At 43.6% G+C, this 240,034-nt stretch overlaps 10 protein-coding genes, 1 long non-coding RNA gene, 1 other non-coding gene and 1 pseudogene across 20 annotated transcripts; 5 read left to right on the forward strand and 8 right to left on the reverse strand.

Moving 5' to 3' along the window:
• Nucleotides 1-4,490: 4,490 nt before the first annotated feature.
• LOC117413464 (nuclear inhibitor of protein phosphatase 1) lies at nt 4,491-15,240 on the forward strand. The gene is made up of 7 exons (XM_034022682.3): nt 4,491-4,617; nt 6,852-6,912; nt 11,459-11,612; nt 12,081-12,298; nt 13,487-13,631; nt 13,904-13,968; nt 14,426-15,240. The coding sequence occupies exons 1-7, from the start codon at nt 4,568-4,570 to the stop codon at nt 14,786-14,788; spliced, it is 1,056 nt and encodes a 351-aa protein (XP_033878573.1). The 5' UTR covers nt 4,491-4,567; the 3' UTR covers nt 14,789-15,240.
• Nucleotides 10,595-10,755, forward strand: LOC117413536 (small Cajal body-specific RNA 1). The gene has a single exon (XR_004546077.2). It is a non-coding gene; the product is annotated as a small Cajal body-specific RNA 1 (non-coding RNA).
• Nucleotides 15,241-24,329: 9,089 nt separating the features above from the next.
• Nucleotides 24,330-32,012, forward strand: LOC117412834 (uncharacterized). The gene is made up of 3 exons (XR_009308196.1): nt 24,330-24,426; nt 27,037-27,351; nt 31,943-32,012. It is a non-coding gene; the product is annotated as an uncharacterized LOC117412834 (long non-coding RNA).
• Nucleotides 32,013-56,358: 24,346 nt separating this feature from the next.
• On the forward strand, nt 56,359-57,841 carry LOC117963984 (cytochrome P450 2K1-like). The gene is made up of 3 exons (XM_034906086.2): nt 56,359-56,567; nt 57,005-57,146; nt 57,514-57,841. The coding sequence occupies exons 1-3, from the start codon at nt 56,451-56,453 to the stop codon at nt 57,708-57,710; spliced, it is 456 nt and encodes a 151-aa protein (XP_034761977.1). The 5' UTR covers nt 56,359-56,450; the 3' UTR covers nt 57,711-57,841.
• Nucleotides 57,842-62,258: 4,417 nt separating this feature from the next.
• Nucleotides 62,259-73,349, forward strand: LOC117412968 (digestive cysteine proteinase 2-like). The gene is made up of 11 exons (XM_034021638.3): nt 62,259-62,432; nt 64,798-64,860; nt 65,870-65,962; nt 66,260-66,432; nt 67,185-67,416; nt 67,726-67,918; nt 68,385-68,578; nt 68,984-69,075; nt 69,338-69,499; nt 70,453-70,642; nt 72,845-73,349. The coding sequence occupies exons 1-11, from the start codon at nt 62,363-62,365 to the stop codon at nt 73,030-73,032; spliced, it is 1,650 nt and encodes a 549-aa protein (XP_033877529.3). The 5' UTR covers nt 62,259-62,362; the 3' UTR covers nt 73,033-73,349.
• A 1,461-nt stretch (nt 73,350-74,810) lies between these two features.
• On the reverse strand, nt 74,811-85,585 carry LOC117412718 (cytochrome P450 2K1-like). Its single transcript, XM_034906385.2, has 9 exons — nt 85,348-85,585; nt 81,394-81,559; nt 80,533-80,682; nt 79,912-80,072; nt 79,190-79,366; nt 77,548-77,689; nt 77,200-77,387; nt 76,756-76,897; nt 74,811-76,383 (listed from the first exon to the last, which is right to left on the reverse strand). Exons 1-9 carry the CDS (start codon nt 85,546-85,548, stop codon nt 76,199-76,201), a joined length of 1,512 nt encoding a protein of 503 aa, XP_034762276.2. The 5' UTR covers nt 85,549-85,585; the 3' UTR covers nt 74,811-76,198.
• Nucleotides 85,586-89,624: 4,039 nt separating this feature from the next.
• LOC117412833 (cytochrome P450 2K1-like) lies at nt 89,625-99,864 on the reverse strand. Its single transcript, XM_034906085.2, has 9 exons — nt 99,538-99,864; nt 95,978-96,143; nt 95,066-95,215; nt 94,478-94,638; nt 93,516-93,692; nt 92,470-92,611; nt 92,042-92,229; nt 90,740-90,881; nt 89,625-90,346 (listed from the first exon to the last, which is right to left on the reverse strand). Exons 1-9 carry the CDS (start codon nt 99,736-99,738, stop codon nt 90,162-90,164), a joined length of 1,512 nt encoding a protein of 503 aa, XP_034761976.2. The 5' UTR covers nt 99,739-99,864; the 3' UTR covers nt 89,625-90,161.
• Nucleotides 99,865-108,904: 9,040 nt separating this feature from the next.
• Nucleotides 108,905-119,821, reverse strand: LOC117412832 (cytochrome P450 2K1-like; annotated as a pseudogene).
• A 1,498-nt stretch (nt 119,822-121,319) lies between these two features.
• Nucleotides 121,320-156,467, reverse strand: LOC117414079 (synaptotagmin-like protein 1). Of its 3 annotated transcripts, XM_058997703.1 has the most exons (16): nt 156,326-156,458; nt 153,182-153,211; nt 138,516-138,801; nt 137,953-138,101; nt 136,967-137,081; nt 134,224-134,287; nt 133,818-133,863; nt 132,511-132,587; nt 131,419-131,553; nt 129,061-129,227; nt 128,714-128,816; nt 127,391-127,552; nt 126,766-126,844; nt 124,794-124,893; nt 124,281-124,486; nt 121,320-123,741 (listed from the first exon to the last, which is right to left on the reverse strand). In XM_058997703.1, the coding sequence occupies exons 3-16, from the start codon at nt 138,734-138,736 to the stop codon at nt 123,584-123,586; spliced, it is 1,782 nt and encodes a 593-aa protein (XP_058853686.1). In that variant the 5' UTR covers nt 138,737-138,801; nt 153,182-153,211; nt 156,326-156,458; the 3' UTR covers nt 121,320-123,583. The 3 variants fall into 3 exon arrangements, with proteins under 3 accessions (XP_058853686.1, XP_058853685.1, XP_058853684.1); XM_058997702.1 differs by lacking the exon at nt 153,182-153,211 and having other exon boundaries at nt 156,326-156,467; XM_058997701.1 differs by lacking the exons at nt 153,182-153,211; nt 156,326-156,458 and adding an exon at nt 155,984-156,132.
• A 4,001-nt stretch (nt 156,468-160,468) lies between these two features.
• Nucleotides 160,469-173,483, reverse strand: LOC117413479 (proton-coupled zinc antiporter SLC30A2-like). Its single transcript, XM_058997704.1, has 8 exons — nt 173,167-173,483; nt 170,350-170,555; nt 169,580-169,726; nt 167,148-167,301; nt 166,643-166,835; nt 162,555-162,660; nt 161,511-161,645; nt 160,469-160,886 (listed from the first exon to the last, which is right to left on the reverse strand). The coding sequence occupies exons 1-8, from the start codon at nt 173,232-173,234 to the stop codon at nt 160,741-160,743; spliced, it is 1,155 nt and encodes a 384-aa protein (XP_058853687.1). The 5' UTR covers nt 173,235-173,483; the 3' UTR covers nt 160,469-160,740.
• A 2,670-nt stretch (nt 173,484-176,153) lies between these two features.
• On the reverse strand, nt 176,154-187,170 carry LOC117413127 (E3 ubiquitin-protein ligase TRIM63-like). Of its 2 annotated transcripts, none has more exons than XM_058997705.1 (9): nt 186,861-187,170; nt 184,747-184,913; nt 183,180-183,345; nt 181,796-181,891; nt 180,713-180,946; nt 179,662-179,684; nt 178,771-178,895; nt 178,202-178,279; nt 176,154-177,244 (listed from the first exon to the last, which is right to left on the reverse strand). In XM_058997705.1, exons 1-9 carry the CDS (start codon nt 187,017-187,019, stop codon nt 177,234-177,236), a joined length of 1,059 nt encoding a protein of 352 aa, XP_058853688.1. In that variant the 5' UTR covers nt 187,020-187,170; the 3' UTR covers nt 176,154-177,233. The 2 variants fall into 2 exon arrangements, with proteins under 2 accessions (XP_058853688.1, XP_034762204.2); XM_034906313.2 differs by having other exon boundaries at nt 183,180-183,348; nt 186,861-187,169.
• A 6,777-nt stretch (nt 187,171-193,947) lies between these two features.
• LOC117413627 (protein FAM76A) lies at nt 193,948-208,654 on the reverse strand. Of its 4 annotated transcripts, XR_004660944.2 has the most exons (10): nt 208,356-208,651; nt 203,438-203,502; nt 203,166-203,220; nt 202,612-202,764; nt 201,611-201,768; nt 200,386-200,472; nt 199,689-199,824; nt 197,273-197,374; nt 195,376-195,526; nt 193,948-194,972 (listed from the first exon to the last, which is right to left on the reverse strand). XR_004660944.2 is itself a non-coding variant. In XM_034906314.2 (9 exons), the coding sequence occupies exons 1-9, from the start codon at nt 208,434-208,436 to the stop codon at nt 195,440-195,442; spliced, it is 924 nt and encodes a 307-aa protein (XP_034762205.2). In that variant the 5' UTR covers nt 208,437-208,651; the 3' UTR covers nt 194,982-195,439. The 4 variants fall into 4 exon arrangements, 2 of the variants coding, with proteins under 2 accessions (XP_034762205.2, XP_058853689.1); XR_009308283.1 differs by lacking the exon at nt 193,948-194,972 and having other exon boundaries at nt 194,982-195,526; nt 199,634-199,824; nt 208,356-208,654; XM_034906314.2 differs by lacking the exon at nt 193,948-194,972 and having other exon boundaries at nt 194,982-195,526.
• Nucleotides 208,655-209,723: 1,069 nt separating this feature from the next.
• LOC117413074 (CD164 sialomucin-like 2 protein) lies at nt 209,724-224,962 on the reverse strand. Of its 3 annotated transcripts, none has more exons than XM_034021813.3 (6): nt 224,582-224,962; nt 221,923-222,015; nt 219,463-219,537; nt 217,488-217,532; nt 213,946-214,102; nt 209,724-211,774 (listed from the first exon to the last, which is right to left on the reverse strand). In XM_034021813.3, exons 1-6 carry the CDS (start codon nt 224,655-224,657, stop codon nt 211,768-211,770), a joined length of 453 nt encoding a protein of 150 aa, XP_033877704.3. In that variant the 5' UTR covers nt 224,658-224,962; the 3' UTR covers nt 209,724-211,767. The 3 variants fall into 3 exon arrangements, with proteins under 3 accessions (XP_033877704.3, XP_033877703.3, XP_033877705.3); XM_034021812.3 differs by having other exon boundaries at nt 209,724-213,185; XM_034021814.3 differs by lacking the exon at nt 217,488-217,532 and having other exon boundaries at nt 209,724-213,185; nt 224,582-224,961.
• Nucleotides 224,963-240,034: the final 15,072 nt, after the last annotated feature.

A 240,034-nucleotide genomic window follows, 5' to 3' on the forward strand; every position in this document is an offset into this window, starting at 1 on the left:
ATGTGATATCTTGTAACAATTGTAAGTCGCCCTGGATAAGGGCGTCTGCTAAGAAATAAATAATAATAATAGCCTGGGCAGTAGGGGTAGGCCAGTATACCATTTGCAAGACACACACAGCACGTAAACACACATACACAGAAGTACAGTACAACACAAATGCCCAGATCGTTACACTGCCCCCACCTTAGTCTCTTTTTGTACCCAAAAAAGTCCGTAGGGCGCAATGCAACTCGTAGTCGCAACCGGCCACCTCCTCCCTTAAAACACAGTCCCTCTCCCCTCATGTCCGGTTTTTACCCCCTGGATCCTTAAGGAGGTTAGCGGGCAGTGCTGTGATGCAGGCGGTCTCCTCTCCTCCTTCTGCCAGGCTGGGTCTTCGGTCAGGGGCACCCGTTTAACCCCTCTGGTAACCCCTGAGCTTCTGTAAGGGGTACCCGTTTAACCACCTTACTACCCCCAAAACCCGAGTGACTTTTACCCCGTCGGGGCTCCTTCACCAAGGGTGGCAATGCTGTCTGTGGCGCGGTGCACTCCAGCAGGGACAATGTCGGCAGTAGCCATGCTGGCGGTGGCGCGGGACCCTCCAGCGCTTGCAGCGGGCAGCTCGGCAGCGGTAGCGCGGGACCCTCAGACAGCGGCTCTGTGCAGTCAGGCGGCAGCTTCGTGTAGTCAGGCGGTGGCGCTGGGCAGTCAGGCGGTGGCGCTGGGCAGTCAGGCGGCAGCTTCGTGCAGTCAGGCGGTGGCGCTGGGCAGTCAGGCGGTGGCGCTGGGCAGTCAGGCGGCAGCTTCGTGCAGTCAGGCGGTGGCGCTGGGCAGTCAGGCGGTGGCGCTGGGCAGTCAGGCGGTGGTTCTTTCCGGTAGACTTTTGCAATATAATTTTGTAGTTTATTTGTTTACATTATATTACATTTTTTTCTTTTTAATTATGTCTCAATCCTAAAATTTTAGGTGATAGAAAACTTTTGGCTATAGCTACAGTTCACGTGACATATTGCCAAGTGCGCTATTAATTTTGTGATTATTACACATTTGGAGTTTGTACAAAAAAACAAGATTTCTTCACTTCCCTGAAAAAGTTAGCTTTGAGCTACCACGCCGCAGTCGCTTGTCTCTGCTAATAGAGACTATTCTGTGTCGTTGGCAGTTTCGTTCAAAGCCATTATCAGCAAGTATCATCGCAATTGATTGCACCTGTACCAAAATCTGACAGCGTACCATTTTCAATGTGACAACGTATCGCTTTCTGACATTGCACCGGTCAATTTTTGGTACACGTACCACATTCTGACGATGTACCACTTTTTAACACTACACCGGTATACCAACCCCCTACTGGCCACCCATTAAGTATTTAAAACCCTTGAAAAGGTTTACAGCAAATAGGATTGCAAAACATGAAGAGAAGCCATGAAGGCGTTGCTCAGCCTGGCAGTATTAAGTGTTGTTTAACTCTTTATTTTGGCCCTTGTGCCCTGTCTGTTTGTTTTGTTCTGTTTCTTTAATAAACGTGTGCATTAGCGCTTCATTGCAGCTTTCCAGCCTCTGAGTCTCCTTCCTGCCACTATAGACACCTGACCAGTGAACACAGTGACAGGGGGTGCATAGTCAGGGGAGCGCAGGTTCACTTCAACACTATAGACACCTGACCAGTGAACACAGTGACGGGGTGCATAGTCAGGGGAGCGCAGGTTCATTTTAACACTACAGAGACCTGACCAGTGAACACAGTGACAGGGGGTGCATAGTCCGGGCAGCGCAGGTTCACTTCGACACTATAGAGACCTGAGCAGTGAACACAGTGACAGGGGGTGTATAGTCCGGGGGGAGGTGGGTATTTCTAGTGATTGGTGAGTATCTTCTTGGGTACAGTGCTGTTTGCTGTTTACGATTCTTGTTAAAAAAATAGGGACCCTTATGTGTGTATCGTGTCCATTCGTCCGCTTTGGTTTTGCACCAAACTTGTATAATAGACTCCCAGGCTCCTGTAGATGCTTTGGATTGCATTTGTATCTAATCCGGTAAGCTCAATTTATTACAAATACTTTGAACATTTAAAGTAGTGAGCGATTATTATATCACTGTTTGGATGTGCGTGTTCTGGTTTTGAATCATCTCTCTCTCTCTCTCTCTCTCTCTCTCGCTCTCTCTCTCGCTCTCTCTCTCTCTTTATATATATATATATTTATGTGTGTGTGTGTGTGTGTGTGTGTATTTAGAGGTGTGTTGTTGGCTTCAACCCAAAAAACCTCTTTAATGGCAGCAGATCCACTATGTGCCTCTGAAGACCAGCACACGCTGCTCTCTGTCCAGTTTCGAAGCAGTCCTGCTCAGACCTGACACCGCATTCCAATTGTTTCACCCCGTTGATGTCTTTGAAAACTAGCTTGGTGCTTTGCTTTGGTGGGAAGAGATGAGGAAGTAGTTTGAAGCATGAGCACACCCTGAGTCATCGTTGCAAACTGCTGAAGATCATTTTGCATGTGGCTTCCCTTTTCTATTCTGAGGTGATTATTTTGGGTTGACCACCAGCCAGTAATTTCACAGCTCAGAGCATTTTTCTTTCATTTTTAACCGCAGTCATTTTAAAATATATATTTAATAATTTGCAGGCCGCCTGAACCTTTTCAGTGCCTTTGTCGAGAAACATTTGGCTGTCTTTCCTCATGTGCTAATGAGAAGAGGCCTCCAGTGTGTTAACCAGTAGTTTACAGAGTGATGAGAGTCATTCATGAGATCTACAGTGTGAAGGACAGACAAACAGATGTAAAGCAATATTTTATTAAACTGCATTTCCTTAGTTACAGATCACATCTCAGGGATAATAACATTGCTGTAGTGTGTTACAAGACTATATTGCAAAAACTGTGGAGTACAAGTCCAGTGAGGTTATGCTAAGATTATACAATGGCCTAGTTAGACCACCTAGAATACTGTGTGCAGTAACGTTTAGAACAGAAGGTAGGAAGCTTTTTTTTTTTTTAACTCAGAGAGTTATAAAGGCATGGCCTACCAGGTGAAGTAGTGGGATCTAAAACACTGGGAACATTAAAAAAATACATGATTCAGTAGGGGAGAATGGTGTGCTAACAAAGGACGAGACTTGGTGGGCCCAATAGGGGCCAAAAATGGAACTTTTTCATATTTTATTTTCACTTTCACTCTGACGAGGCCACAGTATCATACCCTGTGCATCTGGTATTAGGAACCCGCCTGGAGAACAGGAATGGAATGCCCGTGCCCTCTAGTGGAAGATCGGGAGATTGCATGCATTACCCCTTATTTGTTAAATTGCAAATTAATTTAGCTGTACAGTCGTTCCCAGGTATACGGCTGCCCTCTCAATCCACAAGCTATTTATTGTGTACCGATGCGCACCAATATAAACCATGTTATCTGCACCCGTAATACCGCCACCCTCACAGTCCTCCAGCTGCCCGTTGCAAGCAAGCAAAAGCACCTAAACACCGTGCAGTCTCCCTCACTTTAACACCTGCAACAGACTTGTTTAATATTTGATATTGTATTCACTGTACAGAACTAGTGTCATTGCTGATTGTCATTTGGTGGCTGTTTGTTTAGTTTATCGGATTTTTAAAAAGTAAACGTGAATCTGTATTTAAACCATTGTCTGCCATTACACTTTGAAGAAATTTCTGTTTGCAAGCCGCGCTTGCAGTCCGTGTTGCAAATGCTTAGCCCTTTCATCTAGAGGGGGGAAATGGTCCCCACCCCTTTTAACAGCTTCTTTCCTGTCATTAACCAACCAGCTGCTTTCCAAAGTGAGGTGCTGAGGTGAAATGACCCAGGAAGGGCAAGTGTACCATATCCTAGGAGTAAGGCACAGAGAGCTGTCTTTAACCCGGAGTAGTACCAGATCTAAGGTTTGAAAGTGAAGATACATGTTTGATATAACACAACAATACTCACGTGAGACCCTGTTAGCTAACACAAGTGCACAACAACAGCTAAGATTTAGAATTATTTTGTTAGCTACAATTATTTCAAAATCAAACATTTGATTACCTCTCATATCAATAACGTCCCTTGCTACTACCCAGACTGTATTTACACTCTGACACCAGTTTATCCTGACGCCACACTAAATCCATTCCCTGCGCATATAAGGGCTCCACTGTTCTGCCTCACAACTTGGTCTGGTAAAACAACTGTACAGTTCAACCAAAACAATGAGAAAATCGTGCCATATCACTGTCAATAATGTGTTCAGTCACCATGGAAACCCAAAACGGGCCTAAAGTGTTTATGCTGGATTCATTTTTTAGACTGTTCCTAATTTGTGCAGTCTTAGATATGGGAGCCCTGCCAACTTGTCTAAAACTGACGTGCTACAGGGAGATTCAACTTTTACATATCGCAAAATACCATTCAAACAAACTTCTCGCTCGAAACATACGACAACACTGCAGCGCCGCCACAATCTTTTAAAGACTACAACTCCCAGATGACACCGCATCGATAGAGGCGCACGCAGCAGAACGTGCAGCGGTAATCCCTCCTCTTTCCCAGCATTCCTTGGGCGAGCGTGAATGGAGTCCGAAGCAAGATGGCTGCGAACGAGAACGCAATCAGCCCTCTGTTTGATTGTCCGACATGGTAAGGAGAAATTAAACTCGGGAAAGGTACTGGAGGAGAATGAATAAACACGCGGCGTAGGCGGGAAAGCGCTCTCGCAGCCGTGCTTTCGAAACGCTGCAGCGAAAGAGAGTATGGTCTAGTTATGCGCAGACCTGAGGAAAATGTGCTTTAATTAATTTGTGTGTGAACCAGTAATGCTTACTTTAAAAGTTTGTACTATCATTGTTGCAGGAGTTGCATTAAACGTGCATTGTTGACGTAACGTTTGAAAGCGGTATCGTGCAGATGTGTGGGCGTGTACTACTGTGTCGATAAATAGTGTTTGTGTGTGGTGGGGGCTGGGCTGGCAGAAAGTGTTACGCTAAATTAACCTACGCGAGGTAAAGTTACGTAGCAACTGTTTTCTAAGTAGCAACCCTTTCACGAACAACATAATCGCTGAAAAAAAGTTTTGAACACAATAAATCTATTTTTCGTTTGTTCGTATTGTTCGTTTTTTTCCCATTGCTTTGTATGGGGGGGGCGGCAGGTATCCATCCTCGTATGGGACTCGTGTATTTGCATGTCCACTAACGGCTAGAAGAGCGGTTTTGTATCTGTCACCATATGAGGTTGCCATGCATGAAATGGTTCAACTGGAAATCAGAGTGTGTCAAACATGCATGTAACAACCGTGTACACACAGACGGGTTCATATGGATGCATGTGAACTCAGAAAAGCCTGTCTCATGTCCTTTTGTAAAATGGTGTATTCCCCGCAAACGTTATTATTTGATCTCCAGATGTTTAATAACATTGTGCTGCACAGCCGGCCTCTGCAGTGCCATGCTTGAGTGTTGGGGTTTAACACTTACCTGGTGGCCACACTGCTAATTTTTCCTAAAACGTATTTCAAATGAAAAATAAATACAAAATAGACATATGCACTGCTAAATGTGTTAAACTATGTTCCTGTTCTAGTCACATGCTGCACAATCCCAGCCAAATCTAACAAAACTAACGATTTGTAATGCTTTTCAAAAGCTTATTGAAAAAAGATCCCAGAGGAATATGTTGTGAATGCTTTGCTTTACCCCACTGAATTAACTGTAAAGGAAAGGAAGGTCACACATAGTTAGTTAAACACCTTTCTTGTGTGTTTCAGGCAGAAACAGCACAAAGTAGAAATCATTTTTTATTTTTTATCCCTGCCATTGTTGTTTCTTCTCAATAAAATAGCATCGAGACACTTCTTTTGCTGTTTTCTCAAATGCATCTTAAACTCTTAAAATAAAATAAATGTGGAAAAGGGGGCATTGTACAAACCGTTTAGGTTTTCGTTGAATCAATTCAACACAACAGAAAATAAGATCACAACATGAAACACAATGCTGATATGTAACATTTCATCTACTTTGCAGTTTGGGTCAGTGTTTGGAAAGCGTGAAGCATTTTCAAGTGACGTACCTGCAGCTGTATCACCCCGGTCTGACTCGCTTGCCAAATCTGAAGCAGCACTTTGTTGATCTTGTTTTTTCATATGTTAGTCCCACACATTAGATAGTGCTTTTTTTCACTTGCCATTTCTGAAATGTCCTTCAAATCTGGCAAGGTGGTGCATTGGTGCAAGGCATACAGGTATTTTCCCAGCACTAAAGATAATATATTATTGCATACCCTATTTTCACGTCGCACTACTAAAGCCTTCTCTCGTTGATCAACCAATGAGCGCTGACATAAGCAAAATGGGCTCTGAAATCTATTCAGAATGTAAGCTCAGCCAATCAACTTGCAGCGATTATACTAATGTCAGTGCTAGCCAATAGCAGCTAACAGAAGCAGTATGAGGAATCAAAATGCAAGCAGAATGAACTGCCGGATAGCGGCGCTGATTAAGGTAAAGGTTAATTAATAGAGGAGTGGCTGTAGCTGCTCTTGGGGCTCTGTGGACTCCTTTTGAACAAAGCTTGCCAATCTTTGTCAACAGACAAAGATTACCAGGGATGGAAGTAAGATTTGTATAGCATATATGTTTTTAATATTTTATTTGAAAGAAAGTTGGTCTAAGTTATTAGGCTGTTTTTGCAGCTTCTTACCTCTTTGAAGCACTCTGCAAGACTCTGTATACTGCTGCTTTTCAATTTGAATCAAATTGAATAAAAGCTGCTTTTTTGTGGAAAATAACTTATTTTGACATTTTTCATCTGGTTATCGATAACAGCAATGTAATTCTCCCACCACACAAGTACTGAATTTACTGCTCTTGTTTACAGGGCAGGCAAACCACCCCCAGGGCTGCATTTGGACGTCGTAAAGATAGACAAGCTTGTAGAGGTAAGAGCTGATTGTCATTTAAAAGGTAAGGGCAAACAACACAGACGCTTTTATTTTATAAGACTCTCCAGCTGTGCCATTCACTTGTTCAGTTTATTCATTTATTTTTTTAACATTGACTTGTTCTCTGCACATTATTTTTCAGTCAACCTGGGTTAGGGGACACACATAACAAGCTTTTGCCCCAGTGTAAACATTGCACCTCTTTGCTAACGTGAGTGGGAACGTGCATATTGCAATAGAAACGTATGTACCCAGAGGCTGGATCCTGTGGCAGTGACTGTGCATGCATACACCTGTATGTTGCACTTTAGGGTTTCATATCTGGTTATTCAATTGTGAAAAATGATTTTACAGAGCACGTTATTTGAAGTATCAGAGCCTCGTGCTGATCTGTGTTCATGCACAGTACCGACATAACTCACCTGCGGCTCAGAATTTCTTAACCAATTGCGATAAAGCTTAATTTCAGCATTCTGTACTGCCACTTGAGAGTATTAAAATCTTGAATATATGGAAGAGCCTTTCTATACGTCTGTGCATGTGGATGCAGATCTCCTTGTTCGTGATGCGTAGTTCTGTATTTAGACTCATGTGAAAGGTGCAGATTCTCACTGGAGTGCAAGCTTTGTGTCTGTCCCAAAAAGTTTTGATTCCACAGCCCTCCGCTACCCTGCATGAAAAAGCATCATGAAAACAAAGTTCAAGAATGCAAATCTGAGATCTGCTTGCATGTGTCTAACTGAATGTGTAACGCATCGTTGTTACTGCACACTAGGGATGTAGTGGAAGTGTATGTATGTATGTCAAAACATTACTGATCAGTTGAAGTGTAGTGAATTTAGTCCACTTTATTATTTTATTTATTTGGCAGACGCCTTTATCCAACGTGACTTGCAGGTGTTGCAGGGTTACAATGTAAGATTCATATTTAAATACAGTATAGATTACAATAAGTGCAGTAATACTACTAGAATACAATATGCACTAGGATGCAACAAGTTAGTAAGTTATATCTACAAAGACATTGATTGTAGTGCATTAGCTGGGGCTCCAGTAACGTGATGAGGTCAGGCAAGTCCAGTACATAGTAGGAGGGGAGGATCAAGAGATCTACAAGTGCAGTATAAACAAGTGTGTCTTGAGGAGGCAGCGGAAGGCATTGAGAGGAGCAGAGAGGGTGAGAGGGGGTGTAGGGAGACAAGAGATTGGTAGGAGGGCCAGTGTGGTGAAGCGTGGTAGGCAAGAACAAGGGCCTCAAATTGAATGCGAGCAGAGATAGGTACCCGGTGGATGGTGTGAAGCAGAGTAGTAGCATGAGAAGACGAGCAGCAGAAGTCTGAATGAGCTCAAGGGGGCGGATAGCCGAAGCAGGCAGACAAACAAGAAGAGTTACAGTAGTGAAGTCTGGAGAGGACAAGAGCTGGACCAGGAGTTGAGTCGAATAACTAGTGAGAAAAGGACAGAATCGAAAGAAGTGGCAAGTGTGTGTCATGGAAGAGATGTGTTCAGAGAAGGAGAGGGGATGGTAAAGAATAGCACCTAGTGATAGTCAAGGGATACTGAGATGGAGACGTCACAGGAGGGAGAGGAGGTGGAATTTAGAGAGGGTGAGTTTGAGCTGGTGAGAGTGTGCCCAGCAGAGGGATTACGTGAGTTTGATCCACTTGCTTGGACTAACATTAGTACCACTGATATGTCAAAATACAGCGTACCAAAAGTTACGCTGTAAAAGTTTGCATGTTGTGGTCTGTACCCTTTTCCTCAGTACTTGCATGCATCCCATGTTAATGTGACATGGTCTTGCGCTTGCTTTTCCAATGCTAATAGACTGCATGTACAGTGTTTTTATTACTCTGCTGCTGACTCTAATATCATACCTCCTTGGGCAACAGTGCTTTACAATGCAGTCACATATTATACTGTGCTATTTTATTATTTATTTTAACTTAAGCATTTATTTTTCATTCTGTGTTTCTCTTGCTACTGTGAGGGGAGTTTATTTGAAAGAATATAAATATTGTTTCAGCTTTGTACCTTTTTATAATACAGCTATGGCCAAATGTTTTGCATCACCTCGAATTATTTATTTATTTATTTATTTATTTATTTGTTTGTTTATTTCTTAGCAGACACCCTTACCAGGGCAACTTACAATTGTTACAAGTTATCACAGTACAAAGTATTGAATTATAAAATATCACATTACGAGTTATGACATTATAAAATAACACATTACAGGATGTCATAATATAGATAAGAGCAGATATGAAAGCACAATAAAATCAATTCAATTAATTATATATATATATATATATATATATATATATATATATATATATATATATATATACATTTACATTTAAATATTTTAACATGTAATCAAAGAAACTACTCTAAATATTGCAAAAGTCTACCAGAGCCATAAAAGCAGTACAGTATTTCATGTCACATTTTTCATGAAGTATATGGAAAACTAGAAAGCGGTATGTAATTCAGTATGTTAACGGTACATTCAGTAGGTTTCATTCGACTTTAGGGTGATGTAAAAATTCTCTCCATAGCTGTACAGTTAACCTACAACAATAAGAAATACAAAGGGTAATTTATGTTTTATGTCTTTTGTATATTTAATTTTCCATATTCCCCATGCAAATTCTGCAGATTATTATTTGAAGTTTGGATGGGAGTTTTTCGATATTAAAATAACCAAACAAATGTACTGTGAATATTGAAAGTACAAAATACCAAACAGCCTTTATCAAGCAGGGTATAAGCCCTCGAACATGTACGCAGATCGCAATGAGGGCTGTGTACTTTGGCGTGAAAACGTACACTGTTCTACAGTATGCATTGTGTGCAACAGCGGATTCCACTTACATTTTAAATGACAGATAATACAAGTCCTGTCTGTTAAAAATGAATAGAGAAAAAAGAAACTGAGAATGTGGGCTGATTATCATTGCACTGCAGTGTACAGAAAACACTTTTTTAATTGACTTAAGATCCTGGATTATATTTTCTATATAATAGTCTATTGGTTGGTTCCCATGGTTGCTCTAACTTGGTCCACCTGATCAGATCAGCTGAACTGATTACCTGCATGTTCTGATTGGTACACTGCAATTGGAACCTGTTTTTGTCAGTTTCTTTGAAGTGGGCTAAACCACTGGTACACTGCAAGAGTTCTACATAGATCCTGAGCACTTCTTATCCAATTGTGATTGGATGTGGTGAATTGAAAGGAATGGAACTCTTTTACTTGTGTGTGTGTGAATAATAGTATGCTTTTTGCATCTGTCCAGTATGTCCTGAGATTGTGTACATTACCACATACAGTATTCTACAGTGACCTCATCTTAAAGTAAAATGCATAGCTGTTTGATTTATTTTTCATAGTTTTCCAAAGATTTAAAAAAGAAAATTGTAGTCAAGCCCTAATATTCTTTTTTTTAAACTGTGTTTCTTTAAATTCTATACTGTGAATTAAGTTTTTTTTTTTAGGGTAAACATACATACTGTGCATGGGCCCAGGAGCTACACAAAATATATTTTTTAAAAGTGGCAAACTTTATATAGCTTTGGTGACTGCAGCACCTGCTCTCCTCTGCATTTCTATACCCAACATACTCACAGTAGTTCTGATTGAGTATTTTCTTTTTTTGCAAAAGCGATTATTAAACTGCACCAGATACTAACCTGCCTGTCTGCCCTGCAGTTTCTTTTAAACTGTCCAGTGCTGTGCGATTGCTGGGTCACTCGGATGCAATATCGTCACTCGCCGTGAGATTTAAGCTAAGAGTGCAGAGAGGACACCCTGCGTTATAACTCGGAGGCACAAACCAGAGGCACTTCCAATTACAAAAATACCAGTCAGGAATTTCCTCTGTGACAATCATTTCAGTACATATTGAGTAGCACCGAATAACAAACTGAAAAGATTTTACTTAAAAGAGCATTGTGTCTGTTTCATTAGTCGTTTTATGGTCAAGTGCAGATTGCTACACAGTACTGGTATGTCTATCTGTATGTATGTCATGGATGGGTAACAGATATCACCAAATGAAGCACCTAAAACATGAAGAAACACAGATTTGTTTACTAGAGAACACAGTTTATTTTAATCTTAATATATTCACATCCATAGCTAAAACACTCAACAGTTACATTTCGAGATACAAAAGAAATTTCATGAATTAATTTACAAATGTTTTAACCATCTTTTTTCAGTGTCTGATGTATTCACCCATTTAACAGTAACTGGTATTTCTTAACGAGATTGTCAAATAACACAACATCTAGAACTGTAACCCATGGGTGTTTATTGAGTTGTGAGTGGCTGTTGTGTTGAGCTGTGTGGTTTCAGTGGTGTCACTAGTGGGCTAGGCTGAGACCACCAAACTCCTTTCATTGTGACCTAAACTACAGAGAAACCCAGGCCTCCAGACGTGAAAGGCTACTGAATGGACCCTGTGCGATATGCTAGAGACCATGGTAAACGTCTTTAGTACAAACCCAAGTATCTGTATACGTTTTCCTCTTTTAGAAACTGATTATTGATGAGAAGAGGTACTACCTGTTCGGCAGGAACCCTGATATCTGTGACTTTACGATTGATCACCAGTCCTGCTCCAGAGTGCATGCAGCCTTGGTCTACCACAAGCACTTGAAGAGGGTGTTCCTTATCGACCTCAACAGCAGTAAGTGATCGAGAGCCACCGCAGCCTTTACTTCGCTCTGTCCTGCACAGCCTCATTTAGCTTCTAACAAGCTCTTTTCTTCACCCTTTTATTCTGTTGAAGTTTGTTACTTGTGTTTTACACTTTGATTTAGAATACGCAGTCCAAGACAATGCTGTGGAGTTAGGAGTTGCTGCCACTCTGTGCTGTAGGTCAGTTTTACTCCAGTGTTCCAGCTATAATCAGTCCATGTGACCCACAGCACAGGAAGTGATTTGATACTCGGAAGACAGGGTTTTTTTTTAAAATCTGTGTTAATGTACAAAAAACAACCAGGGATGTCTGCCCAGGTTGGCCACCCAAAGTTCAAAAACCAGCAACACCCAGTGTTTCAGCTGGGTTCTCTTGGCATAATAAGCACTTGAGTTGTCTGTTTTTACTGGGAGCTCTTGAATGAAGTGTCTGTGCTGTGCCCTGTCTCCCTCACAGCACACGGCACATACCTGGGGCGCATCCGTCTGGAGCCCCACAAGCCGCAGCAGGTACCCATCGACTCGACGGTGTCATTCGGAGCCTCCACGAGACTCTACACCCTGCGAGAGAAGCCACAGACCCAGCCGAGCACGACCACTGGGGACGCCAAGACAGGGGAGGACGAGGAGCTGAAGGGGCTGCTAGGACTGCCGGAGGAGGAGACCGAACTGGAGGTCAATGCAACAGAGACACCAGCCCTTGTGGAGAAATACATTAGCAGTTAAAATAAAAAATGGTGGTGGGCAAGGACTATGATTTGCTGTTTTAGAAGTAACTGAACTTTGCCTCACACCACTTCATCAGCGGTCATATGTAGTCTATCTGGTGTCTGCTTAGGGATGGAAATAAGACTCCCATTGAATAGCAGTTTCATTCTTTCCTGATTTTAGTGTGAGTTTAGTAAGACACACCTGTCCTTGTTACACTATGCATTGTGACTAATCAAGCTTGTGTCAAAATGCAGTAGGTGTCTTTTTTCCATACCTGCTACTCTGACAAACGGTGGGATTTTAACAAGGTATGAGCTAGCGTCCCGTTTCCCTGGCGATACTATTGCAGGATATATTAGAAGGGCTCATGGTCTGTTGGAGGTTTCTCAATCTGTTGCTGGTGAGTGAATCTCAGGTGGTCAAAATCCCCAAACTAGGCTACTGGATTTCGCCATTTCAATACACCCAAACTGTTTAAGAAATCACAAGCACTGCATTTATTCATTCCAAAGATTCTGAACAGTTTCTCATCCTTGAACATTGAGACACATGCTGCAGCTGCAATGCAGTCCTGATCCAAGAATAACGATGCTTTGCTAGTTTGCTATGCTAAATAGTTTTAAGAGTGGCTATGCAATGGGAATCTTATTCCCTGTACTGCTAATAGGGTATAGGGGTCATCCGCAGAAACATAAGCAATTTGGAAGCACATGCCAACCGAGCACCTACTACTGTATCTGCGGTGTAGCATGAAAATAACTCCTCGGAACCGATTTATTACCAGGGTATGTTAATAAGTGTCAAAACCATCGGGATTATGTTGAAAAATACATTTTAGGAATACGTGCAACAAAGGAGGTTTGCGGAAGCAGTGCGTTGTGTTTAAACCCTACAGACCGTTCAGTAACACTTGAAGATGCACTCCTAGGTGACACTAAGGGGTGTAGGCAGCTCATGTACCGCTCTTCAATAATTTGAAACTCGCAGAGGTGTCCGTCCTCGTGTCACTAAATGTATATACCAACATACTAACAATCTATCAAGTGTTTTTTTTTTTTGTTGTTTTTTTTTTTTTTACAAAGTAATTTTGCTACAGAACACCCTGGGTGAGCAATCCATTTTTAATGTCCTCTGTTTATGTATACACTGCAGAACCTGACAGAGTTCAACACAGCACACAACAAGCGAATCTCCACCCTGACCATCGAGGAGGGCAACCTGGATATCCAGCGACCGAAACGCAAGCGGAGGAGCTCCAGAGTGATCTTCAGCGATGAGGAAGAGATCATCAACCCAGGTACTGCTTCAGTCATAGTACCCTGGGGACATCGTGGTCACCTCAGTATAGCACTCAGAATCATGTGTAACCTCCAAGTGCAGCTGGGGTACCTGTGGAACCATGAGCGTTCCCCCTGCAGCACTGCACTTCTAGTGGATATAACACACAGCACATTTGTTCAGGACTATATGGTATTTCTCACACAGCTAAAAGGGTGTGGCAGGGAGACAGGTTTCACTCTGGCGCAGTAATGCTGAACCACTGATTTGATTTTCGTTCTGTTCTTGCAGAGGATGTGGATCCCTCAGTTGGTCGTTTCAGAAACATGATCCAAACAGCTGTTGTTCCAATAAAGGTGAGTGTGTGACACTTCCCAATATCATCAATGATCCAAGGCAGAAGATAACTGCACTTTTACAAATGGAAAGATAGATCAAATACAGTGCATTTAAATTATTTTATTTATTATTGTGGGCTTCTATTTGAATTACTTTTAAAACCAGTTTTTTTTTTCTTCATGAAACTCATAATTAGATGCTGTTTATTTGAGTGATTTCAGGATAAGCGGTGTAACTGTTATTGCGTAGTATACAGGAAATCACACAGTTTGATTAAATGGACATCTGAGAATTAGCTTCTGTGAATGGCACTCTTAATAAATGATGCCAATTAATAGTATCTAAACAGCAGATCATTTTGAACTCTACTCTTATCCTTTGCTGTTCAGTCCTAAAGTAACTTCCTAACTACCCTGTATAATCGGTGAGTGGTTTATAGTACCCGTCTGACTCTGCTTTCTCTTCACTCTGCAGAAGAAGAAGTTGGAAGGTCACGGCACGCTGGGGCTGGAGGAGGCGGTGGCCCGGCGCATGCAGAACTTCCCCTTCAGCACAGGGCTATATGGAGACCTGCCCCCCACCAGCCACGAGGCAGGGGGGCACTCCCACGGGGCTCACGGGGGGGCCACCATCCTGGGGGGGCTCCCCATGCCGTTCCCCAACCTTGCCCCCGACGTGGACCTGACCCCGGCCTCCGTCCCGCCCACCGTCGCCCTGAACCCCACCCCCACCCCCGGGGCTGGCTTCCCCTCCGAGTCACTCAACGAGCCCAAGAAGAAGAAATACGCCAAGGAGGCCTGGCCGGGCAAGAAGCCTACCCCCTCCCTGCTCATCTGACAGGGGCGCTGGACTGTATGCCATCGGGGGCGCCCTTGCGCTGTGCTTGTTTTGTTTGTTTTTTTATGTGGGAGGGGTGGGTGGGGCAGCAGGGTTTTGAAGTCGCATGGCAGCTTTGAAAGTTTGAATAGCAGTAGTTTCATTGACCAAAAACATAGTGTGTTGTCACAGTGATTACAATACAGCTCCCGTTGCATAGTAGAGTAAAACCATTCCAGGTTCTACCGTGGGCTTAGTCAGTCCCAAACACAGGTCCACAGTAAAACTTGAAATGCTCTGAGCTGCTAAAATACATTTGTGACAAATCAATGTTATACAATGTATAATTGGGGGCCTGCTACACCCTACACAATACAAAGGTTGTTTTTTTTTAATACAGTGCGTCTTTATTGGACCAAAGGGAAACACAAACTATGTCTGCAAACTATCTGTTGGGAGTAAACTGTTACCATTAGAAAATAACTTTCTTCTGCTATCGTCCACACAAAATGCTTTTGTTTCTTCTTAAAGTACATTTGACTTGATGAAGAGACCTATTCTGTAATCCAGAAACGTCGTGTAGACCCCAGGTGAATGCAATAATAAAATGTCCAAAAACAAACCTGTAATAGTGCAGTCAAAGTAAGCCCACTCACACACCCACGTACTCACTCCCACACGTCTTCATTGTCCGGTAAATCCACACCTTTTCTCCTGGTGTGCAGTGTTTCAGCAGAGGGGTTGGGAACACAACACAGGTGAATACCCTCCCCCCCCCCCCCCCCCCTCCAGGCATGCTGATGTCTTGGATGAACAGTGTGGGGTTTTGATTCAGTGACTAAACCTAAAACGTTTCTCCTTGCTGTTCAAAACTGCAACCCTCCCACTGGAGGCATAATAATTTCAGCAGCAGACCCAAGTCTGAGCACTGTCTGCCATGTGCGTTGGGAAGTGGTCATTGGGATTGGCTGGTCATTCTCTTTTCTTTCTGCGTTTCAGATTAGAATTATTAGTTGTGTGTTGCAGAATTTATGTTGGATTCTGTTTGTTTCAGTTTGCTGTTTTTGGTTTTGTTTTTGTGGCACTACTAAAAAATAGAAATGGTAATATAATTCCACATGCATTGTAAATCTTTGTTAAAATTCTTTTGTGTTTCTTGTCTTAATGCAAAAGAACTTGATGAAGATTTATAAAACATTTGTCTAATTATACTACCAAGTTTTCTTTTTATGTCTAACCTGCAACAAGAAACAAAGCCCTGAAGCGATGACTGGGATTGAGTGTCTGGTGACTGGTGTCCAGGTCAGGGTCAGTGGAATCAATCGAAACAGCAGAAGAAAGAGCTGCTCAGCACACAGGCTAAGACAAGCTGACAGCTTTGTGGAAAGCAGCAATATATAGCACACAAGCAAGCAGCGTTTTTTTTATTTATTTCAATTGTGATTGCAGAGTGACTCACACGTGGCACGTGCTTGCTGAGGAGAGCTCAAGTGGAATAATTGCTTTGGCACTGGTTTGATCACATCGACTCTGTCGTTATATAATTGCTGTCTGCAGAATACATTTGTTTGCATGTTCAGATTTGTTATGCCAGAGTATCTTCATGATTAAGAGTTTGGAGTTATTGCATAGCTGTGATTGGCTTTAGTGAAAAGGTTCTGCAGAATTTAGCATGGTTGAACTGTGCAGTGGTACATTGTTTTATCCACTTTGTTTAGACTTATTTATTTTAATTTTATATCTTTGTACACGTGAGTAGGGTAGATGCTGCAAGATGCCTATTTTTTTATAGCGTTTTCATTTTGTATTTGAAGGAATTGTTAATGAAATCATTAAAATGACAGGGCAAATGGTATGTTTACTACAAGTTAAGTTCTCCATACTACATTCTTCCTTCAAACCTCATCAGACCATTTTGTGTTAGATTCTGTCCTTTCCCCTAATTGTCCATGTCTTGTAAGACACTGTCCCAAATGACTATCCTATTTCTAATGGTGTGGCTTGCTGATAGGACAGGGATGGTTACAGTTTTACAGCCCAGTAGAATTCCTGCTTGAATGTTTACGCTGTCCCTCCATTCTGTACCCTTCCTGCACTCTGATTCATTTGAAATCAGACCTTGTTGACCATACAGTTTGTTTACATTCCCTAAAGGTTGGTAATCTGCAGACAAACCTGCTTCCAGTTTTAAAAACTAAACAGGCATGTTACTGCTGTATCTGCCATAGAGAGAGACCATGGGTACAGTCTGTTTTTGTATTTTAAAAGAAATGTCTACAGATTTCACTGTGAAAACCTCAGTTCAAGAATACTGAATTTCAGAAACTTTTTTTAATCTGCATGGAGCATTGCATCTTGTGCCTCTTGATCACTTTTTCATGCATTCCAAGGGGACACTTGCTATTCGTTAAGGTTGTAAAACTGTTATTTGTCAAATAAGAAAAACAAAATTACAACTGCAGGAACAGTCCAAAAATAAGGTATTCAAAACCTGGAAATACTAATGCATTGGCCAAACCATAAATACTTTCATTTTTTAACACTCCTTGCAGTTCCCAATCGCACCAATATTTATTAAAATAAAATAAATAAAAGGCGTTAGTGTTAGAATTAGTAAGGAGCAACACACTGTAGCTTTTTAGCTTCCATACAGTTTCTCTTTTGAGCTGTGCAGGCTTTGCAGTAGAGAAGTAGCTTTGGTGAGGCTGTCTTAGTGTGACCAGTACACTTCCAGGATCGGCCACTAGATGGAACTGCTGATAAGGTCGAGGTCTAAAGCCAGCCCTGTTAATCACTCCATGGTTGTTCAAATGTGCACCCATGACTGTAACTAGCTATGCTGATGCTCATGTAAAAATTCTGGTGAAGTACAAAAGACTCCTTCATTTTCTCTGTTGGTTTGTTGTGTAACAGATTTAGCTTGAAACCTCAGTTTGACCTTGGTAGAATGTCAGCTCTGGTTACGACGCTGTGTGCACCAAACCTTATGTGCTCTTTCTTGGTTAGCTGTCGTTTTATATATATTGAAAACCAGGAGTCACTCTCTGCGGTTCATTTGCCTCTTTTAAAAGTAGACCCAGGACACAGGACTTGAATTTTCATGCTTACGTGCTAATTTTAAACAAAAACAATTTTAACAAAAACAAAACCTAGCTGTCCTCGAGCACTAACTAAACAGACCAGCAACCTAACTAAAAACAGGACAGCTGAGCTGTTTTCCTGTTAAAACAAACTCAACAAAAACACACAGTTTAACGAATAACAAAAAACTACACACAGTACTGTTTTTTTTTTTGTTTTCTTTCTTGATGCGCTTGAGCATACAGTCATGTGGGCTTTTCATACAGCAGCCCTGAGCAGACTGACTGCTCTCCTTAATTACCCTGCACCTGGCTCGAATTTACAATGATAGCCAGGAGCAGGTGATAATTAACAATAAAACAATTAATAAATCATAATTAAACAAAAGCAATTCGTTTGGCAGGGAGGCTTTCCACCTTGTCCCTGCCACAAAACATGCTGCTGGGGGAGGCGGACGGGTTTGTCAGCTCAGTGGTTCCTGTATTTGGTCAATGAAATTACAGGTCTTTTTTCACACGTACTATTCAAGCTTTTAACCTGTAACCTGTACTTCATTGTAAATTAAAAGCAAACTGAATTTTGTCACAAAAACAAACTCTTGGTCCTGTGGTTTGTGAATAAGCGTTTGTGATTCATGTTCTCAATTGAAAGTGTGCGGAGTTATTCACCAGTCCTCTTGACAAACAGTTTTATGAGCTGGTCTGACTATACTGTGCTTTGGGAGGACTATCTGTGATCTAGCAAGAGAGGGACCTTGATGGGCCCTCCCACCCCTTATTATAAAACAAAATGAAGAACCTAGCCGAAGAACTAAGGCTTTAAAATACATGTGCTTCCCTATTGTTAGCATCAACTATACTGTAAAACCTTGCTTAGGGCCACCTTGGTGAAAAGACCACCACAATTAAGACAACTGGAATTTGTTTCCAGAATTTCTATGTACCTTCAGGTTTTTTTCCCCCATTATACTGTAAATAACGATACAAATTGCCATCAGAGCGGAGCAGGTAAAAGGTCATGCTAATAAATAACACCGTGTAACAATTTTTTTTTTTTTTTTTTTTGGTTCCTGGGTAGTAAGTGTTATTTCGTAATTGCTTATGCCTCAAAAGTATAGAAAATGTCTATTATTCCCCACAAACTTTGCTTTTGACCAGGACAGTGATATTTTGAAATTGACCTATTTCCAATGAGAAAATGGGCGAATTTGTGTCTTTTCGTTCACATGAAGTCAGAAAAAAACAACATGAATCCAAATTAACATGTATTTATACTAAAGTAATACAAAAATGACTACAAAAGATTTAGAAGTGAGTAGTTTTTCGAGATTTACGATTATACTGTAAATCACTTTCACGAATCAGCCCCTAAATGTAGTCTCCCATCATGTTCTCGTTATACTGTCCTTCATTGACAGCTCATCCAGGAGCCTCAAAGCCGTGCTGCTCCATAATGGTAACAAGTACCCGTCTCTTCCCCTGGCTCACTCGGTGCACCCCAAACAGGATTACAACAGCATCAAGACCTTGCTGGACGCCTTGAAGTATGATGAGTACGGCTGGGACCCCCGGAAGGTGCTGATGCCACCACTGCACATCAAATTGGGCCTTATGAAACAATTTGTCAGAGCTCTAGATAAGGAGTCGGCAGCCTTCAAGTACCTTCAAGACTTCTTCCCTAAGCTGTCTGAGGCAAAGGTCAAAGCCGGTGTCTTCGTCGGACCACAGATAAAGAAGATCCTGGAGTGCAATGAATTCCCCAAGAAGCTCACTAGTAAGGAGAAAGCGTCTTGGAACAGCTTTGTCGCAGTGGTTCGGGGCTTCCTTGGCAATCACAAGGCCGAAAACTATGTGGAGCTGGTTGAGACTCTGGTGAAGAACTACGGCACAATGGGCTGTAGGATGTCCCTCAAAGTCCATATCCTTGATGCTCATCTTGATAAATTCAAGGAGAAGTGTAGGAGTGTACTCGGAGGAGCAAGGCGAGCGCTTCCACCAGGATATACTGGATTTTGAACGCCGCTACCAAGGACAGTATAACGAGAACATGATGGGAGACTACATTTGGGGGCTGATTTGTGAAAGTGATTTACAGTATAATCGTAAATCTCAAAAAACTACTCGCTTCTAACTCTTTTGTAGTCATTTTTGTATTACTTTAGTATAAATACATGTTAATTTGGATTCATATGTTGTTTTTTTCTGACTTTATGTGAACGAAAAGACACAAATAGGTAAATTTCAAAATATCACTGTCCTGGTCACAAAAGCAAAGTTTGTGGGGAATAATAGCCATTTTCTATACTTTTGAGGCATAAGCAATTAGGAAATAACACTTATTACCCAGGAACAAAAAATGTGTTACATAGTGTAATTGATTTCTAACGCTAAGGGCTGGTTTCACAGACCCTGATTAGCACTCGTTTTGGATTACCTTACCTAAAATAACATTAGAGGGTCCAAGATTAGTTCTAATCGAGGTCTGTGAAACCAGCCTTTATTCATCACTCTTTAAAAGCCAGTAAACAAAAAAGAAATGCAAAACCAATTCTCACACCAAGTTTGACAGCAGGTGCTTGCATGTCACAATGCTAAATGTGTGACAGTTACAGATTACAAGATCACAAAGGAAATAACCTTTAAACTGAGCGTCCAAAGCAGGTTTACCACAATATTCACTTAGTGAGCATATTCTGCTGTAGTTTAATACTTATGCAACACATGTAACAATATATATGTAGAATAGATTACTTTATAATTCCACCGAGAGGAAAGCTAGAGAAGTTTATAAAATGTCTCATAACTCAGATTTATACATGCATATACAAATGTATCAAATATTGCAATTGTAGGAATGCAAAGCAATGTCAGTTGTTTTCTGGTTCTAAACTAAATTGAATGACATATAGAGTTTATTTTAGTTTATATACCATTGGGTGTGTTATAGCTATGGATGATGTGAGCTACAGTAAACTATAATAAAACTATGAATTTTATATGATGTCATCACTGTTGTGAACATTTGCATAATCTAAAGTTTAGAGGAATGCCTTTTACAATGTGTTAATGTTCATGTTGCAAAATAAAAACGAATAACATTTTTTGCATAATAACAATGTAATTATAGAAATTAGCAGTTTAGTTCTAGTTTTGTAAAATTGCGAAGTGTTTTTCTCCTTTCATAAAGTAGGGGTTAAAGCCAGGAGTTCACCCTTTGAGATGATACTCCACTGGGTTGTACTCCACAGACACACCTGATTTATCACTGCTTCTGAACCACCCAATGTTACCTCAGCTGAGGCAGTCCACAGTTTATAGCTGCAAACCAGCCCGATGGGTCTTACTCCTGTTTAGAAGCTGGATGAACTGTTTACAGTGTAGGTTTGCACCATAGTCAAATGTGCCTTGATTTTGTGTTCAAGATAAAAAATAATTTAAAAAAAAAAAGCATTATAGTTTAAACTAGCCCTCTCTGTGTGCATGTGTGGCTGTCTGTGTCTCCACTTGTGTGTGTGTGTTTGTGTGTGTGGCTGTCTGTCTCTGTGTTTGTGTGTGTGTTTGACTGTCTGTCTCTCGCTCTCTCTCTCTCACTCTCTGTGTGTTAGTAGTTTTGTTTTTTTTTCCTTTCGTATAAAGTCTGCTAGTAACAGAGGGGACTGCAGACACACTGACACTGATCTTACACAAATTAACCAGAAATAATGGAGACTATCATATTTATTACTGTGTAATACACTGTTTACCCAAAACATTTTCAGTCATTATAATCTCTAAAAAATTATGTGAAACTGAGGGGGCTCAGAACAAGGCTGCTTTGAAACTTCACTGTGCATTAAATGCTATTCAGATTGTATTTACATTTGAATGATGTAACAAATCTTTCAGTTTTGTAATGCAATGTTTCTACAATGGTTTTAATACCAGCAAACACATTTTAGAATTGTAACAGAGGGGCAAACTGTGTGCAGTTTCAATAAAGTACAGAACAAGCACTTGCTTGAGAGAGTCGAATAGCTGAGGTTAAAAAGACTCGGATAGGTCGACTAGTCTCCACTTTAAACAAATACTACTACTACTACTACTACTACTACTACTACTACTACTACTACTACTACTACTACTACTACTACTACTACTACTACTACTAATAATAATAATAATAATAATAATAATAATAATAATAATGTAAGCCAAGTATTTGATAATGTTTAGAGTTCTGTTTGCGAGTGTACTGTTTCATAACACTTCTGTTTGCGCACTATATTTCAAAACTGTTTTATTAATGTTCTGAAATGTCATTTCTATGTTAACGGGTGGCTTTCGTCTATCTCAAATCACGTGACGAGGCATTAGAGGTTGGCTGCCTCTATTCTGTGCTATGCGTACCTTACAGGTGACCCGCTTTGAATTCACTGCCGGTATTTGGGCCCCGCCTCACGCTCACAGTGTATGTGGGATCCTAATTCATAGAGTGCTGGAAAGATAAGCACCCGAGTCACAGTGAGAATGAAACTGGATCTACTGTACAGCAGAATGTTAAAAAGCTTGAGAAGGCTATAGACAAATCAATAATAATGCTGTAATTCAAAAACTTACACAAGACCGTTACAGTTTGAAATCTAGACTGACGCCCTCTGCAAAGATTCGCTAAAACATCATGGTGTGGGTTTTTTTCAGATTGAATACAGGAAGCCCCCCTGTATCACTGGTTAACCATCTTCGCCCAGCATGCGAGTGAGAAAGCAGCAGCCCCCTGTTGCTGCCTATATGACACTTCTGAGACAGTAAGCCGCACAGCATCACCTAATTGTTTGTCTCACAGTGCTCCTTGCAAGAATATATGAGGGTGTTTGAGGGCTAATAAACCACAGGTATTTTCTGTGAGTGCTTTGAAGGTGGTAACTGCTGCTGTATTCTGGGTGGGAGAGGAGGTAGTGACAATAAAATATTAAACTTGGACTGAGGTTAGAAGCATCAAATACCAAGTTACTGAACTGTATGCGAGGAGAAGCTGTCAGCGGTCTTTATACTGCAGTTCTGTACACTTTAAACCAGCATTGGATGAAGATTTGACTCAGGTAAGTACTGTATACAACATAGTAGGCTGCTCTTTTACAACAGGTGCTAAACATTTTTTTAAACTTTTTTGCTCCCACAATTTCACCTTTCCTTATTTGGAAAAAAAACTTAATTAAATCTATATATATATATATATATATATATATATATATATATACACACACACACACACACACACACACACACACACACATATTTGCTGAGACTAGAAAAGACAATCTCAGAATTAAATTAACAATTTGTTCCTCATATATATTTTGGGATGCTTTCCTATTTTAGGGTCTATACATTCAGACATTCCTATATAATACTGAATACACACATATATATGTGTGTGTGTGTGTTTACATGCAGTATGGAGGTATAACTGCAGTGTACAGAAATGAAAGCAATGAAAAGGGTTTTTTTGGGGGATGTACACAAAAGGTTTAAATGTTTACAAAATAATTTATTTCAGACAAAATCTCCTTTCAATTGTGTGGATAGTAAAAGTAAACATTTAACCTTTTGTATATACGCCCCCCCCCCCCCCCCCCCCCAAAAAAAACCCCCCACTGTATCCAGTTTTTGAAATGAAATCTTGGTTTCACACGGATCGCTCGCTGCTTCTTGTTAATTTCTCAAGCACAGTATTTGATTTCATTGTTCTGCTTTGGTATATTGGGTCGTGCAGCAGAATGAATAAGAATCTCAAGATCAATTCAAGATCACGAGAACTGCCATGTAGCTTTCAGCCCCTGCCGCATGAAATGAATACACCTCAGCCACAATGGCAATGCCTGTTTATAAACTGCTGTACGAGTACCGTTTCTTTTTAAATATCATTTATCACATATGGTAGAATGCTTTTTTTTAAAACAGCAAAGTTTAATTGGACTACATATAATTCATTCACATGCATTTCAAATAACAATAAACAGAATAGCTTGTTTGCAATAACAGAATAAGTAAGGGCTCGTTTCTTACATGCACAGCTCTGGACAAAAGTGTTGCATCCCCCTATAGAATTAACACATTTTGCTTCATAAAGTCAAATGAAACTTGCTGAATAATGTTGCGTTAACATACTGAATTACATACCGCTTTGTAGTTTCCCACATACTTAACCGAAAAACTGACAAAGATTGAAATCTAACATGAAATACTGTCCTACTATTATGGCTTCTAGTAGACTTTTGTAATATCATTTTTAAATTTCTTTGATTTTTTTAATATAATTATGTCTCAATCCTAAAATTCTTGGTGATGCAAAACTTTTGGCCACAGCTATAGATGTAAATTTTAAAAAATGAGCATGTAATCTGAGCTGTAATCTCTGAAGCACATCCACAGTGTTGGTTTTCTTTCACCGGGCTGCTCCCATTAAAGTGTGTAATTCATGGTACTGGTTCTGTTTTCTCTTACAGCACTCGTGTGACTAAATGGATCAGAACCCTGGAGCTGCTGTTCTCTCTCTGGTATTGTGTCTGTGTTCAGCAGGGACCTCGCCTCTAGCAACAGGTAGGCATTCTTCTCTTACAGATACTGAGAACAAACACTCAGTTTTAAATGCTGAAACATTGATAGACATTTATACCGGACCTGAAAACACTGAAAATTATTTGAATTAAGATTTTGTTTTAGGTCACTAAGCCTTTTGCTCTGCATTGTCATAGAAGAACACAAGGTGTATCTGGAAGTGAACAAAGGGAGATTAATTGTTACTTTTGAATCTTTAAAAGGTGTTTTTCACCCTTTATCATGCTGAACCCCATAACAAACAGCAGTGTTATAATGAAAAGACACGCGTCCTGAAGAGAGCCGCGCTGTCTTTGATAACTCTCTACTCTGCAGTGACAAGCCACAGCTGGGTTTTATGAACGGCTTTTACAGCTCCGGGGAATCCAGCTGGATTTTCAATTTTAGTGGAAATCTCGGTGTGACCACAGACCACAGTGCTGCATGCAATCCAGAGGGCTCATCCCAGCGGGTAGAAGTTGATCAAATTCTCACTTAATGGTTACTTCGAGTGAATTCATTATTATCTAAACAGTAGTAGATAAGGAGGGGTTTGGAATTAAATTGCTATCAGTGGCACTTGAATGAAGTAAATTGAAACTGGCTATTTATATCCTCACTATTAATAGTTTTTTTCTATATTCGTGGGAGTTTAGCTCTGTGTATGTCTGGTGTTTTCCACCTCTGCTGGACTGTTTATTTTGCTGGGTTTCCAAAACCCATGGAAACTTGTGGCAACATTAAAAGGCTTCACCTTGAATTAATGTTATTCTATCAGACTATTCATCGGGTAAGCCCCATTGTGATGCAGCCCACTGTAATGCAGCCTACAACTTGTTTAGTGCAAAAAGGTGATGTTTAAGAAAAAAAGAAGTTGGGTTCACAGAAAAATAAGTGTTTGTCTATTAAATATCAAATCTATCATTACGTGACTAATACATGTTGCAGATTATGGGTATGAATATTAGTCTTGTAATATATGTGGAATGATTTCTACATATAGTATCGAGAATATCTTTATACTCAGTGAGTCTTAGATACTGTATTCTCCAGTTATTTTGTTTTAAATCTCTTTCCCAAATTATAATTTTATGATTAAAATTATACGTTGCAACTAAGTAAAATGTATTAATATTACTACAGACACGAGTTTGATTAAGAATTGTTTAAATGTTTTGTAATTCTAATAATAATAACATTTTGAGAGGTGTATAAAAGTTTAAATGTATAAAAACAGAAGCCACACACTGAATCATTGGGATCGGGTAGTTTCATCCTCACCTTATAATTCAAAAATGATTTCATTCCTTTCTGATTCTTTATTATCAGACACTGCTTATTTATTAATAACAATTGTATATATATATATATATATATATATATATATATATATATATATATATATATATATATATATATATATATATAAAATCAAAGGAAAGCTAAATCTTGTGATTATTCAACAACAGATCTTTGTATATTATGTCTTGTTATTGGTAACATATTGCATGTTAATCACTCAAAACTTCTCTTGATTAGATTTCTTTTCCCCCATGATCTTTTTCATAGTTGTGGACAAATAATTCAACCTGGTATTTGAGTTTGTTTGGTTTTCTTCTTGTTAAAATCATTCTGTCCATTTTTTGGCCAATATCTTGTAGTCATGCTTTGTTAATGATATTGGTCTTAATGATTGCATCTTCTTATTTTATTTCTTAACTAAGGGAAATTATTATGCTATGGAATATTTGTTATATGCTTTATGAGATGCATATCCAGGCAGTAGACGTTTAACACATGCTTTAATTAATTCAGCTGTATGACCATGACTATTTTGTTAATGGAAAATCTATGCAGAAATACATATATATGGGGCTCCCGAGTGGTCGGTAGGTCGGTCAAGGTGTTCTCGGTTCACCGCGCACCAGCGACCCCTGTAGTCTGGCCGGGCACCTGCGGGCTTGCCTGTAAGCTGCCCGAGAGCTGCGTTGTCCTCCGGACGCTGTAGCTCTTGGGCGGCTGCATGGTGAGTCCGCAGTGTGAAAAGAAGCAGTCGGCTTGACGGCACACGCTTCGGAGGACAGCGTGTGTTCATCTTCACCCTCCCGAGTCAGCGCAGGCCGACCGTAATAAAATAATTGGGCATTCCAAAATTGGGAGAAAATAATTGGCAAATAATAAAAATAAAAAAGAAGATATATATATATATATATATATATATATATATATATATATATATATATATATATATATATATATATATATATATATATATATTGTTCGGCATTATCATTTCTATGCAGGAATAAATACATTATTCTATGATATACCTTCATTTACCAATAAGCTGGTAAATAAGATGAACCGGTAATGTCCAAAAAGCAATCTATTTCTTCACAATTTCTGACAACTGCGAAATGTTTTTTGCAATTGAAAATGAAATAGTTCTTGTTTTAAATCCCCAATGCAGCTTTTCTAAATAAAGGGGGTTTAAAATGAAACATATTTTCACTTTCAGACTATTATCAAAAAGCAGATTTCAATTGGTCTCATCACGAGTAGTTGATCATTTCTGTTTTCGGTAATATTTTTGTTTCATTTATGTTTCTACAGGAATAGAGCGCTATGCTCGGACGGGAGACACCGTTGTCCTGCCTTGCAGAGAGGCTTCGGCGGGGTTCAGGGAATCGATACAGTGGTCTTACAACACGGCCTCTGGCACGCGCTCTCCTTTATTCACTCTTCAAAGCTCTGGGGCAATTATAACGGGAGTAACAAAGCTTAAGGACAGGAAACAGATTGTACACAACTCATCTCTAAGGATACAGGAATTGAAAAAAGATGACTTTGGGACGTACACGTGTGATGTTTGCACTGGCAAAGGTCACTGCACTACAGTATCACAGATTTCCTTGTTGCTTTCAAAAGGTGAGTTCACGGCTTTGATAATCATTAAGACTCAGTTCACCCTTTAGCTGCTGATGAAATCAGAGTGAATGTAGCAAAGGCATGCGATTTTCATAGCAGCATTCTGCAATCTACAGCCCCTGTTGACTTGGCAGATTAATAATGATGGCAGGAAATGATCCGTCACGTTTTGAGTGAGTTCCCTTCAATGCACATTTATTATTTCATTGAAATGTATGGATGTTCACAGTCAGAGCTACTTATTTATTTTGGGCAGGCTGGTTAACAAAAAAATAAATAAATAAAATAGCAATAATAAATAGTTTGAACCATCGTGTTGTTTCTGATCAGTGGTTAAGGAGGGCAGGCGGCGCTGTGCCCCGGGATGGGGTAAAAGCCGGAACGAGACGGAACGGCCCGGAACGGTACTTTAATGAATTCAATTGCTTTAAAAAACAGCATAGAAAGTTACACACACGTGAGGAGAATATTTTAACAACCAGAACCGATTAGTAACGCGCTGTCATTATCCCGTTCCGGGCCAGAACCCTCTTTTTATCACCAAAAAGCTCCAACACTGGGTTCCGAAGGTGCAAAGACGACTAAAATTATACACACAATACAACTAAGTGAGAACAACATAACACTATTGAAAATACCCACCGAACCCATCTTTCATTTCCCATTGTGTGCAACAAACAGCTTGATTAATAAAGCTGCCCAGAAGCTGCACAGGAAATGAAAAAAGACGCATAATACAGTGAGTAACATATTTGCAAAAATTGTCCGACCTTTAATTGCCCATTCCCTGCATGAAATGGTTTAATATGAGTAGACCTACTGCAAATTCAAGAATGGGTATTCAGCCGAGTGGTTGTTCGTTGGTTTTTACTGTCTATACAAACTACACTTTTCAGCCAACACCTGCAAAGGGCCACTGATTAGTACTTTAATACTGTACTGGATCGGAACACTACATTTGCCTACAAATTCAGTGACGACAGAGAATATCATGTTATTGACCAGATCTTGTTTTTAGTGATTAAGCACTAGAATCAAATTTCAGCTATGTGTTATACTCTCAGGAAAACAAAATTTAGCAAAAACGGTTCTATGTCTTAGATGTGGAACCGTTTATCTGGTGCTGATTGAAACCACGTGTAAAATTCTGTATTTGTACTTTATAATAATCAGTGTAATAGTCCATGCAGTATGCTGAAAACTCTGTACTCATTTCTCCAAAATGTCATGACTTCTGTAAACTGCTGAATGTGCTTCGCGTTGACAACCATTCCAGCTTGTGTTGGTAGTTTGTGGTACACTGGATGTTGTTGTAGACTGAATGATGAGAATATAGGGGTTAGAGAACATCAGCTTGCTCCTGGGTTCCTATGCGCTTCTTCTTGGTCCATGCATCACTAATAGAGAGTGAATTCGTCCATATTACTAGATGTACATATTTTAAGAGTCATAATATAAGAAACATGTGTGTGTACTTTTAAGATGTTGACTGTGTAACCACATAGAAATTGTTGTTTGTTCACTTTAACAAGCTGATGAGTTTTTAGAGTGAGATGCAAAAGCTGCAGTAGCAAATGTGTGATATTAAGATTGCAATGTAAAACGAGTGAGATGTAGGTCGGATTGTTAAACTGTATCTCATTTTTAACGTGGTAAAAATCAGATAACCCCACAATCACACTCCTCACCCGTGCTCACAATATCCAGATATTCAGTAATTGCTCCCTCCCTCCCTGGCCGAACAACCAACAATAGCCCCCAACACACCCTGCCCAAAACACCTCCTCCTCCCTCCTCCTGTTTCATTAGTAAATGTGCTCCCTCTGTGCACAGAATATTATAGGCTACAGCGCAATTATTGGACGAATTGTCATGCACTCGTCTAATGACATTAGAGCGAGAGTCGAGAGTTAAAAAAGGTGAATTAGCTAGGTATTCGATGACGCTTGGGTAAGGTGGTTAAAGACAAAGGCTTCATACCAGGTGGTTCTAGGTTCAAATCCCAATTCACACTGTGTGTGACCCAGAGCAAATCACTTAATATGCTTGTGCTCCGTCCTTGAGACGTAGGTCCTATTGAAGGTGACTGTGATGCATAGTTCACCCCTAGTCTCTGGAAGTCGCTTTGGATAGAAGCGTCTTCTAAAATGACTAATTAATAATAATGAATAATAAGACACAAAACTGCTTGACTCAGAGACTCCAGACCGCGCCCAACTTCCCACTGAGAACGGGTAATAACCATTCGTTTTGACTGGTTCCAAATAGTTTTAAACAGCAGGCTAACAACCATAAATAAACGTTGAAATCTCGAAGTATTTATAAGAAACCCTAAAACTCAAAAATAACCCCCAGGGCTTCTAATCTATATAGCCTTCTAATACTGAAAAGACATGCAAATTGATTAAAAATCACAGGTTGTGTGCATGGCTCCACATTTGAAAGCCATATATTAAATTAGACTTCAACAGTAAATACCGCGTTGGTGACTAAACATTCCGCTACTTATTAGCAATAAAGGTCATACTGTAGCGAGGGCTAAACTGGGTTAAAATATAATTTATGGTTGCCGTCTACGCCACTGAAGGCACTACCTTCAAATTAAGTTAAAGATTTTAGGTTGTTAGCACCAGGTTCTTTCATTTGGGCCAGAGGATAAGGTCTTGACCAAGTACAACACAAACACACAATAAAAATGCCAGGGATGTAAAATAGTTAAATTTATTTAAAACACAATTTCGTTTCAATTCTCATATTGCACACACTATTGCTGTCTGTTAGTTGCAGCGTTTCAGCCAAATACTTCAATTCGATGCATTGTTTCAAGGGTTCAGTCGTGCTTTCTCAGGCATTACACTGTTCATAGTTTAATATAGCAGCAACTCATTTCGAGCAAGAATACATTGTTTAATTTCTCTCTCCTATTCAGACAGGAGGTTCCCAAATTAAACACAAACATGTTAGTTTGTTTATTCTGTTTATTTTATTTATTTATTTATTTATGCATATGACACACAATGTAAAAACGAATTAATTTTTTTTGAAGAAGTAAATGGGAAATGCATCAAGGTTTCTGTATTTGAAGTCACCCTGCATAACATTAAAATCTAAACTGTTTTGCTTTGTTTGCTCGTTTTTTCTTACATGTTGTAAACTACATAATTGTAAGATAGTGTGTTTGCTTGCCTTTTTATTATTATTATTATGTATTTCTTAGCAGACGCCCTTATCCAGGGCGACTTACAATCGCAAGCAAATACAAATACAGTGCACTGTAATTGCATTGTATCCATTTTGTATCAATTATAGCCTATGTACATATATGAAAAAAAAAACAGGCCCGATTACAACGAGATCGCGTGCTGTGCTTTGTCAACATCGTTCTTATATTTAAAATAAATTATAAAAAATGTACAATGCAAGTATTTTTAAAGCACGGCACAGGTTTATCACAAACTCGAAAATGCCGTTCCAAGTCTCATTTTACAGTTACGGTCGCCGTTTTCACTGAAGTGTTTTTACAGGAGGTAAAGGCTTTATCGCTAACCGAATTGCTCTGCTGCCAGCTTTCGATATCCCAGTTAAGTAAATATTTCACAGTTACATACTATTAAACAAATACATTTCATCAGTGAACACAAACTGCTAAATAAGCACCGCATTACTGTGAATGTCAAAGTAGAAATATGTAGCAACGGTTTAAATAACACGCCTACACAGATAATCACGCATAAACTACAATAAAAGGCGTAGGATCTCGCTTTCATCTTGGCAAATTTGTCAACACCAGCCTGTGAGTCAAATGTTTTTGCTTGTCGGGTTAGTTCGCAATAACCAAAAGATCCGCTCAATCTCTCGTCACCATGCTGCGTGTTATGTTTTAACCATTTTCATGCACAAAAATAACTTTTCATTTGGCAACCATGGCCGACTTCATTCCAGAACCGGGTTCGATTAGAAGAGAATGATGTTTGAAAACTTATTTTATTAGTTTGGGAAGAAAGTCATCCTATATGTGATTATATTATGTGGGAGGTCAAAAAATGGAAGACATAATGCACTATAGCAAATGATGCCTCAGGTGTGATGGTATTTCACTGCACCAGCAGGCAGTCCTTCTAAATGATTCACTCTTGAAAACTCTGATAGAATGAAGCTGTTTCTCAACTCGTCTGTCTCCATACGAGACGTCAGCGCAGAAGATGTTGGGATGTTCATGTGTAATTATTGTTCTGAAAACAGCCAGCCTTGCTCAACAGTGACAAGTGTCTCCTTGGTTCTTTCACAGAGTAAGTTTAGGGATTTACACAACAATACTGTTTATTATAGTGCTGTGCTCAGAAGAGCCAGCTGCCCAGTGTAGCTTATAGGATAGCAGGCACTCTACGTGACACGTCTCAAAGTGTTTATTTATACTGTCCTGGTGGGATACCTGACTGTTCTCATTGATTCCTTCCTCAAATTGTTTTAGGGGAAGTTACAGGTTGCAATTTACTGCAAATGTATTTATTTTGTTTATTGTATTTATGATTGGTATGTAAGTTGTGTATTGTACTCTTAATGCACTAACACTGCGTAATATTTTTGTAAGACCATGTGACAGGTTGGCCGAGTGGTGACGTCACAGACCAGGAAGTAACCACACACAGACAAGGTACTACGGGTGAGTCACAAATGCGCTAATTACAAACAAAACTAAACACTACACCCAAAACAAAACAAAACACTACACCCAAAACACTACACCCCAAACGCTACACACAAAACACTACACCCTAAACAAAACACTACACACAAAACACTACACCCTAAACAAAACACTACACACAAAACACTACACCCAAAACAAAACACTACACACAAAACACTACACCCCAAACGCTACACTACACCCAAAACAAAACACTACACACAAAACACTACACCCTAAACAAAACACTACACACAAAACACTACACCCAAAACAAAACATTACACACAAAACACTACACCCCAAACGCTACACTACACCCAAAACAAAACACTACACACAAAACACTACACCCTAAACAAAACACTACACACAAAACACTACACCCAAAACAAAACACTACACACAAAACACTACACCCCAAACGCTACACTACACCCAAAACAAAACACTACACACAAAACAAAACACTACACCCAAAACAAAACACTACACACAACACACTACACCCCAAACAAAACACTACACACAAAACAAAACACTACACACAAAACAAAACACTACACCCTAAACAAAACACTACACCCCAAACAAAACACTACACCCCAAACAAAACACTACACCCTAAACAAAACACTACACCTAAAACAAAACACTACACGCAAAACAAAACACTACACACAAAACAAAACACTACACCCTAAACAAAACACTACACCTAAAACAAAACACTACACACAAAACAAAACACTACACACAAAACAAAACACTACACACAAAACAAAACACTACACACAAAACAAAACACTACACCCAAAACAAAACACTACACACAAAACAAAACACTACACACAAAACAAAACACTACACCCTAAACAAAACACTACACACAAAACAAAACACTACACACAAAACAAAACACTACACACAAAACAAAACACTACACACAACACACTACACCCAAAACAAAACACTACACACAACACACTACACCCAAAACAAAAGCGCATGGCGGCCAAAATAAACAGACACAGTCTTCTAACAAGTAGCTTCCTGGTGTAACGCCAGCATGAGTAGCAATTGTTATTTTGGTCACACTTTAAAATGATGGCTGCAAATTCCTAATGAATTAATGTATAAATACCACAGGAATTCCACCTGAATATGTCATACATTTCCTCTGAGTTCTGATGTTATCACAGTTAAGGTTATTTATTGGGGCTGGGGTTAGGGTTAGGGTTATGGATAGGGGCTGGGTTTAGGGTTATGGATAAGGGCTGGGGTTAGGGTTAGGGATAGGGGCTGGGGTTAGGGTTAGGGTTATGGATAGGGGCTGGGGGTAGGGGCTGGGGTTAGGGTTAGGGTTAGGGTTATGGATAGGGGCTGGGGTTAGGGTTAGGGTTATGGATAGGGGCTGGGGGTAGGGGCTGGGGTTAGGGTTAGGGTTACGGATAGAGGCTGGGGTTAGGGTTATGGATAGGGGCTGGGGTTAGGGATAGGGGCTGGGGTTAGGGTTAGGGTTATGAATAGATGGCTTTGTTGTGAAAGGTGCTATATAAAAATGATTTGATCAATAGATGCACAACAAAACAAGTACAATTTTAGACATAATTTTATTTGCCAGAACCACTTCAACGCTTTGTGAATACTGTGTTGGATCCCAATACCACAGAGATAGTGTATGTCGCGGAGGGAGAATTCGTTCAGCTTCCCTGTGTTGGGATATCAAGCCGGACGGAAGGCAGGCATGTGGAATGGTCATTTCAAGCGATTGGGGATCAGAGCCGAACCCTTCTCAATGTGTCTGCACCAGCATACCCCAGAGTCAACCCCAGAGAGACAGTGAGTCTGCTGCCCAATGCTTCCCTTCTCAATGTGTCTGCACCAGCTCACCCCACAGTCAACCCCAGAGAGAGAGTGAGTCTGCTGCCCAATGCTTCCCTTCTCATCCAGGGAGTGCAGAGCCCTGACACAGGCACTTACCACTGCAGGAGGGACGAGCAAGAGAAATACCACATGCTTACTGTGTGTGTTTTAACAGGTAAGGGCTAGCTCGCAACTGTCCCTGATTGTGCATTTTGAATTCTCCCAGCTACCCCAATAACAGAAACTCCTTCGAAATGTGGGTAACGAGTGATCCATCCTGAAATTTAATAAAATAATAAAAAACAGCTGCATTTACAAATCACGACAGTTTGGCCACAATGGTGTAGAGGTTTGGTTGGCAGTAGTCATGTATTTACAATGAAGAAATTCAGCCACCCCGGATAACCAGAAGGATTTAGACCACCTGCAGAATTGGGCAGAAACACAGGAAATGAAATGCAATGCTATCTAATGTAAAGTGTTACACGGTGGTCACATGAAACGATTCAAATACCAAGTATGTGGTACAGAACTAGAACAAGCCCTCTACGAGAAAGACCTGCAATCAAAACTAGGCGCTCTCATTTGCACATTTCGTTTTTGTCTGAGGCATGGTCGTGTATCTCTTTCTCTCCGGGACAATTTAAACACCTTGCAGATTGTGAAAAGAAGAAAAGACATTTACATAGAATGTAGAGGGCTCAGTTGAATTGATTTTAACAGAGGTTCATTAAATACACTCACTGTTTATCTTAGTCAAATAAGGCCAAGGTTATGGAATCCAACATCCCACCGTGTCTGAGTGTACGAGTCTGTATCTAGGGTTACAACTCCAGGGAGGTTTCTACTTCAGTGATTTTAAACAGCAGCAGTTTTTGGATCCACCACTGATCAGTTGAATATAGACCCCAGTTTACTGTGTCTTGAATGTTATGTGGTTGAAACAGTTAACTACACAATGATTAGGGGTGAAGTGAAAATGTATTCACAACCTTGTTTGTTTCCAGTGAAAGCGGACGTGTCTAGCCCTGTTTCTAAAGGCACAGAGGTCACTATAAGCTGTTCCCTACTCTGTGATCACACTCCCCAGGACGCTGTGCTTCAGTGGATGGACAGTAATGGGACCCTGCTGGAATCAAACACAACTCTTTCTACTGGTCCCAGTGCAGAGCTGGTGATTCCCAGTGCCTACAATACAACTCTGAGGTGCCTATTACAAGTTAAAGGACAAGCGAGAGCGAGCGTGGAATGCACCATACCCATCCACGGTAGCGTGATTTTTTTATACACTTGTGAAATTGTCCCCACCCCTTCAGAGCCTTTGTTCCTGTCATTAACCAACCAGCTGCTTCCCCTGTTGACTGACATGCTTTCCAGCCAGTAGCACTGCTAAGGAGGAATGACCTGCGTCAGGCTACCTAAAAGGAAGGCATGTTAACTAAGAGAGTTATTTCATGTAGACTGATACCACATATCAGTTTTAAAATGAAGATTCAAACTGCACAGTCCTACCAAGTGACTCGGAGTGCAAGACTGCAGACAGAGCCAATCTCCTTTACCTCACTAAATTAACAATAATCCAAGAAAAACTAAATGACATGCTATAATGTTTTACAGAAACAGAACAGCAGGGCAGCACTGAAACTGTCCTCCTCCCTGTGTTGTTGGGAATAGTTGCTGTTTGTGTTGTGATTGCTGCCATCTTAATACTGCTTTTAAGAGGCAGAAGAACAGGAGACAAAGGTAACTTATTAATGTATAATTTGTTCTTGATTTAACCTTGTAGCAACCTATTGAGGTTGTGACCTGGCCAAGAAATGAAACTCAAGAATACAAAAAAAAAATCTTCACAGACAATCAAAGAAGTCCTAGAGTTCACGAGTTTATGAAATCTCAAACAGCATTGCATTGCTGTGCTGTCAATGGGATTCTTTGTGCCGGTTGTTGTTCCAGACTGTACCATGCTGTGTTAACACAGGACAGCGGGATTTGAATGGCAGAGATTTTTCACTTGTTGTATAATGTCCAGTGAGCTGCTGCTTATTTATAAGGCACTATTGCCCAGTGTGGCGGAGTGTCCCGCCCCTATTTATTATTATTTGTATTTTTGTTTGCGGCGCGGGTAAAAGCGCCGCGTCTTTTATTATTATTTAAAAACCCCGTGAGGATGCATGGCTGATCAGCTACTGATTACTTAAATAGCTGACAGTCATGCATCCTTACCAAACGCGTGCAGACTCTGGCCGGGGGATAATAAGATAATTACCAACTAGTTAAATCCCTCGGCCAGAGTATATAAACCTGCAGCTCTCTGCACTTGATGTGGGGGTGTTGGAGTAGAGAGTACGGGGAGCGGAGAGAAGGAATAATATTTAAAAAACAATTGCTAATACGTGCTGGATAATCCAGCACGGCACTTACTTGTTTGTTTATTTATTCGTTTGGCTCTCGTGCCCTTTTGTTAGTATTTTGTTTAAATATTTTGTTTGTTTGTTATTAAATACGCTGAGTGCTTTTGCACTCAGTTTCACCCGCCCATCCACTGTTTGGAGTCAGTTACTTCCTGGTCCGTGACGTCATCCACCACACCACTGCGAGCCAGACTGTCACATATGGTGTCCTGCGTGGGACAAAACAAACGCCTCCAATAGCCGGACCAGGAAAGAAAAGCTCGTTTTTTTTGTTCGTTTTTTTTTTCAAAGTGTTTTTGTGTGTTTTTTGGGGGAAAAAAATAAATAAAAAAAAAAAAAAAATATGGGAAGAAGCGGACGGAGGAAGCAGCAGCTACAGCAGCGTGGGGCCGGTCGCAGGTCCCACTGTAGCTCAACCATGCTGGACGTCTGCCCCACCTGCTTGAAAGGTGAGGAGTGGTGCTTCGCTGTTGGGGAGGTGGGTCACATAGCACCCGACCAACCCCCTCCATGGCAGGAGAAAGAGGAGCCAGAGCGTCCAGTGAGGGAGGACCTGCATCCTCCAAAGAGGACGAATGCACTCTCCTCTGAGGGAGTCTGGGACTGGCTGGTGGAGCCGGGGAGGGATTATGAGGATGCCCTCCCTGCAGTGATCAACCTCCTGTGGGCAAGAGATGGGGAGCGCTGGGAGGCCTGGGAACAGCAACACCACCCAGCTTCCCTCCCAGACATCGCAGCCATGGTGTTCAACTACCTGGCTGCGGATATGGGAGAGACCCTGCTGCTGCCATCTCCAGCACAAAAGGGAGAGGAGCCATCGCTACCGTCTCCACCAGCAGAGGGAGAGGAGCCATCGCTGCCGTCTCCAGCGCCAGAGGGAGAGGAGCCATCGCTGCCGTCTCCAGCGCCAGAGGGAGAGGAGCCATCGCTGCCGTCTCCAGCGCCAGAGGGAGAGGAGCCATCGCTGCCGTCTCCAGCATCAGAGGGAGAGGAGCCATCGCTGCCGTCTCCAGCGCCAGAGGGAGAGGAGCCATCGCTGCCGTCTCCAGCGCCAGAGGGAGAGGAGCCATCGCTGCCGTCTCCAGCGCCAGAGGGAGAGGAGCCATCGCTGCCGTCTCCAGCGCCAGAGGGAGAGGAGCCATCGCTGCCGTCTCCAGCATCAGAGGGAGAGGAGCCATCGCTACCGTCTCCAGCATCAGAGGGAGAGGAGCCATTGCTACCGTCTCCACCAGCAGAGGGAGAATGCCTGCTGGTTTCGCCTCCACAGCCTGGGGAGGAGCCCGAACGTCCTACGCCCGAGTGGGAGGAGCCCGAACGTCCTACGCCCGAGTGGGAGGAGCCCGAACGTCCTACGCCAGAGTGGGAGGAGCCCGAACGTCCTACGCCCGAGTGGGAGGAGCCCGAACGTCCTACGCCCGAGTGGGAGGAGCCCGAACGTCCTACGCCCAAGAGGGGGGAGTCGGTGCGTCCACAGCCCAAGAGGGAGGAGTCGGTGCGTCCACAGCCCAAGAGGGAGGAGTCGGTGCGTCCACAGCCCAAAGAGGGGGGAGTCGGTGCGTCCATAGCCCAAGAGGTGGAAGTCTGCGCTTCCACAGCCTTAGGACCCAAGCTGCAGTCCCAAGAGCCAGAAGGGGAGGAGTTACAGGCTCAACCCCCTGAATTTTTCTGGGGGGGAGAAGGGCAGGATGCTGGTGTTCCCCAGCAGCCTCTATTTATGCTGCTGAAGGGAGCACGGCACACACCAGCCCAGCCGCCACAGCAGAGGGAGCCAGCACCGCCACAGCCTCCCTCTGAGTGGCCAGCATCCGCCCCATCGCCTCTGCCTCCACCACCACCAGGAGCAGAGCAGCAGGAGCTGCTTCTGTCTCCACCATCACCAGGAGCAGAGCAGCAAGAGCTGCCTCTGCCTCCGCCACCTCCACCAGCAGAGGGTGAATGCCTGCTGGTTCCACATCCACCGTCGTGGGAGGACTGCTTGCCCCTCCCACCTCCACCAGCAGAGGGTGAATGCCTGCTGGTTCCGCCTCCACCGTCGTGGGAGGACTGCTTGCCCCTCCCACCTCCACCAGCAGAGGGTGAATGCCTGCTGGTTCTGCCTCAACCGTCGTGGGAGGACTGCTTGCCCCTCCCACCTCCACCAGCAGAGGGTGAATACCTGCTGGTTCCGCCTCAGCCGCCGTGGGAGGACTGCTTGCCACTCCCAGCTCCACCAGCAGAGGGTAAATACCTGCTGGTTCCGTCTCAGCCGCTGTGGGAGGACTGCTTTCCCCTCCCACCATCGCCATTGCCTGGGGATGGCTGTTCTGCATCGCCTGGGGCTGCCTTTTGTTCTCCACAGGACACAGGGTACGAGGGAGAAGTGGAGCTCCCGCTGCCGCCTCCATGGCCAGGGGCTCCCCTCCCGAGTTCGCCTCCCGAGGGTCCGCTGCGGCTGTCGTCGCCTTCCGAGGGTCCGCTGCGGCTGCCGTCGCCTTCCGAGGGTCCGCTGCGGCTGCCGTCGCCTTCCGAGGGTCCGCTGCTGCTGCCGTCGCCTTCCGGGGGTCCGCTGCTGCTGCCGTCGCCTTCCGAGGGTCCGCTGCTGCTGCCGTCGCCTTCCGAGGGTCCGCTGCTGCTGCCGTCGCCTTCCGAGGGTCCGCTGCTGCTGCCGTCGCCTGGGGTCGCCAGGGATCCTGCTTCGCCTGGGGTCGTCGAGGGTCCGGCTTCACCTGGGGTCGCCAGGGATCCTGCTTCGCCTGGGGTCGCTACACGATGGCCGGAGCTCCATGAAAGGGAGCTGCCAGAAATGAAGAAAGGGGGGGAGGTCAGGAGACCAGCTCCCCCAGCTGCACTTTCGCGGCTGGAGATCATGTGGTCGGAGCCCCACGGAGGGGAACTGCCGGCCATGAAGAAGGGGGGAGAGGTCAGGAGACCAGCTCCCCCAGCCGCACTTTCGCGGCAGGATAGAGTGTGGCGGGAGCCCCGGAAGAGGGAGCTGCCGGCCACGAAGAATGGGGGGGTGCCAGAGATTCCACCATGGCCACCCCCCAGAAGTAACTTGCTTCCCCCTCTTCCGGGACTTTAAGACTGAGGGGGGAGGTGGCCGTTGGGGCCATGTGTGCTGCGCACAAGGGGGGGCATGTGTGGCGGAGTGTCCCGCCCCTATTTATTATTATTTGTATTTTTGTTTGCGGCGCGGGTAAAAGCGCCGCGTCTTTTATTATTATTTAAAAACCCCATGAGGATGCATGGCTGATCAGCTACTGATTACTTAAATAGCTGACAGTCATGCATCCTTACCAAACGCGTGCAGACTCTGGCCGGGGGATAATAAGATAATTACCAACTAGTTAAATCCCTCGGCCAGAGTATATAAACCTGCAGCTCTCTGCACTTGATGTGGGGGTGTTGGAGTAGAGAGTACGGGGAGCGGAGAGAAGGAATAATATTTAAAAAACAATTGCTAATACGTGCTGGATAATCCAGCACGGCACTTACTTGTTTGTTTATTTATTCGTTTGGCCCTCGTGCCCTTTTGTTTGTATTTTGTTTAAATATTTTGTTTGTTTGTTATTAAATACGCTGAGTGCTTTTGCACTCAGTTTCACCCGCCCATCCACTGTTTGGAGTCAGTTACTTCCTGGTCCGTGACGTCATCCACCACACCACTGCGAGCCAGACTGTCACACCCAGTTTTGAATTTTCTTCTTTTTTTTTTTTAGAAAATGATGTTGTTGGTGTTGAGATGAATTCTACACACTCAGCAAGCCAAGTCCACGAGGTACGAGTAGTCTGATTCTCAAAGCTGCTTACTCCAAAGCAGAGAGTCACGTGGGTGTAGGTTACAGTGATCCACTTTTACATGGTGATGATACCTGTAATGTGTTGTGTACATCACCAGTGGGGCTATATAAGATCGGAGAACCGCTTTACTTTCACCACCCCTCTGTTTCAATCAGTTTAGGTACTCACTCATTTGCATATCTTGCACACAGTATATAGAATAACACAGCTGAAACTTTGTGCTTTAAGATCTTCTCTTATTTGTCACCGTTATTGAGTATTGCTGTGCCTGCCATTGCTGTGTGTGTTCTTTCCTCTGTGTTTGTTGTGTTTGATGGGCGGTGTGTTCTTTCCTCTGTGTTTGTTGTGTTTGATGGGCGGTGTGTTCTTTCCTCTGTGTTTATTGTGTTTGGTATGGGCGGTGTGTTCTTTCCTGTGTTTGTTGTGTTTGGTATGGGCGGTGTGTTCTTTCCTCTGTGTTTGTTGTGTTTGGTATGGGCGGTGTGTTCTTTCCTCTGTGTTTATTGTGTTTGGTATGGGCGGTGTGTTCTTTCCTCTGTGTTTATTGTGTTTGGTATGGGCGGTGTGTTCTTTCCTCTGTGTTTGTTGTGTTTGGTATGGGCGGTGCGTTCTTTCCTCTGTGTTTGGTATGGGCGGTGCGTTCTTTCCTCTCTGTTTATTGTGTTTGGTATGGGCGGTGCGTTCTTTCCTCTGTGTTTATTGTGTTTGGTATGGGCGGTGTGTTCTTTCCTGTGTTTGTTGTGTTTGGTATGGGCGGTGCGTTCTTTCCTCTGTGTTTGTTGTGTTTGGTATGGGCGGTGTGTTCTTTCCTCTGTGTTTATTGTGTTTGGTATGGGCGGTGTGTTCTTTCCTCTGTGTTTATTGTGTTTGGTATGGGCGGTGTGTTCTTTCCTCTGTGTTTGTTGTGTATGGTATGGGTGGTGTGTTCTTTCCTCTGTGTTTGTTGTGTTTGGTATGGGCGGTGTGTTCTTTCCTCTGTGTTTGTTGTGTTTGGTATGGGCGGTGTGTTCTTTCCTCTGTGTTTATTGTGTTTGGGATGGGCGGTGCGTTCTTTCCTCTGTGTTTGTTGTGTTTGGTATGGGCGGTGTGTTCTTTCCTCTGTGTTTGTTGTGTTTGGGATGGGCGGTGTGTTCTTTCCTCTGTGTTTGTTGTGTTTGATGGGCGGTGTGTTCTTTCCTCTGTGTTTGTTGTGTTTGATGGGCGGTGTGTTCTTTCCTCTGTGTTTGTTGTGTTTGGTATGGGCGGTGTGTTCTTTCCACTGTGTTTGTTGTGTTTGGTATGGGCGGTGTGTTCTTTCCTCTGTGTTTGTTGTGTTTGATGGGCGGTGTGTTCTTTCCTCTGTGTTTATTGTGTTTGGGATGGGCGGTGTGTTCTTTCCTCTGTGTTTATTGTGTTTGGTATGGGCGGTGCGTTCTTTCCTCTGTGTTTATTGTGTTTGGTATGGGCGGTGTGTTCTTTCCTCTGTGTTTGTTGTGTTTGCTATGGGCGGTGCGTTCTTTCCTCTGTGTTTGTTGTGTTTGGGATGGGCGGTGTGTTCTTTCCTCTGTGTTTGTTGTGTTTGGTATGGGCGGTGTGTTCTTTCCTCTGTGTTTATTGTGTTTGGGATGGGCGGTGTGTTCTTTCCTCTGTGTTTGTTGTGTTTGCTATGGGCGGTGTGTTCTTTCCTCTGTGTTTGTTGTGTTTGGGATGGGCGGTGTGTTCTTTCCTCTGTGTTTCTTGTGTTTGGTATGGGCGGTGTGTTCTTTCCTCTGTGTTTGTTGTGTTTGGTATGGGCGGTGTGTTCTTTCCTCTGTGTTTGTTGTGTTTGGTATGGGCGGTGTGTTCTTTCCTCTGTGTTTGTTGTGTTTGGTATGGGCGGTGTGTTCTTTCCTCTGTGTTTGTTGTGTTTGGTATGGGCGGTGTGTTCTTTCCTCTGTGTTTATTGTGTTTGGTATGGGCGGTGTGTTCTTTCCTCTGTGTTTGTTGTGTTTGGTATGGGCGGTGTGTTCTTTCCTCTGTGTTTGTTGTGTTTGGTATGGGCGGTGTGTTCTTTCCTCTGTGTTTGTTGTGTTTGGTATGGGCGGTGTGTTCTTTCCTCTGTGTTTGTTGTGTTTGGGATGGGCGGTGTGTTCTTTCCTCTGTGTTTGTTGTGTTTGGGATGGGCGGTGTGTTCTTTCCTCTGTGTTTGTTGTGTTTGCTATGGGCGGTGTGTTCTTTCCTCTGTGTTTGTTGTGTTTGGTATGGGCGGTGTGTTCTTTCCTCTGTGTTTGTTGTGTTTGGTATGGGCGGTGTGTTCTTTCCTCTGTGTTTATTGTGTTTGGTATGGGCGGTGTGTTCTTTCCTCTGTGTTTATTGTGTTTGGTATGGGCGGTGTGTTCTTTCCTCTGTGTTTGTTGTGTTTGGTATGGGCGGTGCGTTCTTTCCTCTGTGTTTGGTATGGGCGGTGCGTTCTTTCCTCTGTGTTTATTGTGTTTGGTATGGGCGGTGCGTTCTTTCCTCTGTGTTTATTGTGTTTGGTATGGGCGGTGTGTTCTTTCCTGTGTTTGTTGTGTTTGGTATGGGCGGTGCGTTCTTTCCTCTGTGTTTGTTGTGTTTGGTATGGGCGGTGTGTTCTTTCCTGTGTTTGTTGTGTTTGGTATGGGCGGTGTGTTCTTTCCTCTGTGTTTGTTGTGTTTGGTATGGGCGGTGTGTTCTTTCCTCTGTGTTTATTGTGTTTGGTATGGGCGGTGTGTTCTTTCCTCTGTGTTTGTTGTGTTTGGTATGGGCGGTGTGTTCTTTCCTCTGTGTTTGTTGTGTTTGGTATGGGCGGTGTGTTCTTTCCTCTGTGTTTGTTGTGTTTGGTATGGGCGGTGTGTTCTTTCCTCTGTGTTTATTGTGTTTGGGATGGGCGGTGCGTTCTTTCCTCTGTGTTTGTTGTGTTTGGGATGGGCGGTGTGTTCTTTCCTCTGTGTTTATTGTGTTTGATGGGCGGTGTGTTCTTTCCTCTGTGTTTGTTGTGTTTGATGGGCGGTGTGTTCTTTCCTCTGTGTTTGTTGTGTTTGATGGGCGGTGTGTTCTTTCCTCTGTGTTTGTTGTGTTTGGTATGGGCGGTGTGTTCTTTCCTCTGTGTTTGTTGTGTTTGGTATGGGCGGTGTGTTCTTTCCTCTGTGTTTATTGTGTCTGGGATGGGCGGTGCGTTCTTTCCTCTGTGTTTGTTGTGTTTGATGGGCGGTGTGTTCTTTCCTCTGTGTTTGTTGTGTTTGATGGGCGGTGTGTTCTTTCCTCTGTGTTTGTTGTGTTTGGGATGGGCGGTGTGTTCTTTCCTCTGTGTTTGTTGTGTTTGCTATGGGCGGTGTGTTCTTTCCTCTGTGTTTGGGATGGGCGGTGTGTTCTTTCCTCTGTGTTTATTGTGTTTGGGATGGGCGGTGTGTTCTTTCCTCTGTGTTTGTTGTGTTTGGTATGGGCGGTGTGTTCTTTCCTCTGTGTTTATTGTGTTTGGTATGGGCGGTGTGTTCTTTCCTCTGTGTTTGTTGTGTTTGATGGGCGGTGTGTTCTTTCCTCTGTGTTTGTTGTGTTTGGTATGGGCGGTGCGTTCTTTCCTCTGTGTTTATTGTGTTTGGGATGGGCGGTGTGTTCTTTCCTCTGTGTTTCTTGTGTTTGGGATGGGCGGTGTGTTCTTTCCTCTGTGTTTGTTGTGTTTGCTATGGGCGGTGTGTTCTTTCCTCTGTGTTTGTTGTGTTTGATGGGCGGTGTGTTCTTTCCTCTGTGTTTGTTGTGTTTGATGGGCGGTGTGTTCTTTCCTCTGTGTTTATTGTGTTTGGTATGGGCGGTGTGTTCTTTCCTCTGTGTTTGTTGTGTTTGATGGGCGGTGTGTTCTTTCCTCTGTGTTTGTTGTGTTTGGTATGGGCGGTGTGTTCTTTCCTCTGTGTTTGTTGTGTTTGGTATGGGTGGTGTGTTCTTTCCTCTGTGTTTGTTGTGTATGGTATGGGTGGTGTGTTCTTTCCTCTGTGTTTGTTGTGTATGGTATGGGCGGTGTGTTCTTTCCTCTGTGTTTGTTGTGTTTGATGGGCGGTGTGTTCTTTCCTCTGTGTTTGTTGTGTTTGGTATGGGCGGTGTGTTCTTTCCTCTGTGTTTGTTGTGTTTGATGGGCGGTGTGTTCTTTCCTCTGTGTTTGTTGTGTATGGTATGGGCGGTGTGTTCTTTCCTCTGTGTTTGTTGTGTTTGATGGGCGGTGTGTTCTTTCCTCTGTGTTTGTTGTGTTTGGTATGGGCGGTGTGTTCTTTCCTCTGTGTTTGTTGTGTTTGGTATGGGCGGTGTGTTCTTTCCTCTGTGTTTGTTGTGTATGGTATGGGTGGTGTGTTCTTTCCTCTGTGTTTGTTGTGTATGGTATGGGTGGTGTGTTCTTTCCTCTGTGTTTGTTGTGTTTGGTATGGGCGGTGTGTTCTTTCCTCTGTGGTTGTTGTGTTTGGTATGGGCGGTGTGTTCTTTCCTCTGTGTTTATTGTGTTTGGTATGGGCGGTGCGTTCTTTCCTCTGTGTTTGTTGTGTTTGGTATGGGCGGTGTGTTCTTTCCTCTGTGTTTGTTGTGTTTGGTATGGGCGGTGTGTTCTTTCCTCTGTGTTTGTTGTGTTTGGTATGGGCGGTGTGTTCTTTCCTCTGTGTTTATTGTGTTTGGTATGGGCGGTGTGTACTAGGCGCTAGTACTGAATATTAGAGTAACTATATACTTTAGTTATCTTAACTAACGTATTCCTCTTGTTTAGAATCGCTTCATGTATTAATATTTAATGTGGTGTGGGGAGCAGTTTCTGGTTACACTCTGGTGTTCCTGCTGGTCTTGGAGATCAGACATGTTGGGGAGCAGGTTCTGGTTACACTGGTGTTCCTGCTGGTCTTGGTGATCAGACATGTTGGGGAGCAGGTTCTGGTTACACTGGTGTTCCTGCTGGTCTTGGAGATCAGACATGTTGGGGAGCAGGTTCTGGTTACACTCTGGTGTTCCTGCTGGTCTTGGAGATCAGACATGTTGGGGAGCAGGTTCTGGTTACACTCTGGTGCACCTGCTGGTCTTGGAGATCAGACATGTTGGGGAGCAGGTTCTGGTTACAGTCTGGTGCACCTGCTGGTCTTGGAGATCAGACATGTTGGGGAGCAGGTTCTGGTTACAGTCTGGTGCACCTGCTGGTCTTGGAGATCAGACATGTTGGGGAGCAGGTTCTGGTTACAGTCTGGTGCACCTGCTGGTCTTGGAGATCAGACGTATTTGAGAGCGGACTGGAGGCCACAAGTTCTTTAAATTTCTAAGAAGTCCCCAGGATGTGACGATTGAAATAGAAAATGATACAGACTGAGTCTAGGTAACAAGAAGCACACATTATGACAGCCATGCCTTTTCATAACAGCCTTTTTATTTCTGTTTCTATTTCTCAGGAGGAATGTGAAATTCATTACGCTGCACTAGAAATTAGACAGCCAGCCAGCACCAAGAGGAGAGAAATGATCCAAGACAAAGTCATTTACTGTCAAATTAAAATCAACGAATTGTGAAGAATGAAGAAGATCCTCTTTTTTTCACTGTGTAAAAAAAAATATCTTCAATTAAAATTGTTATCAAACGAAACTGTTACCATACTTGAAAGCAGACCATGAGCTGATTCTGCCTATCGAATTCCAGTGCTCTGTCAGTATATGGGGATTCTGTGGGTTACATAGCAGACTGAAAATAGATACTTTTACTTGATTAAACTCTCTATATATTTTATAAATACACTGACCTTCTTTAAGTATTCCAAGACTACTTTCATTTTTATTCCAATTAAAACAGGATTTGAAATAGAAAGAAAAAAGCAAGTCATTCAACCCTTTGCATATTCTTTGCATCTATAATGTAATACACTTTAAACAGTTTATTATAGTGATAGAGCTCATATGTGTACATTATGAAACCAAGGGTTGACAGCTCCAGATTGCAGAGAAACACGTTTCTTCTGCTCATATTGTGACATTGACCCAGATCAGCTCTGCTGTTTAAACTGAGGTGCACTCTGTGGTCTTGCTCACATTTACAATAAACATTAGGTTTTCATTTAATGACCCACTTTTTGGTACGTTACAAAAATATAAAGAATACAAATCATACTGAATGTAAAAAAGGGGTTTCTTATAAATATTTTGCCCTATAAAACTGTTTTATTGTATAAAAGTGTTTAAAAGAAATAGTGGATAAGTGTAGGGGACGATTGTGTTTTTTTTGTTTTGTGTTTTTTTTTTTTACTATCGATGCACCGTTTTTTCATAACGCAAAAGAAACGTGTAAATAATAAGTACACATATATTTTAATCAAATCTAATCACGAAAAGTAAACGTTTCTCCCGTTGAACTTAAATCTACACATTTATGATTATTTATGTTTAGTCACACTGTCGGCGACGTTCCCCACAAAAAGTTAATAAAACATTAAAAAATATTCCTGTCTTATCTTAAGATGTCTTGACAGCAACCGGATTACAGAAAAAAAACTCCAACGGGGATCACAAGAATAACTATTTACAAGTCCAACGTAACAAAGTCTGTGTCAGGGCCGCCGAGAGCAGTCATGGGCCCCGGGGAAGGATGGGTATGTCCCGCTGCCGCCCCCGCACCTTCCCCCCCCCAAATGGTACTACATTCACCCGACTACTCTTTCTCAAAGTAGTTATGTTTAAGTTACTTAGGCTACAGTATTCAAACTTTTTTTTTTTAGGTAAGGGAATAAATATATTTTTTGTACAAACTCCACGTGTAATAGTCATTAATTGGAAACTTACTTAACATCAAATAACATACGTTTTTAGCATAAACTACATTTTAATGGTGTTGCTATATACTATTTTATTTATCCCGTGCCAAAAATAAACCACTCATCTCTGCTCTTAACTAATAGCCAGTATTGGTAAATATATTTGTATTTTAAGCAATATAACCGATCATTCTCTAATTGTGTTTACCACCAGCTGAAGAAAGTACTTTATTTATGTTACACGATACAATTTTTCTAACAAACTGCTGCAACACGTTGTTTTGAGCATATTATAGATCTTAATAATAGAATAAATCATACTGTGGTATATATTGTGCACTTTAGGGTTCTTTTAAAGTTTTTAAAAGTCTTTAAGAAAATACATAAAATTGCTATGCCCTTTTTTCAGCTTTTTGGTGTAGTAAAATATGAAATGCGAAAGTTCAGATCATTGTGTGAAAGGAAGTGTTTGACAGCGCCTGGATACACAATCATTACACCACAGAAGCACATCGGCTCGGTGTGCAGTACGGGAGTTTTTCTTTTTAATGTGGTGGTTGGAACGCAAAGGGTCTTGTGCAGGGCTAGTTGTTATATATATATATATATATATATATATATATATATATATATATATATATATATATATATATATATAACATGTTCTTTGACAAGGCTGAAGCGTGTGTGGTTATTATTCCACCAAATCAGGGGATCTTCGCTGATGTTTAATGGAGTTTCAGAAGTATGAATCCTCATCTCTTGTTGGGTTAAGGTTTCCATGGAAGTAGTGTGTGTTTGTTGCCGTCAATGACGTAACAATTCCATTGCGTGTTGGGTGTTCGTTTTCTTTTTAACAGGTAAGTCCTCTGTGCTGCTCTCACTTGTACAGGCACGATTTCTGTCATTTTCGAGGTTGTCCTCCACCAGCCTTACTGCTTCAGACACGCAGGCTTTGGCCTGTTCGGACAGGAAATCCACATTTGCGAAATCGTGGGGTCAAGAAATGACACAAAATGCAGCGGCATAACCTAATTACTTAGGTCATTCAGCTGATGTAAACAAAATCGCTGAGACAAATTACGCACTATCTTATCTCTCAAACTGGAATTAGCAAATCAGTTGGTTAAAGCAGACGGTGTCTCCTCTTCATCAGGAACGTGTCAGTCAGTGTGTTTTATCCCTGTTGCAAGTGGGTACAAAGAACTAGCCGTAATGTTTTTTCTCTACACTCAAAAGTACTGTAGCCAGTTCGAATGGCTGTAGTAGTATCTCAGCCATTAGCTTTGTGAGACTTTTTGGTCAAATCTGGGATTGACAAAACAGCAATAACTGGCCATTTTAATTCAAGAAGGTGTTCAAACATATAATAAACCGTGTTCCACTTTGTTTGAACGTCCTGTATTAACTTGAGTGGTGCTTTTTGTGTGTTCAGCATTTCTGTTGTTTCTTATTTAAAGCACGTGTTGCCATCTCACTCTTTTTAAAATGTGCAGCCAGTCTCCTTGCTGCTGCCACGTATGGACTTGTCGTACATCCTCCAGGCTTTTCTGAATGTAGAGATTTATATTGTGCCCTGCACAGCTCACTCTTGCCACGCTAGCAAAAAGTAACACAGCACGCTCGCTCACAGAAAGCAAAGACAGTGCTCTGCACACGTTGGCTGCGTTGTCATGAACACAAGCTATTACTTTTGTAGCCACTTCAAACTCAGTGTTTATCTGATTGATCGCTTCTGCTAAATTCACAGCTGTGTGTCTCTTGTGTAATTTTTGTGTCACTAATACTTTTGACTCGAGTTCCCAGTTTTGCTTATGTAATGGCAGGCGGCTGTTAAAAACGCTTCTTGTGTCATGCTTGTCCATACATCGGTAGTGATGGACATTGAATTACACTCCTGGCTTAAATCCTGTCTAAGCTTGTCCTTTGTACATTCGTGATCCAGAGTAATGAATTTGGAGATTGTCTTTCGACAGGGCATTTCATGGCCCGGAGCAAGATTCGCAATCAGATTTCTAAACGCAGCTCCCTCTACTATACTAACAGGGCTGATATCTTGTGTAACAACATCCACTATCAGGCCTGTTATTTCTGTTACTCTGACGCTTTTTGGATCAACTTTCTTTTCAAAATAAGCTGTCACTGAAGGGGTTGCTTCCTTTTGTTTATTGTCGTATTTTGTCGGGTGCTGCCTTACTAAATGATCCCGCAGGTTGGTGGTATTGCCAGAGAAGCTCATTAAAACTGCACAAACTGCGCATTTTACATTTCCATTTAGATATTTTGTAAAAAAAAAAAAAAAAAAAAACTTCCAAACGTCTGACGTCGTTATAAAATTAAGTTAAATTAAAAATGTAACTAGGAAAACCTGATCCTGAAATTCAGCCTACCTCTAATCTCTTCTCTAGGTTTTTGTTTTTTGTCACGCTTATTACTCTGAAAACGTACGTGCTGCGTAGTGGGCGGGGAGTTGTTCTTCTTCTTCTTCTTCTTCTTCTTATTTATTATTTATTTCTTAGCAGACGCCCTTATCCAGGGCGACTTACAATCGTAAGCAAAAACATTTCAAGCGTTACAATACAAGTAATACAATAAGAGCAAGAAATACAATAACTTTTGATCAAGTAAAGTACAAGTTTGACAAACCACAATTCAATAATACAGCAGGTAATAGTGATACTTACATCAGGATATGATTAAATAGTGATAGTTACATCAGGATGTGATTAAATACAAAGTACTACAGGTTAAAAACTTGGCAGATTACAGTATTCTGAAGTACAGGATTAAATGCAGTAAAATAGTGGGCAGATAAGAGCAAAATAAAGCACATTTACATGAAGGGTGATAGTGTCCCAGGATACAAACAGAGGTGCTCTACAGGTGCTCTTTGAAGAGGTGAGTCTTGAGGAGGCGCCAGAATGTGGTCAGGGACTGGGCAGTCCTGACATCTGTAGGAAGGTCGTTCCACCACTGCGGAGCAAGGGTGAAGAAGGAGCGGGCTCTGGAGGCAGGGGAGCGTAGCGGAGGTAGAGCCAGTCTTCTAGTGCAGGCGGAGCGGAGAGGTCGAGTGGGGGTGTAGGGAGAGATGAGGGTCTGGAGGTAGCTGGGTGCAGTCTGATCAAGGCATCTGTAGGCTAGTACAAGAGTCTTGAACTGGATGCGAGCGGTGATCGGGAGCCAGTGGAGCGAGCGGAGTAGTGGAGTAGCGTGGGCGAAGCAAAGGAAAGGCAAGGAATAAGAGTGTAGATTTAAATGTTGCCGGTCCTATTAAAAAACTGTCCTGTTAATGAACTGATAGATGCGTTTTTTTATATCCATCGATGGTTATTCCAACGATTCGATCCCAGTCCTAGATAAGTGTTATCAGAATATTTGATTATGCAATAGACAAAAAAAAAAGCAAAAATAATTACATTTAAAAGTACGCATTTTGCCAAATGCTTCTTGCTAATGAAAGGTTTAGTAGCTGTTTAACGTTGAACCGAAGCCTGCACTTTATTTCAGAAGCCAACTAAATAATACTGCAGTCTGGCAGGTAAAGAAATGCAGGAAAAGCAGCTGCCCCCATTCCCTCCCAGACAGCACTGCAGCCTCATAGCGCCCCCTCCTGGCATTATTGCAGTCAGACCTGCCAGCGTGGCAAAGAGGTGCTTCACCAGGGGAACTCTAAACAGGCGCAGGTGCTGTTGATTGGTGCTGGAGGGCCTATCACAACCCCCTCCCCTACTTCTGACACACACATTCACTGCGCTCCCCAGCCTGCCCCCTACCCCTGACACACACACACACACACACATTCACTGTGCTCTCCAGCCCCTACCCCTGACACACACACACACACACACTATAATAATGCTGCAAATCATTCCAAAAAATCAACAACCTTTACCTTGCTTGGCAAGAACCTGAGGAAGTCCTTCTGAAGCCACGCCCACTGTGCCTGCTCTATTTAAACACTGCCCAAGAGAGCCAGAAGCGTTATTCTGAACGCTGAGCTAATTAACAGAGAGCCGAGGTGTCTGTGTTCCTGACAAACATGTCTGTGATTAGCCTGCTCCTAGCACACACCGCCACGGTGTCTCTGGCTTTAGTTTTAACTGCTTTGATATTTTTATACTTTTACTCGAAATCCTCCAAGTCGTCTAATTACAACTCTCCCCCCTCGACTTGACTGAAATGTATTTAAAAGAATACAATTACACACTGGAGCATACCGGTATTTTACTACACCGCACTATGTACTGTTGCGGTTTGCTTTCGCAGTCCTGCCTCTCTTCCTTATACAGTAACTCGTACATCCCGTGGAACATCGAACAATTGCATAGGACACATTACTTGTTGCATTTCAACATCTTCAGCTTCTTTATTCAAAATAATAGTTAAACCAGCTTTAAACACTCCCTAATGAAGTAAAATATTCATAGGACTGGAGCCTAAGCTAAATTCCTCCAACTCGGTCTGCCCAAAACTTCCACCTCGTGAGACTTCACTTGACAGTGCTCTATGTCTACTGAAATTATACAAAAAGTAAATAATTAGGGTAGAAATAGCAAGTACATTTCTATACTCCACAGTACTGATACCGCAGCATTAAAATAAGTACTGTATAGGAGCCTATATAATTAGGAATTAGTAATACATTTTACATTATTTATATTTACATGACATAATGATTTCTTAAGTCCCAGTGAAGAAGCAAAATGATCAATCTGTCCCTCATGCAACGGCTTTCTCTCGAGTGGAAGACAGTGAAGACGTCACGTGAGGACTAAGTTAAGACCCCCCAGAAAGTCGTTTCGTGAAACAGACTAAAGACTCGGTCATAACAAAGTCAGCAAAAGCGACTTAAGCCTGTTTTTTGGTCTTAGACTTAAGTCAGCTTTGTGAATATGGCCCCAGCTGCGTACTAAAAATGATCTCAATTGCAACAAACCCAAAATAACTGCTGCTACCATCTAAGTACGGGACTGAGGCTGGGACCAAATCAAAGCTTTGACAACCCGCTAATCGCACTTAACAAAACTGTATTTTAATAGCGTTTTCTTTTTATGAGTAGAGGAAATAAAATACTTACCAGTATTTTGTCCGGGCCCAAGTTATTATTATTTATTTCTTAGCAGACGCCCTTATCCAGGGCAACTTACAATTGTTACAAGATATCACATTATTTTTACATACAATTACATTATTATTTACACATACAATTACCCATTTATACAGTTAGTGAAGTACCTTGCTCAAGGGTACAGCAGCAGTGGCTCCCACCTGGGGTTGAACCAACGACCCTCCAGTCAAGAGTCCAGAGGCCTAACCACTACTCCACACTGCTGTTAGTCTAACTCTTTATATAGACTAACAAATTATAGCACCATACTAAGTGGAACAAATGTGAAAAATCCCCAAATAATATAACAGCTTTTCAACCGACCTATTCATAACTACAAATCCAGCTATAGTTTACCTATATTTTACATTTGAAAAACATATTTACATATAGCATATATATATATATATATATATATATATATATATATATATATATATATATATATATATATATATATATAATGTAATTGTAATATAAATTTATGGAAAATGAACATTTCCTGTAGGCTACGACTTTCAATATATTCCCAATTCTCTCACGGTGTTTGTAATTAAAGCATGGTCTGTTTAAAAAGGTGGTCTGTTTTAAATGAGTAGGCTATTTTAAGACAGTTATCATACAATTACAATTATTGTGTAATTATTCAGTTAATTGTTTTTAACCATCTGCTCCCCTTTACATCGAGGCCACCTCGAAGCCAGGTTTAGCCTCAGCAGGGGGTTCGAGCTCCCCTTCTAGCTCTGTGTCGGAGGAGAAGGAGGTTCTGTCCAAGGAGGGTGCTATCGGAGCGTATCCTCCTGTGCCGGGTAGGGGAGGGAGGGTACGGTATTTGGGGCAAGGTTGGAGCTGGGGCTGCGGCAGGAGCCTGTTGAGATAGGAGCCCCAGGACCTGGGCCTCCACCTATGTTAAATTGTAGTGATTCACATGATTTCAGGATAAATTCAGCAGTTCCTGTAGGTTCCTCTGCTGGGTAGTGCATTTCAAAGCAAAGACTCAACCATGAGCACCAAGGCGCTTTCAAAAGTACTCTGGGACAAAGTTGTTGAAAGGCACATATCGGGATGGGTATAAAAAAATATTTAAGGCCTTGAATATCCCTTGGAGCACGGTCAAGATGATTATTAAGAAGTGGAAGGTGTATTGCACCACCAAGACCCTGCCTAGATCAGGCCATCCCTCCAAACTGGATGACCGAGCAAGGAGACAGATCAGAGAGGCTACCAAGAGGCCAATGGCAACTTTGCAAGAGCTACAGGCTTTTTGGCCAAGACTGGTCAAAGTGTGCATGTGACAATAATATCCCAAACACTCCACAAATCTGGCCTGTATGGTAGGGTGGCAAGAAGGAAGCCATTACTCAAGAAAGCCCACCTTGAATCCCGTTTGAAGTATGCAAAAACTTGGGAGATTCTGTAGCCATGTGGCAAAAAGTTGTGTGGTCTCATCGGCAGGGACTGGGACACTTGTCAGGATAGAAGGGAAAATGAATGGAGCAAAGTACAGAGAAGTCCTTGAGGAAAACCTGCTGCCCTCTGCAAGAAAGATGAAACTGGGACGGAAGTTCACCTTTCAGCATGATAACGACCCAAAGCACACAGCCAAAGCTACACTGGAGTGGCTAAGGAACAAAAAGGTAAAGTGGCCCAGTCAGCCCCGACCTAAATCTAATCAAAAATTTGTGGATTGACTTGAAGATTGCTGTCCATCAGCGCTCCCCAAGGAACTTGACAGAGCTTGAACAGTTTTGTAAAGAATGGTAAAATATTGCCCAATCTAGGTGTGCAAAGTTGGTAGAGACCTATCCCAACAGACTCACAGCTGTAATTGCTGCCAAAGGTGCTTCCACCAAGTATTAACTCAGGGGGGTGGAGACTTTTGTTTTGTATTTTTAATCTAGAATTTTTCTCAATAAAAACTTTTTTTCCCCTTAACAGTGTGGAGTATGGTGTGTAGAGAAGTGGAAACAAATCTTCATTTAAATGCATGAAACTCTGAGGCACTGAAAAAAGTTCAAGGGGGTGTAGACTTTCTATAGGCAGTGTGTGTGTGTGTGTGTATATATATATATATATATATATATATATATATATATATATATATATATATATATACAGCTCTGGAAAAAATTAAGAGACCACTGCAAAATTATCAGTTTCTCTGGTTTTACTATTTATAGGTATGTGTTTGGGTAAAATGAACATTTTTGTTTTATTCTATAAACTACTGACAACATTTCTCCCAAATTCCAAATAAAAATATTGTCATTTAGAGCATTTATTTGCAGAAAATGACAACTGGTCAAAATAACAAAAAAGATGCAGTGTTGTCAGACCTCGAATAATACAAAGAAAATAAGTTCATATTCATTTTTAAACAACACAATACTAATGTTTTAACTTAGGAAGAGTTCAGAAATCAATATTTGTTGGAATAACCCTGATTTTCAAGCACAGCTTTCATGCGTCTTGGCATGCTCTCCACCAGTCTTTCACATTGATGTTGGGTGACTTTATGCCACTCCTGGCGCAAAAATTCAAGCAGCTCGGCTTTGTTTGATGGCTTATGAACATCCATCTTCCTCTTGATCACATTCCAGAGGTTTTCAATGGGGTTCAGATCTGGAGATTGGGCTGGCCATGACAGGGTCTTGATCTGGTGGTCCTCCATCCACACCTTGATTGACCTGGCTGTGTGGCATGGAGCATTGTCCTGCTGGAAAAACCAATCCTCAGAGTTGGGGAACATTGTCAGAGCAGAAGGAAGCAAGTTTTCTTCCAGGACAAACTTGTACTTGGCTTGATTCATGCGTCCTTCACAAAGACAAATCTGCCCGATTCCAGCCTTGCTGAAGCACCCCCAGATGAGTCCAATTTTCAGCTTTGCCCAACACCTGGTCGTCTAATGGTTAGATGGAGACCTGGAGAGGCCTACAAGCCACAGTGTCTGTGAAATGTGGTGGAGGATCGTGATGATCTGGGGGTGCTTCAGCAAGGCTGGAATCGGGCAGCTTTGGCATGAATCAAGCCAAGTACAAACAGAGAGAGAGAGAGAGAAAGAGAGATCATGGTCCTCCTTATCTTCTCTTTCCCCCCCTCCCCTTCTCCAGTTTCCCCTTCTAAGAAGAGGAAGAGCCACCGGTCTCATAGATCGGAGAGCTCTAAGCAGCTGGATAAGATCTGGGAGGCGGTCTCCCAACAAGGAAACATGTTAGCGGAGCTGTTGCACGAACGCACTGTTACCCTGCTCCCTCTGCACCATTAGTCACAGAGTAGTACACGCAGAATGGAAGCGAGAGGATCTGCTGTCTATCGCTGCTTCTGAGGAGGCAGTCGATCAAGAGTTCCCCTCTGAGGAGGGTGACTCAGATGGCGCAACACCAGTAGCACATGTGTCATTATCAACAGAGCTTTTGCCGCTGATTTAAGATGGCCACAGACGTTTTGAATGTTCCATGGCCTGTAGATGACAAGCAGAAACAGTCAATTTCTGAGGATGATCCTGCTTCCTTTCAGGTGTCTCCTCCGGTACACCCGGACTACCTCTGAGGTGCATTCATCCTGGGGACACTCGGCTACAGCTTCACGTTCTTTGGGAATGCTGTACAGCATGGCATGGCTGATATTCCACCAGTAGATGCCGCTATTGCATCATTGGGGCAAGCCCCAAAGATCGCGCTTTTAAATAAAGATGCTGCCTGCCCGAATAAGCAGTGCAGGGTTTCTGAGATTATATTTAAAAAGGCTTACTCAGCTGGGGCTTTTGCTGCACAGCTGGGTAATTATAACAGCATCTTGGTGGCTTACCAGAGCTGTTTGTTGAATCTCTTTCACAGAGTCACAGACCCACACCACAGCAGCTCGAGGAACTGTGGCTGGTGAATAAGAACTTGCTCTGTATATCAAAATTTCAACAGGCAGGCAGTGGGTAGGAACCTGGCTGCTTTAGTAGCTGAAACATGTCAGCTCTGGCTGTCTCGGGCGCGCACTGCGGATGGTGACAAGGCATCATTGCTGGATGCTCCCATTACTCCAGGACACACTTGGATCTGCAGCAGATGACATGCTGCAGCGCTCTCATCGGGCGCGGGAGTCTTCGAAGGAACTGGTGCGCCTGCTTCCAAAGAGGCCGTCTCCAGTACGTAGACCGTCACCAAACAGGAGACCAAGGTTTCAGCAGCCTGAGAGACAGGCACAGCCGGCTCCTGTTAAAGCCAGAGGGGGTCTTCACAACCGACCTAGGCTGTGCAAAGGAGGAACTTCAATAAGTTCCGCCAGCAAAAGCCTCAGGCAAAGCAGCAGCCCTAGCAATTTGCCACAGACCCAGGGCCATTTATCAGGGTCACCTGGAGTACTGGCATCAATGCACCTCGGACACGTGCTCAAACCTCTTCATATCAGTAATTGCAGTGTGTTTGTAAATCCTCCCTGTTAACAGACAAAGTCCAGGAGGAGATTGAGAGTGTGATTGGGAGGGAGCGCCCCCCGCAGGCCGAGGACAGGAAGAGCATGCCCTACATGGACGCCGTGCTGCACGAGATCCAGAGAGTGGGCAACGTGGTGCCCATGAACCTGCTGCACGAGACCACAGGGGACACCACCTTCCGGGGGTACAGGATACCCAAGGTGAGCCAGACCGAGTGTATATGGGTGGTCCGGGCCACAACTTCATGCAAATTCTTGTTCAGATGGAAAAAATACTGACTAATAAACCAGCAAGGACACTGTTTGAGGGCATTGCAGTTCCTCCCTCTTTATTTCGCCATCTGACTTGCAAATCAGAGGTAAATTCCTAAGTACAGTGGGTTCATTCCTAGAGTAGTACTCTGTCTGGAATGAGGTTTTGCCAAAAGCAAGATTGACACTTGTCTTAACAAATGGTCTGTATTTTATTATCAAAGAATTCCTCTTAATACAGCAATATCAGTAATGTAGGAGTGATATTAATGCACAGTAATGTATCCTCATTGGTATAGCTGACAGTACAGCCCTGCCTCATTAAATTAGATTACCTTTGGTATTTTACCTTTCTGTAAATGTGTGTGTGTCTGTCTGTGTCCCAGGGTACCCCAGTGATCCCGCTGCTCTCCTCCGTGCTCTCTGATAAGACACAGTGGGAGACCCCTCACCAGTTCAACCCCAACCACTTCCTGGACGCGCAGGGCAAGTTTGTCAAGAGAGACGCCTTCATGCCCTTCTCAGCAGGTCAGTGTGTCAGAGAGGAGCAGGGACCAGGTTAGACAGGATTGGGGCTAACCCCCCTCCACCCCGGCATTTTAACTGCAAAGGGAACTGCTATCAATAGAGCTGCAATCAGCAACCAGTTTCCTAATGGAATATAGAACAGGTAACAATCGCTACAAAGCCTTCAGATTCAGCTGAAAACATGCAGGTGCATATATTATTGTTAAGCAAGAAGACAACCTGTTTTCATTAGATTCTCCCATTTCAGGATACAAATCAGTATGCTACTGTCTTAGTACTAATCCTGAAGTCTGTGTGTGTGTAGTGTAGTGTGTGAGTGTTGCAGTACGAGTCAGTAATCCTCTGACGCCCCCCCCCCCCCCCCCAGGTCGGAGGGTGTGTCTTGGAGAGACCCTTGCCAAGATGGAGCTCTTCCTCTTCTTCACCATGCTCCTGCAGAAGTTTCACTTCCGTCCTCCCCAGGAGGTCAGCCCTGAGCAACTGGACCTCACCCCCACTCCTGGCATCACCTCCAGCCCCCAGCCCTTCCAACTGTGCGCCCTGAGCCACTGTGAGACCCTGTGATACTGTGACCCTGCCTTACTGCATCTGCTAGACCTTACTACAGCCACTGACCCCTCACACTGGACACTTCAGCCACTGAGACCCCTCAGCCAAAGAGACCCAACCTTACTGCAGCCATGAGAACCCTCAAACAGGACTGGACTCTGTCGGCCAAATGATATATGAGGCATGAGAAAGTTAAAGGGGAAGTCTCATGTAAATCGTTTGTTGGCTTAGTCACAGTTCAAGCGTTCACACAGGTTTTAGGAACTAAATAAAAAAGAAAATCTTGCCACTGACTTTTTCAGTTGGAGCCTACTGCTGTTGCTCCCGAAGTCCCGGCCTCCCAACGACTCCAGGTCATTGCGACGCCCCTGGCTGAGCAGAGCGGATGTCTACAAAGCGCCCCTCTGTGTAGCATGGCAGTGCAGTCACCTTGAGCTGTGGCACAGACGCCCTTTGAGCTGCGCACAGCCTCCCCGTGCACACCCCCCACCCAATCCGGACCTCCCAATCAGCTCAGCACCGGACGAGCCTACCTGTTTGATTGGTTACCTAGCAACGCGTCTCCTGTTCCGCGTCCCAGCTGCACACATTTATGCAAGAACCAGCGACAAGGCCCTCCTTGTCACAAGCCTCCAGGTTTCTGTCTCACTACATGATCATTTTGCAACATGAGAGCTCAGTGGCATATCATGCTGGGTACCTGCAGCATAGCAGTCCGCACATGTAAATAACTAGAACGAGGAAAGGCAAGCACTCCTCAGATAGTTCACTTGCACTTCCATTTGATCTCACAAAGCCCCAATGAGACTTCCCCTTTAATGAATGCATGTTCTGGTTGAACTCCCAACATCTTCCTGTGTAATGACATATGTGTGTATGTGGGGGCAGCAGTGTGGAGTAGTGGTTAGGGCTCTGGACTCTTGACTGGAGGGTGGTGGGTTCAATTCCCAGTGGGGGACACTGCTGCTGTACCTTTGAGCAAGGTACTTTACCTAGATTGCTCCAGTAAAAACCCAACTGTATAAATGGGTAATTTGTATGTAAAAATAATGTGATATCTTGTAACAATTGTAAGTTGCACTGGATAAGGGTGTCTGCTAAGATAATAAATCAGGAAATTAATATAGAAATAGCAAACCCACTTAATAATATTATAACCGCATTGAAATGTCTCGGCAAGAGTGCAATAGGAGTCAATGGAAAAAATCTCCTGATTTTAATGTCACTTTGTTTATTATCCCACTCTCATATATAATCTCTATCAGTAATACAACTCCATTTATTATCACTGGAAAATAATGGTGTAAGATTAGAAAGTTTGCTTGTAACTAAGTTTCTGTTCAGCTTTGAAGTGTTCCAACATATAAAGTAACACAATAGCACACGTTGGTTTTTCTGTGTTTTTTTTTTTTTTTCTTCTCCTGGTTTTGAAGAAGAAGTTTTAAGTTCACAAGTAGAGTTCCACTCCGCAGGTCATCCTAGACCTAATAGCTGAATTTCACCTTTTCATCACCTGGTTGACTCTCCTCCTGGTAACACCAACAGCATTGACTTTCTCACTATAGAGGACCATGTGGCCTATTTGGTAGCATAACTGGAGTTGGCTAAGGCTTTTCCAAATAACTCAAATAGCCTTAAGGACTCTCGGCTCCTCAGAAAACGTTTGCCGCCGATCCTCTTGACATATTTTTGTTTGGTCTGATTTTCGTACAGCGCATACTACTCTCTGTACTCCTCAAGCCCGGGCACGCGAGGCATTGTGTCACCTCAGTCGCTTTCATATGGTGTTGGACAGATCAGCGCGGGACGATAAGATACAATTTTGTAGTTTCTTAGATTGCATGATGTTAAATAAAACATCGAAATTATGGGTTTTTTTGGAGTTTTTTTTTTTTAAATTGTCTGCATCCTAATATTCTACTAGGTGATGCAAACCTTTTGGCCATATATGTAAATGACATTCAAGTACATAGCCTACGGTGTGGTACTGACAACTACTCTACCGCGTAGTGCATACCGCTCCTGTGTGTCCGGGTGCAGACTAGCGGTACCGCAGCGTGAAAATGCCCAGCGGTGCCACGCAGTGCCTGTCTGTCTCGGCCTTAACTCACCTCACCTCTGGGCTGTAAGTGCGGCCGCTAAATATCCTGCTGCACAGGCGGCGCTAATTGCGACCCTCATTATCAGGATTGCAGCTCGTTATTTGTGCGGGTTGAGTAATATTGCATTGCTCTTAAGCTTACATAGGCCGCAGTGCAAAATAATTGCCTGGACACTAGGCAATTTAGACTTTGCAGTCGCAATTGTTTGCACTGCGCTTATCCTTACAATAGCCCCATAGACTCTAGTTGTTTGTCCCTGTATTTTCTACATACAATTAAAAGGCCTATTATCTCTTTTTATCCCTTAAAAACAAATATTAAAATTAAATTAAACTTACCTAGGTATGCTGGTGTTGACTAGCTTGAAGATACTTTTTAAAGATGAATTAATTAGCTCTGTTTCTGAGTCGCTGAGTGAGGTAACAGAGGCGCGAGAGGGTTGACGCTGGCTGGGCACTGCGCGCCGCTAGCTCGTGCATGCAAACACACTACTCTTTCTGTACCTGAATAATATCAAAGCTTTCCGACCATGGCGGTGTTTTAACTTTGCGACTGCTTTTCGTGTTGCGAACAAAAGTCAAAAATGGCCAGAAAGGATGAGAACAGTCTAAAGTCAAAAATGGCTCTGACTCTGAGCGAGGTTTTAATACAATTAATATAATTAAACGTAGCTCTGGCTGAATGTGGTAAAATCACCAAACGCATCCTCTCAGCACATTTCTTTCTGTGCATACCGGCACCTTTTTAAAACCACTTTAAACACTCTTCACCTGACATAAAGAAAAAGCTGACAACATTATAATGCATTTTTGTTTTTACAAATACAGGAAAATTGTAAAACTCAGCTTTCTCATCGTCCGCTGGCACCGACCTAACCCAGGTGCATGTTGTCTCCCATTCTTTGTTGTAGCTGCATTATTTATTTATTTATTTAGCTTTTAAGTTGTTGGTTCAATTTTATAAAAACTATTCACTAATGCTATACTGAACTATACTCGCGCTACATTTTCAAATATTCTAAGCCCCAGTGGAAGCAGACTGGCGTAACCATAGTAACAATCAGATGGGCGTGACAAAGTAAAGAGCTATTCCTGTCAGCTATACGTTAACCGCCGACTGCACACAGTTTAAAAAAACCGTCTACAATATGGATGAAGTGACCAAGCTTGATTAATCCTAAATCACTGCACCACAGATGTAATCTCACAGCAAGGTATATATTGTAGCGATCTTGGTTCCCGCAGACAGGCGCATCACACAGGGCGAGGCAATCCACACACAGGTGGAGAGCGGGCGCGAACCCGGGACCTCTTGTACTAAAGCATAGCGCCGATACGCTCCTTGCAAAGGAACCGGCTCTTTTGTACAGCGGTATCGGCGCTATGCATTAGTGCGAGAGGTCCCGGGATCGCGCCCGCCCTCCGCTTGTGGATTGCCTCATCCTCTGTGATGCGCCTGCCTGTGGGATCTGAGATCGCTACAATATGCTGATGTACCACAGGAGGTGGGCAGCATCTGCTGCTGCCAGTATTTATATGGTCCACTGGTATTTTCAGGAAGGGACAACGTCCTGTCTCAATCCTAAAAGTCTAGTGTAATGTTAGGATGTTTTGAGTTAACATAGGATTACTGTGTTATGTTACAACACCGCCATCTAGGGGATGGAGGGGGTAACTGTAATGGAGGCGCCTTAATAAAACAAGGTTTGTTCTGTTTATACTCTGACTCCCGTCATCTTTAATAATAGTACATCTAGATGCTGCAAAAATTTTGGCCATAGCTGTACTTAAAAGTGAATCAGATTAAACATTAAGGCTTGGCCCTGTCAAAAAATGGAAGGTTTCTAGAGATATTTGTACTTTTGCCCCAGTGGCAAAACATTCCTGGCTACTCCAGTGAGGTATATCGAAGGTCTATTTAAATAAAAAAATAAAAAAATAAAATAAATAGTAGCCTACTGTATTGTATATAACTTTTATTTTCTGCACGCATGCAAATCAGATCAGTACAGTTATGCTATGTTCTTGCATAACACAATATTAATAATGCATGTTCAGTGTCGCTTGGTTATTCAGTCTTGTATCTATCTGTTTTTAACAGATAGAGACTTCAGATCGATCTGCCTAACCCTAACCCTTAACCTCTAACCCCTAACCCCTAACCCGAAAGGCTAATATTCGGAGACAATGCCAGCGTTTTTTCATGACAAATGGCCGATTAATGTACAAACACAAAGTACTTCTGAGCGTACTACACCGTGTTTCGGATGAAGCACGCTGCACAGAAGATATTGAAGTTTCAAACGGTCATGTGATGGAGACGCTTTGACCGTCACGTGGGTTTGGTGAAGTTCAGTAGTCTCATGATCAGACAAAACTAATCTCCCTCTGCCCGTGGTTGGATAACTTCAACCCACATATGCTTCTCATTAGTTTAAACCTGCCGTCGATCAAATATATTTTGCGCAATGAATTGTCATGTGACGCTGGTAGTGTTTTTAGTTCTGGCTGAGCGCAGGCGTTTGCAATACGGATCTGAATTCAGCTCGGAGCAGGTTTTTCAAACATGAAACGGTGCCGCTCAGCTGAGGCTATGGGGCTGTGCAACTGGGCTCTCATCTGGAGTTGTGTCACAGGTAGGGGGTATTTAACATTGAGGAAGGCGGGACCTCGTAACGTTTACACAACGTTATATGGTTCTATTGTATTACTTTACAAAGAAAGTGAATGTGTTACACTATATATGTATATATATATATTACACAATAATAATCCTCGACCTTTTTAACATCCTCTAATTTTGATACAGAGACAGTACGGTAGCGGCACCGTATGTATTTTTTTTATATTATATGTATAACGATAGCGACAGTATTATTTTGCAAATCGTGTGATGTATGATTTCGTCATGTCTTCAGTTTAAACACTGTTAAGATAGTACAGTAGTAATATAGCTCACTTTGTTGCTTTTTTTTTCTGCGACTCGTTTTTCGTTTGTCAAGTCAGAACAAGTTTACTGACGCTACAAGTTCCATTACAACATTATCGGGTGATGTGTAGCCTAGAGTGTGTAATTAAACCAAAACTCGCTGTCTAAACACTGTATCGATTTACTGTTACCAGACTTCATTTAATCCCTGTTGTTCCAGACACATTTTAATGAAGTCTGAATACAGCAACTAAACTTGTATCAAGTTGGCTTTATTCGGAAGTTGACTTGTTTTGTTTTGTACGGAATTGGGTATAAACTGAAACCATTGGCAGGGCTGAGTTGCTACATTTGTCAAACAGAGACGTCGACGAAACTCCGATGAATTAGCAGCGAAAGGTGTTAGCCTCATTTAAAAAGCAAATAAAAAAATTAGTTTAGTTAAGAACCAGTATATTTGAGTATTTCCCTTGGTGCCCCTGTAACCCTTCCGCCTGCAGCCTGTCAATCGCGAAGCTTGGCACTCCTCGCTAACATTTACCCGTTTGTGAACAAGAAGTGACATGCAGGTGAGGCTCAGATGCCCTTTTCACTCCATTCCTGTCCTTGCTGTTAAATCCGTTACTCTATCCATTTTCACTTAGATAGGGAGTCCAAGTTTAATGCTTTTGCATGAAACCAACATTCATGTATTTAAGTTGATGCTGGGCAGAATCGTTTTCAGGTAGTCCTTTCATAATTCTGTATCTGTAAGCAATCCCTCAGAACTGTTAAGTGCACAGCTGGTTGAGTCCTGACCTGCAGCATGTCCCTGATTCCTCTATTGTCAGTTGTAAATGATCTACTAATGGCTGCTGATTATAGATGTTGTTCCATTCTAGTTTTACTTGATCTTAGTGCAGCATGTGACACTGTTCACCACAATGTTTTACTTGGAAGGTTAGAGGAGACAGTTGGAATCTCAGGCATTGCTCTCGATTGGTTTCGATCATGTTTGTCCAATAGAGTTTCTCCTGGTGTTTTCACATCTGATTCTGAATTAATTATTTCTGGTGCCCCACAGGGCTCTGTGTTGGGCCCTCTGCTGTTTAATATTCATATGCTGCCTTTAGGTCAGCTTTTCAAACTTTTTGGTGTAGGTTTTCATTTTTATGCCGATGACCCCCAGGTTTATTTCTTTTAAAACACATTTTAACAAAGCAATCTCTCTTCTGTCAGACTGTATTGCTGATATAAAAAGATGGATGCATGATGATTTCCTTCAGTTAAATTCTGACAAATCTGAGATTTTGCTCCTGGGATCTGTGAACCACCTGTACAGTTACTTTATCCTCACTGTCATTAGATGGTTATGATATTGGTCAGTTCTAGAAATAGGAACTTGGGTGTTACTATGGATTCCTCCTTAACCTCTGAACCTCTGAATGCAATGTTAGGACAGCCTTTTTTCACCTCTGCAATATTACCCGTTTACATCCTTTCCTATCATCAGTAGGTGCAGAAAGGTTAGTTCACACACTCATCAGCTTGAGATTGGATTACTGCAACGCTTTGTTCTGTGGCCTTTGATATAATGCTCTTAGAAGGCTCCAATATGTCCAGAATGCTGCTGCTCGCATCCTAACAAGATCAAAATCTCGTGATCATATTTCACCTGTACTATGTCAACTCCACTGGTTGCCTGTTAACTTTAGGATTGATTTTAACATTGCAATGCTAACCTATAAAGCTCTAACTGGCGCTGCTCCATCATATATTGCTGACCTGCTTACTCCCTGTGTCCCTGCTCCTGCATTCCTCTGAGGCTGGTCTGTTGGTTGTCCTCCACTCCAGGCTGCGCACTCAGGGTGTCGGGGCTTTTTCTGTTTATGTACCCAGACTTTGGAACTCCTTGTCAAATTATAAGTTCAGACTCTGGAGTTTTTTAAAACTTCATTAAAGACTTGCTATTTTAAATTGGCTTTTAACTGTACCTTTGTTTGTTTTAAATCTTGTAAAGTGCCTTGGGATACTTGCTGTGAAAGGCGCTATATAAATGTTGTATTAACCTGCGCTTGTTGATCTTCCCTTAGTGCTTCTGGAAGGCAAACCTGTGGCAAAGGCTCCTGACTTCGGAGCTGTTTACCACGTCTCTGGTAAGATGCAGCCATTCTTTATTTTTGATGATAGCCAAGGGGACGGTTTCCTAAAACCTTGTGTAACCTAAATAACTTTGTGGGGGTGTGGCTAGTCAATCATGTGAGGATGTCAACATTCTTGATTCTGCAAACAAACTGGGGTTGGAGATGGGGTTGGAGATGGGGTTGGGGTTGGAGATGGGGTTGGGGTTGGGGTTGGGTTGGTTGTTGGGGGGGGGGGGGGGGGGGTTAGAATGTTGTGTGTGTTGAAATACATGTATACATAATAAAATGGGAGTTCCAGTAAAGAATCGGGGACTGCCGATGGCACCAAAGTCTTCATGGTATTTACCATGTCACTGGCTACAGGTGGGTGCACTGCCAGCAGGTGAAAGAGCGAGGGAGAGTGCATCTCAACCCTGACCTGAACACCCCCTGCCTGCTGTTCAATCCTGGGCCTCTCAAGCAGAGATCCACTGGTATTTTCCAGAAGGGACCTCATCTCTATGCGCTTACAGAAAGAAATCTAAAATTCTATGTTGGTTAAGCAATGTGAATGGGTCTTGCCAATTGATATTCCTAACATGCAGGCCACTCTGCAGTTCAACAGATAAAGATGACATGTTACATGAAACCCACTTTATCAGATTTAGTAAAACCAAAAACTGGAGCATTAACCCTTGCTTTCTACGTGTGTCAATGCTGTTTCTGGAGTTTGTCTCTGTTTTGTTTCTTTTTTCAGTTCCTCTTCCAGGTATGGGGCTGTTCCTCTAAAATCAATTTTCTTGCTGAATTTGCATTTCAGAGCTGATTCCTCACATGTTTCTTGGTCTCGGAAATCCAGGAAACTCCCAAAGCAGAAGTTGATCATTAGCTTGTCAGCTGATTTCAGTTCATGGCTGTTTGGCAAAAATACTTTTTCCCTGACTCAAGAAAAGCCTGTAGGTGCTGCTGAGCCCTAGTAGGAAGCATGCTGTGGGTGTGTGTCTGAGTCCTCATGTATTAACACAATGTCTGTCTGCTGCAGGAGTGATCTCGCTGCCCTACGCAGAGATCCAGGAGCCCTTTGAAGCCTGGTACAACCTGACTGGAGGGGTCAGTCGCATCAACTACTACCATGGTGAGCTTCAGAGTCCACTGTTCCCTTCATTTTTGACCTGTGACCTGCATTTGAAGTCTCATAGGAAATTGCAGCAAGTCATTATAACCGCTTCTCCAGTTTAAACCTCTAGTTTATGATACAACCAACATTAGGATTTATTTCAAAGATTAGCTGTATGATTTGTGAACTATCAAGAATGATTCAGACTGGCAAGGTATGTTGCGAACCCTCTTGAGTGTACTGTCCCTTTGGAGTGGCTCCGGACAGGCTGCTGTGTCAGAGGGGTTGACTCTCCGTCCCTCCCTCTGGTTTCAGGCCAAGTGCAGACGTACCAGTTTGGCTTTGAGAAGCCGGCCGGCTGCAGCTACAAGCTCACCCCCGAGACCACCGAGACCGAGGTCAACGTCATCAAGTGCTTCCAGGTCAACGGCACCAAGGCTGACCCCGTGCTGCCCCAGAGCGTGTTCCCCAGTCTGGAGGGGTTCCAGGTGCGGTGCTGAGTGTGTGCTCCCGGGATCAGGGGGCGCAGCCTGGGGGACTGTCTGCTCCAGTCCTCCATAGTGCACCCTTCACAAACCAGACATATGGGTGCCAGTTATGAGGCACTTACTATTATACAGCTCATGCAAACAGCTCAAGCTTATTTCATGATTGATATATCGTCCATAACTGGTAAACACCCCATGGTGCTAAAAATAGAAATGCTGAAATAAAAACCCCAATAGATTCAATGACAGATGTTTAGATGAAGTCAATGTCTTTAAATGAATTGAAGTTTATTTTAGAGATTCTGTAATATGATAGTGTGCAATATTCATTAAATATAGGTTGACTTGGGACTCCCATTTTGGGGAATTCCAGGATTTACTGTGAGCTGAATTAAGCCAAGGTGTGACCAAGCGTACAGTTAACCTGGAATGGCTATGCAGTGAGTCTTGTTTCTATCGACCTGTAGCCTGTCACCATATTGAAGTAATGTGACTTAAAGTTTTGCGATATTGACAGTTCACTTGAGTTATTGTTCGTCAGATGACCATCGGCTACTTGCATGATCCAGAAGATCAAGTCGGGACAGTTTTCACATATTGTGATGCATATCATCTTGCAAGATTAGTGTATCGTTCCAGCCCTACAAACCATAGGATCAGAGAAGCCATTCCCAATTACAGTATTACCCTGGGATGCTTTGTTTTTGTTCACTAAACCGTCCGCTTTCTCATGTTAAATGTCTGTCACCCAGCTGGTGAGGGAGGAGTACTTCCGTGGGCAACTGTGTGAGGTGTGGCAGAACGTGACTCTGGAGGGCAAGAAGAAGAACACGTACACGCTGTGGGTGAGCAGCGCTGCGGTGCCATTGCACTATGAGATGCGCGGCTACAACACCCTGCTGGGCTCCCACTATGACAAGTACGAGGTGGATTACAGTGACTTCTCACTGCACCCCGACCCCCACGCCTTCTCCCTGCCTGACGGTATGCTGCTCTTTCTCCCAGAATTTTAGGATTGAGACAATTTATTCATTTTTAATTCTGAACATTAATTTGGATATTTTATTTAACATAATGTGACCAAAGAAACTACAAAATGATATTGCAAGTCTACGGAAAGCCACAACAGTAATACTTGGTACGTGCTAGATTTTGAAATGTTTGGTTTTTTTTCCCCCCCAAGTGAGTTTCTAACCGTGAAAGAGACCACAAGCCTCCCGGGGCAGCCAGGCTGTGCACAGATTCAGTGATGTAGTCTGTGTTTCATCCTGCCCCCCTCTGTCTTCTCCACAGGTCTGCAGTGCACTGGGTTCCCCGGGCCGGGGGTGGAGCACAGGGTCCTGGCCAATCCCATGCAAGACTTTGTAAGCCCCTACCAGGAGGACCGCGCCCACCGGCTGTTTGGACACTTCCGTGACAGATTCCAGCGTCGCTATGGAGACGAGGAGCACGAGACCCGCAAACACGTCTTCGTCCACAACCTCAGGTAAGGTGAAGTGGACTCTTCGCCCTCTGAACCCCAAACTAAGATGGGTGAGAGAAATGAGAAGAGAACACGCCCTGAGAAGAGAAATGCATAAACGTCTATTTGTCGTAAAAAAATAAATTGAGTGACATCCATGAGACCAGAGCTGCCTGACCTGTATAGCTAAAAGTCATGCCGATGACTGACCAGCGGACTTCTAAAAGAATAAGAAAGTCTTGAGTTTTCTTTCTCCTGCGCTCCATATCGGTGATTATGCTCATTTAGGTGTTTAAACTCTAGCAAATCCAAAGACCTCTGTGTATGCACAGGGCTCCAGTGTATTATCAGTGTTCGTGGAGTCTGTGTATGCACAGGGCTCCAGTGTATTATCAGTGTTCGTGGAGTCTGTGTGTGCACAGGGCTCCAGTGTGTTATCAGTGTTCGTCGAGTCTGTGTATGCACTGACTGACCCTGCCTGCCTCCCCAGGTACATCCACTCCATGAACCGAGCCCGCCTGCCCTTCCAGCTGGCAGTGAACCCCCTGAGCGACCGCACAGCCCAGGAGCTGGCCTCCCTGAGGGGGCGTAAGGGCAGGAAGACCCCCAACAAGGGGCTGCCCTTCCCCCACGAGCACTACCAATCTGTCCTGCTGCCCAAGAGCATCGACTGGAGACTGTACGGTACAGCACTCTGCAGCATGAATATTTAAAAGAAATGTATTTTGTAAATATGTGTGTTTATGCTGGTTTTACATACAGTAATGTGACCCATATACCTGTGTGAGTTCGTCGTAGATTTGAGTGCAAATGAAAGTGTTTTTAAATTCACTTTAGACTCCAGCATAAGGAAGTGTAAACATTGGGTAAAACGCAGTGGCATGTGAGGGGGCTGGGCAGGGGGAAGATATATACACAGTGGTGTATTTGTTAATATTAACCTACAATGTTCAGTGTGGCAGATAGATAGTATTATCTGCTCAGGGGTACTAAGGTAATTGGTAGTCAAGTGTAAAACCAGCTGCACAGAACAGCAGGGCTGCATTGGAGCGTGACTGACTCCTCCCATTGCTGCCTCCCTCACCCCAGGCGCTGTGACTCCTGTGAAGGACCAGGCAATCTGCGGGTCCTGCTGGAGTTATGCCACAACTGGAGCACTAGAGGGCGCTCTCTTCTTGAAGGTGAGGGTTAACATGATATAGAATTTTTTTTGTGTGTGTGTAGTTGGAAAAACAAAATTGTGTTTTAAATTTCACATCACTTTGTTTAAAACATCAGTTAAATTCATTGTTTTTATTGTTTTTTTGAGTGTTAAATATTGAATAATTTCCAACAATGAATATACAGATTTTTATTTTAACCACGTCAGTTGACATGGATGGTGGGGAGGGGAGTTGCTGACTATAGCAGCTAAGGCTCCTGTTTGCTCTGTCTCTGTCTCAGACTGGCTCGCAGGTGGTCCTGTCCCAGCAGATGCTGGTGGATTGCACCTGGGGCTTTGGGAACAACGGCTGTGACGGGGGCGAGGAGTGGAGAGCCTACGAGTGGGTGATGAAGCACGGGGGAATCGCCACCGCAGAATCCTACGGGCCGTACCTGGGACAGGTCAGAGTGGGGGTGCTGGGGCAGCATGACACTACACAGGGGTAGGTCAGAGTGGGGGTGCTGGGGCAGCATGACACTACACAGGGGTAGGTCAGAGTGGGGGTGCTGGGGCAGCATGACCCTACACAGGGGTAGGTCAGAGTGGCGGGTGGGGCAGCATGACCCCACACAGGGGTAGGTCAGAGTGGCGGGTGGGGCAGCATGACCCCACACAGGGGTAGGTCAGAGTGGCGGGTGGGGCAGCATGACCCCACACAGGGGTAGGTCAGAGTGGGGGTGCTGGGGCAGCATGACCCTACACAGGGGTAGGTCAGAGTGGCGGGTGGGGCATTATTCTTGCTTTTATTAGCACAGCATTCTCAATGTGTTTTACTGTCTCGGGTGAACGCAACTTCCTCTGGCACCAGTATCTGCAGTAAATCCCCTTCCTGTGCAGCAGAGAGACCTGGACTGTGAGGCACTGGGGTCCCAAAACACGATGCATAGGAAGTGCATGTATAGGGCTCTTACAGAGTCTGTTACTGTGTCACTTGATAGGTCATCTCTCCTCAGCAGCATCTTCTGGGTCAAAGCATGGTACTGGCTGCAAAGCATGCCTGTCACTGGGGGAAGCAGCTGGTTGGTTACTCAAAGGTGTGCAAGTGATTGTGGGGGGGGGGGGGGGGGGGGGGGGGGGACTCTCCAGGTGAAATGCCCTTAAGTGCAGAAATACCTGAAAGTGAAGCTTGCAAACATCTTTCTTTAGCAGTACAAGATACCATGTTTTAAACAAAGTACAGGTTTGCTAGAACACACATAACTGCACATAGTCCTGCACAGCGACTGCTAGTGCATTACAAGTAAAATGTACAGTTATTTGTTGGCTGCCACCACTGTAAAGGAGCACAGGCCGAGACTGAATGGTGTTGCTGATTTATTTTTATTTATTTTTTTTGTCTGTCTCTCCTCTCCAGAACGGGTTTTGCCACTACAACCAGTCCCAGCTCACCGCCAAGGTGAAGAGCTATACCAATGTGACCTCGGGCGACCTGGAAGCTCTCAAACTGGCCATCTTCAAGAATGGGCCGGTGGCGGTGAGCATCGATGCCGCACACAAGTCCTTCCTGTTCTACAGCAGCGGGGTGTACTACGAGCCCCAGTGTGGTGAGTGGCGATATCATACGCTTCAGAGACTGGCTCTCCTGGGGTGGGGGTGCACCACACACAGCGAGCAGTGCAGGCAGGCAGCTGGGATACAGGGAACATTGTCTCACAGCAGGGCGTGCAGGCAGCTGGGATACAGGGAACGTTGTCTCACAGCAGGGCGTGCAGGCAGCTGGGATACAGGGAACATTGTCTCGCAGCAGGGCGTGCAGGCAGCTGGGATACAGGGAACATTGTCTCGCAGCAGTGCAGTGTGTGCAGGCAGCTGGGATACAGGGAACATTGTCTCGCAGCAGTGCAGTGTGTGCAGGCAGCTGGGATACAGGGAACGTTGTCTCACAGCAGTGCGTGCAGGCAGCTGGGATACAGGGAACATTGTTTTGCAGCAGGGCGTGCAGGCAGCTGGGATACAGGGAACATTGTTTTGCAGCAGGGCGTGCAGGCAGCTGGGATACAGGGAACATTGTCTCGCAGCAGTGCAGTGTGTGCAGGCAGCTGGGATACAGGGAACGTTGTCTCACAGCAGTGCGTGCAGGCAGCTGGGATACAGGGAACATTGTTTTGCAGCAGGGCGTGCAGGCAGCTGGGATACAGGGAACATTGTTTTGCAGCAGGGCGTGCAGGCAGCTGGGATACAGGGAACATTGTCTCGCAGCAGTGCAGTGTGTGCAGGCAGCTGGGATACAGGGAACGTTGTCTCACAGCAGTGCGTGCAGGCAGCTGGGATACAGGGAACATTGTTTTGCAGCAGGGCGTGCAGGCAGCTGGGATACAGGGAACATTGTTTTGCAGCAGGGCGTGCAGGCAGCTGGGATACAGGGAACATTGTCTCGCAGCAGGGCGTACAGGCAGCTGGGATACAGGGAACATTGTCTCGCAGCAGGACGTGCAGGCAGCTGGGATACAGGGAACATTGTCTCGCAGCAGGGCGTGCAGGCAGCTGGGATACAGGGAACATTGTCTCGCAGCAGGGCGTGCAGGCAGCTGGGATACAGGGAACATTGTCTCGCAGCAGGGCGTGCAGGCAGCTGGGATACAGGGAACATTGTCTCGCAGCAGGGCGTGCAGGCAGCTGGGATACAGGGAACATTGTCTCGCAGCAGGGCGTGCAGGCAGCTGGGATACAGGGAACATTGTCTCGCAGCAGGGCGTGCAGGCAGCTGGGATACAGGGAACATTGTTTTGCAGCAGGGCGTGCAGGCAGCTGGGATACAGGGAACATTGTCTCGCAGCAGGGCGTGCAGGCAGCTGGGATACAGGGAACATTGTCTCGCAGCAGGGCGTGCAGGCAGCTGGGCGTGCAGGCAGCTGGGATACAGGGAACATTGTTTTGCAGCAGGGCGTGCAGGCAGCTGGGATACAGGGAACATTGTCTCGCAGCAGGGCGTGCAGGCAGCTGGGATACAGGGAACATTGTCTCGCAGCAGGGCGTGCAGGCAGCTGGGCGTGCAGGCAGCTGGGATACAGGGAACGTTGTCTCACAGCAGGGCGTGCAGGCAGCTGGGATACAGGGAACGTTGTCTCGCAGCAGGGCGTGCAGGCAGCTGGGATACAGGGAACATTGTCTCGCAGCAGGGCGTGCAGGCAGCTGGGATACAGGGAACATTGTTTTGCAGCAGGGCGTGCAGGCAGCTGGGATACAGGGAACATTGTCTCGCAGCAGGGCGTGCAGGCAGCTGGGATACAGGGAACATTGTCTCGCAGCAGGACGTGCAGGCAGCTGGGATACAGGGAACATTGTCTCGCAGCAGGGCGTGCAGGCAGCTGGGATACAGGGAACATTGTCTCGCAGCAGGGCGTGCAGGCAGCTGGGATACAGGGAACATTGTCTCGCAGCAGGGCAGCGTGTGCAGGACTACCTAGGATTTCAATGTGTTTGAAATTCACAGGCATAGTTAGTATTTTTTAAAGCTGAATTCAATTCCATTTGAAAAATCTAATATCCTTTTGGACACTGGCCAACTCACCCTGCCCTCTCTTCTCCTCTCCTCGATTTACAATCTCATGAAATTGACTCCTGTATTTTTCGTGAGGAAACCATGCACGTAATAGTTTTAAACGGTTTATATAGATTCCATTGACAGAGCGACACCCTGCCTATCCTATCAGCAGTGCAAGTTGCTTGTAGAGGTGGGGCTACATTTATTTTCCTTGAGGAAAGGAATGCAGGTTTGTATTAAGACTTGTCTTTATCTTCTGCAGGTAACACTGTGAATGACCTTGACCATGCAGTGCTTGCAGTTGGCTATGGTGTCCTGAAGGGGGAGCCCTACTGGCTGGTTAAAAACTCCTGGTCGACTTACTGGGGCAACGACGGCTATGTGCTGATGTCCATGAAGGATAACAACTGCGGTGTGGCGACTGACGCCACATACGTGACCCTGGAGTGAAACCACACGTGTGTGTGTGTGTGTGTGTGGAATCGACATGCTTCATTATGGAGGAACAAGTCAAATGAATCATGATGCTTAATACCTCCTTTTTAATGTATAATTCAGAAAGCTTGAGTATTCAAGGGACCCCTGCTCCTCCACAATCCTGAACAACAAAAGGCTGACATACAAATGTGTGTTTGTGTTTTTTTTTTTTGTTTTGTTTGTGTTTTTATGCAAAAATGTCTGATTTTGATGTCTCTGCCCCTAATGGCTTTGTAATGAGGTTTGTGTTCTGCAGAACTTAATGTTGAATAAAATGTTTATTATTTAAAGGCTTCTGTGATTTGGTAAATGTTAAATACATTTTTTTTTCTGTATAATAAAAGGTAATGTAAACTGAATGGTACCACAGGTAATAATTTCATAAAGTAATTCTCTATCCTACATTTCTTTTTAATATATCATTTGTCACAGCAGTGTGGGACTGTCAGACTGCTGGATTAGGTCAGAATACCAAAGAGACGTTCTTAATGGATGTACAGAATCAATATATTTACCGGTAATCTCTTCAATCTATTCCCTTTCTATTTGTCAAAGTTATAATAAATAAACCAAATCATCTGCACTGTAAATGTTTCTCACATTGCATTTACTTCCCATCCCAGCATAATTGTACCCTTCAAGTGGTGAACTTCCTGTAGACTCTTTGTTTGTTTCTTTTGCACGTGAGAAATGTATTAATTTTTACTCTAATCAATACACAGGGTAATCTGGAGGTAATCTACCAAACACTGAAAGCAAATCAACCAGCCTCTATTACTGTTACTAACATGCAGCCGCGCCTCAGTAATATCGGACTGGAAATGCACTCAGTTGAAATCACTCATGCGTGCAGGTGGAGGATCATTTTGAAACTGTAGTCGGAATGTAAACTTTGAGCTGCTGAACAAAAATGAAATATGTATGCGCAATGGTTTAAAGATAATATATAATACAGTACTTGTTTTGTTTTTCTATATCAAGTATAAACGCGACTTGCGGCTGGGGTTCGTTTCGCACATTAACAGACCGACCCAGACACAAGATTGAAGGTTTACAGTGCGGATGCGCTATTTTTAATAACAAAAATAAAATGAAAACAAACGCCAAGGTCTGACGAGCACTATCTAAACACGAACAGGAACGCTAAACTAATAACCGCACAGCTAAGATGATTACCAGCTAAAAACGAAACAAAAAGCACACACGGCACAACATGGTTTTTCACACTACCTTTGTCCAACTATTACGGCTGTACACACGCGCACAGCAGCCCAGAACAGACTGGCTGCACCTGCATTACTTTTTTCTATAGGCTGAACCTTGACTTAATAATTAAGAATCTTTACCTATTTGTCATGAAAATGCATACGTGGCGTGATCTGTTTTCCGTGGAGAAATCAAATTCGGCCCTGTCCACACTACATAACCAATCTCGAGAACCATATTCAAAAACGTTTTCATTAATACAGCTCAAAGCGTCCACACTGAAGTAGGGTAGCGTGGGGTAAGGAGCCCCTCTTAAAAATTCCATATTTGTCATATAAACTAATGTACATTTCTCCCTTTTTCATGTTCTAAATAAACTTATATGCACCCTCCATAGCTGAGTATAAACAGGCGTCTCTAGTGAAATAAAAAAAAAAAAAAAAAAAACATTTCTGAGAAAGTGGCCTTTTACCCACACATGGGGGCTTCTTACCCCACATGCCACTCCAATATATGTTCACTCAAAAACACACTTCACTCAAATGTTTTAACAATTTTTAATGATCTTTTATTAACAGCATTTTAATTCAAATAACACCAACAAGAAGGGCTCTTCCTCTGATGGTTTTTCTTATGTTCTTTTTAGACAGTGCTGAATTTGGAGGACAAATACAAATAAAATCAATAACAGTATCACTTCTCAGTGCTACCATTGTGACACAACTGACTATGAATTAATAGTCTTTCATCGTCCAACCGAGATGATGTGGGAGCTACTTTTTTGAAAAAAAGTTAAAAGATACCGGTATAAAGATTTTAATCTTGGAGACTAAAATACCAAGATCAGACACTGAAATGATTGTAGCTCTTCCTCATCATCATCATCCTCATCTAGGCTACTTAGTATTGAACAATTTATTACAATTCTGTAACTTTAACTTTGTCATTCTTCATTGTACACACTTTTTCAGTCAAACTACAACAGAAGCTAAGACTGTGCTATAGCTGCCCTTGACAAACTTCCATTAGGGCCCAGCTAGAGAGTCACTGTAGAATTTTGGGAGGGCTAAATAAATTTTAGTATTATGATACAAGGTGTCATTTTCTTTAAAAAAACCCTCCTAGCTTGCAATTTACTTCATCATGGGGTAAGAGGCCTCCCATAAGCTTACTCCAAACAGTGGGGGGGGGGCTCTTACCTTGTCATTGTTTTAAGGCCTGTGCATAATTAGCACCTACATAAACACAACATTATCATGAAGCTAATAGTTCAATTCATAATTTTAATATACACTGTGAGGCCTGCAGGTTCAAGGGTGTTCACACCATGCAACCGAATTGAAAAATATTATAATAATTAGTCATAAAAGGAAAAACTTTGAGAAATTCTCACGTGGTTTTCTGTTGAGCTGCAAAAACTGGTAGCAGGTGTGTCTAGAGGGCAGCAAGCACCTCAACTGATTATGGCTGATTACATCATTTCCTGTTAGCACCAGGACAAAAAGGCCTCTTACCGCACCCTACCCTACTGTTTCATGTTTTACCGGGCTTAATGCGTCCACACACTATTAAACTAGTTTGGTTACAGTTCCTAGCAGCACAATGAACAGTGGAAATTAATACGATTATATATATATATATATATATATATATATATATATATATTATATAGATTAAAATTCACAACTACAATACCCATTGATTTATTCTTAAGAACCTGTCATTCAATTACATAGATCACTGTCATTATTCTAGCTGTTTATTGCTAATTAATTTTCATGAAAGATGAAAACTTTTGTTATAAAGCAAAGCATGACACACCCCTTTCACACAAGTGTAGTTTCTGTGGCTGAAGGGTCCAGTGTGAGGGGTCAGTGGCTGTAGTAAGGTCTAGCAGATGCAGTAAGGCAGGGTTGCAGTATCACAGGGTCTCTCATTGGCTCAGGGCACACAGTTGGAAGGGCTGGGGGCCAGAGGTGATGCCAGGAGTGGGGGTGAGGTCCAGTTGCTCAGGGCTGACCTCCTGGGGAGGGCGGAAGTGAAACTTCTGCAGGAGCATGGTGAAGAAGAGGAAGAGCTCCATCTTGGCAAGGGTCTCTCCAAGACACACCCTCCGACCTGGGGGGGGGGGGGGGGGTCAGAGGATTACTGACTCATACTGCAACACACACACACACTACACTACACTACACTACTCTACTACACACACACACACACAGACTCTAATGAAAACAAGTTGTCTTCTTGCTTTCAATAATAAACTTTCGGTATTGCATATATTGTATTAGTAGAATAATCTGCACCTGCATGTTTTCAGCTGAATCTGAAGGCTTTGTAGCGATTGTTTCCTGTTCTATATTCCATTTGGAAACTGGTTGCTGATTGCACCTCTATTGAAAGCAGTTCCCTTTGCAGTTAAAATGCCGGGGTGGAGGGGGGTTAGCCCCAATCCTGTCTAACCTGGTCCCTGCTCCTCTCTGACACACTGACCTGCTGAGAAGGGCATGAAGGCATCTCTCTTGACAAACTTGCCCTGCGCGTCCAGGAAGTGGTTGGGGTTGAACTGGTGAGGGGTCTCCCACTGTGTCTTATCAGAGAGCACGGAGGAGAGCAGCGGGATCACCGGGGTACCCTGGGACACAGACACACTTACAGAAAGGTAAAATACCAAAGCTAATCTAATTTAATGAGACATGGCTGTACTGTCAGCTATACCAATGAGGATACATTACTGTACATTAATATCACTCCTACATTACTTGATATTGCTGTATTAAGAGGAATTCTTTGGAAATAAAATACAGACCATTTGTTAAAACAAGTGTCAAACTTGATTTTGGCAAAACCTCATTCCAGACAGAGTACTACTCTAGGAATGAACCCACTGTACTCAGGAATTAACCTCTAACCCCCTATACACTCGGTCTGTCTCACCTTGGGTATCCTGTACCCCCGGAAGGTGGTGTCCCCTGTGGTCTCGTGCAGCAGGTTCATGGGCACCACGTTGCCCACTCTCTGGATCTCGTGCAGCACGGCGTCCATGTAGGGCATGCTCTTCCTGTCCTCGGCCTGCGGGGGGCGCTCCCTCCCAATCACACTCTCAATCTCCTCCTGGACCTTGTCTGTTAACAGGGAGGATTTACAAACACACTGCAATTACTGATATGAAGAGGTGTATCTGATTGAGAGAGACCCAGGACTGAATGGCAGGCAGGGGGTGATCAGGTCAGGATTCATTCAGTCACACTCTCTCCCTAAAAGTAGGGGTCCCCCCTCGCTCACCCTGAATGTGGGGGTACTTCATCATGAGCAGCAGCCCCCAGCGCAGGGTGGTAGAGGTGGTCTCAGTCCCTGCAGCAAACAGGTTCCCCACTGTGATGGCCATGTTATCCTCATGGAAATACTTGTTGGAGTTTCTGGCCTCCTGGAAAACAAATGAAGGGCATCAATGACAACTCCTTTCCAAGGTAATCCATCTACAACAACAGTGTAACAAAACACCTTCACAAAACTACTGTTAGAAACACAGGCCAAAACAGTTAGAAAACTGAGTAATCAAAAAAACAACCTACACTAATATAATGAATACACACAGTGCTACTGCCCTCCTCTAACCCTAACCCTACACTAACACAATGAATACAACAGGTCTAAACAGTGCTACTGCCCTCCTTTAACCCTAACCCAATGAATACACACAGGTCTAACAATGCTACTGCACTCCTCTGACCCTAACCCTAACCCTACACTAACACAATGAATACAACAGGTCTAAACAGTGCTACTGCCCTCCTCTAACCCTAACCCTAACCCTAACCGTAACACAATGAATACACACAGGTCTAAACAGTTCTACTGCCCTCCTCTGTATTTCGAAAGCAGTGCCTGGGATATTGCACTTCTGAAAAGCTTGGTGAGTTTAAAAAAATCCCCACCTGGCGGTGGACAAATATACATCAGTTTGCATTCATTAACTTTTACCAAGCAATAGACAAAAAGAAACAAACAATCTATTGCAGGGGCAGTTCTATCAATATATGTGTGACATACAGGTAGCAGAGTAACTGGAGTTCACCAATAACCTGGCAAAATGAGCATTAAAACACAGGGCAGCAGTGTGGAGTAGTGGTTAGGGCCCTGGACTCTAGACTGGAGAGTTGTCGGTTCAATCCCAGGTGGGGGACACTGCTGCTGTACCCTTGGGCAAGGTACTTTACCTAGATTGCTCCAGTAAAAACCCAACTGTATAAATGGGTAATTGTATGTAAAAAATAATGTGATATCTTGTAATAATCGTAAGTCACCCTGGATAAGGGCGTCTGCTAAGAAATAAATAATAATAATAATAATAATAACACTGAAGTGTTGATACAACAAATGTGTTTGTTTTGTAGTGGAATTTGTAAAATAAGTTTAGCACAGTATTATTTTACCATGCTTCTCCCATGGTTATACTGTGCATTATCATAGTTTACCCTACTTTGCCATGTTTATTAATATGCTTTACCACACCTCACTATTCTTTACAATGCTTCCCTATGCTATATTACACTTTGCTATGCTTTTACTATGGGAACCCTTTATAATGCTTGCAGTAGTGTTGGTCACTGTGCAATCTGTACTGTATATGTAGATGGTAACACACACTGCAGTGTCCATGCTATAGTGTGCTACTTTCTATATCTGAACTGTTCAGTTCTGTACAGCACCTTGTAAACTCTCCAGTCTTGATAATGATCCAAGTGACATGATCAGGAGCTCGTCCTCATTCACTCCCATTATATTCTGACCATTAACAGGAGTTATATTGAGCTGGTTTCACTGTGTGAAGGCTTTTCCACTAGATATGCAGTAAAACTGCACTTTTAATGCACTAAAACCACACTGCTGGTCCCTGATAGAGGCTCTGCTGTGCTAATATTACCTCTTCTCTCTGCCTGGAGATGAATGTGTCGATGAAGCTCCTCAGGTCATTGCTGTCCACACTGTCTTTACAATCCTTATATGCGTTTCTAAAGTACCCCTGCAGCATTGTTCCGTTTGTTTGCACCTTCTTGTGATCGGACAGGAAGAAGCCCAGGAAAGGAAACATGTTATACAGCTGAAAGACAAAGAGGAAGAGGGAGAGTTTAATGGTGAAAGTGGCTGTAATGATCCTCCATTAAAGGATTACTGTATTACTCTACACAATGAAAAAAATAGATCTGGACCTATTTATCATTCGTGCGTGAATAAATGACTATACTTGTTCATACGCATAAAGATTTTCCAGGCGCATAATTAAATCTTTTCTAAGTAAAGTTGTTCGCATGTGGAAATATTTCCATTTAGTAGACAGAGACGGACATCAGATATAACCTGCACATTGAGTGGTACCGTTTTCTGTTCACAATTAAATGAATTCACTCTTGGTGCTTTAATTACTACACAAGTACAGTCCATAGCACTTGGACTGGGGAACCTAGCAATTGAATGGAAATCCCTTTCTTATTTTATTGTACTGATTGCGGATCTTTAGAAGATTTAATAGGAGTTTGATCTTAACTTCATTTTATCTGACTGCACCTTCATAGAATCAGACCTGAATGCAGCACACACTAGCAGCACTGATCAAATTGAGCAGGAGCTCTAATCACTACACTGTACCTGTGTCTTGGGGCTCACAGCCAGCTTCACAGACTCATTCACAATTCTTTGCAGATTCAGGAATTGTGTGTCACCGTAGTCGAAGCGGTCTCCTAACACGATGGAGCAGATGATGTTGGAGACAGCAGAGTTGATGATGATTTGGGGGTCAAAGGGTTTTCCTTAGAGTGGGGGAACAAGAAAAGCCATCTGTAACTTCAAACGCTTAAGAATTAGAAGGTAAAACTAAGAAACAAAAGAAAAGTATTTTATATGGCACTACAAAAGCAGTAGCCGAAACATAAGCCTACTTTCTTCAGAGGAGGGCACTAGCTGAAAAATTAGTTTGCTTGACTTTCTTACAGTTTTACTTTAAAATAAGAAGAGTCACAACAGAAAAGAGCAGAGCAGAATGTGAACCTTCTTTCTATGCAATGATTTAAAATAACAAGTTACAAGCAATTAGAGATGCACTAACCAGAAGGAAGCGTCTCAGAACAGGTGGATATGAAAACAGACCGGTCACTGATTTTTTAAAACTTTAACAGGCTTGGGTGGAAACACAGAATCCGGGTCTGGTCTGTGTTTTGTGGCCACCGAGGGTCAACCCTTTGTTATCTCTGCTCTTTGTTTGGTCGTCACCTTTGTGGGACTGGAAGACCTCCACCAGTCTCTGGGACTCCTCGATGATCCGGTCCTCAATGGTCCTCTTCCCCATCCCAAAGTCCCGCAGAGTGGAGAGGGTGAAGCGACGCATCACCTTCCAGGATTCCCCCTTACCGAAGATAATGCCTGCGGGAAACATGAACACAGCGTCATTGCTACAGTGATACAACGTTCCTACCATGAAACTAGCCTGAAACTCAAACTCATTCCAGTATCAACCTGGAGCTGCCTGCAGCCTGGTCCAAGACTACAATATGTAACCTAACCTTATTACACAGAGATCAATGATCACCTATCATACATACTAGACTACTGGTCCCTCTGCAACATTCTGCCTGTAGTGGATGTAAGATATTCAGCAGTAAGAACCACCACATAAACAATGAGGTATTTCCCACATCCTCTAGGGGCAGAGTGTGGCAGGGGGACAGGTTAATGGTTACACTCTGGTGGATCAGCTTTGGTGCTTTAACATTCGACACAATGATACAAAGTGAATCTAAAACAAGAAAAATGCTTCAGTTAAGAGAATTGATGGAGTGTCAGCTTGAACAGGACAAACCCCCCCCCCCCCAAACCCCCAACCCCCACATGGACCTGAGGGTCAACTGGCGTCAAACGCCTAATGCACCACTTCAATTGAAACGACTGAAGAAGCCACAGCCTGGATGATTGGTGCTCTCCACAGAGGCTAAACTGAAAGCACCAATCAACACAAAGCTGTTTGTTTCAATTGGAATAGTAAATTAGCACAATCAACACCACTGACCCTCACCTGTGAACCAGCCATTCCTGCTGCAGTTCTGGATGAAGGGACTCTGGAGGCACGTCTCTTACCATTCCCGCCTCTAGAGCTAGTGTTTGTGGTGTGCGTCTGGCCTCTCTCTGAGAAGTCGTCTGCTTGGGTTACTAGAGCCTCCTTGACTGCCTCATAGCCTGTCAAAACCACGTACTTCTTGGGACCCATGTGGAAGGTGAACACATTGCCGTACGTCTCCGAGAGCTGGAGAGAGAAGAGGAGGAGCGATGACTCTCAAAGCATTAGCAGGTCTACTTGTTAGAACTTTGAATGCAAGTTGCAAGATCCACTCATTACAGTGGCATAGCGTCAGTAGTGCAGTTTTAAAAGATGTGTGCCGTGCACTTCCAACATTTCTGTTGCTGCTCCCAGAACTCTTTCTTTGTTTGGATGCTGCGCTGCCTAAACCTTTGTAAGATATCTTCCCGTCGTTCCAGTGAGGATGACAGGGATTTTCCCCTCTGCCAGCCCGTTGCTCTCATGTTAGTCATGTGTGTGCTGCTCAGAATCTCCTTTGGCTAGAGCTACGAATTCTTGTGGTACGAGCAGCGATGTACCTTCAGTTTTTATAATTTATTATTTGATCCATCATGAAGCAATTGCCAGGGAGCCAAGCAATAAAAAATGTATTCTGCATTAGCATTTTGTGACATTTACATTATATTTATCAGTACCAATTTATCAATGTGACATTTTTAATTCTAACATGAAACACTGTACTACTATTATGGCTTCCAGTAGACTTTTGCGATATGTCTCCATCCTTAGGTTCTAGGTGATGCAAAACTTTTGGCCACAGCTGTATGTTACTACAGTATAGGCTTGCATACTGTTGTGTAGTTTGGACATTTGACATACTGTATGTACCCTGTGTGCATGTGTGTTAGTATATAGATAAAAAAAATGTAATTTAGAGAACTATAAACTTTTGTAAATTTTATTTTATATATATATATATTATATATACAGTACTGTGCAAAAGTTTTAGGCAGGTGTGAAAAAATGCTGTAAAGTAAGAATGCTTTCAAAAATAGACATGTTAATAGTTTATATTTATCAATTAACAAAATGCAAAGTGAGTGAACAGAAGAAAAATCTACATCAAATCAATATTTGGTGTGACCACCCTTTGCCTTCAAAACAGCATCAATTCTTCTAGGTACACTTGCACACAGTTTTTGAAGGAACTCGGCAGGTAGGTTGGCCCAAACATCTTGGAGAACCAACCACAGTTCTGTGGATTTAGGCAGCCTCAGTTGCTTCTCTCTCTTCATGTAATCCCAGACAGACTCTATGATGTTGAGATCAGGGCTCTGTGGGGGCCATACCATCACTTCCAGGACTCCTTGTTCTTCTTTACGCTGAAGATAGTTCTTAATGACATTCGCTGTATGTTTGGGGTCGTTGTCATGCTGCAGAATAAATATGGGGCCAATCAGATGCCTCCCTGATGGTATTGCATGATGGATAAGTATCTGCCTGTACTTCTCAGCATTGACCATTAATTCTGACCAAATCCCCAACTCCATTTGCAGAAATGCAGCCCCAAACTTGCAAGGAACCTCCACCATGCTTCACTGTTGCCTGCAGACACTCATTCATGTACCGCTCTCCAGCCCTTCGGCAAACAAACTGCCTTCTGCTACAGCCAAATATTTCAAATTTTGACTCATCAGTCCAGAGCACTTGCTGCCATTTTTCTGCACCCCAGTTCCTGTGTTTTCATGCATAGTTGAGTCGCTTGGCCTTGTTTCCACGTCGGAGGTATGGCTTTTTGGCCGCAAGTCTTCCATGAAGGCCACTTCTGACCAGACTTCTCTGGACAGTAGATGGGTGTACCAGGGTCCCACTGTTTTCTGCCAATTCTGAGCTGATGGCACTGCTGGACATCTTCCGATTGCAAAGGGAAGTAAGCATGATGTGTCTTTCATCTGCTGCAGTAAGTTTCCTTGGCCGACCACTGCGTCTACAGTCCTCAACGTTGCCCGTTTCTTTGTGCTTCTTCAAAAGAGCTTGGACAGCACATCTGGAAACCCCTGTCTGCCTTGAAATTTCTGCCTGGGAGAGACCTTGCTGATGCAGTATAACTACCTTGTGTCTTGTTGCTGTGCTCAGTCTTGCCATGGTGTATGACTTTTGACAGTAAACTGTCTTCAGCAACCTCACCTTGTTAGCTGAGTTTGGCTGTTCCTCACCCAGTTTTATTCCTCCTACACAGCTGTTTCTGTTTCAGTTAATGATTGTGTTTCAACCTACATATTGAATTGATGATCATTAGCACCTGTTTGGTATAATTGTTTAATCATACACCTGACTATATGCCTACAAAATCCCTGACTTTGTGCAAGTGTACCTCGAAGAATTGATGCTGTTTTGAAGGCAAAGGGTGGTCACACCAAATATGGATTTGATTTAGATTTTTCTTCTGTTCACTCACTTTGCATTTAGTTAATTGATAAATATAATCTATTAACATGCCTATTTTTGAAAGCATTCTTACTTTACAGCATTTTTTCACACCTGCCTAAAACTTTTACACAGTACTATAATTATATATATATATATATATATATATATAAATAATAGTCTAATTTAGAGAACTATAAACTTTCATGAATATATATTGTAAGGAGCTATGTGTGTACTCATGAAAAAAGATGCAGGAATCCAGGGAATGAATTGCGAGTAATAAGAAGGTGGCACTGAGTCATGAAACTGCACAGACACAAGGCTGTGGGGACCCTTACTGAGCACAGAGAGGCTCAGCTGCAGTAGAAGCACCGGTGACAGTGCTCGTGTAGGTCTGGCTCTGGATTACAGATACATTATTGTGAAGACAGCACCATAAACGTTGCTTTAATTCAGGCCTGTGCCCAGGGGAGCTGCGGAAGGCTTGTCATTTGTTTGTTTTCTAGTTGTTCAAGTAAATGAAAGTGTGAATCTGTGCCAGAACTAGTGCTGGGACAAACACAGCTTGAAATGCATTCGATACCAAAAATGCCCATGTTCATATCCGTTCATATAACAGAATTATAAATGACTAAAAGATATCCTAAATAAATGCATAAATGCTGTCTAAATAACTAACTTGTTTCTTTAACAGGTAATTTGATGGGTCGTACCAGGAGTTTTTATTCTAATTCAGAATTAAAGAATATTTAACAAATTTGGGCATGATTTCCTCCTCCTGCCTAAAATAAACTAATAGTAAGCAGCAAAAATGTATGTTCTCAAATTTAAACATAGAATCGTCCTTTGACTGTGTTGCAATAAGCTATTGGAGGCTGTGTGGTCCAGTGGTTAAAGAAAAGGGCTTGTAACCAGGAGGTCCCCGGTTCAAATCCCACCTCAGCCACTGACTCACTGTGTGACTCTGAGCAAGTCACTTAACCTCCTGCTCCGTCTTTCGGGTGAGACATAATTGTAAGTGACTCTGCCACTGATGCATAGTTCACACACCGTAGTCTCTGCAAGTCGCCTTGGATAAAGGCGTCTGCTAAATAAACAAATAATAATGTTGGTGAGATTTCTTTAATACTTAATAAATATTACGCTTTTCATTCATTTAAAAAATGTATGCAAGTGTATTTCATCGCTCTTTTTATTCCAGTGCAGTTCTACTCAAAGTCAAGAATTTCACTGCCTGAAACAGGGAAACTATCTATACAAGTTAAGCGTCTGATTCCGAGCCAAGTGTCTGATAGCTCGACCGGCATTTCAAAACTGGCTGACGGCTTTCAAAACTGTGTGATAGCTTGACTGCAGGTTGAGTAAAATATTATTCAAGAAATACTAAAAGAAAGAAAGATTTTAATTGCGACGTGAACCAGAATCAGATGCCTAAAATACGCCTTCTAAAATATCTAAACTTAAGGCCAATAATATATTTTTTTCAATTTCTAACGCCTTGATGCTAAATCGGTAAAAACCTACCCAAACTACCCACTTCAATCCTGATCTTAATGCCCTGCCTGGTCCCCAGTGCCACTCACCTTACTCAGCGTTTTGTACGGCCGATGCAGGTCCAAAATGTTCAGGTTCCCAATAACAGGTAGAGCTGGCGGGCCGGGGGGGAAGTTGTAATTAGACGACTTGGAGGATTTCGAGTAAAAGTATAAAAAAATAAAACCAGTTAAAACTAAAGCCAGAGACACCGTGGCGGTGTGTGCTAGGAGCAGGCTAATCAGAGACATGTTTGTCAGGAACACAGACACTGGGCTCTCTGTTAATTAGCTCAGCGTTCAGAATAACACTCCTGGGCTTGGGCAGTGTTTAAATAGAGCAGCACACACAGTGGGCGTGGCTTCAGAAGGACTTCATCAAGGTAAAGGTTGTTGATTATTTGGAATGATTTGCAGCATTATAATATTCTGAGAATGTTGGGTAAACAGGTAAGATTTTTTTCTGTTGATGTTCTGCTTTACTTTTCAAACCCTTATGACATGGAGCAGGATATTATTATATACCTAATGCATCTAGGAATAATGTGTTGGTAAATACCATCTTCATAAAATGAAATGGTTATAAAATAAAACATATTTTATTATGTTTAAAAAAGAAATGCAGAGATACATCGACACCATCAATTGCTTAAATAAAAAAGCAAAAAAGACAGGATATCGTTAATGTATTTACAAAATAATACAGTTCAGTTATAATACCCTGGGAATGCTTGTATAGTTAATGTAATGCACGGAGCTTGTAATAATACAGTTGAGTTATACCCTGGGAATGCATGGCTAATTACAGACATGTTTGTCAGGAACACAAACACCTCGGCTCTCTGTTAATTAGCTCAGCATGCAGAATAACGCCCCTGGGTATGGGCAGTGTTTAAGTAGAGCAGCACACACAGTGGGCGTGGCTTCAGAAGTACATCATCAGGTTCCAAGGTAAAGGTTGTTGACTGATGTTTCCAAACGCTACTTGGCATTTCAGCAAGACTGATACACCTTCAGTGTGTTAAATACGGAGTATGCTCTAGCTGTGCTTTTAAGTTCTGTTTAAAAGCCTGTTCGGGTTGTCATCATTGTAATCTTTTAAATAGCTGCAGTTTACCTGCTGTAGGCTTTGTTGTTTAGGAATGGCTTGGTAAAATCACATAATGGGATATTTCTATAAATACAGTTTATTATAAAATAAATGAGTTTATTTTTCTTTAATTCTAAAGCTGTTCCTATAGGTGTTGAATATCCAAATGAAACGTATAGGGGTGTCCATGTTATTATGCAGAAATCTATAGGAATGCATGTATTATTCTATAGAAGTGTCTTTACATTGTCTTCTATAGAAGTCTCTAGGAATTCTGTAGTATTGTACTGATGAATCCATGGAGATGTGTGTATTTTTTGTACAGATATACTGAACAGTCTTTATTATTCTAGAAATGTACAGGCTTGTCTATGTATTGAACTTCAGTACATTATAGCTAGCCTACTAGGGTTAACCCTAAAAAACACTTTACCAGGGTAACTTTGTACAGTCATTTTGCAGTTTGCCCATGGGTATACTATGCATTGTTTATTGGCCATGTTTTTAAAATATGCTTTACCATCCGTTCACTATGCTTTAAAAATCAGATTGAAACTTGTTAATCAGTTGTGACAGAAACTGGGAATCTCAGAAGTAAAGCTATCCTCCAGCTAGTGCTGTACATGAAAGTGGACACCCTGTACCATTGCTGTGCAGATTATACACTCCCCACCTTTATCATCTCCGGTGAAGGCGATCAAGTGGGGCAGGGTGGGAAGTGAGTGGGGATATGAGAAGAAGTTTCTTTGTAATCCCAAAAGGTTTGCACTCTGCTTAAAGATCTTGAAATGTGACCCCTAGCTTTTGTGTTCAGGTATTTGGTTCATCATGACGCTTGAATGAAACTAAACCTGCTGAGAATGCTGGCAGTAATGCACTATACTGATATCAAAGCGTTTCCTCCAGTCTTTAATTAACTCCTGTTTTATTCAAAGGATTAACCCTCATTTTCATGCATGCCAGGCTTTGATTCGCATGTTTCAGGTGAACTTAAGAAGAAAATTGGTGTGCACAAATCTAGTCAGCGTTTTTGTCATTGAAAGATATTTTTAGCAGCTTAGAAGCTGGATGGAAACCCCTGAGAAATGAACTGCAGGTTCACATGATGTCCAGTCAGGAGATTGAGAGCATTGTAATATGTGCTACACTGTAGCTACGTCTCATTGAGCTGCACACAGGAGAGTCACATGGAGAGACGTGTTTATTGAAGCAGGGGATTCTCAAGACTTGAAACTCCAGCACCAGTAATACAATACAGCAGCAGATTCTGTCTTTCAATATTAAAACAGGGAAAGATTTTCAGAACTAAATCCCAGCTGACTGCAGACCCCTCTGTCTCACACTCTGTATCTCTGAATGCATTTACACAATTATTACCTCAGCCTGGAGAAATCAGATTTCTTAGCCTGGAGAAATCAGATTTCTCCAGGCTGAGGTTTTGCACTCCGACTGGTTTATTTTTTTGGTATAACAACGCTTTCTCAAGTCTCTTACTGTTTTGACATTTTTTTTGCAACCACACCAAAAGTTCACTTCCTTCCTGCGTAATGCAACCCCACCTGAGCCTTCCACTCCCATTCCATGCTACACTGCAAGTGGGGGTCCTATTACCTGCAACACAGGAAAGAAATGATTGTGGAGAGGAAATCTTTATCAAACTGTGACAGAGACAGAATGATTCTTGGTGATAAATCTCTCTCCTGACCTGTAAAGGGAACAGAGTGCCCTAGATTGGATGGCCAGACAATCCATTCCCAGGGTTAGACGGAAGTTGATCATCTAGAAAAGGGGCAGAGCTACGATACACTAAATCATCGACCCGGAAGGGAAACGACTTGGCAGCGGTTGCACTAGTGAACCAAGGAGTCATGATTGACAGTACAAAGGGGGCGTAGCGAAGTGATCTGTTCCTTGTTATGGTTAAACGCTAAACCTGGAAGGAGAACCTGTATTGTAACCGTGAGTGTTTTGTTTGTTTGTCGTGACTAAAAACTGTTTGTTTGTTGTTATTAGATGGCTAACACAATCCGGAGCTGTCCCTAAAGGCCAGCACTAAACCCGGACAACACTGCACTATTGTTTCAAAAATAACTGTATTTACACCACAACTATCATGCTCACTGTAGACTTGTGATGGTGTTTTGTGTTACATGTGGGTGTTTAAATATCAGGAATAGCAGGCATGCTAGTCATTCAAAGCATTTGGATTCACCCAGAACTGTGACGTCAAGCATACTTTAGCCGTATGCGATTGTAGTTTAAACATCTTGTTAAACCTCTATTATAAACTGCAGGCACAGGGAGCTTTCAATAGAGTCTATGAGGGCTGCTTCATCTTCAGTGTGATTGACTGACCCTGTCCTTAAAGAAATGTATTTACCATACCAATCCCCATAGTTCTCTTCTTTTAAGAGCTCATATACATACATACAGCAAGAGTACTTGAAATGTAAGGTGTCCGATGTTACAATTGACCCCATGGCCAGGGTCAGTTGTAACGGTGGGTGGGGTCTGATGTAACATTCTGTGAAGAATAATTAAAAAAATACAAACACATTGTAGAGACATTGTAGTCAATTTGGTTACGAATCCATTTTCTTGAAATAGAGGTAATTATGTGGAATTGCTTTCTCTGATCTCTGACTATGACAGCATGTTAAGCAATCGCTTCTCAATAGCCACAGTGTTCTCGGGTACCTGTAACAAGATTCCAAACAGCTTCATCTCTTCCTGCCTCAGGTTCTGCTAGATGCAGAAGTACAAGAAGGAAGCCAAGTACGTAGCTACGGAAACAACCGATGTGCTGTGAAAATGTGTTACATTAACTACAATAAAAAATAATAAAAATGCTTTTAAAAAGACCAAATTCCCCATTGATTCAAGATTCTATTGATTTTTTAGTATTACTATGCAGGACAGTCGCTATAATATCGTTCCCTTAATTAAAAATGTGCACAGATTAACCTACCGATTAATCAACCAATTAAGCGATAGTGCAAGTCGAAAGTCAAGGTCAACTATCACACAGTAGAGCCATCATCGAGAGGGCACTATCGCTGTTAGAAAAATATTTTTACCATTTTTTTTTTTTTTTTTTTTTTTAAAGAAAACAAACACACCTTAAAACCTAGATTTACCTTCATCTTGTACTGATTCGTCGGGTACCTTTCCGCTAAGACGTTCTAAAAAAAATAGTGCCGAATATGTTTTTAAATAAAAAACAAGGATCACATACATATAAAAGAGAAAAACAATGAGTTTTTATTTAGTAAATTGTTTTTTTTATTTTTTATTAACTTAGAGTTTTAAACCCTTATTTATAATACCAGTCTAAAATGCCTCCTAACTCACCATGTTTTTACCTTCAGCCAAAGCCTTTCTCTCCTGAATCTATATATGAATGAAGCAATAGTGATCAGCTCTCGGCAGTTGCAGGTCCAGGATTGGTTGCTTTTGTCAATGCAAAGTATTGATTGGCTGGTTTTGGTGGATAATAAAATTTATTTTGACCAATTGTTTCTTTTAGTATTTACTGTCCAATAGATGTTAACTACGCTTAAAAATACAGTCAAAAAGTAAAAAGCCAGCACTTGCGCTGATTGATTTTAAATTTGATTCACAGTTGGTGCTGGGACGTTCCAGCAGGCATCTACCATCTATTAGAGCCCGCTATAACTGGAAGCTGATTGGTCGACGGTACTGAATCATTTTCTAATGTCCATAAATTAACCATCAAAAATTGCAGTAAGGCAGGGTCGCAGTACCACAGGGTCTCTCAGTGGCTCAGGGCACATAGTTGGAAGGGCTGGGGGCTGGAGGTGATGCCAGGAGTGGGGGTGAGGTCCAGTTGCTCAGGGCTAACCTCCTGGGGAGGGCGGAAGTGAAACTTCTGCAGGAGCATGGTGAAGAAGAGGAAGAGCTCCATCTTGGCAAGGGTCTCTCCAAGACACACTCTCCGACCTGGGGGGGGGGGGGGGGGGGTCAGAGGATTACTGACTCATACTGCAATGCACACACACAGAGACTTCAGGATTAGTAAAGCAGCTCTAAGACAGTATCATTCTGATTTGTATCCCACAAATGGAAGAATCTAATGAGGTTGTCTTCTTGCTTTCAATAATAGACTTTCCGTATTGCATAAATTGTATTAGTAGAATAATCTGCACCTGCATGTTTTCAGCTGAATCTGAAGGCTTTGTAGCGATTGTTACCTGTTCTATATTCCATTAGGAAACTGGTTGCTGATTGCAGCTCTATTGATAGCAGTTCCCTTTGCAGTTAAAATGCCGGGGTGGAGGGGGGTTAGCCCCAATCCTGTCTAACCTGGTCCCTGCTCCTCTCTGACACACTGACCTGCTGAGAAGGGCATGAAGGCGTCTCTCTTGACAAACTTGCCCTGTGCGTCCAGGAAGTGGTTGGGGTTGAACTGGTGAGGGGTCTCCCACTGTGTCTTATCAGAGAGCACGGAGGAGAGCAGCGGGATCACCGGGGTACCCTGGGACACACACACATTTACAGAAAGGTAAAATACCAAAGCTAATCTAATTTAATGAGGCAGGGCTGTACTGTCAGCTATACCAATGAGGATACATTACTGTACATTAATATCACTCCTACATTACTTGATATTGCTGTATTAAGAGGAATTCTTTGGTAATAAAAGACAGACCATTAGTTAAAACAAGTGTCAATCTTACTTTCGGCAAAAGCTCGTTCCAGACGGAGTACTACCCCCAGGAAAGAACCCACTGTACTTATGAATTACCCTCTTCAAAATGCAGAACACAATGCCTCCCCTATCTATCTCCAATCTATCTTACCCTAACCCTAACACTAACCCTCCCCTATCTTTCTCCAATCTATCTAACCTTAACCCTCCCCTACCTATCTCCAATCCATCTAACCCTAACCCAACCCTATCTATCTACAGTATATCTAACCCAAACCCTCCCCTATCTATCTCCTCCCTTGAAGCTATCACTTGGTCAACTTTCCAAACAAAGGACAGGTGGGGGTTGAGATGGGAATGGCAGAGGGTTAGGGTTAGGGTTACATAGAGGCTTGCTGGTTTGAGACGGGAATGGCAGAGGATTAGGGTTACAAAGAGGCTTGCTGGTATGAGATGGGAATGGCAGAGGGTTAGGGTTAGGGTTACAAAGAGACTTGCTGGTTTGAGATGGGAATGGCAGAGGGTTAGGGTTAGTGTTACAAAGAGGCTTGCTGGTTTGAGATGGGAATGGCAGAGGGTTAGGGTTACAAAGAGGCTTGCTGGTATGAGATGGGAATGGCAGAGGGTTAGGGTTAGAGTTACAAAGAGACTTGCTGGTTTGAGATGGGAATGGCAGAGGGTTAGGGTTAGGGTTACAAAGAGGCTTTCTGGTTTGAGATGGGAATGGCAGAGCCTTAGGTTTAGCCCTTCACTAATTCACTGTTTTCAATATTTCATGATTTTCTCATGTGTAAATAACTCAGATAGTGAAATAAAGATGGTGCATTGTATCATATGAGGAGTGCTTGAAGTTGGACATGGAGGAACTGCAATGCCCTCAAACAGTGTCTTTGTTGGTTTATTAGTCTGTATGTTTTCCATTTGAACAGGAATTCGCATGATGAAGGTGTGGACCGGACCACCCCTATACACTCTGTCCATCTCACCTTGGGTATCCTGTACCCCCGGAAGGTGGTGTCCCCTCTGGTCTCGTGCAGCAGGTTCATGGGCACCACGTTGCCCACTCTTTGTATCTCGTGCAGCACGGCATCCATGTAGGGCATGCTCTTCCTGTCCTCGGCCTGCGGGGGGCGCTCTCTCCCAATCACACTCTCAATCTCCTCCTGGACTTTGTCTGTTAACAGGGAGGATTTACAAACAATCAAGAGGTGTATCTGATTGAGTCGACCCAGGAACACACTGCAATATACTGATATGAAGAGGTGTATCTGATTGAGAGAGACCCAGGACTGAATGGCAGGCAGGGATGTTCAGTTCAGGATTGAGGTGTTTTTTCTCTCTGTTTCTGTGCCTGTGTCTCTCTAAAAAGCAAAACATGTTTCCCTCCTGAAAGTGGGGGTCCCCCCTCGCTCACCCTGAATGTGGGGGTACTTCATCATGAGCAGCAGCCCCCAGCGCAGGGTGGTAGAGGTTGTCTCAGTCCCAGCAGCAAACAGGTTCGCCGATGTGGCTGCCATGTTATCCTCGTGGAAATACTTGTTAGAGTTTCTGGCCTCCTGTAAAGCAATGAAGGGCATCAGTGACAACTCCTTTCCAAGGTAATCCATCTACAACTTCAAATACTCAGTGCTAAACTGTGCAGGTAAATCTACAACAACGACATTGTAACAAAGCACCTTCACAAAACTACTGTTAGAAACACAGGCCAAAACAGTTAGAAAACTGAGTAATCAAAAACAACCTACACTAATAAAATGAATACACACAGTGCTACTGCCCTCCTCTAACCCTAACCCTAACCCTAACACAATGAATACAACAGGTCTAAACAGTGCTACTGCCCTCCTCTGTGTTTCGAAAAGCACTGCCTGGGATATTGCACTTCTGAAAAGCTTGGTGGGTTTGACAAAATCCCTACCTGGAGGTGGACAAATATACTGCAGTTTTCATTCATTAACTGTTACTCAGCAATAGGCAAAAAGAAACAAACTATTGGAGGGGCATCTCTATAAATATGTATGTGACAAAAAAAGATGTTTCGACTCTGTCCCTTCAGTTTTAAGAGCACTCCCCTTTAGCCACAGTGTTGGTCCCTTGCCAGTCCCTGATAGCGAGGCTCTGCTGGTTCCCCTTTAGCCACAGTGTTGGTCCCTTGCCAGTCCCTGATAGCGAGGCTCTGCTGGGTCCCCTTTAGCCACAGTGTTGGTCCCTTGCCAGTCCCTGATATCAAGGCTCTGCTGTGCTAATATTACCTCTTCTCTCTGCCTAGAGATGAACGTGTCGATGAAGCTTCTCAGGTCATTACTGTCCACAGTGTCTTTACAATCCTTATATGTGTTTCTAAAGTATCCCTGGAACATTTGCCAGTCCCTGATAGCGAGGCTCTGCTGGGTCCCCTTTAGCCACAGTGTTGGTCCCTTGCCAGTCCCTGATATCAAGGCTCTGCTGTGCTAATATTACCTCTTCTCTCTGCCTAGAGATGAACGTGTCGATGAAGCTTCTCAGGTCATTACTGTCCACAGTGTCTTTACAATCCTTATATGTGTTTCTAAAGTATCCCTGGAACATTTTTCCGTTTGTATGAACCTTCTTGTGATCAGACAGGAAGAAGCCCAGGAAAGGAAACATGTTATACAGCTGAAAGACAAGGAGGAAGAGGGAGAGTTTAATGGTGAACATGGCTGTAATGATCCTCCATTAAAGGATTACTATATTACTCTACACAATGTCACAATGAAAAAAATAGATCTGAGCCTATATTTATCATTTGTACGTGAATAAATTATTAGATTTTCCACACGCATAATTAAATCTTTTCTAAGTAAAAGTTGTTCACATGTGGAAATTTTTCCATTTAGTAGACAGAGACGGACATCAGATATAACCTGCACACTAATTGAATGGTACTGTTTTCTGTTCACAATTAAATGAATTTCACTCTTTGTGCTTTAATTGCTATACGAGTGCAGTCCATAGCACTTGGATTGGGGAACCCAGCAATTGAATGGAAATCCCTTTTTACTCCAACCTGCATTTGTTCCCTGTACTGAAATGGAATGTACCCAGGACAGAGTGAAATGACCGAGTCCCAAACCCCAGGCATCAATGTGCTAAAAGAGGCTCGTGAAATGATATCTCCGATCTGCCTTTGAAAGCTACCAGTGGCCAAAAAGCCAATAGTAGCCAGAACCTGAATATGTGCAGCAATAGGATGTGCAATTGCAATTTCAGCAATACTTGCATCAATAACAAACCTAATGAGAATTACATATTGCACTGATTGCGGATCTTTAGAAGATTTAATAGGAGTTTGATCTTAACTTCATCTTATCTGACTGCACCTTCATAAAATCAGACCTGAATGCAGCAGACACTAGCAGCACTGATCAAATTGAGCAGGAGCTCTAATCACTACACTGTACCTGTGTCTTGGGGCTCACAGCCAGCCTGACGTTCTCATTCACAATTCTTTGCAGATTCAGGAACTGTGCGTCGCCGTAGTCGAAGCGGTCTCCGAACACGATGGAGCAGATGATGTTGGAGACTGCAGAGTTGATGATGATTTGGGGGTCAAAGGGTTTTCCTTAGAGTGGGGGAACAAGAAAAGCCATCTGTAACTTCAAAAGCTTAATAAGAATTAGAAGGTAAAACTATAAGAAACAAAAGAAAGTATGTTTATGGCACTAACAAAAGCAGTAGCCGAAACACAAGTCTACTTTCTTCAGAGGAAGGCACTAGCTAAAAACGTTAGTCTACTTGACTTTAAAATAAGAAAAGACACAACAGAAAAGAGCAGAGCAGAATGTGAACCTACTTTCTTTGCAATGATTTTAAATAACAAATTACTAGCGACTGGAGAAGCGCTAAACAGAAGGAAGTCTCTCAGAAGAGGTGGATATGGAAACACATTTTAAAACTTTAATTTCAGCTACAGAATCTGGGTCTGGTCTCTGTTTCATGCCCATTGAGGGTCAACCCTTTATTATCTCTGCTCTTTGTTTGGTCGTCACCTTTGTGGGACTGGAAGACCTCCACCAGTTTCTGGGACTCCTCGATGATCCGGTCCTCAATGGTCTTCTTCCCCATCCCAAAGTCCCGCAGAGTGGAGAGGGTGAATCGACGCATCACCTTCCAGGACTCCCCCTTACCGAAGATAATACCTGTGGGAAACATGAACAGAGCACCACTGCTACAGTGATACAACGTTCCCACCATGAAGCCAGCCTGAAACTCAAACTCATTCCAGTATCAACCTAGAGCTGCCTGCAGCCTGGTCCAAGACTACAATATGTAACCTAATCTTATTACACAGAGATCAATAATCAACTACTACTGGTCCCTCTGCAACATTCTGCCTGTAGTGGATGTAAGACATTCAGCAGTAAGAACCACCACATAAACAATGAGGTATTTCCTACATCCTCTAGGGGCAGAGTGTGGCAGGGGACAGGTTAATGGTTACACTCTGGCGGACCAGCTTTGGTGCTTTAACATTCAACACAATGATACAAAGTGAATCTAAACAAGAAAAATGCTTTAGTTAAGAGAATTGATGGAGTGTCAACAAGAACAGGACAAGCTGAAAAAAGCTCATGAAAGTCTTCAAATCTCATGCAGTGTCCCTCAGTAGTCAAGAAATGTATTTTTTTCAAACTAGACATGCAAAAACAGGCCTTATGGACTGGAGGGTCAACTGGTGTCAAACTTCTACTGCACCATTTCAATTGAAACGACTGAAGAAACCATTGCCTGGATGATTGGTGCTCTTCACAGAGGATAAACTGAAAGCACCAATCAACACAAAGCTGTTTATTTCAATTGGAATGGTAAATTAGCGCAATCAACACCACTGACCCTCACCTGTGAACCAGCCATGCCTGCTGCAGTTCTGGATGAAGGGACTCTGGAGGCACGTCTCTTACCATTCCCGCCTTTAGAGCTAGTGTTTGTGGTGTGCGTCTGGCCTCTCTCCGAGAAGTCGTCTGCTTGGGTTACTAGAGCCTCCTTGACTGCCTCATATCCTGTCAAAACTAGGTACTTCTTGGGACCCATGTGGAAGGTGAACACATTGCCGTACGTCTCCGAGAGCTGGAGAGAGAAGAGGAGGAGCGATGACTCTCAAAGCATTAGCAGGAAAGTGTGTCTACTTGTTAGAACTTCGAATGTAAGTTGCAAGATCCGCTCATTACAGTAGCATCAGTAGTGCCCAGTTTTAAAAGATGTGTGCCGTGCACTTCCAACATTTCTGTTGCTGCTCCCAGAACTCTTCCTCTGTTTGGTTGCTGCACTGCCTAAACCTTTGTAAAGCACTTGTAAGATATCTTCCCATCGTTCCAGTGAGGATGACAGATATTTTCCTCTCTGCCAGCCCGTTGCTCTCATGTTAGTCATGTGTGTGCTGCTCAGAATCTCCTTTGGCTAGAGCTACGAATTCTTGTGTTGTTCTGAAGTCAGCAGCCAGTAAGAGCCGCGAGGTACCTTCAATTTGCCAGGTAGCTAAGCTTTTTAAAAATGCATTCTACATTAGAATTTTGTGACATTTGCGTTACATTTATCAGTACCAATTATAGCTTCCAGTAGACTTTTGCGATATAATTTTGTAGTTTCTTTGATGACATGATGTTAAATAAAATCTAAATTATATTCATGTAGTTTTTTTTTTGTTTTGTTTTTAATTCTAGGTGATGCAAAACTTGGCCACAGCTGTATGTTACTACAGTATAGGCTAGCCTAATGTTGTGCAGTTTGAAAATTTGACATCTGCACTCCGCACTGAGTGTGGTGTGTGTGTGTGTGTGTGTGTGTGTGTGTGTGTGTGTGTGTGTGTGTGTGTGTGTGTGTGTGTGTGTGTGTGTGTGCGAGAGAGAGAGAGAGATCGTTAATGTATAATTTCTCAAACAAATTATAGGAAAAATCTTTTGTAGCAAAAGTTTTGCTTTTGTTAATGAGGGGAAAAAAAGTTACAAGAAATAGATGTCTACAATTATTTATTTCAGCAATGTTTTTGCAAAACTCCAGAAATGACAATTCAAAAGTATTCATATTCTGACAAGGAAAATTAAATGAATAGCTAGTGAGGCACCATTAGCAATAATAACTTCTTTCAAACAATTAGGATATTTGTCAATGAGCTTTTGGCATGATTCTTTAGTGATTTTTGACCATTCTTCAATGCAAAATTGTTCCAGTTCATTCAAATTCTGAGGACTTCTCAGAAATCTATTTTACCATGTATTGGAACTAAATTCCCTGTGCCATTAGAGGAAAAACAGCCCCGTAGAAGGATATTACCACCTCCATGCTTGACAGTAGGTATGGTGTTCTTTTCTTTGTGTATATATATTATTCTACCTATCTTTATATTACATTGTCTTATTTTCTTATTCTTTTTACAATATTTTTTGTAAGTACTGCTTTTTTGTAAGTCTATGTGAAGCGCCTTGAACCTCTTGGAATGAAAGGCGCTCAACAAATAAAGTTTATATATATATTAGACACACACACACACGCACATACTGATGCACAATAAAAACGCAACCATCTAAGTTTTACATCAATAGCTTATTGGGCACATACATAATGTTATTTACATTTTAAGTAGTAGCAGATAGGTTTGTTGATTGTTTGAGTAGTATTGTTCCTTTGGGATAACAAAATACTGAGCTCATGTCATGTGATTTCATAAAAACGCCAGACTCTCAGTGTTTGGTATTTGAGTTGAGTTAAAATTGCCAAATGAGTTCATTAAGAATCTGTATAAATAGCCATTTGAAAACACATGATTTTAATTAACACAAGAACAGCGAAAGATCCGACCATGCCCTGCTTGAGTAATGAATATCGTCGTCTGGTTGCTATCGGCATGATTGAAGAGGGCCTGTGCGAGAGAAGTTGGCCAGAGAATGAGATGTTCTGCTTCAACAATCAGCAGACTAGTCCAGAGAAACCAGGAAACCGGCTCTGTGAGGGACAGGCCACGTCCTGGAAGGCAGAGGGTCACCACACCGGCCCAGGACCGTCACATTCGACTGCGTAATCGTTTTCAGACTGCAGTGGCTACAGCATGAGAAATTCCAGGAAGAAATAACCCGCGCATCAGCAGAATGACTGTAGCTCGCCGTCTGCATGAAAATGATTTGCATGCTCAGAGGCCGTTCAGGGGTAACATGTTGACAGCCGAGAGACGAAATCTCCATCTTCTGTGGGACAGAGAACATCTGAGGTGATGGCAGAGAGAGTGGTGGAGTGTTTTATTCACCGAAGAATGCCGTTTTGCCCTTGACAGACCTGATGGAAGATAACGTGTGTGGAGACATTATGCTGAGTGTTGCGTTGTTCAAGCCAACCCGTGGTGCGGTGGAAGCATGATGATGTGGGGAGGAATCTCTTTTAACACAAGAACACCTTTGGTGCAGATTGAGGGCCATCTTAATGCTCAGTGATACATTGACAAGTCCTTGAGGCAACAGTTTTTCTGTTCCTACAAGCCAATCCTGAAGTGTCGATTTTCCAGCAGGACAATGCAAGACCACACAGTGCTAGGATTACAATTGCATGACTTCAAGAAAACAATGTCGAGGTCTTGCCATGGCCAACTTTTTCTCCAGACCGAGTCCAATAGAACATCTGTGGGACCAAATTACCAGTGCCATCCACAGCCAGCTGGCTTCAGCTCCAAAGGAAAAGTGGTGGAACATCCCACAGCAGTCTATCCAGAGGCTGATCAGGTTTAGGCGTCATAACTGCTCATCTGTATTATGAAACTCTGTAGTGTGATATTTTATAATGCGATACTTTGTAGTGTGATACTTTATGACAATTGTAAGTCACCCTGGATAAGGACATCTGCTAATAAATAAATAAATAAATAAATAAATAAATAAATAATAGCCTATGCTTTCACTGTACTTCAATACACATGTCTATGTTTTTACCATTGTAACTATTGTCTAAAGGAATTGCTATATTACACATTCATATTTCAGATCAGATTTGGACATGATTTTCCTCCTCCTGCCTGCATGTTAGATTTATTTTCAGATGTTATGGGCACTAAGACAGCTGATTTCACTGCTGAGTAGCTGCACAAAACACTTCTTCAAATACAACTACCAATTCCCCTCTAAATGAAGGCCATTAAAAGAGAATTCAAGAAATACTAAAAGAAAGAAACAAAACCAATGATAAACGTGCCCATGCATGATCTTGTTGTCAGTCTGTATGTTATGCATTTTGCATTGTACATTTACAGTAGGGAGGGAGGGTCAGGAATCGATTGTTTATAACACAGTACTGTAGTCAATTGTTAAGTGAACCAGAATCAGATGACAAAAATACTTCTTCTAAAATATCTAAACTTAAGGCCAATAAAATATACCTGTTTCTCTTTCTTCAGTCCTGATGTTAAATCAGTAAAAACCTACCCAAACTACCCACTTCAATCCTGATCTTAATGCCCTGCCTGGTCCACAGTGCCACTCACCTTACTCAGCGTTTTGTATGGCCGGTGCAGGTCCAAAATGTTCAGGTTCCCAATAACAGGTAGAGCCGGCGGGCCGGGGGGGAAGTTGTAATTAGACGACTTGGAGGATTTCGAGTAAAAGTATAAAAATATAAAAGCAGTTAAAACTAAAGCCAGAGACACCGTGGCGGTGTGTGCTAGGAGCAGGCTAATCACAGACATGTTTGTCAGGAACAGAGACACACCTCGGCTCTCTGTTAATTAGCTCAGCGTTCAGAATAACGCTCCTGGGTTTGGGCAGTGTTTAAATAGAGCAGCACACACAGTGGGCGTGGCTTCAGAAGGACTTCATCAAGGTAAAGGTTGTTGATTATTTGGAATGATTTGCAGCATTATAATATTCTGAGAATGTTGGGTAAACAGGTAAGATTTTTTGCTGTTGATGTTCTGCTTTACTTTTCAAACCCTTATGACATGGAGCAGGATATTATTATATACCTAATGCATCTAGGAATAATGTGTTGGTAAATACCATGTTCATAAAATGAAATGGTTAGAAAATAAAACACATTTTATTATGTTTAAAAAAAGAAATGCAGAGATACATCGACACCATCAATTGCTTAAATAAAAAAGCAAAAAAGACAGGATATCGTTAATGTATTTACAAAATAATAAAGTTGAGTTATAATACCCTGGGAATGCCTGTATAGTTAATGTAATGTACGGAGCTTGTAATAATACAGTTGAGTTATAATACCCTGGGAATGCCTGTATAGTTAATTTAATGTATGGAGTTTGTTATCCAAAGAGATGGGAATCCTCTTATTATTTTATACTATGTGCTTATGTTTTGTTAAGCAATAAAGTTTTTTAAAAGTTTCCATGTGCTACTTGGCATTTATCCTAGACTGATGCATCTTCGGTGTGTTAAATAAGGAATTTGCTGTAGTTCCGTGTTTAAGTTCTGTTTAAAAGCTTGTTGGGGTTGTCATCACTGTAATCTTTTAAACACTGCAGTCTACCTGCTGTAGGCTCTGTCGTTTTGCATGAGAGGAATGTAAAAAAGCTGATAACATTTGAAGCTCATTGCTCTCTCAGTTTTGTCACTTAACATTGAGCGTCTCCCAGGAGTTAATATCACATATTTGTGTTAATTTTTTTTTTTTTAATTTAGTTTAGATTATTATTATTAGTAGTAGTAGTAGTAGTAGTAGTAGTAGTAGTAGTAGTAGTAGTAGTAGTAGTAGTAGTATTTTACTGTTTGTGGACTCACAAACAAACATGCACATATAAAACTGAGGAGACTTAACATGGTACAATTATACACACAGTAACAGGGAGGACTTGCATCAACAAGATGAATTATTGAGTGAAAACCTGATATAAGTTGATAGAAACCAATTAGATTAGTCACTGATTTGAATCATTAAACTACTTGAAACCTAGTCTGTATCCTTTCACCTAGTGCAGTGGGAGGGATCATCGAGACCTGACACAATAAGCACACCCACTGTCTCCTAACCTACCTTTCACACAGTCAATAATCCTACTGATAAACTTCAGAACAAAGGCTGCTGTTAACTTAACACAGGTAGGGCACAGGTATGACACTAAGCCCTTCATAAACCTTGGATGAAAGGAAACTGCTGAAGTTGCTATAAATACTGTAATAGAGGCCCTAAACTGTAGTTAGGAATGAGCAGCTTTGCAGATTCTTCTGTTTATTCATCTGTTTTTATAATGCAATCTTTCAGTCAGTGAAATACTACAAGGTCACCGTAGAGCAGTGTAATGAAGTGTGAAACAGACTGGAATGTTACAGAATCAGAGTAATATTGTCTAAATACAGGTTCATGCAGAAAAGTGTAGAATACACCCCGCCCAAGAGAAGATAGAGATAATCACAAAAGCAGAGAACTGCTAGAGAATCTCCATGAAGAGCACCCTGGAATGTGTCATATGAAGTCTTTAGCCTGAAGCTCTTTCTGGTGACCATGGTTGGATAAGGACAGAGGAAATTGTATAACAGTGTGCTCTGCTGGCATGGCAGTACAGAACATACTTCACCTGCAGCACCTTTACATCCCTGGAAATGGCCCACTCGAGTATGGCAAAGAATTCATATAGATCATATAGTGGACAGCCACTCAAAATGGCTAGAAGTTTTCCACATGACACAAATTACAACGGCAAAAAACATGGAAATTCTTCTAAGTCTGTTCTCTTCTTACAGGTTTCCGGAGGAACTTGTCTTAGACAACAGTCCTCAATTCACTGCTGTCGAATTGACCCAATTCCTGAAAATGAATGCAATCAAACCCACTTTGGTACCTCCATACCATCCATCCTCCAATGGTGCAGCCGAACACTCTGTACAGATCCTGAAGCAGGTGCTGGACTCTGAAAAGAAAAAATCAGACATATCTCTGCAACTAGCTGCTCACCATTTTTGAAGCACCCATTTCAGTCTGCTGAGACCTGATTTTGCAAAGGTTGTGGAAACAAAGCAAGATTATCAGAAGCTCCAGTTTGACAAAGGAAGAGTACGCAGCTGTGACTTCAATGTCCAGGTTAGTCCATGTCAAACATTGGAGGGGGGGAATGAGAAATGGTTGGAAGGTGTTATTGTGGAAAAGCATGGACAGTTGACTTATTCACTTCAGAGGCGAGTCCCAAAGAGCTTTCAGTGAAGATACTGAATGGTGTCATTTTGAAATTGACAGCATAGCTATGATTACACCAAACGGCAGCCAGGAAACTAAACCTGCTGAGTATGCTGGCAGTAATTCGTTATGCTGATATCAAAGCGTTTTCTCCAGTCTTTAATTAACTCCTGTGTTATTTTATTTATTTATTTATTTATTTATTTATTTATTTATTTAAAAAATTTAATCATCGCCAATTTTTTACCCCGGTTTTCTCCCCAATTTAGTATGCCCAATTATTATCTGTATCCTCGTTGCTCACCGTTCGCAACCCCCCGCCAACGCTGGAAACGGCGGCTGGAGCATGCGTCCTACGAAACGTGCTCCTGCCAAGCCGTCATTTTTCGCACTGCAGATCCACAGCGATGCCACCAGACCTATAGTGCCGGAGGACAACACAGATCTGGCGGCTCCACTGCAAAACCACAGGCGCCCTATTGGCCACAGGGGTCGCTGATGCGTGGTGAGCCGTGGATTCCCCTGCCGACCTAAGCCCTCCCTATCCGGGCAGCGCTCGGCCAATTGTGTGCCGCCCCCTAGGAACTCCCGGTCACGGTCGGCTGTGACATAGCCTGTATTCGAACCTGCGATATCCAGGCTATAGAGCACATCCTGCACTCCACGCGGAGCGCCTTTACCGGATGTGCCACTCGGGAGCCTCTAACTCCTGTGTTATTAAAGGATTAAAAAAAAAAAAAACTTTATTTTCGAAAACTTAAATCGATCAACTGAGCCATGCCATTCCAGCACTATTCAAACTGTTCATGTGGACTCTGTACAGTATGGAAAGCTGCAGAGAAACAAAACAAAACATGTATATATAACACAGTGAAGCATAGATACTGATGAGACTTAACATGGTACAATTATACACACAGTGACAGGGAGGACTTGCATCAACAAGATGAATTATTGAGTGAAAAACTGATATAAGTGGATAGAAACCAATTAGATTAAACACTGATTTGAATCATTAAACTACTGGAACCCTACAGTCTGTATCCTTTCACCTAGTGCAGTGGGAGGGCTCATAGACACCTGACACAATAAGCACACCCACTGTCTCCTAACCTACCTTTCACACAGTAAATAATCCTACTGATAAACTTCATAACAAAGGCTGCTGTTAACTTTACCACAGGTAGGGCATAGGTATGGCACTTTGCCCTTCATAAACCTTGGATGAAAGGAAACTGCTGAATAAGTTGCTATAAATATTGTAATAGAGGCCCTTTACTGTAGTTAGGAATGAGCAGCTTTGCATATTCTTCTGTTTATTCAGCTGTTTTTGAATGCAAGTTATTAACAGGAGGAAGGACTGTGTACTAAAGCTACCTCTATTCAAAAACGAAATGGCCTTCCTTTCTGTGTGAGAAAACAGAACATATTTTAAAAAATGTGTCCCCCTTATAAAAGTTTACCACAGTAAATTCCGGCAGAGATGCAGCTGGTATATATTGCTGAATGCATTTAAATTGTGTAGGGTGTAGCAGGCCCCCAATTATACTTTGTTTTAATTGGTTTGTCACAAATGGTTTGTATTTGCCTTGTATTTTATGAATTAGCAGCTCGGCCCATTTCAGGTTTTACTGTGGACCTGTGTTTGTGACTGACTAAGCCCACGGTAGAACCTGGAATGGTTTTACTCTACTATGCAAGGTTGGGGGACGGCAGGGGGAGCCCCCCCAGGATGGTGGCCCCCCCGTGAGCCTCCATACAGCCCTGTGCTGAAGGGGAAGTTCTGCATGCGCCAAGAGACTTATGCATGCATTCATATCATCCAGAATTGATTACTGTAATGCACTCCTCTCAGGTATCCAGGGCAGCAGTGTGGAGTAGTGGTTAGGGCTCTGGACTCTTGACCGGAGGGTTGTGGGTTCAATCCCAGATGGGGAACACTGCTGGTGTACCCTTGAGCAAGGTACTTTACCTAGATTGCTCCAGTAAAAACCCCACTGTATAAATGGGTAATTGTATGTAAAAATAATGTGTAAAAAAATAATGTAATTGTATGTAAAAATAATGTGGTATCTTGTAACAATTGTAAGTCGCCCTGGATAAGGGTGTCTGCTAAGAAATAAATAATAATAATAATATCCCAAAAAGTGTGCTATTTTGACTCTGGTTCGTCCAAAACACTGCCGCTAGGATCCTAACTAAAACTAGGAGAAGGGAACACATACCCCCTGTTCTGGCTTCTTTACATATCACACTATAAACTGCAAGCACTGGGAGCTTTCAATAGAGTCTATGAGGGCTGCTTCATCTTCAGTGTGATTGACTGGCTCTGTCCTTAAAAAAATGTATTTACCATACCAATCCCCACAGTTAACCTCTCAAAACCCCCAGCCCCTCACAGACAATTTCCGCCTGGGGGGCTGTGCCCTTAAATAAATCACAATATCTTCCAAAGTATAGACAGCACAGGCATGGTTCAGGGCTTGAATTCAAGGTAACCCCTTGGGCATCAAGAATAAAACCTCAGGTGTGATAAAAGTCTTACTCAGTACCACACTGGAAGGAGATATCCAGAAAAAATACATAAAAAAACAACAAACGCTTTTCATTTTTTTATGTTCTATAGTCATTTTTTCAACTTGTAGCATATGAAAAGAGCCAGATTTTTTTCCAGTGCTTCACCAACATGTCTACTATACTGGGTAAAAATTTGGAACTATTTGAATAAAGGGATCAAATTCTACAGGAGTTTTTACAAAGGGTCCCCAAACCTCTCCAAACCTCTCCAAAAATGAACATTGTGTAAATCTTTATGTCCAGTGATACACTAGTTTCTTGAGCAAGTTCTAAAAGGGATGTGAACTTCTGGCACCTCACATGCTATCCATTGCCACATGAATTAGATTTTGTAATCCCCCCCTTTTTTTTGTCCAATATTTCATTCAAAAGGTGGCCTTTTTGGAGAGCTTTGGGGTGCCCGAAATGTATCCATGATGAGTATGCATGATGAGTATGCCTTTTCTGCTGAGAAACATCAAAACTCTAACTTGTTGAGGGGGGGGGGGGGGGGTTTCTTCAGTGTCCTCACTGAAAATAAAAAGTGAAATGAATTGAAAATTAGAATAACATTTCCATTATCAATGAGCAACAGATTCAAGCACAGTATTTGCACTGCTGAGAGGTGAACATTGATTATTGGATAAAGGTGTCTGCCAAATGTCTACAATAATAATACTAATAATAATGAGATTGCAGAGAACTTGGCTGCTCTCAAATCAAGCTGCCAGACTAAAAACACCTCAGTTCCTTTCATCTTTACTTTGATTGACATGTGGCAAACAAAGGAACTGGGTGAGTGACTGTTGGGGGAGGCAGACAGCTTATCTTGAAAGGATAAGAAAACCTACACTGTTTCTAGGTGAGTAACACCACGCCTTGTAATCATGGAATTATATATATAAAAAAAAGTTTGCTAAACACTCTCATGCAATAAATCAGTGAACATCAATGAGAAAATAATAAAAACGGTCAGGAAGCAACAATTATTTCTTGCAACTTTTATTGCATGTAAAGAGCAGCACAGCACAGTTGAGACATGGTGTTGCTAAAAAATTATTAAAAAAACGTTATTTCTATGTGTCCCTTGAGAGTCAAATGGTTGCATTTTCTAATAACATACTTACAGTAAAAAATGCATATTGAAAATTATGCATAATAATAATAATAATAATAATAATAATAATAATAATAATAATAAAATAAAATAAAATAAATATATATATATATAAAATAATAATAATAATAATAATAATAATAATAATAATAATAATAATAATAATAATAATAATAATATGTAGTGTGGATCCATTATACTTACAAATCCTGAAGAGGATCCAATTTTAAGAGCTCATATACATATACATATACATACAGCAAGAGTACTTGAAATGTAAGGTGTTCGATGTTACAATTGAGCCCATGGCCAGGGTCAGTAACGGAGGGTGGGGTCAGATGTAACATTCTGTGAAGAATAATGAAAAAAATACGAACACATTTAACTCAAGAACTGAATGTTTTATTGAATAAGATCAATTTTCACATGAAGCAAATATGTTTGTTTTTATTTAACTCAAAAACGGAATATCTTTATTGAAAAAGAAAATGTTCATATTAGGCAATTTTTTTATGTCTTACTTTTTAAACTTTTTAACATCCCTAAAATGATATGCCTTTTCCAGGAAGAACATGTCCCTCAGTCACACGTGTGCATTTTGTCTCCTTCAGTGCAAGCTTCACGTGCCCAAATATAGTTGAGCTAATGTTGTCTGGAGTCGACTGTCAGAACAATTCAATGCTGTACAGCGACTCTCTAATCTTATACCATTATTATACCATTATTTTCCATAGTGATAATAAGAAGTGGCGTGGGCATCAGTTGTATGACTGATAGAGATTATTTATATGAGAGTGGGATAATAACCAGGTGATAGTGTAGAGAATACGTGTTTAAATACCTAATGAAGATCATTCATTAATATGGGTAATGGTTTTACTTTAATGAGCACTCTTAGATACAAAAACATCTCCCAGCCGAGTTCAAAATCTTAAATGCTAGGGTGGTGTAAGCATGCTGAATTATACTGACAACTTCAAAGTAATATTTCAAATTGTTTTTTACAAATCAAAAAAAAAGAAAATGTCATAAGACAATGGAGACATTGTAGTCGATTTGGTTACGAATCAATTTTCAAGAACCAATTCTTGAAATAGAGGTAATTATGTGGAATTGCTTTCTCTGATCTCTGACTATGACAGCATGTTAAGCAATCGCTTCTCGATAGCCACAGTGTTCTCGGGTACCTGTAACAAGATTCCAAACAGCTTCATCTCTTCCTGCCTCAGGTTCTGCTAGATGCAGAAGTACAAGAAGAAAGCCAAGTACGTAGCTACGGAAACAACCAATGTGCTGTGAAAATGTGTTACATTAACTACAATAAAAAATAATAAAAATGCTTTTAAAAAGACCAAATTCCCCATTGATTCAAGATTCTATTGATTTTTTAGTATTACTATGCAGGACAGTCGCTATAATATCGTTACCTTTAATAAAAATGTGCACAGATTAATCTATCGATTAATCAACTAATTAAGCGATAGTGCAAGTCGAAAGTCAAGGTCAATCATACAGTAGAGCCATCATCGAATGGGCACTATCGCTATTAGAAAATTATTTTTTACCACCAACTTAAAACTTAGATGTACCTTGAACTCGGGTACTGATTCGTCGGATACCTTTCCGCTGAGTAAAGAGTGCCATGTTTTTAAATTTAAAAAGAACTTGGATGACATACATATTGTAGCGTCGGGTCCTGCAGAATTTATGAATGAGACATTTTGGTGCTGCATTGAACTGCTGGGGGTCAGGATTTGCTTCTAAATAGTTGTATACTGTGTTCACTTTCATGCTGTGTTGTGCGTCTGTCTCTGTGTGTAGCTGCTGAAACCTGGTTCCAACCAGGTCCGTTGTTTCCCGTTTGATTACTCTATATAAGGTTGCGTGCTGTTGTAGAGGTGTGCTGAGAGAGTAGCAGTGAGCGGAGATGTATTTTGATATGGGTGTTATTACCTAGTATTTAAACCAACAGCTCTTTTAAGCGCCAGCCCTATCCCACAGCTAGTGCAATAAACGGCACTTACAAGCTCCAAATGAATATTTTGTAGTGAACTCACGGCAAGCTGCTGTCAGAATATAAAGAGAAAAACAATGAGTTTTTATTTTATTAACTTGTTAGGGTTTTAAACTCCTATCTATAATCATGGCATTGCCTGAGGAATGAACGGAGCAACTACTGGACAGTCCATGTACGATGGACTCTGAACTACCAATACAATCTCTCATTAAATACCAGTCTAAAATGCCTCCTAACTCACCATGTTTCTACCTTCAGCCAAAGCCTTTCTCTCCTGAATCTATATATGAATGGAGCAATATTGCTGAACTGTCCGCGTCTCGCTTTGTTGTTGTGGAAAGATGCTGTGTCGATGCAAAGTATTGATTGGCTGGTTTTGGCGAATAATAAAATTAATTTTGACCAATTGTGTCTTTGTTTTGTATTTACTGTCCAATAGATATGAACTACGCTTAAAAATACAGTAAGTCAAAAAGTAAAAAGCTAGCACTTGCGCGGATTGATTTTAAATTTGATTCACAATTGGTGCTGAGACGTTCCAGCAGGCATCTACCGTCTATTAGAGCCCGCTAGAACTGGAAGCTGATTGGTCGACGGTACTGAATCATTTTCTAATCCCCATAAATTAAACATCAAACATTTTAATCGACTGACGCCCTAATTTCAATAGGGTCCAGTGTGAGGGGTCAGTGGCTGTAGTAAGGTCTAGCAGATACAGTAAGGCAGGGTATCATAGGGTATCACAGGGTCTCTCAGTGGCTCAGGGCGCACAGTTGGAAGGGCTGGGGGCCGGAGGTGATGCCAGGGGTGGGGGTGAGGTCCAGTTGCTCAGGGCTGACCTCCTGGGGCGGGCGGAAGTGAAACTTCAGGATTAGTAAAGTAGCTGTAAGATAGTGACATACCAATTTGTATCCCGCAAATGGAAGAATCTAATGAGGTTGTCTTCTTGCTCTTCAATAAACTTTCGGTATTGCATATATTGTATTAGTAGAATAATATGCACCTGCATGTTTTCAGCTGAATCTGAAGGCTTTGTAGCGATTGTTACCTGTTCTATATTCCATTAGGAAACTGGTTGCTGATTGCAGCTCTATTGATAGCAGTTCCCTTTGCAGTTAAAATGCCGGGGTGGAGGGGGGTTAGCCCCAATCCTGTCTAACCTGGTCCCTGCTCCTCTCTGACACACTGACCTGCTGAGAAGGGCATGAAGGCGTCTCTCTTGACAAACTTGCCCTGCGCGTCCAGGAAGTGGTTGTGGTTGAACTGGTGAGGGGTCTCCCACTGTGTCTTATCAGAGAACACAGAGGAGAGCAGCGGGATCAGCGGGGTACCCTGGGACACAGACAGACACACACACATTTACAGAAAGGTAAAATACCAAAGCTAACCTAATATAATGAGACATGGCTGTACTGTCTGTCTCACCTTGGGAATCCTGTACCCCCGGAAGGTGGTGTCCCCTGTGGTCTCGTGCAGCAGGTTCATGGGCACCACGTTGCCCACTCTCTGGATCTCATGAAGCACGGCGTCCATGTAGGGCATGCTCTTCCTGTCCTCGGCCTGCGGGGGGCACTCCCTCCCAATCACACTCTCAATCTCCTCCTGGACCTTGTCTGTTAACAGGGAGGATTTACAAACACACTGCAATTACTGATATGAAGAGGTGTATCTGATTGAGAGGACCTAGGAACACACTGCAATTACTGATATGAAGAGGTGTATCTGATTGAGAGAGACCCAGGAACACACTGCAATTACTGTTATGAAGAGGTGTATCTGACAGAGAGATCCAGGACTGAATGGCAGTCAGGGGGTGATCAGGTCAGGATTCATTCAGTCAATCAGTCACACAGTCTCCCTGAAAGTGGGGTTCCCCACTCGTTAACCCTGAATGTGGGGGTACTTCATCATGAGCAGCAGCCCCCAGCGCAGGGTGGTAGAGGTGGTCTCAGTCCCTGCAGCAAACAGGTCCACCGCTGTGACGGCCATGTTATCCTCGTGGAAATACTGAATCTATACTCTTTGGAGTTTCTGGCCTCCTGTAAAACAAATGAAGAGCATCAGTGACAACTCCTTTCCAAGGTAATCCATCTACAACTTCAAACACTCAGTGCTAAACTGTGCAGGTAAATCTACAACAACGACATTGTAACAAAGCACCTTCACAAAACTACTGTTAGAAACACAGGCCAAAAGAGTTAGAAAACTGAGTAATCAAAAAAACAACCTACACTAATAAAATGAATAGACACAGTGCTACTGCCCTCCTCTAACCCTAACCCTAACCCTAACCCTACACTAACACAATGAATACAACAGGTCTAAACAGTGCTACTGCCCTCCTCTAACCCTAACCCTACACTAACACAAAGAATACACACAGGTCTAAACAGTGCTACTGCCCTCCTCTAACCCTAACCCTACACTAACACAATGAATACACACAGGTCCTCCTCTGTGTTTTGAAAGCAGTGCCTGGGATATTGCACTTCTGAAAAATAAATAAATAATAATTTATTTCTTAGCAGACGCCCTTATCCAGGGCGACTTACAAGATATCACATTATTTTTACATACAATTACCCATTTATACAGTTGGGTTTTTACTGGAGCAATCTAGGTAAAGTACCTTGCTCAAGGGTACAGCAGCAGTGTCCCCAATGGGGATTGAACCCATGACTCTCTGGTCAAGAGTTCAGAGCCCTAACCACTACTCCACACTGCTGCCCTGAAAAGCTTGGTGGGTTTGACAAAGATACTGCAGTTTGTATTCATTAACTCTGTGTTACCAAGCAATAGGTACAAATATACAATCTACTGGGGGGGGCATTTCTATAAATATGTATGTGACAAAATAGGATGTTTTGACTCTGTCCCTTCAGTTTTAAGAGCACTCCCCTTTAGCCACAGTGTTGGTCCCTTGCCAGTCCCTGATAGCGAGGCTCTGCTGGGTCCCCTTGAGCCACAGTGTTGGTCCCTTGCCAGTCCCTGATAGCGAGGCTCTGCTGGGTCCCCTTGAGCCACAGTGCTGGTCCCTTGCCAGTCCCTGATAGCGAGGCTCTGCTGGGTCCCCTTTAGCCACACTGCTGGTCCCTGATAGAGGCTCTGCTGTGCTGATATTACCTCTTCTCTCTGCCTGGAGATGAACGTGTCGATGAAGCTCCTCAGGTCATTGCTGTCCACACTGTCTTTACAATCCTTATATGCGTTTCTAAAGTATCCCTGGAACATTGTTCCGTTTGTTTGCACCTTCTTGTGATCGGACAGGAAGAAGCCCAGGAAAGGAAACATGTTATACAGCTGAAAGACAAGGAGGAAGAGGGAGAGTTTAGTGGTGAAAATGGCTGTAATGATCCTCGATTAAAGGCTTTATTACTTTACACAATGTCACAATGAAAAAGAAGATCTGGTCTCTAACTTTTCTTAACAGAACAAAAATAACTACAAGTCATTATCTTACAAACTTTAATGGATGATTGTATCAGTATATACAGGGGTTCATTTGTGCTGATCGCACTGAATCCCAGATCCAATATCTTTTTGTCTCACAGGCAAGAGTTGTACAGTTTGTAACGATGAACCGTATGATGGTGTCTACAGACGGTATGGTAATTCAAGGGCATTAGGACCCTGGTGAGCGGCGGCTGGCAGGCATCTGGGCTCATAGGCAAGGGAGGGACAAACAATTATCAGGTGCAGCTGGGGGAGGGGAAGGGCTAATTAAGCCTGCATAAAAGCAGGTAGCAGATAGTGGGAGTGAGGGTGATGATTCGGAGCGTTCTGCCAGTACAAAGAAAGAAAAGGTATAGTTTGGTAAACTATCGGTTATTCACAGGGTAGAAGTGCTTTGCCTTCCCTGATACTAGTTTAGGGTAAAAGGAAGGTGTAGGCAGGCTCCAGAGGAGCTAGGCTTGTTTACTTTAGTTTGAATTCTGTGCATTGGGCTTCATAAAATAAAAGTGTCCATCGTGCGCTTTTTTTGCCCCTCAAAAAGGCAAAACACCAAAAAACTTGTCATCACTCCTTAAGGTCTAGAAGGCGTGGGTTGCATCAATACAAGCGAGTTCACTTTCAATGGATGTGTAGGTGGTTTATTTTACTAAGCTATCTACATACAAGCAGCGATGTGCAAAACTGCATGTTCTTCATACAACTCTATACAGAGACACACACAAGGACAAAAACTAGTTTGATTCTCTTAATAGCAGAATTGCCACACAACAATTAAAGAAAATAAATATTTGTTGGTAACGTTGGCAGTTTAGTTTTGTTATATTAATAAATCAATTGCATAAGTTTAGTGGTTTCATGTGGTTTCTTCGGTTTTAATAATGTATTTTAATAATTAGATTTTCCAAACAATAGGGATTTCACTGTTTTCTAAAATCAGTGTAAAAACAATTCTACACTGGTTCTGTGAGATTTCACTAATTTGACTCCAGCTTTATAAATTAGGAGGTTGAATCACTACACTGTACCTCTGTCTTGGGGCTCACAATCAGCCTGATGTTCTCGTTCACAATTCCTTGCAGATTCAGGAACTGTGCGTCGCCGTAGTCGAAGCGGTCTCCGAACACGATGGAGCAGATGATGTTGGAGACAGCAGAGTTGAGGATGATTTGGGGGTCAAAGGGTTTTCCTTAGAGTGGGGGAACAAGAAAAGCCGTCTGTAACTTCAAACGCTTAATAAGAATTAGAAGATAAAACTAGAAGAAAGAAAGGCAAGTAGAAAAACGCTTCTACTAGTGCCTTCTTCGAAGAAAGTATTCTTATGGCACTACAAGAAAGCAGCCGAAACATTAGCCCTCTTTCTTCAGAGGAGGGCACTAACTGAAAAGTTAGTCTACTTGACTAAGTCACAACAGAAAAGAGCAGAGCAGAATGTGAACCTTCTTTCTATGCAATGATTTTAAATAACAAATTACTAGCGACTAGAGATGTGCTAAACAGAAGGAAGTGTCGCAGAAGAGGTGGATATGAAAACACAGACCGGACACCGATTTGTCAAAACTTTAACAGGCTTGGGGGGAAACACACAGCTGCAGAATCTGGGTCTGGTCTGTGTTTTGTGCCCATTGAGGGTCAACCCTTTATTATCTCTGCTGTTGGTTTGGTCGTCACCTTTGTGGGACTGGAAGACCTTCACCAGTCTCTGGGACTCCTCGATGATCCGGTACCTCAGTGGTCCTCTTCCCCATCCCAAAGTCCCGCAGAGTGGAGAGGGTGAATCGACACATCACCTTCCAGGATTCCCCCTTACCGAAGGAAATACCTGCGGGAAACATGAACACAGCACCATTGCTACAGTGATACACCATGAAAGCAGCAGTTAATGGTTACACTCTAGTGCAGTGGTTCCTTGTGTTTGCTGGTTTTCATTCCAACTGAGCTCTCCGTTACTTAATTAGACCCTTAACTGAACTGATAATTTGCTTAATTAGACCTTTTATTAATTGATAGTGTCAGCTAGAACAGGACAAGCTGAAAAAAAAAATTTATGAAAGTCTTCAAATTTAATGCGTTTTACCCTCCAGAACTGATATTTCAGGATCAATGATTATTATTATTTTTTTTTAAGTTCATATTAACATAAAAATTTATTCAAAAAATTATTTTTTTCAAACCCTGAGGGTCAAATGATGTCAAACATCTAATGCACCACTTCATTGAAACTGAAGAAGCCACTGCCTGGATGATTGGTGCTCTCCACAGAGGCTAAACTGAAAGCACCAATCAACACAAAGCTGTTTGTTTCTATTGTTTCAATTGGAATGGTAAATTAGCACAATCAACACCACTGACTCTCACCTGTGAACCAGCCATTCCTGCTGCAGTTCTGGATGAAGGGACTCAGGTAGGGTTGCCACCTAGCCCCATAATTCCGGAACACTGGGAGACAGAACAGGGTTTTGAAGTTGCCTTTAAACTGAAGGAAATCAAGACGTCAATTGAGCGCTAAACCTTTGCTAAATTGATTCTGTTGAGTAATTATCTCGAGGCAGCATGACAATACAATATAGCTTTTAACAAATTAAATAAATAAAGGACCATCATCAATATTTATTTTATTAATAGTTTTAAAATATATATATATATAGTTTTGCCTTCTCCCTCTCAAATCATTAATACTGACCAGCTGTTCACTATTCCTGACACCAGACAGCGTGAACACTTGATCAGTGATATTATTTGATGGGAAGTCAATGTAAATTAGGACTATGTTTTACTAATTAAAAGGATATAAATAGCAACTTTTAAATTTTGAAAACTGAAATACTAATTTTACAAAATAAAAAAAGGTTCATGAATAAACCTACATAATTATTATTCTGTAAGATTTGTATTAATCACAATGATTCGGATAATTAAGAAGCAGTATAAATTAAGCAAGTGTTTAGCACTCAATTCACGTGTTTATTTCTTTCAGTTTAAGGGCAACTTAAAAACCCTGTCCCGTCCCAAAGTGCTCCGGAATTATGGGGCCTGGTGGCAACCCTAGACTCTGGAGGCACGTCTCTTACCATTTCCGCCTCTAGAGAGATAATGTCTGTAATGTGCATCTGGCCTCTCTCTGAGAAGTCGTCTGCTTGGGTTACTAGAGCCTCCTTGACTGCCTCATAGCCTGTCAAAACCACATACTTCTTGGGACCCATGTGGAAGGTGAACACATTGCCGTACGTCTCCGAGAGCTGGAGAGAGAAGAGGAGGAGCGATGACTCTCAAAGCATTAGCAGGGAAGTGTGTTTACTTGTTAGAACTTCGAATGTAAGTTTCGCTCATTACAGTGGCATCAGTAGTGCCCAGTTTTAAAAGATGTGTGCCGTGCACTTCCAACATTTCTGTGCTGCTCCCAGAACTCTTCCTCTGTTTGGTTGCTGCGCTGCCTAAAGGTTTGTAAATCTCTTGTAAGATATCTTCCCGTCGTTCCAGTGAGGGTGACAGGGAATTTCCTCTCTGCCAGCGCGTTGCTCTCATGTTAGTCATGTGTGTGCTGCTCAGAATCTCCTTTGGCTAGAGCTACGAATTTGTGTGTTTTTTCTGGTCAGCAGCCGGTACAAGCCGGAAGGCAGAAGGCCTTCAGTTTTTATAATTCTTAGGTATAAAAGAATTATAGGTAGCTAAGCTTTTTAAAATGTATTCTGCATTAGCATTTTGCATTATATTTATCAATACCAATTTATCAATGTAACATTTCAAACTCTAACATGAAATACTGTACTACTATTATGGCTTCCAGTAGACTTTTGTGATATCATTTTGAAGTTTCTTTGATTACGTGATGTTAAATAAAGTCCTAAATTATGCTAATATAGTGTATTTTTTTATTATGTCTCAATCCTTAAATTCTAGGTGATGCAAAACTTTTGGTCACAGCTGTATGTTACTACAGTATAGGCTTGCATACTGTTGTGTAGTTTGGAAAATTGACATGTACCCTGTGTGCGTGTGTCAGTGTGTGTGTGTGTGTGTGTCAGTGTATGTGTATGTGTCAGTGTGTGTGTCAGTGTGTGTGCCAGTATGTGTATATATATTGTAACATGGCCACACTCACCAAAGTTTGTTTGCCCCTTTAAAAACTTAGACCCGACACAGAAATTGTAGATTTTAGAGCTAACTAAACATTTGCAGGTTCCCTGACTAACTCACAGGATGGTTAAGCTGTTTACCTGACAAATAACAAAGACACACACAGTTTTAAACCTGAATATGAAACAGTACACACAGTTTCTGTTTGCTTACTCTTACGACGCACAGTCGGGCACTTCACACAGCAGCTGCCCAGAGGAGAGCAACTGTGTTCCTTAAATACTCTGCACCTGGCTCTAATTTACGATAATAGCCAGGTGCAGGTGATAATTAACAATTAAATAAATGAACAAATTACATTACGCACACATTTGCACGTGTGTTTGGCAGGGAGGATTTTATCCCTCTCCCTGCTCTGTTCTAATAATGATTTCCATTACACGAGAGTAGATGTTGAAACTTCATGCTGATTTGAACTCGGCTCTCGCCAAGATAAGCACCAACTAAGACGTAGCTTTAAAGTAAACTAATGTGATCCATCTGTGTCTCCATCCATTTGCGTTTCCTTCCATCTGATGATGTAGATATCCTTCTGCCTGGTGTTGATGGCTGAAGTGTAATGCTGGCTCCAGGGATCAGCTTATTGCCTCCCTAGCGCATCAGCACACACAATGACTGCGATGCTGGCTCCGTGGATCAACCACAGTGCGGTCTCCCCAGCGCATCAGCATGACAACCGTCTGGATTGAGCTAAGTAGAGTACATCTCTGGGGTCTTCAAGTGGGCACCTTCCATCCTCTGTGTTTCGTCGACTAGCCCACGACACCTCAAGAGGGCTCGACGGTGATTCTGGCGTCCCAGCATCACCCCCCTCCGTCCCCCACTCAACTCAGCCCAGCTTACTTACCCGTACATCAGCATTCCTTTCTTTCTATTGTGCTTGAGATCCCCAGCCAGAATCTTTCCATCTCAACATATCATCATCATTATCATCATCATCTTCAGCCTTTTTCAATCCACTGCTGGATTAAACCTCCCCAAGATTCTTCCACAAAAGCCTGTCTGCTGCGTCTCTCATCCATGTTGCTGCAGTGTGTTTCCTAATTTCATCTTGCCATCTTCCTGGAGGTCGTCTTCTTGGTCGCTTTATAACTCTTAGGATCCAGTCTAGTATCTCCTTGGTCCAGCGATGGTCTGTTCTTCTTGCTACATGTCTGGCCCACACTGCCATTTCAGTTTTTTCGCTCTTATAATAACATTGCATACTTTTATTTGTGCTCTTATCCATTCCTTCCTTTTCCTGTCTCTTCTTGTTATTCCCAGCATGCATCTTTCCATACTCTGTTGAGTCGTTTTTAATTTTTGAGTCATTTTTGCATTGAGGGTCCAGGTTTCGCATCTGTAAGTTAGCACTGGCAGCACGCATTGGTCGAAGAATTTCCTCTTGAGGGATAAGGGTAGTTTCCCTTTCAGAACCATGCTTAATCTTCCAAAGGCACTCCAGCGCATTTTTGCTCTTCTGTTGATTTTGCACATTTGGTTCTCCATTGCCAAAACTAACTGTCCTAAGCATATGTAGTTATTGACTTCTTCAAGCTTGATCCCATTGACTTCAATTGCCTGTGGAGTGGTATATTTATTGAATATGACTTGAGTCGTCTTCAGGTTAATTTTCAAACCCGCTTTGATGCTAGCCTCGTGTATATAAAATCTAATTTAGAGAAAACTATACAGTTTCATAAATAAATATATATTGTAGGGAGCCATGTGGGTACTCATGAAAAAAAGAGGCAGGAATCCAGGGAAAAGAACGCTTTTTATTAAACATGAACTGGCAGGCAAAACAGCACTCAGCAACATCAACAGCAACACCACAAGGCTTACAGCACTACTTATATACAACATGAGCGGGCCTGGTTGTAACTCCTGGTTCCAAACGGCAGCAAGGTGGGCTGGGACCATGCCAGCTGAGGGTCCCAAGGTGGGCTGGCACCATGCCAGCTGAGGGTCCCAAGGTGGGCTGGCACCATGCCAGCTGAGGTGAAGGTCACAGCGGTCCCTCAGCGCTGTCTGGAATGTTACAGTATTTTTAAGGGTCTGGGCCTTAACGATGCTAACGATGGATCAGCTCCCTATTGTGAAGGGAGGTGAATACAGAATGGCAATTTCTAGAGTCAAAGGTTATTGTGTGAAAAACACTATTATCCACGTACTGCGTTAAAGTTTTACTTTGTGTTTGAAGTTCTAGATTGATTTACAAACCCCATGATAGGTCTAAGGTCCTTGCTAAGATTTTTAACTGAGAAGCTCCAGTGCAAGTCATTGATTTTGTATTCCAGGACACAGAAGCGGTTAAAAGGAGTACTAACCATGGTTTTACAATCTGTTCTCTTGCTTCTTATTCCCATTATCTCCAGTTCATGTATTCTTGTAGTGACGATCTTTTGGCACTTCATATTTTATTATAGTTTTTATATGAATTTGGTATATGGGTCACTCCATGAATGTGATTTAGATGTTCTTCTACAGTGTTGTCTTTGAGATATCTACATAATGTCTGCAAGCAAAGATCTTCATAATCAAATGGGGGATACTCAGTGTTTATGTCTATTTACATGAAGAAAAATGGTCCCCGCTGCAAACCGTGGGAGAAACAGGACGTAGTACTGTGGACACGCTTCCCGTAGTTTTGGCTCCTAGTCCCCCTGTACCTAAAAACACCAGCAGGGTGGTACACCAGGAGGTACACCAGGAGGTACACCACATGGTCCAAAGTCTTCACAGCTTATTACAAACGTTTCATTTGTGCAATATAAACAGTGCAGTCTGGAGATGCAACAACATGGCATAGTTGCTGATTAACTGCTGTTCATGCTTAATGAAATGGACATGTTGTTTCAGGTAACACATTAATAGACAGAGCCTGTGTAAGTCCATTACTGTTAGTGCGTGTGTGCAGAACCCACAGCGCAGGACAATGGGGTGCGTTTACTCAGCACTTGAACAGGATGGGGTAGGGTTAGGGATGGAAAAACAGCAAAGCCATCTTTATGTAATGTCTGTCAGCTTCCATACAGCTCACACTGATGTGTGAATGATCAGTGTGTGGAACTATACCCTGAATAATATATAATATTATAATATCTGAAATAGGTTTTCATTGCAGCATATAAAAAAATAAAGTTAATCACGTCGAGTCTTCATGAATGTAATTGATGGTGTTTATTAAAGAGAGGACACGGAGCGGAGGGTCTGGGCTGCACAGGAGAGAAGGAGAGAGCCGTGCAGGAACACTGTAGAAGCAGGACCTGTGTTGATTGAATTGTGAGTAATAAGAAGGTGGCACTGAGTCATGAAACTGCACAGACACAAGGTTGTGGGGACCCTTACTGAGTGCAGAGAGGCTCAGCTGCAGTAGAAGCACCGGCGACAGCGCTAGTGTAGGTCTGGCTCTGGATTACAGATACATTATTGTGGAGACAGCACCATAAACGTTGCTTTAATTCAGGCCTGTACCCAGGGGAGCTGCGGAAGGCTTGTCATTTGTTTGTTTTCTAGTTGTTCAAGTAAATGAAAGTGTGAATCTGTGCCAGAACTAGTGCTGGGACAAACACAACTTGAAATGCATTTGATACCAAAAATGCCCATGTTTGTATTCATTCATATAACAGAATTATAAATGACTAAAAGATATCCTAAATAAAGAAATAAATGCATAAATGCTGTCTGCATTACTAACACACTGTACAGAAGAGTGTCTCTCATTTCTTTAACAGGTCATCTGATACCAGGCTGATTTTAATCCTTGAGGGATTTTCTTTAACTGTAGTATGTTATGAACAATACTTTTGTTTTCTAGCTATTTCAGAATCAAATTATATTTACCAATGCATTTGCTGCATGCTCGTTTATTTTGTGTTTTTGTTCCATACTTCTCTATTCTGTTTTACAATTTGCATTGCACATTTACAGTAGGGATGGAGGGTCAGTAATCGATTGTTTTTAACAAAGTACTGTAGTTAATTGCGAAGTGATCCAGAATCAAATACCTAAAATCTAAACCAGGCCAATAAAATATACGTGTTTCTCTTTCTTCAGTCCTGTTGTTAAATTGGTAAAAACCTACCCAAACTACCCACTTCAATCCTGATCTTAATGCCCTGCCTGGTCCACAGTGCCACTCACCTTACTCAGCGTTTTGTACGGCCGATGCAGGTCCAAAATGTTCAGGTTCCCAATAACAGGTAGAGCCGGTGGGCCGGGGGGGAAGTTGTAATTAGACAACTTGGAGGATTTCGAGCAAAAGTATAAAAATATAAAAGCAGTTCAAACTAAAGCCAGAGACACCGTGGCGGTGTGTGCTAGGTGCAGGCTAATCACAGACATGTTTGTCAGGAACACAGACACCTCGGCTCTCTGTTAATTAGCTCAGCGTTCAGAGTAACGCTCCTGGCTCTCTTGGGCAGTGTTTAAATAGAGCAGGCACAGTGGACTTCATCAGGTTCCAAGGTAAAGGTTATTGATTAATGTTTCCAAACTCTACTTGGCATTTCAGCAAAACTGATCCACCTTCGGTGTAACCAGGGTAACTTTGTACAGTCATTTTGCAGTTTCCCCATGGTTATACTATGATTTGCTATGTTTTTTTAAATTTGCTTTACCATGCTTTCACTATGCTTTTAAAATGAGATTGAAACCTGTTAATCAGTTGTGACAGAAACTGGGAATCTCGGAAGTAAAGCTATCCTCCAGCGAGTGCTGTACATGAAAGTGGACACCCTGTACCATTGCTCTGCAGATTATACACCCCCCCTTTATCATCTCCGGCGAAGGCGATCAAGTGGGGGAGGGTGGGAAGTGAGTGGGGATATGAGAAGTAGTTTCTTTGTAATCCCAAAAGGTTTGCACTCTGCTTAAAGATCTTGAAATGTGACCCCTAGCTTTTGTGTTCAGGTATTTGGTCCATCATGACCCTTGAATGAAACTAAACTTGCTGAGTATGCTGGCAGTAATGCACTATACTGATGTCAAAGTGTTTCTTCCAGTCTTTAACTCTGAATTCAAGAAAATTGGTGCACACAAATCTAGTCAGCGTTTTTGTCATTGAAAAAGATTTTTACCAGCTTAGAAGCTGGATGGAAACCCAGCTCTGTAAACATTATGTGAAAAATAGCCAATGCACTAGCTGAGTCTTTCATTGATCCTTGACTGATAATCTTCCCCTGAGAAATGAACTGCAGGTTCACATCATGTCCAGTCAGGAGATTGAGAGCATTGTAAAATGTGCTACACTGTAGCTACAGGTAGCAGACAAAAAAATGGAAACACCTGGGTAAATGAGGGACACCAAGTATATTGAAAGCAAGGGATTCCACGCAGGTGAGGCTAATGCTTTAATGAAGAAAATAACATCCCAGCATGCTTAGGGTCATGTATAAAAATGCTGGACAGGCCTGGTTGCCTATAATTATGGCTAGCATGGCTGCAAGAGGAGACCTCAGTGACTTTGAAAGAGGGGTGATTGTTGGGGCGCGTTTGACAGGAGCTTCAGTGACCAAGACAGCTCAACTTGCTGATGTTTCACGAGCAACGGTGTCTAAGGTGATGTCGGCATGGAACTCCGAGGGAAAGATGTCATCAGCAAAGGGCAACAGTGGTCGGAAGCGCATACTCCAGGATAGTGATATCCGTGCATTAATTCAAAGTGCAAGGCAAAACAGACGAGCAACTGCAGATCAATTGACTGCAAATTTCGACCTGGGGCACAAGCAGCCAGTTTCATCAAAAACGGTCCGCCGAGAACTCCACAGAGCGGGATACAATAGTGGCCCAACGCCCTATTAAGTGACTTTACATTGGGTTTTCCATTTTTTTGTCCACTACCTGTACGTCTCATTGAGCTGCACACAGGAGAGTCACATGAAGAGACGTGTTTATTGAAGCAGGGGAATCGCAAGACTTGAAACTCCAGCACCAGTAATACAATACAGCAGCAGATTCTGTCTTCCAATATTAAAACAGTAAAAGATTTTCAAACCAGCTCTCAGAACTAAATCCCAGCTGACTGCAGACCCCTCCGTCTCACACTCTGTATCTCTGAATGCATTTACACAATTATTAGCTCAGGCAGATTTCTCCAGGCTGAAGTTTTGCAACCCGACTGGTTTTCTTTTTGGTGTAACAACACTTTCTCAAGTCTCTTATTGTTTTGCCATTGTTATAACTGTGCCCCTCGTCAGATGTTAGCTGGTCCGTGAGTTCTCTCCAGTCATGTTTTGTAGAGAAAGGTAGCAAGCTGATTATCTGTCCCCATCATAGAACAACAGAATAAAGAAAGAATCCTTAAAATGTGACACGGGATCGACGCCCCAAGAGAAGTTAAGCAAAAACTATTTTAATATCTGCATGAAGTCACATGTTAAAGAGCAACTTGAAATGCTAACTATTCTTGTTGATGTCCAGATTCACTGTGTATCTGTTTGTATTTCAGTCATTTATAATTATACTGTTTAATGCACCCCTGTGGTCTCATTAGAGCTCTCAGAATCATGTCTGGCACCAGTGTACACCAGTGTAACCATTAACCTATAAGAACTACATCAGTTAGAAATACCTCAGAGAATACATATGGACTTTCTTACATCCACGAGGGGTGTTGCAGGGGGACAGGAGCTTGTGTGTTAGACATCTACAGGGATGCTTTACATGTCCCAGTGTGAGGACTGAAACAGAAAATGATACAACGTGAATCTCAACTACAGGAACCCATAAGTTAAGCTGTGGAACTGTCCTTTAACTGTGTGACTGTCTTTTAAATGTGTGCAGCAACACATTTCAAACAAACGTTGAGAGGACTGTTACCTCCTATCAGATGACAGACAACACACTGAAATTCAGGATGCATTGGCCTTGATATTCGTAAAAATGTAAGAAATCTTTCGGTTATCAAACATGACACATAAAGCTTTTTTTAATGAATCAATAAACAACTGTTGCCATTTTTATCCACCCTGTGGCAGGCATGCTAGTCATTCAAAGCATTTGGATTCACCCAGAACTGTGACGTCAAGCATACTTTAGCCGTATGCGATTGTAGTTTAAACATCTTGTTAAACCTCTATTATAAACTGCAAGCACAGGAAGCTTTCAATAGAGTCTATGAGGGCTGCTTCATCTTCAGTGTGATTGACTGGCCCCGTCCTTAAAGAAATGCATTTACCATACACTGTAGAAAGTGTCCTGAAATGTCTGTTAGGGACTCCCACACTAGTATAAACTAAAAACACTGCACATGAAAATGATTGATTTTCTTGCACAGAATACATTCTGCATAATAAATTCAGCAAGTAACGCATTCTGTACATGGGTCACTGAAAAACCTAAACACAGATCTGAAGTAATTACAGAATGCTATTTAATTCTTCCAAGCAATCCTTGCGTACTTTGGCCAGTACAGTCCTGGGTGATGAGTGGGAAAGTTCATTTTGAAGTTGCACCTTACTGTACTTGCATAAAAAAGCTGAAACAGAAAGAGCTTGCCTGTGCTGCCCAGTGTGTTAGGAACCTTGCCAAGCATGTGTCTTAAAGGGCTGCAATGCTTGGCTACCATGTAATGGAAATTTACTCAGATAGGTCAGCGATATCTCACTGATTGAAAGCACTAGTTGCTTTGTGTTGATATATACTTATACAAATAATTTAGAAGGGAGAGCACACCTCAGTCCTGATATGAACACCCCCTCCCTCCCTGCCTGCCATCCAGTCCTGGGCCTCTCCCAAGCTGACAACTGTACCCGTTTTTGTGCAGTGGGTTGGAAGTCTGTTGAATTAGCTCACTGCGCCTCCAAGCCTCCTCAGTAAGGACTACACTACTTGCCGTCTACTCAATGGTCCCTGATTGATGAACAAATGCTAGTTGGTTTGAATACGTGCTTTCTGCACCTCACTAAAGATCCTGATTCACACCAAATAGTCACTAATGACCATTGATTGCACCTCCTTGCATGTGACGGCTGCATGATTTAGTGTATCTTCAATTCAATGCAACAAACATTCCAAGTTCTGTTCTCAGAATTGTGAAATCCAGGTGAATATACAATGTTCCAGACAGCAGCATGCCGATGGAGGCTGCAGGAGAGATGGTCTTGGGGTCCTCTCTGTCTGGGATTGGGGGTGCTGGATCTCTTAGTTAGGCTCCGTGGCTGTGCTCCTGGGCACTAGGTTGGTCCTCAGTGGCAGGGAGATGTCCACCCACGTGCCCGGCTGTGAGATCATGGCTCTCCAGGCAGCGATCTCCTCCTCTGTGGAATCCATCCAGCTCACAGGCTGCCCGTAGCTGAACCCTGGAACACAGAGTGTTAATCAACATGTGACAAATAAACTGGAATTCAACAGGGATGGAAATAAGACTCCTATTGAATAGCAGTTTACCCATTTCAGATTTTAAAACAAGCTTGATTAGCCACAGTGTATATGTAATAAGCTCAGGTGTGTCTTATTAAAAACTCATAGTAAAACCAGGAATGGATCAAACTGCTATGCAATGGGAGACTGATTTTCCATCCTGAATTTGGAAAACTCAAGAACCTGAGCAGTTTAGCTAACAGAGTCAACCTCTTTTAAAATCACTTCAAAAAGGACTGAGCAAAACTTGTGACAATAAGTAATCAGTAACCCGATGGAATAAGAGCCTGTTTCACTGTGGAACTCAAAATATAAGCAATGCACGGATTACAATAGTGTTGAACAAGAACATGTCTTTAAATATGCAGTCTACTACACTATACCTGTGCAACCCTTTATAATAATGAGAAGCACAAGCAAGCTGTAAACAGACACACAGCAGTGCAAGCCCGGTTGCTGCCTCTAGGTGGGGCTGTACCTGTGCCCAGGCTGAGTCGCACGCCCCCCAGCAGCAGGCTGGAGAAGGTCTGGTGCTCCCACAGCGTGAACTCCGCGCAGGCCTCCTTCAGGTCCTCTCTCTGGAAGCCGTCGTACACCATGGTGTGGTTGAAGGTGGGGCTCAGGCTCTTCTTCACCACGCGGGTCTTCTGATGACTCGACTTGCTGTCGTCCGGGAGCACGTAGCTGAGAGAGCAGGACCAGGGAGAGAGGGACTGTGAGGGGTTCCAGCTCAGCTATTACTATTACTAAGAGGAGTTTATTACTCCTGTGCTTAATTCATGTTAATTACAATGCATCCAGAACTTTCAAACCACTGTATATACAGTAGCAGAACTAAACATGGTATTACTAGATTTGAGTACTTCTATAAAGTGGCACCTATTGGTTCTCATTTCTGTTTGCAGGCCCTTTGTATAATGCTGTCACAAGGACAGATTTAAACACTCCGGATGTGAGCAGCGCGAGTTCAAGGCTCTCTGGAGCCCCCTACCTCTTGAGGAAGGTGTCAATGCTGCTGCCCTTCGTGGGAATGATGTTCTGAGCTTCCTTCAGCCAGAAATGGAGCTCTCCAGTTAAGGGAGTGCCGCTGCCTGCGGGAGGAGAGGAAAGAAAACACTAGAGACACAGAACCACCAAGCAATACAGGAGCCTCACAGAACCACACAGACCACCACGCATACAGGAGCCTCACAGAACCACACAGACCACCACGCATACAGGAGCCTCACAGAACCACACAGACCACCACGCATACAGGAGCCTCACAGAACCACACAGACCACCACGCATACAGGAGCCTCACAGAACCACACAGACCACCACGCATACAGGAGCCTCACAGAACCACACAGACCACCATGCATACAGGAGCCTCACAGAACCACACAGACCACCATGCATACAGGAGCCTCACAGAACCACACAGACCACCACGCATACAGGAGCCTCACAGAACCACACAGACCACCACGCATACAGGAGCCTCACAGAACCACACAGACCACCACGCATACAGGAGCCTCACAGAACCACACAGACCACCACGCATACAGGAGCCTCACAGAACCACACAGACCACCACGCATACAGGAGCCTCACAGAACCACACAGACAGGAGCCTCACAGAACCACACAGACAGGAGCCTCACAGAACCACACAGACAGGAGCCTCACAGAACCACACAGACCACATATATGTATTCTGTTTGTTTCTTCATGTTTGGTGTTGATTGTATCCCCCTGGGCTCGAAATGGTTGTGACCTTGTTTTGCTCATTGGTTTGTAGAGTTTCTCCTGCCACTAACGCAGATTGCATCCAGCTGCACGTCAACGTGTAGTGAAAACTTCATTAAACATTGTAAAATGCCTCGGAAAAGTAAAACGGCAGAAGATTACACCTGTGAATTCCCCGACTTTTCAGCAGAGGGAATTTCGGGATCCAAGGTGCTGGTGTGCAAATATTGCAGACTTGCAATCCACATTGTAAAAGGTAAGACAGCCACACGCATCATAGAACATATGAACTCAAAAACTCACTTCAAATATAACTATTCAAATAAGCATGAGAAATTGATTTTAAAAATATATATTTTATGTCTACCGGAAGCAGTACAGTATTCCATGTTAGATTTAATAGTTTTTCGTTAAGTATATGGAAAACTACAAAGCGATGTGTAATTAATTAGACTTTATGAAGCAAAATGTGTTAATTCTGTAGGGTGATGCAAAACTTTTGGCCATAGCTGTAATGCCACCCACATAATCTACTAAATAAAAACACTGGTTTGTTTGTCAAGGTTGCTTTTCTGTCATCTATATGCAGGTGTATGAAATGAGCGATCAGCTTAGCAAAGAAACATACAACACGCTGCTGACAGCCAGGAACCTATTATCACTGAAGTGATATAAAATATATCTTTTTACCATCGCAGCCAGTTACTTAGTAAAAATAGTAGTGAAGTACAGAAATGATGTTTACTAAATAGGCTACAGGAAGGATGCTTATAAGAACCTGCCTGTCCCTGTAGGAAATCTGGGAGGGATTAAATACTTCAGGGTGCTTGGACACCTCCACAGACAACAGTTTCATTCATGATTTTTTCCTGGCAAGCATGTGTTGTCAGCACTTGGCTGTGATTGGTTAATCCACCGACGGTACCGCGTGGCAGCCAAAACAAACCGCTCCACTCAGCGACACTGCGGTATTACAACGCTCTGGTCTGTGCAGCACCATTCAGTAACACTGTCAGCGATAGCAGCAGTAAAATGCTGTCTGATAGCCAACGGCATCGCACCACGCATGTGTCCCTGTCTTAACAGCATGTATCCAGTCTACCATCATCTCTAATGGTGTACAGCAGGGGCTCTGTTATCGATTGAGTGGTATTATATCTGCTGCTGGTTAGATCAAATGAACCACCTCTACGGTTTCTCCAGACAGAAGTGCTCTGGAGTTCTCTCACCTTGTGAGCCAGCTGGGATGAACTGCAGAGCCAGAGAGATCCTCCCTCTGCTGCTGATGCATTCGGGAGACATGGGGGTCTGCACACAAACACACAAATCAATCTCACAATCAATCTCTTTTCTGGAGCAGCCCGTCCCAGATCTCACAGGGCTGCTGGCATGTTCTCAGAATGTGTTTGTTTGATAAAGAGAGTCACAGTTTTAAACTAACCCTGTACCCTGTGCAGCTGCAGGAAGGGAACCTTTATAACCAGCCCCTCACATGAAGCATATTGTGTGCTACAGTATGAAAACTTTGATACAAACAAACCCTGAACTGTAAGACAGACAGACCGCCTCCATATACAGTGTTTACTTATGGTGGTTACCATAACATCAATTGGAAGACACTGAGAAAACTTCTCGTCCATAATAGAAGTTAGTAAAATAATTTTATAAAACTTCTTTTAAAATTGCTACATGTTCTAGAAATACAGTGTTGTTATAGTTATGAATAAACATCTATTCCTCCCTCATTCCACAGCAGGGTTAGTTCCCTGCTTGTGCCCTGCCTCTTTGTCGCTTGTGCCCTGCTTTACCAAGCGATTCCCAGTTGCTTGTTCTTTGCATGTTTCGGGCACTCACCCGGGGAAGCAGGTCATGCCAGGCAGGCTGGCAGTCGCTCCAGTCCCAGGTCTCCATGGCGACCTCTACCTCGCCCAGGAAGAAGTTGCGTCCGAGGGGGTCGTGGTGCCACACCGACAGGTTGAGCGTGCGGCTCCTCAGATCCGCCATCGTGATCTTGTACTGCGCCAGGACAGTCATTCAGAATATCAACAAGTCCATTTACAGAAAATCAATATAATATTAGCATATCAAATACGTTTAGCAATATGCAGTGTGGAGGGGAGTTCTCTTTCCTATACTACTAGAGCGCTCTGCAGTGTGGAGGGGAGTTCTCGTTCCTGCACAGTCGTCTGTAGTTTTGATTGAGTTATCTTTCCTAGACCTATACTGATCTGCAGTGTTGAAAAAGTTCAGCACACATTATAACATCAATCAGCAATTCAAACACTACATTACAACATCTGTATTAATACTGTTAAAAACAAAACAGCGTCCCTTTGTCTATCCTAAATTCCTTTTGAACCACTGAACACATCCCTGGACTTCAGTAAGCTGAAAGCGCTTGTACTCAAAATGAACAGCCCGTTCCAAGCCACTTTCCGCAGTGACCTCACCAAATACATATGTCCTGATGTTACTCATATAAACACAATATGGTACAGAAGCTGATCTCCATCCTGCATTCAGAGGGCTGTATCACATCAATATATGTATCACTAAGGGCAGCAGTGTGGAGTGGTGGTTAGGGCTCTGGACTCCTGACCGGAGGGTCGTGGGTTCAATCCCAGGTGGGGGACACTGCTACTGTACCCTTGAGCAAGGTACTTTACCTAGATTGCTCCAGAAAAACCCAACTGTATAAATAGGTAATTGCATGTAAAAATAATGTAATTGTACGTAAAAATAATGTGATATCTTGTAACAATTGTAAGTCGCCCTGGGTAAGGGTGTCTGCTAAGAAATAAATATATATGTATATATATATATATATATATATATATATATATATATATATATATATATATATATATATATATATATATATATATATATTATAAATGCATTTCATATGGCTGTATTGCATCAATATCAGGATTTACTATATATTATAAATACATTTCCGATGGCTGTATCGCATCAATATTAGTCTACTATATATTATAAAGACATCTCAGATGGCTCTATCGCATTAATAGCAGGGTCTGCTTTGATACGAATTCCTGATCAGAGAGAAGCGTTTCCAATGTAAACAGTAGCTTGTTTAAACGATGTAGCAACAATGGCTGAGGGACTCCGGGATGTGTGACGGGCAGGAAGTGAAACCTGGAACAGGAAGCTCACCTTGAGGGTCTCGTCGAAGACGGGGTTGATGCACTTCTTCTTCACGCTGGTCTTCCTCTTGCTGTGGGAGGATTTGTCTGGGAGAAGGTAACTCTTCACATACCTGGGCCGGGAAACACGCATGGATAAGCAGGGAGGCAAACAACACACATGGGAGAGAGCTATTACATCAGACCAACAGCTGCATTTTGTGAACAGCAGAAATAATGCATTCAATTTTTCTGCGAATATTCTCTTGCCTTAGTTTATTATGCACCTTTCACAAGTCAAAATGAAGTAAAGATACTGATGGAGAGATAGATACATACACAGACAGACAGACAGACAGACAGACAGTTGTGTCTCACGGGTCTGAGCGCTGTTTCTTGGCCTCAGCGAGGTCTTGGCAGCGGTACACCTTTATTTGGAACTCCCCCTTGTGGCCGTCATAGTGCAGTGCAAACAAAACACTGCCCTTCACCTCCAGAGAGCCAAACTCCCCCGAGCTGAAGAGACTCATCATACTGCCGCTGAGCTGAGGAGGAGAGCACACCGGCACAGGGTCACACACAGGGTTACATTCAGGGTCACGCAACACACACACACACAGGGTTACACACTGTCACACACACACACACAGTGTGTCACTCACACAGTCAGACGCACACACACAGTGTCACGCGGTCAAACGCGCACACACATAGGTGTAAGACCATAAAGTAGATAAAGGATCAAGCATCTTTATAAATAAACTCCAGCACCTTGAAATTATAACAAGGAATGAGCTGGAGACTGATCTGGCCTCGTCTCCATAGCAACACCGATAAGCTATGTGCGTTTGCTTAACCCCTAGCAGAGAAATGGGGGCCTCAGTTTTGTATTGCAGTAATGAGATGTGTTTAAAAGTTTTGGAAAAACAAGTCAAGGTTACAAGAAAAAAAGTGTTTAATTATTTCTCAATACCATTCTAACACTAACACGAAACCATGCAACCTGAAGATCACGCACACACAGGGTCACATAGTGTCACACGCACACACACAGGTTCACACAGAGTCATGCACACACACAGGTTCACATAGAGTCATGCACACACACAGGTTCACACAGAGTCACGCACACACACAGGGTCACACAAATTCACCCTCACATGATGTGTATTGCAGTGCTAGTTGCTGGTGTAATGCTATGGTGTGCATTGCAGTGTTAGTTGCTGGTGTAATGCTATGGTGTGTATTGCAGTGCAGTGTTAGTTGCTGGTGTAATGCTATGGTGTGTATTGCAGTGTTAGTTGCTGGTGTAATGCTATGGTGTGTATTGCAGTGCTAGTTGCTGGTGTAATGCTATGGTGTATATTGCAGTGCAGTGCTAGTTGCTGGTGTAATGCTATGGTGTATATTGCAGTGCAGTGTTAGTTGCTGGTGTAATGCTATGGTGTGTATTGCAGTGTTAGTTGCTGGTGTAATGCTATGGTGTGTATTGCAGTGCTAGTTGCTGGTGTAATGCTATGGTGTGTATTGCAGTGCAGTGTTAGTTGCTGGTGTAATGCTATGGTGTGTATTGCAGTGTTAGTTGCTGGTGTAATGCTATGGTGTGTATTGCAGTGCTAGTTGCTGGTGTAATGCTATGGTGTATATTGCAGTGCAGTGCTAGTTGCTGGTGTAATGCTATGGTGTGCATTGCAGTGCAGTGTTAGTTGCTGGTGTAATGCTATGGTGTGCATTGCAGTGCAGTGCTAGTTGCTGGTGTAATGCTATGGTGTGTATTGCAGTGCTAGTTGCTGGTGTAATGCTATGGTGTGTATTGCAGTGCAGTGCTAGTTGCTGGTGTAATGCTATGGTGTGTATTGCAGTGCAGTGTTAGTTGCTGGTGTAATGCTATGGTGTGTATTGCAGTGCTAGTTGCTGGTGTAATGCTATGGTGTGTATTGCAGTGCTAGTTGCTGGTGTAATGCTATGGTGTGTATTGCAGTGCAGTGCTAGTTGCTGGTGTAATGCTATGGTGTGCATTGCAGTGCAGTGTTAGTTGCTGGTGTAATGCTATGGTGTGCATTGCAGTGCAGTGTTAGTTGCTGGTGTAATGCTATGGTGTGCATTGCAGTGCAGTGTTAGTTGCTGGTGTAATGCTATGGTGTGTATTGCAGTGTTAGTTGCTGGTGTAATGCTATGGTGTGTATTGCAGTGCAGTGTTAGTTGCTGGTGTAATGCTATGGTGTGTATTGCAGTGTTAGTTGCTGGTGTAATGCTATGGTGTGTATTGCAGTGCAGTGTTAGTTGCTGGTGTAATGCTATGGTGTGTATTGCAGTGTTAGTTGCTGGTGTAATGCTATGGTGTGTATTGCAGTGTTAGTTGCTGGTGTAATGCTATGGTGTGTTTTGCAGTGCAGTGTTAGTTGCTGGTGTAATGCTATGGTGTGTATTGCAGTGCTAGTTGCTGGTGTAATGCTATGGTGTGCATTGCAGTGCAGTGTTAGTTGCTGGTGTAATGCTATGGTGTGTATTGCAGTGTTAGTTGCTGGTGTAATGCTATGGTGTGCATTGCAGTGCAGTGTTAGTTGCTGGTGTAATGCTATGGTGTGCATTGCAGTGCAGTGTTAGTTGCTGGTGTAATGCTATGGTGTGCATTGCAGTGCAGTGTTAGTTGCTGGTGTAATGCTATGGTGTGTATTGCAGTGTTAGTTGCTGGTGTAATGCTATGGTGTATTGCTGTGCAGTGCAGTGTCTCACCGAGTTGTTGGACTGCAGGCTCTTCACTGACAGGCTGGAGCTCAGAAGGGGTCTGGGCAGCTCCGACGGGACGTTCGGGGGGAGATTGGACTGGTCTAATTTGCTGTCCGAGAGCGAGTCCGGGTCACTTTGGGACTGAGAGTCCAGGGGGGGGGGGGGGGGTCAGAGCACAGGGGTCAGTTGAAAGTGTTACATGACAAACACTGAGGAGGCGACTGAGGGACACTATGATATCTGAGGGACGCTTTGACATGGCATAATGATATCTGAGGGACACTATGACATGGCATAATGACATCTTCAGAAGGGTAAGGAGGAGGTGTCCAGGTGTTGGTATGTAACTTTCCCTTCCTATGTTATGACCAGCGTTTCTGGGTTCTGTTTCTTCAGTACTGAATCACTATGAGGTTTGTGCTCCAATAAGGAGTCACCTTGTCTCATTTCATCTCCATTCACCTGACATGGAGCTGCTTTGAGCTTGTCTAGAGAACCTGAACAGCCTTTCATTCAAATCAAGAATTGAATCCATTTACCGAGGTAGAAAAAACAAAGCAGGCCAACTTCGAAATCTCCTGTAATACACGGCTGTAGCAGCTCTGAAACAGCTTAACATCACCATGAAAGAAAGGTCAGCAGTGCCTAACACTAACCCTAATGTGCTTCATTAACAGATACCAAACACTACCTCAACTCACAGCAGTGCTGCTGCTGCATGGTTCAACAGATACAATGTAGCTCCTCATTCGGGTCTCAGCGCGGTGAATGGATAGTAAAACACACAGTCTTGTCGAATTAGTTTAATTTCTAGACAGTTTTGCAGTCAGTGCCACCCCAAGTAGAAACGCAGCTTTAAAGTGCTTGTGAGCCTGTAGCTGTGCAAACGAACAGTAAAGAACTGGTTAATAGTTCTGTATTAGAGATAATGACTGAATGGAACAATGATGACCAGAGAAAGGCTATTGAAGCTAATCACAAGCAGGGAAATGGATTGTAAACCTCCACCTTACAATGTGTGTCTATCTCACAGGCATCACAGAGCTGCTCCAGACACTAATTCAACAGGCATAGGCTTGTAAACTGGGTGTGACTCACCTGCACTGACACAGTGGGGACAGGCTGAGGCACACTCTCCAGCTCCTCAGGGTCCCTGCTGGGGAAGGCAGCGCTCTCTGAAACACACAGGGAGCCAAACAGAGCACTGATGTTACAGGTTCAATTGGGTTTAACCATTTGGGACACAGAAGTGAGGCTAGGGGCTTGATTCTCAAAACGATTTACTCCAAATCATCATTAGCACATTTATTTCGGAATCGAAAAAACACTAAGTAACTTCATCAGGTGCATTTCTCCTGCTGAAAAATATGTGCCAAAGATGAATTAAAGTAAATAGCTTTGAGAATTCAGCCCTTGGTTTGTTAACTCCAGCAGTGTGGTGGAACGTCTGACTCTTTTACACACAATGTCCTTGGAGACTCCTGGAGTTATTATTTAAACCCGTTTTTCCTTGCCGTTGGTTTAAGCCTTGTGGATTTAGAAAGGTAGTCACAGAACCAGGGGGTTCCAGTTGAAATGCACATCCACCAATCCTGGCTTCAGCCTGAGGAATGTGAAAGGATGTGCATCGCTACTCACTTCATGCTTATTTGCTCTGCTTCAGGAACAGGATTTGCAGGAGGGGCAGAGGCTGCTCGTTTGTTTGCAGTTCACTGCTATGCAAGCCTGTCCTGGAGTTAAAGCAGCTTGCACTGCAGAGTGCAGCAGCTACTGTTCATCGGACTGCAGAAACCTCTTCAGCGTTGGGGTTATTTAAAAATAGGTTGCCTGTGCAGTCCATGGTGAATCCCCAGCGCTGTAAAACGAATTCAATTCGTGGCTTATCCTGATCAAACCAGAAACTATTCAGTAAGTGTAGCCATGCCATCAACAGTATGTACAGGTCAGTATAGAATAGGAATTAGCAAGTTTCATGACAATTTCATAAAGGATTTTCCACATATATGCAAAAATGTAGGTGAAATACAGGTGGATGGGTGAAGGACAGACAGATGTACCAGCGCCTGCACTACATCCCCTTCACAAAGCGAGGGGTCATACGATCTTTAGGAAACATTGCTGTCACTCTCTTACCAGCCTCCAAGACCCTGTAGGGATCGCAGTGAATAGGGGATTTATCTGATTTCAAATCATTGTGTTTCTGTTACATATTAAAGGTCCTTATTTGATTTTTTTTTACAGATTTTTAGAGAAAGATTCCAGAGTTACATTAACAGTTAGAATGCAGTTTTCACCCACACCCAATAGGAAAACAACAAGAGTTTTATAGCAGAAAAAGTCAAACCCATTTTCAGCGATAACTTGATTATCCAAAGAATAAAGGAAATGCTTCTGGTGGTATTTACCCTGTAGGTCTGCAGTACCATTGAGGGGCTCTGGAACAGCACTGACCTGGAACAATACAGAGACATACACAATTAAAGGCACACCACTGTACGGAGACAAGGCAGAGGATACTCCACGAATGAGGGCACAATATTAAGGGCTTGTCTGCAGCTGACCTTATGACAGAACTCTGGAGTGCTTCTAACTGCAGTGTAACGGCAACAAGGCAAAGCCCTCCCAGTCTGGGCGCTCTGCTCTGTAGCTTGGTAACAGCCTTGCTTAGGTTTGGAGGGTTTATAAAGACATGACTGGCTTGATAGCAGGAACAGAGTGTGGCCGCTGATCTTCAGACATGAACAGTACATTCAAATGAGGCATTTCAAATTGATGAGCAATCGCTAAAAATAAACGATGTTTCAAGCTGACCTGTGAGGCCTCTTCTCCCTCTTCTGTTTCTGCAGGTGAGTGTTTGTCCACAGTGTCCAGAGACCTGAAAAAAAACCATACTGCAGGTCAGCAGGGTTCCCCTCACACCCTATAGACTGCATCACACTGACCCCAGCCCTCACACCCTATAGACTGCATCACACTGACCCCAGCCCTCAAACACTATAGACAGCATCACACTGACCCCAGCCCTCACACCCTATAGACAGCATCACACTGTCCCCAGCCCTCACACCCTACAGACTGCATCACATTTACCTCAGCCCTTACACCCTATAAACTGCATCACACTGACCCCAGCCCTCACACCCTACAGACTGCATCACACTGACCCCAGCCCTCACACCCTATAGACAGCATCACACTGACCCCAGCCCTCACACCCTATAGACAGCATCACACTGACCCCAGCCCTCACACCCTATAGACAGCATCACACTGACCCCAGCCCTCACACCCTACAGACTGCATCACATTTACCTCAGCCCTTACACCCTATAGACTGCATCACACTGACCTCAGCCCTTACACCCTACAGACAACATCACACTGACCCCAGCCCTCACACCCTATAGACAGCATCACACTGACCCCAGCCCTCACACCCTATAGACAGCATCACACTGACCCCAGCCCTCACACCCTATAGACTGCATCACACTGACCCCAGCCCTCACACCCTACAGACTGCATCACATTTACCTCAGCCCTTACACCCTATAGACTGCATCACACTGACCTCAGCCCTTACACCCTACAGACAACATCACACTGACCCCAGCCCTCACATCCTACAGACAGCATCACACTGACCCCAGCCCTCACACCCTACAGACTGCATCACACTGACCCCAGCCCTCACACCCTACAGACTGCATCACACTGACCCCAGCCCTCACACCCTATAAACTGCATCACACTGACCTCAGCCCTCACACCCTATAGACTGCATCACACTGACCCCAGCCCTCACACCCTATAGACTGCATCACACTGACCCCAGCCCTCACACCCTATAGACAGCATCACACTGACCCCAGCCCTCACACCCTATAGACTGCATCACACTGACCCCAGCCCTCACACCCTATAGACTGCATCACACTGACCCCAGCCCTCACACCCTATAGACTGCATCACACTGACCCCAGCCCTCACACCCTATAGACAGCATCACACTGACCCCAGCCCTCACACCCTATAGACAGCATCACACTGACCCCAGCCCTCACACCCTATAGACAGCATCACACTGACCCCAGCCCTCACACCCTATAGACTGCATCACACTGAGCCCAGCCCTCACACCCTACAGACTGCATCACACTGACCCCAGCCCTCACACCCTACAGACTGCATCACACTGACCCCAGCCCTCACACCCTATAGACAGCATCACACTTACCCCAACCCTCTGCAAGACAGACATCACCTTATACATCACTAATGTACTTACAGTCAGCACTCACATACCCAACCCTATAACATTTGGACTTCAGTGACGGTTAAGAGTGTGACGCATATCTGAATATTTTATTTTAGTCCCTTCCAACCCTTGTCCGTTTTTTCAGGGTACCCCAAAAAAATACAATGTCAAAAATACATAGCTGAAAGGACTGTGTTTTAAAATAAGTAGGCTTAGATTAAGATGTACTGTAGTTGGTTTTGTTGGTACAGTACTATATTTTCAACAGAAGTATTTTAATTCAGAATGATATGATTCTGAAAATATCCTTGCCAAGAGAGACGACTGTGGACTGTGATACAGTACATACTTTTAAATCCGGTACGTATTGTAGCAGAATGCAAAATTCCCTGTTAACGACCCAACAGCAAAATGAAATCAAAATGTTACCCATGCACAGAACTGCGTTCAATGTAAAAGACAATGCCATTTAGCAAAAGATTAAAAAAACAACACCTGTTTCCAGAATTAAAACAGTATCTAAAGTCAGCATTTAAAATTGCAGAATATAGTGCTCGATAAGGCCCTAATGTCACAGTTCACTTGCAAATGAAAATGCACGAAAGCAACTAAAGATCACAGATTTTTTTTTTTAAATGCATCACAGTATCTAAAACTGTTTAATGATTAACTGTTACATTACCCTAGCTTGTCTCATTCGCTTTGTTTTGGCTGCATTTTCATCATGTGAAATTAGAACTGATTTGACATATGAGAAAAAAAATCAAATTAAAAAAAACGCGGGCGGTGACGCATAAAAAAGTACATTGTAACACTGAAGAGACGGGCTTTGTATCAGAACACTGGTGACAGAGTCGGAAATCACGAGTGACGGGTAAGTGCATTAGTTTGTTGCATTTTTATAATGAGGATTGGTTTTATTCTTAATACAAGGACGATGAATTGCGTGTGACGTGTATCTGGGTAACGGATATCCAAGTGCTGACTGTATTATAAAAAAAGATTGTGCTACTATTGAACATAAAGAAAAAAAATGTTTGAAGTGTATGTTCTATGCAGGGGATCTGTACACAAGACCAGATGTCCTGGAATTGTGAAGCATCCAGAATAGCGATGGTGATTTAAATGGTAAAGAAAGTCCTAAGCATGCTTCATCCCTAGCTGTGCTCTAAGGTACGTAAATATTTCACTGTTTGTTAGGACCGCTCCAGCTAAAGGCTCCTTCATGCCAGGCGTTTTGTTTTGTATTGTATCCCTGTCGCCCCGCGGGTGATGCTAATAGTGTAGTGGACTCACAGAGAGTTCTCTCCCTGCCCCTCTGTCTCGGCTGCTCTTTCATTGCCCTCGTCGGGCAGGCTGGGGGTCTCCTTGTTCTTCTGCAGCGCCGGGCTTCCAGTCTGCTCTGCTTCACCTGTGACAGAGCAAGGGGAATTTACCAGGGGCCCCGTACAGAGGGTAGGGCTACAGCAGCAGTCCCCAATGCTGTGCCCCTGGGCAAATTAGTGCCCCCGATGACAGCTGACAAACTGGAACACTGCAATCCTGCTGTGGGAGCTGATCCCATTACAAACTGCTGCTCTGCACTCTCAGTGGGAGCTGATCCCATTACAAACTGCTGCTCTGCACTCAATTTGTCATTTAATTTGACAGTTTGGAAAAGGCAGATCACTTTCCAGAGCAAAAGGACCATGCCTTATTAGAAACACACAGCTGTGCCCAATGGTTTAAAGACCTGAGCACTGGGCTTGCCACTCAGACAGGACTAGAAACTGTTTGAAATTGAAGTGTGCATGTTGAAATTGTTCAGGAGGGCCAATCCTCCTCCTTCAGGGAAGGCTTATTGTGCTGGGAGAGGAATCTGCAGGGAAATCTACTTCTCCAGAATGGCCCACATGATTAGATACCAGGCTGCTGCTGCTTCCTGGTATCTAATCACTTCCTGTGTAGTAGTTCAAACACGAAAAATTAACCAGTAACAATGGTTCCCTTTTCATTGCTGGCACTGGCACTGATTAAGACTTGGGTAAGTCACTATGAAGTAGCACGTGTGTTCTGCAGGGTCTCTTTCACTATGAAGTAGCACGTGTGTTCTGCAGGGTCTCTGTCACTATGAAGTAGCACGTGTGTTCTGCAGGGTCTCTGTCACTATGAAGTAGCACGTGTGTTCTGCAGGGTCTCTGTCACTATGAAGTAGCACGTGTGTTCTGCAGGGTCTCTTTCACTGCAAGCAGACCCTGGGACGCGAGCTAGCCCTGGCGGGACAGCACAGTGCCAGCTTGTACCTTTGGGAGTTTTTTTGCGCCGGATGGACGCACGGACGATGTCTGGACCGTACTTCTGGTCTTGGTGCCGTGTGGACCGCATATCGCTGAACCAGTCTCCCGTCAGAATCTTCAACTCACTGGGGTCCAACACGCTGTGTCTCAGTTTACTGGAGAGGATGGGAGAGGGGAGAGTGAACACTGTCCTGAACGAACAGGAAGGCCAAATAGATAGATCAGCTAGAAAAAGATGAACAAACAAAGTGCATTCCCCTGGTTTTCCAAGCTCAAGCAAAGATTTTAAGAAAAACTTGTTTTCAGTAAATGTAAAACAAATCATCATCATCATCATCATCATCATCATCATCATCATCATCATCATCATCAATAATAATAATAAACACAACAGAGAAAAACATCACCTAATGTAGTACCGGTACCACGTCTAAAATAAAAATGCAAGTTTGCTATAACGTGTTTCTTTCAATACTACACATCTGTCGCTAAAGTGCAACAGCTCAGGTTTATCAGCTGCTATCCCTTCACAGCCTTCCCCCCTGCGCAGTGGTAAGAGCGCCCCCTACCTGATCCTGCCCTCCTCCAGGCTGCGCAGTTCCGAGTCGCGCAGCAGGACCTCCAGGATGGCGCTCTGCTCCTCCTCCGACAGGAAGCTGAGGTCCAGGGGGGCCTCGGGGTCCATGGCAGGGGTGTGAGGCGGCGTGGGCGCCTCTCTAGAGCTCACAGTGGGGTCCAGACATCGCAGGGCCGGGGGAGAAGGGGGGCCCTCACAATCATTCAGTCCCATGGCAGACCTCCCAGGCCTCACACTGCATCCCCTCCACTGCCCGTCTTCAAACCTGCTCCTCAAACCTTAGCAAAGGAAAGACAGCAGGCTGGATCCAGGGTTTCAAATTCAGTTGTTTTAACGTTTGTTCTTGGCATTGTGTTTAATATACTGGACATGTATAAAGGATTCTCAGAGCAGACTAGATTATCTTACTTTGCTTTCCAACTCCACACTGCTCAGGACCAGGCAAGCCCATCTAATCACACCACCCTCCTGTGTGAACCAGTGGGTGGGTCTATACCTCTGACATGGGCATGAGGGCGGGACTACACCTCTGACATGGGCATGAGGGCGGGACTACACCTCTGACATGGACATGAGGGCGGGACTACACCTCTGACATGGACATGAGGGCGGGACTACACCTCTGACATGGACATGAGGGCGGGACTACACTGCTGACATGGGCATGAGGGCGGGGCACAGTCAGTACAGCACAGGAGAGAGACCATTTTATAATCGTGTTTTAATCCATGTTTTAATCCATGTCTTTTGAATTTGTGTCAGGTTCTTATCCCTTATAAAAGTTTCCCCAAGGTATTACCATGCTTTTCCCATGGTATGCATTTACCAGTTTGCCATGCCAATGCTTACCCATGATTTTACTGTGCTTTATTACTGGTTTAGACTCCTGGTTTTACTAAAGGAATCTTTTCTAAGGGATCCGCTGTTTGATCTTTGTAAGATTTCTTCTTTAGGAGTTCAGAAGCTGCTCTTCTGCTCTAGTTACCCATCATTATATGTTGGCTAGACCAGAAGAAGCCATCGTGTGAAGCTACCAGCTATATAAAGCATGACTCCTGTACCTACAGAAGAACAGAGACAGTGACTGCATTGTGCTGCACCCCCCGAATACCACATGCATCGGACATGCTCAGAATTTAAAAACAGGACGGCTTGCAGGGCATGTAGAACACAACCAACAAGCTCCTTATTACAAATGGGACCAAACCCTCAAAGAAATGCAACCTAACCACAACACAGACGCAGCTGGCGTTATGATGTCTTTTGATATCTCTTCCTGCTGTAATTTTGACCTAGCCTTTTGTCTGTGCGATTTTCAATTCCCCTTTGCTCGTTCAACTACCGGTATGCCGCCACATCATTTAAAAAAGCAACTACAGCCGCAAAGAGGTCTTCAGGAGCATGGCCAGCACACAAACGCACCCACATGCTTGCAAGCGCACACAAAGACAGCTCTTCAGCTCTTCAGGAAAACTGCGATAACAGCCTAGCCATTACAAATTCACACAGCACTCCGAGACGTCCCTGAAACAAAATCATATCTGAATCTAGTTTCTTGTTTTTGTGGAATCAGTCTGTAGAATATGTTCCATTATCAACCTGAATGAACACACCTCTTCCCTGAACCTGTGTGAGGTACATACAGGACTCCACAGTGTTACACAGCATTGAATCTGTGTGAGGTACATAGAGGACTCCACAGTGTTGCACAGCGTTGAATCTGTGTTAGGTACATACAGGACTCCACAGTGTTACACAGCGTTGAATTCGGGGGGGGGGGGGGTACATACAGGACTCCACAGTGTTACACAGAGTTGAATCTGTGTGAGGTACATAGAGGACTCCACAGTGTTACACAGCGTTGAATCTGTGTGAGGTACAGTGCCTTGCGAAAGTATTCGGCCCCCTTGAACTTTGCGACCTTTTGCCACATTTCAGGCTTCAAACATAAAGATATGAAACTGTAATTTTTTGTGAAGAATCAACAACAAGTGGGACACAATCATGAAGTGGAACGAAATTTATTGGATATTTCAAACTTTTTTAACAAATAAAAAACTGAAAAATTGGGCGTGCAAAATTATTCAGCCCCCTTAAGTTAATACTTTGTAGCGCCACCTTTTGCTGCGATTACAGCTGTAAGTCGCTTGGGGTATGTCTCTATCAGTTTTGCACATCGAGAGACTGAAATTTTTGCCCATTCCTCCTTGCAAAACTGCTCGAGCTCAGTGAGGTTGGATGGAGAGCATTTGTGAACAGCAGTTTTCAGTTCTTTCCACAGATTCTCGATTGGATTCAGGTCTGGACTTTGACTTGGCCATTCTAACACCTGGATATGTTTATTTGTGAACCATTCCATTGTAGATTTTGCTTTATGTTTTGGATCATTGTCTTGTTGGAAGACAAATCTCCGTCCCAGTCTCAGGTCTTTTGCAGACTCCATCAGGTTTTCTTCCAGAATGGTCCTGTATTTGGCTCCATCCATCTTCCCATCAATTTTAACCATCTTCCCTGTCCCTGCTGAAGAAAAGCAGGCCCAAACCATGATGCTGCCACCACCATGTTTGACAGTGGGGATGGTGTGTTCAGGGTGATGAGCTGTGTTGCTTTTATGCCAAACATAACGTTTTGCATTGTTGCCAAAAAGTTCGATTTTGGTTTCATCTGACCAGAGCACCTTCTTCCACATGTTTGGTGTGTCTCCCAGGTGGCTTGTGGCAAACTGTAAACAACACTTTTTATGGATATCTTTAAGAAATGGCTTTCTTCTTGCCACTCTTCCATAAAGGCCAGATTTGTGCAGTATACGACTGATTGTTGTCCTATGGACAGAGTCTCCCACCTCAGCTGTAGATCTCTGCAGTTCATCCAGAGTGATCATGGGCCTCTTGGCTGCATCTCTGATCAGTCTTCTCCTTGTATGAGCTGAAAGTTTAGAGGGACGGCCAGGTCTTGGTAGATTTGCAGTGGTCAGATACTCCTTCCATTTCAATATTATCGCTTGCACAGTGCTCCTTGGGATGTTTAAAGCTTGGGAAATCTTTTTGTATCCAAATCCGGCTTTAAACTTCTCCACAACAGTATCTCGGACCTGCCTGGTGTGTTCCTTGTTCTTCATGATGCTCTCTGCGCTTTAAACGGACCTCTGAGACTATCACAGTGCAGGTGCATTTATACGGAGACTTGATTACACACAGGTGGATTCTATTTATCATCATTAGTCATTTAGGTCAACATTGGATCATTCAGAGATCCTCACTGAACTTCTGGAGAGAGTTTGCTGCACTGAAAGTAAAGGGGCTGAATAATTTTGCACGCCCAATTTTTCAGTTTTTTATTTGTTAAAAAAGTTTGAAATATCCAATAAATTTCGTTCCACTTCATGATTGTGTCCCACTTGTTGTTGATTCTTCACAAAAAATTACAGTTTCATATCTTTATGTTTGAAGCCTGAAATGTGGCAAAAGGTCGCAAAGTTCAAGGGGGCCGAATACTTTCGCAAGGCACTGTACATAGAGGACTCCACAGTGTTACACAGCGTTGAATCTGTGTGAGGTACATAGAGGACTCCACAGTGTTACACAGCGTTGAATCTGTGTGAGGTACATAGAGGACTCCACAGTGTTACACAGCGTTGAATCTGTGTGAGGTACATAGAGGACTCCACAGTGTTACACAGCATTGAATCTGTGTGAGGTACATAGAGGACTCCACAGTGTTACACAGCGTTGAATCTGTGTGAGGTACATAGAGGACTCCACAGTGTTACACAGCGTTGAATCTGTGTGAGGTACATAGAGGACTCCACAGTGTTACACAGCGTTGAATCTGTGTGAGGTACATAGAGGACTCCACAGTGTTACACAGCGTTGAATCTGTGTGAGGTACATAGAGGACTCCACAGTGTTACACAGCGTTGAATCTGTGTGAGGTACATAGAGGACTCCACAGTGTTACACAGCGTTGAATCTGTGTGAGGTACATAGAGGACTCCACAGTGTTACTGTGGCCGGCAGCTCCCTCTTCCGGGGCTCCCGCCACACACTATCCTGCCGCAAACGTGCGGCTGGGGAAGCTGGTCTCCTGACCTCCCCCCCCTTCTTCATGGCCGGCATTTCCCCTCCGTGGGGCTCCGGCCACAGTGTAGTGACCCCAGGCGAAGCAGGACCCTCAACGACCCCAGGCGAAGCAGGATCCCTGGCGACCCCAGGCGAAGCAGGATCCCTGGCGACCCCAGGCGAAGCAGGATCCCTGGCGACCCCAGGCGAAGCAGGACCCTCAACGACCCCAGGCGAAGCAGGACCCTCAACGACCCCAGGCGAAGCAGGATCCCTGGCGACCCCAGGCGAAGCAGCATCCCTGGCGACCCCAGGCGAAGCAGGATCCCTGGCGACCCCAGGCGAAGCAGGACCCTCAACGACCCCAGGCGAAGCAGGATCCCTGGCGACCCCAGGCGACGGCAGCAGCAGCGGACCCTCGGGAGGCGACGGCAGCAGCAGTGGACCCTCGGGAGGCGACGGCAGCGGCAGCTCCTGCTCCTCTCCCTCGAGTGGTGGTGGTGGAGGCAGAGGCAGCTCCTGCTCTTCTCCCTCAGGTGGTGGAGGCAGAGGCAGCTCCTGCTCCTCTCCCTCGGGTGGTGGTGGTGGAGGCAGAGGCAGCTCCTGCTCCTCTCCCTCAGGTGGTGGAGGCAGAGGCAGCTCCTGCTCCTCTCCCCCGTGTGGTGGTGGTGGAGGCAGAGGCAGCTCCTGCTCCTCTCCCTCGGGTGGTGGCGGCGGGAACAGCAGCTCGTCTCCCTCCGGTGGCGCTGCTGGCTCCTCCGACAGCGGGTTAGAGCTGGTGGCGCTGCCGGCTCCTCCCCTCCGGGCCGTGGACGCACCAACTCCTCCCTCTCGGGCCGTGGACGCACCAACTCCTCCCTCTCGGGCCGTGGACGCACCGACTCCTCCCTCTCGGGCCGTGGACGCACCGACTCCTCCCACTCGGGCTGTGGACATTCGGGCTCCTCCCACTCGGGCTGTGGACATTCGGGCTCCTCCCACTCGGGCTGTGGACGTTCGGGCTCCTCCCACTCGGGCTGTGGACGTTCGGGCGCCTCCCACTCGGGCTGTTGAAGCGGCAGCTCCTCCTCCTCATACTGGGTGGGGCAGATGGCCACTGTGTGTCCATATGCCCCACAGCCGGGGCACAACTCTGCCGCGAGCCCTTTTAAAAATAGCTCCCAGCTGTCATCTGCCTCCTCCTGGGCCAGCTCCATTTTCCTCCACCTCATCCTCTCTTCCCTTTTTTTTTTTTTTTTTTTTTTTTTTTTTTAAACAAACAAAAAAAAACTGCACTTCCGCTCTGAGTCTCCAGGGGGCGCTACCCCACTTCTGACACCAACCTGTGGCAGGATAGCAGCAGAGGGAAGACTCAGAGACAGAAAGTGCAGTGAAACCAAAATATTTTAATTAACAAAACACAAATAAAAAGGCACGATGGCCAACCAAAAAGACAAACACAAAAACAGGCTTTAAACACAAACTATACAGAAAGACTCACTCACTCACTCACTCACTCACTCACTCACTCACTCACTCACTCACTCACTCACTCACTCACTCACTCACTCACTCACGTCTTTTCACTGTTCCAAACACTCTCCTACTAACATACCCAACCACTCCCTTTTATACAGGTGCCTGGGCTAATTGGGCAATTCGCACCTCATTAGCCCAGGCACATTCCACACATTCCACACATACTCACTGAACCACACCCCAAACTCACTCACATCCACTCTAAACAATACAAAAAACACAGAACCACCACAAAATAGGCTGCACCCCATCACAGTTACACAGAGTTGAATCTGTGTGAGGTACATATAGGACTCCACAGTGTTACACAGAGTTGAATCTGTGTGAGGTACATACAGGACTCCACAGTGTTGCACAGCTACCAGGCTGAGATCAGCCCAAACACTGTCTGGGAGGGGCTGCCTCCCTGTGCTCTCAACTGCAGGGACTCTCCATCCACCAGATAGACAGAGAACTCTACACATTACCAAGGGGAACCGTTTCAGGAACTTCTGTTTTTTTGTTAGAAATCATTTCCCTAAAACTCAGTTGAGGTTCTACTTATGTAAAATAGCCATATTTTAAGAGCTGAGTACTGGGGGATAATGGGGACTGCTAGGGACTAGGATGGAAGGAGGCAGAGACTGGGAGGGAGGCAGAGTGGTCTAGTGGTTAGAGCTGAGGGACTGGGAGGGAGGCAGTGTGGCCTAGTGGTTATAGCTGAGGGACTGGGAGGAAGGCAGTGTGGTCTAGCGGTTAGAGCTGAGGGACTGGGAGGGAGGAAGGCAGTGTGGTCTAGCGGTTAGAGCTGAGGGACTGGGAGGGAGGAAGGCAGTGTGGTCTAGCGGTTAGAGCTGAGGGACTGGGAGGGAGGAAGGCAGTGTGGTCTAGTGGTAACAGCTGAGGGACAGGGAGGGAGGAAGTCTGTGTGGACTAGTGGTAACAGCTGAGGGACTGGGAGGGAGGAAGGCTGTGTGGCCTAGTGGTTAGAGCTAAGGGACCAGGAGGAAGGAATCTATACTGAAAGCCAGCACTCCTAGATCACTGAAGGAGGCTGGGCTGGTGTTTGAACACTGTGTTGATTCTGTTCTTCAGCGCTGGAAAGTGTGTATTGTTGACACACCAGGCTGCAGCACAGTTTGTTTTGTTCCACAGTCCGGCACACACCCTCACTGTGACATCACCGGCCACCTCACCTAGCAACCAGGAATCAAATTACAGAGCATGGAAACCAACGACATCAAGGAGTACTGGTCTGCAGGGGAATGACACTGAGCATCAGGCAACCATTCACACAACAGTATAACACCTCTGCTACCCAACTAGCCCCGTGGACACCAGTCTTGTTGTGAGCTCTGCTTTACTTTAGCCACAGAAAATGCACTATTCAGCCCTCAATCTCTTGTGTTTACAGAACAGTGCAGTATTGTATGTTATGTATTTAAAGGTAAAGGGGTTGTTTTGTACCTTTTCTTTCACAGTTGCAATTCGGTTATACAAACAATTGCTTGAAAATATCTTCTACTAAATCAGTTGCCAGATCAAGTTGTCTGAAAGTTGCCCTGGTGTACCGTGTGCTTCACCCAGCACCCCAGAGCGAGCGAGTGCAGAAACAGTGAGCTGAATCTGCTTTAACAAAGCATGGTAAGCGATTTTCAACTTGTGAACAACTCACACACAGGGCTAGACTTTTTACCCACAGGGCAAGACAAGCATTCTGTTACCCACAGAACAGCCTTTGCCACAGAAAGGAAACCACTTAGGCAGCTAGGAAACAGATGCAGCCCTTTCATCATCAGCAAGCTTCTCATCTCACAGCTCCTAGTCATTGTGATGGGCCCAGCATGGGCTGGCTCCTCTCGTAATGAACGAGTGCTTGCAAGGTTTTACCACCTCCAAAACAACTTAACAGCAGGGGTAAACTACATCTAGAATGCAATGATAAACTCTGATAGAAGTCTCTCTCCACAGATCACACTTAAGGAATCTGCCAGATCTGAACTTAGAAAAAAAAAAAAAATGACAGCAGGTTTTGAGCAAGGCATTCGTGAAATCATTTGTGAAATCATTCCTTATCCTTGTATTTAGTTGTTGCTTGGAATGGGCCCCTAGACCTCTTATCTTCTACATCTGATCTACAAAACAATTCAGAAAAATAAAGTTTAGATTGAAATGAGCCGTTCCGGAGTCCAACCTTCTTTTTTATAACAAGTTCGTAAGTCACGTGCAGGATGTCTCTCATAAGAACAGTACAAGCAGACAGACACCGCACAGGACAACAATAAGAGAATCCCAACGTGAGTGCAGTGCTGTGCAAGACATGCATGGAATCCTCGCTTTTGTCTAAATGCATTACCAAAGTTTCCTTTTAGCACTGTTCAAAATCAACCAACCCGTTAAGGCTTTGTCAAAATAATCCTGCATACAGATGAACATGCAACACAATTCTAATAAAAAAAAAAAAAAATAATCCTGCATACAGATGAACATGCAACACAATTCTAATAAAAAAAAAAAAAATAATCCTGCATACAGATGAACATGCAACACAATTCTAATAAAAAAAAAAAAAATAATCCTGCATACAGATGAACATGCAACACAATTCTAATTAAAAAAAAAAAAAATAATCCTGCATACAGATGAACATGCAACACAATTCTAATTAAAAAAAAAAAAAATAATCCTGCATACAGATGAACATGCAACACAATTCTAATTAAAAAAAAAAAAAAACAGCAGTTAGGGTTGCAGCAATGTTAAGGTTTCACACGAGAAAGCTTCTGCAATACCACCACTGGTATTTTACACAAATGTGACTCACAAAGACGCTGTGCAATGGCTATCTGCTATCCAGCTTGTGTGAAGCCCCTCACCAGGAGCAACCCACTGCCTTCCTGTGTTGCAGGTCACAAGAGCCCAACTAACCCCACAGTTTGTGTTTTAAACCATTGGATCTAAATGAGAGACTATGAACAGCACAATACCACAAGAATAGCTCTGATAAAAAAATACCCGTGAAAAACAGATTATACAGGAAACGTGAGATCTATGAAGTGATGGCGATACAGATCAGCTGAGATTAACTGGAATGAATTTAAGTACTTTCATTTACATTGAACAGGCTAGAGTTTATATATTGGGGTGCCACTAAATATTGAGTCAGTGTGCAACACAGGTGACAGTGTTAATACTATCCCTGGTATGCATGTTGTACAGATCTCTCAACACAGGCTGCATCGTCTTCTGCAGAACAGCTTACAGGATGTGTAGGAAAGGCGTGCTAAACCACACTCTGTGCCTCGGTGTGCACTGAAGACAGGCGGGCAAAGACAGACAGACAGGCAGGCAGAGACAGACAGACAGACAGACAGACAGACAGACAGACAGGCAGAGACAGACAGGCAGACAGGCAGAGACAGACAGACAGGCAGAGACAGACAGACAGGCAGGCAGAGACAGACAGACAGACAGACAGGCAGAGACAGACAGACAGACAGACAGGCAGAGACAGACAGACAGACAGGCAGGCTCATTTTTCTGTATGGTTTGAAGTCTTATTATTTCACACCTGTTTTTCTCTCCAGTTTGTCCCATCACACTCCCTCACTGTAGTAATGTCCACACAGTACTGTGGACATATTAAATGCTATTTAACACTGGATCATAAAATACCCAAAACCAACAGCTATCAGTTCTGGGGGCATTAGTTCTGGTCACTGTATTATCATGCTGAGAATATTTAGGTTTTTCTGTATTTTTTGTGCTAATATTTCAAATAGAACACTACAGACAGACTGGTGCATGCTGGGACCACTGGAGTGAGTCTCTACTCCAACACAGGAAGTGATTATGTACCAGGAACAGGGGTGCAAATTTGGTGCTATAGCGCTAGATTCTAGCACCACGGTACCTCATATTTTTTTCTGAGCAACCATAGACAGATGCTGATAGTTTCTCACTGGCGTCCGCAGCCATATGCACGGCACACACTGTGTCTACCATTGGTTTGCAAAATTTCTGCTTCACAAGTGTGGACTTGCATGTAATGTTGTGCGATCGGTTAGCATATAGAATTGTACTGTTTACTTAGTGGTAGTAATGAACAAACGGAAGCAGATACGTTTGGTTGAAGCTTCAAAATGAGCAAAAATCTCTCGTGATGATCCAGAAAGAATGTCAGAGGGGACAAAAACAGTCAAAGCACTGAACCGTGTTTCTGGCACTAATGGCAGTGAAGTTTTAAGTGCCAAAAATACATTGACGGTATTGAATCTCAGTCCTGCTGCTCTTCCAGGATTGAACACATTTTAATTTGATCAGTGTCTTATATTAAAATGAATTATACATTTCCCTAATCAACAACACATAATTTCCAAGTCGTATTATTATTATTATTATTATTATTATTATTATTATTATTATTAATATTATTATTATTATTATTATTATTAATGTTTTATTTTTAACGCCACGCTTTGGAGGTGAGTAATGATTTCATTAGTTGTAGCGATTGTGAGAGTCATGATTAGAAATGGAACCAGCATTAAATATTAGTAAGCTAGTTTCTTCCCCTCGTTTAAGTCTGTATTTCAGGTTTATTTGTACCTTTTATTGTTGTTGTGGACTATTTGGCTGCTGTCAGTGTGGTTGCTGTTCTGTCTCGATGGCAGTGCGCTGTGTTTATTCATTTTTACAAAGGGAAACGCTGATGCGGTTTGATTGCAGTTTTCTAATGTGACAGTGTAGGTGCTGTGAAACTCAGGAAAGAACAAAAATGCAGCTCTCTGATTGGCTGAAACACTTTCCAGCATGGTGTTGCAGATTTGTTATCAGCATGAGACGGGATGTTGGTGTGGTTCAGTTTTGCGTAAGTATTTCTGGCGATGCTCCTGCACACGACCCACCCACACTCATCCACAAAACACTCAAAACAAAGGGGAGGGGGGGGGATTAGGGTGTGATTTGATCATTCAGCACCAGCAGGCTCTCTGGTGCTAAGCTTTCAGAACAGTTTAGCACCAATTTTCAAAATGATTTGCACCCCTGAGGAAGCAGTAACACCTCTTCATCAATAGCACTGTCTTTGATATACCTGCACAGTCCAGACTATAGGATTGCAGTTCCAGACCCCTCTGCAGTGTTGACAGGAAACACATTACCTTACCTCAGCAGGTTACAATCCCAGTCGTTTTTTATAGTTCCATTTTTACATCGTGGGTCCTCAATCGGCTGGAGAATACGATCCGCTTTGTGTATGAGCACTGCAGTGTCTCCAGATCATGCTCCTCTGCAGCAGCAGTGCTGATGCGCTGGATGATAGGAGTGACACCGTGTTGTGAGAAAACCAGCCCTGTTACATCGTATACACCATGCAATGCACAGGCATGAAATACTCTTTCAGCTGGTGAGCCATCCTCAGTAAAAGTGGGGAAACGTCATCCCCAGTGAACCAGGATGTGCAAACAGAAAACCCAAAACAACCGGGATTATGTTGAGAAATATATCGCTGCAATACAGACAGCACGGGATACAGTTTCCTGTTACGTGAGTTCCAGCATGGTCCGGATCATTCTAATAGCACGACTCGCACAGGATTATGGGAGCAGTAGGGTATCCTGAGTGGCGCATCCGGTAAAGGCTCTCAGGATGTGCCCTATAGCCTGGAGGTCACCGGTTCGAGTCCAGGCTATTCCACTGCCGACCGTGGACGGGAGCTCCCAGGTAGCAGCGCACAATTGGCTGAGCTCCGCCTGGGCGGGGGAGGGCTAAGGTCGGCCAGGGTGTCCTCGGCTCACCGGGTTGAAATAAAAATAATTGTAGCAATTTCAAATTGGGGAGAAAAATCAGAAAAATAATTGGCGATTCCAAATTTAAAAAGAAAAAAAACAAAGAAAAGGATTATGGGAGCAGCACTGGGAGCATGGGAAGGGCATTTGTCCAGGTGTTTGCTAAAGGGGGCAGGGAACAGGAAACAGTAGGTATGAATCAACTCTGGCTCACATCCTAATTCCCAACTGTAAACGCTGACCCGCCCTTGCAGTGCCTTCATCAGCAAGTATCATTGCAGTGCGTTCTACTTCAGGATGTTGTAGTTCTGGATGGGTTACTCATTATTCTACTCATTTTAGGCACGGACTGTGCAGATCTAACCAACACCACCACAATGCCATCGGGTATCAGGCAGCAGATGCCACTCTTATGTCACAGCATCAACTGTGAATCAACCCTAAAATCAATCTGCCAGCTTCTTCATTGTGCCTTGCTGTATTGAAAGCTCAGTTTGTATCTATAGGCAGCGAATACCAAACAAATACGCGATTGGTCACAATTGATTTTATTATCCACCCTAACCAGCCAATCGATACTTTGCAACTACAAAAGCAGATTTCTAACAAATGGAACAAATTTTAGTTTGATTTTCAAACCTGTCAAGTTGTTCATGTGTTTTGACCTATTCGTGGCCACATCTCAAGACCAGGGCCATGTTGTACCGAGTTAATTCTGCCAGCTTGCATCGCATGTGTAATATTAAAACCACTTTTGGTTACAAGATATTTTTTACGCGATTCTTCCTGGTGACATATTTGAAACAAATAATGATTATTGATACTAAACATCAATACAGAAACGTCAAATATGAGAATAATGAGTCATTTAAAATCAAGTTTTTGAAACTAACCCAGGGACGGAAATAAGACTCCCACCCCAGTTTGATCCATTCCTGGTTTTACTATGAGTTTAATTATAGACACACCTGAGCTTGTTACCTATACAGCTGTGGATAAAAATGTTGCATCACCTATAATTTTAGGACTGAGACAATTAAAATATAATATATATATATATATATATGAACATAACTTAGATATTTTATTCAACATCATGTAATCAAAGAAACTAGTATGATAATGCAAAAGTCAACCGGAAGCCATAATAGTAGTACAGTATTTCATGTTAGATTTCAAAATGTCACATTTTTCAACTTGTCAGTATATGGAAAACTACAAAACGGTATGTAATTCAATATGTTAACGTAACATTATTCAGCAGGTTTCATTTGACTTTATGAACCTAAATGAGTTCATTCTATAGGGTGATGCAAAATGTGTGGCCACAGCTGTACACTGAGGCTAATCAGACTCCTAATACAATCTGGAATGGGTGAAACTGCTATGCAATAGGAATCCTATTTCCATCCATGTAACCTGCAGATTAATAAGGGTGCCCTTTCATCAAAGTGAAGGCTCTTAATCCTGTGCCAGTATCTCTAGCATGAACAGCCTAAAACAAAGCATGGAGTTTGAAAATGCAAACGTGCGATCCAAAGGGACTATGACATTCAATTACTAAACATTCGAAAGCAAAACGAATGGAGTCGGAAGGCTGTTACTGGGATACAGCTCCCAGTGAGTGGTTTATACAGCAGTAAATATAGGTGTCAGCCTTAGTGTTGATAAAGCAGCGAATGTACAGTGTATGGCAGTTTATTGCCATTCAATATTTAAATGCTGTATCGTGTTGCATGAAGTCTCCTACACAACGGGATCTCTGTAATCTCTAGAAAGAAATTACAGCTGAACCCCCCCTACTGCAGGACCAGCAAAGCGAATGGAATATTCATCTTGCAAACACTGCAGGGCTTCTGGAACACTATTCCAGTATTCCATTATTCCAGTAACTTATCATGGGAAATAGCTGTCAATCTGTTAAGAATAGCGCTGGCTTTTTCCCCTGCTCCCGGACTGATCTCCTTCCAGTGACGTGCGAGACGCAAGCAGTGGGACAAACGTCTGTGCCTGTTTTGAAACAGTGAAGGACTAACCTGTTTATGACTTTTTCTTTCAAATAAAAATGGACAGCTTGTTGTATTCTTTATGCACTTCTCACAGGCTTCCAAACATCTTGTTTCAATGCATTTTCATGTGAAAATCACCATCCTAGTGGAGGCTACCTTGTGCTCCAGTGATATTTAGACAGTGAACATTCCACTGTCATTCTATACCCAGTTTCACATGAAAGGTGCCTCAGGTACTCATGCAAAAATCTTTCAATGTCAAAGAAAGAAATGCACCATTTAGGCTGCCTGGACTGTATTAATTAATGAAAATCTATGAAAGTCAAGCAGACCGGTCTCTCTGGCTATTTGTTTTGAAATGTTTGTCTTATGGGTTTATTTGAACCTATAGCCCTGCCGGGGAACACTGTTTAGAGCATTTTACAGCACTGGAGGATCACCCTGGATCCAAGCACCTATCTGTGGTTAGGCCCGAGATTACAGGATTGATTCAACCCAGCTAGACTCCAGTATGTCCAATACACAGCCTGATTCAATCAAATATAGAATCGTGACATAAGCAAAGAAAACTGGAATCCAGTGGGGAATATCTCAGGGCTTGGAACTCGTCCTGAAGCCAGTCCTGTCCTTATTAACCCAACTGTATAAATGGCTAATTGTATGTAAGATAATGTGATATCTGTACAATGTGAAATAATGTATAATGTGATATCTTGTAACAATTGTAAGTCGCCCTGGATAAGGGCGTCTGCTAAGAAATAAATAATAATAATAATAATAATTAAAGCTTCCCACTCTATTTTTACACTTACCATAGTTTACCCTGGTTTGCCATGTTTATTAATATGCTTTACCATGCTTCTCTGTGCTTTACAATGCTTCCCTGTGTTCTAACATGCTTTCACTGTGCTTTATTACACTTTGCTAAGCTTTTACTATGAGAAGCTTTTATAAGGGTTGGTTTCAGAAATACCTTCAATTATTATTTAAATGATCAGGAGACGGGAGTTTGGTGTTAATAAACTGTTTCTCCCTTATATCTGTACAAACTCCTATTAACAAAGCTTAGAGACTCTGGTGACACATATTCATGCTGTGATAAGTTCATTCGGAGCAGATTTACCAGTGACTGGTCACTCAAACTCCTGGCACCTACCTACTCATTTCAATATTACAACCGAGCAGGGGAGTTCTGAAACCCAGGACTGGGTGCAGCAGGGCTGGTGCGAGTTTCAAGGCCTGTACTTTAGTGGAAAATAAAAGCTGGCAGCGAGACTGAGTACAGGGTGTGGGGAAGCTCTTTACCTCAGCCACTCAAGGTCCATGCTGTACCTGCTGAATACAAGGAGCACATGGAACAAAATAAGACTCCTATTGCAAAGGAGTTTCACCCATTCCAGGTGTTAACGTAAGTTTGATTAGCCACAGTGTAGAGGTAACAGGCTCAGGCGTGTCTTATTACATTGATAGTGAAACCAGGAACGGATCACACTGATGAAATGGGAGTCTTGCATCCCTGGAGCGTCACACTCTGTCACCATTCTCACTTCATCAGCTCATCAGAGCGCTGCTTCAAATGAGCACTGTGACCCACTAGAGAGGAAAGAACCCGAATCAGCACCTTCTTAACACTACTGTATATAACACTGAAACACCGAGAGAACACTACTGTATATAAGAATGTAACAGAGAACACTACTGTATATAACACTGAGAGAACACTACTGTATATAACAATGTAACACAGAGAACACTACTGTATATAACAATGTAACACTGAGAATACTACTGTATATAACAATGTAACACAGAGAACACTACTGTATATAACAATGTAACACTGAGAATACTACTGTATATAACAATGTAACACTGAGAGAACACTACTGTTTATAACAACACTGAGCACTGCATGTTTGATCTGATGTTGTAAGCAACGTCTGACAGCAGGAAATGAAGGGGCTGTTTCAGACCACAGCACTCTGCTGACAAAACAACATCGCAGCTCACCGTGAAAAACAGGAACACAGTGACACTCACTCTCACAGGTCACAGTTAGCATGCCACACCTGACTAAGCGACTCCTCGGAGGTCAAACTGTGCTTCAAAAACAAAGTGTTTCACTCCCCATTGCCATGGCTGTAAAGTCAACATGAAAGCTATCCGTGTAACAATGGCGTACAGAAATAGCACGTACATAATGACACAGAATAGGAAATGGCAGTTAACAGTTTCATGAAAATTGGGTAAGTGGTAAATGAGGTGTTGGTATCATGGTAGCGTTTATTAAAATGGTTGATTTAAGGTATGTGGAATAACTTCTTGTGTTCCCAGGACACATGTAAGCGTGACATATGGATGGACTTATGTGCAGGCAGACAGACAGACAGACAGACAACTCCATGTATCCCCACTCTGATGTGCTAAATGCAGTTAACACCATGTTTCATCACAACTCGGTAAGTGTTTTTCCAGAGTAAAGTGTGACACACATACTGGTACGCACTACAGACGCACGCACAAGTGTGGCTTAAAAATATATATAACAGAACAAGCAGCCCCCACACCCTCCCAAACTGGGATGATCAAGACAGATGTATTTTGTTTCGGGACAGCGTTATCCTGTGATCAAACACAAAGGAAGCCACGCAATGTCACTGAAACAGAAAGGATGTTTTTAATGTATCCTGTGTTCTGAATGGCATCTAGGAATATATGGTATCAAAAGATTATTTAAATACAATGGGGGCAAGGCCATTTAATGCCTTATAAGTTAAAAGCAACACCTTAAAATCTATCCTGAATGGGACTGGAAGCCAGTGCAGAGATGCTAGCATAGCAGTAATGTGATCTCGTCTCTTAGTCCCAGTTAAAATTCTAGCTGCAGCATTTTGTATAAGTTGCAGCTGAGATATAACATGACTATGAGTACCAGAGAATAGAGCATAACCAATTCTAGAAGATACAAAAGCATGCATCAGTCTCTCAGTATCTGAGTGGGTAAGCATACTTCTCAATCTGGTGATATTGCTTAGATGATAAAAATACATTTTAGTAATATTCCTGATGTGTGTCTCAAAAGAAAGATTTGGGTTGAAGATCACACCCAGATTTCTCATTTCATCTGCAAGTTCATAAGAGAAGCCACCAAGGAGTAAATCAGGCATATAACTTTGTTGCTTCTGAGATCCCAGAATCTGCTTCTGTTGTATCTGAGTTTAGCATTAAAAGGTTTTCAAACGTCCATTTTAGCAAGACAGATACTCAAAATATTTAACAAATTGCAACCTGTTCAAGAGATAGGTATACCACTGAACCTGCTCTGACCCCTGGATCATTTCACAGACAGCCCCAGCTCTTACACCAGTTCAACATTCCCCAAGACCCTGCCAGAACTTCCCCAAGACAGCCTGCATTCTTTCACTGGGCTACCTGGCCCAGCATTTGTTTTTAGTTTGTTTCTGGACATGGGATGAATAAACTACTTTAGGTATCAATATCTCTGTCAATATATAAAGCAGACAAATGGTTTTAAGAAGTTGGGATCCGAGACTCTTAAAAACAGAAAATCTCCTTCCACCTACTGGATTTAGAGAGGTGCCCAATAACTGGAATGAAGGGTTTGTTTTTGGTTTTTCCAATTTATTTCTGATTAGCTACTATGAGTGTTAATTAATCAGCAGGTACATTGCACACAGGAAATCTTTAAATTGAGTGAACAGAGCAGTTGCATGTTAATTTATAAATGCTACACAAAACGTTATAGATAATTACCAGATTATAATAGTACGGTATTATAGAACAAGTTATAACCTGCAAAAACGCTTTCAAAGAATATCTAAATGCCTTCGTTAATACTTGCTTTGCTGGGACACGTTTTTCAGTGAGGGGTAGCAGGATCCCACAACCCCACTAGAGCAACACACACGCACACGCACACGCACACGCACACGCACACACCACTCTCCCGAATACAAAAACGTCCTTCAGGGAAACATAACTCCAAGAAATACAAGGTGATCTACGATCCACGGCAGTCACGCTTTTTTTCACTTTACCGTATGTTGCAATGACAGCATGCATGTTATTGCACAGAAAGCTACTTACACAACACCAACAGTGGTTTCCAAATGCGGTTATTTAGACAAACGGCCGTTGTTTGCATACTGCATTTCCTGATCGTGCAGGGCCATGCAGAGTTGTATATTACCTCCCCTTTATTAGACAGGCGTGGGATTACAATGCACTAGTATTCCAAAACAGGCACAAACTATAATCTAGAGGAGTCTGGCTACTGCACTCGCTTTTAAAGGCTATACGGCAGGTGTGTCTATAATGGTTACGACGTTTGCACCTGCTGCTGGTGGTGGCATTCATAACCACAATGCAAAAGTTGAAAACTGTTGGTCGTGGTAGTGCGGCACAGCAGGGTATCTGATGCCCTCCTACCTCTCGTCTGTGTCGGTCTCACTAACGTGCCCTTCTTGGATGGGAAGTCCGGTGGCAGGTAAGCCGCGTCCCAGTTACAACAGCAGGCAGCGCTCTACGAAGCCGTCCGTATGAGTATGAGAGACACAGTCAGATAGACAGTACCTCCGCACGGAGCCGCCCACCTGCACTCTGTGTGCTGGCAGTAAAACACGAAGCGGAGCTCGGAGGATATACGGGTGGATTTTAAAAACATTTTACTTACTTTGTTCTTTTCAAAAGGAGAAAAGTTACAAAATTGTAAACAAACAAAGCACGTATTTAATGAAAGTATTTTAAGAAAGCTAGGTTGCTTATTTGTCATTTCAGTGTGATAAACTGTTAACCTTTTTGAGTCCAGTACTTTTTTGAGAGGTGCCATATCCCATGCAATGCTCTTAATGGCTGGAAAGACTGCACTGGGTAGGGTTAATCCTTCTGACAAGAATTATTTCTCAACGTTTATTTTACTTTTTCTACTTTTATACTGGAATGAATCATTAATTATCCGTTTCAGGTTGATAAATATTATGCTGGTTGTTTTTAGTTTTACCCTGCCCCTATGGAGAGTTGGTAAAAGTTTAAAACCTCTTTAGAATTCCTATATTCATTCAAAGGGTAACATTCATAATACTACCATAGCATTGACAACCCATTAAAATCTTGTGTCTTGATCTAACCTGCGCTCAACGTACGCTGCTGACACTGCAGTGCTGCGCTGTAGGAATAAAAAACGTGATTGTTTAGTGTCCTTGGAAAGTATATTGAAATCCCGGGACGCACTCCTCAAAACCGGACGATCCACGGAAAACAGGGACAGGTGGCAACCCTACATGAGACACGTGGGTGGAACCACAGTAAATAACACTAAGCATGTATGAACACAATATTGCTGAATGAAAAACGGTATTTTTGAGAACCTGACCTTTCAAAGTGGTTGTACAAACAGGTTACTGCCTAAATATTGACAAACTGGGATACTGACTCTCAAACCGCAATCCTAGCTGGAATTATAAAACATTATAGACAGGATTCATCAACAAACGTCTAAAAAAAAAACAAAACTTTGCAACATTTTTAAAGAGCTTTCGTTTCAGGTTTCCAACGATGATGGCCCGTCTGGAACCCTGGTGCACCAGCACTGGTGTATGCTGGTCACAGCTGGGGCTCTGCTGGTTTTTAGATGGTCGTTCTGGTTCAAGAGACTGGTTCAGCTGGTCCAAGAAAAACATCAAAGTCATCTGTTTGTTGTTGACACTGCAAAACAAATCGATTTGCTGTAAACCGTGTCTGAGATTTTTTTTACCCGCTGGGTGCCCAGTAAGAAGACAGTAACTATAGTTTACTGCAACTCCCTCCTGGCTGGCCTCCCTGCGTCCGCCACCCGTCCGCTCCAGCTCATCCAGAACTCTGCTGCCCGCCTAGTGTTCTCTCTGCCTCGCTTCGCCCACGCTACTCCACTACTCCGCTCGCTCCACTGGCTCCCGATCACCGCTCGCATCCAGTTCAAGACTCTTGTACTAGCCTACAGATGCCTTGACCAGTCTGCACCCAGCTACCTCCAGACCCACATCTCTCCCTACACCCCCACTCGACCTCTCCGCTCCGCCTGCACTAGAAGACTAGCTCTACCACCGCTACGCTCCCCTGCCTCCAAAGCCCGCTCCTTCTCCACCCTTGCTCCGCAGTGGTGGAATGACCTTCCTACAGATGTCAGGACTGCCCAGTCCCTGACCACATTCCGGCGCCTCCTTAAGACTCACCTCTTCAAAGAGCACCTGTAGAACTCCTCTGTTTGTATCCTGGGACACTATCACCCTTCATGTAAATGTGCTTTATTTTGCTCTTATCAGCCCCTATTTTACTGCATTTAATCCTGTACTTCAGAATACTGTAATCTGCCAAGTTTTTAACCTGTAGTACTTTGTATTTAATCACATCCTGATGTAACTATCACTATTACCTGCTGTATTATTGAATTGTGGTTTGTCAAACTTGTACTTTACTTGAACAAAAGTTATTGTATTTCCTGCTCTTATTGTATTACTTGTATTGTAACGCTTGAAATGTTTTTGCTTACGATTGTAAGTCGCCCTGGATAAGGGCGTCTGCTAAGAAATAAATAATAATAATAGTTTCCAATTCCACCTTGGCAGTCTACTAGTGAACCTGAAAGCAAGCTTCATGATGCTTTTCAACATGGGGCGTTGTTTATGAATCACCCTGATCAGCCAGCATTTCAACAGTACGTTACACCAATCCTGAGTAGAACACATCAACACTGATCCGAGCAGTAGGCTAGTGCTCTGACCTCTGTCTGCATGTCAGCATCCTCCCCACCTGGGAGTCTGATCTCAGCCACTCAGTTGGGCCGGGTCAGTATTTCGAGGGGGGACCACCGTCAGGGGATGCAGAGACAGAAGTTAACAAATGCCCCAGTATGGCTGAAATGTTTGTCTGCTAGGCTTTGATCAGCCTATAACCCTGATAAGCCACAGCTGGATTTAAAGCATTTTACAGCACAAGTTTTTCAGCCAGCTGTGGCTTATTACAACCCGACAAAGAACAGTTTATTGCTTGTGCTGCTATTAAGCTCTGCTTTGCACAGGTCATATTCAGCTGTGTGTATTCTCTGCCTGAGCCACGGGGTACCGTTCAGACTCAATTCTGTTTCTAGGACTCCTTTGTGCCTCCCTGTCCTTGGCACGCTGTTTCAATGCATGCTATCTGCACACTGAACCTTGATAACGCCGGGATGGGCTTCATCACCTGTACTGAAGATCTGTGAGTCACTGCAGGCCTTGAGCTGGCTTAAACACAAAGGGACGTGCACTGTACAGAGCGGAACACACCTGCCATAGCACTGTCAACAAGTTAGAGCACTGTACAGAGTGGAACACACCTGCCACAGCACTGTCAACAAGGTGGAGAGCAACCATGGGTAGAGTCTATGTGGCTGTGAGTCTGCAAGGTATTTCAATTCGTCTGGAGGGATATACAGTATGACCAGGCCTCTGTGATCACCCCTATTCCTTCAAGCATGTTCTGTGTTTCCCCATCAGTGATGCAGTCCTGACTATGGAAGCACCTGCCAATCAAGCGCTGAATTTTAGCCCTCCTCCAAATTGTGTCAGATCTGTCCCAATTGAAACTGACCACAGGGAGATGCAGCTTTTATATTTCACAGAACACATGTCGGGGATTCTCTTTGCAAATCAAGCATTTATTTGTGGAACCGCACATTCACGTAAAAGTGTGTGCTGCCTATTGCAGATGATTTGTGTATGTGTGTGTGTTTAGATTGAGAATAATCCATTGCTATCAATCATGCTGCTCCTAAACCTGCTCTCAGTAAATCAGATATATTACAGCCTGAATTCAATCTGTACCTCTTTATACCTGCTTCAATAGATCCAGGTAACCATGGAGGGAAAACAGTTGATCTGAATTAGTTCGGAACATGGGCCCCCCGCTGGTTGGAAGGGGATCATTTTATAAACACACTTTGATTCATCTTTCATGCTGTAACACAGCACTGGGTTGCATCAGCCTCATGATATGCAAGCTGGGTGAAAAAAATTCAACTGCATTCAGCACACACTGATAATCATACCAGGATGAGCTTAAAATACAAGAGCAGACACCAGTCTGCACGCTCCATGAGAGCACAGAGCCAGATGCAGGATAAACATGAGGTGGAGACTCTCTCTATCTGAAACACAGGGAGGAGGTGAACTTACACTGCAGGATGGGCTTCAGCCGAGGCAATGCGAGATTAGAGTCTGGAAAACAGAAAGATCAACAAGGCAGGACGTCTCCAAGTAACCCAGATTGTGAAAGTGTTATTAACCTGTGTAAAGAATGCCCCTTTAAATCGCAACTGGCTATAGAGAGACTGTCTCCATATTGTGATACTATCAATTGTCTATGCTAAAGATGGTCCTTAGAAACTGGACAAGCAGTTCTCTAGCTGTATATGAAACTCTGTAAGTGTGACCTTTGCATGTAAGCCTGCTTCTGCTTTAGCCCCTGGATACCATCCTCAGCTAACATCAAAACAGAAGATTATCACAGAGGCGCACACACACAGCGCAGTAATTAGGAATAATATTTTAAACACAAAACAAGAGTCCGATTTTTTTAATTAATGTTTTATATTAAAAAAAGAATTTGCAAATCCCCACTTGGATAACAAAAATAAAATAAAAAAAAATATACAAAACAGCCATTTGACCAAACTGGCCAAACACTGCACACTGCGATGGTCAGGTTCATACCTAAAGGCTAACGAATGGTATGTTACGAGGAGTCCTATCAGTAAGAACGGCACGGCAGGCTTGCAGAGGCGACTCCCTCAGCGATGAGGGTCCTGGGGTGGGCTGCAGGGGGCCCCTTTCTCAGTCGCGGGGGTCCTGACACTCCTGGCAGTCCTGCATGTCCTCGGAGTAGTTCTCGATCTGGATGGTGGTCGTGTGGAAGTCAAACTTGCTCTGCAGCACCTCATTGGCCTCCTTCAGCACTGCCTGCCCGTCCACGCCCTCCTCTGAAAACAAGACCGAGACAGGGGGGTGAGCCCCATAATACACAGAGAGAGGGGTGAGCCCCATAATACACAGAGAGAGAGAGAGAGAGAGAGAGAGGGGAGAGCCCCATAATACTGAGAGAGAGAGGGGAGAGCCCCATAATACTGAGAGAGAGAGAGAGAGAGGGGTGAGCCCCATAAGACAGAGAGCAAGAGAGAGAGAGAGAGAGAGAGAGAGAGAAAGAGAAAGGGGGGGGGGGGTGAGTCCCAAAATACACAGAGAGAGAGAGGGGGGTGAGCCCCAAAATACACAGAGAGAGAGAGGTGGGTGGGCCCCATAATACACAGAGAGAGAGAGAGAGAGGGGAGAGCCCCATAATACTGAGAGAGAGAGAGAGAGAGAGAGGGGGGGGGAGAGAGAGAGAGAGAGAGAGAGAAAGGGGGGGTGAGCCCCATACTACACATAGAGAGGGGTGAGCCCCATAATAGACAGAGAGCAAGAGAGAGAGAGAGAGAGAGAGACAGGTGTGCCCCTAATATACAGAGAGAGGGACCCTTATTGAGTTTCTTCTATCCTGGTTTACAGCTGGTGTGTGTGCGCAATGGGCACACGTCGAGTGGAAGTGGAAGCAGAAGCAGACTCACTGATGGCGATGTGCACAGACAGCACGGCCTGGTTGATGGTCAGAGCCCAGATGTGCAGGCTGTGCAGGGCTCTCACCCCCCGGAGACACAGCAGAGTCTCCTTCACATCGCTGAACTGCATCCCCTTTGGAGTCCCTGGAGAGAGAGGCAGGGAGACAAGCATGTCAGACACACTCCACATCCTGTCGAGACTGCAACGTGGACAGGTCCTGTACACACCGTGTGCACATGTGAAAATGGTAATGCTGCAAACAGACAGACAGCCTCCGTACTCCAATAACCTGTGCTAATGAACGTCCTTAGCAAATCGCATCACATTTGAGCAGGTGTGCAGTCTCCATATATATAACTAGATTCTAACACTACCAGTGACCTGTGCTAAAGAATGTCCGTACCAAGTTCCATCACAATTGGACAAGCATATCTCTAACAGTGGTCAGTGACCCGAGTTAACACAGGGGCGCGTGTGGCCCTCAAACACCCTCGGGGACCACTAGCCCCACTTACGACACAGCTTGGCTATGGGAAGCTGAATTCTTGGATTTTCAGAATACATTCACTGTTTCAGATAAGATGTATAATCATCACAATGCTGTTAATAAACAGTTGTTCTGACCTTATTTGCCCATTTGTTTCTTTTAAACAAATGAAGCCTTAATTAAGCTTCCCTGTGGAGTGGGCTTATATATGAGGGCCCAGGTTGTGCCCCCCTGGAGGAAGATACTGTATATTGCATCGCAGTTTCACCCACTCCAGGTCTTACTACAAGCTTGATTAGCCACAGTGTACTGGTAACAAACCCAGGTGTGTGTTATTAAACTCTTATTAAAACCAGGAATTAATCAAACTGCTATGCAATGGGAGCCTTATTTCCATCCCTGCCTCCTGAAATCTCCTGAAGCACAGACTTTAGCCCTGTCTCAGACTGAGCCCCTGTGCTGGAGCCCTGTCTCTGGGGGAGACTCTGAGCACCTGTGCTGGAGCCCTGTCTCTGGGGGAGACTCTGAGCACCTGTGCTGGAGCCCTGTCTAAGAGGAGACCCACCCTCCATGAGGACCCTCAGGACATCTCTCAGGATGGTGATGGTGGTGGCCAGGACCAGCAGAGAGAAGAGGAAGGTGCAGATCGGGTCGATGATCTTGTACTCTGGCTGGGAGGAGAGAGAGAGAGAGAGATTTGTCATCCCAGTTTGCTAGGTAGCGCTGTGCTCTGGACTGACCCATTCCCCTCCACCTCCAAGACAAGACCCAGGGTGGTGTAGATCAATCCCACAGTTCAAGTTCTGTCACAGAGGATCCCAGATCAGATTCTATAAAGAGACTGAAATCTTATATATCTGAGATCGAGACAGTTGCCATTTATTTATTTATATATATATACACAGTACTGTGCAAAAGTTTTAGGCAGGTGTGAAAAAATGCCGTAAAGTAAGAATGCTTTCAAAAATAGACATGTTAATAGATTATATTTATCAATTAACTAAATGCAAAGTGAGTGAACAGAAGAAAAATCTACATCAAATCAATATTTGGTGTGACCACCCTTTGCCTTCAAAACAGCATCAATTCTTCTAGGTACACTTGCACACAGTTTTTGAAGGAACTCGGCAGGTAGGTTGGCCCAAACATCTTGGAGAACTAACCACAGTTCTTCTGTGGATTTAGGCAGTCTCAGTTGCTTCTCTCTCTTCATGTAATCCCAGACAGACTCGATGATGTTGAGATCAGGGCTCTGTGGGGGCCATACCATCACTTCCAGGACTCCTTGTTCTTCTTTACGCGGAAGATAGTTCTTAATGACTTTCGCTGTACGTTTGGGGTCGTTGTCATGCTGCAGAATAAATATGGGGCCAATCAGATGCCTCCCTGATGGTATTGCATGATGGATAAGTATCTGCCTGTACTTCTCAGCATTGAGGAGACCATTAATTCTGACCAAATCCCCAACTCCATTTGCAGAAATGCAGCCCCAAACTTGCAAGGAACCTCCACCATGCTTCACTGTTGCCTGCAGACACTCATTCGTGTACCGCTCTCCAGCCCTTCGGCGAACAAACTGCCTTCTGCTACAGCCAAATATTTCAAATTTTGACTCATCAGTCCAGAGCACCTGCTGCCATTTTTCTGCACCCCAGTTCCTGTGTTTTCATGCATAGTTGAGTCGCTTGGCCTTGTTTCCACGTCGGAGGTATGGCTTTTTGGCCGCAAGTCTTCCATGAAGGCCACTTCTGACCAGACTTCTCCGGACAGTAGATGGGTGTACCAGGGTCCCACTGTTTTCTGCCAATTCTGAGCTGATGGCACTGCTGGACATCTTCCGATTGCGAAGGGAAGTAAGCATGATGTGTCTTTCATCTGCTGCAGTAAGTTTCCTTGGCCGACCACTGCGTCTACGGTCCTCAACGTTGCCCGTTTCTTTGTGCTTCTTCAAAAGAGCTTGGACAGCACATCTGGAAACCCCTGTCTGCCTTGAAATTTCTGCCTGGGAGAGACCTTGCTGATGCAGTATAACTACCTTGTGTCTTGTTGCTGTGCTCAGTCTTGCCATGGTGTATGACTTTTGACAGTAAACTGTCTTCAGCAACCTCACCTTGTTAGCTGAGTTTGGCTGTTCCTCACCCAGTTTTATTCCTCCTACACAGCTGTTTCAGTTAATGATTGTGTTTCAACCTACATATTGAATTGATGATCATTAGCACCTGTTTGGTATAATTGTTTAATCATACACCTGACTATATGCCTACAAAATCCCTGACTTTGTGCAAGTGTACCTAGAAGAATTGATGCTGTTTTGAAGGCAAAGGGTGGTCACACCAAATATGGATTTGATTTAGATTTTTCTTCTGTTCACTCACTTTGCATTTAGTTAATTGATAAATATAATCTATTAACATGTCTATTTTTGAAAGCATTCTTACTTTACAGCATTTTTTCACACCTGCCTAAAACTTTTGCACAGTACTGTGTAATTATATATATATATATATATATATATATATATATATATATATATATATATATATATATATATATATATATATATATTTTAATTATATATATATATACAGTGCCTTGCGAAAGTATTCGGCCCCCTTGAACTTTGCGACCTTTTGCCACATTTCAGGCTTCAAACATAAAGATATGAAACTGTAATTTTTTGTGAAGAATCAACAACAAGTGGGACACAATCATGGAGTGGAACGAAATTTATTGGATATTTCAAACTTTTTTAACAAATAAAAAACTGAAAAATTGGGCGTGCAAAATTATTCAGCCCCCTTAAGTTAATACTTTGTAGCGCCACCTTTTGCTGCGATTACAGCTGTAAGTAGCTTGGGATATGTCTCTATCAGTTTTGCACATCGAGAGACTGAAATTTTTGCCCATTCCTCCTTGCAAAACAGCTCGAGCTCAGTGAGGTTGGATGGAGAGCATTTGTGAACAGCAGTTTTCAGTTCTTTCCACAGATTCTCGATTGGATTCAGGTCTGGACTTTGACTTGGCCATTCTAACACCTGGGTATGTTTATTTGTGAACCATTCCATTGTAGATTTTGCTTTATGTTTTGGATCATTGTCTTGTTGGAAGACAAATCTCCGTCCCAGTCTCAGGTCTTTTGCAGACTCCATCAGGTTTTCTTCCAGAATGGTCCTGTATTTGGCTCCATCCATCTTCCCATCAATTTTAACCATCTTCCCTGTCCCTGCTGAAGAAAAGCAGGCCCAAACCATGATGCTGCCACCACCATGTTTGACAGTGGGGATGGTGTGTTCAGGGTGATGAGCTGTGTTGCTTTTACGCCAAACATAACGTTTTGCATTGTTGCCAAAAAGTTCGATTTTGGTTTCATCTGACCAGAGCACCTTCTTCCACATGTTTGGTGTGTCTCCCAGGTGGCTTGTGGCAAACTGTAAACAACACTTTTTATGGATATCTTTAAGAAATGGCTTTCTTCTTGCCACTCTTCCATAAAGGCCAGATTTGTGCAGTATACGACTGATTGTTGTCCTATGGACAGAGTCTCCCACCTCAGCTGTAGATCTCTGCAGTTCATCCAGAGTGATCATGGGCCTCTTGGCTGCATCTCTGATCAGTCTTCTCCTTGTATGAGCTGAAAGTTTAGAGGGACGGCCAGGTCTTGGTAGATTTGCAGTGGTCTGATACTCCTTCCATTTCAATATTATCGCTTGCACAGTGCTCCTTGGGATGTTTAAAGCTTGGGAAATCTTTTTGTATCCAAATCCGGCTTTAAACTTCTCCACAACAGTATCTCGGACCTGCCTGGTGTGTTCCTTGTTCTTCATGATGCTCTCTGCGCTTTAAACGGACCTCTGAGACTATCACAGTGCAGGTGCATTTATACGGAGACTTGATTACACACAGGTGGATTCTATTTATCATCATTAGTCATTTAGGTCAACATTGGATCATTCAGAGATCCTCACTGAACTTCTGGAGAGAGTTTGCTGCACTGAAAGTAAAGGGGCTGAATAATTTTGCACGCCCAATTTTTCAGTTTTTTATTTGTTAAAAAAGTTTGAAATATCCAATAAATTTCGTTCCACTTCATGATTGTGTCTCACTTGTTGTTGATTCTTCACAAAAAATTACAGTTTCATATCTTTATGTTTGAAGCCTGAAATGTGGCAAAAGGTCGCAAAGTTCAAGGGGGCCGAATACTTTCGCAAGGCACTGTATATATATTTTGATCAAGATTAGATTGCACACTTTATTATTGATCTCGAGTTAACAGACTGTAAACCTTTTTACTATTTGAGATTGTAGGTTTGTGCAATTTACAACATTAAACCCCAGATCAGCTGATGGGGGAATAATCTTTTTTCTGCAGAGGATATTCTGAACCAATCTGCACAGCTGAAGCTTATAACTTCTGGATGTGCTGCCAATGAACCAGCCAATCAGCTGCGCAGATCTGCTCAGAATATCCTATAAATGAAAAAAAACAAACCCTGTATCCCTTCGCGATTGGCAATCGCATTGGACTGGCTAATGTCAGGTAAGGCATTCCAAGACTGATGCTAGTCAGGGTCTGTGAATCCAGCCGTACGAGAGCGAGAGAAATCACATGACGAGACCGATGCCTCCCCCACTCCCTGTCTCTGACAGCGTTACCTTGAAGTAAATGACATAGGCAGCGATCAGCACGCCCACGCTCTGCAGCAGGTCCCCGATCACGTGGACGAAGGCGGCCCGCACGCTGGGGTTCTGCTGGGGGCTGGCAGAGGCGTTGTGGGAGTGAGACGCACTGTGAGGCCCGTGGCTGTGCCCGTGAAGGTGACTGGACTGGTGGAGTGTGATCCCCATTCTACAGCACAGAGAGAGAGAGACAGGGAGGCAGGTTAGAAATCACCAGGGCACTGATCGGCAGAGCTGGAGAAAACAGATCAGTCTGGACAATCTGGGAACTGAACACCCTTCCTTACTCCATTCACATCATTGCAATAAGCAAGCATGTCTACATTTCTAGAAGTATCCGAGCATGAAAAGCAAAAAAAAAAGTTATTATATTCTTCTATGAAGTGAATTTGGAGGTAAGCATTCCACAGTCTAAAACAAAAGTCTCTACAAGTATTCTCGTCAATTAGAATTCAGAATCGCAGTCTGTGGAGGTCCCTACACGATGTTGACAGCGACGGCACAGCCCGATGTGATGAGCATCACCCTGCCGTCGATCTCATACTGCTCTGTGAGGATCCTCTGCACTGCCAGGTACACCAGGACCCCGGTCACCACCCAGATAGACAGCACAGACACCAGCGCGCCCAGGATCTCTGCAAACACACAGCACAGCCAGGGAGAGAGTGAGAACACTCTCAGAAACACAACTGTCAGAAACACAAAGCAGAGGCAGATCCTGACCAAATACCGGCTCAGTGACCACAACCTGGCCATTGAAAAAGGCCGACAGAGGCAAACCTGGCTGGCCAGGGAGAACAGACACTGTGGTCACTGCGAGACAGGAGAGGTCGAGACAGAGAATCACTTCCTGACACACTGTGAAAAATATAAAAACATAAGGGACATTTTCTTCCCCAAATTCTGTGATTTAGTCCCAGAATTCCCAAAAATGTGTGATACCCAGAAGCTGTCAATCCTGCTGGGGGAAGACAAACACACAGCCAGACTGGCTGGTCAATACGTGGAGACCTGTCATAGCCTGAGGGACAGACCGTGAACACGTCACACTAGAGAGGGAAAAGAGAGAGGGAAGGAGGGAGGGATTCTGTTTAATATAGAGAGAGGGAGGGGGTATTCTGTTTACTTGAGGGAGGGGGGATTCTGTTTAATAGAGGGAGGGAGGGGGATTCTGTTTAATAGAGGGAGGGAGGGGGGATTCTGTTTAATATAGAGAGAGGGAGGGGGTATTCTGTTTAATTGAGGGAGGGGGGATTCTGTTTAATAGAGGGAGGGAGGGGGATTCTGTTTAATATAGAGAGAGGGAGGGGGTATTCTGTTTAATTGAGGGAGGGGGGATTCTGTTTAATAGAGGGAGGGAGGGGGATTCTGTTTAATATAGAGGGGGGAAGGGGGTACTGTTTGATATAGAGGGGAAGGGAGGGATTCTGTTTACTGTATTAATATAGAGGGAGGAGGGATACTGTTAGTATTAAAAAAAAAAAAAAAAATGTGTCTGTATATTTGAGTTGGTTATGCCATGTATGTGCTTTGGCAACACAATTCTTTTTATTGTCATGCCAATAAAGCCAATTTGAATTTGAGTGAGAACACACATCCCAGCCAGGGAGATAGACAACACACAGCCCAGCGAGGGAGAGAGTGAGAACACACAGCCCAGCGAGGGAGAGAGTGAGAACACACAGCCCAGCCAGGGAGAGAGTGAGAACACACAGCCCAGCCAGGGAGAGAGTGAGAACACACAGCCCAGCGAGGGAGAGAGTGAGAACACACAGCCCAGCGAGGGAGAGAGTGAGAACACACAGCCCAGCGAGGGAGAGAGTGACAACACACAGCCCAGCCAGGGAGAGAGTGAGAACACACAGCCCAGCCAGAGAGAGAGTGAGAACACACAGCCCAGCCAGGGAGAAAGTGACAACACACAGCCCAGCCAGAGAGAGAGACAGAACACACAGCCCAGCCAGGGAGAGAGTGAGAACACACAGCACAGCCAGGGAGAGAGACAGAACACACAGCCCAGCCAGGGAGAGAGACAAAACACACAGCCCTGCCAGGGACAGTCAGAACACACAGCGGGGAATACAAACTCACATCACAGTCACCTGCAACCACCGCGTGTGCATGTAAAAATAGACATGAAGAAGCTCCTAAGCAATGTTAAACTAAATCAGATAAGCAACATGTATATAGTAGGGATGTGTCAGATTCCCTTTATTTCCTAGATGTTTAAACTTGATGATAATCACTCAGATGACCAATAACAACAAGAACTCCAACAGAGTTTAAAATAAATAAAAATGATTAAAAAAATCAGACAACATTCATACTTGAATATTAAAAAATATAGTTACTGCTGTAGAAACAATCTATATATTACGTGCATATTTCTGATAATGATCACACGTCTCGACAGAATTGTAAATGTTTAACATTTGGAAACTGTTTAAGCTCTAAACTAATAACACACTTCAAGGTAAACGTTTTCGATTTCTTTTTTTAGCAATTAACAGCAAATCATTTTGTATCAGAGACAAGGGTATTAATACACTTCACATTCCCTTAGTCATATTTAATAATTTCTGCAACCAACTAAGACATCACATATCTGCTACGCAAGCACTCTCTCCTCCAACAAGTATTGGGACTGACAAGAGACTCGGGGTGGGGTATTACCCACTCAGACCCCTTGCTCACTAATGATCTTGATTAATTTTATTGATACAGTATCTATTCTCCTTTTCAACTATTTTGAGCAAGTTCTCAAGTGCAGTGGCACCCCCACAATTAATTTTCTCAGAATGCAGATCCAGTGGGTTTCTGTAATGGGAGGACTGGTGTGCTGTTCCATGCTATACCAGTAAAACAAACACCCAGTCTCCCAGGCTGCGCTCCCCCTGGCAGCGAGGTCCTTACCCGCGCGATGCCACCCGAAGCTCATGGTTTTGGTGGCGGGGCGTGATGCCATCCACAGTGAGAAGAGGCTGAGGAGCATGCTGGCGAAGTCTGTCAGTAAGTGTGCCGCGTCCGTCATGATGGCCAGGCTGTGGGCGAGGTACCCCCCTGCAGAGACCAGCAGCAACGTTCATCCTTCAAACTTATACATTTAACCAGGACAGAACTCTGGAGCTACACATCTCATTTACAAAGGAGTGCCAGCAAGAAATAACATCAGAAAAATCACTGGCAAAGAGAGACAAATCATTCAAAACAGGACAAAAACGCTTAATCATGAAAACAGCAATACAAAATAAAAGCATAAAAAAATTCAGCAATTCCAATGTTGACCCTGGTCAGTATTTGATGGCTGCTGAAGGGCTGGTTTTGAATCAGTGAGTTCAGTTCTAGGAAAAGGTGGAAAACATGTTTCCAGTGTTTTGGTATAGAGGCGATTCTTGTGTATTTCAGTGTATTTCTGCTATTGACACTGACTCAACACGACCATTTTCAATTGAAACTTCATTTTCAATATGTACCACGCTCCCCTTTCATAACGCTGCAGTCGGGCGCCGTGGTTACGAGGCCTTGCTGTTTGGGTTCCATCTTATAACAAGAATGAGAGTGCTGCTGGAGTGGCAATGCACCTGCCAGCAGCCCAGCGAGAGGCCACTACATATTTGTTCTAATTCCCCCTTCTCATCTGGAGCCTGACCCCGGGACCTCCTGCCCCTGCCCTGGTTCCTTACCCACCACCTCCCCGATCATGAAGACGAGACAGACAGCTGAGGCCACGTACAGCTGGAGGCGGGCCCTGCGCTTCCCCCGCTCCCCGCGGCTCGCTTCGCCAGCCTTCCCGTGACAGTGCTGCTGCTGAGGGGCTCCAGCCAGCTCCAGGGGGCTGAGGTCACACAGGAACCCGGGGAAGCGACGCGCCGCAGGCTGACTGCCCGGGCTGAGAGAGGGGAGAGAGAGAGAGCGGAGAGAGAGGGGAGAGAGAGAGAGAGGGAGGGACGGGAGAGAGAGAGGGAGGGGAGAGAGAGAGGGAGGGAGGGGAGAGAGAGAGGGGGGAGAGAGAGAGGGGGAGAGAGAGAGAGAGCGGAAGAGAGAGGGGAGAGAGAGGGAGAGGGAGGGGAGAGAGGGGAGAGAGAGGGAGGGAGGGGAGAGAGAGGGGGAGATGGGGAAAAGAGGGGAGACAGAGCGGGAGAGGGGGGAGAGGGAGAGAGAGAGGGAGGGGAGAGAGAGGGGGGAGAGAGGGAGGGAGACGGGGAGAGAGGGGAGAGAGGGAGGGAGGGAGGGAGGGAGAGAGAAAGGGAGGGGAGAGAGCGGGAGAGGGGGGAGATGGAGAGAGAGAGGGAGGGGGAGAGAGGGAGGGAGACGGGGAGAGAGGGGAGAGAGAGAGGGAGGAGAGAGAGGGGAGAAAGAGTGGGAGAGAGGGATAGAGAGGGAGAGGGGGAGAGAGGAAGAGATCCAGAATTTTAGAAGAATCACACAGGTTAATATTCACTCAAGCAGCTTTTTTGGCTTCAGTTTTAACAGTCTCATCCCTAAAAGGAAGAAAACATTCATTTTAATCACACTTTTTTATTGCAAATCTCATTCCTTTGGGGGTTGTGAAAGACGCTGTGCCACACAATCCTGATTCAGTTGCACACTATCTAAAATACAACTACTGGGTGAATGTTTGTTTAATTATAATAAACACTTCCATATTTTAGCCTTTTACACAACCTAGCTGAAATGGTTGGCTTAGCAGTTTGTTTACATTATCTAAGCCTATTCACCTGCCACTACTGTACATACCACAGCAGACAGGTATAGGTACTATTATCAACATGAGCAACAAGAAACAACACTGTAATACCACCCCCTCCACTTCACACTACACCAGCCCTGGTCCTGGGGAGCCACAATCCAGCAGCTTTTATAGGTACCCTACAATACCACCCCCTCCACTTCACACTATACCAGCCCTGGTCCTGGGGAGCCACAATCCAGCAGCTTTTATAGGTACCCTACAACACCACCCCCTCCACTTCACACTATACCAGCCCTGGTCCTGGGGAGCCACAATCCAGCAGCTTTTATAGGTACCCTACAATACCACCCCCTCCACTTCACACTATACCAGCCCTGGTCCTGGGGAGCCACAATCCAGCAGCTTTTATAGGTACCCTACAACACCACCCCCTCCACTTCACACTATACCAGCCATGGTCCTGGGGAGCCACAATCCAGCAGCCTTTATAGGTACCCTTAATTATCAACTTCTAAAGACTTGGAACAATTTCACTGCCTAGTTATGCAGTATTTTTGTTTTTTAATTTAAGTAGTAATTTGTTCAATTAAGTAATTTAGAGATAATTTGGAACAAAAAGCTGAACCCCCTGCAGCTCTCGGACCAGAGCTGACCACTCCTGATTTAATTTGTTTTGTTAAAGTACATGTTATTCCACATGTAACTAATACATTTTATATTGAATACAGACAGCTGCTGTTAACGATCACTAAAGTGTACTGCAGCGGGAGTTTGAAGCACAGCGCTTTCTCAAAACTAATATAGAAGTAACCTCAAGCACACATTTGTAAAATTGTTTTGCAAAGATAGCATACTTATTATTAGTAAACTGAATGCTTGCTTTCTTTCTCTTTGACTCTTCCTTTCTCTCCCCCTTTTCCTGACTGTTTTTCTCTCTTTTGTCTCTCCAAAATACAGTTAAAAACCCCTGGCAAACTGAAATGATGCTTTCTGTATTATACTATTATTTGAAAGGGGTCTGTTACTTATGTTATTTTGTAAGTCATTGTGTTTAATTTATTTACTTAGCAAAACCAATAAACAGAATTTTAAAAAATAATAATAATTAACACCGGGCAAAAACAAAACCGGATAAGCCCGGTAAAGATGTCACGTGAAAGTGTCTACATAAAAACTTGCGTCTTCTTGAAGAGCCCCTAGTGGCCATGTGAGGTTATAACCTATCAAATTCAATCAAACAAATTGAATCCCATGTTCGGCTCGTTCCCCACACGTATGCTGTGTTTGAAGACGGTCTTTATTTACTATATGTTTTAAGTCACGAAGAACAAGCTTTACTGTCTCTCGGTTTATACATTTCCTATATAGGAAGATGTATTCACAGTACTTTTCCTGTGCTATTCTAACTTGCCTAAGTACCGACTGTGACTACCGAGCATACTTTTTGAGAAAGAATTTAGTCTAACGTTTGTCACTGAATTTAATTTAGTATTTCTATTTAGTTATGGAAACAACACCACAAAGTACGGTTACGGACGCCTGATGTTTACCTTTATATTAACTTTGTGTTTTCAATATGCATACAGACAGTTTGTTTACTTAGGAGGAGGTGCTGTGCAAAAGACTCCCCATTTTTTTCAATATCCTCGTTTTAATCTTAATGTTTTGAAACCGCGAGAACAGAAAATGGTATATCTTTTCCTTAGAAAAAACTGAAGTGTACTATTAGTTACACAACACAGTACGCATGGCAAGGTATTGCGCAGCCTCTGTAAAACGGTTCATTCCATATTATTATTAAACTCACCTTCCATTCATTGTGTAGGTCTTTCGCGTCTCACTCAGAAGACTCGTCTTTTCATTGAAACCATCCATTTGATATTTTTTAACACGAATTTAAAAGAGCAGCTACAGGCTGTAAAGGTGTCGTCCAGCTCTTAACCCTTCCGCTTCAGTCTTATCTGAAGATCTTTTGTGAACCGAGTGCACTTTTTCTCCCGGCGTGAGAACCGACGGAAAAGGCAGTTTAATTGTGGTCGTGCGCAAACACCCTGAGCAAACCTGTCAGACTACAGTTTCTTTGTTAAGACCTCAATGACCGCCTTCAACCCACACCCCATGCTGATGCGTATTTAACATGTTTCAGTTTTACCCTATCCCGCTACCCCTGTTACTAATTTAAGAGTGTTGTGGGTATAAACTTATCTAAAATGTACTATAACATGCCAGCATCATTTAAGACATTTCAGAGAGCTACGTTCAGTAACTTTCAAAATGCTTTCAAAATGATCAAGCAAGTGCTATAAAACATGTTAATGTTTACGTTTTGTCTAAACTTAATTACGGTAAAATGTTTATAGATGTATTTAATATCCATCCTAAACAGTGTCATCTTATTGAAACGGGTAATTAATATGTAAACACACGTGGTAGATAACGCACCAACATCATATGGGGGAAACCACCACAGTCACGTCCCTATTGACAAAATTTCACTCCAGGGTCGTTTTGCAATCACTGCCCTCTCCCGTGATACCATCTCGTTGCAACATCAGATCTTACTAGTAAATTGTAGCAAACGACCTGGAAATTAAAAGAAAAGAAGAGAAAAAAAACGACACCGAAGCTAGAAGCTTTTATCAAAGGCCTGGGGTCAGTTTCCCACAGCACTGCTAGTCAGCATGCTGTCTTATTTTCACCTGTTTAAACACAATATATATTTTAAGATGGAACGATAAAGTTTAGTAGAAATCTTTTTTTAATGAACTGAATTGGATTTAGCAGGAGCAGGTGCTGGACAGAGTGAAGACTAGAGTTCATTCAAAGTGCGTTCTCATGCGGTCCGGAGATAGGTGTCATATAAATACTCTATTACAGGTAGGAACATGCTTTTTGTTGTTCTGTTTTCTACTGCTTTTTTGCATGCCATGTTAAAGTGAGTAAAGGGTATATCATCATATATAAAGATGAGGGTACACCCAACACCCAGCTGTACACAGCAATGTTAGGCAGGGTCCAGTGACACTATAAACCAGCAGATTGGAGCTCAGTGGTTTGGTATGCAGGGTCCAGGGACACTATAAACCAGCAGATTGGAGCTCAGTGGTTTGGTATGCAGGGTCCAGGGACACTATAAACCAGCAGATTGGAGCTCCAGTAGTTTGCTATGCAGGGTCCAGGGACACTATAAACCAGCAGATTGGAGCTCAGTGGTTTGGTATGCAGGGTCCAGGGACACTATAAACCAGCAGATTGGAGCTCCAGTGGTTTGCTATGCAGGGTCCAGGGACACTATAAACCAGCAGATTGGAGCTCAGTGGTTTGGTATGCAGGGTCCAGGGACATTATAAACCAGCAGATTGGAGCTCCAGTGGTTTGGTATGCAGGGTCCAGGGACACTATAAACCAGCAGATTGGAGCTCCAGTGGTTTGGTATGCAGGGTCCAGGGACATTATAAACCAGCAGATTGGAGCTCAGTGGTTTGGTATGCAGGGTCCAGGGACATTATAAACCAGCAGATTGGAGCTCCAGTGGTTTGGTATGCAGGGTCCAGGGACATTATAAACCAGCAGATTGGAGCTCAGTGGTTTGGTATGCAGGGTCCAGGGACATTACAAACCAGCAGATTGGAGCTCAGTGGTTTGCTATGCAGGGTCCAGGGACACTATAAACCAGCAGATTGGAGCTCCAGTGGTTTGCTATGCAGGGTCCAGGGACACTATAAACCAGCAGATTGGAGCTCAGTGGTTTGGTATGCAGGATCCAGGAACACTATAAACCAGCAGATTGGAGCTCCAGTGGTTTGCTATGCAGGGTCCAGGGACACTATAAACCAGCAGATTGGAGCTCAGTGGTTTGGTATGCAGGGTCCAGGGACATTATAAACCAGCAGATTGGAGCTCCAGTGGTTTGGTATGCAGGGTCCAGGGACACTATAAACCAGCAGATTGGAGCTCCAGTGGTTTGGTATGCAGGGTCCAGGGACATTATAAACCAGAAGATTGGAGCTCAGTGGTTTGTTATGCAGGGTCCAGGGACATTATAAACCAGCAGATTGGAGCTCAGTGGTTTGTTATGCAGGGTCCAGGGACATTATAAACCAGCAGATTGGAGCTCCAGTGGTTTGGTATGCAGGGTCCAGGGACATTATAAACCAGCAGTTTGGAGCTCAGTGGTTTGTTATGCAGGGTCCAGGGACATTATAAACCAGCAGATTGGAGCTCAGTGGTTTGGTCATGTCATCAAACTCCCAGATCCAATGACAGCCTGGGTTGTGTGTTGAGGTGAATTCCCTCAGCCTCCCTCCACTTGCTTTCAAAATGAATGAACTGGATTCATTTTAGGTAGGTGATTGATGTAACGCACTGTGAGTCCCCAGTGCCGTAAAATGCTCTAAAAGAGTTGTGCTTATAAGGGCAAAGGTGGATTACACCCCAATTCATTCATGGGGTAGCAGTGTGGAGTAGTGGTTAGGGCTTTGGACTCTTGACCAGAGGGTTGTGGGTTCAATCCCAGGTGGGGGACACTGCTGCTGTACCCTTGAGCAAGGTACTTTACCTAGATTGTTCCAGTAAAAACCCAACTGTATAAATGGGTAATTGTATGTAAAAATAATGTGATATCTTGTAACAATTGTAAGTCGCCCTGGATAAGGGTGTCTGCTAAGAAATAAATACAAATCCATTCTTCTTCTTCTTCTTCATATTATTATTATTATTATTATTATTATTATTATTATTGTGGTGATTGAATGACACATTCTTACAAAACAAATGAAAACCAAACTTCACAACTGCAATAAACATAACTTTGTTTATTTCATTGTACCATAATAACAATTTAATTCAACAACGGAAACTGAAATTACACCTGAATGCACCCCATAGTGATTTCAAGTATTTCCATTTTTTTTTTAAAGTTCACCATCCTGAACCAGCTAAAACAAATGGCATCCCAAATTCTACTGTGCAAAACACCTGCTGAAGATGGTCCAGCATGGCTACCAAGCGACAAACACATGTAAAGAAACAGCAGTGTGTCATTTTAAGCCCATTCTGGTTCATAAAATAACACACAACGTTAAAAAAAAATGTACATTTTGTTCCATTGATATCATGTACAAAAATAATATATCATATTATAAAACCTGTTCATTTTGACCAGTATAAAAAGTGTCCTTGCAGACTGCACCAATTCCATTCTGGAGAGGGGAGGGAGTTCATCAAAGAAATCCTGATGGTACTGTCTCTGTAACTGTCTCTCAGAGGAGTTTCAGAGACCTAACTGCAGGTGGCACTGTTTTCAAGGAAACCCCTTTAATGAACTAAACAGCAACGAGTTCTCTCAAACAGAAAGAAAATATATTTTCGTGAGGGAGGCTGGGGCTTTCAGCTCTGGAGGCCTGGGTTCAAATGCATTTGTGAAATGAGGTTGATGGAACTTAAACCCCAGTAAAATTCAAACAGTTGCATGCAATTCAACACGATAGTCAGTCTCTGCTTGAGAGGCTCAGGGCTGAATGATACCATGCCAAAGCCAATTCATTTGTAAACGATTATATCATATACATTGTGTAACATAGTAAAAAATACAGTTTTTTTTAATATATGGATTTTTTTAAAAATACATCCAGCAGCCACGGCCCAGACCCCTGTATAAAAAGTATGTGGAAAATATATTTTCCTTGCGTATGTGATGGTCTGCAGACAGTAAAATCACAAGTTATTTGCAGCCCCTCGAACTGCCACGCCTCCTAATGACAGGAGACGTGTCTCCACCCAATCACGTCGTTTCACATTGTCGCTGAAGTTCATCTGGTATTTCTTGAAAATACCTGCATTCGTTTTTCATCTCTGTTGTTTCTGCAGAAACAATCACTGTGGACCTGGGAAATGAAAAAGGAAAAAAACATTACCTAAAAATACATCAATAAAATGAAATGAAGAATGGATTCCAGTGTGTACTGTACTCTGACTCTCTTATAGAATGGATTCCAGTGTGTACTGTACTCTGACTGGCTTGTAGAATGGATTCCAGTGTGTACTGTACTCTGACTCTCTTGTAGAATGGATTCCAGTGTGTACTGTACTCTGACTGGCTTGTAGAATGGATTCCAGTGTGTACTGTACTCTGACTCTCTTATAGAATGGATTCCAGTGTGTACTGTACTCTGACTGGCTTGTAGAATGGATTCCAGTGTGTACTGTACTCTGACTCTCTTGTAGAATGGATTCCAGTGTGTACTGTACTCTGACTGGCTTGTAGAATGGATTCCAGCGTGTACTGTACTCTGACTGGCTTGTAGAATGGATTCCAGTGTGTACTGTACTCTGACTGGCTTGTAGAATGGATTCCAGTGTGTACTGTACTCTGACTCTCTTGTAGAATGGATTCCAGTGTGTACTGTACTCCGACTCTCTTGTAGAATGGATTCCAGTGTGCACTGTACTCTCTGACAGGGGCAGTCACTGCTCTCTTGCTATTTCTATCAATTATTTCAACCAAGGGGGTTGTTGTAAATAATGGGGCCGTGCATTGCACTGTACGTTTACACTATGCACCATGGAAATTGATGTGAAACTAAAGGAAACAAAACGTTTGCCTGCTTCACTTAGATTCTTAAGAGTTTTACTTGAGAATAGAAATGACAAGAATATGAAAAATGTGAACAATATAAACCGGGACCAACTGCAATCTTGCATTTCTCAAATCTTTGGAAGCTATGGGAAGTCTGAAAAGCTATAAAAGCTTGGTTCAGCCCCTTATTATCACAGTGACTGGGGGGACGGAGGATACAGAGGGCTTGTGTGAAATGTTTCCGATAGCGTGCAGGATTGCTCACAGTCCGTTTGCTTGTCAGCAGGGTCCTCCCCTTCCACTTCCTCTTCCTCTTCCTCTTCCTCATACTCCTCGTCATCCTCTGCAGGGACAAAAAAGAGCTGCAGTGTGGTCTAGTGGTTACAGCTGAGGGACTGGGAGGGAGGGAGGCAGTGTGGTCTAGTGGTTAGAGCTGAGGGACTGGGAGGGAGGGAGGCAGTGTGGTCTAGTGGTTACAGCTGAGGGACTGGGAGGGAGGGAGGCAGTGCGGTCTAGTGGTTACAGCTGAGGGACTGGGAGGGAGGGAGGCAGTGTGGTCTAGTTGGAGAGGTATAGTGTGTGTCTTATTAACAGCATTAGTTTCACTAGACAACCATATGTAAGACTGAAGAATAGCAGGGCAGGGGTGGAAATAAGACTCCTATTGCACAGCAGTTTCACCCATTCCAGGTTTTACTAAAACCAGGAATGGATCAAACTGCTCTGCAATGGGAGTCTTATTTCCATCCCTGCAGGGTATTTTTCAGAAGCCTGGTCACAGACTCTACTATTTGAATGGTTTAGTTTCACCTCAGTCTGGTCCTGTCCTTGTACCTGTGCCGAAGTCAATGCTCCGGAGCATGGCCTCCTGGTGCTCTGTGCTCAGGGTGAAGTGATCCATGCACTCGAACCCTGGCTCCGTCATCTGCACCTGCGACTGTTTGCAGGCGTCTGTGATACTGACAGGAGGAGAGAGGATGGGCTGCTTAGCATGAGACAGGTCCCTAATGAAAGGTACATTTGCACATTTTGCTGTTTTGCCATTCTTATCCCAGGGTGATACAATGCAATGATAACATAGTTTGCTATGTTTTTTTATATGCTTTACCACACCTCTCTGTGCTTTACAATGCTTCCCTATGCTTTACCAGACCTCTCTGTGCTTTACAATGCTTCCCTGTGCTTTACCATACCTATCTGTGCTTTACAATGCTTCCCTAAGCTTTACCACACCTCTTTGTGCTTTACAATGCTTCCCTATGCTTTACCACACCTCTGTGCTTTACAATGCTTCCCTATGCTTTACCACACCTCTCTGTGCTTTACAATGCTTCCCTATGCTTTACCACACCTCTCTGTGCTTTACAGTGCTTCCCTATACTTTACCATACCTCTCTGTGCTTTACAATGCTTCCCTATGCTTTATCATACCTCTCTGTGCTTTACAGTGCTTGCCTATGCTTTGCCTCTCTGTGCTTTACAATGCTTGCCTATGCTTTGCCATGCCTCTCTGTGCTTTATCACACTTTGGCTTTTACTGTGGGAAACATTTATAAGGAATATGCCAATGATAAAACATGTATTGTATTGAAGAATAAATACACAGACAAGGGACCAAAGAAAGCAAGAATCTGAACATGATAAATGTAGCCGAGGGAAAGACAATGTGCAGCAGACAGAAACACAAGCTGCAGGACTTCTGTATTTACCATGAGGGGAACTTACTTTTTAATGAGCTTTTTGGCATCCTGTAGGAGAGTTGGGGAAGGCAGGCAGACAGGTAAAGAAAGAAAGAGAGAAATACAATTCAGTGAATGGAAGTGTAGAGGAAAGTAGAACCGGAATTCAGATTGTTAATAAAGTTCATGTTGAATGCCCCTCCCAGTCCCTCAGCTCTAACCACTAGACCACACTGCCTCCCTCCCTCCCAGTCCCTCAGCTCTAACCACTAGACCACACTGCCTCCCTCACTCCCAGTCCCTCAGCTCTAACCACTGGACCACACTGCCTCCCTCACTCTCTCCCTCTCCCTCAGCTCTAACCACTAGACCGCACTGCCTCCCTCCCTCTCTCCCTCTCCCTCAGCTCTAACCACTAGACCACACTGCCTCCCTCTCTCCCAGTTTCTCAGCTCTAACCACTAGAACGCACTGCCTCCCTCTCTCCCAGTCCCTCAGCTCTATCCACTAGACCGCACTGCCTCCCTCCCTCCCAGTCCCTCAGCTCTAACCACTAGACCACACTGCCTCCCTCCCTCCTAGTCCCTCAGCTCTAACCACTGGACCACACTGCCTCCCTCACTCTCTCCCTCTCCCTCAGCTCTAACCACTAGACCACACTGCCTCCCTCCCTCCCAGTTCCTCAGCTCTAACCACTAGACCGCACTGCCTCCCTCCCTCCCAGTCCCTCAGCTCTAACCACTAGACCACACTGCCTCCCTCCCTCCCAGTCCCTCAGCTCTAACCACTAGACCGCACTGTCTCCCTCCCTCCCAGTCCCTCAGCTCTAACCACTAGACCACACTGCCTCCCTCCCTCTCTCTCAGCTCTAACCACTAGACCACACTGCCTCCCTCCCTCCCAGTCACTCAGCTGTAACCACTAGACCGCACTGCCTCCCTCCCTCCCAGTCCCTCAGCTCTAACCACTAGACCACACTGCCTCCCTCCCTCCCAGTCACTCAGCTGTAACCACTAGACCGCACTGCCTCCCTCCCTCCCTCCCTCAGCTGTAACCCCCACGACCCTCTCCCTCCCAGCTCGGGTGCTTCTCTTTACCAGCAGGAAGGCTGCGATGCCGGTCTCTTCCATGGAGTGGATGGCACTCTCCACCAGTTTGGTGCTCCCCTCCAGCTGCTCCTTGAACTGCTGGACCAGGCCACGCACGTAGCCCGTCTTCTCCTCCTGCTGCAGGGTGATCCTGCTCTGCAGCTCCCCCTTCTTCTCCTCCAGGATGGCATAGAGCAGGTCGAAGTGCTCGCTCAGGCTCTGCTTCTGCCGCTGACTGTTCTCCTGCAGGGGGGGGACCAACCACGCCAGCCATTGGTATAGGGTCCCCGAGCGCCTGATGCACCACCAGCTTGAGTTACAGGAGCTCTTTAGCTGAACCGTGAAGTTGACAGTTTCGAGCCCAGCTCCTGCCTTGCCATTTAATACAATAGGCTGAGACGCCGATCCATTACATTAAGAACCCTGACCCCTAATGGCCTTTTATTGTAATTACATTTGCTGCTTGCTGTGTGCTCCGGGACTGGGTACCATGTGTGTCATTCCACGGTCATGGCAAAGGGGGCTTGGTTACACTCGAATTCAAGCATGTAATTAACCAGCTGACTCACGCTGTCTCTTTATATGAATGGTAAAATTCACTGATCACGCCCAGTCCCTGATTTACCATTAAATTCAATGGGCTGATGTGATGATCTGTTACACCACCAGGGAAAGAACACGTTGGGGTCTTTTGACATGAGCTTCCAAACCATCGCAGCTCTTCATACCAGCTCCCTAAAAACACCAGTGTCTGTATTACTGTATAACTGCCTGTAAAACTAGCCTCCCAAAGACCTTTCAGACTTCGTCTGGGTATAATCCAAACTACTAATTTAATACAAATATATCTGTCTTCAATTTCTACCCTTATAACAGAGTAAATTTGCTGTGTCATTTTGCTGTAGTTATACTATGCATTTGCCATGCTTTACCATGGATTGCCATGTTGTAATATGCTGCCATACCTCTCTAGGCTTTACTATGCCTACCTGTGCTTTACCATGCTTTCAATATGCTTTACATTTTGCTATGCTTTGACTAAACTTTTCTCAGGGTAATCGCTTGTTTCCTGCACTGCTCCAGCTTGTTCACCTCTATGGTCTTGCAGGTGTCCTCCAGCTGGGTCATGATGGCCTGGATGCGGTCATTTCCAGCCATCAGCATGGTGATCCCGTTGCTGAGCTCCGTCTGCAGGGAGAGAGACAGGGTGGATTAACTCTCGCACTACCAAGCGCTTCACTAATTACAATAAGGGCCCCTTGAAATGATTGCAAATATAAATATTTGTAGACTATGAGACATGTCAACGGGAATGACCCGAAAAGTTTACCACAGTAAATCTGCAGTTTTCCAATGCTTTCCCCATGATTAGAGAATGCATTTTACTATGCTTTGCCAGTTGTTTTTTATATGCTCTACAATGCTTACCTGTGCTTTAGCATGCTTTCACTGTGCTTCATTACAATGCATTGCTTTTGCTGTGCTCATTTTCTATAAGGGGACTGGGAGGGAGGGATGAGTGACACTGCGGGGCTGTGGAGCTCCTTACAGGGACACATTCCTCCTACGCTCTGTCTCTGAGAATAGAATCAGGGGGAGAGGAGGCAGGACTGGCCCATCTGTGGAGCTCGGCTCTCCTACTGCTGAGTCGCCACATCTCAAGAGAGCAGCTGACAGCTCCACTCACTCCACAGCTTCATCCACGGCTATAAAGCACTCGATAGTGGTGAACAGAGAAATGACAAACGTTTCCACTTCAGGTCTTTCTCAATGTCCTCTCTTCATTGAGCTTTACACAGATTATTTTGAATTGTTACTTTGTGATGTTACAGTTGTTTCCTGTCTGTGTGTGTGTGTTGGGGGGGAGTCAGTAGCACTCATCCAGCGATGGAGCAGTGGAGCAGTGGAAGAGGGCTGAGCTCAAGCAGGGCAGATACAACTGCTCCTGCCCCCAGCCTCTATATTTAACCTCTTTACTGTAGCTGGAAGGTGGTGATAACCTCTCTGTATTTAGAATCTGTACAGCAGCATGCATTCCACTGCACTTGCAGAGGCGTGACAAGCAAGTCCACGCTGTCTGGAGGGTCTTTTCAGTTGAGCAATAAAACAGAAAGGCTCAGCCAAGCCACTGCAATCAGGGGATCTGAGCAATAAAACAGACAGGCTCAGCCAAGCCACTGCAATCAGGGGATCTGAGCAATAAAACAGAAAGTCTCAGCCAAGCCACTGCAATCAGGGGGTTTGGAAGGAAAGCCAGCCCCCCTCATCACAAAGCTTTCACTTGCAGCTCTATAGACTGCTGTTAAGAAGGCATCGGCAGTCCAGAACACATACCTGGTGATCGAACAGTATGTTAGAACAATAACTTCAAAACACTCAATCAAAATTCAATGGAAAAATGTAATGATTTCATGATTTCAATGTTTCTGAAATCTCAGGGCTGCTACAGAGAGCATGCAGGCTTGATGGTCATTACCTTCTGCTGCTGGAAGACGTTCTGCAGTGGGGAGACCTCGCAGTCCTTGTGCGCCCCGAACACTTTGCACATGGAGCAGGTGGGGACCTGGCAGGTCAGGCAGTAGATGTTGATCTTCTCGTCCTTGTGCTCCTCGCACATGGGCTGGTCACACTTCTTCAGGGGCCTGCTGGAGTTCACACACAGCAAGGGCCAGCGTTACACTACTGCAGCAGCACCCTCCCACTCCCACTCCCACTCCCACTCAGCACTCCCACTCCCACTCGCATTCCCACTCAGCACTCAGCACTCCCACTCCCACTCCCACTCGCATTCCCACTCACCACTCCCACTCAGCACTCACACTCACACTTACACTCCCACTCCCACTCACACATGCGCCCACCCACCATGCCTACCAACTACATGTATATTATAGTTACGTTTGCTCCTTTTCCACTTTTATTTTTCAGGGGCTCGCAAAATAGCTTTTATATGAATTTATTTATTAGCCAGTTTTTTTTTTTTGTTTGTTTTTTTTTTTTTTAACTCAATGGGCCTGATTTTCTACCCAACTCCTGGAACCAACTCCCCAGTAATGTTGAAGCTGACACCCTGGGATCCTTCAAGAAGCTGCTTGATGAGATTCTGGGATCAATAAGCTACTAACAACCAAACGAGCAAGATGGGCCAAATGGCCTCCTCTCGTTTGTAATCTTTCTTATGTTCATACACTGATTATGATGGAGTCATTTTTCCTGTCCTCCCCACTTCTTTACACCTCGATTTACATGATTGCTACAAGTCACCCTAATTCCCGTGGGGAGGGGCCCGCCTGCCGTGAGGGATACAAACACACCCGAAAACAGCTAAACGACCCAGTGCAAACATTTGTCCTGTAGACTTTCTTAGTTTCCTATAGTTTTACCTTATCAACAATGATGAAGGCATTCAACTACACAGATTAGACTATCTGTTCACCTAAACAGCTGCACATCTAAAGGATGGTTCATACTGTTGGAATCAGTACTGAGTGCTTTCTTGTGCGTGTGTGAGAGAGAGTTTCAGGGTGTTTCAGATTATCTTTCATGGTCTAGCTGACACTGGTTATATTGGGACTCCTTTTAAGGCTGTGCTCTATAAATTGCAGGGTTCAGAGATCAGCAGTCACCAGTATCACTTCCGCAGCCCTTATAATATATAGAAGCATTCAGGGGTGCACTGTCCTGTATAATGAGGTCAGTAAAAAAAAAAAAACACTGTCAAGGACACTGTCTCCAAATGTGCCCCTATAAACAAACGTTATTCACAGAAATCACAAAATACCAGGGAAATGATAAACAAGAAGCACCAACCATTAACTCTGATGAATTTCTACTGGAATACAATGTAAATAAAGGGAGTACAAGTTGTGTGTTAGGTGTGAGGGGGCTGTGTGTTAGGTTGCTGTGTGTTAGGTGTGAGGGGGCTGTGTGTTAGGTTGCTGTGTGTTAGGTGTGAGGGGGCTGTGTGTTAGGTTGCTGTGTGTTAGGTGTGAGGGGGCTGTGTGTTAGGTTGCTGTGTGTTTAGGGTAAGTGGCTCCTCTGACCTGGTGCTCTCCTCCTTGTAGATATCAATGATGTTCTCCACCAGCAGGTTCCTCTGCAGCCCGTACACGCCGTGCCGGTCCAGCACCACCTCGTGCCGGCAGGACGGGCAGCGGAACCGGCCGCCGGTGATGTTGGTGCCGCGGGACGTGTAGTACGGGTTCGCCGCCTGGGAGACAGAACAGCCAGCGTCACAAAAACAGTAGACAGGTACGACCAGATACACTACATGTGTGACAGTGTAACACCTAACGTAAGTTTCACAAGGTTATACGTGTTCTGAAAGAAGCTTTCTTTAAATGGTGTGTGGTGTGTTCTTAATACAAGTTATTAACACATGACCAAAAAATCGATCCTCATACAAGAGATTTAAAATTGAGCGCAACACTGCTGGAAGGCTGCCCTGTATACTGTGAGATCCATTGCTTTGTACACTGGGCACTAATTCAAGTTTGAAATGCTTTTGCATGAAACAAACATTATATCAGATCTAAGACCTTGTGCATTTTCAGGAATTGCTTTATTAATTATTTTGTACTAGGAACAAATCCTTTTAAAAAAGTGTAAGTTAAACATTGCTTCTATAAATCGATTATATAATGCAAACCTTCCTTATAGATTGGAGTTCATTTTCACAAAACTGGTTTGGCAGAGAGTCAGGTAGATCCCGGGTCCAGACAGAGCCGGAAGCAGTGGGATCACAAGTGTTTAGTTGGGAAGGTGAGGGTTATACCAGTAGTAAGGGAAGGGAACCCCAGATTCAAGATACACCTTTGCAGTCGAATCTTTCCAGCTCAAGTGGACCAAACCCTGGGGACGGTGTTTCCCCCATTTGCAGGAGCTGAGATATTCCTGTGTCCCCACATGGGGAGAAGGTGTCTGAATTGATCAAACAAACATGTTTAAGACCTGAGTAAAACCTTTTCTCTATACGAGTGACACCCTAGACGCCCCCTGTGCTCCACTTGAGGACCCTTATCCAGTTCACTGAGCCCGTTTGATTCCAGGCTCCACTCCCGTAGGGGGAGCAGTGTCCCTCACAAGGGCGTTTAAGGTTGTGCTTGTTAGTGACTCAGGGACAGGTTTGCTTCCTTTTGATATTGTGCCAAGTTGGCAGTGCCCTTTTTCTAAAAACAGAACAGAACAATGTGAATGCACTGTGCCACACTGTATTGCAGTGCAAAAAGATTAATTTAAGAATGCAAACATGTGCCTAAATGGTTTGTTGCATTAACCATCCGATTTTCCTAACTCCTTGTGGTAACTACATAGAAAGCTATCTTTAGTAACACCAGCTGTGTCTTTACTGCGCTCCTTCTTCATGGAATTCCATTTCAATCTCGCTACGACTTTGTTCCACGCTGGGACAGCTTCACTAAGCCAAGCTCTAAGCTCCATTTTTTTCCACAAGAAAATGGAAATAACTTGGAATGTTAATTGAGGAGATTATTTTGAAGCATTATCAGTTTTCTTGTCCTTATAAAAGTGTACTGGTAAAAGCACAGCAAAAACTAGAGAAGTACATATTGAGAAAGGTATTCCTGCCCAATTTAGCATGGCAAACACAATTTATAGACATTTCACTTCTAAACAGAACAAAGAATAAGCTTGACACATATTCCAATCCCCTAGATTTTAATTGGCTTATTTTTTACCATAACAAAAGAGGACGTGAATCGTGATCTCAGTACTTATTGTAGTTCTTGGTTTGACTCCATCTCTTTGAATATTTGTCTTTTAATAGAAGTGTCTCATTAATGCTCTTTCACCTAACCCCACATCATACAATGTGGCCCATCAGGATCACATGTATATTTTTGGAACTTCTCTTTTAGATAAAACTAGACGTTTAGAAAAAAATGTCTGAATGTTTAAAACTTTATGACCTTAATCGCAGAACACAAATGCTGTTTCAGATTTTTTTTTTTTACACTGTTCAAAAATACACAAATTCAGTTAAAACGCGGTCAGGCTGAGTGGACAGCGATTTGTCATGTACTGTACTATTCTTCACCTAATTCGCTGCTTTCAAATTTTTTTTTATGTGCCACTCAGAAATGGAAATAAAGAGCGAGCGCGGTGCCTTCCTGGTCAAGCCTCGTTCTGAAATACTCGCCTGGAAGACGTCGTTGGCGCACTTGCGGCACAGGTTGTGCTGGCAGGGTAAGATCACCACAGGCTTGGAGAACATCTCCAGACAGATGGGGCAGATCAGCTGCTTCTCCAGGTTGTCCATGGAGTCGGAGCCCCCGATGATACTTGACTGGTAATCCATGCGGACGGGAGATCAGCGCACTAATACACAGTACAGAATGATATATCCAACTCTATCTTCTCTCTTTCTAGCCCCCTTTGTGCCAGTCAGGGATGCTCCTGTGTGGATGTAGAGAGGTTAGCTAGCGGGTGTGTGTGTGAGTTAGGGTCTGTCTGTCACTTAGCAGCTAGACTATTTATACCGTCCCGTCAGCAGTTCTGTAGCTACACTCCTCCTTCACATTCCTGTGATGCTATGCACGGTTTTTGAACTGAAATAAACAGCTCCCCTCCCCTCCCCTCCCCTCCCCTCTCCAGTGATCGGGACAGCTTGTTCAACCAACTGCTTTCATCACATTGGGAGACACTCCTGGCTGATTAGAATAAACAGGCCACATGTTATAAGCTGTGTGCCAACACTTTGGGGTTTGTTAAATGTTTGTTTGTTGTTTGTTTGTTTGTTTGTCGGAGGTCGGGGAAACAGAAACATGAGCGCACTGCTTTCCAGTTTGCAGTATCTGTCCATTTGTCTATGCTTATGGCACCCTCATTGGTGCATAAACCTACAGAAGCACTTTTCTAATTGAGATGGCACTTTGTGGGTGGGAGGTGCAAGGACAAACATGACACTCAGGCTTCACACACAGGATGCTGGGCGTCGCCATTCAGGTAACATGTATTTGAAATGAGATCTGCTACTTATTACTGTAATATCTGCTTGCACGCCCCCGATTAGTACCTGCAGTATCTTGGCTGCCTCGATTAAGATAACAGGAGCTCGTCCAGGATTAGAGTGCTAATCAGAGACTGTGGGACCAGTCCTTAAGGGTCTGCTTCTCCTTTGGTTAGACTGCATTTGTCATGCTTTTTAATCTGCTTTACCATGTTTTAACGTTAGTGTGGGGATCAGTGAGGTATCGTTCCCGTTCCCATTCCCAGAGGCTTTGTTATCCTCACAGGGTGTGCATATCCCCAGCGAGGGGAGTATAGTGGAAGTTCCTATGAGTGAAACTTGGTAAAGACCTTCTTTAGCACAAGTTATTAAGGGTGTCAGAATCTGGGGGTGTTTGGAGGCTTCATGCATTGTCCATGTTTGTATTAAGAGAAGGCACTGATGTAATTGTGATGGCTGCTTTGAGTATTTCTTAATGTAGCACTATTGAGTGTTTATATCATTGTAGATGTCAAATATTAGCCCGACTCCAGTCCAGGAGAGGGATACAGTGGGGTTATCAGTTTCAAACGCATCATTTAGGAAACAGCTTTCAAGATTCGACTCTACAGTATCTGCAGGAGGCTGTCAGCCCCCCGTGTGTACCGTGGGTAAGGAACACTTTGTTTATCAGGATGAGATCACTTGACCCCTGTTGATTCCAGACCAGCTTCCTGGAAAGAGAGTGGGAGTGGTGGGGGCCCAGGGCAGCAGACTGGCTCTGTGCTGTGCTGGTAAAGGCGTACATACCACACATTGTCAGGATGCTGTGTAAATGAAAAAAAAAAATGTTTTCGTGGCTTTCTATGTAGCAAAAAAAAGTTTTAATGTCAAAAAAACATGTTTTGTGTATCTTATTTATAATTTTTAATAAAATAATGCACATAAAACAATCAAACTAAACAGACGCACGCAGTTCCTTCTAGTAAGGAGTAAGCAGCTTTAAGTTACAATCTCATTGTTTTTTTTTTCCTTGTGTTTTGCTGGCAATACAGATGGGTGTTCACTAGATGGCGCTTGCACTTTCTAACATAAAGCTGATCTATCCTATGTCACATATGTTTATGGCTGGCAACTAGAACTGACGAGCGCCTCAACCTCTGTGGGCTCTTTCGTATGGTGGTTAAGATGCTTGCTGACGGTATGTGAGGTCACCGGTTCATGCCAGCCTCCACTGTGTTACAAGAGAAACGGTTCATGCCAGCCTCCACTCCGCTACAAGAGAAACGGTTCATGCCAGCCTCCACTGTGTTACAAGAGAAACGGTTCATGCCAGCCTCCACTGTGTTACAAGAGAAACGGTTCATGCCAGCCTCCACTGTGTTACAAGAGAAACGGTTCATGCCAGCCTCCACTGTGTTACAAGAGAAACGGTTCATGCCAGCCTCCACTGTGTTACAAGAGAAACGGTTCATGCCAGCCTCCACTGTGTTACAAGAGAAACGGTTCATGCCAGCCTCCACTCCGTTACAAGAGAAACGGTTCATGCCAGCCTCCACTCCGTTACAAGAGAAACGGTTCATGCCAGCCTCCACTGTGTTACAAGAGAAACGGTTCATGCCAGCCTCCACTCTGTTACAAGAGAAACGGTTCATGCCAGCCTCCACTGTGTTACAAGAGAAACAGGCGAAGCACCTTAGATTTTTTTTTTTCTTCCTCTGGTCTGAGCCGCTTTAGCACTTGACTCCCAGGAGGTATTCTGGACTGCTCCCAGCTCACTCAGCTGCTTGACCGGGTTCATCACAATATTGATGCTGGGTCTCCTAGCAAAGGGCTGTGTCTGGATTAGCCCAGTTTAGAGCTCCTGTGGGGAGCGGGGGCAGCTGTAACCTAACACTCACAGACCAGTAATTGCATGGAGCAGGGCAGTCATGGGTACTAGTGTACCCAGGATAGTACAGGATTCAAAAAATGTTTAAAAGAATATTTAAACATGTTGAAACAAAAATTCCAAGCAGTTTTAAAATACAGTGCAAAAACAGCAAAGTGTTTAGAAACAGTACGTCCACCATTATCAAATAGTTTTTTTTTTATTGTGTTTTTATCTCATGTCTCCTCTCTTGACACTATTTCAATTAGTTGTCGTTCTACCCCTATTCACACTGGTTTCACAGGGCTCCATCTATCTTGGACTTCCTTACTCAAGGTAACATTAGCCACGCCAAGATTAGTGCTGCTCAGTGTCTGTGAATCTGGTTGTAGAAATGATTCCCTGATGTCTGAGCTGTTTATAGAGCTCTGCTCTGAGACCCTGCCTTTTGCTGACAGCTCCATTAAGGCTCCAGTATACGCAGCTTGCAGCTGGACTTGTAGAGAGCTGTGGATTTGAAATGTCCTGTGCCAGTTACATCATGTGAGAGGAATGCATGGGGGGCTGTCTGAGAGGGGAGTCGGGGGGGGGGCATGTGATAAGGGGTCAGGGTGGGGCCTGTGTGAGAGGGGGGTCAGAGGGGGGTCTGTGTGAGAGGGGGGTCAGGGGGTGGGGTCTGTGTGAGAGGGGGGGTCAGAGGGCGGGGTCTGTGTGAGAGGGGGGTCAGGAGGCGGGGTTTGTGTGAGAGGGGAGTCAGAGGGCGGGGTCTGTGTGAGAGGGGGGTCAGGGGGTGGGGTCTGTGTGAGAGGGGGGTCAGAGGGCGGGGTCTGTGTGAGAGGGGGGTCAGGGGGCGGGGTCTGTGTGAGAGGGGGGCCAGGGGGTGGGGTTTGTGTGAGAGGGGGGTCAGAGGGCGGGGTCTGTGTGAGAGGGGGGTCAGAGGGCGGGGTCTGTGTGAGAGGGGGGTCGGGGGGTCCTGTGTGAGAGAAGGGTCAGTGAGATCCTGTGTGATAGGGGGACAAGGGGGCAGGGCCTGTGTGAGAGAAGGGTCAGGGGGATCCTGTGTGATAGGGGGGCAAGGGGGCAGGGCCTGTGTGAGAGCCTCTCCAGGAATTCCTCGGGCATCCAGCTACAGGATCCAACAGCCACGGCTATTTTCAACAGGAGCGCTGCCCTAACAGGCTGTAAACTCTAGGAAAAGTCAGTTATAGAAAGTCAGTTATAAAACTATACCCTGTACAGTATCTGACTTACATGTGCAGTTTTAATGAACCATATGTTATAGGAAGCAGTGTCCATTAATTCGGGTTTCGGTCAGACACTCCATTTTTTTTTAAGGTTCTGTGTCTGGTACTGACATAAAGGTGAACAGGTTTTATTTTTTTTTGTAGTGTGTCCAGTTATCCCCCCCCCCCCCCCCCGATTTTCTCCCAGTGTGGAATGCCCAGTCGCTATTCCCCTCACCGCAGCAATTCCCCACATGACTCAGGAGACCCGAAGGTTCAGTGGGTGTCCTCCGATCCCATGACCAACCAGATTCCTTTAACACCCAGCAACTCGAGAGCGGATGTCAGCGAGCTACAGACCTCTGGAGGACAAAACATGCTGTGAGAATGTTGCTGTCCAGGACACTTCCTCACTCGCTACCCTGTAACACGTCAGAGAGGCTCACATTCCTTTTGAGACTGGTTCTTGTGTAACATCAGAAATGTGCCCACACTTGAACACTGAAGCACCTGCCAACCGAGCACCTCTGGCGCAAACAGGAGGTAGTCCAATACCCAGCTGCTATAAGAAGCCTGGCCTGGCCGGGGGTGGAATGTGTTTTTCATTGTAAACTAATGCCTGAGTTTGTGAATCTGTGTCACTGTCTGAAACGAGAGGGGTTTTCCCAGGCAGGAATGCAGAGCCAAGTCGCTCCATGTGTGCTGTCTGTCACTCCCAGCACTGCGGCTTTAACCCCTGAGGAGACACAGCTGACAGAGAGAAGAGCACATCGTAAGAGATTGCAGCTGACAAGACATACTCAAGTATTTCCATTTCAAAACATACCAAGTACTAGATTCAAGACAGTTCTCAGTTTCTATGCCTTGCTCTTAGGAAACCTGTTACACTTCCTAGGTCATCTCAGCAGTGTCTTCTGGGTCAGTGTTACTTGCTGAAAGCATGTCAATCAATAGGGGTAGCAGGTGGTTGGCCAATGACAGGAAAGAAGTCACTGAAGGGGTGGGCAGAAGTTTCATCTTTAATCTAGCGTACTACCAAATATCGAGCTGTAAAATACAAGGTTTGCTGTAACAAGACAGTCTTTTGTTAGCTACAACAAATTTAAAGGACAATCAGCAGGTTGTGGTGATTCATTTGCTCTCATTAGCCCGTTACATTATCACTGGTGTCTCTTCACTTTTGCTGAGAATACAACCAATGGCTGGGTCTGTTTATAAGCAGAGCACCGTGACCTGAAAGGCTGTGAAATAACTTCATGCAACGCAAGACTGTAACCACAGGATCTCATGCATGAGCCGGTCACCATGACTTAGTTCCTTATACTAGAGGCATGGAATGTACTGTAGTGTCTGCTTCTCAATTGATTGGTTCAGCAGTGTAGAGGCAGCGCTAGCACTTTAGCGTCTGCTCCTCATTTGATTGGTTCCACAGTACAGTATATAGAGGCAGCGCTAGCACTGTAGCGTCTACTCCTCATTTGATTGGTTCAGCAGTGTAGAGGCAGCGCTAGCACTTTAGCGTCTGCTCCTCATTTGATTGGTTCCACAGTACAGTATATAGAGGCAGCGCTAGCACTGTAGCGTCTACTCCTCATTTGATTGGTTCAGCAGTGTAGAGGCAGCGCTAGCACTTTAGCGTCTGCTCCTCATTTGATTGGTTCCACAGTACAGTATATAGAGGCAGCGCTAGCACTGTAGCGTCTACTCCTCATTTGATTGGTTCAGCAGTGTAGAGGCAGCGCTAGCACTTTAGCGTCTGCTCCTCATTTGATTGGTTCCACAGTACAGTATATAGAGGCAGCGCTAGCACTGTAGCGTCTACTCCTCATTTGATTGGTTCAGCAGTGTAGAGGCAGCGCTAGCACTTTAGCGTCTGCTCCTCATTTGATTGGTTCCACAGTACAGTATATAGAGGCAGCGCTAGCACTGTAGCGTCTACTCCTCATTTGATTGGTTCAGCAGTGTAGAGGCAGCGCTAGCACTTTAGCGTCTGCTCCTCATTTGATTGGTTCCACAGTACAGTATATAGAGGCAGCGCTAGCACTGTAGCGTCTACTCCTCATTTGATTGGTTCAGCAGTGTAGAGGCAGCGCTAGCACTTTAGCGTCTGCTCCTCATTTGATTGGTTCCACAGTACAGTATATAGAGGCAGCGCTAGCACTGTAGCGTCTGCTCCTCATTTGATTGGTTCCACAGTACAGTATATAGAGGCAGCGCTAGCACTGTAGCGTCTACTCCTCATTTGATTGGTTCAGCAGTGTAGAGGCAGCGCTAGCACTTTAGCGTCTGCTCCTCATTTGATTGGTTCCACAGTACAGTATATAGAGGCAGCGCTAGCACTTTAGCGTCTGCTCCTCATTTGATTGGTTCCACAGTACAGTATATAGAGGCAGCGCTAGCACTTTAGCGTCTGCTCCTCATTTGATTGGTTCCACAGTACAGTATATAGAGGCAGCGCTAGCACTGTCATTTCTTTGTTCCTCATTTGATGGACGCTTTGAGACCCAGCCAATTGTGCGCCGCCCCCTGACGTGTATGTAGGTCCTGTTGATTAGTGTTCTGCAAGATTTGAGGTAGCTCAAATAAAATGGGCTGTTTCAGTTTGTCCACACTGTGCATAACGACTTTGCAGACACCCTGGGGTTCAATTCTAATGATCTAAACAGTGGATCTTATTATGGAAGCAAACGCACAGGCAAATGGAAACACACACGCAAACACACACACACACAAACACCAGGTATGTTATTTCCATACAGGCTGACGTTAACAAACACAGACCTAACTAGTTTGTAAAACGCTGCACCACTGGCCCCTTGTGGCTCAGTACACACTGCCGGAAAAAACACAGCTGACCTGAGAAGCATTTTGTCCATTTGAACAATTGATTACAGTCATATTTAGTGGGTCATTTTAGACTAGACTATTTTAACATACATGAATAAGACATTTTCAACAAAAAAACAGCCCGCTATTAACCCTGATATTAATAAGAAAAATAGGAAATTTCTTATTTGCACCGTTTTGTTTTTCAAAAAAGATAAATCCATGTCAATGTTACAAAGAATAAAAACAGAGAACCTTATAGATAGCATACAAGGAATTCTGCGATGAACTAATGAAGAATAGCGTTCCTGTTCTTCACCTGTGTACCAGCAGCATTTACAGACGAGATGAAATCCATTCCTTAATGAAATGAACAGACAGCGAGGATAAATGTACTTTATTAAATACAGAAAACTGCAGTACAGCCAATATTCTGTATATTATACCAGTATACAATAGCACCCTTTACCTACGTGTTCAATGTAGGCCTAGTCTGTAACAGAGTATATAAACAGAACACAGAAATCCCAATATTGCTCTCTAAGTTCCTTGGCAAGGGCATTAGAAATAGCATCTGTTTTATAAAATACTATACACTACATACCTGTATGTATGTTTAAAAGCCACCATATTACAAAGTGCATACCTGAGACCCATGCAGGTTTAAACACAGAGAAAACAAAAGGAGAAAACCGAATTCAGGTGACAACGACACAGTACGTAAGTGAAACCAGACATTTGACCAAACGGAAAGAAATGTCAGGCTTCAGATAAAAAGTTAGTATGTAAAGGGTCGATCTGATCTGCATGTATTTATTCACAGCACAGACATCACAAAGAGCATTTAGGAAGTAAACCCTCACAGAACACATTGAAACCTCATCATTGGTAACTACGCAGAATTTTAATGGGAATAAAAAGGTGTGCATTTTTTATTTATTTTTAAATTTACAGTGCTGCCCAATTATTTTACCCCCAATTTTCTTGCCAATTTAGAATTTCCAATTCCCCTCACAGCTCAGCAGAACTGAAGGTTCAGCGGGCGTCCTCTGATCCCACGACCAAGCCAGCTTCCTCTTCTACACCCAGGAACTCGAGAGCGGGTCAGCGAGCTACCGGCCCCTGGAGGACAAAGGCCAGCCCTGCAGGTCCTGCCTGAGCTCACTGGGCACCTGGCCAGTAGGGTCCGCTGTAGCGCGATGAGGAGAAACAGTCCTGGCTTTGCCTCCCTAACCAGCGGGAGGGCCAGAGCCAATGCAACGCTCCCTCCAGAATCCCCAGCGAAGACCGGCGACTCTGCGCAGCCAGGACAAGAACCTGTGCTCCCGACTGTATGACTCACCGTGCAAACCACACGGCTGAGCTTCTACCAGGGAGACACTCAGGACCTCCAGGTGTGTATTTCTATTTGAAAATAAATACATTGATTTATCATTTTTAACTTTTTGTTAAAAAAAAAAACAGCAGCCAACAAGAGTTGAGAAGACAGTAGGTGACGGGTGAAGCATAATCCTGTAAGCCCCTCTGGTTCAGAACCATTAAGGTGATTCTAAATTCTCTTGGACATTCTGCAGCTGTTGCTGTTGAAAACACAACCCAAGTGAAGGATGTCCCTTTGAAAAACCTACATTCTGCTTTTTTAATATTAGCAGTCAAATTCACAACTAGAGTTGGTATTATTAGACCATTATTACACTAGCACTTCTTTTAAGTGTTGGACACACTATGCCCACTCTGTGGAGGTCCTATGATCTTGTTTTTTGTGTCCATTGATAGCTGTATATAAAGTTGTGTGTCCGTGTGTTACCATAGTGACTGTACAGCACCAGCCTTGCCCTCTTGTGGTGGAGAGCTGAGCTGTCTTGTCGGTCTCAGGGTGATGTCATTGCTCCTGCTTTCTCTGGCTTTTTCCCTTTCGACAGAGCGGCCACCTGCTTCATGAGCTCCCTGTTGCGGGCCTGCAGAAGGGAACAAGAGAAGGGGGATCTGTAGCATGCATTACAACCCTCAGTAACAGCACAGCACAGTGTGATGAAGCACAGTGAAAGCATCGTAGTGCAGGGAAGCATTGCAAAGAGGCATGGTAAAGCTTATTAAAAAACACAACAAAACTAAGTAAACTATGGTAAATGCCAACTCCCCAGTAATGTTGTTGAAGCTGACACCCTGGGATCCTTCAAGAAGCTGCGTGATGAGATTATGGGATCAATAAGCTACTAACAACCAAACGAGCAAGATGGGCAAAATGGCCTCCTCTAGTTTGTAAACTTTCTTATGTTCTTATAACCATGGGGGAAAAAAAACTGCAAAATGACTGTGCAAATGTACAGTGGTAAAATTGTATAAGGGAAATCACATTGAGAATTCAAAGAGGATTTCATCTTGCGCATCAATGGAACGTATGACACAGTTCCAAAGTAACATGTGCAATAGGGCGCCTCTTACTATAACCCAAACCATTCCTCACAGCTGAGCAGCTCAGCTGAGCTTTGCCTTTAAACACAATAGTTCCTCATTAAGTGCCTTCAAATGTCCTTGTAATTGCTTCTTACATCCCCTTACTATTTCATGGCGTTTGCAATCATTCAGAGTGCTGGTATTCTGCTGCTCCAACACTGAAAGCATCACACTTTTTATCTCAATCTGCCTATGCCTGGCTGAGTTGATATGCGCTTGTCGAAGATAATTTAGTACCCAAAGTAACAGAACCCAGAACCACTCAGATTGAATGCAACACAGCAGAATAGTGAGGGAAGAAAAAGCAGTTAAAGTGACATCTGAAGCTACTTACTATTTAATAATCTGTTGATCTAATCATGACTTGATATGCGTGCTGTATTGTGAACTGCATATTGTGACTGTACTCCAGTGATCCAAACTGTTGTGTGAAGCTCTTAAACTAACAACTTATGTCATTGAGTCAGTGTCTGGTTTCCTGTGCTGGACGGGGTGTTTGAGAGTCAGTGGCTGGTTCTCTGTGCTGGGCGGGGTGTTTGAGAGTCAGTGTCTGGTTCTCTGTGCTGGGCGGGATGGTTGAGTCAGTGGCTGGTTCTCTGTGCTGGGCGGGATGGTTGAGTCAGTGTCTGGTTCCCTGTGCTGGACGGGGTGTTTGAGAGTCAGTGTCTGGTTCTCTGTGCTGGGCGAGATGGTTGAGTCAGTGTCTGGTTCTCTGTGCTGGGCGGGATGGTTGAGTCAGTGTCTGGTTCTCTGTGCTGGGTGGGTTGGTTGAGAGTCAGTGGCTGGTTCCCTGTGCTGGACGGGGTGTTTGAGAGTCAGTGTCTGGTTCTTTGTGCTGGACGGGATGGTTGAGTCAGTGGCTGGTTCTCTGTGCTGGATGGGATGGTTGAGTCAGTGGCTGGTTCTCTGTGCTGGGCGGGATGGTTGAGTCAGTGTCTGGTTCTCTGTGCTGGATGGGAAGGTTGAGTCAGTGTCTGGTTCTCTGTGCTGGGCGGGATGGTTGAGTCAGTGTCTGGTTCTCTGTGCTGGGTGGGTTGGTTGAGAGTCAGTGTCTGGTTCTCTGTGCTGGGCGGGATGGTTGAGTCAGTGTCTGGTTCTCTGTGCTGGGCGGTTGAGAGTCAGTGGCTGGTTCTCTGTGCTGGGTGGGTTGGTTGAGAGTTAGTGGCTGGTTCTCTGTGCTGGGCGGGATGGTTGAGAGTCAGTGCTGGTTCCCTGTGCTGGGCGGGGTGGTTGAGAGTCACACTCACCTGCTGTTGCTCCACAACCTCCTTGTGCATTTTCTCCATCTGGTTCATCTTGGACCTCATCTGATTCTCCTGGTACTGGAATTCAGCCTTCAGCTCTGTGATCTGCACACAAAAACACAATTGATCAGATGCTGTCTCTCCATAGTCATTATTAATGTGACATAGCACGCACATACCACACACTATAGAAAGTGTGCATCTAAAACATTGACGCTAAAGGGGAGGTAAATCGCCTTCTCATGCTAAAAAGCCAGACAATTGACCAAAAACTCTGTTGTTATTTTTTTGGGTGCGGAAACATGTCCGGAAGGCGTACATTATGCTCACGAGACTTCAGCAGTTAAAATCCTGTTTGTGACGAATTCTCACAAACTTTCTACTGTAACTGAAAGCCATGCCAAGCAATCCTTTATTAGATCTGCTGGAAGTGGCCCTGCCAACATTCTTTCACAAATAAGAACCAATAAGCACAGTATTTTATTTGTATTTCTTTTTTCTGTGACACCTTTTATTCAGTGTTTCAAATTATTGCCATTTGACTCATAAAAAGTGTGTTTAGTTAAGTTGTTTTATAAGCAAAGTACTGAAGCTACTACAAATAAATAAAATAAAAAAAACCTTTACATTCATTAATTAATTAATTAATTACGAAGTCGACTGGTCATCGGATAGCTGTTTGCTTTAAGACTAGACTTTTCTGGCAGTAAGATGCAATACATTGTACACTAGCCTTGCAGCATCTCTCGTGCGTAACTAAGGGGAAAAAAGTCATGTTTGCACCAAAATATATATTACATTAGCAGAGCTGTGTTATTGCTGCAGGCTACCAGCAGCCTCAGACGTGAGCCGAATTCTTCCAGGAATTTGTTCAAAGACAACTACTGCTGAAAGCTGTGGAATCTGGATTCACGTATTTATTATTATTATTATTATTATTATTATTATTATTATTATTATTATTATTATTATTATTATTATAAGAATGTCTTGATGTAGTGGGGAATACAGGCATTTTTTAAATATTACCGATATTTAAAATATATATTAAACATTTTGACTGGATTGTTTTTATATTTAAGCTAATGCTATTTTAGCTCCATTCAATCAGTCTTGCTGACGCTACGGTTGTGTAGCACAGCGCTTTCTCATGGAACTCAGACATGACATTTCAATATATCCTCCCACATTTTAATATTAATGAGGTTATTTGCATTTGGAAGGAGAATTTCTCTGGCTAAAAGAAAACTACATGGAAACACACACAACCTGAAAGTACCACAAAAACAGAGTGAGAAAACGGTGAGACTTTTTCCGTGGAAATTGCCCTGATGTTAACTTGTTATGAAAGGTAAGCTTAAAGTACACATAATGAATCACAATACTGTAAACCACCTTTCTGAGCAATGTTATTAAACTTTCATTCTTCAGTCGCACCTGCGTCTCTTTTTGACCCTGGAGAGTCATTGATTATTTGTGTTTGTACACTGTGAGGATGGCTGGTTTTTATTCATGCATTTATTTCAGTTTTTGCAACGTTGCCACCTGTAAAGACCTGAGTTTTTTTCTAGCATTGAACAGATAGTTATTTAACATCCTCGCAGGAAAACACAAAGTATAATATCTTCTTTTCTTCAATTTAATAAAGCTGAATATTTTACGTTACCTATGTGTTGACGCTCTTTATTTCCATAAATAAATCAAACAGACATGAGAAATATGTAGATTTTCTATCAATAGGCTTCTTGTGTGTCCTGGAATACTGTGATATACATGGTGAGTTTGTATCTGCTTGTGAAGTCAGAGAGGAAAGCACTGACTGGCTGTGCTGACAATCACTTTGGGCTCAGTTTCTGGCTGCCGGTGCACACAAACTGTTCATGAAGAACATCACAGCACAGGAAACGTTCAGGAATGAGGTTCGCTCCTTCTTTGGGATCTAACTTAACAGGACAGAATCTAATGGTTTTGGTTTTTTTCCAATAACCATTTTTTCTATAGTATTAGAAAAACTATGTATTTAATCTAATGCTAACTTTTTATCTAGTCTTCGCATAACTTATTTATCAGTGTTAGCAAAACTTTTAAAATAGTCTATGCATAACTTTCTTTTATATATGGCTGGTTTCATAGACCCTGATTAACAGTAATTCTGGACTACCTAATGTTGGGTAAAGTGATCCAAGATTAATGCTAATCTGTGAAACTAGCTGCTAGCATTACTTTTATATAGTCTTAGCATAACATTTTCATAGGCTCAGATAACTCAACAGGAACAACTTGGCCAATGCAGCACTGGACAACCAGGCAGACTGCCTGCCCGTCTGCCTGTCTGCCTGTCTGCCTGTCTGCCTGCATGCCTACCTGCCTGCCTCTCTCCCTGCCTGCCTGCCTCTCCCTCTCTCCCAGCCTGCCTGACCTTCTTCTCCTTCTCCAGGATGAGCTGGTCTTTCTGGTGCAGCATCTTCTTGAGCGTGGCCACCTCCTCCTTCAGCTGGGACATGATGACAAAGTGGTCTGTGCCGGGGGAGTCCAGGGCCAGGTCCGGGGAGAAGCTGCAGAGTCAGAGCCCCCATCACAATCACTACACAGTGCACATGCAACCCTGCAACGCCACTGGATCCTCCACTAATGCACTACTAATACATCATTGTAGACATAACTTGTTGCATCCTAGTTATAGCAAGATATGGTAAAGTATATTATTAATAAGCATGGCAAACCAGGGTAAACTATGGTAAATGCGTAGTTTAACAGTGGGAAAAGAATGATAAAACTGCAATAATACCATTGACAAACCTTTATTAGGGTTATAAAACTACAAGTTAACGACTTCAGAGTTAGTACAAACAGCAGGACGAGAGGGCAGAACAGTTTTTAAAAAAGTTTAGAATGGGAGCCCTTTTTTTAATAGTTATAAATGCGTGGAACAGCCTACCAGCAAACATTCAAAAAAACAGTTTGGTTCTGTCTTAATTAAAAAGGTGTTGCATCTTACAGTGCGTCTCAAACCCTGCAATAAGAAGTAGCTAGCTCAAATGATCTTAGGGTGTCTTTAGACCAAATGAACATGTAGTACTGCAAATAAAACCGGTCCACTTTCAGTGGTTTCTTACCTGTCCCCATTGGCTATGATGGCGTCAAACTTGGGCTTTTTCTTTGGAATTTCATTCTGAATGGACGAGGTGGACAAAGTCTTCTGACTGCAAAGGGGGAAACAGTTACGCACAGCCACTGACACTTAATAACATATTGTATATTGAAAACTAGCTGTGTGCGTGTCCACAGAAATCGCTCTAATTAAGCCTGCTCTTAAATTTGCAGAAGGCGTGTGCTGTGTGCATGGCAGTACCAGGTTTCTCTCCCTAGCTCTTTATATTTGTCCTCAATAAAGGCACGGAAACATCAACCTTTTTTTCAGACAGCTTGTACCCTGTTCACACTTGTATCGGAATGATACTGGTAACATTTGTTTCAGTTTAGAATATACCGATATGATACCACTTTCTGTCCTAACTCACTTTTCAACACTAATCCGATACTGTTGCGATATACCTGTCCACGTTTAAGCTGGTTGACATCGATACACTTCCATCAAAGATATTCTGTATTACACCAAGATACTCCACTGCTTCTCTATGGGGACCTGCGTCACGCTGCGCACATAGGGTTGTGGGTTATAGAGAGCGTGGGTTATTTTCTATTGAGAGTCAATGGAGCGCTGTTGGATTGAGCTGCTTTGAGATGATTTTAGCGATGTTTAAAAATATAAAAAAACTCATGAAGTCTATTTTACTCTTACCCAGGGTGTCTTGAAGAAAAGCACAACCCAGGGTGACAATGATGACAAACCATAATCTATACGACGAATGCACTTTGTGAAATATGAGTGTTATCAGCAGGATTTATTCTCCTTGCTGTTCAGATACACTTTGTAGATCTTCTTCTGCTTCAGTCGTGACATCCTGGTGCTTTTTAATACTTAGAGCTTCCTGTGGTTTCACTGGCGCTCCTATAAACATGTCGAATCTCTGAGTACAGCAAGTACACCAGAGTGTAACCGCTAACCAGTGGGGGTAATGCAGTAACACGTGTTTCTTTCAAAACTGCACATTCGAGACCTGTGTACAGAATTATCTTGTCTTGGCATGGCAGGGTGCAAAGCAAACGGAACTGCTTTTTTGTGTGGTAAATGTCACTTTGTAGATCTTTGTGTAGAGATTAATATGTAAGAGTAGCAAGGATGTGTGTTTGAGCGTAATATATATATATAATTATGTATTAATTTTTTTGCAGAATATTGTTGTTGTTGGCGCAGGAGTTGCCAGCAGGGGGCGATACCTGTTGTAGTGGCTGGCATCGCTGAGCCAGGTGAGCTGCTCCTTCTCCTGCAGGGCTGTGTGAGAGGAGGAGCTCAGGTGCTTGCGCTGCTCTTTGGTCTTCTGGAGGACCCTCTTGTAGGAGAGGGTGCAGAGCCAGCACAGCAGCTTCCCGTCCACCTGGGGAGCGACACACGACAGTCAGAGCCATGTGCAGACATCCACACAGACTGGCTGGGGGGAAACTAGGGAAAGACATTCTTTAGCACAGGTTCCACCCAGTATCACAACCTGGTGATAAGCTGCTCCTAGGCGGCACTGTTGAAGCATGTATCACACGGTTAACTGACTGTCAGGGGCTATCTTTATAATCTAATAATACTGCCACCCTAAAGATTATAATCAAGATTTTCCAGGGACCCCATTTCACAGAGTTGTGATTGTAATGTAACAATGTTAAGAAGTGGATATCTAATCACCTCTGCAGGTTTAATGCAATTAAAGAGCGGCCACAGATCCACCACAGTTCAGATCATTACAATACAGCCACTGAGGGACTCAATTAATCAGCTGAGGCCACAGCTTCACAGCAGCTCCCAGTTAATAAAACATGGGAATTGCATATACTGCACGGGGCTACATTCTCAAAGCTATTTCCTCCAAATCATCATTCGAGCATTTTTTGGTCTCATTCTCTAAAAGAAATAATAAACCATTTTTAGACTCAAGTGAAATGTGCAAATGTGTGTTGTTTATTTCTGGGTGCGTTTCGTTTTCTACTATCTGAAAGAATCAATTTGCAGTAAATGGCTTTGAGAATCCAGCCCCTGAGCTGTAACTGCGCATCTTGATCAAGGCTTTACCAGTGCCTCTACTCCAGCATGTACTGGGTGGGTGAATGTACTGCAAGCCAGGCCACATCATCCCAGCAGAACCCCCTTGCTGGAGCAGCGTCTCTATGGATGGATTTGACAGCACAACGTGTGCTGCAGTCTTTTGGGGCAGGCTGAGGGAGCTGCTTGCCTTCTTCCTGTCGTCCTTCCTGTCGAAGGCACAGTGCTGCCTGCACTGCTCGCACGTGTGGGGGGGGCCGTACTTCTTCTCTGAGTTTGTGCAGCGCTGGCATTTGTTACCGATGAACGTGGCGATTATGTTACAGTACTGGCAGGGTTTGGGCTGCAAGACAGACGAGTAAGAGTCAGTTCAAATGAGGTCCTCTCCTGAGCACTGCACCGGGCACTGCATTGTGCTCAGTTTTACACTAAGAGAAAAGACCCAGTTCACAAAACTTTTTTTAATGAATGTTTTGTTATAGACAGTTCAACTGTTCATTTTGATTATTAGATAAAGTTTGTAGTCCAACAAATACAAACTTTTTTTAACTGTTTCAGAAAGGGTTATACATTTCTAAAGACGGACATCAGTCCTTAACACAGTCCTTAAAGTTTCATGAACAGGGCCCTGTACTTCACGGAAAAGCAAAACTTACTTGGTGTTTTTATTATGCTAGTTAGTCTATTTTAAAACCTTTTTAGCTATCTCTAACCCCAGATGAAATGACTTAAATCTGAACTTACTGTGCCATACAGTTTCACGTTCTGTGCACATTTCTTACAGATGGTGTTGGTTTTACTGCATGAGATAAAAGAGAACCTGGTCAGATTCTTCATAAGGGGGCGATCCCTAGTAAAGAGATGAGTGCTTCTCCAGCGTAACCGTGCTCAGATTTTAAACACTGGATAACTCCAAGGCATTAAACACAAGCACCACTACAGGTTAATGTTTCCCATGGGGATTTCATGAGCGGGTACGACTGAAGGAACACAAAGATAGAAGAAAAAAGTTATACCTTTCCTGCTGAAACTCTGTCCTGCAGTACGTGCACTTAACCATAGGATGTGCAATTCGACACTCCTGGAAAATACATTACAGTAAATGATTAATGATTGATGCCACTGCGTAATCCTGCCTGTTCACACGACTTATTTTCCTTTATTTATCCATCCATAATAATAAAATGATACTACCAGCAAACAAGCCTGCTTCTTCAGGTAAGTCTGGGCGATGTGTAGCACAGCAGGGTCATTTAATATGTGTGAAGAGCTGAGGGACTAGGAGTGTGGCCTACAGGGTAGAGCTGAGGGGCTGGGAGTGGTCGAGTGGTTAGATGCTGAGAGAGTGGGCGGGAGGGAGGCAGTGCAGTCGAGTGGTGAGATGCTGAGAGAGTGGGCGGGAGGGAGGCAGTGCAGTCGAGTGGTTAGATGCTGAGAGAGTGGGCGGGAGGGAGGCAGTGCAGTCGAGTGGTGAGATGCTGAGAGAGTGGGCGGGAGGGAGGCAGTGCAGTCGAGTGGTTAGATGCTGAGAGAGTGGGCGGGAGGGAGGCAGTGCAGTCGAGTGGTTAGATGCTGAGAGAGTGGGCGGGAGGGAGGCAGTGCAGTCGAGTGGTTAGATGCTGAGAGAGTGGGCGGGAGGGAGGCAGTGCAGTCGAGTGGTGAGATGCTGAGAGAGTGGGCGGGAGGGAGGCAGTGCAGTCGAGTGGTTAGATGCTGAGAGACTGGGCGGGAGAGAGGCAGCGCGGTCGAGTGGTTAGATGCTGAGAGAGTGGGCAGGAGGGAGGCAGTGCAGTCGAGTGGTTAGATGCTGAGAGAGTGGACTGGGAGGCAGCGCGGTCGAGTGGTTAGATGCTGAGAGAGTGGGCAGGAGGGAGGCAGCGCAGTCGAATGGTTAGATGCTGAGAGAGTGGGTGGGAGGGAGGCAGTGCAGTCGAGTGGTTAGATGCTGAGAGAGTGGGCGGGAGGGAGGCAGCGCAGTCGAGTGGGTAGATGCTGAGAGAGTGGGCGGGAGGGAGGCAGTGCAGTCGAGTGGTTAGATGCTGAGAGAGTGGGCAGGAGGGAGGCAGTGCAGTCGAGTGGTTAGATGCTGAGAGAGTGGACTGGGAGGCAGTGTAGTCGAGTGATGCTGAGAAAGTGGGTGGGAGGGAGGCAGTGCAGTCGAGTGGTTAGATGCTGAGAGAGTGGGCGGGAGGGAGGCAGTGCAGTCGAGTGCGTAGATGCTGAGAGAGTGGGCGGGAGGGAGGCAGTGCAGTCGAGTGGTTAGATGCTGAGAGAGTGGACTGGGAGGCAGTGTAGTCGAGTGATGCTGAGAGAGTGGGTGGGAGGGAGGCAGTGCAGTCGAGTGGTTAGATGTTGAGAGAGTGGGAAGGAGGGAGGCAGTGCAGTCGAGTGGGTAGATGCTGAGAGACTGGGTGGGAGGGAGGCAGAGTGGTCCGAGTGGGTCTGACAGGCAATATGACCTCCCCGTAGTTTATAACATGAAGCTCAGTGTTGTTTCAAATCCCAGTAAAGCAGATCATGCTGGTAACCCTCAGGAAGAGGGGAGAGATTAGTAAGTAAATAAACCAAGCGCATATACTGCAGGTAATCCGCGGAGCGGGACTAATGAGGAGTCAAATGTTATATTCTGCAGTGCTAACAGGAGCAGAACAGGGACTGAAGTCCTGCCACTGATTCCTATAGGGACTGACTAACAGTGATCTAAACTCTTTCAGCACGAAGCACTCTAAACTTGCAGTCATTAGGCAGTTTCCTGTTATACTATGCATTTATCATAGTTTACCAGGTGCTACAATGCTTACCTATGCTTTATTACACTGTGGTACGCTTTTACTATGAGAAACTTTTATAAGGGAACTCTACAGCAAGGCTCCCCTAGGATAAACATGTAAATAGTTTCAGTGTTAAATGCTGTCATTAAGTACATATTATACAGGCCTGCTGTTTTTGAGTGGAGTTATCTTTCCTAGACCTGGGTCCTGTACACTGGTCTGCTGAGATGAACTAGTTAAAGGCAAGCTGGTCTTTATATAGAGAGGACTGGAGGAGGCAGTTTACTGTTTTGAGTGTATGCTGTGAGTTTACTGTGTGAGTGTATGCTGTGAGTTTACTGTGTGAGTGTATGCTGTGAGTTTACTGTGTGAGTGTATGCTGTGAGGTTACTGTGTGAGTGTATGCTATGAGTTTACTGTGTTGAGTTTAATGTGTGAGTGTATGCTGTGAGTTTACTGTTGAGTGTATGCTGTGAGGTTACTGTGTGAGTGTATGCTGTGAGGTTACTGTGTGAGTGTATGCTGTGAGTTTACTGTGTTGAGTTTACTGTGTGAGTGTATGCTGTGAGGTTACTGTGTGAGTGTATGCTGTGAGTTTACTGTTGAGTGTATGCTGTGAGTTTACTGTTGAGTGTATGCTGTGAGGTTACTGTGTGAGTGTATGCTGTGAGTTTACTGTGTTGAGTTTACTGTGTGAGTGTATGCTGTGAGGTTACTGTGTGAGTGTATGCTGTGAGTTTACTGTTGAGTGTATGCTGTGAGGTTACTGTGTGAGTGTATGCTGTGAGTTTACTGTGTTGAGTTTACTGTGTGAGTGTATGCTGTGAGGTTACTGTGTGAGTGTATGCTGTGAGTTTACTGTTGAGTGTATGCTGTGAGGTTACTGTGTGAGTGTATGCTGTGAGTTTACTGTGTGAGTGTATGCTGTGAGGTTACTGTGTGAGTGTATGCTGTGAGTTTACTGTGAGTGTATGCTTTGAGTTTACTGTGTGAGTGTATGCTGTGAGTTTACTGTTGAGTGTATGCTGTGAGGTTACTGTGTGAGTGTATGCTGTGAGGTTACTGTGTGAGTGTATGCTGTGAGTTTACTGTGTTGAGGTTACTGTGTGAGTGTATGCTGTGAGGTTACTGTGTGAGTGTATGCTGTGAGTTTACTGTTGAGTGTATGCTGTGAGTTTACTGTGTGAGTGTATGCTGTGAGGTTACTGTGTGAGTGTATGCTGTGAGTTTACTGTGTGAGTGTATGCTGTGAGTTTACTGTGTGAGTGTATGCTGTGAGGTTACTGTGTGAGTGTATGCTGTGAGTTTACTGTTGAATGTATGCTGTGAGGTTACTGTGTGAGTGTATGCTGTGAGGTTACTGTGTGAGTGTATGCTGTGAGTTTACTGTGTGAGTGTATGCTGTGAGTTTACTGTGTTGAGTTTACTGTGTGAGTGTATGCTGTGAGTTTACTGTTGAGTGTATGCTGTGAGGTTACTGTGTGAGTGTATGCTGTGAGTTTACTGTGTTGAGTTTACTGTGTGAGTGTATGCTGTGAGGTTACTGTGTGAGTGTATGCTGTGAGTTTACTGTGTGAGTGTATGCTGTGAGTTTACTGTGTTGAGTTTACTGTGTGAGTGTATGCTGTGAGGTTACTGTGTGAGTGTATGCTGTGAGTTTACTGTGTGAGTGTATGCTGTGAGTTTACTGTGTTGAGTTTACTGTGTGAGTGTATGCTGTGAGTTTACTGTTGAGTGTATGCTGTGAGTTTACTGTTGAGTGTATGCTGTGAGGTTACTGTGTGAGTGTATGCTGTGAGTTTACTGTGTTGAGTTTACTGTGTGAGTGTATGCTGTGAGGTTACTGTGTGAGTGTATGCTGTGAGTTTACTGTTGAGTGTATGCTGTGAGGTTACTGTGTGAGTGTATGCTGTGAGTTTACTGTGTGAGTGTATGCTGTGAGGTTACTGTGTGAGTGTATGCTGTGAGGTTACTGTGTGAGTGTATGCTGTGAGTTTACTGTGTTGAGTTTACTGTGTGAGTGTATGCTGTGAGGTTACTGTGTGAGTGTATGCTGTGAGTTTACTGTGTGAGTGTATGCTGTGAGTTTACTGTGTTGAGTTTACTGTGTGAGTGTATGCTGTGAGGTTACTGTGTGAGTGTATGCTGTGAGTTTACTGTGTGAGTGTATGCTGTGAGTTTACTGTGTGAGTGTATGCTGTGAGTTTACTGTGTGAGTGTATGCTGTGAGTTTACTGTTGAGTGTATGCTGTGAGGTTACTGTGTTGAGTTTACTGTGTGAGTGTATGCTGTGATTGTGTGCTATGAATGATGCACCAATCCGGTCACATCACTGCAGTGGAGTGTTTCACAACTGACTACATTGTTTGGTGTATGTATAGTTATGTAATGTTATGACTCAGTCCAATAAAAATAATAAATAAATAAAGACATGGTGGAATGTTTGAGTCAGCTGCACTGTACATGCTTAGGGTTATAATTATGGCTTCTGTTTTTTGGTTTGTATTTTTTCGGGGCATGCATAGTAACTCAACAGTACACTTCAGTTGTACCTTCTTTCCTTTGCTGTCTTCCACAACGAAATCCCTCTGCTCACCGGCACATTCTTCTGGGGTTTTGTGTGTTTAGGCATTCTATTACATTTTGCTACAATTTGCAATTGCATTTTAAACTCCACGAGTGTGTAAACACTCCCTAGCGTACTGTAGTACAGCTTTAACTCTCGTGACCAAGAACACGTCGTTTCAAATCTCGCAAGCGTGTTACTGTGCTCCAATAGAAATGTAGGAATGTGCTGCACTCAGTAGCGGGGGTGGGTTTAAAGTACTTGTGTTCGCAGTTACAGACAGCATTTCGACTTGTGTTTACTACATAAAGCACTGATTTCCACTGTCCCTTGAGTCCAAGTGGACTGCACCTGTACTACCTTAATAATGTATATTCGTGTTGTTGTTCATAGCATATTACTGGTATTAACTATATTATTATTATTATTATTATTATTATTATTATTATTATTATTATTATTATTATTATCAACAACAACAACAGCATGTATCAACACCATAGTGGTACCTGCTGAAATGAGGGAGGCGTCAAACTGAATTGCTGCCATCGGTAGCTACAATGATACGAATGTGATGGCTGTAACATCTGCCCTTACCTTGCACAGCTGCTGTCCCTGAGACAGCGCCTCGAACGGGCATCTTTGGTTACACTTCGTGCAGGCATACAGCGCAGCCATTTCACCGCTGTACTCTTCAATTAAAAAATAATAATAATACAAAGTCGATTGGAATAAACAAAAATGTGAACACAACTTGTCAACAGCCTCTCCTCTCCTGGCTGTCAGGGTCACTCTTGTTGCTTTCCTGTCAAGTGTCAACCGGTTCGTCTCGCTGTGGTGTCATCGGCCGACAGAAAATCCTAGTTCAAATCGGGGGAGGTGAGTCCCGCCTCCTGACACCCTCGATTGGCTGTTTGAGACTCGGAGGGGCATGAAAGCAGTGATTCGAGTGGTGGATAGGGACGCCGGTCAACCCGGAATAGATTAGGTAATTCTCAGAAAAGTGCGTCACTCGGTCTGTGTTGTTAAGTTATATAAACCGACCTTGATACAGTGTTATAGTATTATTTTAAAGGTGACAGCTCGTACGATGCATATAATTCTTTATTTTAATATATCGACTGTGAAATATGTGTATCAACCAAATATTAATTATTAAACACATCATCTGAATTATTAATCAAGTTTCTTTATTTTGTTTGTGTATAATAAATGACTGCTGTCACTTGCTGAGCACACCGCTACAGTTTTGTACTTATAAAAAAATGTGAATACAAAATAGCAAAACCGGGACTATTTAAATAATTGTACTGTTTCTGAACGGGACAAAAAAAACAAGGCTGAATCCTCGGACAATCCCAGTTTTCCTGTGACGTCTGGTAACCCTATACAGGGCTGAGGACTGCTTTCACAAGACAGCATTACAAATCGAGGAGCATTCACTGCTGTGTGCGCTACCGGCTTCATTTTAACAAACGTGTCTACACAGGAGTTGGATCGTTTTCTTTTGTGTTTAAATGTTATTGGGCTAGCATGAATTAGTAACAATAGTAATTATGATTATTATTGTATTAATATTATTATTATTAATAATAATAATAATAATAATAATAATAATAATAATAATAATAATAATAATAATACACCTTCATATACAGAGCAAGACCCTGTTCATTTATATTGAGTTTTTATGTCAAGTGGACAAACTAATCACTTGACCTAATGGGTTGATTTTTACCAACCTGTATAAACCACAGCTAGATTGTATTTGAACATTTTACAGCATTGGGGAGTCACCCCAGATTTTATTAAGAGCCTATCCGTGGTTATCTCAGGGTTACCCCTAAAAATGGAGGCTGATGCAATCCAGGGGGGGGGGGGGGGGGGGGTCCTCTACAAACCCAGCGGTGGTTTATCGAAGTTCTGGACAATAATAAAATACACACAGATGGGTCCGGTCCCCGAGTAAGAAAGAACCATTTTATTAAATTATTCCATCTCTAAACACAACAGCGAGGGTTCAGAAAACGTACATCATTGCATATGGACAACAGCTAAACCATTCCAAAGAGAGAGGGGGGGGGGTCCGTACAAACAGCAGGGATTCCCCCATTCAAAGCAGGGTGGTTCAGTCTCACAGCTGTCTCTTCATCATGACTCAATCAAAGAGAAGGACCTCAACACCTCACTGCCACTGTGACTGCATGGGGGGTGAACGCACACAAATCCATTACAATGAGCCATGCCTGGACAGATGAATGATTGATTGATGACACTACAGTAGCTCTGACACTGATGGTGCAAGCCTGCTCTATTTTATTTCTCTAGACAGCATCCAGTTAGTTAATACAATGTAGCTGCGACAGAACTCAGCATGGTATGTGTAAAGCATTAGGTTTACAGCCAATATTTGGAAGCACATATTCAAGTATTGATAATGCATTTATTATTTATATATTTGTGCTGTTAGGGTCACAATGAAACATGGGAGCATGCCAGTGCACGTGCTTTTAGAAGCACAATGAAACATGGATGCATGCTAGTGCACAAGCTGTTAGGGGCACAATGAAACGGAAGTATGCTAGTGCACGTGCTGTTAGGGTCACAATGAAACATTGAAGCATGCTAGTGCACGTGCTGTTAGGAGCACAATGAAACATGGAAGCATGCTAGTGCACGTGCTGTTAGGAGCACAATGAAACATGGATGCATGCTAGTGCACGTGCTGTTAGGAGCACAATGAAACATGGATGCATGCTAGTGCACGTGCTGTTAGGAGCACAATGAAACATTGAAGCATGCTAGTGCACGTGCTGTTAGGAGCACAATGAAACATGGATGCATGCTAGTGCACGTGCTGTTAGGAGCACAATGAAACATGGATGCATGCTAGTGCACGTGCTGTTAGGGGCTCTTCAAGTCATTTGCTTTTTAGAAAAAGCTTTGAAAATGAGAATGTGTTTCATAGGAAATTTTTACACAGAACACATTTGAAATGCAGTGTGTAACTCATATTACAAAAGAGACCAGTTTTGTTGCATTTTATAATGTACTGTATTTATATTGCCACACATGGTAAATATGTGCCTCTGTTATTAAAAATATCCAAGTGCAACACTAACTGAAAGCAAGGCTTGCTAACACATTTCTTTAACCAAGTATCAAATGTCCAATGTACAAGGGATGGGCAATACAAATGGAAACACCTGTACAATGTAGCACACACTTGCTGTGCCATGGCATTTAGTTCTATATAAAAGCTGCATCTCCCTGTTGCAAAGCCAGTTTCGTTCACTATGGGACAGCAAGACGGAATATCTAGAGGACTGGTGGTTAGCGCTCGGTTGAAAGGTGCTTCTGTGTCTAATACTGCCCGCATCACTGCTGTTTGATGAAACACTGAGGAGGTAACACCCTGCACACTACCTGGATTCCCAAGGTGGCTTTCCACCTGAAATGCTTCAAATAACACATTCGTCTGATTTTATTTCAAGGCTTCCTTTTAGTGCTGCTGTCCTAAAGATGAAATCAAGGACAGGCCAACACACCGTATAGTCCAAGCTTATCCCCTTCAACATATCTCATGTTCTGCGATTGGTGTCAAAATGCAGTTTGTCCTCCTTCCCTTTTTGTCTCTCACCAGCTGGGTGCTCTGTGGCTCAGAGGTTAGGGTGCAGGGCCGCAATGCAGGCGCAGAAGGATACGGGTGCAAGCACTGCGGCAGAAAAGAGGGTCCCTCCACAGAGCACCCAGGTGGTGCTACATTCCGGAGGAAGGATATCAGGTGTGATGTGCGTTCCAAGGCCACAGAAAGAAGTCCCGGTTATCCTGACCTTTGTGTGGGCTCAGTCTGGTGTTGCATGGTTTTGTTTTCTTCTTTGAACAGACAGACAGACAGACAGACAGTTGTGACAGTGTGGGGTGAGACTCCCACAGTCCAGGGAAGTTTGAAAAGCCCCCAGCACAGTCACTGGGGACTAGTCCACACTGTAACACACAGCTTCACTCTTCAGATCCTACAGCGAGAAAGAAAAGCAGGATGGAAACATGCGCTCAAGATGGACGGTACAAAGTGAGAAGCAGCCATACTGTGGAGGCGAAGGGAACTTCTCTCAGAGGACAAGAATACACAATTAGACAGAAATAAATGGCATGCAGGAAGGTGCAGCTCAATTATGGGCAATTGCTTTTTTACATTCTCCTCATGCTGAGTGCTGCTGGGTTCTGCTGTTCTAGTGCTGAGTTACAGATTTGTTTTTCACCTGGCTTTGTGCTTGTCTAAGTGCCGGCACTGATTAGCCTTCCTCATTGCATTCACATGTGACAATGAGACCTTTCAACTGAAAAGCGACTTCGGACTCTCCCGGTGAGCTCAAAGCAGCTCAAATACTGGAGCAACAGAACCACTCACAATGACTGCAAACACCATCAAAGAGAAAAGAGGTTTTTTTTAAATGGCATTTGAATCTATTTACTCTTTAACATCGTTCCAATGATTTGATTCCTTTTATAAAATTTGCCCTTGTTTCATAATAGTCCTTGTGTTAAATAAAGGTGTCGCACCTCAAACTAATGGACTGAAAACAGAGCAAGGGATGGGATTAGCTGTTGTGCCAGTGATGGTGTCTTTATATTATTCAAAAGCATGCTGTATGTCTAGAGAGGACAGTTAATAGAACAGCACCTAAGATAGCTGCAGTACCATTTTCACTCACCCCCATATTTTTGTGCAGTGGAACTTTATATTTGCTTTCAAATATCTTGGTATAATATCTAGGTACTACACCAGTACAGGAGACCCCCAAAGCCACTGGACATACTGTATCAGTTTTTCAGAGGAGATAATTCCATTTCAGCAAAGCAGCAGGAATGGGGTAACTGTAACAGGTGCAGAACCGACATGAAGGAATGGGCTGCTCTCTAGGGGTAGATTAGAAATATTCAACTACACCATGATCAGGGGGCAGTGAAAACGTTACACAAGCGAGTGAAGAGTACGGAGATGGATTAAACCAGAGAGGCTCCTCTCTGTAGGTTTGTCAGCAATGACGACAGAGCAAGCAACTTCAAAACACACGAGAGAGGGGCAAACCACACAGGGAGGACACTTTCCTTAAAGATTGTCATGTGCAGGGGGTCTCTCATTGTCATAAGAGCGGTCATCTCGTGCACTTTGGAGATTGTACTCAGGAATTACTATTAAACATCAAAAGTGTGGCTGCTTTTTTATTTTTTACTTAAGGATTGGATATATTCTTAAAGAAAGTCTTCTCACAGTCATGCAGCACGCAGGAACAGCAAAGGTTTCAGGGGGCAGAGTGGATTTCAATATAAAAGGAGCCAGGGAAGGGAGGCGTTCTGGATTAAACTGTGTCGCTGCCACTCTCCCACACAGCCTGGCCACACAGACCCTACTGCGGCTCCTCGCTGATCACAGCATGTGAAGGGTTAAAAAAACAAGACAAACAGGAGAGAACATAAGTGAGTGCTCACAGCCATCAAACACTGCCCAGGAAACTAAACAAACCTCCCATCTCTAACTGCACAGTGGCACCATCCCCAATGCTGACTTTATCACAGTTAAAGTGGAGCTTACATTATTTACTGTTTAACATTCCCTTTAGTTTTTTTAAATCTTTGCATTCTGGGTCAGTCTTATATTGTGTCTGCATTGAGGTTCTTTGACTATGATTGATATATATATATATATATATATATATATATATATATATATATATATATATATATATATATATATATAATGTAGGCTAGAGCAACATTTATATATTAGTACGCGCTAGCACCATCTAGTGCACAGCTGTGTATTGCCAGCAGTACAGAAGGAAACCTGATCCAAAGTGGCTGATCACTAGATGGCGCTGGCTCCTACTTCTTTGGCGGAGCTGTTAGCTGTATCTATGGTAACAACTAGAACTGAAGAGCAGCTCTTAAACTGAGGGGAAAGCACCTGAACACAGACACGCCAACCCAGTATCTGAGTAACTGAAATCACAAGCACTCAATGATTGCAAACATCATGAAAAGGTAAAGGGAACAGAACAACAAGAAATAGAAATGTGAAGCTCTTCAAATATACTCAGGATTCTGGGAGCTCTGTTGAGCTCAAATCTGTTTCGACTGAAACCCAACACGTTCTTATTGCCAGTGTGACCAGCGAGGCTCTTACATGGTCTGGTAGGTGCTGTCTTTGGTCTTGAAGAACTTGATGATGAAGAAGACGGCCGACTGCATTCCCAGCACCAGGATGATCCCCCCGATGAAGCTCGACAGGTCAAAGTTTGCCTGCTTGTACACTGGGGCCGGCACCGTGGGGGGCGGGGCGTCTGCAAGGGAGGAACACACCAATCAGGGGACAGGGCTGGGGTGGGGCGTCTGCAAGGGAGGAACGCACCAATCAGGGGACAGGGCTGCAGGGCGGGGCGTTTGCAAGGGAGGAACACACCAATCAGGGGACAGGGCTGCAGGGCGGGGCGTCTGCAAGGGAGGAACGCACCAATCAGGGAACAAGCCTGGAGCGGGGCATCTGCAGGGGAGGAACTTTGTGAGTGTAGAAGTTACACTTGTAAACACAGCAGGGGGAGCCACACATCCACACCCAATGTGAACCTTTTCTTTGAATTCACATTGCGTTGTTTTTGCAGTCTTTGGGAGTCCTAGATGCATCCCAGGCATTGTAGGTTTTGAGTTCTGGTTTATCCTTTTGCACAGGCATGGAAATAAGAGGAATCCTTGGTCACCTCCTCCCTGTGGCTGATTAAAGTAGCTTCAAAGTACACTGTACAGTATTCAATTCAATTAGTTATGATGTTTTGCTTCGGATACCACACCTTGAAAATCGAGTGTTGTGAGCTACGTCATTCTATGTTTTCTCCTTCTTTATGCAAGTCAAGGTTGTTATAATAGTAGAAAACACTAGTGGAGGCTTTGAGTAAATTTTAATGCATCAGAGTAGAAAAATACAACATGTCTAAGACTTTTGCACAGCAGTGTGTGTCTATATATATATATATATATATATATATAAAGTAGCACATCACTAGATACTGCTAGCTCTCAGTTCTATAAAGACAGGGTGTGTGTATATATGACAGGCAACGAGAAGTGAAGGGGGCTGGAAAGAACAAGACAATGAAATCTGAAGCAGCTCGTTACGCTGAGGATACAAACCCAAGCTGCTCTGCAGGGGGAGTCTTATTTCCTCCCCTGCTGTATTATTAATGCATTCATTAAACATTTATTCCAGTTGCCTTACATGTTCACTGACCTGCATTCTGACTGTCAATAGAATGTGTTTTGGCATGTTTTAACCGCACAGTGATCCTCGCTGCAGTTGTATTTTGGAGTGTAGGCAGGTTGCTAGTGGGCCTGGCTCCCGTCTTGGTAATGTGTTTTACATGCGCAGTGATCCTCGCTGCAGTTGTATTTTGGAGTGTACAGGTTGCTCGTGGGCTGGGCTCCCGTCTTGGTAATGTGTTTTAAATGCGCAGTGATCCTGGCTGCAGTTGTATTTTGGAGTGTACAGGTTGCTCATGGGCCGGGCTCCTGTCTTGGTAATGTGTTTTAAATGTGCAGCGATCCTGGCTGCAGTTGTATTTTGGAGTGTACAGGTTGCTCATGGGCCGGGCTCCTGTCTTGGTAATGTGTTTTAAATGCGCAGTGATCCTGGCTGCAGTTGTATTTTGGAGTGTACAGGTTGCTCATGGGCCGGGCTCCTGTCTTGGTAATGTGTTTTAAACACACAGCGATCCTGGCTGCAGTTGTATTTTGGAATGTAGGCAGGTTGCTCGTGGGCCGGGCTCCTGTCTTGGTAATGTGTTTTAAATGCGCAGTGATCCTGGCTGCAGTTGTATTTTGGAGTGTACAGGTTGCTCGTGGGCTGGGCTCCCGTCTTGGTAATGTGTTTTAAACGCACAGCGATCCTGGCTGCAGTTGTATTTTGGAGTGTACAGGTTGCTCGTGGGCCGGGCTCCCGTCTTGGTAATGTGTTTTAAATGCGCAGTGATCCTGGCTGCAGTTGTATTTTGGAGTGTACAGGTTGCTCGTGGGCCGGGCTCCCGTCTTGGTAATGTGTTTTAAATGCGCAGTGATCCTGGCTGCAGTTGTATTTTGGAGTGTACAGGTTGCTCGTGGGCTGGGCTCCCGTCTTGGTAATGTGTTTTAAATGCGCAGTGATCCTGGCTGCAGTTGTATTTTGGAGTGTACAGGTTGCTCATGGGCCGGGCTCCTGTCTTGGTAATGTGTTTTAAATGTGCAGTGATCCTGGCTGCAGTTGTATTTTGGAGTGTACAGGTTGCTCGTGGGCCGGGCTCCCGTCTTGGTAATGTGTTTTAAACGCACAGCGATCCTGGCTGCAGTTGTATTTTGGAGTGTACAGGTTGCTCGTGGGCCGGGCTCCTGTCTTGGTAATGTGTTTTAAATGCGCAGTGATCCTGGCTGCAGTTGTATTTTGGAGTGTACAGGTTGCTCGTGGGCCGGGCTCCTGTCTTGGTAATGTGTTTTAAACGCACAGTGATCCTGGCTGCAGTTGTATTTTGGAGTGTACAGGTTGCTCGTGGGCCTGGCTCCCGTCTTGGTAATGTGTTTTAAACGCACAGCGATCCTGGCTGCAGTTGTATTTTGGAGTGTACAGGTTGCTCGTGGGCCGGGCTCCTGTCTTGGTAATGTGTTTTAAATGCACAGCGATCCTGGCTGCAGTTGTATTTTGGAGTGTACAGGTTGCTCATGGGCCGGGCTCCTGTCTTGGTAATGTGTTTTAAATGCACAGCGATCCTGGCTGCAGTTGTATTTTGGAGTGTACAGGTTGCTCATGGGCCGGGCTCCTGTCTTGGTAATGTGTTTTAAATGCACAGCGATCCTGGCTGCAGTTGTATTTTGGAGTGTACAGGTTGCTCATGGGCCGGGCTCCTGTCTTGGTAATGTGTTTTAAATGCACAGCGATCCTGGCTGCCTGCTGTAGAGCTGGTCTTGGTAACCGATCCCCTTCGCCACGCTGCTCCTGGGGCTCATGAAATATTCACAGGAAGCCCAGCCCAGCTCTCTAGGGTTACTGTCCTCAATTAATCATGGCCTCTTACTCTCAGTGCTGTGATCAACGCTCACTGCCAGACCCATGATAGTATATCCATGGAACAAATGCACAAATATGGTGCAGATTCATATATGCAACAGTAATTATAATATCAAAAAGCTATCATGCAATGAAAACGAATGAATAAGTGACACAACAGGATTTTCTTTAATAGCATTACTGCCTGTAACATCATTCTCCAGAGCCTCACCGTGTGGCTGCCAGGCTCCCTGTGCTCCTGTTAACCAGGTCCACAGCCCCTCTGTTTCAGGCACTCTTACACTTCCTAGCTCATTTCACCCAGAGCGTGAAATTGTCCTTCAACACCTTGTTTCCTGTCATTAACCAACCAGCTGCCTCCCCTATTGACTGACATGCTTTGCAGGTGACCAAGAAAGTGAAACAGTAACAGGAATTGACTTTCTGAAAGCAAGGCAAGCACATTGAGAACTTTCTTTCTCATTTTTCTTTTCTTAAATTAAAATACATGTTTGCTTTAACATGTGTTTCTTTCAAAACTACACACGTGGTACCTACACAGCCAATGGAAGTGCAGGACAGGGACAATTGATAGAATTATTCAAATAGCTAGACCCCCTTTAAGGTGTTATTAGTTATTCCGTTGGAATTTCTCATCTTACCTGTCCCACTGGGGGTGGAGCTCCTGGGGGCTGAAGTGGGAGCAGCTAGAGCCACAGGACAGACAGATAAACAGACAAGCATACGGACAGCAAGAGGAAGAGAGAAAGAAAGAGACAGAGAGAGACAGAGACAGAGAGAGAGAGACAGAGAGAGAGAGACAGAGAGAGAGAGAGAGAGAGAGCGGGGTGTTAATTACATATATCGGGGCACAGACCCAGAGCTGCATTCTCAGATGGTAACACTTGTACTGTAATTCTGGTTTCATCCATAACTTGAAAGTCTCAATTATGAACTCAGAGTTACAAAGAAACTGATTCACAGGTGCACTGAGGGCATTATCAGGCATCTGTCTGCTTGACTTATAAGGAAAGGAGAAGGAGAAGATTTTAAAAAGGTATAGTTTTAAAAAACCTAAAATGACAGTAAAACCCGTCCCATCATCAAACTGGGGCTGCCTGCCTGCCTGCCTGCCTGTCTGCCTGCCTGTCTGCCTGCCTGTTTGTCTGCCTGCCTGTCTGCCTGCCTGCCTGCCTGCCTGCCTGCGTGCCTGTTTGTCTGCCTGCTTGTCTGCCTGCCTGTCTGCCTGCCTGCCTGCCTGCCTGCGTGCCTGTTTGTCTGCCTGCCTGTCTGTTTGTCTGTCTGTCTGCCTGCCTGTCTGGTTGAAGTCTATGACCGGGTATGTTACAGAACACCCATCGCTTGGTTTCACAGGCCCCAGGTACATCCATGGAAAAAATACCTCTTCAGTTTTATCTGCTTGTTCATCAAGCACATTATAAAGCAGGTCACTGTAATGAACTGAAATAAACCAATTAGAACAAATAGATGCACCTTACAATGGATGAGAATTGATACATCAGACTGCTTGAATTGTTTCCACTGTTTGGAAATGTTAACCATAGCAAGACAGAGAATATAACACACACACGTTAGATTAGGGGCAGCTAATTGCTGCTTATTTTCCTCCTAAGCCTTGTAAGAATGTTTTGAAATCCTGTAATGTGATCAGGAAGCTGGCAGCAGTGATCAGGGAGGCCTGGGCTTGTGCTGGTCACAGGACCCTGGACCCGGAACATTCCTGGAGCGTGACCCTCCCCCCCTCCCGCCTAGCTGTGGAGGGGACCTGTCTGAGTCCCTCCCCACCTCTCTCCCCCAGTCTCCCTCCCTCCCACTCTCTCCCCCGTCTCCCTCCCTCCCCCTCTCTCCCCCAGTCTCCCTCCCTCCCTCCCTCAGTCTCCCTCCCTCCCCCTCTCTCCCCCATTCTCCCTCCCTCCCCCTCTCTCCCCCAGTCTCCCTCCCTCCCCCTCTCTCCCCCAGTCTCCCTCCCTCCCCCTCTCCACCAGTCTCCCTCCCTCCCAGTCTTCTTTCCTTTCTCATAACCTCCCCCTGCTACTCCCAGACTCCCCCTCTATCTCTCTGCCCCCCTTCTTTTCTCATAGCCTCCCTACCTCCCAGCCCCAATCCTCTCTCTGCCTCCATCCCAACCTCTCTCTTTCTCTGTCTCCCTCCCTTTTCCACAGCCTCCCCCTCTCTCCCTGCCTCTTCCCCTCCTCCCCAGCCTCCCTCTCTCCTTCCCAGCCTCAGTTTTTCCCCCTTCCTGCTTGCCTTCCACTCTCACAACCTCTGCCTGCCTGTCTCCCTTTGCCTCACTCCTTCGCTCTCTACCTCCCTGTATTTCTCACTTTCTCCCTCCCTTCTTCCCTCCCTCTGTACCTGCTTCACTCTTCCCTGTCTCACTTATTCCCTTCCTTTCGTCCCAGCGCCCCTCTCTCCCTGTCTCTCTCTCCCAGTCTCCCTCCCTTGAATTGCACACAGCACACTGAGCAGGCAGCCCCAGTCTGTTACTGGAACGAGAAGAGATAGAGTTGTACAGGTCCAGATTGGTTTCACCGTCTAAGTTGTGATCCCAATTCGACGAGCAGTGAAAGAAGTGAGATTGCTGAGCTGCGTCCTGCCCCCTCTCAGCTCTCTTACCAGCACACAGGGAGGCTTCGTTGTACAGGGAGCAGCCTTCCGGCACCTCGCTCTCCCACACACAGCTCGAGTTGCCTGGAATAGAAACAGAGGAAATTATTCATGCAAACCCACAAAAGAAAATGAAAAACAAACATCTGTGTTTGCATGAAACAAACAAGCATGGCAGTGACACTCCCGCCACCCGTGTAACTGTGACATACTGTACAGAGTAGTGTGGACAGACAGGTACGGTATGACCTTCATTCACTGGTTCCCAAGATATAGCTTTCAATGGCCCAACCAATTACAAGCCAGGCATGAATGACAAGTCTCCTTGACCTAGATTCAGAAATTTGTGCTGAGGAATGTCCATACCAAGTTTCAATTGAATGAGTAAAGTTCTCTAGAACTTTATCTAGATATCTATTCCACCCCTTTGAGGGGTAATAAACTCTTTCCTTTGGGATCGTGTGCTCTGTTGCTGCCCCCTCCACCTCTCCCCTTTAATATTATTGTGTATTTGTGATGTCATCACACAATGGTGTCTCTGTTAGGCAGGGCTGGCAGATTAGAAACAACACCAGACCATTCACTTGTGAAGTCGGCTGGCTGTCCCGGCGACCCAGAGCTGCTGTGTTACCATGTGAGCTTTCTGTTGCATGAACCAGGAGGAAATCTGAGTCAAACCCAGGACTGTGGAACCCTTCACAGCCTCCATCGCAGCTACAAGATACCCGACACTGACGTTTCAAAGTGAGCTTTAAGAAACAGCGCAGCATGAACCAGCGACCACGCACACCACAAGCAAGCATCTTAACCACTATATACATAGATACACATGCCTATAATATAATACATAGACACACATGCCTATAATATAATACATTTGTTTCAGCAGAGAATTTCTGTTTTTTGGAAGGAAATCTAGCATCCCTGTTCATAAGAACCCTTTCCAGCGGCAGGGCTTGCACTGCAGGAGTGGACTGTAAGCTACAGCAAGGCCCCTGTTTCAATGCAAATGCCAGAGAACATTTTCTGACATAAATAAACACAGTGTCTCTCAGCAGAAAGGAGCAGTTACATTACTGCTGCCTGCAGTTTGAATTGATTTGCCATTGAAAACATGCCTTCGCACTTGATAATGTTCCTATACCTCACAGTGCAGCCTCTGCATTTTGAAGATGACCATGCAGAGAATGAATTCATACCCCCTTGACTGCACCCTGGAAATTCATAAGCTAGATTTACCTGGAACATTTGAGGTTGTACTCTTTGTGCTTATTTGAAAAAGACCAACACACTTGTCATCACATTGTACACAATCTAATTCCATTGAAATGATCATGGGCCATCTGCAAAGGGTTAATCAGAATAATTAGATGGGGAGAGTCACATTGGCTCTGGCACTGAGCTCCAGACCTGCAGAGCTGACCTTGTCCTCTAGGGGGCAGCAGCTCGCTGTCTTACAGTCCGCTGCAAACTGACGCGCAACAGGGAGATGCAGCTTCTATACATTGCAGAATCCATCTCTCAGTATGGACTGTGCTGGTGAAGGCTCCGTCCCGAGGGTCGGGTGTGACTTGGAACAGCTCTGGAACCAGCACAGCTGCAGTGCGAATACATATTCAATTATTCAAAAAACTCGGTCGGGTTGCAACGGCAACCCTGGGAGATCAACAATAAGTTAATAACTGTACATCTTGAGAGCCACACCAAGCAGCTCTTGAAGGTATAATGCATCACTCAGTGTGTTTGAGCAGGCAATGAAGATGCACAGAAAGCTGCAGATTGCGCTGGAGTGTCTTCACAATGTGATCTCATCCTCACACCTCCCACACGCTCTGCAGGCAGCACCCTGCTGCTGTCGCCTTGCTTTTCTGTAAAAGCAGTGTTAATCTCACTCTCAGACGTGCAGGAGGAGCAGAGGTGTTCCCTGAATGCAGTCTGAACGGCTGGGGTGTGAAATCCAGCATCCCTCCACTGATTAATCAGGAGACAAACACGAGCAGTGATGATACAGAACATACCACACCATGCAGGCATGTGCAGCCAAATGAATCCGCCACTCAAGAACCACTCAGTGATTCCAAGCGGCTACGCGGGGTTTCATCTGTACCATCTGTGTGCCCAATTCCATTTCTAATCTGAATGCATCTACACACAGGATGAGATGTACAGGATATCTGACCAATCCATGAAGGTGATTTATAATAAAGGGAAGAGACTGGACTGAGCAGGACACAGTAACAAGTCAGTTATAAAATGTGTGAGTTGAAAGTGTCAGTGTAACAGGCAGTGTGATACACTGCTGTTAGGGATTGTGTTCCCTGTTGGTGAGCTTAAAAGCTCTCTAACCACGAATGCAGAGGAGCCAGCTCTTTTGCATAGTGGTTAAGATGCTCGCTTGCGGAGTGCAGGGTCGCTGGTTCATGCCCAGCCTCTGCCCTGTCACAGTAACTCGTATTGATGAAGCCTCACCTGAATCGCACTGCAGCCACATGCAGTCTGTGATATTGAGCGAGGCGTCCCCGGCCAGGCAGCCTCCGCACGAATCCATCAGCGTGCAGCCCCCTAGACAAGAGAGACAGCCGTCAGAGCAGGAACACAGCAGCCTGATCCTAGAGACGGCTAACCAAGCAAGCATGAGTCCTAGAAAAACAACCGGCTATCAAATCAAACACAGCAGCCTGGTCCTAGAGACGGCTAACCAAGCAAGCTAACGTTTCTTTAAAAATCATTTTCTTCAGTCTCAGAAAATGTTGTGAGAAATACAGGGATGAAATAAGACTCCCATTGCACAGCAGTGTGATCCATTCCGGGTTTCACTATGAGTTTAATAAGACACACCTGAGCTTGTTACCTCTACACTGGGGCTTATTAAGCTCATAGTAAAACCTGGAATGGGTGAAACCGCTATCTTATAGGAGTCTTATTTCCATCCCCGCGTGTATCTTTCTGACGAGAGAATTGTATTTTTGAAATGCGAATGCAATTTGGGGGAATCTGTACAGGTTTGCAAAACCAGCCTTTAAAATCCATTTCTTTGCGCTGGGATCTTTTTTCTCATGTTAAATATGAACATTTGAATGAATATCTGAATATAATTCGGAATGATTTGTACCACATTACAATAAAATCCATTGCATGCAGTGTTTGCTTGAATATTTATCCCAGCGCTAGAAAGCCTTGCCTACATATAGGACTAGCAACATTATCACCCTTTATTACCCTTCTGTGATCGACATGACTGCAATCAAACATTTAAACAGCTGCTCCTGGTACCCAGCTACTTCCTGTGCTCTAGAGACATCATCATTCTAACGGTGTAATTGTAAACACACCATGTGACCAACAACACAAGATTAAAGTTTATAAGTATGTTGTTCTGTATTGGAAAAAAAACTGTGAATGCCTAATCCAAAAGCATTCTGTCCACAGATTAAAATATTAAAGGGGTTAGAGCTTTTGAAATAAGATGGTCGAGCATTTCCATTTGCTGTATAGAGCAGCTGTGTTATTGCAAGCCTGTATTTGCTGCATAGAGCAGCTGTGTTATTGCAAGCCTGTATTTGCTGTATAGAGCAGCTGTGTTATTGCAAGCCTGTATTTGCTGTATAGAGCAGCTGTGTTATTGCAAGCCTGTATTTGCTGTATAGAGCAGCTGTGTTATTGCAAGCCTGTATTTGCTGTATAGAGCAGCTGTGTTATTGCAAGCCTGTATTTGCTGTATAGAGCAGCTGTGTTATTGCAAGCCTGTATTTGCTGTATAGAGCAGCTGTGTTATTGCAAGCCTGTATTTGCTGTATAGAGCAGCTGTGTTATTGCAAGCCTGTATTTGCTGTATAGAGCAGCTGTGTTATTGCAAGCCTGTATTTGCTGTATACAGCAGCTGTGTTATTGCAAGCCTGTATTTGCTGTATAGAGCAGCTGTGTTATTGCAAGCCTGTATTTGCTGTACAGAGCAGCTGTGTTATTGCAAGCCTGTATTTGCTGTACAGAGCAGCTGTGTTATTGCAAGCCTGTATTTGCTGTACAGAGCAGACGTGCCACAGTACAGAAATGTTCATTAACGATCAACAAAATGAGAATATGTTAAAAAAAAAAAAATAAATAAATAAATATGTAAAGCTGGTACATACCTATCTCACAGAAACTGGAGAGGAACAGGAAATTAAAACAAGATAAAGGCAACCATGTATTATAAAAAAAAACAATAGATGGGCCTCTTCAGTGAGTTACAGGAAAACAATTCCATCTCGGGTTTCTGTGACAGTTTATGAAAACCCTAGATGAAATTATTTTCCTGTAACTCACTGAAGCCCATCTTTAATTTTCTTTCTCTCTCTCTCTCTCTCTCTCTCTCTCTCTCTCTCTCTCTCTCTCTCTCTCGATCTCTCTCTCTCTCTCTCGAATAATAGATGGGCATCAGTGAGTTACAGGAAAATAATTTCATCTGGGGTTTCTGTGACGTCATAAATTACGAGCCTGTAGAATACCTTAAAAAAAATGATGTAAAGCCGGTACAATCATCCTTCACCAACGGGAGCACCAACCAAGCGAGCGACACAAATCTTCGACTCTGACAGCGACTAATATTTTTTTTTAAATCTCATTGAAACACATTTTCCTTACAAATACGCTATTTTTTGCACTTCCTTATCTACCCAGTTTAATTCACCGTTCCTGAAATATCAAAAACAAAATCATATTTAAGATTATTTAATATTTACTTATGTACGTTATTATTATTCATTAAATTAACTTGCAATTTGAACATTAACATCCGTTTTATTGTCTGTTTTGTATTACAGATACTAATATCCATGTATAATAATAATAATAATAATAATAATAATAATAATAATAATAATAATAGTAATAATAGATGGTCTTCAGTGAGTTACAGGAAAATAATTCCATCTCGGGTTTCTGTGACAGTTTATAAACGACCTAACTGTCTCGTAGTTTATGACGTCACATAAACCAGAGATGGAATTATTTTCCTGTAATAGTTTAAACAAAACTCAAACAACAGTCTCTAGTTTTTAACAGTTTTGACCCCAGTTGTCGTCATTCTAATTATTCTCCCGGATCAAGCCAGGTCGCTCTGTCAGGACTGCATGATTGAACTCTTTACCTGGCGTTTGACAGCAACAGATCTGCATCCCCGCCACCACGAACGCAACTCCCAGAGCGGTCTGGAAAGAAATCATCTTCTAGCAGAACAATATTATATATTAGACAGCTACACCAACAATAATCCCGCGTGGATGCACAGGAGGGAAAACAAAGTCCTGAAGTAAGTTTACTCTCCAAGAGAAGTCGGAGCCGTTTGCCTCGCTTGTACAACACCGTTAGCGGCTATTGTGTTACCCCTGCCTGCTGCTTGCTGTCTGTGCGGAGCTGAGATGGGGCCAGCCTGTAACTGACACCCAAACAGGCGGCCGTCCCATTCCGGACCGGTGATGTGATCTCACTGGAGCTCTCTCCCGGTGAAATCGACACCCCGCGCCTGCGTGCTGTGCAGTGTGGGGGTCTCAGGTGCCAAAACGAGTGTAACTTTCCAATAATATTAAAAAAATAAAACACTCCCTTTATTTGGATAGTACGGGAGAGCCCTAGGGCCATGCGAGAGACGAATACAAACTCGAAATGCCGTTTCATATTTTCCAAGCCGGTCTTTACATAGAAAGGCCAGCCATAATTAACTAACAGGTGCGGGTGAGGGCATTTTCGTGTGAATACAGGTGTGTAAAACGCATTGCCCCAAAACAAGATATATGTGCGCACAATATATATGAAATGTGAAATTACCTTGGGGCAACACGTTCTTCATACAGGAATTAAACCTTTAATGACACACTTAGACGCCTTTGGTGACGTTATTATAATACTTATGTAGGAGCCAATTAGTATTTTTTGCCTATATTATTTATGAGAAGACATATTTTGATACATTATATTTGTCTATTACGCATTTACAGTAATAGGGTAGTATATCTTTAAGAGAGCGAGCTTTGTTAGGTTCTGGGGCTCGCGCGCTTTTGTATAAATTCGGAAAATAACTGTCACTTGTTACTCTGTTGTAGACATAGCTTTGGAGCCTCACGGTTTTCTTACCGTGTCGTGTTATCTTCGTTATTCTGTGGAAATTACCAGTCAATAACTTATCTGTTATTACGCTGAAAATCCTGTAAAATAACTGTGAATACTAACCTGTGGAAACCTGAGGAATAAAAGTTGTATTGCTTTATTTTACTACGGAGTCTGTGTGGATTGGATAACGTTAGATGCTGGATACGCGTCAGCCATACCCCCAAGCTATGCAAATCTGGATGTTACACATACATATAGTAAGAAAACCCAGCTCCGGTTGGAAAAGTGAACGTGTAAAAAAAGGAGCTTTTTGGATACTAGGACAAGTACAAAGAAGGATACGGAAGGTCGCGTTGAATGGGCAAACTCTACAGCAAAGTAAGTCCTGTTTATTTCTCAGCGTAGCCTTCGCTATTTATGTCACAGTAAAAAGGGATAATACAGTTCCGGATTTATCTCCTTCGTTGCTAGTTCTATGTGTCGGACGTCGTGAAGGAATATTAGTGGAATATTGGACCATTTGCTGTATTTAGTGTGACGCAGCTATACTTTGGAAGTGCTTTGGAACGTACTGTGCTAGCTAAGCTACGTCATCATGGATGGTGATGAAGCGTTAGCTGTTTTACCTGTGGTTAAAAGGCAAGTGAACCCTACAGTGAAAGCTATGGAGGAAACGCAGAATCGTCTCATCGGCTCACGGAAAGCCAAGCTAGGTCAGCTGACAGGCAAAATGAATGAGATGCATCATTTAATGGATGATGATGGTAACTTGGAAGTAATTAAGAACAAGCTGATGATTGAGCTCAGCCAGCTGTTTGGGGATTTTTGTGAGCTAAACACATCAGTAAAACGGTTACTTCAGCAGCAATCAGAGAAGGAAATGAATGACGATCAGCTTAACTGGTTTGAGCCCAAAGCTAGTTCATTCAGAGAATTCATAGAGAAAACAGAGGTATGGATGGAAGAAGTCCATCAACGTATGGAGCAAGTTAGGCAGTGTGATGAAGAGGTACAGCCATCAGATAGCATATCTAGTGCGTCATTTACTACTCGGAGGAAAAAACAAAGTCACGCTGGGCTTTCTTCACAAGCTTCATCGTCTGCCTCATCTGCACGTTTAAAGGCTGAAGTAGAAAGAGCTGCTTTGCTAGCTCAAGCAGCTGCTCTGAAGTAAAAGCAAGCTTTAGACAGACAGGAAATCCAGCTAAAGGCTCAGAGAGAAGAGCTGGAGTTACAAACCGCTTTAGCAGCCTCAAATGCTAAAATTAAGGTTTTGGAAGAGTTGGAGGGTTTTCAAGTCCCACCCAAATGCCCGAGTGATGAAATGAACTACCTGGAGTCACACAAGGTCCTACCTGCTATGAAAAAGGTTAGTTATAGCAACAAAGATGAAGAGTCACTTGAAGCTCGAAGCCAAAGCCAGCCTACCTCTACCGCCGTACGTACTGCTGTGGAGGGAGAACAACAGTTGAGTTTCAGTAACCAAAGAACACCTACCAGTGCCGCTCTGCCAGAAGATGATGTTACAGGGACATTGTACGGTGTCATGCTGCGACAAAACAATATCACAGAATTCCTGGTGAAACAACAAAGGCTATCTACACTACCACCATTGGACATACCCATCTTCAAAGGGGACCCTTTGGAGTACAAGCTGTTCATCAGAGCATTTGAACACGGAGTGGAGGATAGGACAGATAGCAGCAAGGACAGACTTTACTTCATGGAGCAATACACCAATGGACAGCCCAGAGAGTTGATTAGGAGCTGCCTCCACATGTATCCAGAACGAGGGTATCGTAAAGCGAAGAAGCTTTTGGAAGAGCACTTTGGAGATGAATACAAGGTCTCTGTGGCATACATAGACAAGGCTCTGAGTTGGTCTACCATTAAGTCTGATGATGGAGAGGCACTCCATTCGTACGCTCTCTTTCTCACTGGATGTTGTAATGCCATGACGGATATGGAGTACATGGAAGAGCTCGACAATGCAGCTAACATGCGTGCTATTATTGCCAAACTTCCATACAAGCTGAGGGAGAGGTGGAGAGGCATGACCTGTGATATACAGGAGCGGCAGAAACGAAGAGCAAAGTTCAAAGACCTTGTCAACTTTGTCAACAAGCAAGCTAAGATAGCACTGCACCCGCTGTTTGGAGACATAAAGGATGCCGCTGCAGTGAGGGGACAAGTGAAGTCTCATACCTACTCAAAGTCACACAAGACAAGTGGTAGCAGGAAGAGTTTCACCACAGCTGCCACACCGGTGGACAACCAGACGGAAGGCACAGAGTCTAGGCCTATGGGAAATGATTATGGCAGTCCTAGCAGTGCATTTACCAAGCCCTGTCTCTTCTGCCAAGGTGATCATAGCATGGAGCTGTGTAAACAGATGAAGAAGTCTCTTCACAAGGAGAAGATTGACTTTCTACGGAGCAAAGGGCTATGCTTTGGCTGTCTGAAAAAAGGACATATGAGTAAAACTTGCAAGGAGAAGCTAAGTTGCAAAGTATGCTCGTTGACACACCCTACTGTGTTGCACATGAAGATCAAGGAAAATGCTACTCTCAAGAAAGAGCCGGAAGAGCCATCAGAAGATGGTGAAAAACGGTCAGTCACCAGTGGTTTCGTTGGAACAGAGAAGACGATCTGTGGACGCACCAAGGCCGGTGACGCTGACAGCATTTTGGCTATTTCGAATCAAGTCGAAGAAGGGCAATAAAGTGGTGGCTACCTATGCTTTCCTTGACCCAGGCAGTACTGCCACTTTCTGCACTGAGGAGCTTATGAGTGAGCTCAATGTCAACGGTAGGAAGATAGACATACTGCTGAGAACCATGGGTGAAGAAAAGATTGTCAGCAGTCAGGTTGTGTCAGGTTTGGAGGTGAGCAGTCTGGAAGACAGCAACTTCATAGATCTTCCAGATGTTGTCGCTCAGAAGACCATTCCAGTGAGCAAGGAGAACATCCCACTGCAAAAGGAGGTGAACAGGTGGCCTTACCTGGAACAAGTGCGACTCCTTCATATTGACGCAAAGATAGGGCTGCTGATAGGGACGAACACGCCAAAGGCAATGGAGCCATGGCAGGTCATCAGTAGTGTTGATGATGGACCTTATGCAGTGAGAACCATACTGAGATGGACTGTGAATGGTCCTCTTAGAGAAGACACAGGTAATGGGATAAGAAGTGGACTGATCCAGGTAACAACAAACCGAATATCAGTGGCCAGGCTGGATGAGCTGTGGAGTCAGCAGTTCAAGAATGACTTCCCTGAGTGTGGTCAGGATGACCAACTGGAAATGTCAAGGGAAGACCACCAGTTTATGGATTTGGTCTCACAGTCTGCCAAACTAGTGGACGCATATTACAGCATTAGGCTGCCGTTAAGGAATGAAGTGATCAACATGCCGAACAACCGCAGAGTAGCTGAACAGCGCGCTCTGAATTTAAGAAATAAGTTAATCAAGAATCCTTCGTTTCACGCCGACTACACTGCATTCATGGGTGACATCATCGCGAAAGGCTATGCCAAGAGGGTTACCTGCGAGGAGGCCAGCCGCAATGACGGAAAGGTATGGTACATACCACATCACGGGGTGTACCATCCCAAGAAGAAGAAGATCCGTGTGGTGTTCGATTGTGGGGCATCGTTTCAAGGTACCACATTGAATGACCAGCTGCTACAGGGGCCGGATCTCACCAGCACTCTGATAGGTGTTATCACCAGGTTCAGACAGGAGCCAGTGGTGATTATGGCTGATGTGGAAGCCATGTTTCATCAAGTGAAAGTGCCAGCTGAAGATTGTGACCTTCTCAGATTTCTCTGGTGGCCACAGGGTGACATCAGACTAGCCATGGTGGAGTACAAGATGGTTGTGCACTTGTTCGGTGCAACGTCGTCACCAAGCTGTGCCAGTTTTGCCCTCAGAAAATGTGCCGAAGACAACAGAGAACAGTTTGACGCCAAGGTGGTCGACACAGTGCTGCACAATTTTTATGTCGATGACTGTCTGAAATCAGTCAGCTCAAAGGAAGAAGCTGTGTTATTGTATCATGACCTGAGAGCCATCTGTGCAAAGGGAGGATTCCGACTGACGAAATGGATGAGTAATTGTCGAGCTGTACTGTCTGCTATTCCCGAAGAGGAGAGAGCCAAGGAAGTCAAGGACTTGGACCTGGAACAAGATGTACTCCCTGTAGAGCGAGCATTAGGCGTACAGTGGTGTGTCCAGTCTGATACCTTCAAGTTCAGAATTGTCATTCAAGACAGGCCTTTTACCAGAAGGGGTATCCTTTCTGTAGTCAGCTTGATCTATGATCCTTTGGGAATCTTGTCGCCAGTGCTTCTGCCAGCTAAGAAGATCCTGCAAGAGCTTTGCAGAACAAAGCTAAGCTGGGATGATGTCATACCAGATCAGCTTGCTCAGCAGTGGTATGACTGGATGAAAGAGCTCCATCTGCTGAAAGACTTTGAGGTTGAGCGGTGTTTTAAACCTGCAGGCTTTGGAGACTCCTCATTCGCTCAGTTGCATAATTTTGCAGATGCGAGTGAAGAAAGCTATGGTACAGTGAGCTACCTGCTGCAATGGAACAGCTGCAATCAAGTACATTGCTCCTTTGTTATGGGGAAGGCCAGAGTTGCTCCGCTCAAGACAACCACCATTCCTCGCATGGAGCTCACTGCAGCCACTATGGCAGTACGCATGGATAAGATGCTGAGAAGGGAGCTGCAGCTGCAGCTCAAAGATTCCGTGTTTTGGACAGATAGTACTGCTGTACTGAAGTACATTAAAAATGAGACCACTAGGTTCCACACCTTTGTGGCCAATAGAATATCAGCGATTCTGAAGATGTCCGAAGCTTCGCAGTGGAGGTACGTTAATACTGCCAAGAATCCAGCTGATCATGCGTCGAGGGGACTGAAGGTGGATTCCTTTATGCGAAATGAAGCCTGGATCTCAGGGACAGACTTTCTTGTGAAGTCGAAGGAGGATTGGCCAGAGTACCCAGACCTCCCTGTAGATTCTGCCATGGAGGACCCAGAGGTCAGAAGGGATGTTGTGGTGTACACTCTGACTGCTGAAGAGGAGTTGGATACAATTCAGCAGATGATGGAACACTTCTCTTCTTGGATTCGTCTTAAGAGGGCAGTGGCATGGGTCCTCAAGTTGAGAGGCACTCTGGTGCGTTTTTGTCAAAAGAGGAAGGAGTGTGGCCATCCTCAGTCTGAGGATGATAAGAATCGACAAAAACTTGTGCTGGACAAGGAGATGCAGAGCTTCAAAGCAAGCCTAGACAAGAGAAACGTCACTGTGAAGGACCTTAAGGACGCTGAGTTGGAGATTATCCGCTACAGCCAGAGGAAGAAGTTTCCTGAGGAGATATCCACCCTGCAGAAGGGTGAGAGTGTGAAGAAGAGCAGTCATATTTATAAGCTCAACCCTGTGTTACAAGACGGAGTACTTAGAGTCGGTGGAAGACTCAGTAGGGCAGCTATGCCTGAAGAATCTAAACACCCTGCCATCCTATCGAAAGACCTCCATGTGGCAGAGCTTATCCTACGTGAGATCCACCAGGATGTGGGTCACAGTGGTCGCAACCATATGCTATCCAAGCTGCGCTTAAACTATTGGATTCCTGGTGCCAATGCAGCTATAAGAAGAGTTCTATCCAAGTGTGTTGTCTGTCGGCGGTTTCATGGTGCTGCTGGGCGACAACAGATGGCTGATCTACCCCAGGACAGAGTCTTGCCGGATGAACCTCCATTCACGAACACTGGATTTCCATTCACGAACACTTTAGATTGCCTAAAAAGAAACGTAAACTAATTATCGGTCAATCCCGTGGAAAACATATGCATGCTCCAAACTTTAGCTGCTTTTCCAAACAGATATTATTCTATAATATATGTAGAAAAGGAATTTATGCGACACAGCTCAGCAATCCCCTGTAAAAGGTAATTATATTTTGTAAATATATTGACATTCAATATATTGTCATTTTATCTTAAGGTTTTTAATATTCTTGAATGTTTAGTTGTTGTTGGGTTTTTTTTGTTTTCTTTTTACATTTTTATAACTACTTTAAAAGTATGTCAAAAAAAATTAGATTATGATTTATATATTGTACAATATAATGAAAATATATTGGCATATATTCTATAAAACATTTTGTAATCGTCAATATATTGAAATATACTGATCAATATATTACATTATATTTCTCAATATATTAAAATGTATTTTCGTTCTGTAAGGGATTGTAAGTGGAGTTCTCTAGCTCTATACAGTTCTGCAGTGTTGAGTGGAGCTCTCTTTCCTATAGACCTCTATACAGCTCTGCAGTGTTGAGAGTGGAGTTCTCTTTCCTATAGAGCTCTATATAGCTCTGCAGTGTTGAGAGAGGAGTTCTCTTTCTTATAGACCTCTATACAGCTCTGCAGTGTTGAGAGTGGAGTTCTCTTTCCTATAGAGCTCTATACAGCTCTGCAGTGTGGAGTTCTCTTTCCTATAGAGCTCTATACAGCTCTGCAGTGTTGAGAGTGGAGCTCTCTTTCCTATAGAGCTCTATACAGCTCTGCAGTGTTGAGAGTGGAGTTCTCTTTCCTATAGACCTCTATTCAGCTTTGCAGTGTTGAGAGTGGAGCTCTCTTTCCTATAGACCTCTATACAGCTCTGCAGTGTGGAGTTCTCTTTCCTATAGAGCTCTATACAGCTCTGCAGTCTTTTAGCGCTGGTATATACCATGTTTTTTTTACACACACACACACACTCCTTATAACTTGTGAGAAAATTAAAGAATATATATATATATTCTTTAATCGCAAGTTATAGGGAGCACCGTTGCTCATACACTTTTCACAATTAATGTTCAATACTAATGCACACTGAAGTAAAAGGACTTTAAATAAACGGTATGTTTTGTATTTTTACAAAACATTTATTATCATTTAAACAACATTGTATTTACCATGTATTTATCACGTATATCCTGTTTTCTATTACATATCTATTGCTCAATTATATAAGGTATACTTAAAAAAAACTGTTATATTCGCAAGCTAGGCATCGCATAAGAACGTGAGAACATTTCAGAACGAGAGGAGTTCCATTCCACCCAGCGCTACATCATAATTCATGAGGCTGGAAACATGTAACTGTTAAGAATGACCACCAGAGGGAGCCAGTGCCCTGCCTGTAAGAGTGACGCTTCTGAAGCAGTATAAAGGAAGGGAAAGAAAACAAAATAATGAAGAAAGATTTTTAATAAACCAGCAAGAATGAATACTGTTATCATATTCAAATCTGTAGAAACATTCAGGACAACGGCCATTTATTCATCGATTTCTCCTTCTTACTGCCAGAGGCTATTTCTGTGAATATTTTGACTGATTCCTTATTTAGTTCATCCATCCATCTATCTATCTATCTATCTATCTATCTATCTATCTATCTATCTATCTATCTATCGCCTATTCTGGTTATATTTAAAGACATATTAAGAATATATGTACATCAATATATGGATATGTGATGCATATATGTAACATATAAAATGGTTACATTGCATATTTTTATAATACATTGAAAATATGTGTTATTTCCGTATGGGTTTACCATAGTTTGTCATGGTTTGCATGTTTTTCAATGTGCTTTACCATACCTCTCTGTGTTTTACAATGCTTCCCTATGGTTTACCATATCTCTCTGTGCTTTACAATGCTTTCCTGTGCTTTACCATACCTCTCTGTGCTTTACAATGCTTTCCTCTGCTTTACCAGACCTCTCTGTGCTTTACAATGCTTCCCTATGCTTTACATGACCTCTGTGTTTTACAATGCTTCCCTATGGTTTACCATATCTCTCTGTGCTTTACAATGCTTCCCTTTGCTTTACCATACCTCTCTGTGCTTTACAATGCTTTCCTATGGTTTACCAGACCTCTCTGTGCTTTACAATGCTTCCCTATGCTTTACCAGACCTCTCTGTGCTTTACAATGCTTCCCTATGCTTTACCATATCTCTCTGTGCTTTACAATGCTTCCCTATGCTTTACCAGACCTCTCTGTGCTTTACAATGCTTCCCTTTGCTTTACCATACCTCTCTGTGCGTTACAATGCTTCCTTATGATTTGCAGGCAGGTAGGCAGACAGACAGACAGACAGACAGGTAGGCAGGCAGGCAGGCAGACAGACAGACAGACAGACAGACAGACAGACAGACAGACAGACAGGCAGGCAGGCAGGCAGACAGACAGACAGACAGGCAGGTAGGCAGACAGACAGAAAGACAGACAGGCAGGTAGGCAGGCAGACAGACAGACAGACAGACGTAACAAATGTTTTTTGGGATGGCTTCTATGCCCACCTTATTGGTGTGTTACTCATGTAATGTCGAGCTTGCCCTTTGTGTTTTGAGAGGGCAGCAGTGTGCGTGTCCTGATGAACACAGTGCTGCCTCTCTGGGTTGTGATTCACAGGGACTGATGAGACAGTCTCATTAAACACACTGTGGGCGGAACAATGTAAAGCTGTTTCTATGGGAAATGTCATGTCAGAAGATCAATGAAGTGTGAATCATGACACTTCTGTTTTTGTTTTGTTTTTTAATAATATGTGCATTGCCAGATCATCTTCTTAGAGAAAAAAAACTATTCTACCAAAATTCATTTCATCAAACATTGTGGCTGGATTCTGGTTATTTCAAGATGACCTAGCTCATGTAATGTTAGACCTAAGATTCAAACTAAAATATATCCATTTATAGAGAACACATTTTATATCTAGAGACCCACTTAATCAAGTGTGACAAACACTGGTAGGGACATTCCTTAGCTATTGAGAGTATAAGTGGTTAAAGAAAAGGGCTTGTAACCAGGAGGTCCTCGGTTCAAATCCCACCTCAGCCACTGACTCATTGTGTGACCCTGAGCAAGTCACTTAACCTCCTTGTGCTCCATCTTTCGGGAGAGACGTAATTGTAAGTGACTCTGAAGCTGATGCATAGTTCACACACCCTAGTCTCTGTAAGTCGCCTTGGATAAAGGCGTCTGCTAAATAAAATAATAATAATAATAATAATAATAATAATAATAATAATAATAATAATAATAATATAAGAAAAAGTGTTTGTGAAGTTCTGGGTAATATATGGAGGAATCTATGGTGCAACACTTAACCTGTCCCCATGCGTCCCATGGAAATAAATGTGTCCTATGTGGTATTTCTTCCTCTATAAATATTAAACTCATAATCGTGCTGAATTTAGAAACGCTAGAAGAAAAATAAAGTTCAGTGGCAAACATTTCTGTGTCTTCAGAGTAAATTCAATGACAAACAACTAGAAGTCTTTCTCAGTGTCTTCAGTGTAAATTCAATGACAAATGTTTCAGCTAGAAGTCTTTCTCAATGTCTTCAAATGACTGATGCATTTTCTACCTCCTCTAGGGGGAGAGTGTTTTAAAGAGAGCTTGTTGATTACACACTGGTGTACCAGCTGACCTTCAAGAGAAGACATGTTTGAGAGCTCTATTGAGGCCATGGGAAGATTTAAACCTCTTTTAAAAAGTCACCAAGATGTGATGACTGAAACAGAAAATGATACAAAAAGTGAATCTAAACAACAATGAACTAACAAAGCCATTTCCCCCCTCATATCAGCATGTACATGCTTTAAGTAATGCAGCTCCAGTACAGTCACTGTGCATGTATTTTGAAGTGATTACTGAGGAGCACTATAAGAATGACACAGTCCAGCCTTCCACACTTTGACAAGCAAGCTAAAAATAATCAGTGGCTACACCATACCTGCTGCAAAACCCTTTCATTCCAGCTGCACAGCATATCAAATATACATTTCTCTTTCTGTAGCCTTCAGGAGCATGCAATATTAATCCAGGGAGAGGGGGAGGGGTGGGGCGACGAATCTGCAGCAGTTATGTAATGTTGCTGCTTTATAGAATCCAAGGTGATTCAAGAACCAAACTCACAGGAGTGTCCATAGTGAAAGCATGCTGAAAGCACTGAAAGCATGGTGAAAGCATGGTAAAAGCACGGTGAAAGCATGGTGAAAGCACGGTGAAAGCATGGTGAAAGCACAGTGAAAGCATGGTGAAAGCAGAGTGAAAGCACGTTGAAAGCACAGTGAAAGCACGGTGAAAGCATGGTGAAAGCACAGTGAAAGCATGGTGAAAGACAGTGAAAGCAGAGTGAAAGCACAGTGAAAGCATGCTAAAAGCACAGTGAAAGCACAGTGAAAGCATGGGAAAGCACAGTGAAAGCACTGTGAAAGCACAGTGAAAGCATGGTGAAAGCACAGTGAAAGCACAGTGAAAGCACAGTAAAAGCAGAGTGAAAGCACGGTGAAAGCACAGTGAAAGCACTGTGAAATCAGCGTGAAAGCATGCTGAAAGCACAGTGAAAGCAGCGTGAAAGCATGCTGAAAGCAGTGAAAGCACAGTGAAAGCACACTGAAAGCAGCGTGAAAGCACAGTGAAAGCATGGTGAAAGCACAGTGAAAGCACAGTAAAAGCAGAGTGAAAGCATGCTGAAAGCACAGTGAAAGCACTGTGAAAGCAGCGTGAAAGCATGCTGAAAGCACGGTGAAAGCATGGTGAAAGCACAGTGAAAGCACTGTGAAAGCACAGTGAAAGCATAGTTAAATATATTGTAATGCACCAGAGGTATGACAAAACATATTAAAAAGCAAGGCAAGCCATGGTAAGCTATGGTAAATGTATAGTATAACCGTGGGTAAAGCTTGGGGGGAAACAGCACAATTACCCTGCAGATTTACTGTGGTAAACTTTTATAAGGGTAACCAGGGCTTGTGTTAACAAGATCTAGAGCAGTACTACAAAGAAATCCAGTGCAATACCAAACACAATGCAGCTCCTCAGAGTGAGCTCCACTGCACCGCTTCCTCACCTCTCAACACCTTTCTGCAGAAGATATTTTTTGTATAAGCACCAGCCTATAGATTTGAAAGTTTCAACTGCTGCAGATCCCAGATAAAGCTAAAGACACGGCCGTGTGGTGTGCAGGGCGAGTCATACAGTCAGGGCAGCGCTGGGGTCCCCCGAGGGTCTCCCCTGGTGAAGGCACAGCCGTGTGTGTGCAGGGCGAGTCATACAGTCAGGGCAGCGCTGGGGTCCCCCGAGGGTCTCCCCTGGTGAAGGCACGGCCATGTGGTGTGCAGGGTGAGTCATACAGTCAGGGCAGCGCTGGGGTCCTGTATGGCTGTGCGTTCTGTTCACTACAGGGTTGGGACGCGGCTCCCGCTATATTCCTAGTTTCCCAGGAAGGAGCTGTTTGATGCGAGACGCGCTCGTTTCATTGTGTTTTCTGCTGGTTTAACAAGATAAACACATGAATAATGCAGCCTCTGCTTGCCAGACCTTGTCTTCACAAATATACTTTACTATGGAGTATAGCTTATTTGTGATTGTCATAGGATACAAACTATCTGATACAAAGAAATTGCTGATGGCTGGATCGCATCAATATCAGGGTCTAGTGCTATATATTATGAAGACATTTCAGAGGGCTGGATCGCATCAATATCAGGGTCTAGTGCTATCTATTATAAAGACATTTCAGAGGGCTGGATTGCATCAATTAATACTAAAACATACCCCTCTGTATATGGCAGTCCTGTGTGTCTATCCTTGCAGCTGGGGCCGCCCTGCACAGAGCATTGTCCTGCAGTGACACTGAAACTCATTTCGCTCTGTGTTCCAGGCCAGGGCTCTGGGAAATAGCTGGAGCTTTGCTATTTTTAAAGGGATCCATTTCATTTCACCAGGTGACAGAGGAGTCAGGGAAAATGATCTCTTGTTTCTGCGGCTGCTGTTTTAAAAAATGTATGAACCAGCCCGCACCGAACATCCATTTAATACTGGGTCATGTACTGCAACTAGATTTTACATTTATATATCTCTTTAAGAAATATACAGGAAATACATTACACCCGTGGTTGTGTGTTGATCTCGCTTGCTGTACGGTATTTCCATACTCAATAACCCAAATTGAAATTCTTCTGAAAAGACTCCCAAGAGCTGAATTTCTGATGTGCGGTAGAAATGGGGCTGTGCAGCATTGAGATAGTGGGTCCACAGCTGTGAATTCAGAATCAGAGCTATCAGTGTGATGGATAAGTTAATGACCATGACGTATAGCAACAATATGAGCAGAATAGCATAGAACAAGAAATAGCAATGAAGTGTTTCATTGAAATGTGATTAGCAATTCTCCAGATTCATTCAGTGTGACATCCAGACGTATTGTGGCTCATTAATGACAGTGGGAAAAGAGTACAACTGGGAGTAAGGACATGGAAAATCTCCATACTATATACCATACTCCATACCATACAATATTCTGTAAATATAGAGTGGGCATACCTATTTTAGGGTTAAGGGTGGACACTAAAGAAATAGAGTCTGGCTCACTAGGTTGTGGGTTGAGCACTGAGCTGTGCTGAGTCTGTGTTACTGAACCTCAGAGAAAGAGTCTGTGTTACTGAAGCTCAGAGAAAGAGTCTGTGTTACTGAAGCTCAGAGAAAGAGTCTGTGTTACTGAAGCTCAAGAAATTGACTGAGGGGAGCCCTGGGATAGTGGAGGCAGGGATAATGCAAGTAGTCCATGATGGGCCCTTAGAGGGTGTGTCTTTGCCAGAACATGTATCTTTAAACCCTGCAATCAGTTAAGGTATATTTAAAGCGAGCCAGTTTACCTACAGCCTGGGAGAAGAAGAAGGAACCCCCACATGAGTTTAAACTACTGCAACCTTGGCTGCGTCTCGAGCTGAAGGAAGGGGTGATTGTGTAGGTGCAGGACCCAGGGACGAGCGAGATGTTTATGCAGATCCCACAGAACAGCGCTGAGCAGATCTGAGAAGAATACCATGAACGCTCTGGCCACCTTGGATTGGAAAAGACGCTGTCAGTGCGAAGAAGGACTTTCACTGGCCAGGAATGGAGAATGATGGCCACTGCTGGCTTGAAGCTTGCCCGCCCTGCATTCTGCAGTAGGCGAGGCCAAGGGGGAATGCTTGGAGGAGGAGTTGGACGGCGTCCGTGGTGTGCAGTGACTGACAGAGGAAGGTGAATTGCTGTATTAGGGAGGGTGGAAGCTGCTTCACTACTCCCATAGAGTTAGGTACCTCACCCCCACACCTCATACCTGTTGATGGTGTTTTGCACCTGCGTTAAGAACCAGTCGGTTGTGATTGGCATGTTGCATTGCGTCAGCACTGTCATTTGGTTGCCTCCGTCATCCAGGCGGTAATTCTCAGTCCATTTATTTGAAATGATTGTAAATGTTTTTAGTATTACCCTATTTTTAGAGCAGTTACAGTTCTCTGTGTGTGTTGTCCTTTTCTGGGTGTGTGGTTGGTCACGGTGTTGGCTACCCTCCAGAAGAGAATGGAACCTGTGCAGTAACTTAACAAATTGGTTATTTCGGTCAGAAGATCATTTCTACAGGTCTAACCCTGTGGTGGTGTAGTCGGAACTATAGATATAAAGCCTTTCACAATAATAGCATTGCTTGGTGAATGAAGCACGCCTGGCCAAACTTACATGACTGCAGGGTCAGACTCACCCCTTTCATCCTCAGTTTGCTGTTTCATTGTTTGGAAGCCTCTGAAATGGCACAGGGGTAGCGTCCTGGGCTTCCTGTGCAGAACTGGGTTAGGAATATGCTTCAAACAGCAGGAAAACTGATATTTTAATGCCAAATACCAGCATAAAGATTTGCTAATTAACATCATGCTGAAATATTTCTGCTTTAGAGAAAGTGAAACAGGTAGTTTTATTAATGATTCATAAGACTAGGTTATGATCATATTTGTAGGGCAGCTATTCCAGCAGCAGCAGCCTGTGTGTTTGTTGCACTGTCGTTGTGTTATCAGAGCTGAAGTGAAGCGATCAGGTCACATGTACAATCACTCTGGTGTCACAGCTGTGTCTCTGTGGGGGTCTATAGTTAGAGACTTGCAGCTACAAGGGCTAATGGATACCCATAGCAACCCACCACTGCAGAGCGCTCTCTCTCTCCCTCTGTCGCTCCCCCGCTCTGTCTCTCCCTCCCTCCTCCTATGTCTTTCCTTCTCCCTCCCCTCCTCCTCTCTCCTCCCCCTCTCTCCCTTCTCTTTCTCTCTCCCCCTCTCTCATGCACACGCTGTTTATATTTTTGGAGGCTGATCATAGCTGCACTAGACAGGCAGGGATACTGAATTTAAAAAAGCATCAAAATGGAATCTGATTTTATTTAGCCTACAAGCGCCTGAATCCCCCAGGACTGCATCTCCCACCAGGTGTTCTCCCAGGATAACCACGATATGGGATTGCTGGAATCCAGGGTGATTCCACAGTACTGTAAAAGGCTCTTTCTGTGAATTATCCCGGTAGGGTATAGAATGACAACATAAACCATTTCATTTCTTATACGTTCTTCATGTAATTTTATAATGTTTTTGAAAATGAAATGGT

This window comes from Acipenser ruthenus, chromosome 23 (genome assembly GCF_902713425.1).
Source record: "Acipenser ruthenus chromosome 23, fAciRut3.2 maternal haplotype, whole genome shotgun sequence".
Lineage (NCBI taxonomy): Eukaryota > Metazoa > Chordata > Actinopteri > Acipenseriformes > Acipenseridae > Acipenser > Acipenser ruthenus.

Bases quoted from the DNA above. Each gene is read 5' to 3' on its own strand.
- LOC117413464 (XM_034022682.3), top strand. From the start codon at position 4,568: ATGGCTGCGAACGAGAACGCAATCAGCCCTCTGTTTGATTGTCCGACA. The intron at 4,618-6,851 runs GTAAGGAGAAAT...TCTTGTTTACAG, and splicing joins CTGTTTGATTGTCCGACATG to GGCAGGCAAACCACCCCCAG. The intron at 12,299-13,486 runs GTCAATGCAACA...TATACACTGCAG, and splicing joins AGGAGGAGACCGAACTGGAG to AACCTGACAGAGTTCAACAC.
- LOC117963984 (XM_034906086.2), top strand. From the start codon at position 56,451: ATGCCCTACATGGACGCCGTGCTGCACGAGATCCAGAGAGTGGGCAAC. The intron at 56,568-57,004 runs GTGAGCCAGACC...TCTGTGTCCCAG, and splicing joins GGGGGTACAGGATACCCAAG to GGTACCCCAGTGATCCCGCT. The intron at 57,147-57,513 runs GTCAGTGTGTCA...CCCCCCCCCCAG, and splicing joins CTTCATGCCCTTCTCAGCAG to GTCGGAGGGTGTGTCTTGGA.
- LOC117412968 (XM_034021638.3), top strand. From the start codon at position 62,363: ATGAAACGGTGCCGCTCAGCTGAGGCTATGGGGCTGTGCAACTGGGCT. The intron at 66,433-67,184 runs GTGCGGTGCTGA...TCTGTCACCCAG, and splicing joins CCAGTCTGGAGGGGTTCCAG to CTGGTGAGGGAGGAGTACTT. The intron at 67,919-68,384 runs GTAAGGTGAAGT...CTGCCTCCCCAG, and splicing joins GTCTTCGTCCACAACCTCAG to GTACATCCACTCCATGAACC.
- LOC117412718 (XM_034906385.2), bottom strand. From the start codon at position 85,548: ATGTCTCTGATTAGCCTGCTCCTAGCACACACCGCCACGGTGTCTCTG. The intron at 81,560-85,347 runs GTGAGTGGCACT...TTCTCTCTCCAG, and splicing joins CGTACAAAACGCTGAGTAAG to CTCTCGGAGACGTACGGCAA. The intron at 77,690-79,189 runs GTAATATTAGCA...TTTGTTTTCCAG, and splicing joins TCTCCAGGCAGAGAGAAGAG to GAGGCCAGAAACTCCAACAA.
- LOC117412833 (XM_034906085.2), bottom strand. From the start codon at position 99,738: ATGTCTGTGATTAGCCTGCTCCTAGCACACACCGCCACGGTGTCTCTG. The intron at 93,693-94,477 runs GTACAGTGTAGT...CTTGTCTTTCAG, and splicing joins CTGTGAGCCCCAAGACACAG to CTGTATAACATGTTTCCTTT. The intron at 92,230-92,469 runs GTGAGCGAGGGG...CCCTGTTAACAG, and splicing joins GAAGTACCCCCACATTCAGG to ACAAAGTCCAGGAGGAGATT.
- LOC117414079 (XM_058997701.1), bottom strand. From the start codon at position 156,041: ATGCAAACAACGGCCGTTTGTCTAAATAACCGCATTTGGAAACCACTG. The intron at 138,102-138,515 runs GTAGGGGGCGCT...CATCCTCTCCAG, and splicing joins CTGGAGGAGGGCAGGATCAG to TAAACTGAGACACAGCGTGT. The intron at 124,487-124,793 runs GTAGGGGGCTCC...CTGCTCTCTCAG, and splicing joins ATTGACACCTTCCTCAAGAG to CTACGTGCTCCCGGACGACA.
- LOC117413479 (XM_058997704.1), bottom strand. From the start codon at position 173,234: ATGGATGGTTTCAATGAAAAGACGAGTCTTCTGAGTGAGACGCGAAAG. The intron at 161,646-162,554 runs GTGGGTCTCCTC...CTCTCTCTCCAG, and splicing joins CCTGAGGGTCCTCATGGAGG to GGACTCCAAAGGGGATGCAG. The intron at 160,887-161,510 runs GTGAGTCTGCTT...TCTTGTTTTCAG, and splicing joins GTCTGTGCACATCGCCATCA to AGGAGGGCGTGGACGGGCAG.
- LOC117413127 (XM_034906313.2), bottom strand. From the start codon at position 187,019: ATGGATTACCAGTCAAGTATCATCGGGGGCTCCGACTCCATGGACAAC. The intron at 183,349-184,746 runs GTCAGAGGAGCC...TGTGAACTCCAG, and splicing joins TACAAGGAGGAGAGCACCAG to CAGGCCCCTGAAGAAGTGTG. The intron at 178,896-179,661 runs GTAAGTTCCCCT...TCCTCCTGTCAG, and splicing joins GCCAAAAAGCTCATTAAAAA to TATCACAGACGCCTGCAAAC.
- LOC117413627 (XM_034906314.2), bottom strand. From the start codon at position 208,436: ATGGCTGCGCTGTATGCCTGCACGAAGTGTAACCAAAGATGCCCGTTC. The intron at 201,769-202,611 runs GCAAGCAGCTCC...GTCGCTCCCCAG, and splicing joins GGAAGGACGACAGGAAGAAG to GTGGACGGGAAGCTGCTGTG. The intron at 200,473-201,610 runs GTATCGCCCCCT...CCCCCTTTGCAG, and splicing joins GATGCCAGCCACTACAACAG to TCAGAAGACTTTGTCCACCT.
- LOC117413074 (XM_034021812.3), bottom strand. From the start codon at position 224,657: ATGATTTCTTTCCAGACCGCTCTGGGAGTTGCGTTCGTGGTGGCGGGG. The intron at 219,538-221,922 runs GTGAGGCTTCAT...TTTCTATTCCAG, and splicing joins GTGGCTGCAGTGCGATTCAG to GCAACTCGAGCTGTGTGTGG. The intron at 217,533-219,462 runs GTAAGAGAGCTG...CTGTGGCTCTAG, and splicing joins CGAAGCCTCCCTGTGTGCTG to CTGCTCCCACTTCAGCCCCC.